The following is a 243793-nucleotide window of genomic DNA, read 5'->3' as shown; positions in this document are numbered from 1 at the left end:
AGCCTGCCTTGCCTAGTCCTTTTTTTCCTTTTGGTCAACACCTACTCAAATGCCACCAAATCAAAGAGGCCTTCCCTAATTCCCCTAAAAGAGAATTAGTACAACTCCCATCAATGTTACTAGAGAAATTTTAATAGTTTTTTAGATAGGAATTAAGGTGTTGAGAGCTGTAGCTCCTTGAAAGGCCATCTCCTGGATGGATTTGGAATTACTAAATGCTCAACCAGTTTCATTTGTACGCATAACAAGATCCATCCAAACTGGAAGAACCAAAAATAACAGAATAATTAGTGCACAGTGCTTAGAGCTAATTAGGTGATTAGTATTAATTTTAGTTAATGGTGATTAAAAGTGAAAAATTCAGCCTTCATTCAACTTGTCAAAGCTGAAGTTCTCAACTATCAGTAAAGAATACTGATTTAAAATGTTTTTTCTAGTTCATAAAGGTCTGTCTAGTCTGTATACTAAGGAAATGGGGATTGTCTGGTGTGGTGGGGCACTTTATGGACCCCCAGCAAGAGTTTTGGAGCCTTTCTGCCTTTGTTTCATGTCACAAGAACGGACGCTCCACAAAAGCTACTTTTGTGTTTCTAGAGCCTAGAACCGTGCCTGGCACATAGTAGGCTTTGGGTCGTCAGATATAGCAAATTAAAACACAAGATGCCTAATTAAATATGAGTATCAACAACAAGTAGTTTTTTAGTATAAACATGTACTGTACCAGGCAATATTTGGGGCACACCTACGTATTAATGGTTGTTTATCTAAAATTCAAATTTAACCGGGCGTCCTGTATTTTATATGGTAACCCTGAGTTCAGTAAATACCTGCTGACTTGATTGAACACCTCTCACTTGTAAAATGGGGCTAAGACAGGCCCGCCCTCGGGGTTGATGGGAGGAGTATATGAAGCGCCTGGAACTCAGCGAGCCCTCAATTTATTTGATTGCTCGGAGACCATCTAGCGAGTGGAAACCCCTCCCACTTTTAAACCTACAGAGGATAAGAAGGCCTTCTGGCGAGAGGTTCTCAGGCCTGGCCTAGGTTGCACACACCTGCGGTCCGGCCAGCCTTTTCCGGGTCAGGTGACCGCGCGTGGTCACGTGACCTGGCCCGAGTGCGGGCGGTGGAAGGCGGAAGTGGGAGAGGAGTTGGGCGCCGCTTCTGTGGCCGCAGCAGGTAGCGAGCACCGGCTCTGGGGCGCGGCGGGCGGGCGGGGGCGCGGGGAAGTCCGAGAGTGGCGGGCGGCGCGGGGTGGGCCGGGGGAGGCGCGGCCAGGGCGCTGGGGGGCGGCGGCTTCCTGTGGGAGGGGCCTGGCGCGGCGGTTCCGGCCTCCGAGGAGGGGTGTCCCGGTTCCCGCCCGAGAGGGGTGGGCTTGCCGCGGGTCGTGCGCGGGGGCTGCTCAGAGGTGGGCGCGAAGGCAGTCATGGGTGCGGCGGCCAGCAAGTCCTCCCAGAAGGGGAAAGCATCTTAGGTGCCAGGGATGAAGAGGAGTGACCTTTGTGCAGGGATCGGAACAAGGGGAAGGGGCGACTTGGGACTGAGTTGGAATGGGTCGCCTGAAATTGGGCGAGTGACATGGGGGGAAAGAAGGAGAAATCAGTATGAAGATGCAGGCTGAACTGCACCTGAGAGTCTTTTCTTTCCTTCCTCTTTGTAAATGATTGGTACCCGAGACTTTGATTTTGGTCCCATTCAGTTTTTAAACTTCAGGGAGGATCACAGAATCTTGATCATCTTGCTTTCGTCACACCCAGTTACTCCTGCTTGGATAGGGTTTCCACTTCTTGGGAACCTAGCCCTTGGGATCATCTTTCTTTGAGATTTTCTCAGATCAGATCAACTTCTAGGCTTAAGAAAAAGAGTGTGGGCACTTTGCTCTGGCTGTAAAATGACTTTTAGCCTACCATGTTGAGCACGACCTAATCCCAGCATTACCTCACCAATGCAGAGACTGCTGTAACCTTGGACACTGTCTACCTACCCTGCTTCATGAGTTTTCCTCTTTCTTCAGTTTAAATTATTCAGTTTCCTTTACCATGTGACTGCTTATCTTGACAAACTGTACCTAGGTAGCTGACTGAGAGGTCTGTGTTTTGTTCCTTAGAACTGTGACCTGGATCATAATTTTGAGATTAAATACCTGTGCTAAAACTGTTTATCCTCTTTTTCTGTATGTTTACTAACATTTGCAAAAGTGGAATGAATTTCACAGATGTGGTACAATTGGAGTGAATGTTCAAACTGGACATTTGCAGGAGCCGGAGTTGTTTTGGGTTACAAGTAGGAAAAAGAAAAGTACTTTGCTAATGTATAATGAGTTCAGGTTTTTGGAGTACTTGACAAACATTTAAAAATTGATTTTTGTGGCAGCTCTGTGAGTTAGATTGGGAAGGTGTTATTCCCATTTCACAGTGAACAAACAGACCTAAGAGAGATGACTTGATTTTTTGACAGTTGTTTGCTTTTTCTTGTCTGCTGGTCTCTTTCTCCCTGCTAGACTGCAAATTCCTCAAGGGCAGGGTTCATATCTTATTTGACTTATTTGGCTCCTAGCCTAGTGCCTGTCATGTTGTGGGCACTTGGTGTTTGGTGAATAAATGAATTTCTAAAGGTCACAGACCTGTAAGTGGAGGACAAGAGATTTGAACCTGAGTCTTAGCTCTTCTCTTGTCAGACAAGCTTGCCATTTTCTGTTATTGGTCCATGTGAACATGACAGTCATGAGGAAAAGGCTTGGGTTGGCTTCTCAGTCTCCTTTATTTAATGACTACTTTCCTAATTGTAAAGAGCTTATGACAGCATCTCATTTAATCTTCACCATGATCCTGTGAAGGTTGGAATTGTCCCTATTCTGCAGATGAAGAAACTGAGGCTTAGTGAAGTCCTCGCTTTAGAGTCTGGAAGTAGTGAGTGATTGAGTAGGGACTCACGCCCCGGCATTTTATCCTTAGACCCATTCTTTTCCATTTATAGAGGCAACATAAAGTTTTATTTTAAAATATTTTTTCAAGTGGACAAAGTATGACATTTTAAGGGAAAAATAGTACAGGTTACAGCAAAAATTGTGAATATGGAGTGTAACTGAAATTTAGAAAATCCTATGCTATATCATAGCTGCCTCTTCCTGGGAAAACATTTTTTCATTCAATGAATATTTATAAGTACCTACTCTCTACCAGGCATTGTTCTAGAGTTGCATTGTCCAGTATGGTGGTCACTTTCCAGTGTTGAACACTGGGGGTAGGCTATGAGTATAAAATACACACCAGATTTTTGAAGACTTAATATGAAAAAAAAAAAGAGGTAAACTATCTCCTTGATTGTTTAAAATATCATAATAAATGACAAATATATGCTATAAATCATAACATTTAAAGTTTATTGGGTTAAATACAATAGAATTGAAATTTCCTCTGTAGTTTTTATTTTTTTAAAAAAAAATTTTTTTAAAGCTGTACCTATTTTTTTTTTTTTTTTTAGCTGTACCTATTTTAAATTTATTTATTTATTTATTTTAGGCCACCTTGGGTCTTTGTTGCTGCGTGTGGACTTTCTCTAGTTGCAGCGAGTGGGGGCTACTTTTCATTGCGGTGCGCTGGCTTCTCATTGCGGTGGCTTCTCTTGTTGCGGAGTACGGGCTCTAGGCACGCGAGCTTCAGTAGCTGGGGCACGTGGGCTCAGTAGTTGTGGCTCACAGGCTGTAGAGTGCAGGCTCAGTAGTTGTGGCGCATGGGCTTAGTTGCTCCGCGGCATGTGGGATCTTCCCAGACCAGGGCTTGAACCAGTGTCCCCTGCATTGGCAGGCGGATTCTTAACCACTGCACCACCAGGGAAGTCCCCTATTTAGTTTTTAAAATGTTTCCTAGAAAAATTAAAAATTATATTGGACAGTGCTATTATGAACACCAGGACTATAGTATACAAGGAAGGCAAAAACCCCTGCCCTTGTGGATCTTAAATTTTAGTGGGGAAAGGCACAATAAACAAAATAACCAAGAAAAATGCACATTACATTGTAATAAAGGAGGGAGGCAGGATGTGGGTTATTGGCTGGCATTGTGGTTTTGAAGAGGGTCCTTAGAAAGTCTTCCTGAGAAGGTGACGGTTGAGCAAAAATCTGAAGGAGGTGAGAAAATGAGCCATGTGGCTAAATGGGGACACAGTGGTCCAGGCAGAGGAAAGAGCAAGTTCAAAAGCCCGAAGGAAGGGCCACCCCTGGCAGGTTAGTGGACCTGCCTGGAGGCCGGTGTGGCTGGAGGGGGTGGTGAAGGGGGGATGGAGAGGATGAGGTCAGAGAGGCGTTGGGGGTAAGGGAGAGATGGACAGTTGTGGGGGCCTTGCAGGCTCTCGTGGGGATGTTGATTTTCCCTCAGAGTGAGTTGGGCCATTGGAGGGTTTTGAGCAGTGGAGTGGACATGTTTCATCCTGCCTTCTAACAGGCTTACTCTGATTGCCTTGTGGAGAAAGCAAAGAGGAGTGAGGAGTAGAAGCAGGGAGACAAGTTGAGAGGCTCCTGCCGTGATCCAGGTGAAGGATGGCCTGGGTGGTAGTGATGGAGGTGGCCAGCAGCGGTTGGGCCCTGGGTATATTTTGAAGTACAGCCAACAGGGTGTATGGAGGTGGGATGTGAGAGGAAGAAAGGAGTCACGGCAACGCTGCAATCTTTGGCATGAACACCTGGAAGAATGGAATTGCCGTTAACTGAAACGGGAAGACTGTAGGAGGAACAGGGCTGGGGCTGAATTTCTTTCGCACTGATTGTAAAGTGCCCAGTAGAAAAACAAGTGAAGGTGTCATGGGCAGTTAGATAGGGAAGTCTGGAGCCGGGCTGGGCTGGGGATGTACATGTGGAAGCTGATATTTAGAGCTAAGAGACTGAGCGAGGTCACTTAGGGCATACTGTGGATACATAGCCAAGAGGAGTGCTAGAAGTTCAATTTTGAGACAAAAATCTCAGTTTATACTGTTATACTAGTAGGTATTTTAAGTATAGCATTGCATTATATCTTGGGGAACTTTGTTTTCTCTCCTTTTCACTTTTCATTTAAAGACCGTTTTGAAAACCACAAGCTAATGGGTCTCTTTTCTTCCTAAGGAGGCTACTCTTCCAAGCGTGCATCTTTGTAGTGCCACTGAAATCAATATAAGTCCCAGTTTCTGGAATTCGTCAGGCTTTCTGGGTTGGCAACCAATTTAGAGACCTCCAAGAAGGATGGGAAAGAGACAGCTTGGAAGGATGGGTAATGGCTTTTTAATGTTTAAAATATTGGTTCTACCTAACATTATTGAATGTATGTTGTTGCCAGGCATCCTGCTGTTTTATAGACTTAAAACAAACAACCTCACTGTGGTGAAGTGACCTGCGCATGAGGTCACGTAGCTAAGAGATGGAGGAGCTGGCATTTGAACCTTAGTCTTCTGAGCCCAGATCTGATGCTTCTGTCAGTAAGATATGCAGTAGTGGTTGCATGAACATCACCTTCCACTGGAATCAAGTCAGTGAGTGACTTTGGGTTGCTTCAGACTATTATAGACTCTGGAATTTCTGAGAGGTAGGGACAAAAGGGAAGATCTTGTTTCTCTTAAAAAGAGCCAACTGAATCTTTTTTTTTTTTTTTTTTTTGGTGGTACATGAGCCTCTCACCATTGTGGCCTCTCCCGCTGCGGAGCACAGGCTCCGGATGTGCAGGCTCAGCGGCCATGGCTCACGGGCCCAGCCGCTTCGCGGCATGTGGGATCTTCCCGGACCGGGGCACGAACCTGTGTCCCCTGCATCGGCAGGCGGACTCTCAACCACTGCGCCACCAGGGAAGCCCCCAACTGAATCTTTTTGAGAAGGTTGTAGTCCCCTGTTCCTGCCTCAGCCCCAGCAGCTTGAAAACAAACATTCAGTGCTTTCAGTCAAGTGTTAATCACCATTTCTAGGAATATACCGAATATCAAGACTTGGCAGCCCTGACCTAGGGCAGGTCCTCTTTCTCTCTGTGTCACCCATGCCTTTTGCTTCCTGTTTTGTCCTTAGAACTGCTTTCCAGTCTCTCTCTCTCTTTTCTTTTTTTTCTGGCTGTGCCGTGCGGTTTGCGGGACCTCACTTCCCCAGCCAGGGATTGAACCCGGGCCATGCCAGTGAAAGCCTAGAATCCTAACCTCTAGGCCACCAGAGAACTCCCCAGTCTCTTTTATTACTAGCTTATAATTCCACTGCGCTTCCAATGCTGTGACTTCCCATGTCCCTCCCTCCCTCTCTTCTTATGTGCTTGGTCTTTGTACAGATGGCATTTGGCCAACTTCAGTTCTGTTTGATTGTTTTTCAATATGGGCCTTCGGGGAATGGAAGGTAACTCAATGCTGAACAGAGGAAAGAGGCGGAGAAAGAAGCATTAGCGTTGGAAAAGCATGAGAGGGTGGAGGGAAGGAAGAATCTTTTGAACAGACCCTTCTCATCCGCATCTTTCAAGAAGTGGATACAGGGTGGATCTGTACTTATAAATAAGAAGCACTGCCTGTTTCCACAGTGGCCTAATTAAAAATAAACTCTTGGTGCTGGTGAGTCGTTTTTGCTCTTCCCTGCCTCATCTGCTACACAGGTTCTTTCGTCTCAAGATCAGTGTTCAGTGATTTCTTGACTCAAAGCTGGGTCAAGAATTTCAGGAATCTCAGAGCCTAGAATTTCAGCATCAAGAAGAACAAGTTTAGCTTGTAGTACTACTTGAAGAGCACTTAGTATTTGCTGGCTGCTTTACCTGAACTCATTTATTCCCTACGATAATCTTATAAGGTAGTGCTATCATTAGGTTCATGTCACAGATGAGGAAACTGAAATTTAGAGAGGATGAGAAGTAACTTGTCCAGTGCCACTCAATGGTTAGTGACTGGTGAAGCCTATTTGTTTCCAAAAGATTTACGGGTCTGAAAGGTTCTTGCCGAAGTTGGGTGATAAGAATAATCAGGTACTTCAGATTTTGCAAGAACTGTCACTTGCTAAATCTGACATGTGTTTGCTTTCTCTTGCCAGAAGCTCTTCGAGGATTTATTTAATGGGGGACTCTTAGAGTAAGATATCTGAACTCCCAGAGGGCAGGGGCCCCGTGGCATTCTGCTTTGTATTTCCAGGGCCTGGCACAGAGTGGGGTCTATGAGCATCTGTTGAAAGACTGACCGTGGCTCAGGACTGGATGAGGTGAATCAAAGGGGTCTGGAAAAGGTACAGTCAGAAGGCTGGCTGCCCTCTTGCTGAAGGTGCCCTTGACCGTTATAGTCCCCTGGCTTCAAGAATCAACCCATCCTGGAAACTCCCTAGAGGTCCAGTGGTTAGGACTCGGCACTTTCACCGTGGTGGCCTGGGTTCAGTCCCTGGTCGGGGAACTAAGATCCTGCAAGCCGCGTGGCTCAGCCAACGACAACAAAAAAGAATCAACCCCCCCCCCAAAAAAGGGGGGGGCTTCCCTGGTGGCGCAGTGGTTGAGAGTCCGCCTGCCAATGCAGAGGACATGGGTTCGTGCCCCGGTCCGGGAAGATCCCACATGCCGCGGAGCGGCTGGGCCTGTGAGCCATGGCCGCTGAGCCTGTGCGTCCAGAGCCTGTGCTCCACAATGGGAGAGGCCACAACAGTGAGAGGCCCGCGTACCGCAAAAAAAAAAAAAAAGGAAAACCCGTCCTAATAAGACAAATGTTGAGTTGTCCATTGACTGATGAATCGATGAACAAAATGTGGTCTGTCCTTACAAATGGAATATTATTATTGTTTTTTTAAAAAAATATTTATTTAGACTGCACTGGGTCTATAGTTGCGGCACACAGGATCTTTTAGTTGCAGCATGCATGTGGGATCTAGTTCCCTGACCAGGGATCGAACCCAGGCCACCTGCATTGGGAGCGTGGAGTCTTACCCCCCAGACCACCAGGGAAATCCCTGCAGGGGCTATTTCTTAAGGGAGGTTACAGCCGGACCTGGGTCCAGGTGGATATGGAAATCTAGTGCCCCAAGGATGTGTTGTTGGAAGAGGCTTTTCAGTTTCAGCTTGCTGTCATGAAATCCACATCTTTCAAAAGCCTTTGTCCTTAATCATGTTAATTTCCAATTCCTCCTGTGTGTAACAAATTATCACAAACTTGGTGGTTTAAAACAACCGAAATTTGTTCCTGTATAGTTCTGGAGGCCAGAGGTCTGAAATCAAAGTGTCAACTGTGTCAGCAGAACTGAGATCCTTCTGCGCACTGGGGGAGAAATCCTGCTTTGCCTCTTGTAGTGGCTCTAGGCATTTGTGGGTTTGAGGTTGTGAGACTCAAATCTCAGCCCCAGTCTTTTTTTTTTTTTGGCCGCACAGCTTGCGGGATCTTAGTTCCCTGACCAGTGATTGAACCCGGGCCATGGCTGTGAAAGTGCCGAGTCCTAACCTCTGGACACCCAGGGAATTTCTTCAGTCCAAGTCTTCATGGCCTTCTTCCCTGTGTCTGTGTCTTCTCTCTTCTGTCTCCTATAAGGACACTGGGCCCACCCTAAAGGATGGTCTCATCTTGAGAGCTTTAACGTAATTACATCTATTTCCAAATAAGGTCACATTTACAGGTTCCAAGAGGGTAAGCACCTAGGCATATCTTTTGGGGACTACAGTTCAACCCACTACACTAATTAAATGTAGACTGGGTGCTCTTGTAAAAATTAAATAAGGACATCATCGTATGACCTGATTTGAAGAGACCCTTTTTCCTTTCTTGAATTTAAATTTTATTTATGCCCCAAATAACACACGCACTTAGTTTAGAAAGTCCAATAGCATTACACGGCTCATAACGCAACAGCACTTCCTTGTTTCACTCCCTTTTGTTCTTGGTTCTTGTTCTGTAGAGTCAATGACTTTTAACTCATTGAGCTCTTTTCTGGTATAGGCTTCTGCATCTCTAAATGGCATCCTTATACCATCATTTCTTAGCTTGTCAGTTTTTTTTTTAATTGAAGTATAGTTGATTTACAATGTTCTATTAGTTTCTGGTGTACAGCAAAGTGATTCAGTTATATATATACACACACATATATATATTCCATTATAGTTTATTACAAGATATTGAATGTAGTTCTCTGTGCTATACAGTAGGACCTTGTTGTTTATCTATTTTGTATATAGTAGTTTATATCTGCTAATCCCAAACTCCTAATTTAATCCCTTCCCTCCGTAGCCCTTTCCCCTTTGGTAACCATGTTTGTTTTCCATCTCTGTGAGTCTGTTTCTGTTTTGTAAATACGTTCATTTATATCATTTTAAAAGATTCCATATGTAAGTGATATCATATGATATTTGTCTTTCTCTGTTTGACTTACTTCATTTAGTATGATAATCTCTAGATCCATCCATGTTGCTGCAAATGGCATTATTTCGTTTTTATTATGGCTGAGTAACGTTCCATTGTGTATATGTACCACATCTTCTTTATCCATTCATCTGTCAATGGACATTTAGGCTGCTTCCATGTCTTGGCTATTGTAAATAGTGTAGCTTGTCAGTTTTATCTATTGGTTTTTTTTTTTTTTTTTTTGTGGTACGCGGGCCTCTCACTGTTGTGGCCTCTCCCGTTGAGGAGCACAGCCTCCGGATGTGCAGGCTCAGCAGCCATGGCTCACGGGCCCAGCCGCTCTGCGGCATGTGGGATCTTCCCGGTCCGGGGCACGAACCCATGTCCCCTGCATCAGCAGGCGGACTCTCAACCACTGGGCCACCAGGGAAGCCCTTATCTATTGCTTTTTAACTCTTTGAGCTCTTTTCTGGTATAGACTTCTGCTTCTCTAAATGGCATCCGTACACCATCATTTCTTAGCTTGTCAGTTTTATCTGTTGCCTTTTAACCACTGAGGATGGATGCTGAGCTCTCTTTCTGGCCAGTCTCCACAAATGTACTCTTCTACCCCCACCTTCTGATTACAGCCATATCACAAGTTTTGATTAAATTGTTCATGCTATTTTGATTATAAATATTATTCACAGCTGAGCCACACTGTGTATTAGGATTACATTTCCTTTCTCATAATAGCTTTTGTTTTTACTAGAGTTGTTTATTTCCTGATTTTTTCATTCGCATAATTTTCTGTGTACCTATCACTACCTCAGCCCCAAACATTCTGATAGAGCTAAAATAATACTTCTTTCAGTGCAATCAGATGCCTCATCTAATCTATTTTGTCAGTTTTTTTCTTTCATCTAAAGATGACACGTCTTATGAACTCTCTCATCTGGACTGGTTGCTCTCTAGGCTAATGGACAGTAATGCCTTGGGATTTCTCTTCATCGTTAATCTGGGAATTCCTTTTGCCTCTCCCATGTGAATACACACTGTCCTCCAACTTTCTCATTTACTCCCCTAGAGCGTATCTTTCAGTAGCTTCATAAGAAAATGAGCTTTGGAAGCAATTTTTTTGACACGTTACGAAGCTGAAAATATCATTGTTTTCCTGTCATGCTTGACTGATGGTTATGGAATTCTGGATTGGAAATCATTTTAATTATAAATTGGGATTAATCATTTTATTTAATAATTGGAAATAATTTTATCTGAAATGTGAAGCATTGCATTGTCTTCTAGCATCCAGTAGTACTGTGAAGTCTGATGCCATTCTGATTCCTGTTCTTTGTAAATGTGGCTGGAAGCGTGTATACTCTTTGTTCTCGTGTTTTGAACTTTCATGACGTTTTATCTTAGTGTGTTTTTTTGTTTTTGTTTTTCATTCATTGTTCTGGGCACTCAGGTTCTTTCTGTCTAGAAATGTATATCCTTCAGCTTAAGAAAAATCTGTAACGTTTCTTTGCTGTCTTTCTTTTTGTCCTCTTTTCTATTTCTGGACTAAGTCAGACATTGGACATTTTAAATGAATCTACTATTTTAAAAAAGTCTTGGGAATTCCCTGGTGGTCCAATGGTTAGGACTCCGAGCTTCCAATGCTGTGGGCCCAGGTTTGATCCCTGGTCGGGGAACTAAGATCCTGTAAGCTGCATGGCCAAAAAAAAAAAAAAAAGAAAACAAAAAGGAAGAATTAAAAAAAAAGTCTTTTCTCTCCTATCTACCATCTTCTTTTTCTTTTGGTTCTATTTCTTAGAATATGTCCTCACTTTATCAACTTCATTTCTGCTATGAGATCTGTCCTTTCCAAGAGCATTTGCTTATTCTCTGAATCAACCAACCAACTTCCCTCTCTCCCTTCCTTTCTTCCTTTAAAATTACATTCTGTTTTTGTTTCATGGATGAAACATTTTCTCTTATCTCTCTGAATTGTTTTGAGGTTTTCTCTGACCACGGTTACATTTAACTATGAGTTAAAAAAATTGAAATATAATTCACATACCTTAAAATTCACCAGTTTGAAATGTTCAGCTCAGTGGATTTTAGTATTTTTTACAAAGTTGTGCAACCATCATCACTATCTAATCCCAGAATATTTTCATCACCCAAAAGAAAACGTGTACTCCTTAACGGTCACTCCGACCCCCAACCCTCTGCCCTGGACAACCATTAATCTACTTACTGTTTATGTGGGTTTATTTATTCTAGATAGTTCATATAAATGAAATATGATAATTGGGTCTTTTGTTCTGGCTTCTTTCACTTAGCATAATGTTTTCAAGGTTCATCCATATTGCAGCATGAAACAGTACTTCGTTCCTTTTTATGGCCAAATAATATACCACTTTATGGATATACTACATTTTGTTTATCCATTTATCAGTTGATAAACATTTGGGTTGTTTCCACTTTGTAACTACTACAAATAATCCTGCTATGAACATTTGTGTACAAATTTTTGTGTGGACACATTTCAGTTCGTTTGGGTGTATACCTAAAAATGGAATGGCTGGGTCTTAATGGTAATTCTGTGTTTAACTTTTTGAACAAACTCTTCCAAAGCTGCTCACCATTTTTCATTTCTTGCCTGCAGCGTATGAGGATTTCAATTTGTCCAAGTTCTCGCTTGTGCTTATTATTGTATGCTTTTTGGTTTTGGCCATTTTGGTTTGTGTGAAGTGGTATCTCACTGTGGTTTTAATTTCCATTTCTCTAGTGATTAATGGTGTTTGAGCATCTTTTCATATGCTTATTGTTTATTTGTATATCTTCTTTGGAGAAATGTCTGTTTAAATCTTTTGCCTTTTTTTTTTTTTTTTTTTTTGTGGTACACGGGCCTCTCACTGTTGTGGCCTCTCCTGTTGTGGAGCACAGGCTCCGAACGCGCAGGCTCAGTGGCCATGGCTCACGGGCCTAGCCGCTCCGCGGCATGTGGGAACTTCCCGGACCGGGGCATGAACCCGTGTCCCCTGCATCAGCAGGCGGACTCTCAACCACTGCGCCACCAGGGAAGCCCCATTTTAAATTTTTGATGAAGTTGAATTTATCTAGTTTTTCTTCCATTGTTTGTGTTTCTCCTATCATATCTAAGAAACTATCTCTTAATATAAAGTCATGGAATTAATTATATTTCGATAAAATTAAAAAAAGATAAAGTCATGAAGATTTACACCAATTGCTTCTTCTATAGTTGCTCCTATATTTTGGTCTTTGATCCATTTTGAGTTCATTTTTGTCTAAGGTCTGAGGGAGGGGTCCAACTTCCTTCCTTTACACATGCATATCCAGTTGCCCCAGCACCATATGTTGAAAAGACTATTGTTCTTTTCCCATTGAATTACAGTAAGTCCCCTACATACGAACCTTCAAGTTGCGAACTTTCAAAGATGCAAACGTGCGTTTGCATGTCCAGTCATGTAAGTTAGTTCACGTGTCTGTCTGTAAGATTACTGTACTGTAAGATTAAAAATGTTTTCTTTATTTTTTGTGTCTGTTTGTTTTTTATGTATTATTTGTGTGAAAAGTATTATAAACCTATTACAGTACAGTACTATGTAGCTGATTGTGTTAGTTGGGTACCTAGGCTAACTTTGTTGGACTTATGAACAAATTGGACTTATGAACAAATTGGACTTACGAACGTGCTCTCGGAACAGAATTCATTTGTATGTAGGGGACTTACTGTATCTTGCACTTGTGTCTAAAATCACTTGAACATCAGTGTGGGATTGTTAAGGGAACCGCTGACTGAAACTGCCCACCCTGGCCAGGCACAGTAGTAACCACTTGCCTGAGTTATCTTACAATAGGAGGTCCTGGTAAGAAACATGGAACTAACAAGCTACCAGCAACCGGTCAAAAGGAGAGAGGAGACTCCAGTCCATATGTCCTATCAACCTCCCTTCTGGATTCTAGTGAGAAGGATTCTTCCTTTTCACTGAAATCCATCTTGGCTGAGCGATGTGTGTGCCACTAGGAAGGACCCTGAGTCAGAGTGATTGGCCAGAGATAACCTGGACACTAACCCCATCACCATAAAACCTGAGACTATGAACCATGTGGCAGAGCAGTTCTACTGGGTTCCCTTACCCTGCTGCTGTGCACCCGGTCGCCCCTTCCCAATAAAGTCTCTTGCTTTGTCAGCACTTGTTTCTCCTTGGACAATTCATTTCCGAGTGTGAGACAAGAGTCCTCTCTCGGGCCCTGGAAGGGGTCCCCCTTCCTGCAACAGGTTTGTATCTGGACTCTTAGTTCTATACCATTGCTCTGTATGTCTTTCCTTATACCAGTACCACACGGTCTTGATTACTGTGGCTTTGTAGTAAATTTTGAGATTAGCAAGTGTGAAGCCTCCGACTTTCTTCTTCAAGATATTTTGGCTATTCTGGGTCTTTTGCATTTCCTTATGAATTTGAGGATCAGCTTATCCAATGAGTTCTTTTTTATCCTCTTTGTTTTGATATTTGGCTTTTATGTCTGAGTCTCTCCACAGTTGTGTATGCTTAAGCGTGCTAGGACCCAAATGAGGGAAGGTAAGTGGGGGTGGGGAAACCTCTCATAGTTCATGATATAGACTTTCTCTTATCTCCCTGGATCAATATGGTGCCTTATCCCTACTCTCAACCATGCCTTAAGTTCTCAGGTCTGATTTAACCTATCCAGAGATTAAAATTTAACTCTCTGTTTGGGATTAGGGAGGGATGAGTGCCTAGCTGAAGTGGGTGGGGACTGGAGTCTGGCACTCTTTTCCATGCAGGTTTTTACCAGCCCTCCTGTTTTTAACCCCACTTCCCCCATCGCAGGCAGTTAGATTTCAGTTTTGACTCACTTGCCACTTTCCAAAATGTTGCTGCCATCTCTGTTGTTTCCTTTTCCATTCTTTTTTAGTGGGTTTACATTCTTTGTGTTTCTTTCCTGACATTTTGTTGGGGTTTGAGAAGGGAGCAGAGATAAATATAGGTGTTTAATCTGTCATGTTCATTGAGAGCCCCTGGAAGACTCTCTGTGGGAAAAGTTGGCATCAAGGAAGGTGGTGCAATACTTAGTCTCCTTGGAACCACTCCTGGAACAGCTCCTCCACTGTATTCTGTTCCTAGAGTTACATATCACCCCACTTTTTCTTTTTCTTTTTTTTTGGCTACGTCGGGTCTTAGTTGTGGCAAGTGGGATCTTTTGTTGCAGCGTGCCAGCTCTTCATTTGCGGCTCGCGGGCCTCTCTCTAGTTGTGGTATGCGGGCTCCAGAGTGTGCGGGCTCAGAGTGGCATGCAGGCTCTCTAGTTGTGGCGTGTGGGCTCAGTAGTTGTGGCATGCGGGCTCTGTAGTTGTGGTGTGCGGGCTCCAGAGCATGTGGGCTCTGTAGTTGCGGCGCAAGGACTCAGTAGTTGTGGCACGTGGGCTCATTTGCCCTGCGGCATGTGGGATCTCAGTTCCCCGACCAGGGATTGAAGCCGCATCCAGTGCATTGGAAGGTGGATTCTTAACCACTGGACCACCAGGAAGTTCCCCCCACTTTTTCATTTGCAATTTTGGGACATAATTTTAGTTTAACCTTGAGCCTTCTGACAGAGGTAAAGTCCTACTTTCAGTGCAGTCAAATTAGTTGAAGCCTCAGCTGATTCAGTAACACTGATCCAGTGGTTCTCACCACAACTTCACTTTGGAATCATTTGGGTAGCTTTTAAATAACACAGCTGTCCCCGGCCCACTCCAGACCAATCCAATGAGAATCTCTGAGGTTAGGGTTTGGTTGTCAGTGGGGCTTTTTTTTGTTTCATTTTGTTTTTATTGCTCTCCAGGTATTCAAATGTGTAGAAAGAATTGAGGACCACTGCTCCAAGGCATTTCATAGTTCATTAAGGATGACTTTACCTAACAGGATAAGTTCAGTTGCATCTTTTTTTTTTCTTAATTTTTAAAATTTTTGGCTGCACCATGTGGCTTGTGGGATCCAAGCCATGGCCCCTGCAGTGAAAGCACACGGTCCTAACCTCTGGACTGCCAGGGAATTCTCCAGGTGCATCTCTTATCACTATCTTCCTCCTCCTCTTTCACTGCCCTCCAGCCGCACACGCTGGCCCCCTTTCGTTCCTTACACTTTCAAGACATGCAACCATCTCAAGAGCTTTAGCTCTTGCCCTTTTATCTGCCTGGAATGTTCTAACACAGATATCCTCAGTTCCCTCCTTCTCCTGCGTCAGATCTTTGCTCAGAAGTCACCTTCTCAGTGAGACTTGCCTTGTCCACAATGTTCAACATTTCTACTTCCAACCCCCTCCCAAATTCCTGTGTTCTTTCACTGCATGGTGTTTCCCCATACCTCTCGTCACCTCTCTAGTTCTCTTGTCTGTTCCCTATTTGGCATCCGCTTCCCACATATGCCGTTCCCCTAAGCATTAGTCTTTTACTGTATAAAGAAGCCAGTGGTTGGAGCTTCATTTATTCCTTCTGCCATGCTCTTTTCTTTGTGTAGGTAGAAGTTTCTGACCTATATCATTTTCCTTCTTTCTGAGGAACTTCTTTTCAACATTTCGTGCAGGGCAGGTTTTTGTTTGAGAAAGTCTTTTTTTCTCCTTCACTTTTAAAGGGTAACTTCATTGGATACAAAATTCTGGGTTGGTGGGTTTTTTCTTTTTTCTTTTTAAAAATATTTATTTATTTATTTGACTGCACCAGGTCTTAGTTGCGGCACTCGGGATCTTCGTTGCGGCGTGCGGGATCTTTGGTTGTGGCATGTAGGATCTTTAGCTGCAGTGTGCATGCGGGATCTAGTTTCCTGACCAGGGATCGAACCCAGGCCTCCTGCATTGGGAGCGCGGAGTCTTTACCACTGGACCACCAGGGAAGTCCCGGGTTTTTTCTTTTAACACTTTAAATATTTCACTGCACTCTCTCCTTGCTTCTTTTTTAAGTTTATTTTTTGATTTTTGTATTCATCCTGCTTGATGTTCTGTGAGCTTCCTGGATCTATTATTTGGTGTTATGTCGTTAATTTTGGGAAATTGTTGACCATATTACTTCAGATATTTCTTTTGCTCTGTTCTCTCTTCTGATATTCCAGTCATGTGTATTTTGTACCTTTTGAAATTGTCCCACAGTTCTTGGCAGTTCTGTATTTTCTTTTTTTTTTTAATTCTTTTTTTCTCTTTGCATTTTAGTTTGGGACGTTTCTGTTAATATATTTTCAAGCTTACTGATTCTTTCCTCAGCCACATCCAGTCTACTCATGGGCCCATCAAGGCGTTCTTCATTTTTGTTACCATGTTCTGCATTTTCTTTTGATTCTTTCTCAGAGTTTCCATGTCTCTGCTTACATTACCCATCTGTTTTTATATGTTGTCTACTTTTTCCATTAGAGCACTTAACATATTAATCATAGTTATTTAAAATTCCCTGTCTCATAATTCCAAAGTCTGTCATATCTGAGTCTAATTCTGATGCTTGCTTTGTCTCTTCACACTATTTTTTCTTACGTTTTAGCATAACTTATAATTTCTAACTGAAAGCCAGGCAGGATGTATTAGGTAATAGGAACTGAGGTGAATAGGCCTTTATCTAGTTGGGAGTTTTGTGTAATCTGGCTAGGAGTTGGCTTGTGTTTAATGATTGATGTAATTGTAGGTACCAGAGGCCTCAAATTATGCTAGTATCCTTGTTTTTGTCTCCCCTGTAATCTCTGGTCTTCCCTAAGAACTCTTTCTTAAATAGAGTATACACCTTTTAGCTCTTTCAGCTGTAATCCACTGTTATTTTATTGGACCCTCGATATGGTGGCAGAGTATGGGAGAGGGAAAGCATTTTATAATTTTATGATTAAATCTCAGTCTTTTAGTGGGTCTCTGTCCCTGGGCTGTGACCTTTACAAGTGTTTATGAACTGTTTTCCTTTCTCAGTGCGATAAGAAGTCTAGAGGGGGCCTCAGGGAAATTTCCTCCCCCGCACTTGGGATAAGTCCTGGTAGAGTCCTTTTCCTGGAGTGAAGGCTGCTGTTTGAGAACACTCTGGGCATACAGCACAATGGTTACTTTTCCCATCCCCCTGCCAGAGCCAGGAGCATTCTTGGCTCTTTACCAGGAGACTCTTATAGGGTAGGAATTTTTTTTAAATGTTTTATTCATTGATGTATCATTAGCACCAAAAACAGTATAAGGTACAGAATAAATGCTCAGTATGTATTGAATGATTGAATAAATACTGTTTTACATAGATGTGGGAAAATTTCTCAGACCTAAAATGATAATAATAAACCGATGGCATTTCTCTGAGTGACTAGTTAGTCCCCAATCTAGTGTTTGTCTATTTGCTTAGTGTTTGTGTCTCTCTAATCCAAAACCCTAAGTAAGATAGGATTGTTATAGAGCAGTTGTTCTCAAGAGGTTTTGACTACAATCTTTAGTAAGACATATACATATTTTATATCATGACCCAATATACATGAAGATGTAAATGTACATTTATCTGAACAAACTTTTTATGAAATAATACTTTCCTTTATGTATGGTGTACTTTAATATTTTCTACTCTGTTATTTTATATTTTATTTTAAAAAGTGCTTGTCGAGATTTACATAGAGGTTAAGTTCAGAGGATAATGTTTTTGTTTTTTTTTTCAAGAAATTTGGGTAGATCTACCACACTTAGTTCTGGCTTCCCCCTTTTTCTCCTGATAAATCCATGACTTCCTTGAATAATGAAATTCATTGAGCATCTATAACCTTTGGTGATGTTTTAAACATGTTCTCCCTCCTCCCCCTGCCTGCCCCAGGCTTATGCTAACTCAGTTTTTGTGGAAGTGATTTGAATGCAAACACTTCTCATCACTATTAGCAGGGGAAAAAATTACTTGAGTGCATGTACAGAGTCATCTATTTGTGTTGCTGAGACAGGTGTAGAGTAAAATCTGGGTCTCAGGTTTCATAAGCTTCCTAAAGTGGCTAGTAGGAGTTTGGACCTCATGCCCATTGGAAATCCTGTCCAATATGGGGCCCTGAGACAGAAATTATAGGTACTTTGGGGTACTTTCCCTTCAACAGTAATGGTTATTTGTCTTTATACATGGATTGCAAAGGTTCAATTCAAGATACCTACCTTGGGGCTTCCCTGGTGGCATAGTGGTTAAGAATCCGCCTGCCGGACTTCCCTGGTGGTGCAGTGGTTAAGAATCTGCCTGCCAATGCAGGGGACACGGGTTCGAGCCCTGGTCCCGGAAGATTCCACATGCTGTGGAACAGCTAAGCCCGTGCGCCACAACTACTGAGCCTGCAGGCCACAACTACTGAAGCCCATGCGCCTAGAGCCCGTGCTCTGCAACAAGAGAAGACACTACAATGAGAAGCCCGCGCACCGCAACGAAAGAGTAGCCCCCGCTCGCCGCAACTAGAGAAAGCTGGTGCGCAACAAGGAAGACCCAACACAGCCAAAAAAATAAATAAATAAAATAAATAAATTTATTTAGAAAAAAGAAAAGAAAAGATACCTACCTTGTAGTGTCAGGGTGGTATCTTGCTAATGGATCTGGAGACAAAGCCGTGCATAAATAACATGGGCTATTGTTAGTAAACAGTGGCCTGTAATTATGAAAGACATGGGAGGAAGAAAACATGGTAGTCTTATCTACTCTATTTCTACTACTTTCCCTGTTGGTTTTGTTCTGAGCCGCCTCTGGAATTTATCTGATTGGTTTTGTTTTGGAGCCACGAAGTATAGATCGAAAGGTTTGGTCTTTCTCCCATGTAACAGGCCATGCGAGGGCTTTGCGTTTCATTCTCCAGAATTCTCTCTAGTTCATAGCAAAGGCTAAAAACAGTTAAAGCTCAGGGAGAACAAGCTAGTTTAAAAACTACCCTTAGTCAAGTTGCTTCTACCCTTAGAATGAGTCCCAGTAGATGTAAACATTTTAAAATTGTTTTCTTTTTAAAGTCTATAAATAATGGATTTCCAGCTTTTAGTGCTTTAACCTGTTACTAAAAGCCCCGAGGCTTAATTTACAATCATTAATCTTTCCTTCATTACTCAAGATATCATGTTTTTATCCCCTTTAAAACTATTGTTAAATTATGAAAAAGATCAAACATATGAAGTGGTTCAGAGAATAAGATAACAAGCAGTCATAAAAACCACCATCTGGATTTAATGAATAGTAGCATTTTGCCATATTTGCTTCAGAACTTCTTCCTTTAAAACATGAAATGTTGCAGATACAGTCGAAGTTCCCTTGGTCTCTCTGTTCACTCCAGTTCCCCTGCTCCCTCTTCCGCTACCCCAGAGGTAACTTCTGTCCTGAACTTGGTGTGGTTCCTTCCCATCCATGCTTCTATACTTTCATACCATTTATGTGTGTCCACAACAGTAGATACAATTGTTTTGTGAAAGTTCAAGTGTATACCAATGGCACTGCCCTACACTTAAGCTATCACTTGCTTTTTTTTTTTTTTTTTTAGTTCTAGTATTATAGTTTGGGGTTTGTACATATCAGTTGAATTCATACATTTCAAGAACTATATGGCATCCCATTTTATAACTATTTCACAATTTATGCATTCCCTCATTGATGGACATTTAGGTTATTTATAAATTTTTGCTGTTATAAACATTGCCATGATGAACATTTTGAACACGGTTGCTTCTGCATTTGTTGGAAGATTTTCCCCTGGCAAATATCTAGGAGTGGAATCCTGGGAAGTACAATATATGCATCTTTATTGGCAAATACCTAGGAGTGGAATCCTGGGAACTACAATATATGCATCTTTAACTCTATCGGAGGTTGCCGGGTACCGTCTAACTTGCACTGCTTCCAGAAGCCTGTGAGACTTCTCAGCAACACTATTGTCAGACTTCTGATCTCTTGCTAATCTGATGGGTAAAAGAGTTGATATGTTTATTGCTTTACCAAAAAAACTTCAAGGGAGTCAAAACATTATCCTTTTGAATTTCAGAAAGTTGATGCACCTCTTCATTCATTCAATAAATATAGAGTTCTTACTAGGAGCCAGGCACTATTCCAGATAGTAGGCTACAGGGCTAAGAGGGGGACACACATCTCAGCCCTCATGGAGCTTACCTTCTAGAGGAGGGAGACAGTACACACAAGAAATCAGTACACTATGAACCGTGTCAGTGATAAATGCTAAGGCAGAAATGTAAACTAGGGAAGGATGGGTACAGTGTGTGTGGAGAGGTGAGGTTGACAGGGTGGCCAGGGAAGGCCCCTTAAGAAAGCAACATTTGAGTTAATGCCTGAAGGCAGTGAAGGAATAAGCTGTATATGTGGACAGTTGGGAAAAGAGAATTCTAGACAGAGAGGTAGAAGTCTGATGGGGGAACGTGGCTGGCATGTTCAAGCAACAGCGAGGAGGCCCATGGGGAAGGTAGGGAGAGGGGAAAGAAATGGGAGGCCAGGTCAGAGAGGTGTGTGGTAGTGTATCACGCCGTCCCTCTAAGGTCATTACAAGGACTTTGAGGTAGATGGGAAGCCCCTGGATAGCTTCCAGTTTTTGAATAGCACAGTGATATGATCTGATTACATATTAAAAGACAGGACTCTTGCTGAACGTAGAAATTGGATTGAAGGGGACAGAGAGCAGAAGCAGGAAAAACAATAACCCAGCTAAGAGATGATGGTGTTTGGAGCAAGGCAGTGACAGTGCAGATGGAGAGAAATGTTTGAGCTTGGAAATATTTTAAAGGTAGAATCAATAGGATTTATTGATGGGTTGAATGTGGGGTGTGAGAGGGAAAGGGGAAGCATGAATGAGCCCCAGAATTTTGGCCTGAGCCACTGGATGGAGGGAGTTGTCATTAACTGAGATGTGGAGCAGGATTGAGGGCGAGTATCAGAAGCTCCGTATTGTCAATGCGCAAAGAGGGCCTGAGGTTCTCCTGCATACTGAAGTATAATTGTTGTGCTGAGAAAAAGCACTTGTATGACTCAATTAAAAGCTGTATTACATAGTTGCTTTTTTCATGAAATACCATTTTTTACTTAAAAAAAAATCAACAGATAAACTAGCGTTAATAGATTTGGGTGTTTGGCAGACATTTTCCTGAAGATGAATGAAGTAAGCCTGTCACTTCAAGGAAAACAACTGACAGTGCTTGTTGCCAATGATAGAATATGAGTTTTTAAGTGAAAATTAGAAATTTGGAAGACTTCCATCTACCACAAAGAGCTTGACAGCTTCCCAATACTCAAAAACTTGTCTGATGAGATCAGTGGTGACATTCACAAATGTGATATTTTGGATAGGGTATAATGAAATGGGTCAACATTTGGAATATCTATAGAACTCAGTGAATCAAATATTTTCCAAATGACAAATGACGATGTTACACAATTATGTATGAGTAAAAGATCCACTCAAAATGCAAGATAGACTTCTGCTTCTAGCCAAGATGGAGTGACAGGGATGCCTTATGGCTAATGAGGTCCATCAAAAATTATTTCATGTGCTTTGTTGGCCAGGCCCATGTGCACATCCAGGTGATAGCAGAGTAGTCGACTGGATGAATGTTGGGCTTTGGAATCAGAAGATGTAGATTGAATCCTGGTCTGTCATTTCCTTGGCCATTAAACACATTTACTGGTGTATCTTCTTGGAGAAACTTTTATTAAAATCTGTCCATTTAAAAAATTGGTTTAATATTACTTTAGAATTTTTTTAATGTTTAAAAATTTTATTTATTTATTTTTTGGCCACACCATGAGGCATTTGGGATCTTAGTTCCCCGACCAGGGATTGAACCCGTGCCCCCTCCAGTGGAAGTTCAGGGTCTTAACCACTGGACTGCCGGGAAGGTCCCTACTTTTTAAAAAATTGTTGAACTGTGACTTTCTTTTTGGAGATATTATTTTAGGCTCTCCATCCTTAAGAGGTTGATATAGCAGTGCTGTGTCCTTCTTAGCCCATCCAAGTCCTACCCAGATTCAGTAGTCATTATGAGACAGACATCACTCTGCCTGAAGCAGCGTGGCTGCAGTTGCTTAGATGTTTATATTTTCTTTTTTTTTAAATAAATTTTATTTATTTATTTTTGGCTGTGTTGGGTCTTTGTTGCTGCGCGTGGGCTTTCTCTAGTTGCGGTGAAGGGGGCTACTCTTTGTTGCTGTGCATGTACTTCTCATCGCGGTGGCTCCTCTTGTTGAGGAGCACGGGCTCTAGGCGTGTGGGCTTCAGTAGTTGTGGCACACGGGCTCAGTATTTGTGGCACACGGGCTTATTAGTTGCTCCGTGGCATGTGGGATCTTCCCGGACCAGGGCTTTAACCCGTGTCCCCTGCATTGGCAGGTGGATTCCTAACCACTGCACCACTAGAGAAGTCCTGGATGTTTATATTTTCTTGCTTCTATCTCTTTAGACTTAGATATTAAAATTGGGTTCAGTTCCTCAGTCTCTTATCAGATATCCTCTAAACCTGCTGCTTTGTTTGTCTTTCAGTTTCCTGGTGATGACATGGCATCTGCCAGCTCCAGCCGGGCAGGGGTCGCCCTGCCTTTTGAGAAGTCTCAGCTTATTCTGAAAGGTGAGTGGCACTGTGTGAAGTTTGTCATTTCAGGTCCAGCCCCATCTTTGGGAAAGAGGTGGAATTATACCACACTTTGGCTTACGAGCACAACTATTCATTCTTATAGGGTTGTCATATTATAGCTGGAGTTTTTGAAGAGGAGGGGGAAAAAAAGAACTTTTGGAAAGAATTATATAAAATGGCAAATCCTTCCTTCTCCAGGGCTCTTTTCTATCTACGCTCATTCCCTTGGTGAGCTCATCCAAACCTTATCACTTTAAATGCCACCAAATAGTAGGATCACTGCCACATTTGTATCTCCAGCCTGGCCTTGTCTCTGAACTCCAGGTTTGTATATCCAATAGCCCACTTGGCATCTCCACTTGAAGGCTTAGTAAACGTCTAAAATGTGACATGCCTGGAACTGACCTGATTTTTTTTTTTTTCCTCAATATCCTGTATTCAGCAAATCTGGTTTTGTCTACATTCAAAATGTGGGCAGCGTTCAGCCACTTCTCACCACCTCTGCTGACCCACCAGCTGGCATCATCTCTGCCCTAGATTAAGGCGGTAGCCTCCTAACCTGGCTTCCTACTTCTGCCCTTTGCCCCGCTTCATTCTGTTTATCGCACAGCAGCCAGTGATCTTGTTACAGTGTAAGCCAGCTCTTGTCACTTCTCTGCTCAAACACATCAAGGACTGTCTATCTCACTCCGCATACAAGCTGAAGATCCCACGTGATATGACCCCTTCCATTTCTCATTTCCTGTTCCACATTTACTCCTCTTTGGCTAGATGCACAGGTCCACATGGACCTCCCGTGCTATTCATTGCCTCTACCAGGTACACTCCCACCCCTGGGCCTTTGCACTTGCTGTTCCCACTGAATGAAATGCTCTTTTGGCTGAGTTATCTACCTGGTCTGCTTCCTTACTTTCTGCAGGTTTTTACCCCAAAGTCACTCTCTTCAACGAGGCCTTCCCTGATTCCCCCATCTAAAGGCTCCCTACCCTGATTCCCTCATGTCTCTCCCCTTCATCACCTTATCTTTTTCTTATCAGCCCCTATCACTATTTAATGTTTGACCTATTGGAATCTATTTCATTTATTCACTGTCTCTTTCCGTAGAATGTAAGCTCCACGAGAACAGGGGTTTTTGTCTGTTTTGCTTACTGTTGATGCCCCAAAGCCTAGAACAGTGCCTGACACATAGTGAGGCCTCAGTAAATATCACACGGATGAAAGCCTGCTGCTCCAGTAGCTTTAGGAGGAGGAGTCACGGGACCACAAGATGCTCGGGGAGAGAGGAGTGGCATTCAGTATCTGGGCTCAGGCCTCTCAGCATGATCATTGGGAGACAAAATTGTATCTTTGGTCCAAATTTTTAAATTATTGTTTGAAAAATGGAAATGTTATTCATTTATTTCATGAACTCACATAGTTTACAGTTGTTTCCATTCCTGCAGCTCCCCAGTTCCCTCGCCTGGAGGGAACCTGTTGTTATCAGTGAGTGCTCCTTTCCCCACGTCATCTTTTTTTTTTTTTTTAAGCCTACAGCACCTGGTATTGCCAAGCGGTCTCCCATCCAAGTACTACCCAGGTCCAACCCTGCTTAGCTTCCGAGTTTGGGGGCATTCAGGGTGGTACGGCTGTAGTCCCCACACCTTTACCAACATGATATGTTGTCAGATTTTTTTTTTTTTATCTTTGCCAGTCTGGTTGGTTAAAAAAAATTGTGCTCTCAGCATAGTTTTACTTCTCATTAAATGATAAGTGATGTTTAGTGTCTTATCATATGTTTAAGTAAATCTGTATTTCCTTTTCTGTGGGTTGCCTGTGTCTATTTTTTGCCTGTTTCTTATTGAGTTATTGATTTTTTTTATAGTCTTCATATATTTTAATTACTTTTCTTGGTGTCTCATGGCTGCTCCAGCCCTTTTGAGAAGGGAGAAGGAATAGAGTGAACTGGTAGGGTTTTGAACTCGAGACTACAGCCTTTACTGCCTATCTAATAATTAGCAGGGCTAGGTCAGAACAGAAGCCTGCCCATGGAAACTGGTGATATCCTGAGGTCCCTGTTTTGGGACCATGTTATTCAGGAACACACTCTGACTTCTAAAGGTTTCTCTCTTGCCTTTCCCTGATGTGTATTTTCTCACTAGTGTGGAGAGAGCTAACTTGATAATACAGGTGCACCTCGTTATATATGCACTTAAGCTATAGGGAGTTGATAATACCATCCAGGAAAATGGTGGGGGAGAAAGAGGAGAGAAGCAACCATTTAAACAGTGTGGGTGGTTCTTCCTCCTGTGCATTTTGTGGATAGAGCCTCTGGTGTAATTTGGGAGCTGTTGCTATGCTGTCCCCTCTCTGCCTCAGTTCCCTGTGCCTCTTCTAGTGCAGTCCTAGAGATTTATTTTTTTATTTTTTATCTTTAAAAATTTTTATTGGAGTATAGTTGATTTACAATGTTGTGTTAGTTTCAGGTGTATGGTAAAGTGAATCAGTTATGCATATGCATATATCCACTCTTTTTAAGATTCTTTTCCCATATAGGTCATTAAGGAATATTGAGTAGAGTTCCCTGTGTTATATACAGTAGGTCCTTATTAGTTATCTATTGTATTTATTTTTTAAATTAATTAATTTTATTTATTTATCTTTTTGGCTGCGTCGGGTCTTTGTTGCTGCGCGCGGGCTTTTCTCTAGTTGCGGCGAACGGCGGCTACTCTTCGTTGTGGTGCACGGGCTTCTCATTGCAGTGGCTTCTCTTGTTGCGGAGCATGGGCTCTAGGCACGAGGGCTTCAGTAGTTGTGGCACGTGGGCTCAGTACTTGTGGTTCTCTGGCTCTAGAGCGCAGGCTCAGTAGTTGTGGCACACGGGCTTAGTTGCTCTGTGGCATATGGGATCTTCCTGGACCAGGATTCGAACCCGTGTCCCCTGCATTGGCAGGCGGATTCTTAACCACTGCGCCACCAGGGGAGCCCTGGTTATCTATTTTATATATAGTAATAGTGTGTATATGTCAATCCCAATCTCCCAATTTATCCTTCTCCCCCAGTCCTAGAGTTTTACAATACACTTTTTAAACACACTAAGGTCCTCAAACGTAAGCCAACTATTTTATCTGATATTTAACTGAAGGAACACTGAAAACACAGCACAGCAAAGCAAAAAACTGGCTGTTTGGAACCTATAGAAGGATAATATGCCACACTCTATTCTGTTGCCTTCCTAAGAGCTTTTCAGGGGTATAATTTTGGAAATATGTGATTTTTTGCCTTATTTGTTGACTTTAAAAGCTAAATCCTATGTGAAGATGTGACTCCATGTATAAGAAACTGACATTTATATTTTATCAAATAGTAAATAAACTTTCTAGATAAACTTGAGACCTGTATTTTGGCTTGTCTTTTTTTTTTTTTTTTGCGGTACGCGGGCCTCTCACTGTTGTGGCCTCTCCCGTTGCGGAGCACAGGCTCCGGACGCACAGGCTCAGCGGCCATGGCTCACGGGCCTAGCCGCTCTGCGGCATATGGGATCTTCCCGGACTGGGGCACGAACCCGTGTCCCCTGCATCGGCAGGCGGACTCTCAACCACTGCGCCACCAGGGAAGCCCTGGCTTGTCTTTTAAGAACAAGAAACATTGAAAATATCACCCCACTTATTAATTATAAATTACTGCGGGGAAAATGTATCTTTACAGTGGAGTGACCTGGCAAACCCCACATTAACCATGGGATCAAAATTAGTATCCCCAGTAGGAGGATGGCCTGGTGTGTACAGTAAGAAGTATACAACCTAACCTGTGTAGTTAGTATTCTTGACAAAAATGTTCACTGTAAATCTAACCATGAGGAAACAATCAGAAAAATGCAGGATTTAGCATTCTATAAGACAGCTGGTGGAAGGAAGTCTTTAAAAATCATTGTCATGGGGCTTCCCTGGTGGCACAGTGGTTGAGAGTCCGCCTGCCGATGCAGGGGACGCGGGTTCGTGCCCGGTCCGGGAAGATCCCACATGTACAGTTTGTTCATCTTGATTGGATCCTGGGTTGGGAGAAAAACAGCTATAAAAATATGTTTGGGGGACTTCCCTGGTGGCGCAGTGGTTATGACTCTGTGCTCCCAATGCAGAGGGCATGGATTCGATCCCTGGTCAGGGAACTAGATCCCACATGCATGCCACAGTTAAGAGTTGGCATGCCACAACTAAGAAGCCCGCGTGCCACAACTACAGAGCTGGAGAGCCGCAACTAAATCCTGGCACAATCAAATAAATAAATATTAAAAAAAAAAGTTGGGAACAACTGGGAAAATTTGAATATGGAATGGGTATCAAATGATGGAAGGAGTGACTATACATTTTTTTTTTTAGGTATAATAGTGGTGGTGTGGTAGGTGGAAGAATGCCCTTATTGTTTGGAATTGCATTCTGAAAGTAATCAGGGCCGATCTGTCATGATATCTCCAACTAACTTTTTTTTTAAATACAGATGTCATATATATATCTGGGTCCTGTGCTATCCAATAGGGTAGCAAGTATAGCCACATAGAACTATTTACATTAAAATTAAATAAAATTTAAAGCTCCAGTCCTCAGTCTCACTAGCCATATTTCAAGTGCTTTATAGCCACATGTATCTCATGGCAATGTATTGGAGAGCGCTGGTGTAGAACATTTTTATTATTGCAGAAGTTCTCTGGGTAATATCGATGATAGACGCTGAGAGAGAGGCAGAAAAGCATATGTGGCAAAATGATAGCAGTTAGTAAATAATGTGCAATTATTTATTCTATTCTTTCAATTTTTATGTAAATTGGAAACTTCACAAAAAACTACTAACTGCACCATGTGATCTTAGATTGAGTCCAGGACTAGAAAAAAATCTTTTCTCTTTTGCTATAATGGACATTGATAGGGTAATTGGCAAAATTTGAATAAGGTCTGTACCTTAGATAATAGTATTAAAGAATGTTGAATTTCCCAGTGTTGATATTTATACTATGGTAACGTTAGAAAATGTCTTAGTTCTTAGAAAAGACACACTGAAGTATTTAGGGAGAGGAAAAGAGAGAGTAATAAAGCAAGTAGCGTAGAAAGTTAATATTTGGTGACTTTGGGTGAAGGGTTTTTTTAATCAAATTATTTTATTTATTTATTTGGCTGCGTTGGGTCTTCTTTGTGGCATGTGAGATCTTTTGTTGTGGCACGTGGGCTTCTCTCTAGTCGTGTCGTGCAGGTTTTCTGTCTCTAATTGAGACGCGTGGGCTCAGTAGTTGTGGCGCACGGGCTTAGTTGCCCCATAGCTTGTGGGATCTTACTTCCCCGACCAGGGATTGAACCCGCGTCCCCTGAGTTGGAAAGGGGATTCTCTACCACTGTACCACCAGGGAAGTCCCCGGTGAAGGGTTTATAAGAAATCTTTGTATTAGTCTTGCAGCTTTTCTAAATGTCTGAAATTATATCAAAAAAAATTTTTTTTAAAAGTAGATACTAAAAAAACAAGGACCAAAAGGGAAATTTGATGGAAGGGTTCAAAGAATCAGCCCGGGAGCTGGGAGGCTTGGTTCCAGGCTTAGCACTGCCTTTGACTAGCTCTGTGATTTTGGATATGTCTCACTTCCCTGGATCTTAGTTTGCCCAACTATTAAATAAAGGGTTTGAACTTGTTGATTTCAAAGAAACTGTCTAGCTCAAAATGGTAGGACTCTATATAACTAGTCCCTATTTTTTATCTATATTTTTACATTTAAGGGTCTGCCTGCAGATCTGCGCTCACACCACCAGGTGGCCTCAGTTAACCTTGGTCTATGTGTGTAGTATTTTCATTTTCCCACTCTGGGCCACATTTCCCAGCTCTACGACCTTTTTTCCTAGTACCAACTCTTGTTGCTTCTTAATCTTCACGACAGCTTTTGTTGCTGCTGTTCCTTGACTTTCTCTCTAGTGTTCTTTTGGTCCTGGAGAAGACACGTATTGCTAAAAAACAATCAGAGGTGGCTTTGCCCTTTGCCAAGTTGTGGACCCTTATAGGACTGTCATCCCTCAGAAGGGTCTAGGAGGAGAGGTTTGCTAACTCTTGATGGGAACTCAGGTTCAGGCAGTCTTGTCATCATGGGTAAGGAACGTCAGTTACATGCTCTGATTTGGGGCATAGGATAGAAAACATCCAGATGGGTTTCGTCCTAGTGATCTGGAGTTTCCACCATGGCTGATAAGTGCTACAAAAGGAGCTTGTCTAGCACCCAGCCCTGGGCGTATGCTTGCTTAGTTGGTGCTGGGCCCCTCGCTTGCTGGTGCCGTGTAAGCATCAGAAATGCTGCCACATGAAGGAAATGAACAGAAGAGGAAATGCAGATGGTTAACAAGTACATGGAAAAACTATTCAATCTGGCTAGTAATTGAAGAAAAGCATTAGAACAAATAAGCAAAGTCTGGAAATGGCATATAGCATGGTGTGGAGTCAGGCTGCCAGGTGCACATTGTGGTTCGAAGCTCCCTGGATGTGTAGCCTGGGGCAATGACCTAGCTTCCCCAAGCTTGTTTCCTCCTGGGTGAAATGGAATGATGATGTATTTCCTGCCTCATTGTAAGGATTGGGTTAGATAATGTGTGCATACCACAGGATCTGTAATAAGTGCTCATTAACTCTTAGCTATTATCTTTATACTATTTTTTTTTTTACCTACATGATTTGCAAAGGGTGAAAAAAACATAGTACTCAGTGCTATGCAGTGTTTGGTGAAATGGATATATTCCTATAGTGCTGATAAGTGTCTACATGGGTTTAGAAAGGAACTGAGCAGTTTTAAGAACTTTAAAAAATGTTCATATCCTTTGGAAGAATACTCAGAAATGCATGCAGATACTATATACATTTGTGGTCATTTTCCCCGAGCCAAAAGTTGGAAGCAATCTATTCAACAGTGAAAGAATAGTTGCCTAAATTATGGTGTATGCTTGTAATGGGCTTATATTGCAGCTTTTTAAAATGGATTTTGGGGGGAGAGGACTTTTTAAAGAATTGGAGACATAAAAGATGAAAGTCTAGAAAGTCTGTATTTACCAACATCTTAATGATAATTATCCCAGTGTTTTCCGTTTAGGAGTGATTTTTTCTCTTATGCTTCTTTTCTTATGCTCTTTTTATATCCTCACATTAAAAAAGAAGTCTTTTTAGAATGAGGAAAAGACAAAATTTCTTTTTTTGAAAGAAACAACAAAAAAAGAGGGAGAACATCTGCCACAGGGGGGCAGCTGGGAGCCCTCTGACTCATCCTTGACTTCTTCTGTCTTTCCTGTCCAGTGGTGTCAGCAAAGCCCAAGGTGCATAGTCGTCAACCTCGAATTAACTCGTTTGTGGAAGTGGCAGTGGATGGACTCCCCAGTGAGACCAAGAAGACTGGGAAGCGAATTGGGAGCTCCGAGCTTCTCTGGAACGAGATCATCATTTTGTAAGAGAAAACCCCTTCTCTCCGAATGCGGCCCCCCGGGAGAATAGAGGAAGGGGTTGTGGGAGATCCAGGTTTCCTGTAGCAGCCTCTAGGCCTTCCGCCTTTGGTACCTGAGGCACCTTCTCTTCAGGTGTTTCTACATCATTGAGCTCACAGAGTGTTCATTGTTAGCTAGATGGTTACAGGGTCAGCTCTCGGGGGGAAAGGGTATATGTGAGTGTCTTCCTCTTTGGGGTTCCCCCCACCTTCAAGATGTCAGCAGGGTAGTTTCTCTGTTTTCTTCTAAGTTACAGGAGTGACTGATCTGCTTGGATATGATGAATCAAGTATTTGTTTTCCAGGAATGTCACGGCCCAGAGTCATTTAGATTTGAAGGTCTGGAGCTGCCACACCTTGAGAAATGAACTGCTAGGCACCGCCTCTGTCAACCTCTCCAATATCCTGAAGAACAATGGGGGCAAAAGTATGTACAAGGAAGGGGTACCTGACGTCATTCATTTGTGGGGGTGGGGAAAAGAACGTGAAGGCATGGATGTCTCTCACATGGTAGATAAACCTGGTGATGCAGTTTCCTCCAGGACCAGAGGCTGCAGTTACTGTACTCCCCGTGGATGTGGTCCGTGGAGTTCTAGGAAGGCTGAGAGCTACTCTCTGCCTCTATTGCGGAACTCAGCCCCTTGGTCCAGGGCCCCTAGTGGTGGGATGCACTGATGTCCCCCCCTTGATCCTTCCTCAGGGCTGCATACTTTCCCTCTGCCCCTCTTTTCCTGATCCTGATGTGTGACGTGTAAAATCAAACTGTCAAATGCCTCCAGCCTAAATCATTACTTTCCTAGTCTGATCCCTCAAACACAACAAAGGAGCTTCGTCTGTGGGTGGGTGTGTACATGTGTGCCTGCCTGTCTGCGTGGAATGGTGTTACAAATGGTGCCCTGTGCTTAGAAGGCGCTCGATAAACATTTCCTGGTTGTTGGAATGCAGTGGAAGCTCTATCATGATTATTCAGCATGCCTCGGCTGCACGGAAATCTAAATCCTCACGTCTGTTTATTGCTGTTTGTGGTCAGTGGAGTAACCCATGGCGGAGGTATCTGGATCCTCCCTCATAAAGCCTCTATTCAGAGCAGTACCAGATGTGGCGAGGGAATGCCACAGAAAGAAAGGCTCCTTCTTTTCTTGATGTGTGCTGTCTAGCAAATATTTTCTGAACGTGGATTTAGTTTAAGAGAGATATGTGGGTGGGGAGCCCCGAGTCCCAGGGAGAGTGCTGCTTGATTCAAGAGTCTTTCCTTTCTGAGCCTGTCCTTTCTGATGGGCCTCTTGAATGGGGTGTGAGGCTCCCCCGGTCTTTTTCTTTCTGCTGGGCACACACTGATGTGGTGAACCCACTCTGGACTCGGGAATCGTCTGAAATGAGGATCTGCCTCTATTCTAATTCTGCAGGGAACACCCCGCTCCTCTGTCTTCTGAGTCGGTCTTTATTTTCCCAAATGCTAGCCTGCCTTTTATAATTTGATTCTCAAGGAGGATTATATTTACTATGTCATTTGGAAATAGACTTGTGGGCATTCTCACATTAGGATCAGCAAGCGACATGAGTGTCCTTTTCTCTCCTTTTTCATTTGTCCAGTTGGCATACTTTTGCTTTCAATTACAAAAGTAATTGTTGAAAACTTGGGAATCACACAAAAGCACACAGACACACAAAGAAGATAAAATTCTCCTGGAAGCAAAGTACCTAGTGATAATTATTGTTAACATTTTGATACATGCCTTTCTGAGCCTTTTTTCCCTGTGTGCAGTGTATTAATATTTAAGACATCAGTGAAACAAAATTGAGATCATACATGAACTTATTATTTTGCAACATGCATTCTTCTCTTTAAAATGTATTACTATATCTTTATTTTTAATTGTGATTAAAAAAAACACATAACGTAAAACTTACCGTCTTAACCATTTTTAAATGTACAATTCAGTGGCATTAAGTACATTGACAGGATTCTGCAGCCATCACCTCCATCCGTCTCCAGGACTTTTTCATCTTGCTAAACGCAAACTCTGTACCCGTTAAACAGTAACTCCCTCCCTTCTCTCAACCCACACCATTCAACTCTCTGTCCCTATGAATCTGCTTACTCTAGGTACTGCATATGAGTGGCATCATACAGTATTTACCCTTTTGTGTCTGACTTCTTTCACTCAGCATAATGTCCTTAAGCCTCTTTCACGTGGTATGTATCAGAATCACCTTTTTTTTCTTTCTTTTTAAATTTTATTTTATTTTATTTTGGCCACACTGCACGGCTTGTGGGATCTTAGTTACCTGACCAGGGATTGAACCTGGGCCCCCGGCAGGGAAAGCACGGAGTCCTAACCGCTGGACGGCTCAGTAGTTGTGGCTCGTGGGTTCTAGAGTGCAGGCTCAGTAGTTGTGGTGCATGGGCTTAGTTGCTCTGCGGCATGTGGGATCTTCCCGGACCAGGGCTCGAACCCGTGTCCCCTGCATTGGCAGGCGGATTCTTAACCATTGCGCCACCAGGGAAGTCCCCAGAATCACCTTTTTAATGCCGAATAATATTGCATTGTATGCCGCATTTTGTTGATCCATTCATCCATCCAAGGACATTTGGGTTGCTTCTACTTTTTGCCTGTAGTGAACAGTGCTGTTGTGAACATGGGTGTCCAAATATCTCTTCAAGTCCCTGCTTTCAGTTCTTTTGGATATATATTCAGAAGTAGAATAGCTGCATCACATGGTAATTCTATTTTAATTTTTTGAGGAACCGCCATACTGTTTTCCATAGCTGTTGTACCATAAAATATTTAATTGTTCCTCAAAAGTCAGTTTTTGATGACTGTCTGGTAGTAGTCTTATCAGATGGCTGTGTGAAAATTTAAGGTTGAACATTTGGGTAGTTTTCAGTATTTCAGTCACAAATAATGCTATTTTGATAAACTTATAAGTTTACAAATCTTTATACCAATTGTTAAAAATGTGTATTAAATTATTGAACATAGTCTTGCTGGATTTAAACATTTTTCAAGGTTTTGGACACATTGCCAGATTACCCTCCAGAAAAGTTCTACCCATTTATCCTTCCATCAGCAGTAGCTGAGATGGCTGGTTTCTATTGCACTTTAACATTTATTGGATTTATTTGTAAAAATATATATATATATATTTTTAGCCTATTTTATAATTAACATTTTGCCAGATTTGCTTCATCTATTTCTTTTTGGTTGCAGTATTTAAAGTAAATTACAGGTGTTTCAACCTTTTATCCTAGATTCTTCAGCATGCATCTCATTAAAAAAGGACTTTTGTTAACATAATTACTGTACCATTATCACACCTGGCAATATTTACATGAATTCCTCATTATCACCTAATACCCAGTTCATATTCGATTTCACCATCTATCTCAAAGTGTTGTTTTACAGTTGGTTTGCCCCAACCTGGATTTGGGCAACGTCCCCTCATTGCATTTGGTGGTTATGTCTTTGAAGTCCCCCCACCTCCACTCCACCTTTTTTAAAGCTGTAATTTACTCAAGGAGACTGATTTTTTTTTTTTTTTTTCTTTTACGCGGGCCTCTCACTGTTGTGGCCTCTCCCGTTGTGGAGCACAGGCTCCAGACGCGCAGGCTCAGCGGCCATGGCTCACGGGCCCAACCGCTCCGCGGCATGTGGGATCTTCCCGGACCAGGGCACGAACCCGTGTCCCCTGCATCGGCAGGCGGACTCTCAACCACTGCGCCACCAGGGAAGCCCTGAATGTTTTTAAAGTGTGTTTATTGCCTTATTAATGTCCTTTGCTCATTTTTTTACTGAAATGTGCATTTTTCTCTTTTGGTTTTGAGAGAGCTCTTTATATGTTAAGGCTGTTATTCTTTGTCTTGTAATTTGTGTTTTCCCAGTTTTTCATTTGCATTTTAATTTTTCAGGCTTTTTCTTTTTTCCATACAGATGTTTTAAACTTTCTGTAGTCAAGTATGTTACCTTTTATATTTTCAGCCTTTTCTTTTATGTTTTGGAAGGCTTTCCTTTATTCTGAGATCAGGTAAATGATCATCTCTATTTTCCCCTAGTTCATTGTGATTTTATTTTTTTAATTTAATTCTTCATCCAAATGAATTTATCTTTGTGTACAGTGTGAGTAGGGATCTAATTTAATTTTTCCTGAATAGTTAACTGATTACTTTAGCACTACTTATTAAATAACCTATCTATATCCCCAGTGATCTGAGTTGCTACCTTAAGCATATATTAAAAACATATGTATATTTGGGCCTGTTTGGGACTTTCCATTCATTGCTGTTTTTTATCAGCCTTTTCAAATCACTCTGCCTTAGCTAGTATAACATTATGTTATGTTTTTAATATCTGACAGTTCAAGTTTCTCTTCTTTTCAAAATCTTCCTGCCTCTTTTCTTTGCATGGATGACATCATCACATGAATTTTACATTATTTTGTCAGGTTCTCCCCTCTTCCTATTCTCCTACCCCCAATCTCTTGAGATTTTTGTTGGAATCTATCATATGTAAAGTTTCTTTATGGAGAATTTTCATACCAGGAACATGGAATGTCTCTAAATTCACTCAAATCATTTTGAAGTTATCTTCAGATAGATTCTTTTAGTTTTTAAAGGAGGTTTGATATTATTTTCAGTGGGATCTTTTTCTATTATGTCTTCTAACTTAGTGTTGTTGGTATATGACTATTGTTTCTGTATTTTCTTTTATATAATCAGTCACTTGCTGAATTCTTAGTATAGGTTTTCAACAGTTTCTTTTGGATTTTCTTGGTAGACGTTTATGTGGTTTCTAAGATCAAAAATTTTGATCGTCTTAGGAGATAATTTTACTTCTTTTTCTTTGTTAGTTGCTTTGTATACAACTTCCTGTTTTAGTGGTGATGGAGTGGGCATTCTCCCCTAATAACTAAGCTTATAGTGACTTCTTCAGGTGTCAGTTTGGGTATTAGTTGGTAACCTGTCTTCTTGGTTTACTAATCATTGTTGTCTTTTTAAAAAAATCAGGATAAGGGTTGAATTTTGAGCAAATGTTTTTATTTTATCTTTTAAAAAATATTTATTTATTTGGCTGCGTCGGGTCTTAGTTGTGGCACGCGAGATCTTTTAGTTGCAGCATGCAGCAAATAGCTTTTAAGCAACCATTGGGATAATTATATGTTTCTCCTTTCAATGTATTATATTAATTTCCTTGTAGTAACAACCTTAGAATTTCTAGAATATACCTAATTGCTCATGGTAGATTATTCCTTGAAAATTTTTTTAGAATTACATGTTCATATTTTATTTGGGGGTTTTCCATCTAATTCATAAGTGACATTTGTTTGTAGTTTTGTACTATTTTTGTCATCTTTGGAATCAAGTCTAGGCTAATTTTATAAAGTAAATTGAAGTGCTTTCCAACTTCGGGAATAGACTCTATAACATGGGAATTATCTGTTCCATGAGTGCAGGAAAGAGCTCACCCATAAAACCAACTAGGTCTGGCAGCTTTCTCTGAAATAATTCTTTGATGACTTTTTCAGTTCTTTCCCCATAATGATTGGTTTGTTCAGCTTTTCTGATTCATCTTGTGTCAATTTTGTTAATTCATATATTCTAAGAAAACTGTTTCATGAGATATTCAAATTATTAATATAAAGATTTGAGATAGCATTCTCATTTTTTAAAATGTTTCTAATTTTTCTCACTTAAAAATGTTGGTATTTGTGTGTTTTTTCCCCATTTTTTTTTCTTGACTGGCATAAACATTCTTGTTTTAACTTTTGGCTTTTAATTTATTTTTCAGAGGACAACTACTTGGACTTATTTATCAATTATACCATGTTTTCTAATGTTAATTTCTATTTTTAACTTGGTTAATCTTTTTCATCTTTTTGCTTTATTTATTCAATAGTCAGTCATTTATAGCTTTTTGAGTTGAAAGCTTAGTGCATTTATTTTTGTCCCATCTTATTTAATAATAAAAACATTCTTGCTTTAAATTTGTCTTTGATTTTTACCCCACTTTGTATTCAAAATTTTTTCTGTTAAAGAAAAGTGCACAAATCTTAAGTGAGACAGCTCAATGAATACTTACATGTGTTTACATCTGTGTAATCACCACTCAAATCAAGAGATAGAACATTCCCAGAACCCCAGAAATTTCCCCATGTCCCTTGCTTGCCCTGCCCTGAGATAACAACTATTCTGAATTTTATCACTGTTGATCACTATTGATTAGTTTTGCCTATTCTTGAATTTTGTATCAGTGAAATCAATTCATCTGTGCTTTTGCATGTAATGAGAATTTGTTTTTTTTTACTGGGGTATGGTATCCTATTGTATGAGTATACCACAATTTATTTGTCTCATCTCCTGTTGGTAGACATTTGGGTTAGTTCCAGTTTTTAGCCATCATGAGCAAAGCTGCTGTGAACATTCTTCTACAAGAATTTTGGAAGACACAGACATACACTTCTGTTAAATCTATCTATGTGTCTATCTATCTATATCTATCTTGGGGACTTGTTTCATAGGGTGGATGTATGTTTAGCTTTAGTAGAGACTGTCTGGTGGAGAACCAATTTGCCATCCCCTACATTTTGCTGTGTTCTGCTCCTTTTTTGTAATTGCTCTTGTGATTTTCTCTTTGAGCCCAGCGTGATTCAGGAGGATGTTTCCTATGGCTCCCAGGGGCTGTGTTGCTTGTGGCAGTGGCTGCAGCTTCTACTGCTCTTGCTGACGCCAGCCTTAGCACTTTGAGTGTGTGGCTGGGTTTAGTAGTGAGGCACATCAGATCCGAATCTGATGGAAAATTTGGGCAGTGGGCTGCTTTTTCTTAGAAAAACATATCTAGGATGACAATATAGGTAATATTCTGGCTGTGTTTCCTAAAGCCCTCTGTATAGAGCAAGGCTGTTTCTGATGATTGCAAATCTGTCATGTAGAGAAGTGGTTAAGAACATGTGGACTCTGGAGTCAGACTCCCGGGGTTTGAATCCTGATTCCACCAGCTTTGTACATCAGACACTTAACTTCTCAGTGCTTCTGTTTCCTTGTCTGTGAAATATTGTTTTGAGATTAAGTGAGCTAACAACAGTATGTGACACATGTTCATACTATCGTAGTAGTAGTAGTAGTAATGGTAGTTATTATTTTGTCTCCTCTGATACTTTCCTTCCCAAAGATTGGGAGGTACAAATCCCAGAGATGGACAGCAGAGACCCAGTTTCCTGATATGGGACCTCCTTGCCTAACTGGGAGGCAGCCCTGAGGTTGTTCCAAGAGAGAATTCTAAGACTGGACAAATGCAAAAGCTTTGCGGGTGTGGAGTGGGGAGGCCATTATTAACATGTGACATTTTCCAGCACCACAGTCTTGGAGCCTGCGCTCCTTGGGGAGCTGCTGGACGGGAAATGTTTGCAGAGTGGTGTCTAAGTATGAATACGGTTTCGTAGGGTAGTGGGTTACAGTAGGTGAGGTGACTCCTCTCATTGTGGCCGGGTCTTCCTGAAACCACTTTTCCTGGGAAAGGGAGTGACGGGTAGCGGTTACCCCACCTGGTGTTTTTCTGCTCCATGGGACATAATTCATTCTTTCATTTGCTCCCTTGTTTTCCCCTGGGTGGACTTGGAGGTTGACTGGGAGACCCAGCTGATGTTTCCTGCCTCCCCCTGGTCGAGGGATGCTGCAGTGGAGGGTTTTACTCGAGTCCAGCAGTTACGTAATGGTCAGCCTTGGCTGACTCTGCAGGGACATTGACCTGGCAGTGGCTGCATGGAGGACTTGACCAAAAGTCCTGGTTTGGTTCTTAAGGATGGTTCTAGTCATCTCTGTGTGGAAGCCAGCTTTTGAGTTTGACTATTGCTTTTTTTTAATTTATTTTTTGGGGACTTCCCTGGTGGTCCAGTGGTAAAGAATCTGCCTTCCAATGCAGGGAACAGGGGTTTGATCTCTGACCGGGGAACTAAGATTCCACATGCTGTGGGGCAAATAAGCCCACGTGCCACAACTACTGAGCCTGCACGCCACAACTAGAGGGCCTGCATGCTGCAAACTACAGAGGCCATGCACCACAACTAGAGAGAGAAAACCCACATGCCACAACTAGAGACAAGCCCGCGAGCTGCAACAAAAAATCCTGCATGCTGCAATGAAGATCCTGTGTACCGCACCTAAGACCCAATGCAGCCAAAAAATAAAGAATAAATAAATACAATAAAATAAAAATTAAAAAATCTTAAAAAAAGTTAAGTCCCTGAAGCAAGAACCAATGCTTTAAAAAAATAAAAATAATAATAAAATGTATTTTTTAAAAAATTGAATGAATACGAATTTTAAATTTATTTATTTTTTACTTACTTATCTGTCTGTCTGCGCCGGGTCTTAGTTGCAGCACGTGGGATCTTCGTTGCTGCCTGCAAAATCTTTAGTTGCAGCGTGCGAACTCTTAGTTGCGGCAGGTGGGATCTAGTTCCCTGACCAGGGATCGAACCCTGGCCCCGTCTGGAGTTCTTGGGAGCACGGAGTCTTAGCCACTGGGCCACCGGGGAAGTACCCTGAATACCGATTTTATTTTATTTTTTTTGCGGTACGCGGGCCTCTCACCGTTGTGGCCTCTGCCGCTGCGGAGCACAGGCTCCGGACGCGCAGGTTCAGCGGCCATGGCTCACGGGCCTAGCGGCTCCGCGGCATATGGGATCTTCCCGGACTGGGGCACGAACGTGTGTCCCCTGCATCGGCAGGTGGACTCCCAACCACTGCGCCACCAGGGAAGCCCTGAACACCGATTTTTAAAAACCTTTTTATTAGGAGAATTTTCAAACATAATCCCCAACCCCCAGTAGTCACCAGCATGTTTCATCCGTACCCGCCCACTGGATGATCTTCATTTCTTTCTGGCTTGGTAGCAGATAGGAGTTGAGACCCACTTTTCTCTTGTAGCTCTCCTCTCTGGTAGTTGGGCTCATCAACACTGCAGACCTTGGCACTACCAGATCGTCCTGCTTTCAAGGAGGGAAATATGGCTTGAAGTAGATTAAAAAAATATATCCAAACTTCTTTATTTTAAAATAATTTCAAATTCAGAGACAAGTTACAAGGCGAGGACAAAGAACTCCCCTATACTCTTCATCCATGTGGTGATATTTTGATGCATTTGCCTTAACATCGTCTGTATGTCTGTATATGTATGTATGGTGATTTGCTGAATCATTTTAAATTATAAATCTTATACATCTTTGTCCCTGAATATTTAAATGTGTATTTCCTAAGAAGGATATTTTCTTGCCTAACCACTATAAATGAACCTAATCAAGAAATCTAACATTTTTACAGTATTGTTATGTAATTTGTATTTTCTAATTGTTGCAAAAATGCACTTCAGGTGATTTCCAGGATCCCATGCAAGATTGTGCATTACATTTGGTTGTCCTTAAATCTGGAGTCAGTCCCTCAGCCTATTTTTGTCTTTGATGACACTGCCATTGTTAAAGAGTTCAGGCTGTCTTTTTGTAGAATCTCCTCAGTTTAGATTCAGAGTACTACACATTTTTGGCAGGAGCATTCCAGAAGTGATGTTGCGTCCTTCTCAGTGTGTCAGATCAGGGGGCACACAACTCAGCTTGTTTCATTATTGATGATGTGAACTTTGACCATTGGGTTAGGGTTGTGTCTGCCAGGCTCTCCACTGTAAAATGACTATTTTCTCTTTATAACTAAGACGTTTTTTATGGGGAGATACCATACTTTGAGACTATGTAAATATCTGTTCCTCATCACACCTTCACCTACTAGTATTTGCATTCATTAATGATTTTTGTCTGAATCAGTTAATATTCTGATGGTCGCAAAATTTTTTTTCCAATTTAGTCATTCCTTCTACATTTATTAGTTGACATACTGCTGCAAGGAAGAGCTTTTCTTTTTCCTTTATGTAGGTATGTATTATCAGTCTCAACTCATGGATTCTTATTTTATGCATGGGTTATAATTTATTACTGCCATTATTTTATGCTCAAAATATCCCTGGTTTGGCCAGTGGGTGCCTCTTCAAGCTTGCTCCTGTATCCTTTTTTTTTTTTTTTTTTTTTTTTGCGATACATGGGCCTCTCACCGCTGCGGCCTCTTCCACCATGGAGCACAGGCTCCGGACACGCAGGCCCAGTGGCCATGGCTCACGGGCCCAGCTGCTCCGCGGCATGTGGGATCCTCCCGGACCGGGGCACGAACCCGCATCCCCTGCATCGGCAGGTGGACTCCCAACCACTGCGTCACCAGGGAACCCCTCCTGTATCCTTTGGACATGTCCCCATCATATAGTTTTTTCCAAACATCATCCAACATAGATAGAATTTACTATGTGATAAAGGTGGCATTTAAAATCAGTAAAGAAAGGTGAACAAATTGGGACCATTGGTTAACCCAGTGGTTTTCAAAGTGTGGTGTCCAGATCAGCAGCATAGGCGTCACCTGGAAACATATTAGAAACATAAATTCTCAGGCCCTCTCCCAGTCCTACAGAATCAGAAAACCTGGAGATAGGGCCCAGTAATGTGTGTTTTAACAAATGCTCCAGGGCATTCTGATGCCGGTTCAAGTCTTAGAACCACTGAGTTACCACTTGGGAAAAAAATACAGTTAGATACCTTCCTTACACTGACACTTGTGCTGGTTTTCTTTATTTAGTTTTTAAACGTTTAACCCTTTAATCAATGTGGAGGTTTTTTTGGTGTATGGTGTAGGCCAAGGATCTAGTTGTATTTTCTCCTTATGGGTTTTACGGTGTCACTGTTTTCACTGGAGGGAGTGCCAGTATCAGTTTGGACATACCTATTCTCACTGCTTTTCTTTTTAAATTTTTATTTTTTTGGCTGCGTTGGGTCTTAGTTGCAGCATGCGGGATCTTCATTGAGGCATGCGAGATCTTTCGTTGTGGCGCACTGTCTCTTCGTTGCCACACTCGGGCTTCTCTCTAGTTGTGGCGCGCGGGGGTCCAGAACGTGTGGGCTCTGTAGTTTGTGGCACGCGGGCTCTCTTGTTGAGGCGCGCGAGCTCTGGCGTGCAGGCTTAGTTGCCCCGCGGAATGTGGGATCTTAGTTCCCCGACCAGGGATTGAACCTGTGTCCCCTGCATTGGAAGGTAGATTCTTTACCACTGGACCACCAGGGAAATCCCCTCACTGCTCTTTTTCTTCAAAACTTTCTTGGCTCTTGAGCCTTCATTTTTCCTGAAAGACTTTATGTATACACACACACACACATAAATATCTATTCTGTGTCTATATATTCAAGGTGATGAGTTTATGCTAAAATCTCCAATTCTAATTCAACCTCACAGAGTTCTTCCTAACTTTCCTCCTTTCCCCACTAGAGCCCTGGCTCTCACCATCATCCACATCTTTACTCATTTCTATATGCACAGGAGGCGGCTAGAGAATTGCTGTCCCCAGACCACTGTGAAAAATGAAGTACCTTCGAAAAGCTTTTTGCTTATGCTCTTCGTTTTCTATGCATGTCTGTTTTCTTTCCCCATGTGTGTCTCCCAGATTTAAAAAAAAAAAAAAAATGAGAGAGGGAGAAAAAGCAAACAGCTCCCTATTTATTTAAAAATCTTATAAGCAGAGGGTTGTTACTGCACTTTATGTTCCAAGAACAGATAGGCCAGTCACGAGTGCTGTACCACCTCCCTCCCTCTTCCATGAGGATGAAGTGTTCTGGTGGGTGGGCCATGCATCTCAAGGAGGCAGGCCTGACAGACAGTGCATGCATTTATTTTAAAGTAAACACCACACTGTTTTTCCAGTTTTTCAACAAAAAGAGAAATAAACCACTGATCCTTGGAACCTGAGTCAGAGGGAGAAGAGAGAAACTTTTAAAAAATTGCTCCTAAGTTAAAAACAATTTTAAATTTAAGTTTGAGAAATTATTCACTGTTTCTTCAGATGAGGAGGAGGCGGGCAAGAGACAAAAGTGAAAGGAAGGATGTGACAGTCCTGTAAGCTGGTAGGGAGCTATTATTTAGGGCACAGCTACAAACTCCAGTGCCTTGATTAGGCCTGATGGGAGAATGGCCAAACCAGTTCTGCATAGCCAAGTAGTTACTTTTATGAGCCTGGTAAACCACTAAGACCTAGTTATTTCAGTCTCATGGAATACTCACAGAAGATTTCTGAGAAATTCTCTCTTGCTCCCCAAATTGAAAATAGTATAATTGTATCTCTGGGATGTGCCCCCCCACCCCCCATACCACAATCCGCAGATGCTCAAGTCCCTTATATAAAATAGCGTAGTATTTGCATATTACCTATGTACATACCCCCGTATACTTTAAATTATCTCTAGATTATCTATAATACCCAATACAATGTAAGTGCTTTGTAAATAGTTGCTGGAGCACAGCAAGTTCAAAGTTTGCTTTTGGGAATTTTCTGGAATTTTTTTTCCTGAATATTTTTGATCCACACTTGGTTGTATCTGAGAATATGGAGCATGTGGATATGTGGCAGGGGAGGCTGACTATTAATATTTTTTCTGATAATAAAAGCAACGTATGCTCCTAAAACTGAAAATGTTACTGTTATTTTTCTGATTATTATTGTTGTTTTATGCTTATTGAAAAAAAGACAAAGAACATTGTGAGTGCTAAGTATGTATCAGGCATTGTTCTGAATTCTTGATCTCTATCTATCTATCTATGTCTATGTCTATTCTTTCCATTTAATCCTCCTGCATACCTATAATGTAGGTTGTACTGCCATCCCCTTTAATGAGGAAATAGGCAGATTTTATGTAACTTGCCCAAGATCACATAGTAGGTGGTGGCAGAGTTGGGATTTAACCCAGGCCTTTTTGGTCTCAAAGACTTTGCCTGCAACCTCTGCATATACTGCCTTCCAAAGAAGGAGAAGGTTAAAAATCACTGGAAATTCTTTTTTTCCCCCCACAAAGCTAGCAAATCTTGTTCCGTTATTATGAACTCCATTGAATGTTTGCATTTTTTTTTTTTTTTCTTTGCGGTACACTGGCCTCTCACTGTTGTGGCCTCTCCAGTTGTGGAGCACAGGCTCCGGACACGCAGGCTCAGCGGCCATGGCTCACGGGCCCAGCTGCTCCGCGGCATGTGGGATCTTCCCAGACCGGGGCACGAACCCGTGTCCCCTGAATCGGCAGGCGGACTCTCAACCACTGCGCCACCAGGGAAGCCCCTGTTTGCATTTTTTAAAGACAATTTTTTAGAGCAATTTTAGAGTTCACAGCAAAATTGAGAAGGTACATGGAAATTTTTTTATTCAGAGCTAACCCGGTTAATACTTTGTTATATATCCACTCAGCTTTTTGGGGGTATGTCAACCATATATATATATATATATATATATATATATATATATATATAAAGTATATATATGTATAGGTGTGTGAGTGTCTAACCTTTTCCCCAAATTGGGAACTCACTCTACATATTGCTTTATAACTTGCTTTTTTTCCCCCAGTTTTTCTACCTCAATGAAACTAGATCCTTTTAATGGCTACAACAGCATTTTTTTGGTATGAATGCACCATAGTTTAACAGATCTTTTATTGTTGGCCGTTTCTGAGTCTTTACTACTACAAGCAAGACTTTTCAGTAAATTCTTGTAATGATATCTTTGTTCTCCTGTCCTTTTTTTCCCTTAGGGTAGTAAATTCCTAGGCATGCATTGCTGGGTCAAAAGGCAGGCACGCTGCAAGTTCTGTGATATCTGTGGCCTGGGTCTGCTGCAAAGACTGGACCCGTTTACACAACCCACCGTGTGTGTGCACGTGTACTTGTTTCCCTTCCCCCAGTGGCGCTGGGCATTACCAGTCTTTTAACCTCTGCCAGTCTGTTCAGCTGTGACAGTGATTTCTCTTTGTTATTTTAATTTGCATCTCTTTTCTTTTCTCCTCTCCCTTTCCTTCTTGAGGAACTCCTGGGTAAACTTTTGTCCTTGCTGCCTTGCTGCAAATGCTGTACCAGGTCTCCGGTCACCTCCATGTGACTCCATCCAGGGTCAGTTCTCACTTCCAACTCACTTGTCTTGCAGACTGGATACAAGGAATCCATCCCTCCAACTTGACCTACTCTTCACTTGGTTTTCAGGACACCACGCCCGGCTGGTGTTCTGTCTATCTTTCCAGTCACTCTTTTCCAGTCTCCTTTGCTGGTTTTCTCCTCGCTGGTCCAGAAGCCTTGGGATACCCCAAGTTGGCTTAGTCCTGCATCCACTTGTTAATTTATACCTCTTCCTTTCATGATCTCATCCAGCCTCACGGCTTTAAATTTGGTCCGTTCACCTATGACTTGCACCCTGGACCTTTCTCCGGGCAACCTGAGACCGTGTTTCTAGATGTCTAATCAGCATCCTCGAATTAACATGTTAAAAGCTGAGCTGTCAGCTTTCCATTTAAGGCAACGGAGATGGAGATTTGGTGTTACTCAGGCTGAAAACCTGGATGTCCTCCTTGACGCCATTCTTTCTATTACAACCCCCACCCGGTCCATCAACATGTCCTGCCCTCATTACCTTCGAGATACCTTGGAGGAACTGACTGTTTCTCACCCTGACAGTTGCCGTCACCCATGTCCACCTCACCACCACTTCTCAACTCAGGAGGCAAAGGCCTCCTAACTGGTCTCCCGGCATCATCTGCGTTTGTCTCCCTACACTTCATTTTTGAGCCCAGCAGCCAGAATGATCCAACTCATAAGTCGAATCACATCCCTCCTCCAGTGGTTGCCTTTCTCACTAAAAGTAAAAACTGAAGTCCTTCCCAAACGGCCTAAAAAGCCTTCCCTGATCTTTCTGTCACCTCTCTGTTACCCCATCTCAATCATTCCACCCTCACCAAACCACCTCCTGCCCACAGGCCTTTGTGCTCTTCCTCCAGCCCACTGCAGCTCTTGCCTCAGGGCCTTTGCACCTCCCTGACCTTCTTCCCAAAATATTTCTTCCTTGTGTGTCCTCCTGCCTTTCTCCCTCACCCACTTCCAGCCCACTCAGATGTCACCTCAGTGAGGGCTTCCCTGATCCATTCAGTGATTTTTTTTTTTAAATTTTACCAAGGTGTGCAACATCACCATGAACTTTCCCACCACCTCAGTAAGATCCCTCCTGCTCACTTAGCTCTGGTTCCCATTAGTTTCTGTTCCCAGCCCAGCCCCTGGCAACCACTACGCTGCTTCCTGTCTCTGTAGATTTGCCTTTTCTGGACACTTTATACAAATGGAATCATACATGTGGCCCTGACCAAACCACCTTAATTTCAGTTCCTCCCTACACAACATTCCCTATCCCTTTCCTTGCTTTATTTTCTTTTTAGCAGTATCCCCATATAGTATATATATATTTTGTTTATTTATCTGACTTACTGGCCTCTACAACTAGAATGTGAGCTCCATGGGGGCAGGCACTGTTTGGTTTTTGTTAACTCTTGTACATCCCCTCATTCCTGTGCCCAGAACACAAAGAAGATACTAATAATATAATATAATATAATATAATATAATATAATATAATATAATATAATATATACCATAACATAATATGATATTATACAATGTAATGTAATAATATGATATTAGTATATATATAATATACATATTTAATTAGATTAGTGAGGATGAACATCTTTTTATGTGACTGTGGTTTTTGTGGCCAGTGTCGTGGCTGACCGCTGAGGCAGAGGTAGGACCAGGGAAGTGCTGGGTGCCCTCTCTGGGGAGGTATCAGGCAGAATCCGTCCCCAGCCTCCAAATGCAAGGCTTTGTTTCATTTTACCTCCATCCAGTTGCAGTTGTATCAGTGACTCCTCTTTCCTTGATGGGCACCAGATGCCAGGCATTGGGATTTAAAACCATCTTTAATAGTCTCTGAAAAGCTCCCTGTGTGTTGCTTTCCATCATTGTGCACCTCAGGCAGATACGGCCAAGCCAGAACCTCAAGGAATTTCTGAAGAAGCCAAAAGCCACCCCCTCCCCCGACCCCAGACCCCCAGCTTCTCAAAGTTACAGCTGGGCCCAGCTCGCGGCTTTAGTGTCAGTGGAGAGCTGGTCGAAAGAAAAGGTCCTTTTAGCCAGGAGTCTCGAAAGTAAACACACAGGCCCCTGCAACGCAGGGTAAAACAGACCTGCTCTCTGTGTCACCGGCTGGGAGGCTGCCTTGTGAAACCTCACTTGAAAAAAGAAGAAAAGCTTTCTGTCAGGAAAGCCATCCCCTGTACGTGGCTGCCTCAGTGTGGCCTGGGCTTTAAGGCCGCCTCCAGAGTGTTCTGTAAACTTATTGGCTTTGGAGGGCCGTCAGCCTCGTGGGAATGCCTGTTTGAACAAAGAGTGATGCCACCCCTCAAAACACGAATGCTGGCTGAGGTCGTCCCCCCTTTTCTTTTTCTAATGGTATATTGAAAACTTTTGCATTTTAATCTATAGTATTTGGTCAGACAGTTTTCCCCTCTTTTCTTTCTTTCTCTCTCTTTTCTTTTCTTTTTTTTTTTCTTTTTAGACTTGTGAATTTGTCAGTGTTGGATCAGGATTTTGTATAACTGGAAATTTCCTTCTTTTCTGTCGGGCATTTTCTTAGGGTTGTGAGAGGGGCCTGCGGCGGAGTCGGGGGTGGGGGCAGGGTGGGTGTGAAGTTTATTTACCAGCATTTGCACAGTAAATCCCTTTGAGCACTGGGCTAGATGCCGGAGATGCAGCAGTGAACTAAGGCAGACAGTCTCGGAATTTAGGATCTAGAGAGGAAAGCGGACAGATGTTGGACAAATAACTGGTGCAGACTGTTCCAGTTGTGACAGATACGATGGAGGAAAGCGCAGGGTGCTCTGGGAGTATATCATTCAGGACTCAACCTAGAGTCCTGAGTCCTGAGTCAACCTGGGGTCAGGGAGTGTCAAGGAAGGCTTGCCCGAGGAAGTGACACCAGAACTGCAGAAGGATGACAAGCGATTGTCCAGGCCAACAAGGAGAAAAGCATTCCAGGCTGAAGGAAGCTTGGAGGCAGGAAAAAGCTTAGTTCAGTCAAGTTACACAGAGAAGGCCCCCGGGGCTGGCCGGGCCTTGGCAGACAGCTGCTCAAGATTATGACCAAAAACAGCAGGAAGGAGGCGCCCAAGCAGCGCTGTCCAGTAGAAATGTGATGTGAACCACAGACACAATTTAAAGTTTTCTAGTAGCCACATTAGAGAAAGTAAAAACAGAAATAAACAGGGGGGAAATTCGTTTTAATGATCTATTTTCTTTAGTCCAATATATACCAAATGTTATCATTTTAACACATGAGATCTGGTGTGTCATTTACACGCCCAGCATATCTCAGTCTGGAGATAGGAAAATGAGACTGTTGCCTGGATATGAGCAGTTTCCTTCCGCTTGCCAGAAAAAAAACCAACCCTGAAACATTGCATCTGATGACGGGGCCTCTTCCTTGTGCCAGTTCCCTGAGAGTGGCTCCCGCCTGCCTGCCCATCCAGTCTCCCAGGTTCTTCAGGGGAGACACCGTGGCTGCTGGGGTCATACGAAGATCAGACCTTGTTTAGCTCATCGGAGTACATGATTTCCTCTTTTCCTTCAGTCTTCTGGGATTCTAGGCGCATTTTTCTTAGAGCAGGAGACTTACTCTTGTAGGAGAGTGGTGAGTTGGGAGGGAAAGCGATCCTGGATCAGAGTGAGAGTGCCACAGTTACACGCGTGGTGCGGTCAGTGCTACGGTCAGGTACAGAGCGGAGATTTTCACCTTAGCGTCAGGCCCGGCCTGGGGGATGCTGTTTATTATGTACAGGATAGCAAGGCACACAGTTCTCAGAATATGACGTCTGTGTCTTCCCTCCCTCCCACTCCTAATTAACTGATTAATGTTTATTTACACGTGTATTACATGAATTCATTCTTTTGGGGCCGGGGACTTTGTGGTAAAGGCTGAATTCCCTTTGAACGTGCTGTTCCCTCAATCCTAAAACCCTCCTCAACAGATAGATTGCTTCTGTATATATTTTTAAAGATTCTTAGGATACTTTACAAGTCAAGGGGCACAACTTGTGGGCCTAGGGTGAATTCACTTTTGTATGTATAGTTTATACGTGTGTTTTTGTGCTGGTGTTTGCAAGTCTGGTGACTTCATACAAAGTTGATGACAGTGACCTATGTCATGGGGAAAGGGTTTGGAATGTGTGTGCTTACATCATATTTTGAATTTCTTTTTCTTTTTTTCATAGTTTGAATTTCTGCTTGAATTTTTAATAATAAGCATGTTGTTTAAAAAATTGTAAGTTAATGTTATTTATTGTGGAGCAAATATTATATAGCATAAATGGGGAAATTTTTAAACTTTTTATTATGGAAAGTTTCAAAGATAAATAAAAGTAGAGAGAATCATATAATGACTGAGTCATCCTGTATCCATTACCCACTTTGAACAATGAGGAGCACGTGTCCAGTTGTCTTTCATCTCTAGCCCCCACTTTTTGGGGATGTATTTGAAAGCAAATCTTAGGCATCATGTCATTTCATTTGTAAACACTTCTGTATACGTGTGTAACTGATATTGGAAATTGAGAAAAAATACATATGCACTGTGCAGATAATGGAAATTTAAAAAGTGAAACCGTTACTTCATAATCTGACTCTTCAAACACAACTTATTGTTTTTCTCTGCTTCATTTATTTCTTTGCCCCTTTACATACTTATTTTTACAGGGTTTTAATAATAGGGTGCTTTTTATAACTTCATGTTCTTGTTTTTTTTAAAATTAACCTTGTAGTGTAAATGATTTTCCATGTTGTTCACTCTTCATAATCATTAATCCAAATCTTTTTTTTTTTTTTAAGATGTTGGGGGTAGGAGTTTATTAATTTATTTATTTTTGCTGTGTTGGGTCTTCATTTCTGTGCGAGGGCTTTCTCTAGTTGTGGCAAGCGGGGGCCACTCTTCATCGCGGTGCGCGGGCCTCCCACTATGGCGGCTTCTTTTGTTGCGGAGCACAGGCTCCACACACGCAGGCTCAGTAGTTGTGGCTCACGGGCCTAGTTGCTCCGCGGCATGTGGGATCCTCCCAGACCAGGGCTCGAACCCGTGTCCCCTGCATTAGCAGGCAGATTCTCAACCACTGCGCCACCAGGGAAGCCCCATCCAAATCTTAATTGTGGCATAATATTTCACTCATTTGAGATTTGTAATTTTTCAAAAGCCATTTTCTAAAAGGGGGAATTTTTTTTTATTGTGAAGTGATTACCACAGTAAGTTTAGTTAACCATCATCTCAGGTAGATACAAAAAGAATAAAGGAAAAAAGTGGTTTTTTTCCTTGTGATGAGAACTTTTAGGATTTCCTGTCTTTGCATCTTTCCAATAGATCATACAGCAGTGTTAACTGTAGTCACCACGCTGTCCATCACATCCTTGGTCCTTATTTATTTTACAACTGGAAGTTTGTACTTTTTGGCTACCTTCATCCAATTCCTCCACTTTGCTGATTTGTTTAAAAGCAGAACCTTAACCATGAAAGCGCTCTTCTAGCTGGGCTCCTGCATTTCACTATTCCGAGACTGTTGAAAAGGAGGTTTGTTCATTGAAACCCTTTCTCTGCTGTGTTTACAGACACGTCCTCAATTCTGTGCAACGGGGAGAGGTGGTATAGTCACCGAGGTTCCCTGAGGGCTCAGAGAATGGATGAGCTGCTCAGATAATGGATGAGCTGCTCAGATGGGACTAGTCTAGGAATCCTCCGAATTAATGGGTGATGAGGACCACCCCCGCCTTGGGATAGAGGAGCTCCAATGACAAGGCCACAGTAATTAATGTGAACTGACAGTTTATCCTAAAAATGCAACTTTCCCAGATCTGTATTTATTTCCTCTAAATCACTTTAAAAATAGGCTATAGCTTTACAAACAGTGAGATTCACCAAGACAGATGAGGCTTTTTTTTGTTTCCTACGTGAAGGGGACCCTCAGTTGATTCAAGAGGGACTCTTTGTCTATAATGTACCTTATTAGATAGATGACTCAGATGAATAGCCAGTTCTGAAGTGTCTGTGTCAGTGCATTTTTTTTTTTTTTTGCGGTACGCGGGCCTTTCACTGTTGTGGCCTCTCCCGTTACGGAGCACAGGCTCCGGACGCGCAGGCTCAGCGGCCATGGCTCACGGGCCCAGCCGCTCCGCGGCATGTGGGATCTTCCCAGACCAGGGCACGAACCCGCGTCCCCTGCATCGGCAGGCGGACTCTCAACCACTGCGCCACCAGGGAAGCCCCATTTTTTTTGTTTTTTATTTTTTTGCAAGTAAAGAAAAGCATGTGTAGCTTCAGGGGTTTGGACTGTAGAACACTGTGACCCTGAATCAAGAGAAATAAGGACGATCATGACTGACGAATCTGTCATGTACCGAAACGAGGATGCATGTGCCTAATCTCTCCTCCATCATTCTTGTGGTTGGAGGCGAGCCGTCCCTCTTCCTCCCATGTGAAGGACAGATTCTCCATCCATGCTTTGGAGCCCACCCTTTCCTGCCTTCTCAGGGCTCCTTTCTGACTTTGCTCCTGCCTCTCTGACTGGTCTTCTTCCCCAACCTGCTTCACCCCGCAACGTGCTAGCTCTTTGCCTGAAACTTCAGATCACAGTTGAGCTGTCAGTTCCTCAGGAAACTTTTCCTGATGCCCTGACCAGGCCAAATATCCAGCACTGATGGGACCATAAGGTCTCTTGCATGAAATCTGTTTCACAATTGCAACTTTACATTTCTTTGTGACATTATTTAGTTACTTCTGTTTCTCCCACTGACTTGTGAGGTTCCTAAAAGCAGAGACTATGTCCATTTACCTTCTTCATTATAACCCAGCTTCTAGCACAGTGTCAGGATGCCCAGAAAATGCTTCTTGAATGAATGCACAAGAAAAAAAGGAGAAAAATAAAAGTTTAAAAACCGGCTTTGTAAAATGAAGCTCTTTTCATTTTTAGAGGAGTTTATGCAACCGTCAGTCAACCAAGACTTTAAACTTTTATTTATTTTTGGCTGCGTTGGGTCTTTGTTGGTGCGTGTGGGCTTTCTCTAGTTGTGGTGAGCGGGGGCTACTCTTCGTTGTGGTGTGCGGCTTCTCATTGCGGTGGCTTCTCTTGTTGTGGAGCACGGGCTCTAGGTGCGCGGGCTTCAGTAGTTGTGGCGCCTGGGCTCAGTAGTTGTGGCACGCAGGCTCTAGAGCGCAGACTCGGTAGTTGTGGCGCATGGGCTTAGTTGCTCTGCGGCATGTGGGGTCTTCCCGGACCAGAGCTTGAACCTGTGTCCCCTGCATTGGCAGGCAGATTCTTAACCACTGCACCACCAGGGAAGCCCCAGCCAAGACTTTAATTTGGAGATAATTAAGGATACGTTCCCAGCAGCAGCGAACAGAAGAAGCTTCAAGGCCAAGGTAGACGCTTCCTTACACCATGTGTTCTGGGAAGTCTCTGCCAAGGCTTGAGTGATGGGGGCCGAGGGAAGGTGGGTGAAGCAGAGTCAACCTTGGTACCCTAACAAGAATTCCAGTGTCTACAGCGTGCCACTAGCTTGGTAGAAGAGGCTTTCTCTTGTTAGGCTCTGGCTAAGGTTGGAAGCCAAAGAGACATCGTAGCAGTAAATCCTGGAAGCCTCTGGCTTTCTTTACTGCGAAGGGAATGTGAAACAGTGTTCTCTTTAAACCTGGGGTAGCCTCCAGTCTGTGTGTGTCTGAGTTAACGGGGAGCCAGGGAAGGGAAAGGAGACTGTTTACTCTCTGCCCTTCTGGAATTTCCTCCAGTTCCGTTCCTCTGTGCACCAGTGTTTCACAGCTACGTGTAGAATGAACACTGACCTGTTAATGAATGCCCTGTTTATTTTCACTTTCTTTTGATGGGCCTATGGGATTGAGGGCAGAAGGAGGCCGGAAGAAGGAGGTTTGTTTGTTCCACTGAACAGCTCTGTTAAGGCCAAATCAATCACATCTTCCTCGGGCTTCTGAGACTCTTGGCCGGAGAGTACTTGGTCTCCCTTAAAAATATCCTACTTTGTGTCCTGTTTTGTTTTTCTCAAATTTCCGGGTAAATCCTTACATTTGTATTCTGAGTTAGGAAGAAAATATTTTTTCTCTTAAACGATATAAGCATATACATGCACATACATTTTGGTGGTGTGAGAGCAGGGAAGGACAGCGATGATAGAAGATTCTAAAGCAGAAAGTTCCTTCATACACCGCAGTGAAACTGCCCAGGCAGGGCTTCTGGACTTAACTGAATTGCACTATAGGGGCACAGTTTGGCAGTTCTGGTTTATGTAGTTTTTTTCTTCTGTCGGAATGAGGAAGGCAACTTCCATGCCCTATTTATCTATACTTATTGGTACCATATGCAAACAGCATATTAAAAAGTCCATGTCAGGAAAGGGAAAAAGTAAGTCTTAGAAAAATATTACTCATCCTTGTTGCACGTAACAACTCTTCCCAATAGGAAATTATTAACCTGAAGCTATTTGCAAATCTGAGGCTTTGAAGTAAGGGAAAATAACCATCAGAGCTACTCCCTAAGCAGCTTGATTGTATATTTTCTACCTTTTCATATTTCAAAATGTGTATGTAACATTGAATTTGTGTAAGTTTTTTAGTTTACAGTCACTGTTTGTTCTTTAGGTATGCTGGCTTGAAAAAGAAAAGCTATTATGGAAAATGTCAAAATACACAAAAGTAGAAAGAATAGTCCATGAACCCCTATGTGCCCATCACTCAGATCCACAGCGGGCTACAGGTGGCCATTCCCACCCCACCCTCCACAGGGTTATTTTCACATAAATCTCAGACATGTTTCATTTACAAATATTTCAGTATGGATCTCTTAAAGATAAGGGCTCTTAAAAACCATAACCATGATACCAGCTTCATACCTGAGAAGCTTAATGGTAATTATTTAATCTCATCAAATATTCAGAGAGTTTTTAACGTTTCCCCAGCTGTCTTCAACATTATTTCCCCCCCACCATTGGTTTGTTTGAATCAGGATCCAAACAGGATTGATAAGTCTCTTAAGTCCCTCTCCCTCGCCCCGCAACCAGGGATGGAACCCGGGTGGTGAAAGCTCGGAGTCCTAACCACTGGACTGCCAGGGAATTTCTTCTTTCTCTTTTAACCAATATGTTCTCCTTCCTCTTTTTATCCCTTACAGTTCATTGTTGAAGAAACTGGACAGTTTGTCCTGTAGTTTCCCACATATTGGGTTTTGCTGTTTGTGTCCCTGAAATGTGTTTTAACATGTTCCTCTGTCCCTCTGTGTTTCTTTTAGTCTCATACCTGTTGAGATATAGATCTAGAGACTTGATCTGATCCAGGTTCTTATTTTTTTCTTTTTAATGAGTTGGTGTGTGTTTCTACCAGGAAGCACGCTATGTCTTCTTGTCTCTTCTGGTGTGCCGGCTTTTAAAGGGATCTCCTGGCACAGTCCTTGAGGATTTTCCTAATTCTTTTCCCCTAGCTTCTAATCTCCAGCCCTACCGCTGTATGTTGACCTCCATAAAGTAGCGTTACAAGGTATTGGTAACCAGTGGGTACTTAGAAGAGAAGAAGGACATTTGCTGAAGTTAGCGTGAGCTCATGGCTTTGGCTTTTTCGGAGGAACTAAAGTCTCTTACCATCGGAATATTTTCATTGTATATGTTCCACTTGGTCGTAACTGAATCTGACTTCCCCCAGCCATGCTCTACGTTTGTGCTTTTTGCAGCCCCTGCCTATGATTTGCCCAAAGCTTTGATTCCAAGGGCCTGATGGGCCTGTGGGGACTGACCAGTGTGCTCAGTGGGGAGCCATGGGGCTTTCCTAACACGTGCTGGAAAGGGGGGAAAGGGCGAGTCTCCCTTCTGCTACCCTGCTCCCAGAAGACACTGCCATCACCTGGCCCAAGCTACCAGCTACTCCCGCCTGGAGTATTGCAGTGACTTCCTCCCCGGTCTTGTCTGCTTCATCTCTTGCTCCTCCTGCAGCTGGAGTGACTGCGCTGCAACAGAAGTCACGTCCCTTCCTTGCTCACGAGCCTCCAGTGGCTCCCAATCTCCCGCTGAGTAAATGCCAGCGACCATGCCAGCGCTCCGAGGCCTTCCTTGTGAGCTTCCGGTTTCCTACCACCCTCCTCTCCTGCTCCTCTCTTTCCCCATCCACTCCAGCCATACTGACCTCCCTGCCATTCCTCAGATCTGCCAGGCGTGCCCCCATCTGGGGCTTCTGTGTCTTATTCTCTCTCTGCCTAGAATATCCTTCCTCCAGATACTTACGTGGCTCCCCTGCCTCATCCTTCTTGAAGTTTTTGCTCCATTGTCACTTTCCTGGCGAGACTTTCTCACCACCCCAGACCCTCCTCCACCTCTAGCACTCTTCATCCCTTCCCCTCCTTTCATTTTTTTTTCTACTGCATTTGCCACTAACAGATTGTGCAATTTACTTTAAAAACAAAAAACATTGCCTAGTGTCTGTTTGCCCCAACCAGAATATAAACCCCCCGGGGCACAGCTTTTTGTCTGTTCTGTGCCTGTTGAATCTCACTGACCAGAAGAGTTTGTGCTCGCTGTACACGTGTGGACTGCATGATTACAGATGGAGCAGGGCCGGATGAGGTGGACGGTGGCTGGTGAGCCTCCTACGCTCAATCTGGTTCTAGTTCTGGAACTTGACTTACTACACCCATGTTTTCATCAGTTTCTTGATTTTTGAGCAGTGCCTGAAAAGGTGGGGGAAGACCTGGTGCAAGAGAAAGGCCCTTTGTAGAGTTGATGGCGTTGCCGCAGTGAAACCCGAGGGCCCCAGAGGAGAGGTGGCTAATGCTGCTATTTATAGCTCAGATTCCAGTATATGTTTTCCAGCCACACTTACTCCTTTCAGCCTCCCCTGTATGCTCAAGTCTGTCACTCAATTAGCTAATGGTTTCTTTAGTCCCATTATGCATTGTAGTGCTCCCCTGGCTCAGGTGTGTTCTTTTTGTTTTTTAAGAGAATAACAATGTTCTATTGTCAGAGGTTTAATTCTTTAATAGCTGTGCCAATTAAAAAAAAAACACAACCCTTTCCCAATGTTTTATCATGCAATTTTCCAACATACAAAAGAGTTGAAAGAATAATACAATGAATGCCCAAATGCCCTTCACCGGGAACCAACACTTCTTAAGATTTTGCTGCATTTGTTTTACCTGTATGTGTGAGCCTGTGGGTGTGTGTGTGTTTTTTTCCCTGAACCATTTGAAGGTAAACTGCAGACATCGTGACACGTCACTCCTGAAAACTTCAGCCTATTTTCCTACAAAACAGTTTGAGAATAAGTGCAGACATCATCATAATATACTCTTGGATCTCCCGAGAATGAGACCATTCCTAAATACAGCCACAGTACCATTAGTGAACCTAAGAAAATCAACAGTAATTTCAGACACCATTCAATATCCAGTCTGGATGCAAATTTCTCCAATCGTCCCAAGAATGTATTTTTCAAACCAAGGTTTTGTCAAAATTTATGCAAGGCATTTGGTACTTACGTTCCTTTAAATCTAAAAGAGTCTTCTTCCTGCCTGCCCCCGCTCCCCTTTTAAATTTATTTAATGACATTGACTTTTCGAGGAGTCTGGGATGGTTACCGTATGGATGTCCCATATTCTGGGCTGGTCTGATTGCTTCCTCGTGGTATCACTGAATTTATTCCTCTATCCCCTCATTTCATGTAAGCTGGGAAAGAGGTTTCGAGGCTTGATTGGATTCAGGTTAAATGCTTTTGAAAGAAGACTTTAAAAGTGATGTTGTGGGTTTCCCTGGTGGCACAGTGGTTTAGAGCCCGCCTGCCGATGCAGGGGACACGGGTTCGTGCCCCGGTCCAGGAGGATCCCACATGCCGCGGAGCGGCTGGGCCCGTGAGCCATGGCCGCTGAGCCTGCGCATCTGGAGCCTGTGCTCCGCAATGGGAGAGGCCATAGCAGTGAGAGGCCCGCGTACCGCAAAAAAAAAAAAAAAAAGTGATGTTGTGTACTTCATCCTGTATCATGTCAGGAAGCATGTGGGTGTTGAGTTGTCTTGCTCTGAGTGATGCTCACTTCGATCACTTGGTTATGATCGAAGTGATGCTTAGAGGTCTCTCTGAACTGTTTCTCTTTTAAGTAAATAGAACAGTAGAGCGTTTTGTTCTCAAAAGCTTAGTTTAAAGAAAAAAAAAATCTCCCCTGTCACTGGCTCTTTTTGAAGGTCAGATGTGTCTCTAAGAGTTGCAAGGTAACTTCCAAGCCTATATGTATATAATGACTCTGCTGGACATGATGAGCAGGTAAACCAGACAGAAGAGCTGAGTTGGAGCTTTGAGTTGAGACTGTGGAGAGGAAAATGTGGGCTCTGCCCCTGGCTTTGTCAGAGGACCATGGCAGGGTGGCTGTTAGGAGGTTGAAATTAGCAGCAAGAGGCCTTGGGCTCTTCCAGCTTCCTGTTGAACATTATCATTCTTCCAGAAAGGAGGGGAAAGGTACCCACACTCCATTTGTAAAGTGATGGCCTTTGAGATATCAAGAAGGGAATTAAGGAGCCCTTCTAGAATTCTCATCCTGGCATGTTCCTGAGAGTGGTGTACCGGACATCTTTAGGAAGTGTCCTAGATACAAGATGAGAGGACCATACGTCCTTGTGATAGGTATGTGGGTGATCTTGGAAGATTTTTGCTGACCTTGGAGTTTGTTGTCGAAAGCTGAAAAAGGCTTGGAAAGGTCAGGAGAAGAGCAAGTATACAATGAAAAAATTAGATTGAGAGAAATCAGGACTTTTCAGCCTAAAAACAGGAGAGTCAACAGGGAGATAATAAAAATGACAGTTTATTGGGAATTTACCAGGTGCTGTTTAATTCATTACATGTGTTACATGAACAATGTGTTCTTACTGCTCCTGTTTTGCAAGGTAGAGAGACCAGTGCTCAAGTTAAGTAATTTGTGTAGTACCGCATAGTACTAGATAGAACTGAGATTTGAATGCAGTCTGTCTGACTGGTACCCGCCCTCGACCTCTGTGCTTTGCTGCCTGCTAGGGACTTATACCCTGGATCTCAGTATGATAGAGTGGGGAGGTGCTCCTTGACTTTAGAAAAATAAATAAACAAACATTTATTACCTCATAGTTTCGGTGAGTCAGGTTTTGGGAGCGGCTTAGCTGGGCAGTCTGGCCTGGGATCTTCCACGAGGTTGCACTCGATACATTGGCTGGGCCGCAGTCATCTGAGAGCTAGACCAGGGCTGGAGGATCCATCTCCAAGGTGGCTCATCTGCACGGCGGGCATGTGGTGCTGGTTGAAAGGCCTCAGTTCTTTCCCTCTCTTGGACTTTTGAAGGAGCTAGTTTTCAGGTTGCAAGTGTTCTTTTATAGAAATATTTGGAACTCACCAAGCCCCTTAGTAAAACTGACTGAAAACAGACTCAAAAGGATTTGGAGAGCTCCATCACAGGGAAGAAAGGTTAAGGGGAGGGAGAGGTGCTTCAAGAGCTTGAAAACATGAGGGAAAACTGGTTTCTACCTTATTATAGTAGATCCTTGAATTGATCGAGACTGTTTTTTTTTTTTTTGCTAGGTTCTTAAAGGGCTGTGTCTGTTTCTTGGAGAGATGCAGGGTAGACTTTTTTGGTGAGGGGAGGTTGTCTCTAGGAAATGCTCATGGAGGTAGTTATTTATACATGCCCTGCCTTGTTCTAGAAAACCAGCTTATAATAATACAGTAGCAACAAAGAGAGAAAATGAAGCGGCGGTTTGATGGATACTGTGGGTGGGGAAGGAGGTTGGAATATGTGGCACTTTCCTGGTCTGGCTTTGTAAGATGTGGGGTGGCATGGAAGGGCTGCATACTCTTTGGAAATCCTCATAAACGCTGCTCTTTCTTGGTAATTATTGAACGGCTCTGAACTGGAGGCTCTGGGTCCTCAGCAGTAACTGGATGGAGGCCATTCGGTGCGGCCAGGCTTGGTGGGTGGGGTCAGGGGTGTGTGTGCAGCAGTTTCCAGCCTGCCTAGGGTTTGGTGCTTCTGCCTCGTGCCAGTTAGTTCTGTTTCTTGTTCGCCCACAGGGCTGAATTTTCCTAGTGTTCCAGGGGCTGGGTGACTCTGAGCTGCCTTCTTACCTCACTGATGGAGCCAGGTGTTGACTAGTCTCTCCCTGTGGGACTTACCCAGGACCATGTAACGACGGGGCTGACTTGCTTGTACTGAACTTTTGTTGTTTTAAACTTTTTTCCGCCTTATTTCAAAGTGAAACATTTTCCGGATTGAAAATTAAAAAACACTTTTTAGCCCAAATAATAAGTCCCTGAAATCCTTTATCTAGAGATGACTCCTGATAACGTTTCTTTAGGGTCTCCTGACCTGTTTTGATTCTTTTTGCCACCCCTCTTCCTGTGGGTGGGGGGACGCTATTTGTAACTGCTTTCTTCCTCTGTATGCTGTCAGTATCTCTTACTCTTTTCTTACGGTCCTGCAGGTATAAGCAAACAAATAAATAAAGTAGAAATTACCTAGTGAACCTAACTATATAAAATGTTCAGAAAAAAATGAGCACAGCCTTCCCCACCAGCCTGATACCGTGGTGACAGTTAGGCATATTCCTTCCCGTTCCTTTTTCTGTGCCACGAGACAAGTTTGAAGATGTAGAAGAAAGTTGGCAGGAAAGCCAGAGTCAGTGAAGTGGGAGCTTATAACTTACAGAATCTGAACTCAGTGTGCATTTGCTTTTGTCCATCCATGTTGCTTTTTGTGTCCAACAGTGGAGAACACACAGCTGACCCTGAACCTGCAGACAGAGAACAAAGGCGGTGTTGTCTCGGGTGGTGAGCTGACAATTTTCCTGGACGGGCCGGCTGTTGATCTGGGAAGCGTGCCTAATGGCAGCGCCGTGACGGATGGTGAGTGCCGCCCTGCTCCCCAGGGCTGTGCCGGGATGGGGCAGGGCGGGGCAGGGCGGGGCAGAGGAGGTGCCCAGATCTTGGTTCTCTACCAGGTACCTGGGTTTGGGTACTGCACAGCCAGCCCTGACGCTTCTTTTTTTTTTTTTTAACTGAGGCTTAGGGGTCCTGGGCAAGTCCCTTAACTGCTTTGAGCCTCAGTTTTTGTTTTTGTTTTTTTTAATTTTATTTATTTATTTATGGCTGTATTGGGTCTTCCTTTATGTGCAAGGGCTTTCTCTAGTTGCGGCAAGTGGGGGCCACTCTTCATCGCGGTGCGCGAGCCTCTCACTATTGCGGCCTCTCTTGTTGCGGAGCACAGGCTCCAGACGCGCAGGCTCAGTAGTTGTGGCTCACGGGCCCAGCCGCTCTGTGGCATGTGGGATCCTCCCAGACCAGGGCTCGAACCCACGTCCCCTGCACTGGCAGGCAGACTCTCAACCACTGCGCCACCAGGGAAGCCCCCTGACACTTCTTAGCATCATGGATCACAATCAGGACATGATTTTTCAAGGACTGTTTTCTGTTAAAGGACCAAAATAAATACCAAGCCTTTGTAAGCGTGTTGTTGTTTTGGTTCTAGAGCAGAGAAAAACATGTTTTCATCCCACATGGACTTTGTAAAATAAAACATCCTTATTAAATGTTACTTGGGCCCATTTTTCTTCTTCCCAATCCAGTTAAACTTCCTGGAGAGCTTGAGAGTGTCTTTTATGAGATGGCCTTGGTTGGAAAAGGGGAACTGTGTGTCTCAGAGATTCACACTAGCTGAATACAGGCAAGAAGCAGGGAAATTGGAGTGTCTCTTGCTCTGTCCTGAATGTTGGCGGTTTGTTTCTTTTCATCTAGTTTGAAATTAGTCACTTTTGGATCTAGCAGGAAATTACTTCATGAAGTCTGAGGTCCAAAACCGGTTGGCTTTCTCCATAATTTTTCTTGTTAAGCGTGATGTAACTACGGCACCTTCCAGGCCCCAAGCAGGCTTTCTGTAGCTTCAAGGGGTGGGGTTTGAATTCTATCTGAAGGGCATTTGAGTGGAATCTCAGTGATTGGATGGGCCTTGACGTCTGAGAATCCTCCCTCAACTGACCTCCATGGTGCTTGGGGTACTTTTGGTGCATCTAGAAAAACCTGCATCATTCACTCATTCAGCACATACATCCACAGTTGAGCACCTGGTGTGTACTAGCTCTTGGACCGGGTGCTAGCCAGACGTCAGGGGCAAAATTCACACGGTCTCTACTCCCTAGAGCTTGTGATCTACTTGGCAGGGGCAGGGGATGTTAGATATCAAATGAGTAAACACAGAAATAATTATATAACTGTAACTGTGAACAAATCTATGAAGGAAGAGTACTGGGTGGTATGAGATTCCTTTACTTGAGGGGGAATCTCATCTAAATTGGGGGGCCAGGGAAGGTTTCCCTGAGGAAACTGAGTCCTGCTGGAGTATAAGGAGTTTGGACAGGCCAAGGCAGGGGGTGTGGGGTGTAGGGGCGGCTGAGTAAGAGGTGGAGGGGTCTCACATGCAGAGGCTCTGAGGTGGGAGCGAACGTGACCTGCAGCGGGTACAGAGTCAGCCAGGGCAGCTGGATCGTGGGGAGCGAGAAGGAGGTGCTGGGAGGTGAGGTCAGTCAGGTCACACAGCCTCGAAGACCTTGGTAAGGATTGTGAACCTCAACCTAAGAAGTAGAAAGCTGTTGAGGGGTTTTTAATCAGGAGAGTATCATGATTTGATTTAGATAGAATCTGATTTGGCTTTTTAAAAGCTCTCTGGTTGCTGCGATGTGGAGAGATGCCCAATTTCTTGCTTCCACTTTGCATGGCCAGCATCTATCCTCTGTCTCACGGGGTGTGGTTCATTTAACGTATAAGGCAACACGCTTGTAAGTGCCTTAGACATTCTTGAAGGTCTTGGGAAGAGCTGTTTCCCAGGTTTGAGCCCCTCTGTTCCGCAGCCCTGATCAGACCTCACCCAGCCGTCCCTGTCCTTGTCATGCTGGAGGCTGCAGCTTGCTGGACCGTTGGTGTCCCCCTGGGGTGGGTAACTTTAAAACATGCACTTACCGCTGTTCCTGTACCCACATCTCAAACAGAGGTGTGAGCTTCTCAACGTTTCTGTCTTTTTTTTGTGTGATTGTTCCCTTTTCCAGGTTCACAGCCGCCTTCGAGAGAATCCAGCGGGACGGCTGTCACTCCAGAGAACCGGCACCAGCCCCCCAGCACAAACTGCTTTGGTGGGAGATCCCGGTAAGACACCTCCCTCCTTGTGAATGAGGAGGAGCCTGGAAGTTGCTTAGAGCTCTTGAAAACATGTTGGGAAGCGGCGAGGAACAATTTTTGTTAGAAACTGTTGGAAATTTCCAGAGAGCTTATAACTGACTTATAAGTATGTTAAGATGGCCCAGAGAGGAATACAAAACTCAGGATTCTCGGAAGGGTCAGGGGTGCCTTGACAAAGCTTGGGACTGACTCAGTGGGTTATTTGGCCGAGAGGAACTGTTGAACAGAGCTTGACTGCTTTTTATGCATCAGGTACAGTAGCCACAGTTATCCTTCCAGGATGCACATAGGAACACTCAGAGCAGTGGTTCCTTGTATGTGAAATTTTCTGTCTGTACATTTCTATTTGCGGGGGGTGATCCATGATTCCCTTTGGAGTGTTGGTTAAGACCTCCTGCACACAGAGTCTGACCTGTATTATACTTGTTATATACATCCCAAATGACTTAATTTTATTTACCGACATTCCCATCTTATACCTGTGTTAATGGTGCAAACTCCTCTCCACGGTCACTGAATTCCCAGGCAGAGGAATAATTTTAAGTGTATTTGAGAGATGGGGAGGAGGTTGGGAACCTGCTTTTTTAAATAAATAAATAAATTTATTTATTTATTTATTTTTGGCTGCGTTGGGTCTTCGTTGCTGTGTGCATGGGCTTTCTCCAGTTGTGGCGAGCGGGGGCTACTCTTCGTTGAGGTGCGCAGGCTTCTCATTGCGGTGGCTTCTCTTGTTGCCGAGCATGGGCTCTAGGTGCACGGGCTTCAGTAGTTGTGGCACACGGACTCAGTAGTTGTGGCTCGCGGGCTCTAGAGCGCAGGCTCAGTAGTTGTGGCACACGGGCTTAGTTGCTCCGCGGCACGTGGGATCTTCCCGGACCAGGGCTCGAACCCATGTCCCCTGCATTGGCAGGCAGATTCTTAATCAATGCACCACCAGGGAAGTCCCGGGAACCTGTTTTATTGTTTATTACAATGTACAAAATCCCCAGACATTTTAAGGAAATTTTAAGGAAAAGAATCATATGGAATGTAGTTTGTATCTGCAGAGAGTAGGCGAATAACTGGTAAAAATCCTCCCAAACAAATCCCGGGCGGTGGGGGAATAATGCTTTAAGAAACAAAGCATATTTTAGCCAATACCCACAACATCTGGAAAGATCCCTCTGAGGACAGCCTTCAGCCTCTCTGGATTTGGTTGTTTTGAGGGTTTGTGAGGTCTTGATGCTTGGCAGGCGTCAGGAACAAGAGGGGGTTGGATGTTTGGATCTTTTGTCTATAGCATCATTAGAAGCAGAGGTGCTATTTGCCTGTCATCTTTTCTCCAAGCCTCTGCAAAGGTCTTAACTACCTCATACCATGAAGACTAGTCATCTAGCGAGTCACAGAGAAGAGTGATTTGAAGGTTGAGATAAGTAGTCGACTCTCACAGGGTAAGGACCAACGATATAACTGGCAAATCTTATATCAACAAAGGCATGATTGGCACCCAGAGTTAGAGAAAAGAAAATCTCTTCAATGGTGAGTAGCTGGTGGAGAGGAACACCTCAGACATTCACTCTGAGAATGATGCCTCCTTAGCTCTGGTGCTAGTAACTACCATCTTAGTCTTTTAGCTGACTTGGAAAATTGGTGTCAAACACAACTGATGTCACTTAATTTGGGGCTGGAGGGCAGTGTTCAGCTCTTAACGTTTGGACTTAAGTTCTTGACCTATTTGTTGCTCTCTGAAGTTCTCTAGTTGATAGGTCTTGAAATTTACGTGTCTGGATAGCGCTTCTTTGCTGATGTGTTGAGGATTCTTGAGTGTTACAACAGCAGGCAGACTTCAGCAGAAAATCGGACGCATTTTTGCCCATAACACATGGCGGACGTTCAATGCTAGTTAATTGTTAGTGGGCAAATTGCCTTCTAGGTAGCTGAAGCCGTGTGGGAGTCCTCCTCCGCCTGCCCAGCTACTGCAGCATTTTCCATGCCTGGCCTCTGAATTTTCACAGGCCTCTTCCATCTAAGTATTTATTGTGTGTTCGCATGGAACCTGCTGCCATTCAGCAGCAAACACTTTTGGATGTATGGCCCAAAGGCAGTCTCTTCTGCATCCTTAAGACCCCCCTTTCCCCACTGCTGTCGCAGTTACGAAGGTCACCGTGCACACGGGGTAGCAGAGTAGTCTGCTGGATGAGTGTGAGGCTCTGGAATCAGATGTAGATTGAATCCTGGCCTGTCATTTACTTGCTATACAATATTGGACAAGTCACTGAAATGCTCAGCCTCTCAGTTTTTTCAGGCATGAAATGGGGACATCGCCTGCCTCACAGGGTCACTGTAGGAATTAACTGAGATGAGTTCTGTCAGTCTGAGAGCCTTGCACACTGGGAGCGCTCAGTGAAGGTGGCCAGGAATTGCATCTGGAGACGGTCTTTTGCGCCCCACATCCCCACACCCAAACCTGGGAAGCACGGCATTACTGAAGCATTCCTGTCCAGGAGACTGTAGTTAGGAGGGTGGTGAATCTAACGTTCAGGATTCAGGGAGAGTCCTCCGCTGTCCTTGGTTTCCTGTGGCAGAGAGAATGACGGGCTTCTGCTTGCCGCCTCCCAGACTAAATATTTAGCTTTCGCCGTCTGAATGGTTGGTTTTTCTTGGACTTGGGTGCTGTTCTCCATGATCAAAGGTGCTCTGATGTGCCCGTGAAGGTGAAGATTACAATGTGAAAGCAGCCTTTTCCTCTCCTTCCCCTGCTTTATACAGCCATAGAACCGGAACCGTGTAAGAGTTTTATCTTAAAGGTTCATCTACCCAAGCTCATCCAGCAAAGCTACCACGTGCTTGCTAAACAAGGCCTCAAAGCTCCGTCTCTTACTGGGATCTTTCTCACTATTTAGGGATCATCAGGTGAAACATCTCTAGTTGTTTTGCCATCTGAGCTGCCACATGGAAGCCAGCACAGGATCGCCACCGATGGCATAAATTTATTAGCAGACAGACCATGTTAGTATCCAGTCGGTGGGTCTGGCTGAGTAAAGAAAGAGTTAATATTGTACATCGTTGTTTAGTCCTACAATGAAATGGCGTCCCATAACAAAAATGGAGGAAAGATAGTTGCATCACTGTGGTAGAATATCAGAAACATAATGTTGAACAAGAGCAGCAGATCACAGAAAAAATATATAGTATGATGTCATTTATGTGAAGTTCAAAAATGTAAACTGAAACCATGTATTTTTTATGGATACCTTCATAGGTGGTAAAACTATAAAAATTGGAAGGGAATGCGAATTAACCCTGAATTCAGGAAGATGGTTGTCACTGGTGGGCTTAATGAGGAAAAAGCACAGTGAAAGCTTCTGGGTATGGGGGATGCTATTTCTTGGCCCTGGGGGTTCATTTTATTATTCTTTTTTCAATTGACTATATACTTAATATATTCTTTGGTTTACACTGTATTCTTCATAATACAAAAACTGTCATCCACCAACCTAGGTAAACTGTATAGTGATGGTGTTAGGTTGGAGAAATTGTTGTGTGCCATCGAGGTAGACAGATTTCAGAACTTAGGGATTCTCCAGGCTCGATAATGACCACTCATTTCTCTTCTGCCCAGTTTATCTTTATAGCAGTGGAGCCAGGGATTCTAAGGCGATGCTTCACGTTGGCCTTGTTGGCTGTGCTCCTGTTACTTAGAAATCTCAGGTGGGAGAATTTAGTTTGGGCCTTGGGAAAGGGTTCCAGATGAAAGCTGGTCACTGCCAGATCATGTGTCAGAACAGCAGTAATGTTGGGGGCCCAGGAGGCCCTTTGGTGTTTGGAGCAGGGGCCATTACGTGGTGTACCCAGGGCTCTGTGAGTGTGCCGTCCTGCCCTGCGTCCTCAGCCAGCGTTCCTTATTCCAGTGTGTTATGGAGTCCCCTGGGAGAGTGTGTGCTAGTTGGCACAGGGAGGGCCTACCACACCCTTTAATAATCCCTCAGTGTTTATTTTATTTCGCTGGAATGAGGGCCAGCTTGGGAACCGTGCCTAAGTCAATTCAGGCTTTGCAGTTCTCATGTGTGCGCGGTGTCGTGCACACCTCGCCTTGCACGAGGCCTGCCAGAAACATGGTGTCTGCTCTCCACAGTGAGCGCACAGTCTTCATGGTGTACACGATGTATATGAAATGGCGAGTGTCACGGGAAGCTCAGAAAGAGGAGAGATGAGCACGTGGAGAGGGAGAGACCGAGGCGAGGGGGGGCGTGGGTTTGCAGAGAGACTTGTCCACTGTCCAAAGGTTCAGTACAGTGTCTTAGGGGCTAACACGTGAGGGTGCTAACTAGTGAACTAGAAGAGCTAGTGCTGTGGTGGACGTGGAGGGGGAAAGAACCCAGCAAGGGGATCCACTCTGGTACCGGCAGCTTTCTTCAGAGCTACCGCTAGGTTAGAAAAGCCAGGGCGTTGGAGTCCCTCTGTGGTTTGCTGATTCTTCATCACCTGTGATTTTTTTCCCCACTCCTCAGCTATTACATGAAACCAGGGAGTTAAGGTGATGTCACCTAATGGGTGAAACCATAGGACTGCCCGTGAGCACTGCTGCTGCTCCAAGCATAGCCTTAAGATTTCTTCTGACTTGAGTAACTAGCTCCTCCATCCAGAATCCCCGTAGATTTTCCATCGTCACACAGGGCAACGGTACCAACAAATGGAAGAATGCATTGAACTTGCTTTTAGGTTCCTAAAGTTTTTCATTAATAGGTCTGAAAACTGTGAAAGGGATCTTGGTTAAGAATCTAGACATAGGGGCTTAAATAATTAATTTTTCTTTATTATGTATTATGTACATATTTATTGTAAGAGTATATGTGAATGTGCGTGAGTGTGTGCATGTGTTTGGTGTGAAGGGCTGCAGGCCTCTGTCCTCCATCAACTGTCACTACTGGGCAGTGTTAGTTGGAATCTAGATTTTAACAACCCCCCCCACGATTCTTTTACATGTGAAAGTTCAGACCCTCCTGTAATAAGTTTTCATCCAGCCTCCTTTCCTCTCTCCCTTTTTATCCTGCTTTGATGAAAACATATCCGATTTATTGACTCCCTTGCCTTGGCATCAGTGACCTCTGGAGATGTAAAAGAGCTGTAATCTCGGCGGCATAGAAAGGCGCAAGGTCTCTGGCGAGCTCTAAATAGCTCATCAGCTGTGTCTGCAGACAGCCTAGCCCAGAAAGGAAAGAAAAATAAACTTAACGGGGCCTGAGACTGCTGGGAACACTGCTGGGAGTCCTGGGAAGCAAAACTAATAGGGTAATGAGGGGTGGATAGGAACTGAGCCTTCAGGCACTCTGTCATTGTTGGCCACTTTCACCTGTCCTTCCACTGAGATGACTAAAGGCTAATTGATTTGGAACTGTAGTCATGTGGCGATGTCACCCTGTCAGCATGACACTGAACCCAGCATCTTTACAGTTCAGGCCTCCCATCCAATAGCTTTTACTTAAAATCTAGCTCTAGCCTCACTACGATTACTGGGGATGAGAAAGGAGTAAGAAAAGGAATACGTGTACTTCATTTACTCGTTCATTGATAGCTAAGATCCGGTCCCTGCACACAAGGAGCTTTCAGGGCTCTCTTCTGAGCAGGTGGTGTATAAGGAATAGGATTGAGACTGTGGACAGGAGCCCCACTGCGTTCTCAAAGGCAGACATCGAAAAGTCATCCTGGAGATTAATTACACATTAATTAATTATTAATTTATTAATCAATTATTATTTATTAAATCTGCACTAATTAAAATTATGCATTATACATTATTGTACATTTTTTTTGTTTGCTTTTGGCCATGCTGCGAGGCTTGTGGGATCTTAGTTCCCCGACCAGGCCCCCGGCAGTGGAAGCACAGAGTCCTAACCACTGGACCGCCAGGGAATTCCCTATTATACGTTTATTTATTCAGATCCATTTATTTCATTGGTCTTTACTGGGCATCTCTTCTGAGCCCACAGAGGTGTGGTATGTGCCAGAAAGTAAGGCAAGTATCCGAAGTATCTGCAATTGGAGGCAATATTTGTTCCACAGACATGAGTGCCAGGCTGTGAGCTAGGTTGTGGTGATAAAAAGATGAAAAGCCAAAAAAAAAAAAAAGAAAAGCCACAGCCCCTGACATCGAGGACTGGCACCCAGTAGGAGACAGAGTCACAGGTGAGAATTCTAGTTTAGTGCAATGGACCCCATAGTGATGGTGAGTGAAGGCAGTGGAAAGTTTACCTAAATCCACCTGGGGGGGTTTAGGGGAAAACCTCACACATTTGAGCTGTACTTTTAAGGAGTTTGCAGACCATTGAAGTGGGGGTAAGGGAAGTCACTCAGGCTGAGGGAGCAGCGTGGGAAAATGCAATGGAGAAAAAGAGAACTTGGCATATTCGAGGACATATTAGTCATTTGGTAACGTGGACACATAGATATTCAGGATGATAGCTGAAGCAAACCATTGTTTGCAGGTCACATCCAGGCTGCCACCTGTTTGTTTGTTTGTTTAGAGCAGTGTTAGGTTCATAGCAAAACTGAGTATGAGGTACAGAGATTTCCCATATACCCCCTGCCCCACTTACACACAGCCTCCCCTGCTATCAGCATCCCACACTAGAGTGGTACATTTTGTTACAATCGCTGAACCTACATTGACACATCATTATCCCAAATGATAATGAGGGACTTTACCCCCCAGCGTCCATAGTTTATATTAGGGTTCATTCTTGCTGTTGTACACTTTGTGAGTTTTGACAAATGTATAGTGACTTGCATGCACCATTGTAGTATTATGCAGAATACTTTCGGGGCTCTAAAAATCTCCTGTGTTTTGCCTATTCATACCTTCCTCCCTATTAATTCCTGGCAACTACTGATCCTTTTACTGTCTACATAGTTTTGCCTTTTTCTAGAATGTCATATAATTGGAATCATAAAGTTTGTAGCTCAGATTGTCTCCTTTCACTTAGTAATGTGCATTTGAGGTTCCTCCATGTCTTTTCATGGCTTGATAGTTCATTTGTTTTTTAGCACTGAATAAAATTCCATTATCTGGATGTACCATGGTTTGTTCATTCACCTACAGGAAATCTTGGTTGCTTCTGAGTTTTAACAGTTATGAATAAAGCTGCTGTAAACATCCCTGTGCAGGTTTGTCTGTGGATGTGTTTTCAACTCCTTTGGATAATACCAAGGAGAGCAATTGCTAGGTTGTATGGTAAGAGTGTAAGAGTGTAAGAAATTGCCAAGCTGTCTTCCAAAATGGCTGTACCATTTTACACCCCTACCAGCAATGAATGAGAATTCCTGTTGCTCTGCATCCTCACCAGCATTTGGTGCTGTCAGTGTTCCAGATTTTGGCCATTCTAATAGGCATGTAGTGGTATCTCATTTGCGTTTACCTGATGATGTACGCGGTAGAGCAGGTTTTCAAATACTTATTTGCCATCTGTATATCTTCTTTGGTGAGGTGTCTGTTCAGGTCCTTTGCCCATTTTTTAAATCAGGTTTTTCCTTTCTTTATTGTTGCGTTTTAAGAGTTCTGATAACAGTCCTTTATCAGATATGTCTTTTGCAAATATTTTCTTCCAGTCTATGTCTTGTCTTCTTATTCTCTTGACCACCTCTTTTTGTAAATAAAATTTTATTTGAATACAGCTATACTCATTCATTTACATATTATCTATGGCTACTTTCACGCTACAATGGCAGAGTTAAATAGGTGTGACAGAGACCATATGGTCTGCAAAGCCTAAGATATTCACTGTCTGGCCCTTTACAGAATGCTGATCCCGCTGTGGGAGATGGTAAGAAGGTGAGACCAGTTCACAAAGGGTTATGCTTTGCTGAGGACTTCAGATTTTATTCTTTGGAGATAGGAAACCACTGAGTTCTGAGCAAGGGCATGTTGTGTTATTTCTGTGGTAAATTATTCAGGTAAGTATCTGCTGGATGAATTTGAAGTTGTATCAGTTAGGGTTCATTGCCGGAAACAGAAACCACTCTAGGTATTTTGAGCAGAAAGGGATTTAATATGGGGAATTAGGTATTTATAAAAGTCACTGGGTGGGCTGGAGGAGAAATGAGGCCCTCCCCATCCTTGGTTTCAAGGTCATAGTCCTGTGGTGGCAATCCAGACAGATGTCAGGAAACTTCTGCCCCTCCAACCACTGCATGTGCATGAAGTGGTGTCCAGGCAGTGAAGCAGGGAGACTGCTGGAACTACTGACAGCCATCACCACCACCAGAAGAGTGGTCTCTCCCTTTCTTCTGCTTTCCAAATCTCCTGCAAGAGCTTCTCATTGGTGCAACCTAAATCACTTCCAGAACCTAGGGGCATGGTAGTCTGAGAGTTTTCTAGCCCGTGCAGTGAGGGGACACGACAAGGGACACATGTGGAATAGAAGAAGGTAGGAATGTCTGACACAGTGGAGGTTGAGGCTAGACTCAGGGACCAATAAGAGGACTGCTGTGGGAACTGGTGAGATAGGAGTGGATGACTAGCTGTGGGTGGTGGCAGATTAGGGAGGAAATAGGAGAAAGACCTATAGGAGGTGTAATCATTGAGCAAGACTGGGTGACTCACTAGTGAGACAGGGTGGAGGATGAGGAGGCATATAGGGGACTCCCAGGCTCTTGGATTGAGACCCCATTCATGGAAATAAGAAATGCAGGAGGGGAGCAGCTTATGAAGCTGTCACTTTAAGGTGGCATCCCCCATGACGGTTGTGATTGGTGCTTAGCAGGCTCTGTGGACCTGGGATGGAGTCATTCCTCTAAAAGCGTATCCATAGGAGGAGGAATGCAGAGCAAAACAAACTTAGGAGATCTAGAGCACATCAAAGTGTATTCCTGACAGTGAACAACGGGGCCAAGATAAGTGTCTCCACGATTTAGGGGATGGGGTGAAATTTCTATTGTATTTTAACTAGATCTGTGTCTGGATTTTAGCACTTCTCAGTCCCAGAAAATTGTGATTGAAAGGGAAAGAGTTTAGAGAGAAACCAATAAAAAGAGTATGCATCTCAGAGAAAGAATTTTTTGGTCATGGGAGCTTGAGCAGTTTGGGTATGGGATGATCAAAGATTGGAATAGAACTGACTGCAAATGCTTTGGACAGATGTGGATGGTGGGGGAAAGGGTTGCTGAAGCCATGGTGTTTGTGGTTGTGGTTTGGTGAGGTGAGGTTAGACTTTTCCTTTAGGATTCTGTTGGCACTGGATGGCTCCTTTTGAAAGTGCCAAGGTCTGTGGAAGTGGAGATTTGGGGTTTGGTTTAGTGACTGTCTTTATGATGGCATGCTCCATAACCTAAATAGAACGACTCCTTTCAAACACTGGAACAATTCTATATTTAGCTTTTTCATTTTGCGTTAGGTAAAAATAGTCACAGAACTGAAGCACGGAATTTATATTGCTTTACGCTCTACATGCCACAGGGGTTCCTGAAGTTGTTATGTACCCATAACTTACTGAAAATATAGTGAAGATATTAGTCTTAATATTCTATGGGTCTCCCATCCTTATCTCTATTTGTGTATTAGTTCGCTTGATTCTAGCATCCGCCTCTATCATTCTGCCAAAATTACAGCCACAAAAGGCCAGCTGACTTGTCTTCAGGTTTCACCTTGTGGACTCGTCCCTTCTGGAAAAGTTGCCTGCCTTGGCATCTATAGTAGTGTGGAATCCCAGAGTGTTCCTCTTTTTTCTGGTTTTATTGATCTTCATTATTTAAAAAACAAATTTGATCCACGTGAAAATATATATATATAAATGTATTACACAATAGCAGGATGCACAATTATATAATGCAGTCAAGAGAGGTATCATTAGGGCTTCCCTGGTGGCGCAGTGGTTGAGAGTCCGCCTGCCGATACAGGGGACAGGGGTTCGTGCCCCGGTCCGGGAAGATCCCACATGCCGTGGAGCGGCTAGGTCTGTGAGCCATGGCCGCTGAGCTTGTGTGTCCAGAGCCTGTGCTCTGCAATGGGAGAGGCCACAGCAGTGAGAGGTCCACATACCGCAAAAAACAAACAAAAAGAGAGGTATCATTAAGAAGGTGACCTATAAGCAAAGATTTGAAGAAGGTGAGAGAGTTATCCATGAGGCTATCTCAGGGAAGAATGTTGGGCAGAGCAATGGCTCTTGCAAAGGAACCGAGCTGGGAGCGTGCCTTTGGAGTTGAAGGAGGCCAGTCTGGCTGGAGTGGAGGGAGTGAAGGGAAAATAGGAGGTGACAGCAGTAACAGGTAGGGCCAGATTATATCCATGAATTTCTTTCCTTTTTTAAAAAATAAATGTATTTATTTACGGCTGCGTTGGGTCTTCATTGCTGGGCACGGGCTTTCTCTAGTTGCAGTGAGCAGGGGCTACTCTTTGTTGCGGTGCGCAGGCTTCTCATTGCGGTGGCTTCTCTTTTGTTGGGCTCTGGGCACACGGGCTTCAGTAGTTGTGGCGCACGGGTTTAGTTGCTTCGCGGCATGTGGGGTCTTCCCAGACCAGGGCTCGAACCTGTGTCCTCTGCATTGGCAGGCTGATTCTTAACCACTGTGCCACCAGGGAATTCCCATGAATTTCTGCGTTATGTATTTCAAGGTTATTTTGTCCACAATACAAATTTGAAGTACGTCTTGTGGGCGAATTGAACCTTTTATCCTTATCTCACGATCTTCTCTTTTTCTAGAGTTTTCTCTCTTAAAATTTATTTGCTCTGAGCAATAAAAAGGAACAGCCTACAACAACATGGGTGATTCTCAGAAGCGTTATGCTAAGTGCAAGAAGCCAGACACAAAAAGCTACATTCTATGTGACTCCATTTACATAACATACTGCAAAAGGCACAGTTATTGGGACAGAAATCAGTCAGCAGTTGTTGGGAATTGAGGGGGGGATTGACTGCCAAGGGCACCAAGAAGTTTTGGGGGGCTATGGAAATGTTTTATGTCTTCACTGTGGTGGTGGTAACACGATTGTATGCATTTGTTTAAACTCACTGAACTGCACCCTTAAAAAGGGTGAATTTGACTATATGTATTAATAAATATGCCTGAATTTTAAAAATCATTTAAAAAATCTGTTTGGGGGACTTCCCTGGTGGCGCAGTGGTTGAGAGTCCGCCTGCCGATGCAGGGGACGCGGGTTCGTGCTCCGGTCCAGGAAGATCCCACATGCCACGGAGCGGCTGGGCCCGTGAGCCACGGCCGCTGAGCCTGCGCGTCCGGAGCCTGTGCTCCGCAATGGGAGAGGCTACAACAGTGAGAGGCCCGCATACCGCAAAAAAAAAAAAAAAAAAAAAATCTGTTTGGTTTGACATTAACATAGCTTCCCCAGCTGACCTTTGTTTTGTGTTTTCTCAGCATATTTTCCCCCACACATTTAGTTTCAGCCTTTTGGATGCTTATATATTAGATGGTGTTGCTTGCAACAGCATTTAATGGGATTTTTAACAAATAGTATGAGATGCGTGGGAGGTTGGGAGAAATAGGTGAAGAGGATTAAGAGATGCAGGCTTTCAGTTATAAAATAAATAAATCATGGTGACGTATGTACGATGTCGGGAATGTAGTCAATAATATTGTAATCACTTTGTATGGTAACAGATGGTAACTAGACATTGTGGTGATCAATTCGGAATGTATATAAATGTTGAACCAGTATGTCGTATACCTGAAACTAATGTAATTTATATGACAACTATATTTAAATTAAAAAAAAAAGGTTGAGGGCTTCCCTGGTGGCGCAGTGGTTGAGAGTCCGCCTGCCGATGCAGGGGACACGGGTTCGTGCCCCGGTCCGGGAAGATCCCACATGCCGCGGAGCGGTTGGGCCCGTGAGCCATGGCCGCTGAGCCTGCGCGTCCGGAGCCTGTGCTCCACACGGGAGAGACCACAACAGTGAGAGGCCCGCGTACCGCAAAAAAAAAAAAAAAAAGGTTGAAAAAAACCCCAAACCAATATGATACCTTTTATCTTTAAGCTCTCACGGTTAGTCCATTTATGTTTCTTGTGATTCTCGAGATCTTTGGAGTTTTCTCCAAAGATGCTATCTTTTTATCTTCTTGCCTTTTAATTGCTATCTGTCCTGCCTTCCTTGTTTCCCTTTGCTAAGCTAACTTTGTGTTTGGCCTGCCTTTTCTTTGTCTTGATGAGTTGAAGGTATCTTTGGCTCACTGATTATTTGATAATGTAGTGTGAAATTCTGCACCTAACAGTGTAAAGAGAACAAGAATTTCTACCCAGGCTCCCTGTCTGAAGATTTTCTGTTTGGACTTGGACTTTACTTGGACTTTTATGGCACATCTACGTGTTGGGTCTATTTTGTGTGCTTATAAATGGCCTTTGAAGGTACAACTTTAAAATGAGAAAACAACAACACTTTTTAACATGAGATTAGCGAAAGTCTAGAATAGGAGATGGTATGAATAATTGTTATTTTGTGAAGGAGAAGGGGAGATGAGGACATGGTTCTTTTTCTTTAAAATTTTACCTTAAAAAATTTACCTTAAAAAAGGTAAGCAAAAAGCTTTATTTTAAATCACATCATACAATTTTGCTTTACACTTAGAAAAGAATGGTGAACTGGGGACTCCTGAGGAGTTAGTTTTTCCTCTTCCATCTACAGCACTCCTTCTTTTGGAGGTGGGGAGCGGTACAGGGGGAGTGGTGCTGAGTTCTCAGCCAAACTCATCTGGACCTTATGCATCTTTGTGTCCCTACCAGGGCCTAGAATAGTGCTTTGCCGCACGTAGCAGCAGCTCAATAAATCCTTGTTGAGTTGAAAGAGTCTTGTGTTCCTGCTTCTCACTTGCCAGGACTTTGGGGTGGGTCTTCCTACTGGTTTACATTCCTTGGCACCCTGACTCCCTGAGAAGTGGCGGCTTCAGGGGCACAGGTTACAGGGGAGACTTTTTATCAGGACGGCCTTGTGCTTTCCAAGGCTTAGCCGGACCACCAAGAATGTGGTGGGTTCCCACTGCCTGCTCTGTCCCTCCTGTTCCTCCTGTTTTTTTCTTCATGATTGATATTTCCACTTTGAACCCTTTACATGGACTGTTCTACTCAAATCCTTGCAACTTTTAAGGTTAACGTTGGAATCAGAGATAAGTTGACACATAAATACGTCTTGCTTGGAAAAAGAATGTGTGAAGTCCATGTGCCTGAACTCTACCAGGAAAGAGAGTTACTTACTTACCCTCTGAGAACAGTAATGTCCCACATATATATAGCTGTTCAAATCCCCAAGTGATGGTTGAATGTGAGGAATGCGTGTCTCATAAAGGACATTTGGATCGTGGAAATGCGTCCCTATGAGATGAGCACTGATTCCATAGGGCATCTCCATCTCTGTATAAGGCCTTCTAACAGAGTGAGGTGGGGTGCTCAGCAAGAATTACCTAGCCGTATATTTGAAAATTAGTATCTTCTTCTGTGGAAACTGACATTTATTTGTGCTGAGAGGATCTATTAGTTTTCAACTGCTGTGTAACAAATGACCACGAATTTAGGGCTTAGAACAGCATCATTTGTGAGCTCACAGTTCTGTAGGTCAGAAGACGAGGACACCATAGCTGGCTGACTGGTCTCCTTAGGGTCTCACAAGGCCAAAATCAAGGTGTCAGCAGGGCTGCATGCTTATCTGGAAACTAAGGAAGAATTTGCTTCAAAGCTGATTCGAGCCATTGACTGAGTCATTGTAGGACTGAGTTCCCATTTCCTCGCTGGCTCTCAGTTAGGTCTTACTCAGCTCCTTATTAAGGCCATCCACACTTCTTCTCATATGTACCCCCCCCATCCCACTCATCATCAAGCTGGCAAGGGTGTGTCAGATTTCCCTCGTGCTTTGAATCCGTCTGATTTTCTCTTCTGCCCTCCACTTTTGACAACTGCTGGAGAAAGTGTTCTGCTTTTAGATTATGTCATTAGATTGGACCCATCTGCATGATATCCCTTTCTTTCTTATTTTTAAATACATTTATTATTTTTTATTTGGCCACACGGCATGGCAGTCCCGACCGGAGATTGAACCTGGGCCCCAGCAGTGAAAGTGCCGAGTCCTAACCACTGGACTACCAGGGAATTCCCTCATGTCCCTTTCTTAAGGTCAGCTGTGCCATATAATATCATAATATTATCATATATTATTATGGTAATATCATGTGCCATATAATAACATAATCAAGGGTGTGATATATCATCATATTCCCTAGTTTTAGGCATTAGGGTGGGGTGTCTTTGGGAGGAGGGGCATTTTAGAAATTCTGCCGACCACAGAAGGTATCTTTCTTAAATCCCATATTTAATCACTTGCCTAGTCTTCACCTGTTGGAGAGCACTTGAAAATTATAGCTAGAACAAAAAAAACCATGAAAAATAAAATTTGGTTGGATTTGAAGATTGTCTTGCAATTTTAGTAATGAGTCTAATGAAATGATTTTTATCTGTAGACCCTGATGCTAGAGATTGTTTTTTTTTTTTTTTGCGGTACACGGGCCTCTCACTGTTGTGGCCTCTCCCATAGCACAGACTCCGGACGCGCAGGCCCAGCGGCCATGGCTCACGGGCCCAGCCTCTCCACCGCATGCGGGATCTTCCCGAACCGGGGCACGAACCCGTGTCCCCTGCATCGGCAGGCGGACTCTCCACCACTGCGCCAGCAGGGAAGCCCTAGAGAATGTTTTTACATGATGTTCAGGGCTAACCTTTCTGGAAGACACTAGCTCTGACACTTCTCAATACCTGGTAGATTGTGGATTCCATCTCTTAGCACGGATTCCATTCTTTAAAAGGGTGGAGGGAGATGGGGAGGTGAGGACTGGTTGCCACAACCATGGGAAGTATTAGAGGTTACAGGCCCAAGAGTGCTTTTGTGCTTGAGAGCTTGCTTCTTTTATTCATTCAGCAAATGTTTTTATATGCCTACTCTGGGGCCAAGCGCATTCTAGGTGCTGGTTATACAAAGGTTATACAAAACAGACAAGGTCCTACCCTCATGGGCCTCCTTGAAGTCAGACATTAAACAGATAAACATATAATCACAAATGGAAGTGCCATAAGGGAAAAGTTTAGAATGCTGTGTGAAAAGAATTAAAGGGAGTTTAGTGCAGGCTGGGAGGTGAGGGACATTTAGACTAAGATTTGGATGAGAAGCCAACTGGGTGAAGAGTCCAGAGAAGAGGATGCCAGGCGAGTAGATCTGCAAAGGCTCTGAATTTTCCTTGGGAGGAGTTTAGAGGGAGGTTTGGAGGAATGTCCGTTGAACATATTCTTTTAGGAGCTTACCTCCCTCCTGCTGAATCCCTGCCTTTGCGATTCGTTGTCAGAACACTTAGAAATAACGCCGCGTATACTGTCATCCCTGGTACCGCAGGGTCCCCTGTGGCTCTTTCAGGTCTGGGGCTGTAGCACAGGGACACTCTGGGCTGGGCCAGGTTCAAACAAGATGTGATGCCGGGAGGAAGAAGGTGGAGATACTTTTCTGGCCCACCTGTAGCAGAAGCTGGAGCTCCGTATTCAGGGTCAGCCCTGTGCAGCTTCCTCCTGCGTGTCAGTGGAGGCAGATGGTCCACCACGCTCATCTCCTGAGCTGCTAGAGCATCCCATGCCCTTGTACCATCTCAGGACATGGGACAAATAAGTCAGGGGCTGCCCTCTGTGTTCAAGGAACCTCAGATCATCCCCTCCTGCCCCGAGCGGGGGTGGGGTGGAACGAGACAGTGACCGCTTCCCCTGGACTTCATCTCTCGGTCAAGTTTGGGAGGGCGTTTGGGCGTTCTTTTTAGTGAAGCCCAACATGCAACCTGGGATGAGATGAGGTGAGTCAAAATTTATTGTATTTTCTCTCTTAAAATGATTTTTTTTAGTCTCAGGAAGCTGCCACCATTGAGAAGCTTGCTCTATATTCCAGGTTGGGCAAAAGTAAATCACTTGTCTTTCTGTCACGTAGAATGGACTTGCAGCAGTTTTATTTTTACCTTTCCTGTCGTTTCTGAGGCTGGCAGCTAGAGGTAGGGTGTGGAGTGGAGCCATAAATTACCCATGGAATGACTCGGATGGCCCCATTTTTAACTCTAATTGCGCCTTTCCCTTTTCACCTCTCCTTTTTATCCCCCTCCCCCCGCCCCCCCTCCACATTTGAATGAGAAGGAAGAATTGAGGCGGCTGTAGGTGGGAGCAGGTTTGCTTAGTGACGCCTCTCTGAATGGTGGAAAACGTTTCTTTTCCCATCACCACTTCCCATTTTTTCCCTCCATGCTTCTATTTTAAGTGGCTGGTGTTTTTTTTTGTTTTTTTCTTTTTTCTTTTTCTGGTTCTTTTACTGGAAACCAGCCCAGCCTCACTCAGTTTTGTTTCCATGCTGCTATTAAAAGACAATGCCCAGTTAAGAGGACTTGGAGGAGGGGCCGCCCTCTTGGTTCTAGTCATCCAGGCAAAAATCGATTCCCTGGATTGGAGTGTGAGAAGAGTTTTAAGATTATTAGGCTATGGGAACATATGTATATGTATAACTGATTCACTTTGTTATAAAGCAGAAACTAACACACCATTGTAAAGCAATTATACTCTAATAAAGATGTAGAAAAAAAGATTATTAGACAATTTTTAACTTCTGTATCTGTTTTTTGTTTTTTTTTTAATTTAAATGGAGGAAAACCCCACCATCAGTAGTTCTACCCTGAAACTTCTCTTTTGCTGAGCTAATGGGCCTGAATTCTGAGGTCAAAGAACCTCCCTTTAGTATCCTGGGCCTCTTTTACCAAGATAGAAAAGTATGCTTGGCACCCGGTATCCGGTCAGCCATGAATTCTTTTTTTGCGGTACGCGGGCCTCTCACTGTTGTAGCCTCTCCCGTTGCGGAGCACAGGCTCCGGACGCGCAGGCTCAGCGGCCATGGCTCACGGGCCCAGCCACTCCGCGGCATGTGGGATCTTCCCGGACTGCGGCATGAACCCGTGTCCCCTGCATCGGCAGGCGGACTGTCAACCACTGTGCCACCAGGGAAGCCCAGCCACGAATTCTTGACATTTGGGAGAGATGTGTCCCCAGGCTTTGAAGAATCCCTATATTTATTAATACAGAGTGTTTGTAGAGTCCTGAGTATTACCTGAATCACATTCCCATCAAGGTTTTTGTTTTCTGGGTGTTTTAGTTTTGGGAGGGGGCTATCCTCATACCATAAGTTACATGCCTTTAAAAAAATTTATATATTTATTTATTTATGGCTGTGTCGGGTCTTAGCTGCGGCACGCGGGATCTTTCATTGTGGTGCACAGGCTCTTCATTGCCTCATATGGGTTTCTCTCTAGTTGTGGTGCGTGGGCTCCAGAGCGTGTGGGTTCAGTAGTTGCGGCGCATGGGCTCTCTAGTTGTGGCGCACAGGCTTAGTTGCCCCACGGCACGTGGGATCTTAGTTCCCCGACCAGGGATCGAACCCTTGTCCCCTGCATTGTCTGTCTTCTTCCACTTAGCATAATGCATTTGTGATCCATCTATGTTGTTGCATCATCAGTAGTTCAATCCCTTTATTTACTGAGTAGTATTTCACTGTGTGGATGTACCACAGTCTGTCTGTTCATTCACCAGTTTGGGTTGTTTATGTTTTTGGAAATTATGAATAAAGTCACTATAATTTGCCTACAGGTTTCACGTAAACGTTTTCATTTCTCTTGCGTAAATACCTAGGCATAGGATTGTTGGTTCGTATGCTAAGTGCATGTCTAACTTTATAAGAGACTGCCAAACTCTTTTCCAAAGCGATGGTGCCACGTTGTGTTCCCTCCAGCAGTGTTTGAGAGTCCCAGGTGCTTTGTGTTCTCACCACTACTGTTACTGGCAGGTTTTTTTGTTTTGTTTTTGTTTGTGTGTGTGTGATTTTTTAGGTTTGTTTTGTTTTGTTTTTACTTTGTCCATTCTAACAGTTGTGTGATGGTACCTCATTGTCGTTTTAATTTGTATTTCCCTAATGACTAGTGATGTTGAGCATCTTTCATGTGCTAATTTGCTGTTTGTAGATCTTCTCTTTTAAAATCTTTTGATTATTTTTATTGGTTTATTCTTTTTATTATTGAGTTTTGAGAGTTTTTTTTTTCTAGAAATAAATCCTTTATCAGATAGGTATCTGGCAAATGATTTTTCCCAGTCTAGGGACTGTCTTTTCATTTTCTTGATAGTGTCTTTGGAAGAGCAGGAGTTTTAAATTTTGATGAAGCCACCGACTACTTTTTAAATCCATTTCCTCATAAAGGATGTGGTAGATTTATCAATCCCAAATTCTGAGTGACCACCAAATTTAGAATTTCATTTTTTAATTTAGCAAAACTTTTTGTTTTCGTGTCTGTGAGCCATCACTTTTTTTGACTCTTCATTTTGTTTTCATTTGCATTACTGATGCTAGGGCTGGCTTTTTTATTTAAACAAAGTTTTGTTTTGTTTAATTACCCCACATAAACTATTACATATGTGATGAGCAACAAAGCTGCACTGGGTGACAATGCCAAGTTATCAGGCAGGCTCACTCACTAGACAAGTGGCTCTCTCACACACTGGCATTGTAGGGTGTGATGCAAATTTGTTTCTGAGCAGAAGTACAAATTACCGCATTTCCACTAAGATGTAAGCTCCTTGAGATCAGCGACTCTTTCTGTTTTGTTGCTAGCCCTAGAACAGGACCTAGTGCTCAGAAGATAATGATTGAATGCAATTCTCTGGCCTTCATGCAGAGCAATGCAGGGTGTCCCACAACATTGGAGGCTGTGGCTCTCAGGGTCAGCTGAGGACTGAGGCCAGTGCTACGAATGTCAAAGCTTGAATGGCAAGGGACAGCCAAGAGCCCTCTCCTGGGGACCTCACCTGCCTCAGTTCTCTTTCTGCAGAGTGGAGAGAGAATCCCAGGGCCCTGACCTTGACTGGCATTCCTTAGGGGGGTCTTAGTTTCTGATCTGAGGGAGGAACTTAGGTAACTTCACACCAGTATTTTGAGAGGCACGTGGGGTAGTGAGAGCTGAATCTCTGTAACTAGGTGACTTAAAACCATTCATGGAATTTTGCCGTTCTGCCTTCTTCTGACTGCCCCAGGGGCTGCATAGCTCCTCCCTCCCACCCCCAAGGTGGTGGAGGGATCAGGCCAAGGTTGAAGTCATTGGCAGAGCCGAAGCCAGGCTGCCTGTGGTGGGGCCCAGCTCATCTCCACCCCATCGCCCCGCTTGTGTCCTGGTACTATTTTGGCTTATGGTGTGTGGTTTCAGCTTTTGGGCCAGCTTTTAATCACAACACAGTCCCATCTTTTAAGGGTTGAGTGACCTCCCAGAGAGGAAACTGCTGAAGAGAAGATTGTCCTCAAACTTTGAGGCCTTCTCTTCCTTCTAAGAGTCTTATTTTAAAGGTAATTCAAGAGGGGAACAGTGGAAGCTCCAGATTTAGGGCAAGAGAAGAATCTGGGGGAAGGGTGTTTGTGTGTGTGTGTGTGTGTGTGTGTGTGTGTGTGTGTGTGTGTGTGTGTATGGGGTGGGTGGGTAGCTGGGTGGCCGTGGGCCACGGGCAGGGAGGTGGCAATTCACACAAAGTGGTCCCAGCTGCCCCTGGCTTACAGGCTAATCCCGGCTCTGCACCAGCCTGTCATTCAGAGTGTGCTGCTGTCATTAGTGGTTGAACATTTCTGAAAGTATTCTCTCTCAACTCTGACCACACGCCCCTTTGGGGAAGGGAGGGAGGGGCTAGGAGAGTAATGGGACCCACCCTGTTGTCACGCCCAGCTGCTCTGCAGAGGGACAAGGAGCCCAGGACCTAGAAGGAATCACGGGCCTGTCAGAGTCCGTGCGTGTGACACAACGAGTGTCGCATTTTCTATGCTGCCCCCCGACCCCCTGCCTTGTGGCCTGCTGCGCCCAGAGGGGTGAGCCCTCTGCTGTGGGCTGTGAGTACAAAATCACAGAGGCTTTTTTTCTTTTGTCCTTTTTTTTTTTAAATTAATTAATTTATTTTTGGCTGCACTGGGTCTTTGTTGCTGCGTGCGGGCTTTCTCTAGTTGCAGCGAGCGGGGCCTACTCTTTGCTGCGGTGCACAGGCTTCTCATTGCAGTGGCTTCTCTTGTTGCGGAGCATGGGCTCTAGGCACGCGGGCTTCAGTAGTTGTGTCGTGCGGGCTCAGTATTTGTGGCTCGTGGGCTGTAGAGCGCAGGTTCAGTAGCTGTGGCGCATGGGCTTAGTTGCTCCGCGGCATGTGGGATTTTCCTGGACCAAGGCTTGAACCTGTGTTCCCTGCCTTGGCAGGCGGATTCTTAACCACTGCGCCACCAGGGAAGCCCTTCTTTTTTCCTTTTAAGGGGATTCTTGTCTGAAATAAACCTTCTATTAACCAATTTGATCTCTCTCAAGCTCTCTGCCCTCAACACATATACGCACATTCACCAGTGGCTAACGACCATCTTTCCCTTTGGAACAGTCTGCACTCATTCTGCTTTCGAAGAGGACTTATGGTGAAATGCTCAATATTAATATTCCTTCCCATGGAGTGGGGACTCTGAGATATTTTTCTTGACTGAGGTGTGATTGACAGCTTTGATTTATGAAATTAGCTCAGGGAAAAATAAGACGGAAAAAGAGAGTCCAAATTAAATCTTTATTTCCACAGCTCAGTCGTACTCTCTCTATCCATTTTTAAGTGCCATGCAGCCTTAGGTACAAAGGGCTCCAGGGTTTGCTAGGTTTCTTTTTCTTCTTCTTTTTTTTTCTTTTTTGTAGTTTTGGCCCCAAGAAAAAACTTTATTTTTTCTTTTTAAATAATTGTGTTTCTTCCTTGCTCAAAAGTAGACATGCTTAATGAAGAAAATCAGAAAAACCCAGAAAAGCACAAAGGAAACACTAAAGGCATCCATATTCCCAACGTCCAAAGATAATCACTGTTAGCATTTTGGTTTATACTCATCGTGTTGGAGAAGGTAGTCAGTGGAGGCACTTCTTATTCCTCCAGGAATCTCTGAGTTTGTTGCGCTGTAAGTTTGTCCCAACATACGGGACCAGAATGTCTCACCAGCAGAGATGTTCTGGTGGGTATGGAGCCTCCCAGTGGGGGGAGCTTTCTTTCTTCCTTCCTTTCTTCCTTCCTTCCTTTCTTCCTTTCTTTTTTTCTTTCTTTCTTTCTTTCTTATTGTTGCTGTTTATTTTTTAAAAAATTTTATTGGGGTATAGTTGATTTACAAAGTTGTGTTGGTTTCAGGTGTACAGCAAAGTGAATCTGTTATACATATATGCACTCTTTTTTTTTTTTTTTAAAGATTTTTGATGTGGACCATTTTAAAAGTCTTTATTGAATTTCTTACAATATTGTTTCTGTTTTATGTTTTGGTTTTTTGGTCCCGAGGCGTGTGGGATCTTAGCTCCCTGACCAGGGATCGAACCTGCACCCCCTGCATTGGAAGGTGAAGTCTTAACCACTGGACCACGACGGAAGTCCCTATCCACTCTTTTTTAGATTCTTTTCCCATATAGGCCATTACAGGATATTGAGTTGAGTTCCCTGTGCTATTATACAGTAGGTCCTTATTAGTTATCTATTTTATATATAGTAGTGTGTATGTGTCAATCCCAGTCTTCCAATTTATCCCTTCCCCTGCTTATCCCCTGGTAACTATAAGTTTATTTTCTACATTTGTGACTATTTCTGGGAACTTTCTATTAGAGGTCTTCGTCTCGCCATTGACCAAATGACCAATGAATAACCTGGAAGGGATTCAGCTTAAGTCCAGGCTTCCCACCCCCAGCCTCCAACCAGAGAGCGTGGGCTCTTGACCTTAGAGCACCTGGATTCGAATCTTTGCTCCATTGCTCACTTTCTCAGTGTCTGTTTTCACCTGTAAAATGAGCATAATAATAGTAAGCCACCTCTAGGGTTGCCAGGTTAAATGAGATAATATATGCAAAGTGCACAGCACACCACAGGTACCTGGAACATAATATTCCAGCTCAATGAATATTAAATTCTTCCATAGTCATTGTTTTCACGTTTATTGTTGGTGGTATTGTCACTGCCCCGAGTCCCGTGGTTGTAAATTGTTCTCTGGATCTCTGTTTCTCTGCCTGGAGAGGGGTGGTCTTTTCTTCACTGGGTAGTACTTAAATCATCTCACTGTTGAAAAGTAGTATATAATGAGTAGGAAGTAGAATAACCTCCTTTGACAAAACTGAGAAAGGCAGGGAAGCTTAGACATTTCCATCAAGTGAACAAAATCAAGCTACCACAGGACCGTGAGAACATGTACTGTCTGTTGCCTTGTGTCCTCTGAAGATGTTAGATCGAGCCTCTGCTGCTGTATTCCACCATTTTCCTTGCGGTACAGATCCCTCTCTGCATTTGTTCCTCATTTACTTGCATGGATGTTGAATCACCTTTCCTAGATAAAACATGTCAACATACACATTGGTTGCAGTTGTCTAATGCCCCTTGACTTTTATTCCCAAGGCAAGCATGTTTCTAGCCATAGAGAATATGGATTTGGATAAGTTTTGGGCTCTTTTTTGGCCAATGGGAGAAACATGTCATCTGTAGCCTGTTCAGTGATTCTTGTTTATTTCTTACATTCAAGCCCAATAAAAATAATGTGATGGTCACGGGATATTTTGCCAGTTATTTCAGATGTGGGGGAAATTCTTTCTGGATTTGTTTACTTCAAATGGAAAAGTTTACCGAAAGTTGCCTTCTGTGCTTTTACCAAGAAGGAAGCTTACATGGGTCTCTCTATTCAGGGGCAGCTTCTGTCGAGTCAAAGACCAGAAGGACTATTACGGGGCTTATTTCCCATAAATAGCAAGAGAGGGAATACAGTGAGTTAGGTGGGGCACACCTCTGTCTTTTTCACAGTGACTTATATCTGTCTGCTTTATATTTTGAACCCCCAGGACACACAGACATTCAGGTGGTTCAGCCAGAACAGCAACTGGTGAGCAGAGCCCCGGTACTAGCAGCCAGCAGCATCAGCCCCTCAAGAACCCAAGCCACAGTGGCTTGGCCAATGGCACAGGTGAGTGACAGCGCAGAGCACCAGCCCAGACTAAAGCATGGCCTCTAACTTGTTCTCACATGGAGTCGGGACCCTGCCTGCTGTGTCAGGATGCAGGGTGGGCGAGAGAAGACTCCCACACTAAGATGGAATTTGAATCCGTCAGTCTTTCCATGACCCGTCTTCTTTTCTCTCTGGCATAGTGTGTACAGCCAAGGTTATTCTCCACATGACTGTGCTCGTCTGAAATCTTCCTTTGTACAGAAATGAAAAGTATTGATATTTAAATTCATTTCTTATCAACATTGGATTTCTTTGCGAGGGGGGGCGATATCTTACTTACACATGACACGTTTTTTCATTTCCTTAATTTAAGGGACTAATCAGACTAGGGAGAAAGAAGACTAAGTATTGTTGTGAAGAGCTGGCTTAGAGAAGATGGCAGCACTGTTGAGCAGGTTGGGATGCTGGACCAGGAGCAAAGCCCAGCTGCCACTGGGGGGCCCCCTGTGGCTGTTCCACTGAGAGTATTTGGTCCATTTGAGAGCAGATAGCGCTTCCACATCCACATGGAACGTCTCTGCACTTGATCCTGCTTCCCCACAAGTGGGAAGAGAAGGACCTATTTCAGAACAAATCCATTTTTGTCGTGTTTTCCTTCTGTCTCATCCAGACAGTGTTGAATTAAAAAGGGGAAGGGACCAAAAAAAAAGGTTTTTTTCCTAAACATCTTGAAGATTGTCATATCTTTTGTGACTGCTGGTCATTTGGTAATTTGTCTTAATTTGGGGCAGTTGGGAAGGGACACGGGCGTTTGCTTTGGTAAGCTGGAGGTGGGGGAAATGCAGGTGTTTAAATCAGTAAGAGACACTGAAATAATTTTGTAGATGCTCGTGATAACAGAGGTGTGGCAGGAAGGACGGGAAGTTCAGAGCAGCACAGCTTCTTCACATAAGCGTTACCATGGTACTGTTCCTGCCCTTTGTGTGACAAACTTATTGAGCAGGAGAAGTCGATTGGGGTTACTTTCTAATGACTTTTAGTTCTCTTGCAGCACTGCATGAGGGCTGCAGAGCCCCTTTGATAGCTCAGGGTGCTTGGCTATACTGTCGTCTGCGGCAGACTGCAGGGTGGAGTGGCCTGTGTCCCGCAAGGCTCACTGTGTGTGCAGTGGCCTGACTTTCTCCCTGGAGTTTGGGACCCGCCTGCAGGAATTGAGTTAGCGAGCTCGCCCCGAGGCTTGAGGACGAGGGTGAGCTGGAGGTGAGGGGCATAAGCGGTAGCTGTCCCAGCCTGCCTGGCGCTCCTTTGCCAACCATCGTGTGCAAGTGCTGGAACTGCCAGTTACAGAAGCCGGGGGTGGCCTGGCTTCCCGTTTGTGTGGTGGGGACAGCGAGGTGGGGGCTGTGGACTGCGTTACAGAATACCGTATGCAGCTCCGCGAGCACCAGTAAACATGTTTCTCTTAAGCAAATAAGTCACTTGTGGGAATTCCCTGGTGGTCCAGTGGTTAGGACTTGGCTCTTTCACTGCCAGGGCCCAGGTTAAACCCCTGGTCCGGGAACTAAGATCCCACAAGCCATGTGGCGTGATGAAATAAAAAAGCCACTCATAGATGAGGGCTGGTGTTCACAAACGGGCAAGGGGAACTGGCTTTGGAACCAGTTGTTTCCTGGATGCCACAGGTGTGATACCAGCCTCTTTGTTCCTCCAGGGGCCTGCATCGTTGTGATGCTGGTCTCCCCCAGCCATCTCTGCTTGTCTTACAAAAACTATGGGTAGGACTTCCCGGATTGTCCTGTGGTTGGGACTGCATGCCTCCAATGCAGGGGGCGCAGCTTCGATCCCGGGTTGGGGAACTAGGATCCCACATGCCGCGTGGCGCAGCCAAACCCCCCCCAAAAAACAACCCCCCCCCGCAAAAAAAAACCCCAAAAACACCTATGGGTAAATTGCCTTTCTGTGGTGATGGTCTTTGAGTAACTCTCATTGGACATTTAAACAGGTCTGTGTTTCCTCTACTCTTATTTTTAGGTACCTTTGTGTATTGTCCTTATCTCCAGGAACATTATGTATTTCAGCAGATGAGGCACGTGCCAGCCACGTCTTCCGAAAGCCAAATATCTGTAACCCCAAACTGCCTTGGAGATGTCTTATGGTGCTGTGTCTGAATGCCCAAACTGTTCCCAAACATGTCTGTGAAGGACAGTCATTGAATGTTAGGAATTTCTGCCTGTTAAAATACAGGGCTTGGCCCCTATCTTGTTTCCTTTCTGCTCTGATGACGGTTCACATTTGGCTCACAGCCAGCCTGGACTTTGTAGGCTTTTTAATGTCTATCCAAGGGGTACAGAAAGATCTCACCTTTCCTTGGGGAGCAGACAGAAGCGCCCCTCTTTGGTAGCGTAAAACTAGAAGGGGGTTGAGGCGCTGATTGAGGACATCTCCATCCCTGTATGGACATACAGGTATATGGACATCTCCATATACTGCTGTTCGAACTGCTAGGACCAGTTCCAAAATGGTGGTGGTAGAGAGCCGTGCTTCCAGGAAACGTTTCCAGAGACATACAAGATTTATTTAGTAAGGCTTTTTGGCTGTGCTCTGCAGCTATGCATGAAAAAGACATTTGGGGCAAAGACGGAGCTGACTTCCAGGTGTTTTTTTCACATCACAACTGTAAAGTATCCGTTTTTATAAAAAGAAGGTGAATGGCGGTCTGTCTGTATAAATATTATATCTCTGAGTTTTAGAAGTGGTGGAATCAAGGACTAGGCTAATGGTATAGCACTTTATTGGGACTTGTGTGCAATGATTTACTTTCTAATTTTTTCTTGAAAACTTTACCCGCCCCCCCCCCCCCCGCAAAAAAAAAAATTACATCTCTCACTCATTCCTCCCTTAAATGTGATTTCCATGCATGTAAGGTGGGGAGTCACACTGACTGCAGTCAGATTCTGCCCCCGGTGTATAGCACGTGTGTAAGACCCAGGGACTAGTTGGGCCTTAGTTTTCTCATTAATAAAATTAGGACAAGATTATATATCTCATAGCGTTGTTATAAGGAATAAATTATATAAAACATGTAGCATGTCTAGCACAGTGCCTGGGACATAGTAAGCTCTCAGTTAGCTTTTGTCTTTAAGAATAATTTCATATGGTTATAATTATGCAGCGTGAATAGGTATTCTTTTTTCCATTTCATTATTTTTGTTACACGTGTTCATGTATCAGTGGTCTTCTTGTTTACCTTTTTTTAGTGGCCTCATACTATTTCATAGTTAATATGCCATAACTCATATAACCATTTTGCAGTGCTTGTGTATTTCCCTTTTGTAAAACAAAATCCTGATGTAAACATTCTTTGCATACAACTTTGTTTCTTCCAGAATGGAGTTCTCGAGTCAAAGGATGCAAATTTTTAAAATCTAAAGTGTGTTACCAGAGTGCCTTCCAAAAGGTTTGAAATAATCATACATCCCAAGGCACTGTAAAATTTTCCTCATGGCATATGAGGTTTATTTTTCCCTTGACCTTGTAAATACTGGTTTGTCATTTTGCTAACAGGTACTGGGTGCCACCTCATCGTTTAACCTCATTGCATTTCTACAATTATCAGTTGCTTTTCTCTTAAGCGACTTTTTTCATGGTGTTCAGTTATTTGTCTCATGGAGTTATAGATATTTATTTTAGAGATTTATATAGTCTAAGTACAGGTTTTTAATAAAATTGTGGCAAAATGCGCATAACATAAAATTTACCATATAAACCATTTTTAAGTGTATGATTCAGTAGCATTGGGCACATTCACAGTGTTGTGCAACTTTACTACTATCCATTTCCAGAACCTTTTCATCATCCCAAACTGAAACTCTGTACCTTTTACACAAAAACATTCTCCCTTCCTCCTACCCCCCAGCCCCAGCCCCTGGTAACCTTCGTTCTGCTTTATGTCTGTATGAATTTGCTTATTCTAGGTACCTTTTGTCCCTGGCTTATTTCACTTAGCATAATGTTTTCAAGATTCATCCATGTTGTAGCATGGGTCAGGGTTTCATTCCTTTTTCAGGCTGAATAATATTCTGTTGTATGTTTTTACCATGTTTAATTTATCCATTCATCTGTTGATAGACATTTGGGTTGTGTCCACTCCTTGGCTATTGTGAATGCTGCTGTGAACATGGGTGTCCAAGTATCTGTTTGAGTGTGTTCTTTCAATTCTTTTGGCTGTATACCTTGGAGTAGAGTTGATGGGTCATAGGGTAATTCTATGTTTAGCGTTTGAGGAAACCTCGAACTGTTTTCCAGAACAGCTGTACTGTCTTTTCCCACCAGCAGTGAATGAGCATTCCAATTTTTTAATATCCTTGCCAACACTTGTTTTTTTCTGGTTTTTTTGTTTTGTTTTGTTTTGTTTTTCCCATACTAGCCGTCCTAATGGGTGTGAAGTATCTAGGTACAAGTTATATCTGTTATTTGTATGATTATAAGTTTTCCCCCTATATCATTGTTTCGCCTTTTGTCTCATTTTCTATGGTTTTTGTAGCAAAGGAGTTAAAAACTTAAAAAAAATTGTGCCTGAGCATTTTTTTAATATTTATAATTTTAACTTTTGCTTCAGTAGTGAAAAGATTCTCTTGTCTCTAGATGGAATAAATATGTTCTGTTTTACTTTTTTTTCATGTTAAAAATATCCCACTGGAAATTATACTGGTTTATCTGTATCTATACATTCATAAATATAATGAAAGTTGGGTTTCAATTAATTTTTCTCTATAGCAGGGTCCTGTTATCCTGTAAACATTAATTACTTTTTTTCTTTCTGTGGTTTTACTCAGTGTTTATCACTTACTGTATCCTTATATGCAGTGAGTATTCATTTCTGGACTCTTTACTTATCCCATTTATTTCTGGTTTTGAGCCAGTCTTGCGTGATTTTGATTATAGACATGTTATAGGATGTTTTTCTAATGTCTGGAAGGGTTAGTCCTACCTTATTGCTTTTTCTCCGTGATATTTTTTGATAGTTTATACATTTTCAAAACAAATTTCAGACTTTAAATGCTTAGAAGCATGGTGGAATGTAAGTGGAAACTGTATGAATCTACATATTGAGCAAGGAAAGATTGAACTTTCCCATCAGGTGACATGGTATGGCTTTATCCATTTTTAAGTTTTTCTTCTTTTTTCCATCTAATTTAATTGCTTTTAAAAATATAATCCTCACCCACCCTGTGTCATACTAATTATGAAATATTTTTCTAGTTTTGGTCTGCTCCCTCGAAGAGCTGAGTTGATCGATTGCATTGGAAGGCATTGCTTGGGTTTCACGGGTGAGAGATACCGACTGCTTTACCGTGTATCATAAGTTACGAGCTGATCTTCAGTTTAAAAAGCTTCCATTGTCGGCAGTCGCCTTCTCCATGCCCGAGTGAGGGGGCTGAAAAGACCTGTGTGTCCAGTGAGAGTCTGTGCTACACCACACACACACCTAAAGATCTTGGAACACACAGTGAGCTGGCAGCCTGTCTAGGATTAAGAAAAAGAATTTCCAATTCCTGATCTCTTTTTGCCAACTGTGACTAGAGTATGTCTTAGTCCTGAATGAATATCTGATTCAGAAAGTTAGAATGTTTAACCAACATCACAGAGGGAACCTTGTGAAATACCCACAGTTGCAGAAATCAGCCATTTTACCACCTTATCCCATTTACCCTCTCATCTTGGTACCCAGCTTTTCTTTCCCACACAGGAAAGCCATCTAAGCCATCTTCATTTCTCCTCCTCCCACCTCCTTCCATTGTTTTTGTTTAATAGTCTTCTGGTTTTGAGTGCTGGTTCTGCTACTTGCTTGGCACCTCTCTGAGTGGTACCTCTGGGAACCTCAGTTTTACCTTCAGTAAAATGGGAATAATACTACCTTCCTCATGGGGTTATTAGGAGGATAAGTGAGCTAATGAGAATGAACTTGTGAAAAGCAGCACGGGATCCTGGATTGGATCTTGGAATAGTAAAAGGACATTAGTGGAAAACCTGGTGAAATCCAAATAAATTCTAGAATTTAATTAATAGTAATATACTAATGTTATGTTTTTAGTTTTGACAAATGTGCCCTAGTTCAGCAAGGTAGTATCTTTGTACTATCTTTGTAACTTTTCTATAAATTTAAAACTATTCCAAAATTTAAAAAATTTAAAAAGAACCTGCTTTGCAAGTGATAGTGTTACCCAAATGTGAGGCGGTTTTATTTCATATATCTTTTGCTAGATTATTAGGCCTATTAAACAAGTATTTATTCAATCAATATTTATTGAATGCCATTTTGCTAAGTGCTATGACAGTGTGAAGAAGTATGAAATAAGGCCTCTGCCCTATAGTCTGTTTCAGGGAAAGAAGCTGAAAAACCCCAGTCAGCCAAGTACCAACACAGCAGTTGTCACAGGGGCTGCGAGGTTGAGTAGCCAAGGCCACAGGTGCTGTAGGCTCTGCAAAGGGATCCGTCTGGGCTGAAGTGGTGGGGAGAGCCTCTAGGGAAGGAGGGCTGAAGTGAGCAAAGGGGTGGAGACAAGAATGTAGTAGGTAGAGAATGGAAGTAGTAAAAAATGAAGGAAAACAAATTTGCCCTCATTCTCAAGAAGGATGCTGTGTTTTGGGGGAGATAAGTTGTGTACATCAAATAATTATGATTAATAGAGAACACTGGCTATACTGAATAGAGCTTAAATGTAAAATACAGCAATTTTCTAAGGCATGATGAAATTGTAACTCTTCGTCTTTGTCAATCCAGTTTTTCTCTCTACTTGAAGTCATGGCTCAAGTGTGGCGCTCTGTCACTTATTTTACCAGGGTGGCCATGACGCAGTAACTGAATTATCTGAACTTTGGTTTCTTCTGACTGTAAGCTGTGATGGTTTGGATTTACTTCTGAGGTTTCAAGCCCTTATGTTCTAAGAACATGTGTGTATATACAGGCATACCTTTGTTTTATCTCTTTTTGCTTTATTGTGCTTCACAGATATTACATTTTTTCTTCTTCTTCTTTTTTTTTTTTACAAATTGGAGGTTTGTGGCAACGCTGCATCAAGCAAATCTGCCGGCACCATTTTTCCAATAGCATTTGCTCACTTCGTGTCTCTGTGTCATATTTTGGTAACTCTTGCAATGTTTCTTTTTTTTTTTGGCCATGCCGTGTGGCTTGTGGGACCTTAGTTCCCTGACCAGGGATTGAACCTGGGCCCTCGGCAGTGAAAGTGCGGAGTCCTTACCACCGGACCACCAGAGAATTCCCCAGTTCTTGCAATATCTCAAACCCTCCACCAGCAAAAAGATTACAACTCACTCAGATGATGGTTAGCATTTTAGCAATAAAGTATACACTGTATTTTAAGATATCATGCTATTATTGTACACTTAATAGACTGCAATATAGCGTAAACAAAACTTACACGCACCAGAAAACCGAAAAACTTGCTTTATTGCGATATTTGCTTTATTGTGGTGGTCTGGAACCAAACCTGCAATATCTCTGAGGTATGCCCGTACGCACACACATACAGAGTCTTTGAGAGCAGAGAGTTTAAGCATGGACACATAAAGTTTCAACGCTAGGATATCTGGCTTTCACATTCAGTTTCCAAATCTAAACTCGAGAAACCACAAAGCTCTTAAACAGATGAACTGCTCTGGTGAATCAAAGGCTCTCGGGAAGCTCTGTGGACAGATGCAGTCCTGGTGGGAACCCTTCTAACTAGATTCGCAGCGGCATGACCGGTCAGGTCCAAATAGTATTGACTAGGCGGTCTTTTCCACTGGCATGCTACAGGGCTCTGGTTTTGTTCCTTTCCTGGTTGAAAATTTCATTAAAAATTTTTTAATAGGCAGTACATATATGTTGTCAACACTTTAAAGGTATAAAAGCTTAAACAGTGTAAAGAAAGTCTCCTTCCTATTCTGGTCTTCCAGCTTCCCCTTCCCTCCCCAGAGGCAGTCACTGTTGTGTTTCGTATGATTCTTTCCAAGATATTCTTTGAATATACAAGCATATTCGTTGAACATACACACACAAATGGTAGCACAATATATATGCTGTTCTGCAGTTTTACCACTTATTAATTATCTTAGAATTTTTTCCAAAGAACTTGAAGCCACCTTGAAGATCTTTGGCCCTTCCCTCTTCTGCTAACCCCAGCCAAAGATGGGGACAATTTTAGTTTCAATAAGAACAATAATCACAAAAGATTGAAATGCTTTAAATATATTTAAATCCAAGAACTCATAATGATTTTTAAACAGAGCAAAAGTTCACTGTTTGTTTTTGGAGAACATGAGAGTATTAACTCATTCTTCTGAAAACTGGTAAATGAAAGGAAAGACTCAAGCAATTCTCTTGCCTTTTTTTTACAAACTGAACCTCAAGGTAACCAGATAGTTGATAGGGGAAATTTCTCTTTAGAGGCGTGATAGAATTAGAATATTACTATTTTTCGGTTCTTTACCAGTTAGTGGATTTAGGCAATAATCATCAATGGCTGCTAACATTGCAAAAGAGAAATGACCAGACATTATGTGCCTCTCCTGATGGGAGTACACACTCCATCTGTGCCACAGACATTGAATATGTACAAAAGTAAAAAGGAATATTACAATGAACCCATCACCCAGCTTTGACTGTTATTGACTCATGGCCATTTTAATTTCACCTGTAGGCCCCCCGACCTCTCTCTGTACCCACCCATGCTTCCCCCCACCTCCCAATTATTGTATTTAAATTTTTGGTATTGCCCAGCTGCACTCCACAGAGGTTTTAGCAGTTTCTCCTCTTACCAGCAGTATGTGAAAATCCAGTTTTTCTTACATTCTTATCAGTGTGGTTGAATATTTTTCACTCTTGCTAGTGTGATAGGTTAAAAAATGGCATTTCATTATAGCCTTAAATTGCATTTTTTGGTCTCATAATTGAGGTTGAGCATCTTTTCGTATGTTTAGGGGTAATTTGTATTTCCTTAACTGTGAAGTGTCTGCATATTTTTGGTCTTTTTCTTACTGTTTTTTTTTATTAATTAATTTATTTTTGGCTGCGTTTGGTTTTAATTGCTGTGTGGGCTTTCTCTAGCTGCGGCGAGGTGGGGGCTACTCTTCGTCTCTGTGCGTGGGCTTCTCATTGCGGTGGCTTCTCTTATTGTGGAGCACGGGCTCTAGGCGCGTGGGCTTCAGTAGTTGTGACACGTGGGCTCAGTAGTTGTGGCTGTCGGGCTGTAGAGCACAGGCTCAGTAGTTGTGGCGCACAGGCTCAGTTGCTCCACGGCGTGTGGGATCTTCCTGGACCAGGGCTCGAACCCGTGTCTCCTGCATTGGTAGGTGGGTTCTTAAGCACTGCGCCACCAGGGAAGTCCCTTTCTTACTGTTTTGTAGAGGCTTTTTTTCATATCAAAGAAATTAGCACCTGGTTTGTAATATGAATTGATAATAATCTTTCCCAGTTTGTTGTTTTTCTTTTGATTTTAATTTTGCTTATGGTGGTTTTTTGCCATTTAGATTAAAAAAAAATTAATGTAGTTGAATTCATCAATACTTTATGACTTTTAGATTCTGTCTTTTCCACTTTGAGATTATAAAACTGTTCTCCATTTTCTTTGGTTCCTCTGTGATTTCATTTCTTATGTCAAAATCTCTGATCTCTTTGGAATTTATTTTGATGTAAGGAGTGAGGTAGGAATATGTCTCAGTTTTTGTCCAATACACTACCCACTTGTCACAGTACCATTTACTGAATAGTCTGTCTTTTCTTCAGGAATTTAAGATGTCACCTTTGTCATATACTAAATTCCTTAATTCCAATGTGTATTTAATTCTGTTTCTGAACTATCTTGTTATTTAATCGACATCTGCCTATTCATATATCAGTGCCACATTATTTTAATTGTTGTAGCTTTATAATATGGGTTAATTAATACCTTAGAAAACTATCTCCTCTCCTCTCCCCCACCCCATGCACACAAGACTCTTCGTCTCTAGAATGTTTATGGCTATTCTTCTGTGTTTAGTTTTACTTATAAATTTTAGGATGAATTTATTTAGTTCTCATAAATGTCATGATGGTTTTTTCATTGGAATTGAGTAAAATTTATAGATTTGCATAAAAATAATTGACATCTGTTGTGTTTTACTAACTCAGCCGAGACAGACTAGGAATATAAATAAAAATTCTTGCATTTATGTTGAGGAAACATCAGTTGCATAAAATATAGTCATTTATTAAACAACTAATTTAGTCTGTGTGCCAGACAATATTTCATATGCTGAAGAGAAAGCAGATTATTTAAACTAATCGTAGGTAGTTCCTAGGCTCCTTGCTGTTTGTTAAGATCAAGCTTGGCATCATCTCATGTGAAGAAATTTTAGTTTCAGCTGACCACCAGTCTCACGTCAGCCGACAGGCTCATGTGGTTGCTTCTGAGTTATTATAATCCCGGGCTGCATTAGAGGATGCGCAGAGAGGGAGAAGTAGAGTGTAGTGAATGAGGGTTCAGGCTCTGGAGGCAGACAGCAGGGGTGTGAATTAGGTGCCCTGTGACCTTGGCAGGTTATTTAACCTCTTCGAGCTTCAGTTTCCTCAACTGTAAAATGGGCTTGTGTATGAGGCTTAAATGAGATAATCCAAAAAGCAATGATGTGTACTTTGGCTGGCATTCTGGTGTTCTATAAATATAACTGGTGTTCTATAAATATAACTAATATCATTTATATTGGAAATCTGACTCTGCTGGTCTGATGGTATCTTGTTTATTATGTTCAGTTCATGATACCATTATTTAGAAATGGGAGGCAATAGAAGAAAATATCTACAAGAGGGCAGCCAGATCATAAGAAGAGAGTAATAACCTAGAGACATTAAAGAAATAGTAGGCCTTTTACTGGAATAGAGAGGGTGAATGAGAAACAGGATGGCCAGATACTTATTTCGTATTGCTTGGGGTGTGGGGACTAAAACCATCTAGTGGAATTCAGCTTAACATAAGAAAAATCTTTCTGGCAGCTACATGTGTTCAACAGTGGAATGGCTCTGTAGCAAGGTGTTTGTCAGAAGAAATGTTCAATCTGGATAGCCATTTGTTAGGGGAACTGCAAAAAGAGTTTCTGAATTAGGAAGATGAGGCTAAACCAAGGGGTTTTCCTACGAAATTCCAGTGTAAATGTACACATATGCAATCACATATGTAGAAAATTCTCTGTTTATGGCTTATCCGTTTTCAAAGAATTTTAATTCTTTGAAACTGCGTTTGATCCCTTTCTGAGTGAGAGGATATTGCAGTGCCTTGGGATCCTTGTGAACATGAGTGATCATCAAAGGAATGGAAAAATGAGGAGACTCAGGAATCAGCTTATTTCACTTCTGTCTCTTTGTCTATTGTTACCTTGGAGACAAGTCCCTTCTCTCACAGCCCCATCTTTTCCGTCTCGGGTGTTAATCCTTGCCCCCCACTTTGAGCACGAGCCTTTAAAAGAACAAGCACATTATTGGAAGTTTTCTACCTCTTAGTGTGTATGGAGCTTTTTGAAGGAAGGTGCTATTTGTGCCCAGCAGACAAGTGACAAAGAAAAGTATACAACCCTATGAACTTGGCTTTGGCCTTGCTCCATGTAGCACTAACATTAGTTAGTGCTGGTACATTAGTGCTGGTACATTATTTTTTCTGCTACTCTTTTATCGCTGTAAACGTAACCATGGCATGTTAGAAAAATTTAGTGAAGTTATATAAAAGACGTAATATTTAATAATCCATTTATTTCAGCTCCATCTCCCACTGTTCTTCCGGCAGGCCCTCACTGACTTGCTGTCCTTTCCAAAGTTATGTTCTGTAAAACTTTTTGCCGTCACCAGGTAACATGTACAGTCACCTTGTAGGTACTGTGTTACCATGTCAAGCGAGAAACCTGGTGAATGTGAACACAACGCTGAGTTGATCTCTAAACTACGGTTCCTGTATTTTCAGTGAATGACGAACCCACTGCAGCCACTGACCCTGAAGCACCCTCCGCTGTTGCTGTGGTGTCCCCGCCTGCTGCGGCATCGAGTGCGGTCCCCAACCCCGCCACCGCGACTCTCCCTGCCACGGCCACGCCGGAGGAAGGAGAGGAGCCCAGCACTTCGGGCACCCAGCAGCTCCCAGTGGCTGCCCAAGCCCCTGATGCTCTGCCTGCTGGGTGAGTAGCCTTCTGTCCCACAGCAGCACCTCCCTCCCCACCCCCTGAAATAAAAAACAACTGAGGCTCCTTCACCAGCATAGAAACAACGTGGTTATTTATTACCTGGTGGCTAGTAGTCTCTGGGGAGGCTGCCATGCATAGGAACAAGGGAGGTGTGGGAGAACTGCTCGTTCTACATAAATCTTGAAAAGGATCTAAACCATCTAGGGCAGAATCAATGGTACCTTATACCGTGACTTGAAATGCACAGCTTGACTCAAAGAATGTGGCTTTTATGGAACAAGGAGCTCATTTTGCCCTCCAGCATCACTGGATTTGCCTAGATCCTGCCTAGAAAACAGCTTTTCTCCCTTGCATTTTATCTCAATGGCCCATGGAGGACTTCAGGCTCTGAATATTACTGTATGTTATTCCCATGGCCGGGGCTGACGTTAGCTCGGGCTCCTGGTTTTCTTGGAGCCTCCCTTTAGTTCAGAACTAAATCTGATGCTGAAGGCCTTGAATGACAAGAAGATGGCCCCAGCAGGCCAAAAGCAAGTGGAGATTAAAAGCATGGACCTGGTAATCAAGTAGATCTAGGTTTAACTCCCCACTCAACCCTTTATGACTTTGCCTGCGTGACTTACCATCTCGGTAAGGTGGAGGTAATAATCATGCATATCTATCTCCCCAGGAAGTTAAGGGACTCAGATAAGACAGCCCTCACCCAATGGTGGGTGTTTTACCTGGTGAATGATATTTTTTAAGTGGGTGTGAAGGAAGCATAAAGGAACAGAACAGTTCTGAACTGGGAAACAGAGTCTTCTCTAAGGACTACTGATCACTTTCAGGGCCAGTCCCGTTGTGGTCCCAATGCCCATCCTGTTTATCAGTTGGTACTGAGGAAACCAATGTCCGTATCACCACAGTCACCATGGTCTGGCCAGTGGTGGTGGTGTGGGGCTGATTCACAAAGGAAAAGGGAAGGATGGATGGTCTCTTGCTTGATGTATAACATTCTGTATTGTTCTTAAACCACTTTAGAAAACCCAGTTGTTTAAGCAAAAAATCCTAAATCCGAAGGCATTTGCGATCCCCAGCATTTGGCACACAACTTAACTTATGTTTTTTAATAAAACACAATGAACGCGTGAAAAGTATTGCAAATAGCTTTTAATACCTCAAACCCGGAGAGAGTTGGGGATATTGAGAGGTGGCTCCAAAAAGTCTTCTGTGAAGTTTTTGATTTTGTGAAAAGATTCATAAGCAATTGCTTGTGTGTAACTCCTTCCTACAGAGGCGTTCTTTTTTTTTTTTTTTTCTCTTTCGTACGTGGTAAGGAATACTTGAAAGACCTTTGTTTGGTTTATAATTTGAAATCTGTATATAATTTGGGGGGAGCAGGGCAGAATCATTTTGGCAGAAAGGAGAGAAAATGGCTGCCCGGGTGCTCCAGGAGCTGTTTGTTTGCTTTGCGCTGAGCAAATGCCTGGAGGGCGGGCTTCACTCCCGGTGTCAGTCACAGGCAATTAGGGCTAATGGCTCAACGCGTCTTTATGTAGGGCGTGTGTGAGGGTTACTGTTCTCCTGGATTGGGCTCTTCCTGTTTCCAGGCAGCTGGAAAACTCCAGGCCTTGAAAACACCCTTTATTCTGCATCTGGCGATTGAGCAGGCTGTTCTCCTACCCCCCAACCCCGCCCAACCAGAGGCTGAAACGCTTTTCCTGAGTACAGTTTGAACAGCATCTTCTCCGTGGAGCGTTTAGAATGGGATGAGGCCCCGTGTGTGGGTCTGGGGAGGCCACTCCCCACCTGAACATGTATCATGGTCCAGAGAAGGGTACCGAGACCCAGTTTTCCAGCCCAGACGGACATCCAGGTGCCCACTGGAAGCTCCGGTACTTTGCGGGCTGTCTCAGGGCCTGGAGATTGCCAACGGCACTGCTGAGTGTGTGGCGGTGAGGATGGCAGGCTTTCAGTTCTCGGCTCTGTGACAGCAAGCCAGAAAGGGCGCACTTTCCACTGTGAGCCTTCCAATTCACAGACCTACCGTCCCCGCCCTAGCTTATTTACAAGTTTAGGAGATTCAGACAAGATGAGTTATTCCTCTTTTCTTGGTATCTTTTTTTTTTTTTTAACTTTTCTGAAATTATTTTATTTTATTTTTATTAAAAAAATTTTATTTAATTGGGGTATAGATGCTTTACAGTGTTGTGCTAGTTTCTGCAGTACAGCGAAATGAATCAGCTATATGCATACATATATCCCCTCTTTTTTGGCTTTCCTTCCCATTTAGGTCACCACAGAGCATGGGGTAGAGGTCTCTGTGCTATACAGCAGGTTCTCGTTAGTTACCTATTTTATACATAGTAGTGTGTATATGTCAATCCCAATCTCCCAGTTCACCCCACCCCCGCCTTTCCCCCCTTGGTATCCATATGTTTGTTCTCTACATCTGTGTCTCTATTTCTGCTTTGCAAATAAGTGCATCTGTACCATTTTCTAGATTCCACGTATATGCGTTGATATACGACATTTGTTATTTCTGGTATCTTGCATTCAGGAGTCAGGGGACCACTTTTAACCTTTTTAAATAAAACTCCGAGCATGACATTTCACCACTTAGAATGCTGCAATGGCTTCCTATTGTCTTTAGGGATAAATTCTCAAATCTTAATAAGACCTAAAAAGCCCTGCAGTGTAGGACCTCATCTACCCCTCAGGCCTTCCATGGAAGACATTCTTTGCTTTGCTCTCTAAGCTGTAGCTGTAACTTATTTTAGTTTGACAGATGTACCACCCTTTCTCTGGATTTGGGACCCTCTGCCATGCCGGTTACCCTTTCTGAAACCTTCCTCACAATTTTGTCCATTACTTTCTATCCATCTTCAAGTCTCAGATTAATCAGCACTTCCTCTGGGAATCCTTCCTCTATCCCTGGTAGACAAGGTCAGACCACCCTGTGTACTATAACTTCTCACACGTGTAATTGCATGTTTTGCGTCTCTCTGCCCTGCTGGGCTGTAAACGCCAAGATGGCAAGAAGCCTGGCGCAAAGTCGGCCCCCAAGACATACTTGTAGTGAATTAATGAATCGATTTAAATGCCATCTTTTTTTTTTTTCCTCCACCTGGATGAATGTTTTCTGCTTCTTTGATGCCTCAAATAAAGAGGAACTATGACAGGAATACTGCATTTTCTTCCCAAGAACAAGACCCTAAGGGGTTACTAACTAGGCTAGGTTGTCTGGCTTTGGGTTCAAGTATGAATCTCTCACAGGGTCAGGATGCTCTTCCCTGCTCACTAGGGGTCCTCATGCCCTGGGAGACACTGTGAACCTTGTCTCCCCTTTGCTAAGGCATTTCTGAGCCATGCTAGACTGCTTTTTCATGGCATCCAGCTGACTTTGTCTCTTTCTAACCTTACCTTCTCAATCTCCTTTACAGAGGGATCGGGCACAGTTCATTTGGGGATCCCAAGGGCTTATTTTTCCAGTTGCTGCATTGCCTTTCTAAAACTTGCAGCAGATGAGACTGGACATAAAGATGTCACGTCCGTCTGCGTGTTTTAGTGACAGAAGGCCACCGAAAACTGGGCCACATAAATCCAAATAGAACACCCTTTATCTCTTTCCTCTCTCTCCCTGTCTCCAAACCCTCCTGCTTTCCCTACCTTTTAATTTAATTAGCACAAAAGAAGCTAGTTGGAAGGGCATGGTGTTTTCAGCTGGCAAATGTCCGTTAAAGGAGGGGGTGCCTGCCAGGAAGGCTCGGGAGACATGGTGAGATAGTGGTCCGGGCAGTGGGCAGTGGGGAGGGAGGCCACTTTGATCAGCTGGCCCTGCATCTGGTTTTTATCAGCAGGGAGCCCACTTTGGGGACCAAATGCTCATTAACAGACCGTGTGTACATGGCTTAGATAAACTCCAAGTGCGTCCCAGGCTCTGCAGCTCGCCCAGGCCCTCTCACACAGAGGCACATTATTTCACCCTGGCAGCCCGCGCTGTGCTGTGGTTTCTTACATAAGGGAGGCCGTTGTGTTTGGACTCTGCCGACTTACCTCAGCACTGCCACTTCACACCATCCCTCTCCTCTTGCAGTCATTGGCTGCCCTGGCCGTTTCCTGCCTCAGAGTAGAAATAATTGAGGAGGGTGTTTTCTGGATCTGTTTGATTTGCCATCTTCCCCTACCCCCAGGCCCAGTAATGGAGACCCAGAGGTCCTTTCTCCAGGTGGTCCTTGACACACTATCAAGGATGACAACCTGGTAAGAGTTCTTTGATGTTTTCTTTGTAGAGACACTTTAAGAGACGTTGGAATTTGCAGCTTTTCTGCTAAGTTATAAAACAGCTGCCGCCACTGAATTTCATTCCAAACTCAATTTTGGCGCTAGCCAAAGATCCTTACCCAAGGAGTTTTAAAGCAGTGCTTCTGAAACTGTCTGTGAAGAACTAGTCCTTGTTTTTTTTTTTTTTTCCTTCTGGTTTTGTTTGTTCTGTTTTAATTATTTTTTTTCAATCTCTTATGAACCTTTACTTTTGTCCTCTGTTCTGTTCAGTGAGGCAGATCTACAGATCACATATTTGGATGTTGTGGCAATGTCATATTGGTACAAAAGTTTCTAAACATCTAGAAGCTTCTGTACTTTTCTGGTTGCTGAATAGTAACAGTTTGAGCCATGGACCATACTTCAGTAGCAAAGGATTAAAGGATTATACTGGAGAATCTGTGCCTTTTTGCTAAGTAGTATGGTTTAGTTCTCAACTCTGCAGGGATTATTACATGCTTAGTTAATGGCAGATAGTACATGTTCCTGGCTCCCTCCTCCTCATCTCAGGACGAAAGCCTTGTTTCCAAAGATTCTACTGTTGTTGGGACTGGCCCATGAGAAGTTCTCGCCCTGCTATATGTATGTATTCATATGTAATTAGGAATTTTCTTTCTTTCTTTTTTTTTTTGCTGTACGCGGGCCTCTCACTGCTGTGGCCTCTCCCGTTGCGGAGCACAGGCTCTGGACGCGCAGGCTCAGCGGCCATGGCTCACGGGCCCAGCCGCTCCGCGACATGTGGGATCTTCCCGTACCAGGGCACGAACCCGTGTTCCCTGCATCAGCAGGCAGACTCTCAACCACTGTGCCACCAGGGAAGCCCAGGAATTTTCATTTTTTGCTACACTTTCTTGAGAGCTCCTCAGGAGTTGGGATTATTGGGTTTTTGTATTCCCAGCACCTAGCATGGTACTTGGCTCCTAGGGAGCTGGAGTGAGAAGTGTTTGTTGAATGACTGGATAAGTGTTTTCATTCTCAATAGCTCTTACAATTTTTTACGTTTTTTTTGGGGGGGGGAAAACTTAGAAACAAAAATAGAAGAAAGAAGTAGAACAACAGCAATAACAAACACACACCCACCTAGATTTAACCACTGGTGCTTTTCACGCACCTTGTGTATTTTTTTGCCTGATCATTGGTGAGAGTTAACATATGTTAAATGTTTCCAGAGTGCTGGGGAGTGCTAGGTTTCATACGTGGGTTATTTCGGTCTTCACAGCACTCTGTGTAGTAGCTACTTTCACCCTTATTTTGCAAATGAGGAAACCTTAAGCAGTTTGCCCAAGACCACATACACAGACATGTACACGTCAACACGCATCTACCAAAATTTTTTGACAGTCTTAGGGTATGTGCTTTTAAATTTTATTTTTTAATTGTAAAATATTTTAAACATGCAGATAAGAATAGAAAGTAATATAAGAAATACCTGTGGGCTCCCCTACCGAGCCGTATCAAACTTTAGCATTATGCTGCATTTGCTATAAACCTCCCCCCTGTTTTTTTTCTTTTTTTTTTTTTGTGGTACGCGGGCCTCTCCCTGTTGTGGCCTCTCCCGTTGCGGAGCACAGGCTCCGGACGCACAGGCTCAGCGGCCATGGCTCACAGGCCCAGCCGCTCCGCGGCATGTGGGATCTTCCCAGACCGGGGCATGAACCCGTGTCCCCTGCATCGGCAGGTGGACTCTCAACCACTGTGCCACCAGGGAAGCCCCTCCCCCCTGTTTTTTAACCTCTTGATGAAGACTGTCAATAAAGTTGAAAGTCCCTGTGAACCCCTCCCCGGTCCCATTCCCTATATACAGAGATACATGGAACTTGGTACATTCATTTAAACTGCTATATGGTCTTCTGTTGTATGAATAGGTAAAATTTTATTTATGTTATAATTAAAATTTATTTATATTTACTGTGTATATTCTATATCATATAAATGTAAAATATAAAAAATAACATTCTATATTTGTGTTTATTTATACTATAATTACATCTTTGCCTTTATAAACAATGCTACAATGAAGTTTTTTCTGTGTATGCCTTTTTGTGTGCATGTTTGTTTCTTTAGTGCAAGTACTAGAACTAGGGTTTCTTCTTTGTAGGAAGATGAAGGTCTTCAGTTTTAGTAGACACTATCAGATTGCTTTTTTTTTTTTTTGCGGTCCGCGGGTTTCTCACTGTTGTGGCCTCTCCCGTTGCGGAGCACAGGCTCTGGACACACAGGCCCAGTGGCCATGGCCCATGGGCCCAGCCGCTCCGCAGCAAGTGGGATCCTCCCGGACCGGGGCACAGACCCGTGTCCCCCGCATCGGCAGGCGGACTCTCAACCACTGCGCCATCAGGGAAGCCCTCAGATTGCTTTTTGAGTCAGCTCACCAGTTCATGCTCCCATGAGCATGCATAGCATTCCTGCTAAAACTTAGAATTGTCAGATTTTTTTTCATGTTGGCCAGTCTAATGGGTGTGAAAGGGTATCTTTTGCTGGTTTTAATTTGAAAACCTCTTCTTACATGTTATTTTAATTTGGTTCTTGAGTTTCCTTTCTTGTGAATTGTCTATTCATATATTTTTATCCATTTTTCTGTTTGCTATCTGTCTTTTTAATCTGCAGGATTTCTTAATATATGGTGGATACTAATCCCCTCTCAATTATGTGCATTGCAAATATTTTCTCCCAGTCTGTGTCTTGTCTTTTCACTATTTTTTTTTTGCGGTATGCGGGCCTCTCACTGTTGTGGCCTCTCCCGTTGCAGAGCACAGGCTCCAGACGCGCAGGCTCAGTGGCCATGGCTCACCGGCCCTCACCGGCCCTCACCGGAAGCCCTCTTTTCACTTTTTAATGTTGCTTTTTATTGTACAGGAGTTCAAATTTTTAGATAGCCAAATCTGTTCATCTTTTTCACGTGCCTTTTGTGTCTGTCTGAAATACTTCCTTACTCTGATGTTGTAAAAATTTTACACGCATACGTGATCCCCCTGCCCCCATGTTTTGTAGATTCTGATACGCATGTTATTTCACATTTAACTTCTTTAAAATCAAGATGTGTAGGCTTCCCTGGTGGCGCAGTGGTTGAGAATCTGCCTGCCGATGCAGGGGACACGGGTTCGTGTCCCGGTCCGGGAAGATCCCACATGCCGCAGAGCGGCTAGGCCCGTGAGCCATGGCCGCTGAGCCTGTGCGTCTGGAGCCTGTGCTCCGCAGCGGGAGAGGCCACAACAGTGAAAGGCCCGCGTACGGCAGAAAAAAAAAAAAAAAAAAAAAAATTAAGATGTGATTTACAAACATTGGAGTGTCATAGTTTAATTGGCAGCATTTTTTTCTTTCTTGGTGGTATGTAAAAAATCTTACAATTGGTGGCATTTTAGATTTAATGAAAAATAGTATATTTTTATAATTTTTAAACAAAATTTTGATTATCTTATGCATGTTATATTTTCACTTATTTTTGTTACCCAATATATTGTAAACATCTGTACAAATCTATATTATCCACAATGATATTTTAAATGATGGAATACCCATTATAGAATGAACATAATTTATTTTACTAATCCTCCACTTTGGAGCATTTAGGTTGTTTCCAGTTTTTCTGTAACATGCTGCAACATACTGTGATGGATGCACTTAAAGCTAAATCTTTTGACACATAATTATTTCCTTAGGATATGTCCTGGAAACAGAGTTGCTGAATTAAAGGGTATTCATGTAGGAAATGTTTTTGACTGAGTTGCCAAATTACCCTTAGGAAAGAGTATACCCATTTTTGCTCCCACTAACTATATTTTAAAAATATTTATTTATTTGGCTGTGTCAGGTCTTAGTTGCAGCATGTGGGGTCTTTAGTTGTGGTGTGCAGGATCTTTACTTGTGGCATGTGGGATCTAGTTCCCTGACCAGGGATCAAACCTGGGCCCCCTGCATTGGGAGCTTGGAGTCTTAGCCACTGGACCACCAGGGAAGTCCCTCACTATTTTTTAAGAGTGGCTATTTCCCTGCATTGCCAAACTTATCTGCACGGTTTTTAAAATCTGCAATAATGTTAAAAAAAATTTTTTTAATAGACACCGTCTCTAGGAATTGTCTTGCCTGTCTGTGAGAGCATATCTTTTTTTTTTTTTTTTAATTTTTTTTGCCTGTGTTGGGTCTTAGTTGTGGCACTCAGGATCTTTCATTGCGGGGCACGGTCTCCTCGTTGCAGCGCTCGGGTGTCTCTCTAGTTGTGGCGTGTGTGTTTTCTCTCTCGAGTTGTGGCACGCAGGCTCCAGGGTGCATGGGCTCTGTAGTTTGTGGTATGCAGGCTCTCTCATTGAGGCGTGCAAGCTCAATAGTTGTGGCACACAGGCTTAGTTGCCCTACGGCATGTGGGATCTTAGTTCCCTGACCAGGGATCGTACCCGTGTCCCCTGAATTGAAAGGCAGATTCTTTACCACTGGGCCACCAGGGAAGTCCTGAAAGCAGTTGCCGTCTTCCATTGAAGAGCTATGGGGACTTTTGCAAGGCAAAGAAAATGGGATAGGTGAAGAAGAAAGAGATGAAAAACAGACCTTAATTCAGAGTCCTCAGAAGCTACTACTGTGCCCCCCTGTGATTAAGGGGCATAAAGTGCTGGTTGTTGATAGTTTTAAAAAGGGGGTTAGTGTGCTTGGATTTAAAGGAAAGCTCAGTATTTCAAGAAGGGTTCTTGGGGGAAGGTCTGAGTTTAACACACTTCCTACCCAGTTTACAGAGGACCTACTGAAGCAATGAAAACAGTGAGTAGGAGATGTGTTCCACTGCACACAGATTTTTGACTCATAAAACAGTCTGACAATGTCCCTACAGGGGAAATAAATCTTACCGTTCACCCAGGAAGTGGCCAGAGTTTGGGGAATAGGATTTGGTTCAGAGTTTAAATTTATTATAAGAGCATGAAGTAAGAAAATATGAATTCCCTGTAATATTTGCCTGAGGGGAGTTGAACTTCTACATAGGCAGCTTTAAGAATACCTGAATACTTTCAGTGTATTTTTCTGAAGTTTAGTTTTTGTCCAGGTAACCAGCAAGGCATCTTTTCTTTATTGGTGCATAAGTGTTCTGGCATGACTTTGTTTTCTGATGGAGAGAGTGTATGTTGAATGAGAGTCAGCTTTACTAATGCCCAGTGCTTTTGTTAATAAAATTTATTAACAAATTATAAATAATACAAATTAATAATGTTCTTACTAAGAATTTGTGAGTGTGATGATAGCATCTCTGATACTAACCTGAAATCCTCGGATTATCCAGCTTTAAATTCCTTCCCAATTTAATCCGACTCTTGGTGAAACTGTGATTCTGTCCAAACTTAGGGGAATCTGACCAAGAAGTGTGTTGGTCAGGATGGTTGAATATACACTGTAACGGCAAGTAACTGAGAATTGATTTCCTGAAGACCTTTTAGGAAACCTTTCACAAGAAAATGTGGTTCAGGGAATTCCCTGGCGGTCCAGTGGTTAGGACTCCGTCCTTTCACTGCTGAGGGCCCTGGTTGGGGTCCCATAAGCTGCGTGGTGCACCCCCAAAAAAAAAAAGTGTGGTCACTGTTAGTGACCAGACAATTTCCTTTCAGATAACATAAGAGAGAAATGATTGGATGCCATCCTAATAATGGAATTGAGATTTTCATCCTTTACCTTTTTAACGATGATAGTGGGGGGGATGGGGGCATGGGCATGGAAGATATACAACTTGTTAACAAACGCAAGTTCATGCGCCCAATGGACAGTGAGGCCAAACAATACCGAAACATTGGAGTTTGGAGCAGAGAAAGGTTTATTGCAGGGCCATGCAAGGAGATGGGTGGCTTGTGCCCAGCAAACCCTGAACTCCTCGAAGGGTTTCAGCAAAGCACTTTTAAAGGCAAGGTGAGGGAGGGGCATGGTTAGTTGTCTCAGACTTCTTGGTGTTGGAATCCTTTGTTCATGCAGCTAGGTCAAGTCACAGTGCTCCTGTAGGTCAAGTCTCAATGTTCCTGTAAACCTCCAACAAGACAAATGTTACTCTCTGTTCTGCAACTTTTTTTTATCTCTAAATGAATGGACTCTTAAAGGTCAGAGTCTTGAGAATGGGCTATCCTGTATATTTCAGGCTATAGGCAACATTCTTTTACAAAAGGTGTGGAGCCAGCATGACTAAGCACAGGCAACAGAGCACTAAGGTTAAAGTAAAAGAAACTGATCTAATATGGAGTCAGATTTGCTCTTCCCTATTACAAACTGAATAAAGGACAGTTAAAATCCATAGGAGCAAAGGGAATTTAGGTTGAAAAAAAAGTACAGAGATTAATTGAAATTGGAGACTATTTTTTAAGTACTTTCAAAATAGAAAGACCCTGTGTAGTCCATGTTCCAACTAAAGGCTATATACATCGAAAGCCAAGGAGCAATGTGTTGGGAAGGGACGTGAATCAAGCTTGGTGCTTTGAACACTGTTTCTGAGAACATCAAAGAAAGCTATTCAGTGGGAGAGGATATGACCCACGTGACCAGGTTGCAGTATCGAGACCCATGGGTAGTTTGATTGAAAAGCCTTTTAATCTCAGCATGAAGAAGATGCTTATAAGGTTCAGAAACCTAACCCCTGCCAGGGATGTGCCGATGAAAGGTCACTTCCAGTATCACTTTCTTGGCATGGGGAGACCAAACCAAGACAGTCGGAAGGCTCAGTCTATATGGGTCAGCAGTTACAGCGGAGAAATGAGAATCCGGGGGCTCGTTTGATTGACGATAGAATCAACCGACTCTGCTACACAAATGGAGGGGAGGGATTTGTATGAATTCTGAGGAGCCATGCAGGTAGGGAGGAGTTGAGAGTTCTCTAAGGAAAGCAGTTAGGCCAGGTCACGGATCAGGGAGGACCCACATGGACATTGAATCCGAGCAGGAGTCCAATTTTAAAAGGAAGAATGTAGATATCAAAAGAAAGGTAATGGAAGAAAGGTCTTGTTCATTTTGGTAACTATTTTTCTAGCTAAGCCAATTGAGAGGGTTCATAGAAGGACACTGAGATTCGCTGGACAATAACAGTGCCCAAAAGACAGCCTTTCATTTCTAGGATCAGCTGGGATCAAAGACAGGATAGACGGGTCTTGTGAAGGCTTGGGAGGAGCCGTCATAACTCTTGAATATAAGCAAAGAGGACTTCACACCGATTTCCTTTCTGGCAGTGCAGGAAGACCACTGTGTCAATTCAAGGCATTTAATTCATGGAATTTTAAGAATTATTCCATCTTCAAATGAAACTATTAGCCAACGTATAATAAAACCAAAGTTTTCTCCTTGCCTCAAATGAAATAGAAAAGAAGCCAGAAGTCGAGACCACTTATAAGATGAAAGTTGTAACAAAAGAATTGTTGGAATAAAGAAAAAATGTGTTTTAGCACCTTTTCTCTCCAACTGCAACAACACATATTTTGTCTTCATTCAAGGGGCAGCCCCACCCACCAATTATGGTCAGTTTTCCAATTAGTGACTGCAAAATGAGCAAAGTTGTTTTATTGGTGCTTTTGTGCCACAAAATTGCCAAGGACAGGAAGGATAGAGCTAATTTCTTAGGAAATGCTGAGGAATTCTCAGCTCCTTAAGTCTTTATTAGGAGCAAATGTTATGAAAGAGTGGCTTGCTACCCTTGCCCGAGGAGCTTCCATATTTCACTACTTACCCTTAAGCCAAGTATCTTTCTCAAGGCTTTCCTTATTTCCAAATTCAGATGAATAAAGAGGGTATCGGATTTGCTGCTTGATTACCCAGCAGACAGGAGGAATTTAGAGAGCTGGTGTGAAATCACAGTATGTTAGCCTTTTTGCTGAAGGGTCCCCACCAGATCCCTACCAGTCTTTTGAGCTGGCAATATCTGTTTACTCTTTTGTCTTTAATTCAGAAGGGCATCGAGAGGGAGAAGAGCTTTAACTTTACCCTGTGTTTATTTTCACCTGGTCAGTTTTGTCAGAAGATTCTGCCCTTTCAATAAAATACTGACTGAAGTGCAAGAATCTTCCTTTTGCAGTGGGAGGAACCCAGGGCACCTGGGCCAAGTCACCAGTATCTGCTTCAACCAGAACCTTGAGCGGGAATACCCAGGAGAGAAAATGTTCTCGAGCCCATTTTAATGGTGTTTATAGCACTCCGGTCCTCAACACAGTAGTTGATCCCTTTTGGAAGGAGGGAGTCTGGAACTACCAGACCTCACTGCTCCCAGGCTAAGCCTCCCAGTGGTGCAAAATGTGCAGCCTCTTCCCATAGATTGTATCTGAGCAGAGGGTTGTGATTAAAATGGAGCCTAGAAATTAACTAGGTGGACTTACTGTAATTTCTCCCCAGTCGTCTTGATCCTATAGGTCCCCCTACCCAGACTCCTGTGCTAGGGAAAGCTGTTCACGTTGAGGTGGGCTTTGGAAAGGCACCTGGCACCTTGTCTGCTGGGTTGTGGGTTCCTTATAAGTTCCAGTTGCCCTTCCTTTTCCTCCTTTCTTCCTTTCAGAGTGACATGGTAAAACTCATGGGCTAGAGAGTCAGAGCTGAGTTTGTTTGTTTGTTTAGATTTTTCTGATGTGGACCATTAAAGAAAAATAACTTTAAAAATATTTATTTATTTGGCTGCGCCGGGTCTTAGTTGCAGCATGTGGGCTCTTTAGTTGAGGCATGTGAACTCTTAGTTGTGGCATGTGGGACCTAGTTCCCTGACCAGGAATCGAACCTGGCCCCCTGCATTGGGAGCATGGAGTCTCAGCCACTGGACCACGAGGGAAGTCCCAATGTGGACCATTTTTAAAGTCTTTATTGAATTTTGTTACAATATTGCTTCTGTTTTATGTTTTGGTTTTTTGGCCACGAGGCACGTGGGATCTTAGTTCCCCAAGCAGGGATCGAACCTGCACCCTCTGCATTGGAAGGTGAAGTCTTAACCACTGGACCACAAGGGAAGTCCCAGAGAGCTGAGTTTAAATGCCATGTAAGAGTTACTTAGCCTCTCTGAGCCTCAGTTCCCTCGATGGTGATGGCATGTGCCACTGTAAAGGATGAAGGCAGGACTGAATCAAGTAAAGATGAGCCTGCAGCTCATTGTGGACATTCAGTGGGTGATGGTTACCCCCTTCCCATCTTTGCCTTAGAAACCTTGCGTATACCTGTATCTGAATTAACCTCAGAGGGGCTTATCAATGCAGTCCACTGATCAGACGTGAGAAATGGTATCGAATAAAGCTTATGTCTATTTGAGTAGACACACCAGGCTTAGTAACAGAAGTTAGGACATTTATTTCAGTGTACAGTCAACTCTGCTATAACATATGTGTTCCTAGAAACCACCACGCTATGCCAAATCATGCAGTTAAAAACCACAGGGCTTACGGGGAAAAATGGATTAGGGGTGTAACAGTCAAAAATTTGTCAGTGACACAAATAGGAACCTAATAACGATGGTAGCATGGTTTTACACATGTTAAATGGCTGAGATCATAACACTACAATACATATGGCACATTTCCATGAGAAGACCTGAAGTTTGCTTGTGGAAGCAGGTGTTGGAAAGGTTGGAGCTTGTGAGTGTTGTCATGAAGTGGTACAAAGAGGTTTTTCTGAAATCAGATGGGAGATGTAACACCAGATGTGGGTGAGTATGGTGTGTAACATGCAGTAAAGTGAGGTAGCCGGCAGATGAGTATGGGTTTTGTGTATTTCTACACGACTGGGTTTAGCTGGGGGAAGTCTTCTGTGTTCAACTAGTGTGTTTTGAAGGCCAATTCATGCAAAGCAAACCCAAAATTCATAGTACGTTCCCTTATGTGTCAATCACATTGGCATACATTTGTGTTTTTAAAACAAGCATTTCCGTAGGACTGTACTAGCTTCCTGGCAGAGGTCACCTTCCCCTAGGCAGTACCCAAAAGTAGAAGTAAATAAAATCAATGTAAAACATAAAGGCTAACGGGACCATTAACATCCTTCATAAAATGGTAATCATTTTATAAACATAAATCTTTGCATCCCATATATGTAGGTTACTGTATTCTAGGGAAGTGGAGTTATTGTCAGATTGCATTGAATGTGGGAATAACACGAGTGTGGGGACGGGTGGTCCTTGGCTGTATTTTGTAGTGATTTTGTCTTTGTCTTAACTCTTTGGATCATCTGCTACCTTGTTGTTCTGCCCTTAGCACAGATGAGCCACCCTCAGCACCCTGATCTCATAGTAACCCACACACAGACTGAGGGGTAGAGCAGCCAATAAATAGCAGTATGCTATGTTTCTTGATTCATCCAGATCTCTTTTAAAGATCCTCTGTAAATGAATCCTGTATTTTAAAAAGAAATGTGATCATGAATATATATGATTCTAGGAGAACAGGGATAGTCATATAATTTGTGACTTTAGAAGGTAGTAGGCTACAAGCACTGGAGGGTCCACGGATGAGCTTTAGGAGAGGTCCAGGAATCCCAGAAATTGCACACACATTTTTGTTGGTGAGTGCATTTTGGAAGCTTTCATCCATTCCTAAAGGGCTCTTTGATCCCAAAATGACCAAGAGACCGTGATTCACAAAAATCCATGGCAATGTAGATTCATATGGGTTGTTTAGGGAATTTAGCGTGATCTATGGGTTATCTAGTACTTTGAATCCATAAAGGGAAACTGTTATAGTTTTTTCAAGAAGCAGACGTGGGTGCCACCATCAGTGACAACGTGGAGCTTGTCTGACCAGCGGGTTGGTCTTGCATGTCGACTTTGATGTTACCTCTCACATTAGCCTAATAGTAGTGAATGACTCCTTTGAGCAAGGGCATATGCCTTTCACCGGTGTGTCTCATGCCTCCCTTGACTTTATTTTGCAGATGGGAGCAGCGAGAGCTCCCCAACGGGCGTGTCTATTATGTTGACCACAATACCAAGACCACCACCTGGGAGCGGCCTCTTCCTCCAGGGTAAGGCTTGAACCAGTAAGACCCGAGGCTCTAGAACTGGCACCAAGAGTCCCCATCAGCTTCTCCACCACTCACTGCCATGGCCATCTCTTTATTTTCCCCCACTCTCCTCCTTTCTCTCTTTATTTTCCCCTCCTCCGACAGTCATCCCCTTCTGCATTCTCTGCTCTCTCTTTCTACTTTCCCTTCTTCCTACATGTGTTGTATTGGCCATGGGCTTTCTTAAGTGGTATTCAGAACCCCCATGGATATTGGGTTCTGGAGGAAGGAGGGTTGGGGAGACCTCCGGGGCCCTTGGTGTCTCACTGGCCTCAGTCATTTCACCTACAGAAATATCCTGTAGGGCCCGATTTTCAGTTTCTTTCTGCAGAGGTAGCAAAGTCCAGGGACATTTATCCTGGGTTCCTTGATTGCCTTTCCTACTCACTTACTTTAATTCTGCTCTCATTTCCTAGGACAGACTAGGAACATTTAGAGCATCTCTGGGGGAAAAAAGAGCACAAGGAAGCCAAGATAGAGAGGGTGTTGATGCATTTCATAGCGCCCTGTGTCCAACCAGCCCCTGGAGACAGTGTGCTTCTCGTTCAGCGGGCTTTGCGAGAACGCAGCTAAGTTCTCCAAAACCAGAGGATGAGTGAGGCTTCCAAGTGAGGGAAGAGTGTCCAAGTTCAAGGAGAAGGGGTTTGGTTCCCTGTCTGCCAGGGACAGAAAGTTCTTTCCACATGCGTCTCCCAGTCCTGAGAGCTTTCGAAAGGGAATGCATTCTGCTCTCAGGAAAGAATCACCTCCCAGTAAAGCAGCCATGAAGGGCTCCTACATAGAACGTGAATGCTGACTTGCCCCTCCGAAGCTTGTGGAGGGAGAGGATGTCAGAGGTGGGCGTATCGGGAGAACCCCCGTGCTCTGTTTTGTTCACCTGTCAGGCGTGTGCCGGGCAAATATCACCTCACTTTCCAGTCCTACAAGTTTCCACGGATGGGCTGCTTTTGGTTTCAGTTTTCCAGTAGAATGCTTTTGTGTTTTCCTTTTCTTCCTTACCGTTCTGGAAATCACACTCATAATCCGCCTCCTTAGTTCTCACTCTGTTTCTCCTTTTACTTTAAGTCCAGGGAACTTACCAAAGATAAACATCGACTTCTTAGAAAAAAATTAAAACATTTTATTATGGAAATTGTAGAAATTTTCATATTGAATTTTTCAAATATGTGGGACAAAGAATGCCCACACACTCAACACCTAGGTTCAATAATTATCAACTCATGGCCACTCTTGTTTCATCTATACCAGCGGTTGGCAAACTGTGGGCCTGTGGACAAAATCCAGCCTGCCACCTGTTTTGTAAATAAAGCTTTATTGGAACACAGCCCCTCTCATTTGTTTACTTATTGTCTATGGCTGCTTTTGTGCTCATTGGCCGAGTTGAGTAATTGTGATACAGACTGTAAAGCCTGCAAAGACTGAAATATTTACTTTTCGGCTCTTGGTAGAAAACATTTGCCACCTCCTGCTGTGTAATCCTCACTCACCCCTCCCCCACCCCTGTTCTAGATCATTTTGAAGCAGATCCCAGACATCGTATCATTTTATCCAAATTTCAGTACATATTTCTAAAAAGTGTTCTCTTATTAAAAGTGAAAACACTATATTATTAACAGTATTTACCTACCCCTATCAAACCCAGTGAGTAGTCAGATTTCTCCAGTTGTCTCACAAATTAATCATCAACTTTTAACAGGACACATTGCACACTTGTACTTTGTGAATTTATAGCATGTATATATTTTTTTGTCTGTCTTTTTTGTTTTGAACTTTTGAATTTATTTTATATATTTTTTATACAGCAGGTTCTTATTAGTTATCCATTTTATACATATTAGTGTATATATGTCAGTCCCAATCTCCCAATTCATCACACCACCACCACCACCACCACCACCACCACCACTTTCCCCCCTTGGTGTCCATACATTTGTTCTCTACATCTGTGCCTCTATTTCTGCCCTGCAAACTGGTTCATCTGTACCATTTTTCTAGGTTCCACATATATACATTAATATGCGATATTTGTTTTTCTCTTTCTGACTTACTTCACTCTGTATGACAGTCTCTAGATCCGTCCACATCGCTACAAATGACCCAATTTCGTTCCTTTTTATGGCTGAGTAATATTCTATTGTATATATGTACCACATCTTCTTGATCCTTTCGTCTGTCGATGGGCATTTAGGTTGCTTCCATGACCTGGCTATTGTAAATAGTGCTGCAATGAACATTGGGATGCATGAGTCTTTTTGAATTATGGTTTTCTCTGGGTATATGCCCAGGAGTGGGATTGCAGGCTCATATGGTAATTCTGTTTTTCGTTTTTTAAGGAACCTCCATACTGTTCTCCATAGTGGCTGTATCAATTTACATTCCCACCAACAGTGCAAGAGGGTTCCCTTTTCTCCACAACCTCTCCAGCATTTGTTGTTTGTAGATTTTCTGATGATGCCCATTCTAACTGGTGTGAGGTGATACCTCATTGTAGTTTTAATTTGCATTTCTCTAATGATTAGTGATGTTGAGCATCTTTTCCTGTGCTCATGGGCATCTGTATGTCTTCTTTAGAGAAATGTCTGTTTAGGTCTTCTGTGCATTTTTTGATTGGGTTGTTTGTTTTTTTAATATTGAGCTGCACGAGCTGTTTATATATTTTGGAGATTAATCCTTTGTCCGTTGATTCATTTGCAAATATTTTCTCCCATTCTGAGGGTTGTCTTTTCATCTTGTTTGTAGTTTCCTTTGCTTTGAAAAAGCTTTTAAATTTCACTAGGTCCCATTTGTTAATTTTTTATTTTTATTTCCACTACTCTAGGAGGTGGATCAAAAAAAATCTTGCTGTGATTTATGTCAAAGGGTGTTTGTTCTTCCTATGTTTTCCTCTAAGAGTTTTATAGTGTCTGGTCTTACATTTAAGTCTCTAATCCATTTTTAGTTTATTTTTGTGTATGGTGTTAGGGCATGTTCTAATTTCATTCGTTTACGTGTAGCACTCCAGTTTTCCCAGCACCACTTATTGAAGAGACTGTCTTTTCTCCATTGTATATCCTTGCCTCCTTTGTCATAGATAAGTTGACCATAGGTGCGTGGGTTTATCTCTGGGTTTTCTGTCCTATTCCATTGATCTGTATTTCTGTTTTTGTGCCAGTACCATGTTGTCTTGATTACTGTAGCTTTGTAGTATAGTCTGAAGTCAGGGCATCTGGTTCCTCCAGCTCCGTTTTTTTCCCTCAAGACTGCTTTGGCAATTCGGGGTCTTTTGTGTCTCCATACAAATTTTAAGATTTTTTGTTCTAGTTCTGTAAAAATAGCCACTGGTAATTTGATAGGGATTGCATTGAATCTGTAGATTGCTTTGGGTAGTATAGTCATTTTCACAATATTGATTTTTCCAATCCAAATCCATCTGCAAACAGTGACAATTTTACCTCTTCTTTTCCAATTTGTATTCCTTTTATTTCTTTTTCTTCTCTGACTGCCATGGCTAGGACTTCCAAAACTATGTTGAATAATAGTGGCGAGAGTGGACATCCTTGTCTTGTCCCTGATCTTAGAGGAAATGCTTTCAGTTTTTCACCATTGGGAATGATGTTTGCTGTGGGTTTGTCGTATATGGCCTTTATTATGTTGAGGTAGTTTCCCTCTATGCCCACTTTCTGGAGAGTTTTTATCATAAATGGGTGTTGAATTTTGTCAGAAGCTTTTTCTGCATCTATTGAGATGATCATATGGTTTTTCTGCTTCAATTTGTTAATATGGTGTATCACATTGATTGACTTGTGTATATTGAAGAATCCTTGCATCTGTGGGATAAATCCCACTTGATCATGGTGTATGATCCTTTTAATGTGCTGTTGGAATCTGTTTGCTAGTATTTTGTTGAGGACTTTTGCATCTATATTCACCAGTGATATTGGCCTGTAATTTTCTTTTTTTGTAATACCTTTGTCTGGTTTTGGTATCAGGGTGATGATGGCCTCATATAATGAGTTTGGGATTGTTCCTTCTTCTGCAATATTTTGAGAAGGATGGGTGTTAGCTCTTCTCTAAATGTTTGGTAGAATTCACCTGTGAAGCCATCTGGTCCTGGACTTTTGTTTGTTGGAAGATTTTTAATTACGGTTTCAATTTCATTACCTGTGATTGGTCTGTTCATGTTTTCTATTTCTTCCTGGTTCAGTCTTGGAAGCTTATACTTTTCTAAGAATTTGTCCATTTCTCCAGGTTGTCCATTTTATTGGCATAGAGTTGCTTGTAGTAGTCTCTTAGGATGCTTTGTATTTCTGCGGTGTCTGTTGTAACTTCTCCTTTTTCATTTCTAATTTTATTGATTTGATTCCTCTCCCTCTTTTTCTTGATAAGTCTGGCTAAAGGTTTATCAATTTTGTTTATCTTCTCAAAGAACCAGCTTTTAGTTTTATTGATCTTTGCTATTGTTTTCTTTGTTTCTTTTTCACTTATTTCTGCTCTGATCTTTATGATTTCTTTCCTTCTACTAACTTTGGGTTTTGTTTGTTCTTCTTTCTCTAGTTCCTTTAGGTGTAAGGTTAGATTGTTTGAGATTTTTCTTGTTTCTTGAGGTAGGCTCGTATTGCTATAAACTTCCCTCTTAGAACTGCTTTTGCTGCATCCCATAGGTTTTGGATCATTGTGTTTTTGTTGTAATTTGTCTCTAGGTATTTTTGATTTCCTCTTTCATTTCTTCAGTGATCTCTTGGTTATTTAGTAATGTATTGTTTAGCCTCCATGTGTTTGTGTTTTTTACGTTGTTTTCCCTGTAATTGATTTCTAATCTCATAGCGAGCATTGTGGTCGGAAAAGATGGTTGATATGATTTCAATTTTCTTAAATTTACTGAGGCTTGATTTGTGACCCAAGATGTGATGTCTCCTGGAGAATGTTCTGTGTGCACTTGAGAAGAAAGTGTAATCTGTTTTTGGATGGAATGTCCTATAAATATCAATTAAATCTATCTGGTCTATTGTGTCATTTAAAGCTTGTGTTTCCTTATTAATTTCTGTCTGGATGATCTCTCCATTGGTGTAAGTGAGGTGTTAAAATCCCCCACTATTATTGTGTTGCTGTCAATTTCCTCTTTTATAGCTGTTAGCAGTTGCCTTATGTATTGAAGTGCTCCTATGTTGGGTGCATATATATTTATAATTGTTATATCTTCTTCTGGATTGGTTCCTTGATCATTACGTAGTGTCCTTCCTTGTCTCTTGTAACATTCTTTATTTTAAAGTCTATTTTATCTGATATGAGTATTGCTACTCCAGCTTTCTTTTGATTTCCATTCGCATGGAATATCTTTTTCCATCCCCTCACTTTCAGTCTGTATGTGTCCCTAGGTCTGAAGTGGGTCTCTTGTAGACAGCATATATATGGGTCTTGTATTTGTATCCATTCAGCGAGCCTGTGTCTTTTGTTTGGAGCACTTAATCCATTCATGTTTAAGGTAATTATTGATATGTATGTCCCTATTACCATTTTCTTAACTGTTATGGGTTTGTTTTTGTAGGTCCTTTTCTTCTCTTGTGTTTCCCAGTTAGAGAAGTTCCTTTAGCATTTGTTATAGAGCTGGGTTGGTGGTGCTGAATTCTCTTAGCTTTTGCTTGTCTGTAAAGCTTTTTATTTCTCCATTGAATCTGAATGAGATCCTTACTGGGTAGCGTAATCTTGGCTGCAGGTTCTTCCCTTTCATCACTTTAAATGTATCGTGCCACTCCCTTCTGGATTGTAGAGTTTCTGCTGAGAGATCAGCTGTTAACCTTATGGGAGTTCCCTTGAATGTTATTTGTCATTTTTCCCTTGTTGCTTTCAGTAATTTTTCTTTGTCTTTAATTTTTGTCAGTTTGATTACTATGTGTCTTGGTGTGTTTCTCCTTGGGTTTATCCTGCCTGGGACTCCCTGCACTTCCTGGACTTGGGTGGGTATTACTTTTCCCATGTTAGGGAAGTTTTTGACTATAATCTCTTCAAATATTTTCTCGGGTCCTTTCTCTCTCTCTTCTCCTTCTGGGACCCCTATAATGTGAATGTTGGTGTGTTTGATGTTGTCCCAGAGGTTATCTTGGGCTGTCTTCATTTCTTTTCATTCCTTTTTTCTTTATTCTGTGCCACGGCAGTGAATTCCACCATTCTGTCTTCCAGGTGACTTGTCTGTTCTTCTGCCTCAGTTATTCTGCTATTGATTCCTTCTAGTATAGTTTTCATTTCAGTTATTGTATTGTTCATCTCTGTTTGTTCTTTAATTCTTCTAGGTCTTTGTTAAACATTTCTTGCATCTTCTCGATCTTTGCCTCCATTCTTTTCCCGAGGTCCTGGATCATCTTCACTATCATTATTCTGAATTCTTTTTCTGGAAGGTTGCCTATCTCCACTTCATTTAATTGTTTTTCTGGGGTTTTATCTTGTTCCTTCATCTGGTATATAGTCCTCTGCCTTTTCATTTTGTCTCTATTTCTGTGAATGTGGTTTTCCTTCCACAGCCTGCAGAATTGTAGTTCTTCTTGCTTCTGCTGTCTGCCCTCTGGTGGATGAGGCTATCTAAGAGGCTTGTGCAAGCTTCTTGATGGGCAGGACTGGTGGTGGGTAGAGCTGGGTGTTGCTCTGGTGGGCAGAGCTCAGTAAAACTTTAGTCCGCTTGTCTGCTGATGGGTGGGGCTGAGTTCCCTCCCTGTTGGTTGTTTGGCCCGAGGCGACCCAGCACTGGAGTCTACAGGCTCTTTCGTGGGGCTAATGGCGGACTCTGGGAGGGCTCACTCCAAGGAGTACTTCCCAGAACTTCTGCTGCCAGTGTCCCCCCGTCCCCACGGTGAGCCACAGCCACCCCCGGCCTCTGCAGGAGACCCTCCAACACCAGCAGGTAGGTCTGGTTCAGTCTCCTATGGGGTCACTGCTCCTTCCCCTGGGTCCTGATGCGCACACTACTTTGTGTGTGCCCTCCAAAAGTGGAGTCTCTGTTTCCCCCAGTCCTGTCGAAGTCCTGCAGTCAAATCCCGCTAGCCTTCAAAGTCTGATTCTCTAGGAATTCCTCCTGTTATCAGACCCCCAGATTGGGAAGCCTGACATGGGGCTCAGAACCTTCACTCCAGTGGGTGGACTTCTGTGGTATAATTGTTCTCCAGTCTGTGAGTCACCCACTCAGCAGTTATGGGACTTGATTTTATTGTGATTGTGCCCCTCCTACTATCTCATTGCGGCTTCTCCTTTGTCTTTGGATGTGGGGTATCTTTTTTGGTGAGTTCCAGTGTCTTTCTGTCGATGATTGTTCAGCAGTTAGTTGTGATTCCAGTGCTCTCGCAAGAGGGAGTGAGCGCACGTTCTTCTGCTCCGCCATCTTGAACCAATCTCCCTATGACACATATATTTAAAAGTGGTGGTAACTCCGTAAGTGTGCTGGTTGCTTGCCTGTTAACCTCTCTGGTCTATAAGTTATTTAGACCTTGACCTGGTGAACGTTTGAATGGAATCTAAATGAAGATATTTAATGGTATCTTCTAAGAATGGCTGAGGATTTACTCTTCTTTAAATATTGAGGTGGAATACTAGACCCAGCTTTCTTATTTTCAGGATAGTTTTAATGTTTTATTGTGAGATGGCTCAGCTCTGCACCCCCTGTAGCCTATGAGTTCTTCCTGAGTTTTAGGCCCAGACCTTAAAGCCCCTGGCACTTAGTTTTGCTATGTAATAGGGAACCCAGAGAGAACAGAATGCTCAAGCTTTCATTGCTAATTAATGGGAGAAGTTCCACCCTGGGGAAGTATTACCATGGTGAGAGCAACCTTGAAACTATAGATGGAGCCATTATATCAGCAGACCTAGACATCCAGGAGCGAGATTGAACCAAAGGATTCAGTTTATCATGGCCATCCCCTTCTGTCCCACACACGGGACACTTGTATGAAGACCAGTTGTTTTATCCAGGAGAAAAAAGTATTGGACCTGGTAGTTAAGGATGAATGCAGTAATTTGCTGTTTAGTCCTTTTTAGATGGTTCTCAAACTTGAGGTGAGCAGGGAGAGTGATCACCATAGAGCATGGTATTGGGGAGGCCTCACAGGGGGCTTAGACTTGGTCTTTAGGAAAGGCTGAGGGGTGGACTTCAGTGAGAAGAGGAAGGTGATCCAGGTTGGGAGAACAGTGTGAATGTAGAAGCTGTGTTTAGGGAATGATGCATGGAGCAGTTTTGCTGGAGTGGAGGGTTTGTGTGAAACAAAGATGCTCCAAGTGTGTACAGCAAGGCCCCTGGGTTTGGTGCAGATGCCCCCTGGAACCAAACAACATGAAAGGGCTGACCTGGCCTCCAACCACTGCTCTGTTTTTGTAGATTGTGATTCTGCGTAAGATTTTACCTGCAACCAAGGGTGTGATATGCTGCTTAGAAGTTTGAAATTCACCAGTGCAGAGGACTTCTAGTTAAACATATGGATCGAACATGTGTTTATTTCCATTCCTTCCTGAAAACCCACTAAAATAGCAATAAAGGTTATAAAAAAGTATAATGATAAAGGAATGGGAGAGGAGAAAAAGCATATGGGAGATTGTAATCAGAGTTTAGTTGCTGATGGATAAATGGCAGAGTTGCGAAAGCTGAAACCCAAGCTTCCGGTGTGGGGTTTCCACCCGGAAGGCAGCCAATTTGCACCATGGAGCCCTGGAAAGCCTCAGCGATCAGAAACATATGGGGTGTGTGTGTGAATGTGTATGTGTATGTGTAACGAGACAAAAAACTTGGAAGTTTAAAATTTGTGCAGGGAGCAGCTAGGTTTCTAGTTGTCAGCCATCGCTCCCAACCCTCTGCCATGTGTATGTGTGCACACACAGACGTGCACACACACACATGTTCACATACACGCACGTGAGTACTGCTAGCCTAAGAAGTTCCTGGGAGAGTAGTACCAGTGTGGAGAACACAGCCATAGCCGAAGGCAGAGATGAACTCAGGAAAAAAGGATTAAGTGAGGATGCTGTCTCCAGGGTAAAGACAGGAAGGTTTTTTTTGCTGGGGAAAGTGACCAGTCTAAGGGAAGAAAACTATAGATTGTGATATTTGGGGATCTTCTAGTGAAACAGCTGAGTGAATCCAGAAATCAACTTTTAGACATTTTAACACTCAGGTGTGAGGGTTGATATAAAGGTATCTTCGGACATTCAGGGTTTCAAAAAATTAACTTTGATGCATCCTTTCTCAGAAACTCCTAGACGATTTCTTCTACCAGACAAGAGGAAACAGAGAAAGAAGTCCTGAGATGCAGGACACAGGAGACTCTGTTCAGGGGCCAAGAGGAGGGTGAGGGAAGATGACTCAGGGCAGGAATGTAGAGCAGGCAGGCCTGGAGGACAGCTGTCCACGCTGGACAAAGGGTGCCTGGAGAAATGAGGCCCAGAGTTAAGTGATCCTGTGAGGCCACCAGCCCTGTCAGAATCTGGGGGTGAATTTGTGATAGGTCCTTGAAAACCAAGCAGAATAAAACACGCAGTTCTTAACTCTAGAGAAACAGAAAAAAGGTGTACAAGTAAGCAAATGTATGTATAGTATTCTACAAAGTCATAATCCAAACTCTGAATATTGAGTTAATGTTGGTTTTCTAAATTGGGAGGATGGGGGAGGAGAGAGCCTTGTGTGTGTTGGGGGGTGGAGTACAAGAACTAAATCCTCAGCTTTGCTAGTGGAAAGTCCATAAGTCATATCTAATTTGGCAGAACTCAAGAAATTATGGAGTAAGCATTTGTTTAGAAGTACGACTGTCAATAGAAGAAGCAGTCAAGAGCTGAAAGTAGTTGTTGCCTCTGGGGAGCAGAAATCAGCAGTGGGGAGAAGGAGGGCGGGAGACACTGCTTTTCATTGTATCTCCTGTAGTACTGTTTGTGTTTCAAACCATAGATACATGATTCCTTTGCTAACAAATAAAAATAAATAAAAATCACTGGTTGGGAGAATTTATGAGAAAGGTGGGAAGGTTCCAGATTATTGTGAGCCTTGCATACTGATTCAAGGTTTTGACTCGAGCCTGACATAAGGAGTCGGTCTGCTGGGGTTACCCTGATGGCGGTTTATTGGCTGGATTGGATAAGGAGATTAGTTCAGAGACAGTTGGACGTAGAAATGGAAAGTCCAGGGCAGGGAGACGAAATAAACAGAAGCCCTCGGGCTGAGTGGCTTACTGACATCTGTAGGAAAGGAAGAGTCGGGAATGATGGTGTTGTTTTATCCCTGGGAGGAGGACTGATGCAGGGAGGACGGGGAAAGGCTCAGGTTTGGGGCGAGAGGGATGGCGTTTAGTGGAATCCAAAGTGGCAGCAGGTCAGGACGGCAAGGCAGTCCAGCAAGCGGAATTCAGACGCAGTCTGTGAACAGGGACTGGGAACTACTTGAGGAGAAGCCATTTTTAGGGAGGCTTTGAGTTTGAAAGAATTGTTGAAGAGGTGGCAACAAAAGTCAGCTAGGAGGCTAACCCTGAAAGCTGAGGAAAGTATCAGACCAAAGCGCCATAGTCATGTGGATAAGATCAGAATTCAGAGATGGTATGACAAGGTAGTTAGGGAACAAAGACCCTCCAACACTTTGGAATCGTACAGTGTAATCCATTTTGGGTTCCTTTTGCATTGGGTTAACCTCGTTTTCTTCAGGGGTATCTCTCTCTTATTTTTTTAAAACTCCTTTTCTCCCCCTTCCCCTTTCAAATTTATAATGGAAAATTCAGGCATACAGCAAATTTGAGAGAATAGCAATGAATCCCTTGTAACCATTGCCTGGTTCTAACAGTTAATATTTTGTTTTATCTGATCTTCCCACTTTTCAGGGGAGGGGACCAATGAATTGTAAAGCAAATCCCAGTCATCATATCCTTGGATCCATAAATACATCACATACACCTCTAACAGATGAGTGTTTTGTTTTAAACATAACCAGAATGCCATTATCCCACCCAACACAATTAACAATATTTCCTTACTTATGTCATGCGCAGTCTGTGTTGCGTTTTCCCCAGTTGTCTTAAAAATGTTTTCACGCTTGATTTGTTTGAATCAGATCCAAACTCAAAATCAACACATTGCTTTTGGCTGATCTCATAAGTCTCTCTTATTCTATAAGTTCCCCCACCCTTTCTTGTTTTCTTCTGGCTCTTTATTTGTTGAAGATCCTGGGCATCTGTCTTGTAGAATTTCTCACATTCTGGATGTGGCTGATTGTGACTCCTGGTGTTGTGTTACATGTTCCTTTATTCCTTATCTTTCCTGGTAAACTGGTCGTTAGATATGGAGGCTTAATTAGATTCAGATTCATTTTTGAAAATTGAAATATAATTTACACACAGTGAGATAAACAGATCTTAGTTATACAGTTCACTGAGCTTTGACAAATGCATACACTTATGTAACTCACACTCCATCAAAATGTAAAATATTTCTATCACCCTGCGGAGTTCCCTTTCTTACTTACTTTTGATCACTTCTTCCATGTGTATGTGGAAATCAAGTTACACCTACCAAGCACAGCTGAGGATTTTTACTCTCTGCTCTAGCCCTGCCTTGCCCATGGATATTCTAGGGCCAACTTTGGAAAGATTGCTTCCTCAACAAAAGATAATGTGGAGAGTCCTGCTGTCATTTGCACCAACTCTTCTTCTCGTGGTCATGCAACGTATTTTCACTGGCACCTTATATCAGGATAATTTCAGTTTCAAGGAACAAAAATTGGGATCCAAATTGGCTTGAATAATGAAGAGAATTCACTGCCTCATGTGACTAAAAATTCTAGATGTAGATCCTGGTTTCAAGTGAACCATGATCCAGTGGCTCAACAGTATCCCCGAGACTGGCTTTTTTCCCCCATTTTTCTGCTCTGCCATCTAGTGGGTCAACTTCATATTGTGTTTGGGTCCAAGATGGCAGCCAGTCCCAGGACTGCATACTTTCTCAGTCATACCCAGCAAAGAAGAGAGACTATAGTCTTCCCACCATAACTAGCAGAAGCCGTGAGATTCATCCTGATGGGCTCAGCATAGGTCACTTGCCCACTTCTGGTCCAGTCAACACTTCAACTCCAGGGTTGGGAGTACAGTCAGGTGCCCCAGAGCCACTTGGATCTCTGACATGGAAATCAGGAGCTGTTGGTAAAGAGGGATGGGTTGCTGGTGGGGGCAACCACAGATGTCTGCTAGGAGCATCTAAGCCCTAGAAGCCTCCGTGACTGGAGCCCACCTGGCTGTGCCTTCCCGGAGGAGCCAAACTCCTGTGCCAGACCCCACACCAGACCCTTCCTCACCCTCCTCCTTGCCAGCCATCCTGAGATTTCTCTAGCATTTGAGCGGAGGGGTGAGGCGGTCACTATATTCATTCTGAGCTTGATGTTTGCAGCTGGGAGAAACGCACAGACCCCCGAGGCAGGTTCTACTACGTGGACCACAACACTCGGACCACCACCTGGCAGCGCCCCACGGCCGAGTACGTGCGGAGCTATGAGCAGTGGCAGTCCCAGCGCAACCAGCTCCAGGGCGCCATGCAGCACTTCAGCCAAAGATTCCTCTACCAGGTGAGCGGCTGGGGGCCAGCCACGAGGGAGGGGAGCCTCCCAGCGGCCACGCACATTCTCCGTCGACCTGTTTGGCGAGCAGGGAAAATGGTGGCTAGAAATGTCAGTGCTCTGACACTGGAGGTTTTACTCATCACAGTGAAATTCCTCAAACTCCAGTGTTTCTAACTTAGTGACTCAATGTCCACCTTCTGTGTTTATGGACTCAGTATGTGTATCTGAAACTGAATTCTCCCATCTTTCTTCCAGGACTGGATTTCTCTTCTGGTCCCTCCATCCAAGTCCATTTACCCAGACTTGAGACCTGAAGATTGCTGTGACCTCTCCCATACCTTGCCTTTTCAAATCAAAGCAGTCACCCAAATTCTTCCCTTTCTATTGCTGCTACTGGTTTTCTTTAGATGTTTATTATCTGACAGGTTCTGAAGGATGGAGGGACCTTAAAGTTCATCTGGATTTGGGGTGGGCAAACTATGGCCTTTGGGCCAAACGGACCCCCAGCTAGTTTTGTAAATAAAGTTTTATCGGAACACAAGCACACCCCATAGTGTGGGTATTGACTGTGGCTGCTTTCATGCTACAATGGCAGAGTTGAGTAGCCACAACAAAGACTAGGTGGCCCATAAAGCCTAAAATGTTGTGGCCCTTTACAGAAAAAGTGTATTGACCCCCGGTCTAAATCAGCCTCCTTCTATCTGATTCCTGATTTTCCTCTGTCCTTCCCACCTGAATGATTAAGGCAGCCTTGGAATTGTCTCTTTGCTGTCATTCTCTCTCCTCCAATCTGTACTGCCTGTTTCTAGCAGAGCAGTCTTCAAATATCACTGTCATTTTGTCACTTTTTTTTTTCTTTTTAACTTTTTGGCCGTGCCACGCAGCTGTGGGATCTTAGTTTCCGAACCAGGGATCAAACCTGGGTCCCCTGCAGTGGAAGCTCGGAGTCCTAACCACTGGACCACCAGGGAATTCCCCGTTTTGTCACTTTTAAAAAAAATCACTGTGGAAGATTTAAGGAATGGGGCTTTGCTCTACATTATTAATCACTGGCTCAAAGCCTTCTGTGGTCATTACCTACAGAATAACATTTAAACCTTCTAGTCCTGAAGTCAGAGTGTTGTGGTCCCAAATTAACTGTCTAATGGTCTCCCATACTGGGTCCCTTTAGGAACCTTCCTTCCTGGGTCTCTGTCTCATTAGAGCCCCTACCAGCAGCTTGGTGCTTGGTGGGGAGCCCAGCCACACAGCTTCTTTGGCAGAGAGAAGTGGTATTCCCAAGTGGGAACTCTGATTACATTTTCTCAGAGCCCCTTGAACATGAAGCTTTGTTCCCCCTGCAGTGGAACCTGCACAGGGTGTGGTATGTCGGAAGCTGGAAACTTTTTGAGCTGGTCTAGGACATCACCACGTTTAACTCACATTGTTTCTATTTGAAATGAACTTTAACCCCACAACCCATTTCTAAATGCTCAGAAAACCTGTAATTCCAGTTAATAACATTCATCATCAGCTTTGCCATCATTTCCAGCTCTTTCTCTGCTCACCCAAAGTAGGAGCTACCCCATCAACCGGAAGGCATGGTGGCATTGGCCTTGGCTGGCTTGTTCCTTCTTCTGTCTGTGGGGACTGATTGCTCATCATATAGTGTTTCCTTAGTATGGATGAGCAGAAAGTCTGGTGTTTGTCACATTGAGTTGCCTCCAAGGTCAGCTATGATGCCTGGCTCCAACCCGTGCCCAGTGGTCTACCTGGTGCAGCACTGCTGGGCATCTGACCTCCCACTCCACAGCCCCCTTCATACATGCCGGGCATCCGGTTCTGGCATGTTTCAAAATTGGATGGAATCTGGTCCTTCTCTGCATTTCAGAAATTATTCCGTTTGAGCTGGGCCCCAAAGACTTTCCCTGCCATTTTCTTGGCTGCAAAACTGGAAAGGTCTGGGCATCTTTGTCCTTTGACTTAGAGACAAGGACGCGTCTTAGGAGTCTCACATGGTTTTGTCTCCCTGCTTACCCGACTTCTTAAATTAAAAAAGAAAACTCCATTGAAGGACTCTTTTTTTTTTCCCTACCCTCCCATGCACTGTGTAGGTTCTGTCAGTTGACCCAGATGTTTGGTGTGTGAAAGGGAAGATTCTGGAGCTCATGTCTGCTCGGTCTTTTGGAGCCTTCATTCCTCTCTCCTGCCTCTCTCATTTTAGCAACATCATTCCAGGCCTGTAGAGGTAGAACTTTGACTTGGAGTGTTCCCTAAAAGTAAAGATTCAGCGCTTAAAAGAAAATGTTCTCTCTGAGTACTCTAACCTGGTTTTCTCAGCTTGGCTGGGGATCCAGGAGGGTTCTGGATGGAGGTGCTGGTTCCCTTTTGTTCCTGAAACAAGACCCATATTGAAAAACGTGGTAGGAATCTTTTTTGGGTCAGCTTTCAATGTCTCTCTGTTGATTCCCCTCCCCTCTGGGTTTGGTTTACCCCTCTTGTTTGCTATGGTGCCATGTCCTGGTTACAAGTAAGAAGAGTCGCTTTCATAGAGTTATTTTGGGGTTTGGCCTTGGCCCAGGGTTTGACTCGGAAGACTTAAGAGCTGATACCATACCATTGGCTTCCCCTCCCCCTCCTGCTGCTGCTGCTGGGCTGAAACCAGGCCCTTGTTCTTCTTTGCTGCCTGCAGAGAACACGAAATACAGTTCAATATGGGAAATCAAGGGAATCCCAGATGGCAGTCTCCTGCATTCCTTCCTGCCTCAATGCATACCTTTTTCGGGGGGGCCTCGCTGTTATCATCCCCTTATCTCTGACAAGTTTCCCTCTCCTGACGCCCCAGTGTGCCGTTGTTACTCGTGATCATCGTGCACATACTTGCGCTTGGCCGCTGCAGTTTCGATTTGCCCTCTGTTTTGTGGTCCTGCTGCGGTCCACCGAGCATGCCCAGCCCAGTCGTGTGCATCTTGTAATTGCGACGGGACTCTGCTTGCAGCCTACTACTGTTTCTGTGGCGACTCCTCCGCCACTCCTGCCTGATCCTCCCCTGATAATCAAAGGTGTAGCCAGTGTTGGCAAGACTGAAGCAAATCATCCTGCGGCTCCTAACGTATGGACGCCCAAGTGCTTTATCCAGAAACAGACAACTTGTTTCTTGCTCTGCAACGAGCCCCTTGGATCAAATTCTCAAGCACCTGGGTTTTGTCCTGTGCCCAGTGGGTGCATCCTTAAAAACAACAACAACAAAAAAGGAGCCTGCCTTCCACACTGTAACCTCTTTGCCCTTCCCAGAGCTTGTCTTGCCCTCGGCTGTGTTTGCTAGACATTCTTTATTTCTGAGTTTGTATCTTAAAATATTACTGGAACTAAATGCTTTTAGTCCCTAGGGGACTTGAACTCACGTTAGCCCTCTGGCTCATGGCCTGCACCCCAGTTCTTCCAGCCCAGGGACGGTTACCAGGAAAATTATTCAACAGCATTCCTTTCTCTTCTTAATAATAAAGGAAACTGTCTTGTCTCTTAGAGTCACCTGCACATCCCAGGATCTCTTCTCTGACCGCAGTCCCCTCCCCCACCATACCCCTTTCTCTGTGCTTTTCCAACCATGCTCCAGGTAACACTTGGGATCTCTCATTTCAGGGGAAGGTGTGGCAGGAGAGAAGGGGCAGTTGGTTGGCTCACTGGAGATGTGGGGTTTTTGGGTTTTGGTTTTCTGGCCAGGATATATAACTTTGAATTTTTTGTGTCTTCTTGGCTTCTGTTCACTTCCTTTAAACATTTTTCAAGTTGTACTATATACATTAGGGAAGAAATATCCTCAAGTGCTTTGCTTTAACTGTAAGAGGTAAAATGATTATGAGCGTCAGCTTCCACTGACCCATTTCACGTGTCGCTCATGTTTATCAGTCTCTGGTCTCTCACCCTTCCTGTCCGCCTCCTCTTCTCTCCGCCTCTAGGGATGAGAATGAGAGGATACCAAAGACATTTTTCAAAAAACCACCTTCATGAAAGAGAGCCAACACTGTGTGAACATTTAATTTCTGACATTAAAAAAAAAAAGGCAAAGATTAAGAAAGGGGCCGTTAAACATTTTTTGTTTCTAGTTCAGTGCAGGTCACGAAGCCTGTCAGAAAAAAGACCTTTTGGTATGTTGATTTGTAGAGTCAGGCAAGAGACGACTGTAAGCCCGCTGAAGCCCTGTTGGTACCAGTTGGGAGCTAATTTCCCAGCAGAGCTGCTGAATGCTTTGCAGATCATCCACTTACTCTGGTGGGGGAGAAAAAAGGCCTGAATCAGCCAAAACAATTGCACCAAATGCTGCTGCTTTTAATTTCTTAGAATGACCTTTTCTGTAGCCCTTCCCTTTTGCGAGGACACTGGTCCAGCTCAACGTCACCCGCCGCCTCCTACTTGGCTTCATTGTCTGAAGCGCGTGCATGTTTCACAAGGTAGTTCCTTCCCTTCTGTTGCCGCATGTTTTTTGTACCCACTGTTCTTGTTATGTATTAACTACGAAAAAGGTGGAGGAGCTTGGGTTTTATGACATGCCAACTCCCCTCACCTCGCCTCTCCTCCACACACATACCATAATAACCACCGTGAATTGGGGAAGTTTTCTTTCAGCAGCCCTCAGACAAATCGGAACAGTGGTGGGGGTCGTAAGCACACCCTCGAGGCTGAGGGCAACATGCCCTAAATCCAGGACAGCCCGGCTTCCCTCACCTTCGAGCAGTTTCACTCTGCCTGGTTAGGAGGCCCTCTGCTGGAAGGGGGCTCCGTCCCATCAAGGAACCTATGGTTTCAAGACTGAAATGTCTTTGTTGGAACTTGCTTTGGAAGAGTCACTTGTAGCTGCCACCTCAGAAAGAAAGTTTCTCTGTCCTTTCAGCGGGGGGTGGAGGGAGGGCCGTGGAAGGGGGTTCGTTGGCAGTTGAGTTCTACCAATGTTTTCTCAAGCCGAGACTGAGCTCCATTCATCCTCCTGCCCGTGTGTGTGGCTCCACCGCCCCCAGACGGGGCCCGCCAGGCAGCCCGAAGTCTGCATTGAGAACTTGATCCCCCTCATGTAACAATTAAATTTTAGTAAGTGAAATAAAAATGCTTTGGCACAAAAAAAAAAAAAAAAAGAAAAAAAGGAAAAAAAAGGAGAGAGAAAAAGCAAGCCAGCGGGGAACAATACTTGTTTTATTTCAGTGTGAAGAGTCTTTGACAGCACCCCCGTTCCCCGCAGGCTATGAGAACTCTTGGGCCACTGCAGCCCTGCCCCAGGGACCCCGCAGCAGAGTGAGGCTGGGGGTGGAGGTTCTAATGTAAACAGTGACCCTGAAGGCCCGGAGTCAGCTCCCCCTTCTTTCTCCTGTCTCCCCTTCTCTCTCTCCCTCTCTGTCTCTGTCTCTCTGTCTCTGTCTCTCTCTGTCTGTCTCTCTCTGTCTCTGTCTCTGTCTCTGTCTCTGTCTGTCTCTGTCTCTCTCTGTCTCTGTCTCTGTCTCTCTCTCTGTCTTTGTCTCTCTCTCTCTCTGTCTCTCTCTCTCATCATCTCGCCCCCAGCCCCACCTCCCCAGGCAGACGCACACAGAACACTGAACAACTTCAGGTTCAGGCCGGAGGAGAAGAAAGGTGCTTTGTGAAGGGAAGCAAAACATTCCTGGGGGAGGTGAGGGGCCCGGGGCCTGAATGGCCCTCAGTCTGCCGCACACCGCTGCTCCCTCTCCCCGCGCCCAGGAGGGAGGAGGGCCCAGCCCCCAGCCAGGAAGCTCTGGGCGTGGGCAGGGTTTGTGGGAATGATTTCATTGGAAAGGCCTGCGATATTTTTTCCCCTCCCGTGTGTGGTTCTTGGAGAAAGTTGGAGGTGGTGGTGATTTCAGCCGCCTTGGCCGCCTTGAGCAGTAGCCGAGCGGCTGACGCACCGGCCGGCCGCGCTTTGCCGGGCAGCCCCGCTCCGGGCTCCCGGCCTGGCCTGGGGGCGTCCTGGCCCACCTTCCTCTGCACACCTCTCCCTCCCCCTCGCTCCATCCTCTCCACAACCCGTCTGGGCCCTCAGCGCGCAGGGTTCTTTTTTGGTTTTTCTTCTTCTTTGAAGACTTTCGAGAGGAGCAGATGCCACCTAAGTCCCCACCGTATACTCTGCTAAGTGCTAAAATGTGGAAACCAGTCCTTGGCATTTTTATTTTTATCGATTGATTTATTTTTAAGCAGTGGCCTTTTTTTTTTTTAAACTTCTGTGTTCTGCTGTGTTTCTTGTGTTTAGTCTTCGAGTGCTCCCACTGACCATGACCCACTGGGCCCCCTCCCTCCTGGCTGGGGTAAGTACTGAATTCTCCTTCCGTGCTGATGCTTTGTTGTGCTCTGTCCTCTTTCCCTGCACATCTTCTCACTTCCCTGCCTCGGTTCCCCGTTTCTATTCTCTCCAGCACACCCTCTGGGGATACCCAGCTGGAGCAGTTGCAGGTGATGGAGCTGGAAGGTTGGGAAAGAAACTGAGTTCCCCTGCACCCCTATAGCACTCACCTGCCACAGCTGCAGGGGGGTGACCCTATGAGAGAAATCCCCCAGCAGCCTTGGGACTGTTGGGTTGTGGTGCTGACTTTCAAGGTGTCTCCTCAAGAATCCATCCTATTTGATGAAGGCATTTTGACACTGGCTGATTCCCAGATGCATTTGTTGCAGGTCCGTGGCTGTCTGCTTAGACACCTTACCAGACCTTTCTTTGCAGCTGAGATGTTGGAGGACTTCAGCCTGATTTTGACCTCAGCCGCCTTTTTATTTATGATAACGGCTGTGAAAGGGGCCAGAGGGGAACAGATAAGAGGGTTGAGTGAGGGCTGGTGATGTTATGGAAGTGTACTGTTGCTAGTTAATGATGTCGTCCTGGATTCTCCTTGTCACTGGAGAACTCCAAGTCCTTGGTGTGATTTGCCAATAATGAGTTAGAGGGATGCACAGCCATGACTTGGTGAGACGGTGTGCCTTATGGCTATTCTGGGAAGGAGTGGCCATGTACACAGGGGTCATGAGAGATGGCAGGACCCAGTGCATTCTGCAGCTCCGAGCTGGGTCGGGGTTTTGTTCAGCATGTACGACAGGAGTCCCTGGGAGCTGAAGAGGGCCGTTTTTGCAGGAATTGTTGTGGGTCAGGTTTAGTTTGTTTGTTAGGCCAGCAGAAGACAGCGAATGCTGGTTTGATGGTGTTCACAAATAGTATTAAAAAAGGCCGGGGTGTGCTCCCCAACAAAGACGAAGAAACTGACAATGATAGGAAAAGCATCACCTGGAAAAATGCAGCTTTTGAACTGGATCCTCTACATCTCTCCATACAGACACAACTACTCCCTGGTAGTAATTTACAGGGTTGCATCAACCCCTATGGCCCTGCAGGGTATCAGTTAGTCAATTACCACTGCATGCCAGGGCACTTGGAAAGGCCTCCAAGCCCTCCTAGAGGAAAAACTCAGATAGCGGGGCCTCCACACAGTTCTTGACTTTTCAGCGGGGTAATGCCTTAGGCACACAGCTGATCCACCCGGCTCCCTGAACTGATGAACGGTCACTGTTCACTGTTGTCTCAGAGATTGACAGCAAGTCAAATGTGAGAGGGTCAAACATAGGATCCCTGGCTGGGCAGGGGAAGACTCATCCGATGAAATAAGAATCTGTAAGGCTATCTGGCAGACCCTGTGAACTAGAGCAGGGAACCCAGAATTGTTCCTGGATCTGCAGAGTCAAGTGGTTTATTTCTGTACCAGTTCTGCTAAACGGTGGTCACCAAGTAAGAGCAGCTTATAGGGTCTCAAAAACAGCTCCTAGAAGCCAGGTGTGAAATATTTGAGATGGGAATAGGAGCCATGGTCGGAGTCAGTGCTGTTTACAAATGATCAGGAGAACACACCAGACCGTAATGATACGAAACTGAGAGGAGAAGAACATCTGGCCGAGGGCCAGGGAACCTTCCTGATCAAATCCTTTGGGCTTTGTGTTAGCTTCCCCAGGGCTGTGGCAGGGTCATCTCCCCCGGGGGAGTTAAGATGGAACCGAAAGTATAGCAAAACCAAAGGAGAGTTGCATTTAGTGCAACCCTGCTGCCAAGTCTCCTGTGCTCAGTCCTGGGTCCCTTTCTGCTCCTGTAGGAGAGATCCCACATTTTCCCTGAGCACCGACCCAGGGGTCAGAGCACCTGAGGTTTAAGATCCACATCTTCTCAGCTGCTCTGACCCTGGGCATGTGACTGAATGCTCCCGAGTCCATTTCTTCCTAAATGGGGTCAAGCTAGATGTCACCTAAGGACTTTCCCAGCTCCCAGACTACGACCTTGCATGCAGCAAGGTGGTTCCAGTGGGCCATGGAAGGCCTCCACGCAGCAACAAGGGCACTTCCCGGCTGGACAGATCCACCCGCCTCGGCTTTGGCCCTTGGGAGAGGACACGCGGGAGGATCTAGTTCAAAGCAGAAGCTTCCGGGCTGGGAGCAGCTCCTTCTTCCCCTCAGAACCCTGTCGGGAAGCCGGTCTTCTGTGGGACGGTCCCACAGGCTGTTCTGAGGTGATGGTAGCTCTGTAGCAATCCCAGTCGCCTTCTTTTCTTTCTTTCAAGTCTCTTGTTTTTGAAATTTCCATCAAGTAGTGGATACCAGGTAAGTCAGACAGAGACCAGGACCATGGGTTGATACTGTGAACATTGCAGCCTGCTACTCAAGGGGAGGGGGCTGGGCTCCCTAGTTCTGCATCTATTTCAGCTTTTGGTTTCCCTGTAGCTTCTGGAACTGATGATTTTTATTTCTTTAATTTCTCCCTGTCATCGTAAAAGAGGGAGGGCCATGAGCATTGTTTGTTTTCAGGACAGAAACAGGTTTGAAAGCCCAGGAACTTTGAGCTGGGAAAGGTGACGCTCTTGGTTTCGGAGTCTTGCTCCAGTCTTGCCTGCCATCCACCTGGAGCTGATGGGCGCCCCTTTCAATCCCTCTTAAAGACCAGAATCACCAGCTGGAGTTGAGTTTGCCCCTGGAGCCCAGAGTTTCTCCCTCAAACAACTCAGCGCCATTGTTAGTACACCAGTAAAAGGGCAGCAGGATCAGTGCTGTCCAGAGAATAGAAAGTATGTCTGAGCTCCCCAAACACGGCCCCATCTCAAAGCACACACTTAGGTGTAAGACCAGGATGGCACTGTAAGTGCCCACAACCCCAGGGGTCTCTTGGCATGTGTGCAACATAGAGGTTTTGCTGCGATGTAGGAGTTTGAGAACAAAACTTTGCCTTTAAGCAGGGGGGTACATAGGCCCTGTGGTGCAGAGCGCTGATCAGAGAGGGATGAAGGAAAATGCAGCCACCCCACAGTGACCCTGCCTGTGGGACAGGGGCACCTGGGTCGGCGGCATCCAGTGGATGGAGGGGCTGCAGAACCAGAGAGCAGCCGTGATGGACGGGGGTGGGGGCCAGGATCCTGGGGAGGCTGGACTGTGCCTCCACTTTGCACACAGCTGGATGCAATTATGCCTCTGGTTTCAGCTGGGCTGCCCCCTCTCCATGTTCTCCCCTCCGTGTTGCCACACCGCCCCCTTGCCTCCAGCAAATCAACCAACCGAAGATGGTGTTTGATCTGGAGTTGAAAATGTGTATATCCCTCCCCTACTCCCCAATAGGGAAAGATTCTCTTTGTCCTCTTTGCCAGTGACAGATGTGAGTGAACCAGGCTCGCGCTGGTTAAACTTCTCTAACAGGTTAGGAACAGGGGTAGAAATTCAGACCCAGCACCCAGGAGGTGGGAGCCAGAGGGGAGAGGACATGGGCTCAAGACGTCTCAATCTGAGAGTCCGCTTTTCCTTCTTCTCCCCTGACAGAGAAGAGACAGGACAACGGACGGGTGTATTACGTGAACCATAACACACGCACTACCCAGTGGGAGGACCCTCGGACCCAGGGGTAAGGACTCAGGCCGGGAGGGGTCTGGGCTGGGCCCTGTGCGCCTCCAGTACTGGCCCGGTGGCCTTGGACTGCATTTGTCCTCCACGGACGATGTTCTGGGAACTTTGGCCACACACAGGTGCCCTGAGACCCTCATGATATGATGTTGGCCCAGTGAGAGCTTGAAAGTGGCTCCTTAAGTTGGCCTTCCTCATGGATACAGAGTGGCCTGGCTGGCAGGTGCTGCTGGTCTCTGTGCCAGTTGTGCAGGATGCCGATCATGTGATTTCAGAAGGGTTGAGAGCCCTGCCCCAACACTGTCAACGCCCCACCCCCCAGAAGCTAGTCTGGGATGGAGTACTGGGTGCCTTGTGATTGCTGGTGCCTGCTCAGGCCATGGCCATCCACCCAGGGCTGGTTCTTTGCCACAGTAGGACAGTAGATGACCTCTCTCTGCTGCAGAACCATCCTCAGGACTTGGGTATTGCCAAGCACATTTCCTCAAGGCCCACCCTCAAGGGCTGTGCAGGGCCTGGGTAAAAACAGAGAGAAAGCAGCACTTCAGGGACCCCAGCCTCCTTAGCATGGAGGCCCAGAAGGTGAGGCCAGCCCTTAACCACTCTCTTCCCATGTTTCCAGGATGATCCAGGAACCAGCTCTGCCCCCAGGGTGGGAGATGAAGTACACCAGCGAGGGGGTGCGTTACTTCGTGGACCACAATACCCGCACCACCACCTTTAAGGATCCTCGCCCAGGGTTTGAGTCTGGGTAAGGACTTTGCACAGGTGACATCACTCTTAGCACAGGCGACATCACTCTTAGCACAGGCCTGGTATAGCTGCTCTTACTGCCCTCTAGTGGCCAGTTTTGGTGTCACACTAGTGGGGATGTGGAGAGAAGGGGCTACTCTATTTACTCAGAATAACACTGGTGGTCTTTCTCTAAAAGCAAGAGGTCTGGCTTTCTTTTTTAAAAATAAATTTATTTATTTATTTATTTATGGCTGCGTTGGGTCTTCATTGCTGCACGCGGGCTTTCTCTAGTTGCGGCGAGCGGGGGCTACTCTGTTGTGGAGCACGGGCTCTAGGTGCACAGGCTTCAGTAGTTGTGGCACGTGGGCTCAGTAGTTGTGGCTTGCAGGCTCTGGAGCGCAGGCTCAGTAGTTGTGGCGCACGGGCTTAGTTGCTCTGTGGCATGTGGGATCTTCCTGGACCAGAGCTCGAACCCGTGTCCCCTGCCTTGGCAGGCGGATTCTTAACCACTGCGCCACGACGGAAGTCCCTCTGGCTTTATTTCTAATTTTTCTTTTTAATCTTCAAATCTTCAGAAGGTCTTAATGGCAGTCACTTTCTTTCTTTTACACCTTACTTTACTCGTCTTTAACATAGCATCAGCTTTCCTTAGGACTAACAAGATGCGTTGCTAATTTTTGAGAAATCACATGGATTCCAGAACATCTTTGCTCTTCCCAGGACGAAGCAAGGTTCCCCTGGTGCCTATGACCGAAGTTTTCGGTGGAAGTATCACCAGTTCCGTTTCCTCTGCCATGTGAGTTCTGGTACTGGGACCTCCCCTGGAGATTGGGGTTGTAGAGTTATTTCAGCACAATTTTCTAGCCCAGCAGCAGGCGTTGGAATGCCTGTGTCTTAGGTGGGAGCAGGTCACTTGTCTCACCTCGAGCAGTTTTGTGACGTTATCTCTAGGAAGCCAGCCAAGTTCTCTCCCCAAGCCCAGGGGGATGGGGAAGCCTGTTCAGACAGACAGGTGACCAGACTGAATAGTTACCACCAAGACCCCAATTTGAGGTTTGTTTTTTCCTTTTCTTATCAGTCAAATGCTCTCCCCAGCCATGTGAAGATCAGCGTTTCCAGGCAGACACTTTTTGAGGATTCTTTCCAACAGGTTAGAGAATAACCACCGTGTCTAAGACCAGGGGCAGACAGGAGGTCCCCTCCCGCTACCCTGTCTTCTATCATGTAGCCTGTTAAGCCCACATGGTAGAGTTCTCAAGGCGTGGGCCTTGGTGACCGGTATCTGCCACAGAGCAGGCCTGGGAGTCCCCTGTCCCCCACCCCCCAGCCTGCCATGGAAGGGAGAGTGGCAGGCTGGCCACGATCTTCTGTCTCCCCAGATCATGAACATGAAGCCCTACGACCTGCGCCGCCGGCTCTACATCATCATGCGCGGCGAGGAGGGCCTGGACTATGGAGGCATTGCCAGGTGAGTTGGGAGCCCCGGAAGGCTGCGCTGCACCCCGCTTCCCCAGGCTACAGGGCCCACGCCCAGAAAGCTGTCTGCTTCTTGCTCAGAGTGTTGCCAGATCTCTCCTGCATCTTCAGGAGTGGGCAGGGGTGTGGCCAGTCCGAAGGGGCGCTGGAGCTGGGTCTGGGGGTCCCCTGCTGGGCTAGGTATTAATCCTTTAGTTTTTGGGTCATGGGGAGGCTAGGGGCCTTCTGGGGGAGGGGCTCGGGACAATGGCTCTTTACCAACAAACCTGTCATTATTTCCGGCTACACCAGTGTCAGTAGCTAAATATCGGTGTTAAGTGGTTGTCCAGTAGAATCGACCCTGGGCTTCACTTCGTCTTGAGGCAGCCGGGGCGTGTTAAGTCGGCTGTCTTGGTGTATACCTGGCATGAATAAGCTGTGTCACAATCCAAAGGGCATCGATCAGTACTCAGCTGCGTGTCATGTGCACAGGGTCAATAAATTAAAATAGCTAATATAACCCTAAAAAGAGCTCAAAGCATTGTCTTGCCCTTACCCCAGCCCACCTACAAAAGTTAACAGACTGGCAACATGTTGCCTTGGACGATGGGGCACAGGGCCCCGGCAGAGAGAAGGAGCATCTTGGCCTGCGGTGACTGCTCAGCTTGCGGACCTCTCATGGTGTGGGGACGTCTTCTCACTTGGTGTTGGGTTAACTTGCTTCTGGTCCTCTGTGTGCTGGTGGCGTTGCCCTCTGTGTTGGCACCCACGGATCGATTGCTCTTTTTTCCGTGGTGACCGTGGTGACCTCCTCTCTAGGCTCTGCTTGGTGGTGTGGCTCCCGCCCCGTGTGTGTCTGTCTCTCTGTGTCCTGCCAGTGGTTTTACCCTATGGTAGGTTACGTCATGCTGTTCTACCACAGGGTAGAACCACGGACAGGATACCGGGGCACCCTCTGCATCGAAGGACTCCTCGTCTGCCTGGCCACAAACAGCCCAGCAGCCAGGGACTGGCCCCCTTGGGACGTCCCCCTGCTGGTTTAGCTCAAGCCCCAGAGGACTCTGAATTCTGGCTTGAGGCTTGTACCTAGGGAGCAAAGAGATGCGAAGGCATGGGCATTGGTTCAGATGAATGCGTGGACATATGGGGAAGGGTGCGGTTGATGGGGTCTGGGGTGAGGGGATGGCAGAGTACAAGGGCAGTGAGATACCTGCGTGGTAGCTGGGGGGAGTGAAATGTAGACACTGCATTGGTTACAGAGTTTTCATGCAGAAGGAGTTAGGAACGTATTACCTTGTATTCACATTATGCTGCCTACTCAGGTAGGGTGGAAGCAGCGTGGCTGCTGTTCAAATAGCACCTTTGCAAGATTTAGAAAAAGATGCCCTTTGTCAAGACACTTCTGTGTTGGAATATGGCCGAGATATACTGGCTTTATCAGAAAAAAGGCAGATTGACTGCTATTCGCAGGAAAATTGTTGTGATAAATGTACAAATCTATGATACTGTAACATCGTGTCGTTGTGCAGTGCACAGCCTACACAACTGTGCATAGTGGCTCAGGGTGCAAGGAGCTCCTTTGCCATTAGGCGCTCTGGATAACAGATGGAAAGTCCTGGAATGCAGCACCTGGAGCCAACATGCTGGCACGCAGGTTTTCCTGAGCATCATCGTCAAGTGCAGTTGTTCTGGTTCACACTAGGTCTGACCCTGCCCCATTCACTGACCAGCTGTTCACAGAGGTTAGCCCAGGTGCTGATCCCAGTGGGGCTGCCTCCCCAGGACGCATGTCTCCAGACTAGGTGAAACAGGACAGCACAGGAGAGTCGCACCTCCACAACAGGTGTGCAGGGAGGGATCCATTAGTTCCGTTTTTCTCTTCTCCCACAGAGAGTGGTTTTTCCTCCTGTCCCACGAGGTGCTCAACCCCATGTACTGTTTATTTGAATACGCCGGGAAGAACAATTACTGCCTGCAGATCAACCCCGCCTCCTCCATCAACCCCGACCACCTCACCTACTTCCGCTTTATTGGCAGATTCATTGCCATGGTAAGATTCGCCTTCCAGGGAGGGCGGCGACCCTATACACCACCAGCAGCCGCTGCAGCCTGACGCCCCCCTCTCTGAGCCCCACCCTCGTCCTTTTACAGAACTACTCACTAAAGATGCAAAAAGCTAGCGAGAGTTCTGGAAATAGTTCAGAGCTCTCTCAGTGGCCACCCCAGGGTGCTGAGAAGGTTTTCGTGTTGACTTGTGTAGGATTTGTCAAGCGAAAGCCCAGGGTCCCTGGATCAAAGTCTTCACTTAACATTCAGCGCTTGCCCTGTTGGGGGTGGGGCATGACGGGCACAGCCCACCTGCTGCCTGTCTCTGGGTGTTGCCACAAGCTGGGTGGCAGCGTTTGGGAATGTCCGACTGAGACTCAGGCCTTCTGGAAGGGGATTTGGAATCTACACTAGCTGAGAATAGAACCCTAGTAGACCGGTTGGTGCAAGATGTAGGAGGCATCTGTCAGGAGGAGGGCAAAGTAGGGAAGGGGGAGTTAGGTATTTGTATTTATGTAGAAATAGGAGCACAGTGTGAATATTGTTGAGTGTCCTGTTGAGTGTCTCACGAGCATCAAGAACCAGGATGGAGACGGGAGCCCGTGAGGGCCACGGTCCCGCTGCCGCATTTGGTAGTTTGAGAGGTTTCACTGCTAGCTTTCCTTCACTTCTTCCCCTGACTTCCCGAGTGAGTGTCTGCCCCGCTTCCCTCTCAGGAGGACCCAAGAGCCCATGACTAAATATGTCCCTTCCCTTTGTCTGGAAGTTCTTGGCCAAGGTGCTGGGCTCAGGAAGTGGGCACATTCTTCCCCGGTCTAGAGACCCGCCTGGCCCTGCAGCGGACAGGACAGACCAGTAAAACCCTAGACTATTACTCACCACTGGCCCGCCAGCAGCCGCGTCTGCATTATTTTTGGCTTCCTCCGCTGCCCAGCTCAGAGCAGCAGTGAGTCAGGGCCACCACCTGGAGCTGTGCTGAATGAGTCGTCTCTGTACGCCTGGGGGCAGATCTCTGCTAGAGCAGGGAGCCGGCAGGCAGGCAGTGGGCCAGAGGTGAGTTCCTGAGCGGCCAGCTCTGCTCATCGCCGAGGTTTGCAGGTGGGACCAAGAGTGCTGCAGACTTTGCCTTCAGGCCCCTGGGGCGGCCGGATGCTCAGGAGGGCAGGTTGCAGTAGCTGGGCAGTAGCTGATATGGGGCATCCTAGGAAAACCAGATCTCTCTGCCATGTCTCTTCCTTCCTCAGGCTCTGTACCATGGAAAGTTCATCGATACAGGCTTCACCCTCCCTTTCTACAAGCGGATGCTAAACAAGAGACCAACCCTGAAAGACCTGGAATCCATCGACCCCGAATTCTACAAATCTATCATCTGGATCAAGTGGGTCCCCTCCATCGCCCTGTGCTGGGAGAAGAGGGAGTCTCAGGGTGGGTCATAGTGCGGGTGGATGCACAGCTTCTAGGTCCCCCTGCAGGGCAGCTCTGGAATTCTCTCCTTGCATCAGGGAGATGTCCCGTGACGCCTTTCTGGGTTCTAGGCCACCTGTGAGTCCTCGCGTCCCACGGGCACTAAAAGTGAGTGATGCAGCAGGAGGGAGGGAAGACCCTTCTAAGACAGACATCTTCCCTCTTGGTCTCTCGTGCCCCCAGAGAGAACAATCTGGAAGAGTGCGGCTTAGAGCTGTACTTCATCCAGGACATGGAGATCCTGGGCAAGGTGACAACCCATGAGCTGAAGGAAGGTGGTGAGAGCATCCGAGTGACAGAGGAGAACAAGGAAGAGTACATCATGTGAGTTTCAAGCACTGGGGAGCCAGGGGCCTGGATAAAGGGGAGCAGAGACACAGCTGGCTGCAGAGAAAGGGTCTCCCGCTCTTATCCCGGGGCACCCTCTTCAGCCAGGCCCCCACGCGTGGCCCCTGGGTCACGAGGGATGGAAAGAACCTCTCACTTTGCCTTGACCTCAGATGGCTGCCATGGCCAGCCACGTGCTGAGCAGAGCCGGGGCAGCCAGAGCCCGAGGCCCTGTGTGCCAGCTCCCGGGTGCCCTTTGTTCCCGAGTGGTAGACTTCAAGACCGCTGAATTTCTTTGAAGAGGCATAAAGCTTCGGCGCATCCCCCTTCTTCCTCCTAACTCACAGGGTGTCTGCGTCCTGCCCGCTTAAACCCACTCTCGCACGTGAGGTTGTGCATGAATGTGCCCATTTCTTCAGGTCCCTTGGTCTCGTCTTTTAACCTCCACTCGTCTGAGGTTCAGTCAGCAGTGGTGAGAGGAGCAGAAGGATTTCGAAGATTCAAGTGTTGCCGGGTTACTCTGAGGTTTTAAAGGCCGTGCTCTTGGGGCCGGCCGCAGCCTGGGAGTCCCGCCTGCCCGAGGTCAACTCTCAGCTGCCGATAGCAGCCCCCTGGCAGGCCCTGGCGGTGGCCTCCTAGGCAGTGCATCTTGGGCTCCTCCGACGGCCGGTCTTGGTTTCAGGCTGCTGACTGACTGGCGTTTCACCCGAGGCGTGGAAGAGCAGACCAAGGCCTTCCTGGATGGCTTCAACGAGGTGGCCCCCCTGGAGTGGTTGCGCTACTTTGACGAGAAAGAGCTGGAGGTGAGGGCTGAGGTTGTTGGGACCCTGAACCCCTGCCCCTGGGGCTGCCCTGCCCTTTGATAGCCTCGCCGCGCACCCACAGCGACTCACCAGTAAAGCCCTGCGCTCTCCCAGGACGGTGGCAGCGGGCGAATAACATGGACTTGGGTCTCGCACCTGCCCTCACCTGGGCCCTTGTCTGCAGGGGGTCCACGTGTTACCCATACTATTAAAACTGCCCGCAGAAATAGTTGAAGATGTGTGGGATGCTTTCATCTGCCAGGGGGTGGATGAGGCACGGCGCACCATGGGGAACGGGCTGGCGCCGGGTGCCTGACACCCTCTCTGTCCACCGCAGCTGATGCTGTGCGGCATGCAGGAGATAGACATGAGCGACTGGCAGAAGAACACTATCTACCGGCACTATACCAAGAACAGCAAGCAGATCCAGTGGTTCTGGCAGGTGGGTACTGGGTCTGGTCCCTGCAGTCAGGGTGAGGGTCTGGGCAGGGATGTTTGAGCCGTCCCCACAGAAAGCGAGACCTGATTCGACCCCAAGCTTGAGGACGCTTGTGTTATCACCTCCCTCGTCTTTGACACTCTCCTCACCTCCCCCAACTTGCAAAAGGAGATGAAAAACCCAACCTTGGGACAAAAGGAGCTGTTGCAGCTGGGTCGTGGCCACTGCATTTGACAGGAGGTGTCAGCGGTGGGCCAGCTCCCAGTGCTGGTGTGTGTGTGTGTGGACGGGGGGTGGTTTAGGCAGGAGGGAGAGCTCTCATGGGTCGCGTGGTCTCCTTCCAGCCAGGTGGGGTGGGAAAGCCTGGGCTTGCTCCAGAGAAACTGAAAGAGCTTGATGTCCTGGATACAGTGAATCGATTCCTTTATATGAGTGGATCTTGTCGTTGTTGTCCTTTTGAAGTATAGCATACATAAAAAAGAATGAGCGTATATAGGTTTTCTATGGAGGTAAAATTCACATACCATAAAACTTCACCATGTTAATTTAAGCATTTTAAGGTATACAGTTCAGTGGCTTTTACAGTGGCTTTTGACAACGTTGTGGAACCATCACCACTATCAAATTCCAGCACATTTCATCTCCCTTAAAAAGAAACCTCATACAGGGAATTCCCTGGCAGTCCAGTGGTTAGGACTCCGAGCTCTCACTGCCGAGGGCCCAGATGAGGGCTCTGGTTCAATCCCTGGTTGGGGAACTAAGATCCCACAAGCCATGCAGTACAGCCAAAAAAAAACAAAAAAAGAAACAAACCTCATACCTATTAAGCAGTCAGTCTCATCCTTAGCATTTTTTTTAAATTAATTAATTATTTTTTTGGGTGCATTGGGTCTTTGTTGCTGCGTGCAGACTTTTCGCTAGTTGCAGTGAGTGGGGGCTACTCTTTGTTGTGGTGTGCGGGCTTCTCTTGTTGTGGAGCACGGGCTCTAGGCGCGCGGGCTTCAGAGTTACGGTGTGTGGACTCAGTAGTTGTGGCACACGGGCTTAGCTGCTCCATGGCATGTGGCATCCTCCCGGACCAGGGCTCGCACCCGTGTCCCCTGCATTGGCAGGCGGATTCTTAACCACTGAGCCACCAGGGAAGACCCTTAGTGTGTTTTTAGAAGTGGAACTTGCATGGAAAGGAGACTACCTGGCCTGGGGTGTCCCTGAGACCAAGAGATGTCACATAGATTGGTGGGAATGGTCTATGAGCACAGCCTCTTAGAGCAGCTTTGGGGTTTTCCAGGTACTGGCTGTCACCTTCCCACCCAGCCTGGGCTCCATGTTCTCAGCCCTAAAGAGGCGCCCTGGCTGACTGGAGAGTTACATGTCAGGGCAAAGTGCTGGGCCATGGGGGCCCTGACTCTGCCTTGGCTTGCGGGGTTCCAGGTGGTGAAGGAGATGGACAATGAGAAGAGAATCCGGCTGCTGCAGTTTGTCACTGGGACCTGCCGCCTGCCTGTTGGGGGATTCACCGAACTCATTGGTATGTCTTCACTTGCCCTGCTCGCACCCTTGGGTGGAGGGGAGGACAGCTCAAAGCAGGAGCAGAACCTAGTGTCTTCCCTGGAAGCAAGTCAGGGGAAGGGGGCTGAACCATCTGTGGTGGAGTCGGAGGGTCCTGCCTTAGGAAGGGACCATTCTGTTATATCCAATATGTTTTTCTTTGGGTAACAGGTAGCAATGGACCACAGAAGTTTTGCATTGACAAGGTTGGCAAGGAAACCTGGCTGCCCAGAAGCCACACCTGGTGAGTGTGCTGGTTTTGGTGGGAGGTGGCCAGAACCTGAGACCCGATGAGCCACTGAGGGCAGCCCTGTGGGCAAGGTGGCTTCGGGGCCTTGACCCGGGCAACTTGTGTGTAGTTCTGGGGTTTGGGGAGGAGGGGCTTCTGGGCCTGGGCCTCTGATCTTTTGGGAATTGTGACAGCAGTTATGTGCCCTGACGGCAGTACCGGATATGAAATACTGAAACACTGCTATTCCAGTCAGCAAAGAGCTGCTGTCCTGAGTCCCCCCTGCCTGTGGTTCCCCATTTCCCTTGCAGCCCTGCCTCCTCTGACCCCTTCATGGTCCAGGGACACAGCACAGCCTTCAGGGACCCTGTTCTGGCGTCTGGCTGGCTGGCATTGTGGTCGAGCCACAGTCTGGGAACTCTTTTGACCCCACCCTGTGGCTGTTAGAGCTCTGACCTCCCTGTGCTGACTGCCCTGCTCTCCTTTCTCAACAGTTTCAACCGGCTGGATCTGCCACCATACAAGAGCTATGAACAGCTGAAGGAGAAGCTGCTGTATGCTGTCGAGGAGACCGAGGGCTTTGGACAGGAGTAACTCAGGCTGCCCCTTCCCACACCCCCAGCACATATGTAGTCTTGAGTCCTGCCTGCCCGAGAAGCTGCTGGCCGCACAGCCCGGGAGGCCCCTGTGGATGGTGGCCCTGCTTAGGACCACACTGTCATCAGGCTGGTGGCAGCAGAGCCTGACCTCAAGAGGCCCTGCCCACCCCACCCTCCTACCCACTGGTGGCAGTCTGGAATAAAGCCCCCATGTCACTCTTGGCCCCATCAACCATTGCAAAGTCTGGAGGGCTGACCCTGTCTGTAGAGCTCACCTCCTTCTCCCCTGAGACCAATCCTAGGTGTGTGTGAGTGTGCAAGGTGGGGCGCGCCATGCCACAGCCCTAGGCCTCATGGGCTTGTTAGGTGAGAAGGAGACCGACCACTTGGGGTAGGTGTTCCGGGCTAACAAAGCCCACGGTCTTTGTCAGTAAAAGAGGTTCTGTTTTGTATAGAACTTTTCCAGTGATCTGTATAAATGAAGGTCTGAGGGAGCGGAGCTCCAGATCAAGGTCACCGCTCGTCCCTCGCTAGCCGTCTCCAGCTGCAGAGGCTGAGCAGCATGGCCCCTCCCTCCACTCATTGCTGGCCAGTTGGTTCTTTCCAGCAGATAAAGGGTCGTACCAGCTGCTTGGGTGTTGCGGATGGAAATGGCAAACCCTCTCAGACTTTCTTTTCCCATTTACATACACTTGAAACATTTTGTGTGTAGGGCTGCTTTGTGCTCTGTTGTTGGTATGCTGCTGTCACTACTTCCTGTCAAGGAGCTGGTGCGCCAGGCATGGCTGGGACCCTGAGGGACCCAGCACTGTTGGCCCAAGAATTTCCCAAACAGCTGCTCCCCTTAGGAACCTGCTTAGCAGCTCTACGAGCTCAGGCAGGCCTGACCCGGCGGCTCAGCTTCCCAGCAGCCTTGTCCCCGACCCTTGACAGAGAGGGAAGGGGGTTGTTGTCCTGAGTGGCACCCCGACCTCTCCGCCTCCAGTAGACAACTCCCTTTGCTAGATGGGGTGATGGGGCACGTGGGGCTGACCTGCCAAGCCCCCGGACCTCCAGGCGGCACATGCGTCCGGGTTGAGAATGAAGTGCACCCCAGCTACTGTAGAGTGTGTTCACTCTGCCTAGAAGTGCAGCTTTACCTGCACAGAGGAAACGATGCTCTTGGAAGCCAGCAGAAGGGCCCTGAGCTGCTGCCCACTGTCTGACTTGATTGCTGGAGCTCCTGCCAGCCTCTGCCGTGGGCATCCCGCTGTGTGTTGAGATCTTCCAGGCGAATACTCTCCTCTAGGATGCTGGAGTGGTGATTGTTGCTGGGCCCCCATGCAGGCCCTCATACTGGCTACGTGGTCTTCTGAGGACAGTCTCGTGCTCCCAGGTCCTCGTCCTTCCCCCTGGCCTATGTTGGCTCTGGTGTGTGCTGATTCGGGTGGCTCAGCTCACTGCAGCCCAACCTTTCTTCTTCCCTCGAATCGTTGGCAGTGCTTCCCTGCGGTGTCTCACCATGTTGGGGGTTGGGGTGCAAGCTGCCTTGCGGGGTTTGGGAGCCTCAGGCTCATGCGTGTGCAGAGTGTTGTCATGTGGTGTGGGTGTGTACATACGTGTATATAACTGAGGTGTCTGTACGGAATGCCCTTTGGTAGCTCTGAGTTGGTCACCAGATTGTTTTGTAATGCCCACCCCCTTGCCTTGGTATTGCCAGTTTCTTGTGCAATAAACAATCAGCAGCTGTGGGTGGTGTTGGCGTGGATGTGTCCAAAATTATTGTCCTCCAGACAAAAGGCCTCTAGGCCCCACAGACCCTCTAGGTCCAGACAGGGGCGGACATTCCATGACCTTGCTGGTTTTGAGAATTGTGTGTGTCATTAACCAAGACAGCCACACTTCTGGTGGGTGGCTGAGTCCTCGTCGGGGGATCACAGGCTTCAGCCCTCGGTCAGTTGCCTCACAGCACCCTTTTGGCCTGGGTTTCTTTGAGCAGTTGCTGTGGAGCCAACAGCTGAGCCTGCAGGTTGGACCGGCTTCAGGAACCAGCTCCTGGGGACAGTGTTCTGGGCAATCATTCATTCGAGAAACATTTCCTGGGGTTTCTTGAGTTCCATGATCATAGAGGGACCCCCTGATCTTGAGCTCATCATGGTCAGACAAGGGCTTGCCACTCACTTTTTTGAACACCTGAAGGTCCAGATAGGACCCATCAGTGCAGTCTTGATGCTTTTGACATGGAAATGACTTGGTTGTGGATCAGGCCTTGCTCTCACCGGGCTTCTTCCCGAGGGAGGCAGAGGTGGCAGAGCATCTCCTCCCTGGAGTTCATCAGCTGAACTCACTACCCCCAGCACCAAAGCTATACTTTGAGGAAATTATCGACAAAAGTCCACACGTTATACAGACGTCTCATAATAAATTCCAATAAGACATCTCTAGTCGAAATTGTTCTCCCCGCTCTTATCCCCAGAAGTAACTGCTGTTCAGTTTGCTGTCCTTCCAGACTATTTTTGTGTGTATAAATCATATGTACATATAATTTTAAAATGTACTAAAAATGAGATCTTACACATATTGAGCAACTCATCTCATTAAATGAGATATTAATAGGGACACCTTTCCATGTTCGTCAACATAGGTCCAGTGAATTCTTTAGTGTGTGATAGCCCATGTCATGGTTGTCCTGTAACACAACCATCTTTGTCCTAACGGGCATTGTATTTGTGTCCAACAGTTTGCTGGTGGAGGCTCTTGGTCAGGTCTTGTGCACCGATGCTGCTCTTCTGGGAGGGGGCAGTCCTGGAGTTGGACGGTTGACTATGCACCTTTATTTTTATTTCAAAGTTGTAAAAACGGTTTAGAAGTCCAAGACAGGAAGGGTCCACAGTGAAAGCCCCCCTCTTTTGTTCCTCAGGCATTCTGATCACCTTCTAGAGGCGACTGTTGTTGCTGGTTTCTTTCGGATCCCTCCAGATAGACTTTAAAATCCCAACAGATTCTACTCAATTGCCCTTCAAAAAGGTTCTTGTTTTACCAGCCTTAGCATTGGACAGGACCCCTTGCCTCCCCACTCTGCGAACTGGATCTATGAGCTTCCCTGTCTGTTCTTCCAGCTCTTTTTACACTTTTCCATCTCCTAACTCTGGGCATCTGCCCTTTTGCTTTTACATGATCATAGTGTTTTTTTTTTCTTTTTTTAAAAAAAAAACATTTATGTTCTATTTTGTAACCATAATGAAGTCTGTACTTTTCTAAAGGTTTATTCAAAAAACTGAAAAGCAAGAAAACTGTTTATATCACTATGATGATCTAAATGCTGTTTACTCCAGAACAAAATGGTATAATGTAGTACAACTATTTCTCCCTCATACGGCTCTTTCACCCTAGGGATTCTAATTACTGATCCTTGTTTTTACTATATCCTCATTTTTTTTTTCTTACTCTTAAGTGTTTCAAGTTAAATTAGACAAGCAGGAAGACTCCCTACCTCTACACGCTGTAGTAAGTTCCTGATAAAATTAGCCAAAGCTACAAATTATTTTGGAACTGAAGAGCAGATATGACTCCCTTTGTCACCCAAGGTCCCCAGTGGGGCTCAAGACTTTATGTAAGTTGGGACCTCACTGGATCTGGAAAGCGCAGCTGTTGCTACCCCATTGCCCTTCTATATTGGGGCTCACATCATCCTTCTGGAAAAACTTAGGCTAAAGATCTACGTGCTTCCGTTCAGAGGAATGCTTACAAATAGCAGGTACTTCTTGATCTTCAGCTGAACTTGGCAACAACAAGGCCCCAGCCTCACCTTGGGGAAAAAAATTGAGTCAGTGCCCGAAGTTATTACCTCTGCTCATTTCCCTACACTCTCCCCCATGAGTCTAGTTTTAAATACCCTTTTCTCCACGTCCCTCTGATTCTGAGGTTGGTTTAAGTTTCATAGTCACTTTCAAGGTCACTTTCCTGTGGTCCGTGCTGCACGAGTCAAGCACCAATCAGCTGACTCAGATCGGAGCACGTGACTTGTCTTTGGCACATTTTCTGTTTTTTGTACCTTCTGAATGTCATCATGGACTCAGGGCCTCACTCCAACTCAGCTGGTCCCAGTGACAATGATCATTGTTTTCTTTTTGATGCTTGTCACAGTTTTGGCCCCTTCAACTCGACTCTCTTGTCACCTCTCCAGATATACTTGATGGTCTCCATGACATCTAGTCCCAACACTAGTTCTCTTGCCCAAACACAGAATCAACTACTCCACTAGGAGCCCTTGTTCTTTTTGGTGTAAAATAGTACTAGAAACCAAAATGTGGGGTTCCATCAAGATGGTACCATGAACTCATGACTTGATCAGCTTCTCGGCTCCAAACGTATAATATAAAAAGGGAACACAAAATATAAAAAGACAGGAAAAAAGGCTGTTTCAAAAACAAGATAAATAAGCCCATGGGTTATAAATAAAACAAAAATGCAGAACGTTGGGCAAGATCGAACTGTGGGTCGGCTGCACCTAGAGCCTGGCAGTGGTGGCTGAGAGTTCAGCGGAGATGGGCACCAGTTGTGTACCTGGCTGTGGCTTTGAGAAAGATGGAGGCCCAAGGAGGCAAACTTGTTAAGCCAAACCATCCCACTTGTTCTGGCCTGGATCTGTGACATTCCTATGTCCCCCCCAGGCCAGGGCCCCAAACTGCCATTCAAAGACCAGACTCTGGAATGGATGGTCAGCAGGACAGGATGTGGCAGCTGCAAAACCATTAGACAGGAAGAAGCGAGGGCAGATGGAGAAGGAGGAAAAGAATAACTCCTTACTCAAAATTTTTGGCTCCCTATTTCAGAGAAAGACATTCATGAGTGGTCTCTTGCCTGCTAGTCTCTGCTGTGAGGGTATTGGGTGGCAAGTGGGCTTTTTCATGGGGCCCTAAATATCACTGTGCAGGGGTCTTTTCTCTGGGGTGATCAGTTTCTCCAGAGATGAGTCCTCTGCTCCCCACCTGAGTGGGAGACTGTACCTGAGCCAGGTAACCTGCCTGTAGGCTTCCTGGGAACAACGAACAGGAAGGAGCCGGGGCTCTCAGAGTCCTGGCCACTGACCTGACCTTTTCTCTCCCCCTGGCCCTCTGCTCCGATTCGGGTCCCTGAGCCTGGGGCTACACTTGCCCCCTGGTCTTCTGCAGCTGGCAGAGGGGAGGTAGCCAAGCTGTATGGGGCTTCATGGGGACCTGTATCCCACCCTTCTGTGTAGAAACTTTTACCTACCCCAGTTTCTGCTCCCCTCCTGCCTTCCTGTTGCCCTTACGTACTGAGTCTCTGTGAGGACTCGCTCATTTTCTGTCTGCATCTCCCTCTGCAAGTGTCTTAGGTTAAGACGTCTCCTTGGTTGGTTACACTCCACCTTTGAACACTTTGTTAAACAACCTTGTCCACTGCTGAATCCTCTTATGTTCTCTTTGCCTTTGTGGATTAAGACTTTCACAAAGCTTTCTTCACTGTGGTTTTGGTGAGGCTGGAGAGGGAGAGGAGATGCTTCATCTGCTATCTGTCTCAGTTAGCTTCCTTTCCTTTCTATAGGTCTGCCTGTGGGCAGCTTGCAGCTGTGCAGAGAGGTCCCAAAGCGGGCTTGGCTGTTTCATTATATAGAATTTCGACTAAGCTGTCGTGTTTACCCCCATGGCACTAACTCTGATCTTAGGCCTGAGCCTTTCCCCGCTCAGAACCCTTTTGGCTAAGCTCCTTCCACATGAATTTGAAGCTGAGGCTCCTGCTGCCCGGCCGCTGCTCCTGCTTTCCTCTTTCCAGAAATGTGTCGAATTCCCTTGTCCACCTCACAGATGCTACCTCTTAACTTGGGCCAAATGGCAAGGGTAAAATGGGAAATCTTTGACATTCATTCACTCTCATTTTAGTGGGGTCTTGGGAGGGAGAAAGGATAAATACATGTCAGAACTGGTTTTTGCTAATCAGCCACGATTTTGCACCTCACTTCTTAGGAGCACTGACTTGGTTCCTAACTCTAGGGATTTTGTTTTGTTTTGGTTTGTTATCCCTAAAGCCACTGGGAGCAATAGGTAGTCCTGCATATAAACGAGGAATGTTTTACTTCTATATTTTCTATTAACATTATCTTTATTCTAAGGCTCTCATTAGGCACTGAAATTAAAAATGAAAAACCCACTGTAGTAGATTGTGGATTACCCTGGTGAATTCTTGTTTTTATCTGTAGGAGGCAGGCTTCTTAGGTGGCCCCCATGACCCCCTCCTGGTATGCACACCCTTGTGGTACAAGCCCCTCCCCTTGAGTGGGAGTGGTCTAGAGACTTGCTTCTAACCAATAGAATATGGTAAAGGTGACGGGGGCTCTCTCTTCCTGCGATTAATTTACAAAGGATTTGGATCTACTTCTTGCTAGCTGACTCTCCACTGCCTTCTTGGCTTGTGTACTTCGATGAAGCAAGCCGCCATGGTGGGGAGGCCCACATGGCAAGGGACTGAGGGCCCCTTTGTGTCAACAGCCAGTGAGGAACTGAGGCCCTCAGCCCAACAGCCCGTGAGGAACTGAATACTGCCAGCAGCTACACGCTCTTAGAACCTTGAGACAGCAGCAGCCCAGCCAACACCTTGATGGTCTTCTGTGAGCATCACTGAGCAGAGGACCCAGCTAGGCCCTGCCTGGGCTCCTGACCCAGAGAAACTGTGAGATACTAATATGTATTGTTTTTAGCTGCTAAAGTTTATGGTAATTTGTTATGCAGCAATAGATAACTAATACACTATCCTAGGTCAGATTAAATGTCCTTGGATTAGCATTTCTTCCAAGTCCCAGGTCCTGAATGTGGCCATGATTTTTAATAATGAAAGAGCCATGGCATGGAGATTATCTGTAGTTCAAAAAATCACACTAACCAGGAATATAGGCAGAAAGGTACCAGTATCACTCTTCTTCCTTTTCTTGGGGAAAGAAAATACTGGGAAGTGGGAGTCATTTCAATCCCCCCCGCCAGCCCATGGCCTGACATCACTTCCCAGGTAGTACTGATGGCCTCAGAGGCCTTGGGTTTGGCCCAGCCTGCGACTGTGGCGCTCTGCCTTGGGTTGTTATTCATTCTTATCTGGGCTTCCAGCCAAACCCAGTTGGCAAGAGTCATGTCCAGTCTCTCAAGGACAATTTTGAGTCAATTTTCTGTACAATCACAGGGTGAGCAGTAGGATAGATGGTGCCATTGCAGCAGTGAATGCACCTGAAGGACGGCCTTTGCAACCGCGGGACCCCCATGGGGGTTGGTTCAAGGGGCACATCTCCCACCTCAGTGGTGCCTCCCTCGTGAGCATCTGGGCCCTGGTGAGTTGTGGGTATAGAAGTGTCCTTTTCTTCTGGGAGGGAATTAATTTCATCCTTGAACTTTCGTTTTTTATAGTCGTGGTTGTTTGCCAACTCTTGTGATTGGTTCACATTGCTTAAAATATGGGGTATTATGGGGTGGGGGAGAAGTAGCATATGCATTAAACTTTTATCCTGTCCCTACTCTTTTTTAAAAAATATTTTTTAATTTTATTTTTTACCTTTTGGCCGTACCGTGCAGCATGTGGGATCTTAGTTACCCGACCAGGGATCAAACCTGCACCCCCTGCATTTGAAGTGCAGAGTCTTAACCACTGGACCGCCAGGGAAGTCCCCCGTCCCTACTCTTGAACAGGGGCACAGATCCTTGAGGCATCGGCTGTCTGCCATGGGCTACAGGAAACCCCTGGATAAGTATTTTTTTTTCTAGCTTTATTGAGATACAATTGATATAACGTGTTAGTTTAAGGTGTATAATGTGGTGACTTGATTCATGTATATATTGCAAAATGATTACCACAATAAGGTTAGTTGATGCATCCATCCCCTCACATAGTTAGCACTTTGTTGTTGTTGTCGAGACCATTTAAGTCTGGGATGTGGTGAGAACATTTAAGAGCTACTCTCTTAGCAACTTTCAAGTGTGTGATACAGTACTGGCGTCTTTATCTGCTGTGGGGTAAGAGGTAGGGATAAAGCCAGCGTTGAAAATGAGGAAGGAGGGGATAATAGATGAACTGAGGATGTTAGTTGGTTATTTTGGTTAAAAGTTTAGCCACATTATGTTATCATTGATCAGATACTAGCTGTAGCATATAGAGAGAGGTAGACACTGGTGCTAAGTTGCAGAGAAGGAAGACACTTTGTGGAGTGTAATAGACATATATGTGTGAGAAGAGATCTTGAGCTGGGAAAAGACTTCTTAAATATGATCCACAAAGTGCTAATGATAAGGCAAAAAGTTGGTAGGTTTATCTACATCAAAATAAAGGTTCTCTAACTTCCATATGTGCAGAGACCACCTATTTCTTAAAAACACAGATTACCAGAGATTCTCATGCAGTAGGCAAATTGTATAAATTTACAATGAAATAAATGATATCTGAAAAGGGTAATAAATACTCACTATGCATCATAGCTTAATCATTTTACTATGGTTTACTATCATCTGTGTTCTTGAGGTTATTTTTAGCTCTTGTATCCATATTTAGGTAATAGTATGTAATGGTGTGCTAATATGCATCTTTTCCCAATTCATGTTGGTTTTGAAATCAGCCATGGTGGGAGTATTTACACCAGGGAAATTGGCAAAGGCCACAAATCAACATCCTTTCTCCTCTTTTTTAGAGACCTGGTTGTTACACATTTACCAGCACTCCACTGGATATGGCCCTTAAAGAAATCAGGAGTGAGGAAAATCAAAGCATGAACTATCAGAAGGGCAGAGAAAAACCTTGTATATTTATTGCCCAAGCAGTAGTGTATAGTAGAGTACAGTAGGGGTGAAGGTGTGGCAACTTGACCCAATTTTTTTGCACCCATATGCTCTCCAGATTCCCTCAAAGTCTAGCCGGGATGGTTGCAGCCGAAAGCAGAAGTGGTGGGAAGCAACTCTGGGGATGGTTCCCAATTCCATGTTGAACTGGCAATCAAATGATTCTCTTGCCAAGATGAGATTAGTCAATGGTGCCATCTAGTGTTGAAGAACAGATTGGCTCCAAAGAGGAACGCTCAGAGAAAGATTTCTCTTGACTTAGGACTTGGAAACACTAACGCAGTTTCCTCTTCCTTTCTTTTCCTCTATTTTCTTTCCCTACTTCCATTTCCCAGCTTCCAGAGTCATTTTTTATACCTACTCCCCCAATGGGAATAGCCATTAGTTTTGGCTTTTTTTTGTTTTTTTTTTTTAAAGGATATGAACTCAGTGCTGCTTCCAGGCAAAATAGATGAATGCAGAGAGTTGAAAGGCACAGATACGGAAATCAGCACTTGCCTATATTATGTATAATAATTTGGAATGAATTTGTTTAGGGAAGGTGTAGAGATACTCTCTTGTGGGTCACATAAATCAGATGCTTCTCTACTTTCCCAACACGTCCCATATCCTTCCTACTTCCTGTGTCAGGGGCAGATGGAGTAGTTTGGTTAGCAACCGCAAATTCATTCTCAGGTCTTATTTCTGCTTCATAGATCTTTTCGTGGGAAAATGGTAGAAGAAAAGTCCTGTTCATAACTTCCAAGTGAATAGGATCTTTCATTCTTTTATGAGGACCTGTGTTAATAAGTTCTTTTATTTGAAGTGAAGGTGATTGTGCACGGCTAAGTTCTCACAGCTGGAGGGTCCTCCAGAAATGGGAGTGAGATTCTGGGGTTGCTAATTCCTGCTGGAAAGGTTTACTTTGCATCTGGCACATTGGAGAAGTAATATGGTCGTCCTTCAATGATGATTTCTTCCATTTGTCCCTTTAGTGATTGATGATCTGAGTAAAATGAAAGAACATTTAACTAATTAGCGGGCCCAAAGCTGTTGTTCCACCTGATAGTATCCATCTTTTCACTAAGGATAACTGACCTCTAAGTTTAGGGATATTTCAGATGTTAGTTATCAGACAGAAAACTAGTAAGGAATAAATGCCCTCCTCTCTGGAACGTGTGTAGCAGGAGCAGCCTGAACTCCCTAAGCCATCGTGGGATGTTTTGAAAATGGAAGGAAGGGAATGTCATAACTCTGGATATGAGGTCCAGAATTGGGATCAGACTTTTTCTAGGATACTTTTTCAGTGTGTTCAAAAACAACAGAAGTAGTTTAGAAATCTCATCTTGAGACTGCTGAGCTATCCAAACACATGGCTTTATTTTAGGTGAGGGCCATGGGTTTTGCAGTCAAGTCAGCTGCTATTTGTATAAGCAAGACTTCATCAATATTCTTACAAAGCTCGCCCCCCTTATATAGGATGGCAGCAATTTTGCCTTAGAAAATGAGCCTACGTGACTCTAAAGGCTACAAGTGAATTTTGTTAGAAGTAGGAACTGAAGAGCCTGTTAGGAAGGTAGAAGTCAATTTTGCCACATGTGGCTCAAACTATTAAATATAACAAGGCCTGGGTATTCCCATGTTCTCATATGCTCAATAAATATTACATTTATCAAACGGTGACAAACTTAAAAGCCTGTGGCATTGTCCTGTTAGACCCTGGGAAAGCTTTTTAAGTGAAGATCATACTACTAAAGGTGGATATGATCCTGTGTGGTCTCAAGTTGCCCCCAATCCTACATAAAGGACCCACTCTTCGGGATGACATTCTCCTCCTTCCCCCTGCCTAGCCTCAGAATCATTGCATCCCAGCTCTTTCCTGGCCACCGTGGAGAAAGTTTCCCTTTCTGTCTGTTCTAAACATGGCAACCAAATCTGAAAAACTTCAACACACTCCTATCATTTTAAATGCATTTCAAGCTTTGAACTATGTATTTCGTATTTTTTATTCGGTTAGATGTAACAACCATCTGACTTTTGATTGCTGCAGTAGACAAAACTTGGTTCTCTAGTTTTTTTCCCTTTGCTGTTTCTTTTTTTCTCAGAATCTTAATGAACCTTGAAGAGACCACTGATGGGGGTGCTCCTATTTATGTAGGATAAAAGCTAGCTCTACATCAGCCCCCAAATTTCAACTAGTTCTTTGGCAGGCAGGTCTGTGGATTAAAAATGGATGCTTCCAGTAACTTTGAGGCATTATAACATTATGAAGTGGTTTATGAGATTCCACTGACTTAGTTCTAGTGCTATTATATTCTTAAATATCTGAACATTGACAGTCCATATGGTGCATTAGAGAACTCTTAGGGAGGTTCTAATTGCTCAAGAAAGGAAATTAATATCCAAGTGACAGCTGTAAGTCAAATGATTAAGTATCTTGAACACTTACTTTGGGGAGACTTTGTTCCATCCCCACTAACCTTGTGGCCTGATGTACTTAGACCTACTGCAATAGTAAGTGAATGTGTCTCTTATAAAAAACTGTTCTAGGGACTTCACAGATGAGGAATCTGAGGCATTAACTAGGACACAGGTCTTCTGGGCTCAGTTGAGAGCTCTCCTCCCTACAGCTGTATGTCTTTAAAGGAATGAGGTGCTTTCATAAAAGATTCAGTCTAAAATAATTCTTTAAGGCAGCTTCAATTAAAGACTGTCTTGGTTGCTTCTGAAAACAACGGATCACCACATCCAGAGTCAAAAACGACCAGAACACAGACTTAAAAACCAAGCCATTTAATTGTGTCTTCGAAGGTAAACAATATCTTGAGATGGATCCCAAGCCCCGAGAATGCCAGAGCTACGGGTCCAAGAAGTCCCGTGGGGTGGTATTCTCAACAGAGTCCAGAGGGGCAGACCTCAAGGTGTTCTGAGGCAGAATACTTATGGAATTCGTGCATTCCATTCTGCAATTTTGCAGACTGCCAGAAACAGACCCCAAGAGTCTCTTGAGATGGGGAAAATTCAACTCCTGGTCTTATAGATAAAAGCAGGAAGAGTACCAAAAATGTTACGTTTATGTCTCTTCACTTTTCTCACACAGTCTGAAGCCTGAGCTATCACATTCCCAACTCAGAGCAGCCTAAGCTGCAGTTCAGGTACAAGATTAGTCCCTCTATCCAGAGAGCTCTCATCAATACAGCTTTTGCACTTAAAGTGAAAAGAACCCTCTGGCGGCACAATGAGTTAGTTGGTAAGACTTTAATTTACAAATTAAAAAGCTACATGTTTTATTTTTTCTCCTTTTTCTCTTCTTTCTTTACATCACTCTTTTCCTTATCTTTCTCTTTGTCATCTTTTCTATCCTTTTTGCTGTCTTCTTTTTCCTGCCCTTCTTTCTTCTCTGCGTCCCGGTTGGCGATCTTGTTGTTGATGAGGTTGTGCAAGGCGACCACGGAACGGATCAGCGAGGCCAAATACACTACCACCATCTGGTCATTGGTCTTCAGGTAAAAGGCCTTGACAAACTCCTGCAGGCTGACATCTGGCAGCAGGTTGAAGACGTCCTGCAGCTGGTAGATGATCTGATGGTTGATGGGCAGCTTGCCTGTGGCCACTTTCTCCAGGTAGCTCCTGATATCCAGAAGCTTGGAATTGAGTCCCTTCAAACCATGAACCTGGTTTGTGATCCGCTGGGAAAGGGTGCCCACTGTAGTGTCTTTGATGTCTCTGTAGGAACCCACAAGAAAGGGCAGGAAAATACATCAGTATCCTGTACTATCACGCAGATTTTCACATTCTAAGGAAATACTAAGTTTGTGAGGAGGGGCAAGTTTTCCAAAGGAAAAATGTTACTTCCCCATTTTATAAAGATTTGAGTAAAACTGCCTTAATCTTGTTTTCATTTGGAGGAATATGTTTTATCTTTCTCATCACAGGGCATTTTTCAAAAGAAAAGAGAGAGATAAAATGAAGTCATTTTCACTAAAAAAACAAAAAAAACCACCTCTCTACTTCAAGTTCCCTGTTCCTAAAAAGGGTGGCATTTTCTCCACCTGCATCTATATGATGTTGGGAGAAGCTTTTAAATCAGTCAGCAGTAACTTTTTGAACTGGAAGGAATCTTATTGTTTGAAAAAATCTATGACCATTTCAAGTAAGTCAGGGTTATGTAAGCAGAGGATTTAAAAATAAAACCCCAGGGCTTCCCTGGTGGCAGAGTGGTTAAGAATCCGCCTGCCAATGCAGGGGATGTGGGTTCGAGCCCTGGCCCAGGAAGATCCCACATGCCACAGAGCAACTAAGCCCATGTGCCACTACTGAGCCTGCATTCTAGAGCCCGCGAGCCACAACTACCGAGTCTGTGTGCCACAACTACTGAAGCCCACGTGCCTAGAGCCTGTGCTTCGCAACAAGAGAAGCCACGGCAGTGAGAAGACCACGCACGGCAACGAAGAGTAGTCCCTGCTCACCGCAATGAGAGAAAGCCCACATGCAGCAATGAAGACCCAATTCAGCCAAAAATAAATAAATAAAATATAAATTTAAATCCATCCATCCATCCATCCATCTATCCATCCATCCCAGTCCCAGATGCAGATTCTCTGCAGAAAACTGGCTAGCTACAGTCATTGAGAAGGAGGTACACTGAAAGAGCACACGTTTGCTTTTGAATAATTCACACATCTGTTCCCGTCACAGCCAGCATTACAGCTTCCAGACAAGGTGTGCTGTCCACAAACTCATAAATCATAACTCGGGACACTTTAGAGATGACCCAGGACTAGAACCCAGGGCTCCCTATTCCTGATACAGATCTCTTCTTTACACTGAGCAGCTTCTTGGGCTGCTGCTGATTCTGATGCTGTCCTAAAGTCTCACCGTAACAAGTGTTCAACTCCGACTTCCTCAGCTTCCTCTGCTCCAATTTCACTGGTCACGTGCTCAAATGTTTTTGAGGTTGGAGTTCCATCCTGGGAGAGGAGAATTAACTAGTTATTTACTTACAAACAAATGAACAAACTGGCGCATGTTCCTTTTCATGCCTTGATTCTTCTGCTTTAAGCCAAATCACTTTCATGGGTGTCATTACTGGCTTTTTCATGGCAAGGGTGGGTAAAGTTTGCTTTGAAAGCTTTCAAAGCACTGTGACTTCTAAGCTGAAGTCACAGTGGTCCTGCTCAGGGATGAGATGTGGTGGGGAATCATCATTAGTTTATTTCTAAGGAAAATCTTGATATTCTCTCAAGCCTGCAGTAGAGATGAACATCAGGGAAGTCTTGATTCGGCTAAATTTTAAGGACTTATAAGCATTCATTCTAAAATAGGCAATATTCAGAACACCTGTACTTGAGGCAAGCTCATGTCAGAAGATACAGTTTTTAACCATCTGTTGTCCCTTGGGTCAAATAGTCAGAGCACCAAAGCAACGTGGTTAGAATAACTGATTTTCTGGTGACCTGAATTAGTCAAGGAACCCATTAGTGGATGTGGTTTGCTGTATCACTTAGTGATTTCCTGATGGGACTCAGGAGAAACTTTTATCAGATCTAGTGCCAGAAGAGGCTGTACATCTCCTGTAAAGGCTGTAAAATGTGTGCAAGGCACGACAGCACAGCAGTGAGTGCAGACTCTAGCCAGGCTGCTTAGATTCAAAGCCTGGCTCTGCCATGTGTGATAAGGGAGCAGTGAGATCTTGGGAAAGTCACTTCACTTACACTAAGTGGTATAAACATTAGCTGTTGTTATTTTACCCAGGACAGTGTGAATCCTACAAATGGCATCTTCCTCTTGGCTTTGTATGCTAGGATGGTCAGAGCCTTCAACACTTGTGCAGGACTTCGTGGCATGTTTTTTCATGTACTGATTTTCCCTGGCTTCATCCTATTACAGGACCCTTACATCCCCTCCATCCTCTTTTAAAAGATCTTGTTTCATTGGTGTGTGTGTGTGCGAGTGCGTGCGTGCATGTGCATGCGTATGTATAAGCACCTCTAATTCCTTTTTGAAAGAGGCAGGGTAAAATTTAACTTATAACAACTGTATCAAGACCAGGGATGAAAGTCTTACTGCAACTAGGCAATAAATAAGCTCTCTGGTAGCAAGGCAAAGAGAAACAGGAGCATAGAGCTCAGTGCAAGGAACATCTGCAGGGAACTAACTTAACAAAGCCTTTTCCAGATTTTAAAACTGAATATATGGATAACCATGAGGAAGAAAGACAGCCTTTAGTCTGTCCGTTCAACTTTGGAAATTCAAGAGTGAGCTCTTTGCACACCCTAAGTGCAAATATTTTACGCTCAAAACAAAACTCATATACAATTTCACATCAAATCCTACCCTAGAATTTGAGTTCAATTTTCTTGGAAATAGAGAAAAGCTATTCTGGCAGCTCTTCACGTCCATACCCAAGAAACAAGCTAACAGACAACATAGCTGGTACTGAATGCCATGGAGCTGACTATACAGGTGTCAAATCATACAGATAGGTTTTGCCATCTAGCTCCTGGCAGCTCTGACTTACTCTATTTGAAAACCTAGGATCTAGTCTACAGGGATTGGCTATAGACTAGATAATATAGTCACTACATAGGTGGGCCAACAGTGGAAACTGCATTAGATTAAGACCAAGCTCACCAGGCTCCGCATTTACTTTGCTGAGAACATCTCTGGGCAATCATTTGACTACTTTGGTCTCAATTTCATTTGTAAAAGGGGACTTTAGATTTCTATGGTCCTCTCTATTTCTGAAATTTGGTGATTCAAATTTGGGGGAAAAAAACATAATATCAAACTACTGACAGAAACCAATAACCTTTTCTTTGTTATAAAGTATTTGTTGACTTGAAAATGGAAAAAAAAAACCCAAAACCCAATGGCCCCGAAAGTAGCAAATCTAATCTCCTAGGCTCACAGCAAGATGACTTACATCATGAACTTCTTCCACCGAAATATATGCTTCTGTGGGCAGTCCCAAGTCCTTTGGTTTTACATCAATGATGACCAATACCTGGCAGAAAAACAAATCATAGCAAATCACCTCATACTGAGCACGTAAGGAATAACTGCGGCCATTCTGATGATTACCGAAGCTTTTTCATTCATTCAACCAGATATAAGCCAGAATTTTCAGAAAAAAAAATAACTTTACATTTCAAATTATCTTATTTGCCCTGCTCTTCAACCCCATCCATTAACAAGCTGAGAGGTAGTATAGTGAAGTTATCAAGCAGAAGAAGATTAGAGTCAAGACAGCTGGCATTTTAATCCCAGCTCCACACTTAGAAGACCTTACTAACCATTCTGAACCTCAGTTTTCTCACTGTAAAGAGGATAACAATCTCATACAGTTACTGAGAGGATTAAGGAAGATAACTTACATACCTAGCACTGAACAGATGTTTAATTTACTAAATACACTGGGTTACCGTATACTACACAAAACACTGCAAATTAACACAAGCTTATAGAAAAAAGTGGTGAAATGATTCATTATCCAAATCCTTCCTAGGATGCTTTCTTTTTCTTGAGTTAGCTGGCAACGAATATGAGTCAAAAGTTTTAAAGATGGAGTACACTTACTGAGTTAGGGCAGTATCTTTTCATGAGTTCATTGATGGCGATGTCATTCTTGTGTAGTTTAGGGCCTGTGTGGTACCACCCAACTATTCTTTCTCTGGCTGGGAAGGAAAAATTAGTGGCTTTGAATTGTTACATAAAGATCTATATATTTCCCTCAAAAAGGGTAAGAACTCCAGTAGTTATGTTCTCTAGCTTTTACAGAAATTCCAGACATCTAAACCTTGACATACCTATGAAATCTAAAACTCAAAAACAGGATTCTCAGAAAATAAACAGCAGGGGAAATCTAGAGATATACATATCTCAGACTAGTTTAGACCAGTCATACATGAAACAACTAGAAAACAATTCCAAGGCAATATATAAACAAATTCAAGTTCATGTCACATAGATTACATCTCTGAGTGTTGTGGGAATAAACATTTCCAAAGCAATGTGGTTGCTGAAATGAAATAAAATGAAAGTGACACATGTAACAGAGATATTTACCCTGGTGGTACTAAAGCTCTAGGGGCAGGTGGATTTTATTTGACCATTCTTTGCTTTTCTGCTGTAGAGGGCTAGCTCTCTCCCCTGAAGCCTAGGTGGTCTAGCTGGCCTTAAATTGCTACTCTAGTTTCTCATTTATTCTACCTCATTCCTCTACTACCACTAGTCTTACTTCAGTCTAGCTAAGTGAAAGGGCCTTTGACATTAAACAAAGAAAAGTGAATATTTAGAAAAGACATTATGGGCACACATATACCTACACACACACACACGCGCGCGCGCGCCACAATGCCACCTACCATTGACCTTCTTAAACATTCCATACATGTTTTCCAAATAATCGTGGTCTAAAAACCAGACAGAATCATCTTTGTCGTCTTCATCAAAAGGGACTAGAGAGAAAAAAACCAAAAAACAGTTTAGGGTGCTACACAGAACTCTAAGGGCACATATCACAACTGTAGACCCCTACGCCAGATCTGATCCATGTCTTTGGTTTGTCCAACACAGTACTAAAATTATTTTTGAGTTGCTTTTAGTAAAAACTGGAAGATTTCACATACAAATCCAGACCTCCAGGTTCTCTGGAAAAACTGGAAGACCAGCAACAACTGGCTAGAGCCAGACAGAAGCAACCCCCTTTGAAAAGGACACATTCTTCAGTTTGCTAAAAGCTCCATCACTTCCTAATATTCCCGTCTGGCAAATTACATTACTGCCTGATCCTTTTAGACACTGGAGTTAGTGACTGCTAGTCTAGCAGCCATGCCAGGAATTATTTTGTTGTTCTTTATTATTGTTGCTTCAATCATAAAATATATGGATACAGTCTTATAAAGATTTATTAAACAGTGTAAAACATAAGGTCTTTATCTCCCCCTTGCCTACCCATAACCATGGTTAATAGTTTAGTACAACGGGTTGACAAACTATACCCGCTGCCTATTTTAATAGTTTTACTGCAATATAGCTATTAGTTTGTCTACATACTGTCTATAGTTGCTTTCCTGCTACATTAGCAGAGCTGAGCAGTTGCAATGGAGACTGTATGGCCTGCAAGTTTTAAATATTTACTATCCAGCTCAGTGTGTATCCTTTAGCCTCCCTTTTCTATACTTAAACAATTCTGAAATAGAACTGCTTGGTTATAATAAAAAATGGAGACCACGAGAGTTTCTTTCTTTTTAAAAGTTAACTGACATTTTAACCATACTCAGAAAATGTAAAATTTGCCTATTTATTTTTTTAAAAACTGAGGTATATTTGACAAATTTTTCTTTTACCTGCAAAACTGTTGGATACATCGAGAACTTTCTTTTGCCACGACCCCAAAAGCACACCAACAACACGCTTCTGGTTTCCAACCTTGCCTATTCTGAATGAGAAAACAGAAGATCAGTCTGGATGGGCACAGACAGAAGTGGACCAACAATAAGATATCCAACAGGAAATATCAATGGTACAGATACAATTTAGCTTATCTGGGAACTAATCCCACTAAACAAATATAATGGGTTAGTCCTTAATAATTCTAATAAATATAATGGGTAATTCGTGAACTATGGACACTGGCAATTTCACTGCTGACTGCAAAGAAAGACATGCTTGGAAAAAAATCTCAAACTTTATAGAAATTTAAAACGGAGAAAATGAAAACTCCCCAGATCTTAAGGTTTTAAATGTTATTTGACTGGTGTTTGAAATCACATTTAATTTTATTTTTTCCTCTGCAGCTTACCTTTCTCTTTTAAATTTTCCCCATCTTCTCTGTCCTCAAATCTTTTCAGGGATAAAGATGCTAAAGTTGAACCAGTTTTATGGTCCAGCTTGCCAACTCTTCTCTGGAGCATCTATGTCAACAAGCCCCAATAGATGTTATAATTCTTTGTACCATTTAGGGGCTCAGAAAATGATTCTGACCCAGAAGCGTGTGTGTGCCATTTGTGGTCTCTGAATGGCTTAATTATGCAGAAGCTGGAAGTGAGCCAGTGACTAAATCATACTGGGAGGAGGGCTCAATGAACCAGAAAGACTACTTCAGAATATTTATTTCCATATCAAACCTCCTCAATGATTTTTGTCCTAAGGAACTGCAAGTGTTTCACTTATATCTCATTTCATTGGTCATCATGTAGAGAATTCTCCTTTAACCACTAACAATTATAATATACAGAAACAATACAATTCTATGTTCAAAGCAAAGACAAAAGTCACTGTGAAATGAACTACAATTCCTTAACAGTTGCTGGTTTCATACTGATTTAACTGTATTTATCTAAACATATGGTTTGGCAAATTTATAAATGCTTACTATATTTAGGGTTTGGACCAAACAAAGTTAAGGATTCTGTATTCTGGTGGTTCTAATTTTTTGGGAAATCTAAGTTCAAAGGAAACTTCCACACTCATGGGCTTTTCTTTTGATCTATAAAAATCCATTTGCGTTTTAAAAAACCCTGCAATTGTCTGACACAGCAGCTTGCAGTGTCTGCCTTCACTATGCCCTTAACAAGTGTTCACTGAATTTACTGAACAGAACTGAAAAGATGCTTGCCCTCTTAGTACCTATAGTATCCTACGGGAGAAAAATACTAATCATTGTACAGTGGGAAAGCTCGCATATCCTGTTAGGCTAAGGGTGCTACAAAGCAATGGAACTGAACTGGGGACCCTAAACCTCACAGGAGTCTTGAGTTTGGTTTTGGCTCTGGTTGAACCGGGAGTTGTACAAAGCAAGTTGCAAGATGATGGGCACTTAGCAACTATGACTTTACAGCAGATGCTCCCAACTGGGTCTTACAACTTTCCAAGTCAGTTAATTATCTTGTAAAATTTATGAACACGTGTAACAGGTCCAGCTGGATGAACAGCTCAAAAACAAGCAAGAGAAGGTGGAAGAAACATCTGTGGGATGTTTTCTTATTCATTAATGCCAACATCTCCAACCGGTCGCATTTTTAAAAGAAAAACTTATCAAAACTTAAAACATCTACGTTTTAAGCTATCGTCAAACCACAGTCCCACTTGGAAACTTTCGCAAGTTATATTAAAACCACAGTTCTTCCAGGGAGTCCTTCGGAGCGCTGAGTACAGAATTTCGGTGACGGCCTTCAGAGGCAAAAAGTGCAAGTCTGAAGGGCTTTCCTACCAGACACCGAGTCTTTCAGGCGAAAAGGGGCGGACGAGGTGACAGATGGGCACGAGGCCTGGGGATCAGGGCCAAGTGAAGCCTGCCCCCCCATACTCTGGCATCGTACGGACTGGGTAAAAGGAACGAGAAGCCCAGTTCATGGAGTGCCGGCTGGACGGCGGGGGAGACGATGCCAGGTGACTTGGGGCTTCGTGAACGGAACTGCTCTGGGCCCCTCGGTGACCCAGGGCCAACCCCGGTGCATCTGCGCCCCCGCGGCCGCCGCGCCATCCCCAGCGCGCCGTGACTCAGCAGCGGCGGCGCCACCGGCCCCGGTAGGACGCCCCGTGCCGCCCGCTCACCGATTGAAATGATCCACCACACTGAGCAGCACCAGGGGGTGGACCACCACCTTCTGCACCGCCAGCTCCGGCATCGCGACACACCCCGCCCGCCAGGCCCTGCTCCCCGCGACCCGCAAACACCGACGGCCAGAGCAACAACGATTCTCGGGGATCCTCCAGGCCCGGCCCCTCCTCTTCCGGTTGGGCCGCCGCCGCGCGGCTCCTTCTTCCGCTCCCAGAGCGCCGCGCGCGTCGCGCTCGGATTGTCGCTCCCGCCGCCACCTTGAGGAGGCGAAGTGCCGGGGAAGGCGGGACACGCCTCGGGTGACTGGCTTCGAGTTTCCCAGGTCATGAAAGCTAACAGGACACTGGAGACTGATAAAGGTTGACCTCCTGGTGTTTGGCCTGTACTGTCACCCGCTGCGGCTTTTCGCCTCAGTGCCTTACTAGCTCACCTCCCCCTTCCTCCCGTCTGAAGACTGGAGAAGATGCTAAGAAAAATGTAAATAGTAATAAGTAATATTTCCACCATTCAGAAAATGTTCACTTTCGCTTCTAGTCAAAATCTTCCAGAATTTCTTAGAGGAACTAACTTTAAATCTCTAGCATTAGGGCATTCCCTTAAAGTAGGTTTGGTAATTTGTCTCATCATTTTATTGTCTGGGAATTTCCCCTTAATCCTTACCATGGACACTTAGCAAATAATCAACCTGTCTATATTTTCCCACCTGTCTTTATATTACTTACCATTTAACAAGGGTTAGAAGAATGCAGTTTGTGCCTAGAGTTAGATCATTCAGATTGATTTTAAAATAAAAACTCACAAAAAGTTTGGCGAAAAGATGGAAAGCAATAAGGAAATATGTTTTCATAGTTAGCTGGGAAAGAGAAAAAAGAAGACTAAAAGGGGAAATGTAGGAAAAGAGGACTTGAGCTTATTTGTGGAAGAAGGCAAATGACTTAAAATCCATGCAAGTTTAGTTTTCTATCTGACTTTAAGTTGCCATTTCTGTAAACAAAAACAATACTTCAGCAGCGTGAATTATTTATTGTTTATCCTGTTTTTAAACACCTTCTACCTTCCCTTTATCAACAGAGGATCTGAACTCTGAAGAATGACAAGGAGACTTTTGCTCTGAACCTTAGCCTCCTTCCAGTATAATTAGGGAGCTTTTGATACCCTTTCTGGGCGCTACCCCTCACTTTCATTTCATAAACTCTTACTACTTTGGGGAACACTGTTTTGCATCTTCCTCATTTCTTTTAATATTTTTGATTTGACTATGAGATGATTGCTGCTACTTACGACGATAGAACTTTTAAATTAAGGAAATGTAAGTCAGCCCCATTGTGTGATGTGTTAAAGCATGCTTGCTGGTGTTTAGTGCCTGGTTCAAAGTAGATGTTCTTGTTTCATTTCTTAAGTGATGCTCTTCAACACAGTGTAGACATGTAACTGTTATGAAAAGACCTTGGAAGGGTTTTCCCCCCTAATTTTTAAGATCAAAGATTGATTTTGATTTTTCTTATGTGTCAGGTAAGGCATAATAATTGGAGTCTAACGGAAGCATGTTTTTGGACTAAAATATTTAGAGGATAAAGAAGACAACTTGAAATCATAAGGTATTTTTCATGTTGTCCTATTTTTTCTTTTTCTTTATTAATGGAACTGACTTGAAATCATAACTAATTTCATAGCCACTATTAGGGGCTAAATTCATTCAGAGGAATGCAGAAGGAGATATAAGAAATCTTTCTTTTGTTCATTTAATTCTGGACTTTAAGAGGATCTGATGAGAGCATAAGGATAATACATTTTATTTTCCTTTGACTGTTTTTTTTTAAAGAAAGAAATGTAATTTTTAAATTTTTATTTATTTTTTATTGAGGTATAGTTGAGGTATAGTTGATGTACAATATTATATAAGTTACAGGTGTACAATATAGTGATTCACAATTTTTAAAGGTTATACTCCATTTATAGTTAATATAAAATATTGGCTATATTCCCCGTGTTTTACAATATATCCTTGTAGCTTATTTTATCATAATAGTTTGTGCCTCTTAATCCCTTACCCCATGTCTTTTTTTAAAAAAATTAATTTATTTAATTTTGGCGTGTTGGGTCTTTGTTGCTGCGTGTGGGCTTTCTTTAGTTGTGGCAAGCGGGGGCTACTCTTTGTTGCAGTGTTCGGGCTTCTCATTGCTTTGGTTTCTCTTGTGGCGGAGCATGGGCTCTAGGCGCACGGGCTTCAGTAGTTGTGGCACGTGGGCTCAGTAGTAGTGGCTTGCAGGCTCTAGAGCGCAGGCTCAGTAGTTGTGGTGCACAGGCTTAGTTGCTCCGCGGCATGTGGGATCGTCCCGGACCAGGGCTTGAACCCGTGTTCCCTGCATTGGCAGGTGGATTCTTAACCACTGCACCACCAGGGAAGCCCCTGTCTTTCTTTTTTAATGTTAAATTCTCCTTTTCCCAAATTTATTGAGATGTAACTGACATATAACGTGTAAGTTTAAGGTGTACAATGTGATGATTTGATACATGTATGTTTTGCAAAATGATTACCACAATAAGGTTAGTTAACGCTTCTGTCACCTCACGTAATTACCTTTTTCTTTTTGTGGTGAGAACATTTAAGAGCAACTTTCAAATATATAATACAGTATTGTTAACTATAGTCACCATACTGTACCTTAGCTTTCCATCTTATTATTGGAAGTTTGTACTCTTTGACCAACAACTCACATTTCCCTGACTCCCAGCCTCTGGCAACAACTATTCTACTCTCTATTTCTGTGGATTCTGCATTTTTCATTTCCACATGTAAGTGAGATCATATAGTATTTGTCTTTCTATCTGTCATTTCACTTACCATAATACCCTCAAGATCCATCAATTTTGTCACAAAATGGAAGGATTTCCTTCCTTTTTATGGCTGAGTAATATATATATATGCCACATTTTCTTTATTGATTCATGCATCAACAGACACATAGGTTGTGTCCATGTCTTGGCCATTGTGAATAATGCTACAGTGAACACAGGAATTCAGACATCTCTTTGAGATAGTGATTTCATTTCCTTTGGTTACATACCCAGAAGTGGGGTTGCTGGATCATATGGTAGTTCTATTTTTAGTTCTTTTAGGAACTTTCGTACTCTTTTCCATAGTGGCTATATCAATTTACATTCCCACCAAGAGTGCACAAGTGTTCCCTTTTCTGCACATTCTCACCAACACTTCTTATCTCCTGTCTTTTTGATAATAGCCATTCTAACAGGTATAAGGTGATATTTCATTATGGTTTTGATTTGCATTTCCCTGATGATTAGTGGTGTTGAGCATCTTTTCATGTACCTGTTAGTCATTTGTATGTCTTAAAAAAAATCTCTATTCAGGTCCTCTGCTCATTTTAAAATTGGATTAGGTACTGTAATCCCTTACCTGAAATTCTTACCTCTAGTGAAGGTATTTTTGCATGTGGATAGTTGTTCCAACTGATGTTTTGGGAGAGGATGTGTGCTAGAAATTCCTATGCCACCATCTTGTTCATATCTCTCTAATCCACCTTTGTCTTTCAATTTAGGGAGATAGCCCCCCACAGACCCTAGTATCTTGAAAGAGTTCTTATTTTTCTTAGGTCCAGAACATGGAATCATGGTCCTGCATGCATGGCAGCAATACTTTGAACTCTGCAGCCTCTGTTGATCATCTTACTAGATTTGGAAAAAAAAAAAAAAGGGAAGATATACCACCTTTAGTCTAAGCTGTATTCATTGCTGGGGTTCAGGCATCCTTGTGGGTGCTGGAAGTTTACCATTTTCTTTGGTGATGTCTTGTTGCCCTGATTCCTCGTGTTCCCTATAGCCTTGTATAGATGTCTCTACCTTTGAAGAAGCAGTCACCGCTTCCAGACTTTCTGGACTGACTTCAGAAAGGAAAAACCTTCACCTGTGAGTGAAGGCAGTCTGGAGTGTGCTATGGTCCTGGGTCTAGTGGTGTGGGGTGCTAAGTATGAGGGTGAGTAGAGCCTCTGGGTCCAAGGGTGTGTGTCTTGTTGGTTCAGGCGGCTGGGGTCCACCACACCAACAATTGCATGATCCTTGGTGAGAGCTGTGCAGGGTCTGCAGTAGCTGCAAGGGCTGTTGAGGTCTTCAGTGGAGCCTCCAGGTCCAGCTGCTACAAGTGGAGGTTAGCAGTTGTGACCAGATCTGGCAGTGTATTCATGCTTGGCTGTAGGGACCTGCTGCAGGTGCCTGTGTGGGGGCGGGGCCTGCCGTAGACACCCATGCAGTGGTGAGGGACAGGGCCAGCAGCAGGGGCTGGGGCTAACTGCCGACATGTGAGCAGCTGAGGGGACCCTGGCTGTTGGTGTAGACCCATGTGACTGCATGGGCTAGCTGTAGGTGTGTGCACTAGCCAGACGATTCTTATTTTTTTATTTTTCCTGTACGTGGTCCTCTCCCTGCTGTGGCCTCTCCCGTTGCGGAGCACAGGCTCCGGACGCGCAGGCTCAGCGGCCATGGCTCACGGGCCCAGCCGCTCCACGGCATGTGGCATCTTCCCGCACCGGGGCACGCACCCGTGTCCCCTGCATCGGCAGGCGGACTCTCAACCACTGCGCCACCAGGGAAGCCCAAGCCAGACGATTCTTAATTGCTGGTAGTGGAACCCTACTCTAACCAGCTGAAGTGAAGGGAAATTCATTATCTCATGTAACAGCAAGTTCAAGGGCCCTGCGAGTTCCAGGGGACTTACTGATGTTTCTCTCTCCACCTTTCAGCATCCTTCAGTGTTTTGGTTCCATTTCCAGACAGATTTCCTACTAGTGGCGGGGAAATATTTTGATGGCTACAGATAGTCACAGTTTTAAATATTTAAAGGAAGGGAGGTTTTTTTTTTTTTTTTTTGCGGTACACGGGCCTCTCACTGCTGTGGTCTCGCCCATTGCGGAGCACAGGCTCCGGACGCGCAGGCTCAGGCCATGGCTCACGGGCCCAGCCGCTCCGCGGCACGTGGGATCTTCCCGGACCGGGGCACGAACCCGTGTCCCCTGCATCAGCAGGCGAACTCTCAACAACTGCGCCACCAGGGAAGCCCAGGAAGGGAGGTTTTGAACTCCAAACCTTTATTTACGAAATTTGATTGGCCTTGCTGGGACTGGGAGGCACTCTGAACTGACTGCTGTGCCCAAGGGAATAGAGTTTTCTAAATGTCCAGTTTAGGATCAGTTTGGAGATGGTGCAACTGTGATGGATCAGCTCACCATGACCACATGAGTGGGGAAGGAAAACGGGGATGTAATTGGAAGGGAGGAATGAATGCTTAGCAGGCAAAAATAAGTCTATCTTGTGATATAGAGAGCTTAGCATAGTTCTTGGAACATACTAAGAACTCAGCATATGTTAGACATGGTTATCATTAGAGAGTAGGCTCATTATCATTATTATATATTATAAAAGACTATAAGAATTTTTTCTTGAGAATTCCCTGGTGGTCCAGTGGTTAGGACTCTGCGCTTTCACTGCCAAGGGCCTGGGTTCAATCCCTGGTCGGGAAACTAGGATATCATAAGCTGCATGGCGTGGCCAAAAAAAAAAAAAAAAATTTTTTTTTCTTAACTGGTGTTTATATTTTAAGTAATCCAGCAGAACAAGAGTTGAAATTCATCTTTTGCATTTGCCGAGTGTTTCTTTATCCTTCTTTTGCCTCAGGTATATTTAGTTTATGGAAATACGTTTTTTAAAGTTCCTCTTTTAAAATGTATTGGTGATCAGTTTGATTTTTCAAAAGGCTAGTTGTTGCAGAAAGATTGGATTCGTTTAAAGAGATTTTCCTTGTTTTATGCTTTACGCAAGTGATGAGCCTTATGTGTTGGCCCTGGATACCTGCATGATTGCTATTCCTCTTGTTGTTGTCATATTTCATTTAACTGCAAATTAAAAAGAACTAAAAAAATTACAGCAATTTCTAGTTTATATCCAGGAAATAGAACTCTCCACAGGAACGCTTATGCGGTACAAATACGTTAGAAAACCATTCTCCATTGTGCTTTGAAAGCCTGTAAGGAGGCCACAATGGAGCACAGTTCACCTGTCTTGGATGAAGCCCAGAGAGACTGCGGTGTGCAGACCGTAGGAAATCTCCCATCTGAAGAGTTAATTTTCTTTCAGGAACAGTGTTAGCGGCTGCTGCGATTAAAACAGGACACTTTAAGGTTGGTATAGGAACACTTGTAACAGTTGACTATAAAAGAAAACCCAGGAGGCCAGATTCAGCCTTGGGAGCTACTTTGGTTTGAGCCTCAAAGACCTTTATTTATTTATTTAAAGACCTTTATTTTGAATTTATCTCTTCTTTCAATTACACACACTTTCAGCTTTATTAAAAAGAACTCATTAAATATAAAGAAGCAAACAACTAGTGTCATCTATTTAACATTTTTAAATGTCTTGAAGGCCATTTAAAAAAATTTATCTATTTATTTTTGGCTGCATTGGGTCTTTGTTGCTGCGTGCGGGCTTTTCTCTAGTTGTGGCGAGCGGGGGCTACTCTTCGTTGTGGTGCACGGGCTTCTCATTGCAGTGGCTTCTCTTGTTGCGGAGCATCAGCTCTAGATGCGTGGGCTTCAGTAGTTGTGGCATACGGGCTCAGTAGTTGCGGCTTGCGGGCTCTAGAGCGCAGGCTTAGTAGTTGTGGCGCACGGACTTAGTTGCTCTGTGGCATGTGGGATCTTCCCGGACCAGGGCTCGAACCCGTGGCTCCTGCATTGGTAGGTGGGTTCTTAAGCACTGCACCACCAGGGAAGCGCTTGAAGGCCATTTTTGTCTTTTGTTTCTATTCTGATTCTTTTCTTAGGCTCTTTTTAAACATTTTTATCTTGGAGCACAGTTGATTAACAATGTTGTATTAGTTTCAGGTGTACAACAAAGTGATTCAGTTATACATATACATGTATCTATTCTTTTTCAAATTCTTTACCCATTTAGGTTATAACGGAATATTGAGCAGTGTTCCCTGTGCTATACAGAGCCATTCCTGATGATGGTGTAAAATTAAACATTTTTTTAAACTGGACTTTTAGATGCAGATTTATGAATGTATCAAAACAAGTATAAGGTTTGAAGACAGATGAAGCTTTTCATCTTTTTAAGGACAGAGATATTTTTCCTTTCCTTATTTTCTTCAAGATGGTAAATCAAAGAAGGCTTTTTTTAAATTTGAAAAGCCGGGGCAATACGTTATTGTTAAATATCTACTGTTGGAAGAAAAAAAAATCAACCATTATCCTAATCTCAAATGGAGCAACTAGTTTTAGTTTTGTATTTACCTTTCAGTTTTGGGCACCCGCACACATACTTCAGTTGAAGTTTTAATGCAACTAGAAAAACTATTGAGAAATTTAAGGCAAGTTGAATCAATTTGAAGTTGCTATACTTTGTGTTTTAAGAATAGAGCAATGTTTGTCAATTTTTTGCTTTCTGCAAGAACAGGAAAGGGCAAAAGTCTTTAAAAAAAATCAGTACGTTGTTCATATAACATGGAAGTTTCTTTTTTTAGACCTGGAAGTCAGAAAAGAAGTAGGCGTTAACCTGGGTTTGTGGTAATGCTTCATTATCACTGACATTCTCTCAAGTTTTCCAAATTTCTGCAGTTTGTTGCTGCAGGTGCCTCTTCCCTCCTCCAGCCAGAACCTTCAAGCCATCTTTCAAAATGCTGGTGTTTTTTTTTCCCCCCGATGCGAAGTGCTGATGTAATTTCCTTAAAATCCTTCAGAACCTTTCCAGTGCCTACAAGATAAAATCTGAACTTTAGGAAGGTATCCAAGACTCTTCGTAGCATGGCCTCAGCCAACCACTCAGAGCCTCATCCCCTATTGCTCTCATCCTCTGTTAGACCAGCCTGAAACCATTTAATCTGTTTCCAAAGGAATTTGCTTTTCTCTGTGCCCATCCCGTTTCTGCTTTCTGAATTGCCCTTGACCGCTTAAACACCAGAATTGCTGGGTCTTTCTCAAGGATCACACTCAGTAGGTCATCTCTTCTGTTGGAGTTTTCCTTACCTTTCCCAGGCAGTGTTAGTTCCTCTGACCTCTGGGTCCCCACAGCACCTAGCGCTTATTACTATTGTACTGCTCATCGTGCTGAATAGTAATGATTCATTTGACATGTGTCTCTTTAGTACTAGGGTATATGTGGAGGCCAGGACCATAGCTTAGTCATCTTATTAGCATCTGCACCTAGCAAGAGTCATACACTTGTTAACTGTATTGTGTAACTTGGGTAATATGTTACACAGTATATCCATAATATGTTGGTCAGTGATCTTTCAGCATGCAAAAAAATAACAATATTCTCTGTAGTTTCCTGTTTAGTTAGTGATCTTTCAGCATGCAAAAAAATAACAATATTCTCTGTAGTTTCCTGTTTAGTTAGTGATCTTTCAGCATGCAAAAAATCACAGTATTCTCTGTAGTTTTCTATTTTAGTCTCCCTATATACAAAACCAAAACAACACAAAACCAAACCAAACTCATACAGACTGAGCAAAACTCTCTGATTAAAAATTTCCGATAATGCATGTAATTTTAAATATACCCATTGTTTTGAATATAAATGAAATGTGTTCAAATGTGAGTGAAAAAAATATATGGACTATTATTGATAAAACCATTCAGAACCAAATGGTATATTCTGGGTAGCTATAATTTTTCAAAAGGTACTATGTACAATTTTAGGTTAGTGTCAGATAACCTCTTCACCTTCATTTCTCTCTTAACACCTTTTATCGTAATTTCTGAAGCTCCTCTTTGTAGTTCGAGTTAAAAGTCCTGAGGCAGGCTCTTCAGAAGTCTAACACCTGCTTAGGGCTGAACTGGCAGGGGGAGAAATTGAAAAGCAGTGAAGAGTCTTTTCAGTAAAGTACTTAGCATTTTAAATAGTAGATTTTTGAAAAAAAAATAATGGTAATAATAGTATTGGAAACTCTCATACCACCCCACACAGCGAGAGGAATGTGAAGCTGTTTAGTGGATTCATACTTTGAGTTCTCAAAACCCTTCATTTGCAAAGATAGTTCAAACTTGATTTTGATCAAATTAAACTGCAAAGAATGTGGACTTTTCCTTGAGCACAGATTTATACTTTCTCTTTTAAAATTCAAACTCTTTTCCTTCTGACATCAAAGAGAAAGGATTCAAGGCTTTTAGAATCTTATTCTAAGATACCAAAAACCCTAGGATAATGGTTAGGAAATTAGGAAGGGAGTTTTGAAACAATTAAATTTTGGTTCTCGTCTGCTGTTTGATATTGACTATAAAGTACCATGTTCCAGGTTAATGACAAAGTTTTAAAAAGGTGCATGTGCTTTTTAACCCTTAATGATTTTGTATTCTCATGAGTTTCTGGAGTCTTTTAAGATTCAGAGGTATGTTGTGGACTTTTTGAGGTTACATCTTTTAATTTTTTATCTTTTTGTTCTGTACCTGGAGGAAATTGCTTAATTTGTTTTTCCAGCAGAGGGAGACATCTGACCATGAACGTGGTACTGCTACTTGCCAGGAGTATTCTGTAGCCCATTTTATCAATATACATAAAAAACTCAATGTTCAAATTAACTAGTTCAATAAGTAATTTAGCTCATTGATTTTTGGGCATATCCTAAGTGCCATTACAAGCTACGGATATTTTAAATGCCATTACCTAATAGAAGGAATGTTTTAAGCACCTTTTATTGATTTTATTACTGCTTTATTTTGCTGTCTTGGTTTAAAATCATTTTAACCACTCTGTAATCAAGAAGAAATATATCGTTGGTGAAATACAGTCAATTTCCTAAAAACCTTTGACATCGTTAAATAAGGAATTACAGTTGTTAAATCATGTCAGGCAATAACTGAGGAACAGAAGAGGTATAAAATTTGGAGCAGTGGGCCAGCATACCAGTAAGTCACATTGACCTCTAACACTCAGATTCTGCATGTGACAGTCACACTTGAGGTTTGCTTATGGTTTTTACGTCAGCAAGAGAGATTTAAAATCTCAGGTAACAAGGAAGATGGAAGAATGATAGCAAAGTATAATACAGGGGCAATTACAGTGCTTTTTAATGACCTCTTGTGACTTTTGGTGAAAATGATTCTCTAAGCAATTTTAAAATTTCATTTGCTTTGCTTGCTAGATTATAGTATATTGACATTCTGCATAAGAGGGAACCAGAGTGCTCACAGGGGTTTTTACCGCTTTCTTCTTCTGCTGATTTGATTTTATATTAGCAGTATTACTGAGCTGATCAGCTGGCAGACAGGCAGGGACTATGGTCCATACACTGCTTAATCAAAGAGGTGCAGAAGTGGGTAGTGAGCACTGAAGCTTGATACAAGTCTGCTAATGAGTTGATTGCATTGACATGTGATGTAGTTTAACTGTAGAGTGGCAAATATCAATACCTGTATATGATTTGGCAGATGGTTGTTGAACTGTGATTAGAAGTTTAGAATGATTCCCTGTAAAAGACCACCTGGCAGTAACCCAAGAACAGAGAACTGAGTTTTCCCCATTAAGTGGAATAGGTCCAGAAAGTCAAGTGTTCTGATCATTAATAGCATCTTTCCTTTTCTTTTAGCAAATATTAGCTTCAAGAGGAAATTGATAATTATGCATAGGTCTATAAATGATCTTAGGGAGAGCTCTTTGCATTCCTTCAAATGAGCTCATATCTATAGTTGTGGCAATTATTCACCAGCAAGGAAAGAAAACTAGTGAAAATGCTGATAGGTGTCATTTCAAATATATCAGGGATGTTGGGAGCATCTTTGTAGAATTAATCTCTTTGAGGCTAAAAATCAGATTCAGTTGTAACATTATTGATTATTCTATATTAACTTACGTAGCATATAAATATGTTATAATATGAAATAATTTAAGGTATATTGAGTATGTATTATATGCAAAACACTCTTGTAGGTGTTTGAAAGATGCTGCCTTCCTTTTCCTCAGTGAAGGAAGGGTGGTAGATGAACACGTGCAGTGCACGTCCCATGGAAGGGACGGAATAAAGGTTCAGGAGCTGTGGCAGCATAGAGAAGAGTAGTAGGTTCCTCTGTGGCAAGAAGAAGTATCAGGGAGGGCATTATGGAAGTGTCACTTAAAATAGATTTTGAACAGTTAGAGATGAGCATTCAGAAGTAGAGGGACTAGCAATACAAACTTTTTTTTAAAAAAAAGTTTTATTTTTTAGATCAGTGTTAGTTTCACAGCAAAATTAAGCAGGAAGTATAGAGAGTTCCCATATGCCCCCTGACCCTACAGGTACACAGCCTCCGCAACAGCCAACGTCCTGCGTCAGAGTGGTACATTTGTTACAGTTGAAGAACCTGCATTGACGTGTCGTTATCACTCAGAGTCTGTAGTTTACGTTAGTGCTCACTCTTGGTGTTGTACATTTTGTGGGTTTTGACAAATGTATAATTACATGTATCCACCATTATAGTATCATACAGAATACTTTCACTGCCCTAAAAATCCTCTGTGCTCCGCCTAATCATCCCTCTCTCCCTTCTAACCCCTGGCAACCACTGATCATTTTACTGTTTCCATAATACAAAAGCTTTTGAAAAATTTGAAATGCTTGATATACCATTATATATGTGTGATGTATGAAGAACAATGAAATAAATAAAATATGTTCACTTTTCAACTGAGGTGTTAGAATATTACCAATATTTCTGAAGGCCCGGTGTATTCCTCCCCAACTGCTCCCTTCTGCTCTACCAATACTTCAAATTATTTTTGAAGTCCTTAGTTTTGGCTCTATGGAGAACTTAACAATAATCAGGAAAAGGCATTTCTCGTTTTTTTGTGCCTTAGCTTCCTCAGCAAGAAAGTACAACGAAAACCTTAGGACCCACGACCCCCTTATTTTTATCTTTGGTTAGGTCCATGAAAGATAAAATGAAGGAATGTGTTGATATTTGTCTACTGAATTCAGATTCTATGGAAAGCAATTTTTTTTTTCTTTGTGGAAAGGAAGGGGGAGTCCTGGATAACCTAAATGACTGTCAGTATAATTTGAAAGAGGGCATAGTCTGATTTATTCAAATTATAGTGTCTGCTTCAGTTTGAGCTTTATAAACCTTTCTTTTCTTGCTCAGTATATCCAGATTGAATGACTAAACTAATCTCAGTGCAATATGGTAGAGCCACATACTTGGCTATGGAGACTCACTCAGAATTTTCATGCATGTAAACTTCCATGTCAGCATGGAATACTCATCTTTAAATTTAGCATCAAGTATTTTCAGAATAAGTTTTTAATTTGGCTGACGGCCATGCTCTCATTCCTCCGTTTTCATTTTCTAGTTTTACAGGACTTTTAGGTGAATATATTTTATATTAAAGCAATGGTATGTTGGAAAGTAGAACTCTAGGATACAAACAGCCTTATTCCCCTCCCTCTCTGACCCACTCTGTGGGCCAGTTCTTTGCCTACACCTGGATGAAATCTCAGACTCATCCCTTAGCTTTTCCAGCCACTCTTAGATTTAAGAAAATATATTCTGATTGTCTCTAGTAATAATAACAGTCTACTTTTAGTAATAAAAATGACCAGTCCAGTGTAACATTCTGAATTTTATTACAGTTCAAGCCACTGTTCTTGCCCAGCTTGGTGATGGATTAGGTTGAGAAGCCCACAGTAGGAGGTGGGGATGGGTTGACTTCTCTGTTTCTCTTTTGGAGCTTCTCCTCCCCACCTATCCCAACCCCAGGGAAGGGCTGAGAAGGGTGAAGAGGTGGGGTAAGTACAGGAAAGCTTCCTTGGCAATCCTGTCCTCATCTGCTTGTGGTGTTCTCTGGGCTTGGCAGATGCTCTGACTCTGGAGACACTCTCCTGGGTGCCCCCTATGGGAACGGCAGAGGGCAGCTCACATGCCTCTTGTCTGCATTCAAGGGTCCATCTCCAGCCTCTTTCTACTGAGGTTGACCCTTCTGGATTGGGGTCTCTTTTTAAATGACTCCCTGACTACCTCTTTTACTTACGGGCTAATAATACAGTTGTTGTGGGGATTAAGTGAAATAACGTACGTAAAGAGCTCTTCCTGGCACATATTTGTTGAATAAATTAATTAGTGTTTTACTGGGTACTTTCTCTGTGGGGCATTCTGCAAGTGCTTTATAAACCTAACCATACACCAGTCATAGCTATGACATAGATTTAAATGGACTCAGACATGTTAGGTTATTTGCAAAGTCACAAAACTAGAAAGTGGATAAGCTTAAATTTGTAGCCAGTTCTGTCTAACACTGGAGTCTCTGGTCCTTTGGACTATGGTCTGTTGCCTTCTGAAACAGCCTGGCATGGCTCTTATTGGTCTAAACCCTGGGAAATCTGGTTAATACCCGTGGATCTTAGTACCCGTTCTATCTTATCAGTTTCTTAAATGTCAGGCGTGCTATAAATCTACAGGAATGCTCTCTTGGATACTTTCACTCGACTACACCTATATGATATTTGGACAACCTGAGTTCCTTGACATGACTCTTTTATCTCCAGAGACCTGGGCCAGGTTTCTGGTCAACTTAATTGGAGATTCAAGGAGATTTATCCTGATAATCCAGATGGAACCTGGGTTTTCCTTCCAGAGAAGTGCTTCAGTGGTTCACAGGAGTTCATAGCACACATGGAGTTCTGAGTCTCATGGAATAATCTCTTTAAGGTAACCACACATCTTTCTTTTGCCTCCAGTATTCTGATGATCAAGTATGAGCTATGTAAGTTCTGCTGTGCCGACTGCCCCAGATGACTCCCAGGGTGACATGTGCAGTTTGGAAATCTCAACAGAGAGCCCTGGAAGAGTTTGGAATCTTTTTCATTCTTATTCACTTGGGACAATGGATTAAGAAAATTTACTTTGGAGAGAATTGGCCAGAGTTAGACTAGGTAGAGCAAACCATAGAAAAGAAACAAAATTTCCGGAACATTTGTTCTAATTTGTTTCAGTAAAATGTCACTTAATGAAATCCTAATGGTAAAGCCAGGTCCCGGATATACACTTGCTGTGAAATGTATACTTAATCAGCATGTTCTAAAAACCTACATCGACATTAGCTATTGTTTAGCCGCTTTAACTGTATGCCCACCAAACTGCAAGCTGCCACAAGTAGATAATTTGAAAGACATTTTTATTTGCCCTTGTGGCTTGCGGCAAAGAGAAGTTGAACCCCACGTTGTAAACTGGCCAGTTTCTGGTTCAGATAGATATTCAGCCAATTTAAATGGATTACTAACCCTTCTTTGCTGTGGAGATATTATCAGAGGAAAATGCATTCAAAATTCTTATTTTGTGTGCCGTAAAATAAGTGAGGTCTTATGAGAAGAGTACCAACTCTAGTTGGTCCTTATTTTTGGCTCTATGGAGAACTTAACAATAATCAGGAAAAGGCATTTCTCGTTTTTTTGTGCCTCAGCTTCCTCAGCAAGAAAGTACAAATAATAAAGTCTGCCCTTTAGGACTTTGTAAGGCTGTTGTGGCAAAGTATTTTAAACTCCTTGAGAAAAAGGCTACTCAGTGAAGTAGCTTCGTTATTCCTTTTAACGTCAGTTATATTCTGAAACATGATTTCAGAATTTCAGGATCCCAGGACCTATGATTGAACTGGCAGGTGATCGGTTCAATGGAATTTAGCATTCTCTTTCTTGACACTGAACCAAAATTTGCTTTGGCTAAAAGAGGTAAAACATGCAATTATGGTAAAAAATGTAATAATAAATCTACTGTAACAACCTTCTTTCCACCACATATCTTTTCTGGTATTTATCTGAATATCCAGCTTATGAAAACTAGAAGAGGTTGTAATTTCAATAGCAACGGCAACTCAGTGAGTATACAAAGCCATTTAAACTAAAATCTGCTTTTATTTTTCCAACGTGCATGTCTGAAATGTTTTCATTTTTTTTGTTTTGAAAATTAAAAAAAAAGACAAACAGTTAAAAGTATGGAAGTTCCACGCATGCTGCTTTTTCTGCACCTTGAGGACTAGCAAAGTCTTTAATATGAGACTTTATTTGTACAAAGCAAAACTTCAAAACCACTCAAAAGCTTTTCTTATTAACTGCTGTCAGTCCTGTGATTTACAGAGGCAATAAAGAACTAGAGGGGGCACATTTATCATGGAATTCAGCACACCAGGAGCCATTTTCTCCAGCGGTAAAGGCAAGTGATAAAACGAATTCTTTTGTTCTATAACCAAGACACATTCTCTGTTCCCTTTTCTCTAAAGTTGGGCACGCCAGGCTTCTCTGGTGGCAACTTGGCACCACCTCAGCCACACTTTATGACAAACTGTTAACATGAAAACATTGACGATACACCTGGAACACCTGGCTGTGAAAAGTGCTATGTGTTTGCCTTCAACACACAATAGTTAGCTTCCAACATATTTGTAGTATTAATTCCCAGTTTTCTTTGAACAATGCTTTTTTTTTTTTTTTTGCGGTTCGCAGGCCTCTCACTGCTGTGGCCTCTCCCGCTCCTGAGCACAGGCTCCGGACGCGCAGGCTCAGCGGCCATGGCTCACGGGGCCCAGCCGCTCCGCTGCATGTGGGATCTTCCCGGACCGGGGCACGAACCCGTGTCCCCTGCATCGGCAGGCGGACTCTCAACCACTGCGCCACCAGGGAAGCCCCTGAACAATGCTTTTTGTGTGTGCGTGCGTGTGCTTTCTTTGGTTTCAGAAGGGAGTTGATGGGAATGTTAAATAATGTGGGTTTTGTTTGTTTAGTAAAGAGCATAAAAATTTGGATTTTGAATTGCAAATTTCTCATTGTATTAAAGAATGCCTCATGTGAATTTTGATACTGAAAAGTGAAATCAGTTCCAGTACACATTTTTTCAGTTCCCTTTGTATTTGATTTAGATTATGTGTTTTAGGCGGGTAGGTGTGATACAGAGACACTTTTAAGCTGTCTCTGAGCATTGATTATACATTTGTGGGTTTTGAAATGAATTCTTCAGACTTTGAGCTAAGGTGCACATAAAGGCTACAACAGTTTTGCTCTTTGGGAAGCTTACAAAATGGAGCATTTTGGAATATTCTATAATTGAGTACATCCATCATCCAATAGTATTTATTAAGCGCTTGCCTGTGCATGACGATGTACTGGGCACAAAGATTACTGAGAAAAAGTTCAGTGATTTGGAACCAGAGACAGTGGTAGTGTTTATACCTTTGGGAAAATGAGCACAAATGTTAAATTGTGAATGCTATTCCTAATGGAGCAAGTTATGTAGTTAATGTAGTCCCAGAAAAAGACAAGAGCACTCAAGTAAAATCTCCTGGCATTTCCCAATTATACAATCACTAACTATGCTCTTATTGGTGTATTAATGAAAAATAGTGTGTTCAAAAGACAGTAATAAGGCAGAAGACATGAAAAATTCAGGAAAAAAATTTCAGGCCAGGTGCTTTTGTGACTTATTGGTCATTCTTAAAAACTTTTAGCTGGGAAGGAATTTGGAACAGAATTATGTGGGAATTTCATTCATCCATCCATTCTTTGCAATGTATAATTTAGTGGTTAAAGTTATTCTCTTGCTTCTGTCGCTGTCAGTTTCTTTTCATAGGAAGGGGAAATAGGTCCTTCTGTCAGTAATTTGGCAGAAGTGCTGAAAAGCCCATTATCCCTGTTGGAGAGAAAGCAAACCACCCCTGGTGTATGGGGGTCTGGCAGGCTTCATAGAGATGAGCCCAATGAGAAGCTTCCAGTGAGAGAGAGTTTTTTATTTTCTGAGAGATACTGATCATTAGACATTCCTCTTGAAACCACCTGACATTTCTCGGAGCAAAGTTATCTGCCCCTTACTCCCTACCCCCAAAACAAATTCACTGCTATAGAAGATGGGAGAGAGAAGGAGAAAAAAGCAGTCATTTGAATAAAGAAGTCATATCTTTTATGTGCTTTATGTTATACTCTGCGTACTTGGGAAGGGACCGCATCTGTCCGGAGGATGGTGGGAAATGGAACACTATGCTTCATGGTGTGCTTCTTATAGTATTTCCTTAACCAAAAAGGAGCAGCTGTTGGGTAGCAGAGACAGCATTGTTAGCAACCTGAGCATATGGAAGCTTGAAGCTTTGGCTAATTTGGATGTCTGGGCACCATTGCAGAAAGATTGTCATAATTGTTTGCTGTGATTTTAGGTCCACACTTCAATGTTGGAAGGAAAAACTTTTTACAGAGGCTTACTTTTTTAATATATGGCTTTGAAGGGAATTGTATTTTACGTCTGACACTTATTGTATTGTAAAATCTCTAGTCTCTGATATTTAAAGGTGGAAACTTTTAACTTTCTTAAAAAAAAAAACCCAACTCAAGGGACTTTTTAGTACTATAGCCTCTCAGATAATCCTAAAGCTTTGAAAAATGAAATACTTTATTTTATGAAGCAGTTTTGGGGTCAATTTTTTTTCCCTAAAATGTATGCTTTTATGTTGGGTGGTTTAAAGACCAGCTGTTAACTGAAACCAACCGTCAACGAAGTTACATAAAGTTGTGTTTCCTATTAGTCTTGTATCTTTCCTATTAGTCATTTATGAAAGGATACAGGAACATCTAAGAGAACTCTAAACAAAAATTGAAAAAACAGATGTCAAAACCATATTGACTTGATGGTTTGCTATTTTTTTTAAATAGAAAAAGAGCTTAGTAGTTATTAGTGGATTGTGAAATAAGGCTTGTGTTGCTAATTTATCACAGAATTATTTGTAGTAGCTTGCAGTTGAAAATTGGTGTTTTACTAGAATTTCAAAGAATCAAAAAATCAGTTGAAGTTTATGCCTGGGAGGACCATGAAGGAGGAGCTGTGACATTTTCAGTAGTTGGGCATGTATGGGCCTCTAAAGGTGTGTTTATTATGTTGTCATGGTGAGCAGTGAATTAAAAAAATAACAAGACTGCTCCTTGGGTAGTTGTGACTTACTGGTAGTTATCTTTACAAGAGTTCCATGCTGACTTAAGTAAAGATCTTTGGGGAAAAAAAAACAAACTTTATTTTTCAAATAAATTCAGCTAAGAGCCCACAGGCTTCCATAACACCACACTGAATTGTTATTAATATGCACTGCTGTGAGAATAATGCCTGCTGCTGTTTAACAATAACCCCGTCCTCTGGAATTTTAGGAAAGTGGTAGGAAAATGAGAGGCAGATTTAAATGCTGCTGCTGAATTAAATGTGCTGGTTGACAGGCACAACATTTTGATCGTTACTTGTGCAAGGGAGTGTAGAAAGAGATCTTTATTCGGGGTCAGGTCACACGTGGGACTGGTGAAGTTGCCTGAGAGGCAATTTTGGCAAGCAAGGGCATTGCTTCTGTTCAGGAAAAGATTTGTTCAGCCTATTGCCTTTACCTTGGATGTCCCATTTACAGCCTTCTCTTGAGGATTATGTGTGGTGTTTCTTGAAGGCAAGGACATGATCTTTTGTTTTTATTTTAATGTTTTAAAAATTTATTTTATTTAGTTTTGGCTGCGTTGGGTCTTCGTTGCTGCGCATGGGCTTTCTCTAGTTGTGGCGAGTGGGGGCTACTCTTTGTTGTGGTGCGTGGGCTTCTCATTGTGGTGGCTTCTCTTGTTGTGAAGCACGGGCTCTAGGCATGCAGGCTTCAGTAGTTGTGGCACATGGGCTCAGTAGTTGTGGCTTGCGGGCTCTAGAGCGCAGTCTCAGTAGTTGTGGTACATGGGCTTAGTTGCTCCACAGCATGTGGGATCATCCCAGGGTAGGGATCAAACCAGTGTCGCCTGCATTGGCAGGCGGATTCTTAACCACTGCGCCACCAGGGAAGTCCCAAGGATATCATCTTTTAAGGGTCTCCCTCGTTGCCTTTAGGAGTCTATTATTAAAATCAAATATTGGACACATCACTGCTCATTAGTACTTTTTTTTTTTAGTACTTTTTAACTTAGATGTTTAGTAGACTTGATTTGAAGTTCATTATTATGATTACAGATGCCTTTTCCATTGGAATTATCTTTAAGTCAAGGTTCTCCAGCCTACATTTCCATATATTCGGCTATTCCTCGTAGTCTTTCCTCCTCTGTCTCTCTTCTCCCCACACTCCCATCTTCTAGCCAGGCCAGACTACCTGCTGTTCTCCAAATATGCCCTCGAATATCTTGCCTCTTTAGTGCCTAATATCTGTATGCCTTTGCTCATGCTGTGCAGGTGGAATACTCATACACCAATCCCTATGTGTTCTATAAGGTCCAGATCATAGTATATCACTTCAGAGAATGGTTCCCAAATCCCTGCATATACTTCCATGGAATAAACTTCTCCGCTTCCTTTTCTCCTACTACACTCATTTGTTACAGTGTATTCTTTATTATTTGTGAGTGCATCTCTCCTTCTTCCATGGATGGTGGGCCCTGGAAGTTAGGGGCAGTGTGACTCTTATCTTTGTATCTTGCATGTGGTCAGGTATAGCACTCACATGGTTGTACAGGGTAGGCAGTAGATAAATCTTCAGCAATTGGAATTCAGTCATAGGTGATTGCAGATCCCTTATAACGAGACATTCAAGGAGTCTGGAAACTATTAATTAGTCATTTAATTGTAATTCTAGTGGATGGAGTTGAATTTTATTAGGGAGGACTCATGGCCATTAGGGTGATGGGTACCACTGAAGGGTGGGGTTCGTGAAGTTCCTTCTGCAGTGCAGTGCCTCCCTTTGCTTCTTGTTTGCACATGCCATCTCAGTGTAACTTCGTGACTGGGTGGAGAAACTTCAGCAGACAATCTGAACGCTGGTATTTTGAAGGATATTTAAAATGCTTATCTAAGGTGCTTTGGGTACATTTTTCAACTAATGCTTAATTTTCCACAAATTCATAGGAATCTTAGAGGTTACCTAAAGCCACCACCTCGCCTAGGCAGAAATCTCTTCCTAGACCTTCCTCGCTGTGTCTGCTTCAACACATCAGTGATATGGAAATTGCCACTCTGACCATTAAAGGAAAGCTGGGAGAGGGTGGTAAAAAGTATCTTCCTATGATAGCTTGTTCATAGTTTAAGTCACTTTTCCTCTTAAGTTTTCTCTCTTCTAGGCTGAGTATTTCTAATTCTCCCCACCACATGAATCCAGCTTCCCATCCAGCATAGCTAATTGAAATGGACACCTCATCAAAGTCACCTGTTGCACTGGCTGGCCAGTACCCAATCCAATTTTCTGTCTCTGGAATCTGACTTGAAGATAGGAACTGTAGTTAGCTGTAGGGAGCTGAGCTAAAGGGGAATATGGGGCAGAAGCCTGAGTCAGCACCATGGCAAACCAAAGTCAGATGAAAACTAAAGCTATGGTAGAGCCGAAACCACAAGTTAGAGGAAGCTGAGTGTAGAGAGGGTGGAGCAGAGATGCCCGAAGAGAATTATTGACAAGACTCATGCAATTCCAGAGGGAGATGGAGAGAGAGGGTGTGTCCGTCCCCAAAGGTGGGCCCTCATGGGAACTGGAACTGGGAGGCCTTTATCCAGTGGCATCTATAATACTGGTGTGTGGCACAGGAGAGGGAATGCCAGCAGTTACTCAAGAGGCAGTTTAGTGCTCATCTCTTGAGGCAACAGTGGTTAAGATCATGGATGCTCGTATGAGGCTGCTGGGGTTTGGGTCCTATCTCTGCTACTTACTACTGTGTGACTTTGGGTTAGTTACTTACTCTTTCTCTGGGCCTTAGTTTCTTCATATGTAGGATGGACACAGTACTACAACCTACATCATACCATTGTTGAGGAATCAGACAAATTAATGTGTGTATAGCATTTTACTTGAAAGAGTGCCTGGCCTCCAAAATGTTAGCCATTATTGTTATTAAAAATAATAATAGTTGTGCTTGTTTTAGTGTCTGAAAAATTGTTCAGACCTTATTTCTGAGAGTAAAATATAGTGGTTAAGATGGTAGAATCTAGGGCTTCCCTGGTGGCACAGTGGTTGAGAGTCTGCCTGCCGATGCAGGGGACACGGGTTCATGCCCCAGTTCAGGAGGATCCCACATGCTGCGGAGCGGCTAGGCCCATGAGCCATGGCCGCTGGGCCTCTGCATCCGGAGCCTGTGCTCCACAATGGGAGAGGCCGCAGCAGTGAGAGGCCCGTGTACCGCAAAAAACAAACAAAAAAGAAGATGGTAGAATCTAGAGTCTGACTGCTTGCTTGGTTTAAAATAACACCATTTCCAGCTATATGACACAAGTTTTATAAGCTTCTTTTGCCTTGGTTTCCTTATTTATCTAATAGGGCTAATAATCCTAGAGTTACTATGAAGAGTACATGAATTAATATGTATAAAACATTTAGAAAAGGACATGTGTAGAAAGGATCTCGATAAATATTATTATTACCTCTTGTGACTTTAGCATGCCTTTGGTTTTTTTTTTTTTTTCCTTTTAATATTTTCCCCTTTTGTTTGGATTTTTAAAAATGGAAGTATAGTTGATTTACCATGTTTTGTTAGTTCTGCTGTGTAGCAAAGTGATTCAGTTATATATTCTTTTTTCAGATTCTTTTCCATTTTAGTTTATTATAAGATATTGAATATAATTCTCTGTGCTATACATTAGGACCTTGTTGTTTATCTATTTTACATATAGTGGTTGGTATCTGCTAATCCCAAACTCCTAATTTATCTCTCCCCACCCCTTTCCCCTTTGGTAACAATAAATTTGTTTTCTATGTCTGTGAGTCTGTTTCTGTTTGTAGATAAGTTCATTTGTATCATTATTTAGATTCCACATATAAGTGATTAGATCTTACAATCTTATTGACTCTACCAAATGGTCTCCAAGGACAAGTAGAAGAAAAATCAGAATAAATAAAGACTAAGAAGCTGTCTCTGTTAGCATTTAGTTTGTTGATGTTTTCTACTTTGGTTTATTTCTTTTATTAATTGTTTCAAACCAACACACATGATGTTCTTTAGCAAAAGCAACTTCATGGTATATTTAGAAGGTAAACAGCTGTGAATTGAGAAATGAAAGTGTGTTGGTCAGCTTTTGCCGCAATAGTAATGCGTAACAAGCAACCCCAAAATGTTAGTGGTTTACATCCATAAGCGCTATTTCTTGCTCATGGATCTGTGGTTTGGCTGTGCTTCAGGCTACAGGAACGGGTTAGGTCAGTTCCATGTGTGTATTAATTTGTTACGGCTACCATAACAAAATACCACATACAGGGTGGCCTAAACAACCGAAATTAATTTTCTTAGAGTTCTGGAGGCTAGGATTCCAAGATCAAGGTGTCAGCAAATTTGGTTTCTTTCGAGGCCTTTTTCCTTGGCTTGCAGTTTTCAGCATCTCACTGTGTCCTTTGTTTCCTCTGTGTATCTTTTTGTGTGTCAAATTTCCTCTTCTTATGAGGACATCAGTCAGATTGGATTAGGGCCCACTCTAACCATCTCATTTTAATTTAATCACCTCTTTAAAAACCCTATCTCCAAATATAGTCACATTTTGAGATACTGCGGGTTAGGACTTCAATATATGAATTTGGTGGGTGGGGGACCCAATTCAGCCCACATCAGTGTGTCTCCTTATTCTGGGACCTGTGGCTAAGTGGGGCAGAAGCACAAGATACCTCTTAACGCCTTAGCTTGGAAGTGGCACACCGACCCTTCTGTCCACATTCCATTGTTTAAAACAGGTTTCATGACCAAGCCCAAAGTCAATGGGATGGGGGACTATAATCTCAAGGGAACTGTGGGATGAATGGGGAGGGAAGCAAACACTGAGGACAAAAATATATAATCCACTATAGAGCAATAGCAAGTTTTTTTCCAGAAGTTTTGTTAAAGGAAGTACAAAGAAGGGGTAGTAGGTACATGGGGACACCTGTTCTCACAAACATGTAAATTGTGTGTAACTAACAGGTTTCACTGACAATCTTTCAGAACAAGCCTACCAATGGCATGGAATGGAACAGGAATGCCTTCTCCTCCAGCCTTGGTTTCTTGGCTATCTCTAAATGCCCCCTCTCTGTTCACATTGTTGTCTGCTGAATGCCTTTCCCCATTTTTCTTTTCATGGATAACTGCTGTTCATCCTTCAAGACTCAGTTCAAAAGCCACTTTCTCTGTGATGCTTCTGTTTCCCTGAGGCAAAGCAGGTACTTCTTTTTCTATTCTCTTACAGCACCTTTGTTTTAGCTTTTATTACTTTTTAAATTATAACTGTGTAGTTCAGATATCAACTTTTCTCCTGTCCTCTGGGTCCAGCATCATCATGATCAGTGTATGCCCTGGGTCCATGAGGATGCGAGTTTCAGCGCTGCTTTGGGCTCACAAACTAAAGTGGCCATCGCCACAACAAAACGTGAGCTACTACAGAGAAACAAAAACCAATAGTAAAAATTCAAATTCACTTGTATAAAAGTCTTAAGGGAAAAGATGCTTTTGGAGGGGAGGTAGAAGAAGGGTTTACGTCTTACTCCAAGGCAAATAACTACAGAAAGCCCTTCTAGACATTTCTACTCTTGCCTCAAATTTCTTCTTGGTCATTAGGGATTCTTTAACTGCCCAGCACTGCCCAGTCCCTCTGGCTTTTGCAGGGCTGCTGGCTAGTACGATGCCATTTGGATAGAAAATGATGTATGTGGTGCTCCCTGGAGTTGTGTGTTATAGCCCTGGGCCAGTTGTGTCTTCTCCCTTGCACATCTGTCTATAGCCTTGGGACTCTCAGTTGCTGTTCTGTGTTATGCAGAACAATTTAGCTGGCTCCATTTAGTCCTCCAAGTGCAGTGGTACTCAACCCGGAAGAGGGAAAACAGGACCCGCTGACCGTAGAAGGAAGTTTAGTGACCATTTTTTATTATTTTAGGATGCCCTTTAGTGGATGCATACCGTTAGGGGCTCATCAAGACATTTTCTAAACCAAGGTGATGTCCCCTTATAAGAAATTCTTATTGTAGCTCTTGTGATAGTACAGTTTTCTCCATATCACTACATATGTTCACTTAACTGTTTCATAGCTAGACTATGATATTCTTTAAGGCAGGAATTTTGCTCTATTCATTTTTGTATTCCAACATCCACGACAGTCCCTGAAACAGTAAGGGCTTAAAATGTTGCCTGAAAACCTAAATGAGTACAATTCAATATTCTTTATTTTAAATCATAATCAGAAAGCCAATGGAATGTGAATTAGAAACTAGTAAATATATTTCCACATTCCCAGAAATGAACTAGAACTGTTATTTTATTGAACCTGAACTTGAACTAAATTGAAACAAAGCTTCTTGATATTTTCATTGTAAATCAGTTAGAATTGCTTACTGACTTGAACCAGAGATAAACTGCTTCACTTCTAAATGTAAAAGGGGGACTAATTTGAAAAACTTACTGGTTTATTCTCTAGTTCCTTAGTAAGGTACTTGGACATTCTATGAATATGAAATTGCCATTTCATTGACAGTGGATCTAAATATATTAACTTGTCGGTAAGATCTTTTTCTGTGTCTTCCAGTGAGATCACAGAATCTCTTATAAGATCCTTTAACCTACGTGGAATTGTTCTAGGGCTTGCCAAAATATTGTGGATAGTCTTCTCTCTGTCTCTCTCTCATTGATTCATTCAGTCCATGATTCCTTGCCTTATTGCCAAAAGCCCGTTTTAGAGTAAGATGAAAATCGATTAGTGAGGAAATCAGGAGATGGAAGTAGAGGAGTTTTTGAAGCGGGGGGTAGGAAGGCAAATAAAGATAGGAAAAATAAAATAACGCTAGGAAAATCTTTGTATCAAATTATGTGCCAAAAAGTCTTACTCATTTTGCTAAATAATATTATAAATGTCAGTAAAAGTAATGACAATAATATACAGTTAATTTGGATCTGATAGAGGAGAGTTAGGTGAATTGTGAGAGAAAAAAAATCTTTGTATTTAAATTTTACCAACTTTCTTTTTCCTTCCTGATTTGTGAAGAATTTATATTGCCTTACCATTCAAAAACATCATTTCCCCTCCTTCAGTTATTTAAATTCATTTGCAAGGCAAACTAAAATCCTGTGAGTAATTTCAGAATTGTGTGCTTTAATTTGGCTGTATGAATCAGTCCATAGAAAATATTTCTTTTTTTAAAAAATTTATTTATTTTATTTATTTTACTATTTTTGGCTGCCTTGGGTCTTTGTTGCTGCGCATGGGCTTTCTCTAGTTGTGGCGAGCAGGGGCTACTCTTCATTGCGGTGCGCGGGCTTCTCATTGCAGTGGCGTCTCTTGTTGCGGAGCACGGGCTCTAGGCACACGGGCTTCAGTAGTTGTAGCACGTGGGCTCAGTAGTTGTGGCTTGCGGGCTCTAGAGCACAGGCTCAGTAGTTGTGGCGCACGGGCTTAGTTGCTCCATGGCATGTCGGATCTTCCCGGACCAGGGCACGAACCTGTGTCCCCTGCATTGGCAGGCGGATTCTTAACAACTGCGCCACCAGGGAAGCCAGAAAATATTTCTTATAAGTGTTTTCCTTCTGTTAAAAATAATATGCATGGCTCCATATAGTCTTACTTTTATGATGAAATGCCACACTGTCTCATCTGTTATCACAATCTAGTGATAGCCCCTTTCATTTTCCCAAGATTTTATTAGAATTTAGAAAAGGTTAATTAGTTATCCACTGATCTTAGTTGAAGAAGATTTTAAAAAATATAATATTCCAAAACATTCTAGTAGGGTATAAAGCTACCACCACAAGGGGGTACTATAATTTTATCAAATTTGTCCTGGTAAGTTGGTTCAGAAAGTGAAATGATTACAGCTTGCTGAGTTAATTTTAATATGCTAATACATCACAGCAAGTTGGGAACTTAAATAAAATGATACAATTAAAATGCTTTTATGGGATGTAGAAAGACTTAGTAAGGTCATTTATAGATTATATTAGAATTATTGGGTTTAAGATTCAGCATTGTTAAAAGAAATCAGCAGATATCTGACGTATGCATTTTAGTGACCTTTGAATGAAGAAGTGAATGTTGAATTGTGTGGATCTTGTTCTGGGTTCTTAAAATAAATTAACTCTCTGGGCTCCCCTCTAAATACAGCTAGGATCAAGCCTTTAGATATTAATTTCTTTAGTGTTGCAACATAGAAAATGTTGCAGTATGTTAATCCTAGAAGGGATTTTTTTGAAAGGCTATCATAGAAGACTTTAGTTTCTTAATGTGCCTCTGAAAGTGATTCTCCAATTTTCCTTGGTAATAAATTTGAGTGGCTTGTACTCCTCTTGGTTGGACAATTCTTCTCTTTCATTTAGACTGAAATCTTTGAAGGTGCTTATATGGGCAAAGGAAATTTTTTTTCTTTTTTTGATGTAACATCCTGTTACTCTGTGTTTTTGCGTTAATTTTACCAGGTGTTGCTCATTTGCTAGTCAGGGTAGACTAGGGATATTTAAAATAAGCTCATGATTCGTCTATGTGGAAGAGGAATTACATGTTTATGGACTGCAAATAGAACTGCTAGATATTCTATCTTTTGTCACATACTTACTCAGTGGCATGTTGGTCCGATATTTAGCATCATCCTAGGATTAAATGAGATATTGTGTGTAAACTGCCTAGTATATTAGCTGGGGCAATGATGAGGCAACCCACAGCCTCAGGGCTGCTGGAGGCCTCCTTGGCTCTACCATATGGCCCTCGATCTCACTGCAAAATGTAAGGTTAGAAAACTGCCTCTGTGTCTCTACCTCTCAAATATGCACAAATGCTAGAATTTAGTGGCTAAAAAGCACAGTCATTTTTCTCGACGTTCTTCTATTCAATAAAGTAAGCAATCTGTATTTTAAGAATTTGTGATTTACTCCTCCACAGGACTAAATACAATAAATATTTTGTATTAAAAAAAAAGCAAACCTCAACCCTTTTGATGTCTCTTAAATTATCTTAGCCTAAAAAAGATTGCTCATGACTGTCCAAGGACATAATTTGGTAAAGGAATTTTTCTTTCTTTTTTTCCCTTCTTATTGCCAGTAGGACTCCTATTTACCTGAAGGCCCTGACTTGTCTCCACCCTTAGAATGATTCTGATCTTGAGCAGTGGCAGCTGTTTCATGTTTTCATTGGTACAAATCCTTTGTGTAAATTCAGTCTTTTGTAGTTCATACTGTCTCATATCATTTTCCTCTGTTCTCTGCTCTCTGTGCCTGATTTCCTAATGCCAATATGTGTTATTTCAGAATCTGAGCTCTACTTGTCCATCTTCCCATCTGTTCTGCCTGGTGATGGTCAAAGTTGACTGGACTGGAAGACTCAGTTTCCAGTGTTACTAAGCTTTGAACCACTGAGAATCAGTCTCTTCTTCTTTCTGAACTTTGATATGTTAAGCTTAATATAAATTTATCTTTATGGCTAATAAATAGATTATACAACAGCATGTACAGCATCAACCCATTTAAAAAACATGCATGTTACTATTAAAGTCCCTTTTTAAATGAGTGGATCTTAGGAGAAAATTAGATATTGAGAAATTCCTGCTTCTGATGGAAGATGCAGTGGAAAATAGAGGCCCCTGTGGGAAGCAGGCTTTGCTTATGATGCCAGAATTTTAAGTGTTGGTGTGGAAACTAAACATGGTGGCAGGAATTGTGTATATTTTGCTCACTATTATTTACCCAGAGCCTAGGATAGCATCTGTCATGTGATAAGCCCATAAGAAATATGTGCTGAATGAATGAAATGAAGAACTGAGACCTGAGCACACAATGGGACTATTGCATGATATATCCAGCCTGTTCGGATGACTTGACTCCTTGGCTTTCCTGGAATAAGCACCTTTGACAATGACCTGCAGCATCATGTCATGGCCCCAGAAGATCACTAACACGTCATCTTCCATTAGCCATATCTTTTGCCAGATAGGATATTTATACAGGTGTCTGGTATTGCTACTTCTAAACAAAAAGGCTTTTTTTTTCTGAAAGAGACTGATTTATTTGATCAGCACTGAAGATGGATTGGTGGGGTTGGGATAACCTACTTACTTGAAGATTAGGGAAAGTTAAGGAAGAAAACCATCTTTCCTTAACTCCTCCAGCTAACTTGGGGATCGACTGACATAGAGTAGATATCTAATACATCTTTGCTTCTTGGCATGGGAGAGGCTTGAGTATCTTACAGGTTGTGGCAAAAGAGCCATAGGAATGAAATGGGGTAATTGATGGGCAAGGCCCTGGGCAGGCATATGGTGATGGGGTCAGCATCACAAGGCCAGAGGAGGGACATTTCTTCTGGAATCTCATAAATCAGAAACTAGATTCTTTCCTGCCCTCATCTGCCACATCCAGTTGAACACCATGAACAAAGTATCTAGTTCCTAAATATCTTGAGGTCTGGTCCCTTCTCTTTTTCAACTGTTGCTGTATTGGTTCAGGTTCTCACTTTTTGCAGCCTAGAGTACTGTAACAGAGTGCTGCACTGGACTTCTGTAATACAGCAAAAATGCTGTTCTGGACTGTTGTAATATGGTCAGGTGCTGTCTGCACTATTCTAACAAGTGTCCTTTCTTTTATTCTAGTCTGCCTCAATTGAATGTTCACCCTGCTGCCAGAGGGATCTTTCTAAAGTGCAAGTCTGATCATGTGTATTTTCTGTTTAAAAAAAACTCACAGTGACTCCCCATTGCTTTCAGGGTAAAATCCCAGTGCCTTAGCCTGGAATCCAAGGTTCTTTGTGATCTAAACTATGCCTGCTTGTTTAGCTTCACCTATTATAGCTACTCCTATTGGACCCTAGACCTCAGCCATATATCCTAGAAGTTATCAGCTCTTTTATCCCTGTACCTTTACTTGTGCAATTCCTTGAACTTGAAATGTCCTTTCCCCCCATTCCATGCCTCTGTACTTGGTGATGGTTAGTGAGGTCTTGATGGTGGAGCCATCTTTCCTTGGTGCCTGACTTACATTATCTCTGTGCCCTCTATTCATCAGAGGCAGTCTGCCTGCCTCTTCCCGTTTTAAAGTGTATGCCTTGTTTTGGGATATTCACACTGTTTCTTGTTTTCTCTTCTATTTTTTAAAATTTGATGATTTTATGGTTCACTTAAGAAGTAATGTTTCTTAATCCTACTGTAATCATATAATGTCAGAAGTATTAATTATACAGTAAAAATTAAAGAGATGATTTCTACCAAGTTAGAAGCTGTTCTGTCATGTTCATTGTCAAGGGAAAGCCTATTTTATTTTAGAGTTTTCCTAAGGGTAAGACAATGAGGCTAACATGGGGTTTAATGTTTGGTGGAGAAAATGCAAAGAATGGGTGGAAATGGTGAGGTGATGATTTCGAAACACTTGCAAGGCAAATATACTCACTAGATAACTTTCTTTTCATATTAAAACTTCTTTCAAACCTCTTTCTGGGAATAGGTATACAAATAAAATAGCTCTTTTTTTTTTTTTTTTGCGATACCCGGGCCTCTCACTGTTGTGGCCTCTCCCATTGCGGAGCACAGGCTCCGGACGCGCAGGCTCAGCGGCCATGGCTCACGGGCCTAGCCGCTCCGCGGCATGTGGGATCCTCCCGGACCGGAACACGAACCCGCGTCCCTTGCATCGGCAGGCGGACTCTCAACCACTGCGCCACCAGGGAAGCCCTAAAATATCTCTTTTTGAATTTCTGTGGAGTCTTGATAAGTATCGTGGGGCTTATTCTTGATTATCTGTGTGAAGCTTTAATTAGAAGAAGAGTATAGTAATTTTTTTTTTTTTTTTTTGCGGTAAGTAATATATTTTTGAAGCAGAAAAGACAGGAATGAAAAAATACTTCAAATAATTCTCAATTTCTATTTACCGAGATCTGATACAAGCAGAAATAATTAGAGTGATAAAGTCTAACCCCACTAGTAAATTTGACTTAAAGCCAAGAGCAGCACAGCCAGGACACTTATGTTCATGTTTAAATTACTCAAGTGCTTAATTGTATAATTTCAGTTTCAATTACTAAATGCCCTTACTTTTAAAATTAGTCCTTTGGGTATTAGCTGCATGATGTTGTTATTAAAGTTGAAAATCTGCTATTATGGTTTAGAGGATTATTGTAAAGTTGTTGGCATATGTCCTGTTTAATAAATAAGTTTAATTGTGCATGTAATCTGGTAATTTAATAATGATGAATTATATTTTACAGAAATGTAGAATGACTGTTTTCTTCTTGGGGTAAAACAAAATTACTTTTTAGGATTTATTTTCCAGAGGAAATATTTTTTATAAAAATACCTAAAATACCTCTTGTACCATGTAAACTCCTGTAAAGAGTAAGACTTAATGGAGATTTTACATTAAAAATCGCCCCTCCCATATAAAAGAGGTTGGCAATACGGAAATGAAGTTCAGTTAACCAGCAAGTGATGTTTATACATTTAATGCTTTTTCAGTTTGTCTCACCTCTAGAATATTGAGAGTATGACAGAGTAGCCCATACAGTAGATTAGTGTATTGTTGCCCTGTGAGGCACATTCCTATTTGGATGTGAACTTGCAGCTGCTATTAATGTTAATGAGCTTCACTAGTCAAGAAAGTCCCTTGAGCTCATCCTGAATTACCTTGGGCAAAACCATCTGATTGGCATTATATCGTTCATGCTTCTGTCAGCTCTACTTGTCTTTATTGAATCCTAGTGGGGAAAAAAAGCCAATTGTTTTAGACATATCTCAGAATAAGAAAGTTCAGAATTTTAGAATTCAAATATATTTTCTTTTCTAAATGATATTGGCCTCTCAGTTGATTCTTACATGAAGTCTTTGCATCAAGAAGGGTTGCTTTTTTAACCTCTGCCTTTATTTGATGGATGAAGAAACAGAGGGACGAAAGGTTTCTTCATCTTTTGTGAAAGATTGTACAACTAATGGTAGAGAAAGGACTAAAATCCAGCTCCAATTAAAACAAATCCAATTGATATATTATCTGACTTGTTTCAACACATTGAGAGGAGATTAAGAGTGTTTTCAAAAAACTGGGTATAAGTTTGTGATGGGTCCATAGAATATTAAGCAACTAAAAAAAATAATTACCTGTAGGTAAAACAGTAAGTTGTATTAGAAAAGAAATCAATTATACCATGCGGCTCAGTTGTAAACAATATTTACATGATCATGTTAATTTAAACACTGATTATTGATTTGACTAAAAACTATGATACAGCTGTGTTGGGAAGAAGAGGTAGGAGGAATTTGTGTGTGTGTGTGTGTGTGTGTGTGTGTGTGTGTATGTGTGTGTGTGTGGTGGGGTAAGTGGCTGGGTGGATAGTGGTAAAAATCCTCATTTTCCATAATAGAAAGTAAATGAATGATAAGCATATTAATTAAAATACAGATGTAGATATTAGAAGAAAGAGCTACAAGAATCTAAAGTGCTGGTCTCTGAAGAATTGCCCACCAGTTCTTTGATATTCCTCTCTTCAGGAGGTGAACTAGTGTCCCTGTTCCTCTAGTATGGGCTGGACTTAGTGACTCTCATTTAATGAATAGAATAAAGCAGAGTGATAGTTTGTAACTTCTCAGACTAGACTGTAAAAGTTATCGGGGCTCTCTTAGAACACTCGTTTGGGATAAAATCAGATACCATGTGCAAGGATGCTCAAGCAGTCCTATAGAGAGGTCTGCATGGTGAGTGACATGTAGGTGCAACAGCGAGGAACTCAAGATCGAGTCTGAGGGAGTGGCTCTGCATGGGTCTATGTCATTTAGTGGTAGACTGAGTGATCATTTTCTAAGATGGAAAATGGAGACTTTCATATCCTGAAGCATATATTCCGAAAACTGCACTCTAAAATATTTTAACTTCTTGGTTGTCCCTATAAATTTTAGACAGTGAACAACCCTAAATGGACCTCATTAAGATTTCTAAAATTAAAGTAGAACATATTATTTAAATATTCTCAACAAATGTTATGTGGTCTCCTAGGGTTTAATTAATTAGTTAAGTAATTGGTTCTGTTTATTTAAAAATATTGAATAGATACTCCCAGCACCAAGATCAAGACAGTTCCATTTTTCTTCTACATGGTGCATTTATTTCTAGGCACCTTTTCTTGGAGAGTGGCTCTTTGGTGTTCTAATTTTATGGGACGGAGGTGGGTGTCTTCTATTAGTCTCTTCTTCTTGGGAAGGCCCAAGTCCTAGTCTTCTGTCCCTCACACACCACTGTATTGCAGTCAGAGCAGGTGGTCAATGTCACCAGGGTTTGGTGGGACCAAAGCTGCCTTTGGCACTTGCTTATATTTCTGGATTTCAGCTTCCACTTTTCTTTTGTTGTCAGGGGTGTCCTTATTATTAGCCCAGCTCTGCATTTGAGTTTTATTTGAAATTATTATACCCAGCATTTTTAGTCATTTGCAGTGGGAGAGTTACTCGGAGTCTCTAGTCTGTTCTGTCGGCAAAGATTCTGATTTAGGTAAGCCAGTATTTGTGAACAGTTGGGTCTGTGATGAACAGTGTAAAAACAAATTCCACACTCAAGATGAGGAAGCTCAAGAAAAACTACTCATTACCAGCTGTGTCAGGCATTGTTGATGCTCCCACGCATATTCTATCAGCCCACCTATGTTTGCCTGCAGCTGAGGTCAGTCCTGGGTATGCCAAGCTTTTCATCTTAATATCTCCTGCCTGAGGGCTTTCTCTGGCTCTTCAGTGTCTGGGCTGAGCACAGGTGCAGCCTATAAGGGTGGAGGTGGTTCTGTGCTCAACCCTCAGCCAATGAGGGCCGGGAGTTGGTAGATAAATACTCCACCTCCCAGACCTCAGGTGTGTAGGTTCTGAGGCGTGTTCCGGAGAGTCTCGGAGAGTCTCGGACGGTCCCAGCCGGTCCCAGCCGGTCCCAGCCGGTCCCAGCCGGTCCCAGCGGCACTGCGCTCCCGGTGTTGGTCAGGTAAGCTGCTAAGCGATGCACCCTTATATGGCTTTTCTTTTTTCTTTTCCCCACTTCCTTACTGGTGCTTTCTGGGACCACTTCTCAAATCGACTACCTAAAACTTTATCTTAGGATCTGATTTTGGGAGAGCCCTAGACGCCATCACATAGCTATAAACTTTTTTTTGACTCTGTATACAGTGGAATTAGCCTCCATGGATTTTTAAGCTTAAGAATTCTCCATGTCAACTTTTCTTGATAACATGGAAATGACTTCTCTGAATTTAGCCTTAAAGAAAAAAAGGTTAACTGCTTGGTAACAATTTTGGTTTGATATGTGAAGTGCGGTGTTTTCATGGTCTATTCTCATTTAAAAACATGCTGTAGGAAAAGTGTTGGTAAAGCTACCCTTTCCTTTGTCTTTTCTCTGATATTTAAATTCAACTTTTGTCTTTTAAAATGTTTTATAAGTATTACAAACTATTCTATTAATTGACCCAGAAAGAGAAGTAATAAATCTTTCTAGAAATTTCACAGATGCAGAAGTGGTAGCATAAGATGATAACAGTGATTACTGCTACCTAAAAAGGTGAGAAAATTAGTAAGAATAAATATGAATTCAAACCTCTGTAAAATAGTAGAGAGGCTATGATTAATGTTGGTAAGGATTCCATCTGTTACGTGTTTCTTTTGTTTAATTTCGTATATAAGTTTTTGGGAACACAAAATTGTTTTAATTCGCATGTTTTTGTGGCTTTTTCTTTTGGTGCTCACCATTGGCCACCCAAAGTTACCTCTCATTAAGGAGGTTTCAGAAGTCTCCAAAGCTGGAAATAATTGAAAGTGATTACGTGTGCAAATAGGTTTGAATTTTTTTGTTGTGTTGTTAGTCAGTGGTGATTTGAGATTTCCTTGGTGATGCTGGAAGGAAGTTTTGAGCAAGTTGGAGTGTCATTGAGGGGCAGGATAGCAGAGTGGAAGATCATGACCTTTGCACTCAAGTACCCATCGTAGCCTGTTGCTAACTTTGTGCACCTGGGCAACTGCTCGTTTCTCACCTGGAAAACCCACTTAGTAAGGTAATTATAAGGGTTAAACAGGGTGGTCCATGTGAAGTACTAAAGAGGGCCTAGCATATACTGCAGCTGTGTAATGCGAACTTACTGCAATGCAGAAACCTTGAAGTAATCTGAGCAGGATGACTGTCTCCCATTTCTTTTCCCCACTTCCTCACTGGTACCTAATTTCTGAAGAAATGCGGTTTATAACTTTACATGGGAGCTTTTTAGACTACCTCATTTACCTATCATTGTTGCATAGTTTAGTTCTCCTCTTGAAACATCTCATCCTAAAGCATGGATCTCCCTCAAGTTGTAATTTCAACTCTGGCATCATTTCCAAAATGGTTTGGTTTGTGGGCTTGTATTCTAAGTACTGTAACATCACATGTTTGACCTACCCCATTTCTTTTGAAAATTTGCTCTTGGCTCAGCTCCAGGAGTTTTTATTTCAGGGTTCTCCTGGATACTATACCTCAGGCCCCAAATTCTGTGACTCCCAAATTGGAACTTAGACCCCAAAAAGTCATATCGGGGTGCCAACACAGACTGTTCTAGAATAGCATCGTATTTTTGGAAACACAGTTTTAACAAGAGTGAGTAAGGTACTAAAAATTGGTCCCAATGTTATTATTTCCTCCATAAGGCATGTTGAGTAGTGCTCACTACATAGTGTTTGCAGCCAATAAGCTTATTTCTTAGGCACCTTTTTTTTTTTTACCTTTTTTTTTTTTGTGGTACGCGGGCCTCTCACTGTTGTGGCCTCTCCCGTTGCGGAGCACAGGCTCCGGACGTGCAGGCTCAGTGGCCATGGCTCACGGGCCTAGCCGCTCTGCGGCATGTGGGATCCTCCCGGACCCGGGCATGAACCCGTGTCCCCTGCATCGGCAGGCGGACTCTCAACCACTGCACCACCGGGGAAGCCCTCTTAGGCACTTTTGTGCTATTAATTTGAGTTATATACTTAGAATGAGTCAAGTCTGTTCTCAAGCCTGTTTATGCCAATTTTACTTGATATTATACCTATGCACTATGGTTAAATGTTATGTAAACTGATGAATTATGAGTATTAAGTAAAGAGTTGTTTCTGTGAAAATAACATTAAATACTTTAGATAAAACTCAAAGGCATGCTGTTAAAAATGCTGTCAGATTAGATGTTTAGTGTTGGAAAATATCACAAATCCAGAAGTGTTCTGTTCTTAGATTGCTTTACATCCTTGCTATACTTGAAATGAACTGGAAATCATAGACAGTATCTTAGTTGCAGCTCATGCAAGAAAAATAGTGTGATAGTCCAGTTGGTGGATTTATACTGAAAGAAAAGTCTTGGTTTTATATCAAAAGTTTGGTAGCAAATATTTTACAACAAATAGGTGGAAGAAAATAAAGATGCTGCATATTGGGCAATAGAAGGGAGAAATTATCCATTGAACAACCTGTTGATTATAGTCTACAGATTAGTGAATCATTTATCAAAATATTTTATTGGTGAATATTTTTATAATATAAACAGACCCAAAGTGTAAGATACTGCTTATAAAAACAATTACATGAAAAGTAGAGTGCACATCATGAAGATCCCAAGAAACATCACAGCACTGGCCTGCAGCCTTCCATCTGGAGCCTAAAAATTGCCACTTGAGGTTATTGACCAAGCCAAAAATCCTAGAGCACTTAAAAGTATGAATTGTTTGCCTTTACTAGTTTACTATAGCTCACAAAACATGGCATGGATGAACTCTACAAAGAACTTGTTTTTTATGAAATAGTACATTTTCTAAAGAAAACTGAAATACTGAAAGGGCTGTATTCTTTTAGCTATCTCTCCTTTATATCCCAATTTTAAGGACTGTGTAGAGGATGTAAATGCCATGTTTTCCCCAGCAGATATAACCTCTTTGATCTAGTCAGTGATGGGTTAAGGAATTCTGAAATGTTTATAGAATAATACAAGTGAAAGTTTTTGACTTTTATTTTGGAAACAGTTGAAGATAGATAAAAATGTAGGTAGTGCAGAATTATTGAGAGTTATCAACATGATAGATACTATTTATATTATTGGAGTAGAATAGTTTCCAGTTTAGCATATACTGCATCTTGGAGAAAACTGTCCTGAACTTGACAACCACTACAGAAAATCTAAATGTACAAGAAGAAAGTAAAAGACATGGTTTATTAGTTTGCTGATCTCAAATCAAGGGTTCTAGTGACTTTTAGGATGGTGTGTAACAGGGTTGAGGGTGACAATTTATAGGAAAATGAAACTGAAGGATGTAGAAATCACACATGCCAAAAGAAGAAAAGATGGAGCTGAATATGAAGAAAAAGATAAAAACAAATCAAGAGGCAAACATTACTCATGTTGTAACCAAAAAAATGCCCCTTTACAGTATACTGGACCACAGCTTGAATTGACAACAGTCAGCAATATGGTACATAAACATGGAGGGACTAGATATGAAAATAGTATGCCATCCTCTAACAAATTAATACTAGATTTATTGAATGAATATGTATTTACATTTTGAGGTAAAATGTTTAATATATGAATTCTTTTAAAAATTATTTTTCTTCCTTTAACCATTAAAATTTTAAAAGTTAGCATGTCAACTGTCAACTCTGAATCAAATAGGATTTCTACTGTATTCTTAAATACGCCCTCTGAGTTTCTTTTGCCACTCTTAGCTTGATTCTTCTCAGATTAGATTGAATAATGAGTTGAGGGGACTTCCCTGGTGGCACAGTGGTTAAGGATCCACCTGCCAATGCAGGGGACACGGGTTCAAGCCCTGGTCCAGGAAGATCCCACATGCTGCGGAGCAACTGAGCCCGTGCACCACAACTACTGGAGCCCGTGCACCTAGAGCCTGTGCTCCGCAACAAGAGGAGCCACCGCAATGAGAAGCCCACGCACCGCAACGAAGAGTAGCCCCCGCTCACTGCAACTAGAGAAAGCCCGTGCGCAGCAGCGAAGACCCAACGCAGCCAAAGTATAAATAAATAAATTAATTAATTTAAAAAAATGAGTTGAAGCTTTATCAGTTGAGAGTTGTGGCATCCAGAGTCAGCAGACTTAGCTTCAGCATCTTCCAAGTGACAGAGTAATGCCTTCATAAGACGAAGAGCAAAGTGACTATTTAGGTGTATAAGTGATTGAAGCTGTGATCACCCACTACCGTTAGATGGCCTTGGGATGTTTCTTATACCAGTTAATCAAATAAGTACATGCCAATAGATTCGGGAACTGAAAGCTTTCAGGATAGACTCAAAGTTAGCTACATTTGAAACTCTGACTAATGCATCAGCGTAACTGCAGTTACATCGCGTAACTGCAGTTACATCCCATAACTGCAGTTGCACATTGCACAGCTGCAGCTTTGCTCTGATGCCAACAGGTGAGGACAGGATTAGGGGAAATTTTGTGAGCTAATGAAAATTACGGGATTATAAAAATCTATATGCAAGGCTTTTATGTGCTTCTGTTTCATTTACATCTTGTCTTCCCCCCCTTTTTTTTCCACCTATCACCCTTTGGCTATTAAAGAGTTGAGGCGGGGATTCCTTGTGGATTGTGTGACCTTCAGAGAAATAAAGCAAAGACAAAAAAGACTTGGTTCTCTGTTCTTACTGCCTATGTGAGTGCCCATCCACTGTTTTCTTTTCACGGTAAACAGGGCATAATATGCATCACATTACTAGCCTTAGAGCTTCAATTAAGTGATTCAGTCACCCTGTTTCGGTCATTATGCAGAATTGACAGAAAGTTTTCCTCTTGCTCCCAGAAATTGCTGATATTCCTTTGGGAGAACTAAAGACACTGTATTAAGAGGAACATTAAGAAACTTGACAAATGAGAACAACAGACAGCAGAAGCCAGCACACGTTCAAAGGAAAGTGACTACAACCTCTGTCATTGCATTTTCAAAAAAATCCCCTTATCGGATGATTAATAAAACACTCACATACTGTCTAATGTGTTTTTCTCATGACATGATGTATTCTAGTAGGCACATTTGTGGGTGTAGTGGGCTTTTCTTTTATGAAAGATCTGAATCATAAGATGGAATGTCTAAGGGTTTTTTAAAATGTAATATTGAAATATAACAGTAGTAAAACTATACACTAATAACCCTCATCTTCCCCAGCTTTAGATCAAAATAGCAAGCTACTGCATCGTCGGTAATACAGATATGAATTTAATACAGTTGACAATATGCCCACATCTCTCTTTGAGCTTTGAGGAATGAAGAATACAAAAACAAGCCAATATCAATTATTATTTTCCTATATCCCTGTGCATCCCTTTAACATCAAAATCCGTTGCTAATGTCATGTAACTTCCTGGTCCCTTTTCAAGGTCTTCAGTTTAACCCCACTGTAGTCCCAGACCATCACAATGACACCTGGCCCTCCTTGTTCTAAGGAACTTCTCTACCGGATTAAGCAGTTTGTGGGCTCTTGGTAAATGTTGTTGAACAAAAACATGGTATCCGTTTTCTTACCATTTCTCTCACAGCCAATCTTACCTACCAATCTTGCTCTTCTCTGCCCCTTACTGGCATCTCCAACCATCCTAGTGTCTTGGTTTCATCCAGGCTATTTGGTAGAATTCTATGATTATCTATGGCAAGAGTGCCCTTTCCAGTACCTTTGGTCTATTACAGGTACTTGACCATTTGCAGTTTTTCAGGCTTTCTTCTGTCCATTCTCCACTCCCTTCTGCAAACACACAGACACCAACACTTTGTCTCCTAATTCCATAGCATGGAGTCAGCAGTAGTATACAACAAGCCCTGGCCTCTTCTCTCTGCTTTTTTTCTATACTCACTGCAAATAATTTATGGTTTCTATGAGAGGGTGACTTGACCTCTAATTTAAGAGAGATTAGACTACCCAATAGGACTACATATCCTATATTTGACATGTTATTTCATAGCCCTTATGACTTTCCTTTCATATTTTTCTAGCAGTCTCAGATGCTTCTTTTCTCTAAAGCTGATTCTTATATTTTGGAAACCCACCCTACTGTTAGTGAAATGCGCTGCTTCCTTGAAATCTTCCATTGTTTTAGTCATATTTCAACTTATTTTGCCCTTGGTTCTGCATTTAATATTTCTCTTCCAATTCTGTTTTCTCAAAGTAGATTGTTAATTAATTGGGTATACATTTGAAAGAGATACTGCCCCTCCTTTATTTTTATTTTATTTTATTTTTTTAAAATTTATTTTCATCGGCGTTGGGTCTTTGTTGCTGCCTGCGGGCTTTTCTCTAGTTGCAGCGAGCGGTGACTTCTCTTCGTTGCGGCGCACGGGCTTCTCATTGCGGTGGCTTCTCTTGTTGCAGAGCACAGGCTCTAGGTGTGCGGGCTTCAGTAGTTGTGGTATGCGGGCACAGTAATTGTGGCTCACAAGCTTTAGAGCGCAGGCTCAGTCGTTGTGGCACACGGGCTTAGTCGCTCTGCGGCATGTGGGATCCTTCTGGACCAGGGCTTGAATCTGTGTCTCCTGCATTGGCAGGTGGATTCTTAACCACTACGCCACCAGGGAAGTGGCCCCTCCTCTGTTTAAAGAGACACTACCCTTCGTTTGTTTGGTTCAAATGAGAAAAGTAGGATAAATGCTTGACTCATTTCTGTTATTTACCCATTTTTAAGATTATGAATTAGTTTCTAACTATTCTCTAAAGGTGGCCAATTAATTTCTTTAAAAAATTATTTTGTCTTGGACTCATGGATTGAAACATACTTGATAAGCTCCAACCTTATTGAAGCTTAAGTTACCCCAGGTTTCGTCAGTGGGAGGCTCTTTAAATTGGCAACTGAATCTTTTTGGCATGACCCTGGTAGACTTTGTTAGCTTTCCTGCTATGTGGGATAACAAAACATTCAGGCTCATTTTATTTGTTTCCTGCCAAAGACGTAGAGTCAGTTATTTCACCAAGAAGCCCTATTTTCTTTTGGTAGGAAATGGTATTCCATCACCATGATCTGGGCACTAGGGAGGTGCATTACTATATTTCACTGTATTATTTCTACAAAATGTCTGCTGGAATTTTGATTGGGATTGTGCTGAATCTATAGATCAATTTGGGGAGAACTAACACCTTAACAATATTGAGTATTTCATTTGTTATATCATTTCACTTATTATGCCTTCTTAAAATTTTCTCCCAATGTTCTGTTGTATACAGACTGCTGTATAGACATTTTTGTTAAAATTTATACCTATGTGTTTCTTGCTCTTTGATGTAATTGATAATGGTTCTTTAAATTTATTTTCCACTTCCCCCTTTCCTAGTATGTAGAAATACTACTGATTTTTATATATTGATCTTGTATTCTGTAACCATGTTAACACATTTATTCTAGTTGCTTTTTAGAAAAATAGAATCTGTAGGATTTCCTACTTAGATGACAATGTTGTCTCTAAATACAGTTTCATTTATATTTTACAATCTGGATGCCTTTTGTTTGTTTTATTTATTCACTGGCTAAAACCCAACAGTGTACTGTTGAATAGAAGTGGTGAGGGTGGATATCTTTGCCTTGTTCCTGATCATAAGGAGAAAGTATTCATTAGTCTTTTACTGTTAACTGTGCTGCCCATATAAGTTCATATAGATATCCTTTGTCAGGTTGGGAAAATTCTCTTCTATTCCTAGTGCGTTGAGAGATTTTATCAGGAACGGAGGTTAAATTTTGTCAGACGCTTTCTCTCCATATACTGAAATGATCACAGGTCTGTCTTTCTTAGTTTGTTAACATGGTGAATACATTGCTTGATATTTGACTATTAACCCAACCTTGCATTTTTGAGGTAAAACTCACTTGGTCATGCTGTGTTACACATTTTGTGTATTGTTGGATATTATATGTTAAAACCTTAGAATTTTTGCAACTATGTTTATGAAGGATGTTTGTTTGCAGTTTTCTTATAATGTCCTTGATCTTTTTGGTATCAGGGTAATGCTGGCTTCATAAAATGTGTTGGGAAGGAACCCTCTTCAAATTTCTAGAATTTGCGTAGCCTTCTTAGTAATTCTTTCATAAGTGTTTGGTATAATTCACCAGTGAAACTATCTGGGCCTGGAGTGTTCTTTGTGGGAAAGAGTTTAACTACAAAATCAAAAAATTTTCATTATCTTTAATAGACATCTTCCTAAGTGAGCTTTGGTAGTTTGTGTCTTTCAAAGAATCTTTCCATTCATTTACGTTGTTGAATTTATTGGCATAAAGTTTTGTTTTTTATTTTTGTATTTTTTTGTGTGAAGCTGTTGATATTTTTTATTATCCTTTTCCTATCTGTGGGATCTGTAGTGATGTCACCTCTCATTCCTGATATTGATAATGTGTGTTATCTTTCTCCTGGTCAGCATGGTAAGTAGACTTTTTTTTTTGCGTTACGCGGGCCTCTCACTGTTGTGGCCTCTCCCATTGCGGAGCACAGGCTCCGGACGCGCAGGCTCAGCAGCCATGGCGCACGGGCCCAGCCGCTCCGCGGCATGTGGGATCTTCCCGGACCGGGGCACGAACCGGTGTCCCCTGCATCGGCAGGCAGACTCTCAACCACTGCGCCACCAGGGAAGCCTGGTAAGTAGACTTTTGAGAAAAGATTACGAGGGATAAAAAGTAATTTTATAAATAGTGATAAAGGGGTCAGTGTATCAAGAGGATATAACAATCCTAGATGTTTATGGACCTAATAACAGATCTTCAAGGTACATTAAGCAAAAACTGATAGAAGTGCAGAAGAAATAGACAAATTGACAATCACAGTTTGAGATTTCATCACTTGTCTCAATCATTGATAGAACACTGAGACAAAAAAGTCAGGAAGGACATAGAAGACTTGAGTAACATTATCAACCAAATTTACCTAATTTACATTTGTAGAACATTCCACCCAACAACAGCAAAATAAACTTTATTGTCAGGTATATATGAAGTATTTGCCAAGATAGACCATATTATGATCTATAAAACAAGTCACAATAAATTTAAAAGGATTGGGGACTTCCCTGGCGGTCCAGTGGTTAAGCCTTCCAATGCAGGAGGTATGGGTTTGAACCCTGGTAGGGAGCTAAGATCCCACATGCCTCGGGGCCAAATAACCAAAACATAAAACAGAAGCAGTATTGTAACAAACTCAAAGACTTTTAAAAAAAAGTTAAAAGGATTTAAATTATACAAACTATGCTCTTTGACTTCAATGTAATGAATTTAGAAATCAATAACCAAAAAAAATATGGATAACCCCCAAATGTTTGGACATAAAACAAGATAGTTCTAAGTAAGCCATGCGTCAAAGAAAAAATCAAAGGGAATTTAGAAAGTATTTTTAACTGAATGAAAATGAAAGCACAAAATCACACAATTTGTGACTACAGCTGAAGCAGTGCTAGAGGAAATTTATGGCACTAAGTGCCTATATTAGGAAAGAGGAAAAGTCACAATCCAATGACCTTACCTTAAGAAACTTCTGCCTTCCACCTTAGAAGCTAGGAAAAGAGAGAAACCAAAAGCAAGCACAGGAAAGGAACTAGCAGAAGTCATTGAATAGAAAAGAGAAAAACAGAGAAACAGTGAAACCAAGAACTGGCTTATTGAGAACCTCCCTTCCTCCCCACAAAGAGAATGGAAAACAGTAAAGATCCCTGCTCTCATGGAGCTTATGTTACAGTGGAATGAGATTTAATATAATCAAGAAATTAAAATTATGAAGAAAATAAAATGGAGATGATAGTATACTTTCAGATTAGTGGTCAAAAAGACCTATCTGGGTGCACATAGCATCACATTTTATCTAAGCCATGAATGACAAGAAGGTGCTGTTGGACCAAGATCTGGGGGAAAACCAGGCAAGGCAGAGCTAAAGACTGGTGAAAAGGCCCTGTGGCAGGCAGAATAATGTGAGGAAGAAATACATTTCTATGTTTAAGCCACTGTTACTTGGAATATCTTTTTTTCATTCTTTTGTTCCTACCCTACCCATGAAAATTTATTTTAGGTATGTCTCATTTACATAGTATGTAGCTGGATTTTTTAACCTGGTTTGAGAGTTTCTGTCCTTTAAAACTGGCATTTAACTTACTTATATGTATCAAATTATAGACACTTTTAGTCCTATGCCTGCCATCTTATATTTTTTTCCAGTTTACTATGCTTTCTTATTTCATTTTTCCCTTTTCCTTTGTGGAATTTACTACTTTTTCCCTCTACTTTTCCTATTCCATTTTTTATGTTTTGGGAATTATGTATACTTTACATAGTGGTTTTAATTTTTATTTTATTAAATTTTTATTAGAGCACAGTTGATTTACAATGTTGTTTCTGCTGTACTACAGTGGTTTTTAAATGATCCCATTTAAATTTATATTTTTCTTTGCCTCAAATTATCCCATATTTATTACTCATAAATAAAATGAGAATCAACAGATTGCTCACTTTTTCCCAACCCATCGCTTTCTATGTTAAGATTATCTTGGATTTTAGTTCTAAATTATTATTTTAAAATCAGTTATTTAAACTGAAATACCAGTTTTATTTATTTGCTTAGCACTTTTTTGTCTGCCATACCCTCCTCCTAGTCTTGTGTTCTGGATCTTTAGTGTAATCACATTATATGTTAACTTGATATGGGTAAAGACTCACTTTTGCATCTCTGGAGTTTGGCCTGTAGTAGATACATAGGAAATGTTCATTGAATGATTGAAGGTCTGCTCTTATATATTAGCCCTGTGCTTTGATCTGCTTTCCTCTGTTTTTAGGTTACCTCATTCTTCTTGGTCTAGGTCTTTATATGGTAACAAAACAAGGCTGTCTGCTCCTTGTGTGGTGTACCACAGGTATATCAGACTTGTCAGGAACAGACAGAAGTCAGGACTCAAGGAGATCTCCTGAGAGGAGCCATGTTTGCTCTACCCCTCTGCTTTGACCTGTTTTTGCTCTGCTTTGACCCTCAGTCAATTGCTGAAATTTATTTCCCTAGAAATTTGTATGTATGGTGACACAGAGCATTTTATATGGTTGAGTTAACTGAGGGGTAGGAGCATTAATGGAGGAGCAGCTATGCATTGACTGTTTATTTCCCAGATGTGAGAATGGAGGAAACACGCATCTCAGGTATTAGATGTTGGAGGAATCTCCACATGGTATATCTATTTACCTAGTCATACAGTCTGAATATGAGACTCAAGGCAGGATCATTCCATAAAGACTATTCTAAAAAATCCTAGAAGTGTTGGGAAGTTTACCCTAGGCCTACATTTTACATTGATTAAGTTTCATTCTATTACTTAATGGCTTGATATCAGACTAAAAATTTTCCTCTTGTGTTTACACCATTAAGGCATTTATTGGCTATTACCATGGGTCCCTAGCTAGCTCAGTGGTTGTTTAGCCAGACTGTTCATTATTAATTTTTACTTTTATACTCTATCTCTTTAGTTCTGCCCTTGTTACTTCTACATCCCCCCTCCATATCCACAACTGCCTTATGTCTAAATAATTTGTCTTTGTTCCAGAAGCTCTTTTAAAAGAACTCAGAGTTCTTTGAGCAATACCTTTTGTTTACCTTTTCCTTAAGAAAACGTACCACCAGAGACCAAGAGCAATGCTGTTGCAGGGGAGGATAAGTTAGGGCAGTGACCGCGAGCCCCGTACAGTCGTGGGGGGTGAGGGGTACAGTAAAGTGAATCCAACCACACCAGAATTGTCCTGCCTACATTTCCTTTCCACCTTTCCTTCCCACCCTCTTCCCAAGTCACTCTGGAGCCCAGCAGAGGACACGGACAGAGTCAGGCATCTTCAGCCTCAGGGAGGAACTGATATATATATATATATATTTGTTCCTAGTGATCATTAACACTTTCATCACCATTAAGAGGCAACCAAGGAGAAAGAGAGCCAGGTTTAGACTTTTGGAAGGAGGCTGTAGCACTATGGTATGTGTGTGTGTGTGTGTGTGTGTGTGTGTGTGTGTGTGTGTGTGTGTGTGAAATGCACTTTGCCATAGTTGTGTGTTCAGGCCTGCAATTAATAGCCTGATAGTTGACAGAATTCTTTCTTTCCTCTATGAGGTGCTCAGTCTCTGAACTGAACTATGTAAAATATTCAAGCATTTAAAATATATACTCACATGAGATTTCATTTAGACTAGGACTTTATGAATATTCATTTTGAACTGTTTAGCCTCAGGGTGTGAAATAGTAATGTCTTACCTGAGTTTTACATCTAATTTTTCAGTGACACAGAAGAAAATTAAATGTTACTTGCCACCAGGGGCATCATTAGGATGGGCTCTTTAGGTTAAAGCTCTAAAAGAACTCAATTTCGAATAATATTTTGCTGATTCCCGTCATGCGACAGGCAAAATTTATAAAACTATTACCCTTGTTTTTGTTCAACAGTGACCTGTCTCTCCAGATTTGACAAGCAAATAATATTAAAGATCAATTTCTATTGTAGTAAATGTGAGCAATACAAGTTATTTTGTTGTATTAGGGTTTGTCATGAAGAGTGCATGCCTAGAGATTACAGCACTTATCAATAGACACTATAAAGAGACTCACTATGATGAATAAGTAATGAAAATAAGTACTCTAAATTGAGTAGGAAAAATTAAGAAATAGTATTGGATTATATTTCTGTTGTGGTATATGTTTGTATTTGTATTTTGTTTTTGGTGGTTAGTTGGATAGTTTCAGGTGGGTTTTTCTGAAGGGATGGGATGGAGGATGAGGAGTGGAGGGAAAAAGGCAGCTGAGGGGTAGTTTGTTGTATTTTTTCCATTTTTTCTTGGAAAAAGTACTCATTGAGGAAAATTTAGAAATAATGGATAAATAAAAATAAAACTAAAAATACTTCTGACCCTACCAATAGGAAAACCCACCACTGTAATTTCAGTTTCTTTTAGTTTATTCAGTCTTTTATTCTGTATTAAAAATTCAAATAAGTATATTTTACAAAAGCAGAGTCATACCATACTGTTTCATAATCTGTATTTCAATAATTATGACAGTTTTCTTGACATCATTTTAAATAGCTGCATAGTATTCTATTATATGGATGTATTAATTCATTTAAATCGATATTTTTTATATTTAGGTAGTTTGTAATTTTATGTTGTTATAAATGGCATTTCAGTGAACATCCTGAGACCTTACCTTATAAATAGTATACACTTTTAGTGCCTTAGGTATATATTGTCAAATGGCCCTCCAGAAAGAATATATCAGTTCATGCTCCTGCACCTTCCCTAAAGCCAGGCAATTTCATTACAATATATATATTTGCTAATTTTATAGGGAAAATTTAGTAGCTGATTGTTTCTAATTTTAACTGAGTTAAAATTCCACCTTTATCACATGAAGTATATTTTTAAAGGATAAGTTGAAGAATAAAAGAGCAAAAGAAAATTTTCCTTCCTTTTGTACTGGAAGGAGATAGAATATCTTCAAAAGAAATGATTTTCATTTCAAGGATTAGTAATAATTCCCTAGTTGTAGAAATCATTGCCATGGTAGGGCATCTCTCTTGAGACACATCTTTTTCCATACTCTTTATTACAATTAAGTTCATTGTAATGAGATTTTACCTGTATATAATTCAGCAAATTTACATTTAAAAAGCTGTGGGTTTGTAGATTGATACAATCCCATGAATCTAATGACTGCAAGAGTCTGATTCGGGGTTATAATTAAGAAGCACATAGGTGGCCTTGGACATAGGCTAACCAGGATTAAGTAGACTACTTTCATATTTTGGGTTTAGTCCTAGGTGGGGAGAAGAATGCCAGATAGCATGAAAGGATAGTATTCCAACCAATAGACAGTATTTGTATTCTTCTAGAAGAATTGTTATTATAATAATAAAAATGTATGGGTTGAGATACTCACTAATAAAAGTTCACTAACATGTACATGGATTGACCTCACTAGCTCAGTTTTGAACTCAAAGGGTATATCCATTTATTTTGGCACATTTTTTGGAAGATTAGCTTGAATATTGGGAATTCCAATGAAAAACTGTAGCCTAGAGGCATCCTGTTTGTGTCTGTTTATTTAAATGCTACTGCAAGTCTGCATTTTATCACTCATATTTACTAGATTATGGGAGGTATTTGGCAAAAACAGATTATTCAGTTTATTTATCATTGTTGTTCTAAGACTGCTTAAGATGATCATTGTTTCTCTTACCCCTTACTCACTTGTTGCAATGCTCTTTTGTGGTTCCCCCATCCCAAGCACATTATTGCCAGATTAAATGTACTAAAGGACATGAATTTGCTGAATTATAGACAGGTCATATCCCATCATGCCAAAATCCTATTTGAAATCTTGAGTGGCTGTCCTTCCTGTAGAAATTAGTGGGAATCCTTTATCTGCCAATCAAAGCCCATTGTAGTAAAGGTCATTGCCTACCAGTTTCATGTTTAATGATTCATCTACAGTGTTTGTACCCTGAATAGAAAACTCTTGCTCTCTTACCTTCTTGCCTCTTAAAAAAGCATCTCTCTCAAACTGGAATGTGCTTTTTCATTTGCACAGAGAATCTTGGAATATAAGGTTTGGGAGAGACCTGCAACATTCATACTCCGATTTTCAAGACTCAGAACATGTATTCCTGGCCCTGATTTCTAGTTGAAATGATTGATTTCCTCTGATTTTCTATGTACTTTATTCATACTCCCTTTAAGACAGCATTGATCACATTCAGCCTTATTTTATAGTTGTTTCTGTACTTGTCTTATTCCTCTAATAGATTAAAAATTGCTTGGGATCAGGGACTGCATTTTATTTCCTTATTTTTGAATGCCTTGTAGTACCTAGTACAGTGCTGGGCATACATTATTGATATACTTATCAATAAATGTCTAAATACAGATACATTGAGAAATTGTTGGCATTATTATTCATGTGATTTCAAGGGTATTTAATTATGATAGTAAATTTTGGTGGCATCCAAAACTTGCAAGTTTTGTGCATAGAAACAGACTAACTGTACTGAATCTTTTTAAGAGCAGATTGAAAATTTTAATTTTTTTTAAAACTATGATGTAACTTGAAGTTTAATTAAAAAATAATATGGAGGCAGAATTACCACTCTTATAAAACAGTAATTAAGGCTGACCTGAGAGATGGGAGTGAATGTAAAATGTGTGAATTTTCTATTCACTTAATTTCTTGATTCTGTCAGTGCCTCGTCCTATCATCCTGAAAGGATTTAAACCTAAGGCATTTTTTGGGTTCTCTTTCTTATAGTCAACCAGTCACTCTACTTAATTAATCTTCTTAGAGAACAGCTTATAGATTCATTGCCTCTCCTCTAGCTTAGCCTGTATCACTGCCTGACCACCTTTCTTTCTCACACATCTCCACACTCAGAGCACTGGAAACACTGTCTCCTTAGAATCATCTGCGAAAATGTCATCAATAAACCCCTACTCCTACATCACTCCTGGCTTCCTGTTGATGAAATTCAAACTGGAGCTTTGCAGTCCATGCTCTGGCTAATCTGGTTCCATTCTACCTGTGCAACCTATCTTGCCTTTTGCAAATGGCATTATTTTTTTTAACTTAGGTGATTTGAAAGATTTTTTTTAACTTAGGTGATTTGAAAGACCTTTCAAATCCACCATTTTTAATCTTTTTATAAGCCATGACTGGTTGGTGCTATATGGAGCAAGTTTCTCTCTTCCTCCTTTTTCTTCAGACTTTGTCTCTCTGGCCAGGTCTTCTTTCCTCCAGAGGAATTGCCTGATGCTACAGCCTCCCCTCTCTGGCCCATTGATTGTCTGGTTTGCCCAGTTGGGCCTTGTTGCCCAGCTGCTGCATAAACCTGGTTTCTCCTACTACACTGAGCACTGGCACACAGTTGGTGCTGGGGTAAATACCTAGTGATATAAAGTGGAAATCATGATTTGTGTTTCTTTTGTGTTGCTGTGGTGCTTAGTACTGTGCTAGGGAACGTTCAGTGAACATCTGAGAGTCTATCACTTGGGAAAAAGTTATATCTACAATAGGGTATGCTGCCTTTCAGAAATCTTATGATATTTTTATGATAATGTTATCTACTATAATTTTTTCTTTCCCCCCAACTTATAAAAGCCTTAAAAAGAACTTTGGATTTTACTGAAACACTTCGATTTTAGAACACATGATAAATACAATGAAATTTAACATCTTCTTGTGCATGACCAGAGCAGATTTATGCCTAAATCACAGCATAAGTTGGTCGTTGGCTGGAGTTAGGCATTGAATGTGGTGGTCAGGACCACCAGCCCCTGTCTCTTGTATAAATTTAAGCCAACTTGTACAAAATTGCCTTAAAAGCAACCTAAACAACTTGGAAACTGTCTGATTTTACAGGAGTTGCCAATGGGATTTGTGCGTTCTCTGTCCCAGGCTGGTCCTGCCCAGATGACAATGTGCAGTGGCAGTACCTGTGCTCCCACAGAGAGCAATGATAGCCCATTCTCTTAGTAGAAAGATGAAAGGACTAGAGCTTTCTGATGGCTACTTTGAAAACTCTGCTCTCTTGTCCTTCTTGTTTAAAACATTTATTTGTCTAAGTATTATTAAAAACTAATCATTGCAGTTTTCTCGTTTCACATTAAAATGGTTCCTTGCTGTCTAACATCTGATCTAGCTCTGCTTTGTTATTCACGTCTTAGGTTTTGTTTCAGTACAACAGTTAACAGCTAGTAAAGCTCTGTGAACGTCAGGGGATCTGACCATGAGAGTAAATGACACATACCATGGAAGAAGGCATCTGCAAGTTTTGAAAAGCCACTGTCATATAAAGAGCTCTGTATTTTCTCCACAAGAGGGCAGGAAAGTCTGGGCTGTAAATATGATTTTTCAAAAAAAAGTCTTTATGGGAAGAAGTGTTTTACTTTACCTTCCATACATACTTGTTAAAATATAAAAATGTTTTCACTTTAAAAATCATCTACTCATGGACCTTTTTTTTATGTTTCCCTTATCTTCTGGTCAGTTACTCTTGAGCTTTCCCTCCTCTAGATTCTCATCTTAGGTTCTAATTGCTGGACTAAGTGTTCTCAGGCTACTGTTATCAGTAACCAAAGCAGCTCCTTTTCATTGACTTGTGATTTTAGACCTTTAATAACACATGTTGGAAAGGAAAAGACCAACGTTTCACTAGCTGTTTCTGCCAATGAGAAAATAACACCCATGTCAAAGGAAAACAGAAACCACATAACAGGTTTGAGGCCAGTCCTGAACATCCATACGCATTCATACATTCTCCTGCTCACGTTAAGTTTTATTCTTCATTGATTCCCACTGGCTGCCACCCCACAACCACTTTCGTCCTTCTTGTTCTGAAAGATTTAAATTACAGGCCGTGCTACAAAAACCATCTAAATCTGATATCAACAACTAAATGCTTCTCTTCTGGCGATCACAACAGGGTTGGCCTAACATGTTAGGTCCCACTGCGCTGGGATAACAACAGGATATGCCATGAAGGAGGAGACGTTTGACAAATTCAGTTTATTTTCATAAACATATACTTCGGGAAATATTTGTAGGATTCACATTTGGGGGTTGAATGCTCCTTGAATATCCACTGCCAATTGAACATTTTTTCCTTCTTTCTGTTTTTCTTTATTATTTTTTTTAAAAGCTCATTGACTATTTGAGAGATAAATTGTGTAAACAAATAAGGCATTAAAGACTCATTTTTTGTTTACGGCCGATAGTGGTACCCCCCCGTAGGGCATGAAATTAAAATGTGCGCACAGAACCAAATGATTGCTGCAGTACCATGTTTTTAGCGGCAGTTGTCCTCTTGAAGCAGTTAGTGCTGCTAAAAAGAAGTGAAGTGAAACAATCCAGGTGACAAAAGATTGATTCAAAGAGGATGTTTATATAGAAAAATTATTGACAGCTACAGACATAATCAATTGGCATAGCTTGGTGATAGGCATGGCAAGAAGATGTGAGAAAGATACCAGAAGTAACGTGGGGACTTTTTTTGCTTGTGAGATGCAAGTGTAACTAATATCACTCACTTGCATACCACAAGTATCAGCAACGTGGCCACCCACATGCTCTGTTTTTTTTGCAGTATGGCTGCCCAGAAATCCCAAGTCATTTGGCACCCCTTCCTTTAAGTACCATGGCAGTTTGCAGCCCTACGAAAGGTTTACTTGAAAAATCCCTTATTGTTTCACTCCTCATTATAGATACAGATGGCCACATGGGTTTGGGAAAAAAAAAAAAATTAAACTGTAGAACATGTAGCAGTCCTAAAAGTTCATTTCAATCCTGTGAATGCCTTATGTCTTTTTTCATAGCTTGTCTTCTTTTCAGAACACAGACAGTGGGAGTTAACTATTTTTCTTTAGAAGTAGTATAATGGGCGGTGTGTATGTGTATCTATATTTTATATATATATATAAATAAATTTAATCATTTTTCTTTTACATTATAACTCATTTTTGCCTGACTCTAATGTAGTTAGTCTTGGATGAGTGAGTGATATCACAGTAATTCTGGCTTCCTTCCAGCAGGCAGCCCTTTGCAGAGGGAAAAATGACAAAGTTGACTGAGAATTCTGTAGCACAATGTGAAGAGGAATGTACTAAACAGACTTTACCCAAAGGAAACATGAGGAAAACATCTTATTATAAGATACATATTTAATATGTTTTTCATATTTGGAAAGAGAAGTTAATGTCTGGGAATGTCCTTTGATTCCCTGGCCAGAAGGATTTTTGTTACTCTATGTACCTCTCCCCCACCCCCAAGTCTTTCGATTAGAAATGATTTATTTACAGAGAAAAGAACAGTACTTTGATATGTTATACCAATGTTAAACATTTATGGGGTTTAAAAATATTTATGAATGTGTAAGTTATTAAAGCAAGTGTGCTTTAGGTTACCTTGTGATCAGGTAGTATGAATACAGAAACAGGAATTTTTATGAGAGAAAAAGACAGAAAATATGTATGAGTAGATTTGTAAAGTTTAATAATCTTAAGGTATATGAATGTGTCTATTTTGTATATAATTTAAAATATATACAATAATCTTGTGTAATATAGGTTTAATATATATGTACATTTGTAGAGTCATATGATAAATTATAATGTTAAAGCTCCAGAAAAATTTCCGTATAACTCTTTATTTCTACTCATTCAAAAATATAATGAAAAAATTTTTTCAATAAACCTCCACAGTTTGCTCTTCATTTAAAAAAAATAATTTGGAGGAATACTGTACTGCATTTTTGGGTGTTAATTTTAGAGGAAGAGAATTTTTATTTGCTCTGTTAGATTATTCAGGCCTTATGTTAGTTCATAAGAAAAATGTTAAATAGATTTACATAAAATTGCATATACAAGTAGGATACAAAGAGAGAGGCCATGGAATATTTCAAGTGAACCTAAAAGTAAAAGTCGATATCTTAACTCCGTTTTTCTAAAAGCATCTATTTATCCTTAAAAGGATGTACTAGACAGACTTTACCCAAAGGAAACATGAGGAAAACATCTTATTATAAGATACATATTTACTATGTTTTAAGGGCATATTAAGTATGCCTTTAAAAGGATAAATGCCCTTCTAGCAAAGTTAATGGCACACCTATCACAAATAAAACAAGGTCCTCTTGTTTTTTCTTTTCAGTTTTTCAAGGAAATCAAAGACCCCCAAATTTATTACTCCGAAATAATAAGGTTTTAAATCTTTCTTAGTTTCCTCTTTGCATCTGAGATTTGTAAGCATTAAATGACACACACAAAAAACCACACACAAAACCCTGGTCTTTATATGCTGATCAAAACGGGCTAGGGAGGTAATGAGATCAACCTAAGCATGTTGAAGAGATGCCATCGTCCTGCTTCCCCTTCTCTCAATGTCCAGTCCCCTTTTGTGGCTTTGTAGCCAACCAGGGCCCCCCAAAATTAAAGCCTCACAGATCTCCTTTCACCATGGGAGAGTTGGAGCCGTTCCCAGTGCAGCTAAGCTTTGTTAGGTACTTCATTATAATTTTGCCACTTTAAATTCTTTCTACCTATTGGTAATTGTTGAACCCTATATTGAATTTCCATACATGCCTACAACTGTTGTGATTACTTAGTTTAAGTAGAAAATGAATATTTTTATCCTAATCCATTACTAGGGGTGGGAGATGTGGGAGATGAGGCAGGGAGGACCCATTATAAAACCTATAGTTTTCTGCCTTGCTTGGATGTAGTAGCTGTGGCTTATAAATTTTAATTATAGTGAAAATAAGTAGGACATGCAAGGTAGATTTTTTTAATTAAAATTTTAACTATGTAAAGAATCACTTGATCATTTAGTATGTCAAAGAGTTGTGGAAATCTGTTTGTATAAAATTTACCCATTTCTTTTTACTAAACCTTGCATTTTATATCTGTATAGCCATTTTTTTTTTTTTTTTTTTTTTATTTAGAGGTACGCGGGCCTCTCACTGTTGTGGCCTCTCCCGCCGCGGAGCCAAAAGGCTCCGGACGCGCAGGCTCAGTGGCCATGGCCCACGCGCAGCCGCTCCGCGGCATGTGGGATCCTCCCGGACCGGGGCACGAACCCGCGTCCCCCGCATCGGCAGGCGGACTCTCAACCACTGCACCACCAGGGAAGCCCTGTATAGCCATTTTTGATTGTAGTTGATGACTATCAAGACCTTGAGGATTTTTATACTCAGTGTTAACTGTGGTTCTGCCACCTGAGGAAGTAGAAAATAAAGATTGAGACTAGTTAAATTGTTGAAATGGAAACTACATGTAAGAACTATCTTTATGAAAATGTTATGCAGATGTGTTTTTTTTTCCTGTAAACAAAGATGCCATGGGTTGTACCCTTCATTGAAGCACAGGTTTCACAGTGTTGGGGGAAAAGGCAAAAGGTTAGAACTACCAACAAAGTGCTCAACTTTGAGCATCAAATTTAAGTTTTGGGGGGAAGTTGCAGTAAGACAGTAGTCTTGAGAGTCTGGCTTGTCAAGAGAGAAAGAGGGACTTCTGTTTTCCAAAGCTCCTTTTGCATTATCCAGAGACAATAAGCAAGGGCTTAAATAAGGCCAAGTCTGCAAAGATGGGGAAACCTACTGGGCCCCAACAGTGCCAGAAGAGATCACAAGTTCTATCAGCTGAGGACTTCAGCAGGGGACACTGCAGGGTGACCAAGAGGGAAAGAGGCATCTCTCTGGAGGCTACAGGGCAGTGAGGACCTAGAGGACAGCTCAGGGTCCAGCTCTTGAACCCCAAATGTTGTTAAAAAAAAAAAAAACAAAGAGCTCCTGTATATCCTTTACTCAGAACCACCAATTTACAACTTAAGCTTTAGCAGTCTCTCTCATATAATTATATATAATATGAGAATTTATTATATCATAAAATACTGTTTATATTAAAAATTAGTTTTTGAACCATTTGAGAGTAGCTTGCATAAATCATGCCTTTTTACCCCTCAGTCTTTCTGTGTGTATTTTTTAAGAACAAGGATATTCTGTTACATAACCATATCAAATTCAGAAAGTTTAACATTGATAGAGCACTTCTATATAGTCTACAGTACATACTGCAATTTCATCCTTTCTCCTAATGATGTCCTTTTAAAGCAGTTTTTCTACTCCAGCATTCAGTCCAGGTTTACCTTTTGAATTTAGTTGTCCTGCGAGATGGAATTATCTTTAACTGACAATTTCTAGTCCAGTTTCTCACTCTACACACCCAACCTCCATCTACCAGAATAGGAGCTACAGGGCAAGTTTTATATTTCTTAGTTTAGCATATTTATCTGTAACGCATGTTTATTGTGCTACATATATCGCCTGTGTACCTATTACTGTTTCCAAATGCTTCCAAATGAGGCCTCTGTGTGGAGCTGAGAGATTTCAACTTTATCCTGCATAAAGTCTCCATCAAGTAGGCTTTCAGCCCAGTGACGAAGGGATTGCTCTCACTTCTGTAGCCTTGGAGGGTGTTCTAATGAAGTAAGAAGAAAGTCAGGGTCATATGTTTTAAAATAACCATAGCTATATTATGTGCACTAGGCACTTAATATTCACACTCCTATTTGATCTTCAAGTCCATGGTGTAGGTTAAAATCCTTCATGAATCATAAGGCCAGTGTTCTCTATCCCTTGTCTCACTTCCCACCACTCTATTGATTCTCCACCCACACAGACCTTCAAGTTTCTCATGAGAGTCATGATCATTTCCATCCCAGGGTGTATACAAATACTCTTCTTTTTGCCTGGAACATTTTTCTCAGTATTTTTTTTTGAAGAAGCTTAGCTGTGATGGGAAGATGAGAGATAAAAGGGTCTAGGGAGAGTTATGTGTGTGGTTCTTCTTTCTGATGCTGTGTATATTTTAATGACAGTCACATATTTATCTTAGAAGCTGAAGGGAGAGAGTCAAAGGAGAGAGGATGAAGATACAGAGGAAGGCAATTGATGGAGGGAGATTCCTGAAGAGGGTGGAATGAGAAATGGGATGCAAGTGAAGAGATGAACTTTGTACAGCTAGGAAAATTCAATGGTAAATGGGCCAGAAGTTGAGGGAGTTTGGCTTTGTTAGTCTCCTATTTTTCACTGTGAAATGGGAGGCCAAGTCATTTGCTTGGATGCTCAGAGTGAGGAGGCTAGAGGAGAAAGGGAGGATGGAGGGTGAGAGTAGACAGTAGGACCAACTCATAAACTGAGGAACCTGGGGACAGAGTTACCTGTGCCCTTGTTCTTATGCTGGAGCTCTGGAAAGCAATATGATTTTAGATGCCTTTTGGATGTAGCATAGTGTGGGAGCAAAAGAAATGTAGGTATCAGAGAGAGCCTCACAGAGTCCTGACCTATAGGGGGAAATATAGTTTTCCTATGTGGTTAGAGTGGCACAGATAAAAACACAAGGGGCTTATGGGAATGAGGAGGAAGCCGAAGTGACTTGTGAGAGACAACCAGATGGCATCAAGAGCATTTTAGAGGACACCAGCCTGATGGATAAAACCGATGACCCAATTGTTCTTCCCCATGCCTCAGTTCTAAGACCCCTAATGGAAGATGATAAAAATCTGAGCGACATGGAAAGGTTGTCTTCTGAACCTGCATACCCTAAGAAAATATAATTGGCTTGTAAATACAGTAACATAAAAAAAAGTCTTATAAGACAAACCCTAGTTCAGCTATCTTGTAAATGGGAGACACTTCTAAATGTTAGTGTTACAAGGACTGAAATTGTTGAGTTATTTCCACTGAGAATTGGAACTGAAAGAGATGTGCAATGATAGAAATGGAAATCTTTCTCTTATGAGCCTTTGGAATATAGACCTTTTTACTATCCAATAATTTTCTGCCTGAAGCAATGACATGTCTAATTAATAATAATATTCTATAAAAAGTATGATTAATCTGAGAGGTCATTATGAACAAGTAAATTAAAAAACCAACCTAAATCCCCTTGGTCTGATTTAAGATAAAATAAACCTGAATTTCTTATCCAGAGAGGTTTTTTTTTCCTTGTGATATAACTTGAGGGTATATTCTATTTCTTTGATTCTTTGGTGTGTGTTCTCTATCTGATTAACTTAAAGGAGACTTTTTTATAAGTAACACCTATTCAGTTGCCCCTTAGTTACAGTTTTGTGTAAGCTATTTGCATGTGCATATTTTTGCAGAATATATCAGTTACATAATATCTTTCTGTTGTTAGTTTCGTATGGGGCAAAGCTGTTAATATTTTACTAATAGAAACAAAGTTTTGAGAGAAATAGGCAGAGAAGGACCCCATGGAATATTTCAGCATAAATCCTAATGCTTCAAACTTTGCCTGATTCCTGAGCTGGAGAAGTGGCAGTAGCACTGTTTAATAAGTTCAGTGATGGAAAACAACATAAATGGTCTTGATTACTTAAAGGGCATGATTTTAAGCAAGTCCAGAAATTTTAAGAGTTGTTGTTCCTTGAATTTTTAGTTGATCAGTGGGGAGATTTTTAATAAACTTCCCCTTGCCAGCCAGTGGAATGTAGCCATTAAAATCGAGGTTGGGGAACTACTTCGTTTCAGGTTTCAGTTTTGCCACTAACTAGCTGTGAGATCTTGGACAAGTTGGTTAATGCCTCAGGCCTCAGTGTCTTCATCTATAAAATGGGGAAGTCACTAGTTTGCTAGGCAGAACCTCCTCATTTGTGTGCCTCTCCCACAAAAGGTCTGAGTGTTGATCTTCTTGGCTCTGTCACCTCAGGCCTCCAGCAGGGGGACAAGCTTCATGGGTTTCTATACATGCTGAGTAGTGGGAAAGTTAAGGAGGCAAAGCCAGTTGTGAGAATTAAAAGTGTATGATGAAAGTAAAGCCTTTAGCTCTGTCTGGGACCTCATGGTTGTTCAATAAAAGCCAACATGTATTATTACTTATTGCAGTTGAACATTCATTAGATTTTCAGATTATATGTTATTTTTAGAGGTTATCTTTTAGTCAGTTGCCTTTCACCTGGAATTTTAGTGTTACAAAGATTTATCTATCAGCTGAAATTTGGAGCCATATGGTGGCTACCTGAATTTCCTAATAGTACTTGGACATATATATATATAACATTTTACATTTTGCAAAACATTTCTCACATCATTATTTTAGTATGTGATCAGTACTAATTATGACCAATTTTAATATTTGATTTTGCCTAACTGATTATCTCTGGATATCAGTCATAGACCAAATTTTGAAAGTTCAAGAAAATGCTACTCATGTATGCCCACACACCTTATCTATAGATTATTTCAGTAAAACACACACACTGCTTAGATAGTAGTACTCATAAATGTTGATGGAGTTGTAATAATTTATACTGTTGTGTAATAAAACCATTGAGTGGCATTGGGAATACTTCCTGTAACTAAAATAGGGGTGAAAATGTAAACAAAAATGACAGAAACATCTCGTAATGTAGATAATATGAGGGAAGTTTTAAAGTGTCATTGGAAAATGAAGAAAAAATTTCTGGGATGCCAAGAATTTAAAGATACAAATTTGAAATGAAAATATATTTTAAACTAAACTAAATATGTTGTCAAGTGGAAATTGTTTAGAGGACAGTAGGACAAAGTAAAAACTCAATGAAGTGTATGCTCTTAAAGTACATTGTAATTGATAGTCAACCATCATCTCCATGATGGTTTTCATGCACTTCAAATATTTATCTGTTCTTAAAGAGCGCATGCATTCAATTGAAGTGCTCTTAATATAAACATTGTGGGCACATATAGGCGTCTTGATCTTAAGGGTAATCAGCTGTAATTAAGACTCTTCCCAGATGAATACAGGGAGCCCAGAGAAAAGTGGCTTCTCCAAGGTCACACAGCTCATTCATGATAGACGAGTCAGGACTAGAGCCCGTGGAACTGTAACATATTTCCACTACTGAGTTCTCCTCTGTGGGTGATTTCAGGAGCCCTTGAGAAAGTCAGATACCTCCTAATCCGGCTAATTGATTCTCTAATTTCTGTAATCAGAAATTCATACCTCTTCAGTTTTTCAATGCTTGGTGTAGTGCGAGTAGCTCAGGCTTTAAGTCAGGTAGCTTTGGGTTCAAAATATACTGCTGCCACACTCTGCAACTCCAGTGGATACAATTACAAGGTAGTTTATATGCACAGGTAAACACGGGGCACAGAAAGGGTCAGTCTTGCACACACCTTAATTCTTCAGGAGTAGTATCAGATGCAGTTTTTGATTTTGACAGCTGATAGTATAAAATTTTTCCATAGGGAGGACCATGTGTGAAAAACTATTCTGTTCAGGGACACATATGTGCCTGTCCCACATATGCTTTAATTAAGTCTCATAAGTACACATAACAAAAATCACGTTAATTCAGACACCACTATTTTGGAGTTTCTGGTAATGGTGATGAGAGCTAGAGTGCTGTCTCCCATCTTCTCTGTCACTCTGCTTTGGGAGGTGCCAGCCTTACACTCCTATTCAGGATCCTGGTTGGAGGCCTGGTTACCTCTGTTAACATGGTGATCAGCTAATGAAGCTTAAAAAGGTTACTGAAGAAGAGGTTATAGGTATGGCCTCTGTCATCACCCCTAGGGCAAGAATGAGGAAAGGCTACTCCTCTACACAAGAAGAGCATCCCATTCCAGTTCTGCTCCCCATTTGTGAGGTTGGTGAGAACTTGCTGAGACTCTTCTAGAACCTCTTTTATTGTCCCTTAGTTTGCAGAACTGCTGTGATCTGAATCTGGGTCCTGGAGACTGGGGATAAGTGGGATAGATTGGATTTGGATTTTACTTTTGGAATGTTTATGGCCTACTGAGCAAATTATTAGCACCATAAAATTGCAAGTCTCTTCCAAATTAAGAAAATGAATTGTTTTCAGACAGTTTTAGAAGAATCATTTACATATGGACAGGATACTCAGGGTGTGACACAAGCTTGTATTATTTAAGTGAGGACTTGTATTACTTAAGTTAGTAGTCTAATTTAGTGGGTGTCTGTAGTTGATGTAACAGTCCCCCAGTGAATCACACCTTTCTGCTCCACACCTGCTTTGTTAGTGTGATGTTGTTGTTCTTGCCATCAAGAAATGGAGTCTCTTTCTCTACTCCCTTGAATCTGGGCTGGCTTTGTGACCTGCTTTGACAGATAGGATGTGATGGAACTGATATTTTACACTTCTAAGCCCAAGTCCCATAACTTCTGTTTCCATAGAGGGGGAACATAGCTGTTAGGTAAAGGATTCCAGACTATCCTGCTGGAGATAGAGTCCCCGTGGAGCAGCTCCAGCTGAGCACCAAGGCCACAGTCAGTGAGTCAGACAGTCTTTTTTTTTTTTTTTTAGTAGATTGTTATTGGACTATAATGGCTTCACAATATTGTGTTAGTTTTTGTTGTACAACAAAGCGAATTAGCCATATGCATACACATGTCCCCATATCCCCTCCCTCTTAAGCCTCCCCCCCATCCTCCCTATCCCACCCCTCTAGGTGGTTGCAAGGCACTAAGCCAATCTCCCTGTGCTATGCTGCTGCTTCCCACCAGCCAACTATTTTACATTCGGTAGTGTATATATGTCGATGCTACTCTCACTTCGCCCCAGCTTCGCCCTCCCACCCCATGTCCTCAAGTCCATTCTCTATGTCTACCTCTTTTTTTCTGCCCTGCAACCTGGTTCATCAGTACCATTTTTTTTTTTTTTAGATTCAGTCCCAGCCAAGTCACTGCTCTGCCGAGTCCTACCCAAATTCTTGACCCACAAATTTGTGAGCAAATAAAATCGTTGTTCTTTTAAGCCAGTAAACTTTGGAGTGGTTAGTATGCAGCAATAATGATTAATTACAATTGAGCTGCGAATCAAAATCATCATGGGAGCCTTTATAAAAAGCAGATTCCTAGGTCCCATCTCCAGAGATTCTGATTTAGAAGGTCCAGTGGGGAGAGGGTTATCCCAAACCTCTGTAATTCCTCCATGCAACTTTAATTTGGAAAAATTTCAAATCAATAGAGAAGTTGAAAAAATAGCACAGAAAGCACCCAACTACTCCTAGATCTACCGATTATTAATATTTTGCCGCATTTGTTTTATCTATCAGTCCTTTTCGTGTATCTTTTTTTCTAAAATCGTTTGAAAGTAGTTGCAAATGTCATATATTTCATCCCTAAATACTTCAGCATTTACTGCCTAGGAAAAGAACACTTCATTGCATGACTGCATTATCATTCTCACATCTAAGAAAATTAACATTGATTCAATAAAATCATTTAATATAGTGTATATTCAGATTTCTTAAATTTGGAAATATGCTTTATAGATGAAACAAATCAAAATCAAAGAAACGCCACTTCTTATATTCTGGATCAAATCTCCTTTTGCCTTCTTAAAGCTTCACTTCTTTGCATCATCAATTTCTGCCTCTCTACAGAATTGTTACTATCAGCAAATGAACACATGCTCTGCCATCTCCTTTCCCATAACTTCTTATCTCCTCACTCCCCAACTTGGCTAAGGCCTCATCTCTATGTTGCCTTTTACAACAAAATTTAAATCATAAAAGTTGCTGACACTAGCTGATTGTGCTTCCTTACATCTCATTATCTTCTCAAAACAGTCATAGGTGTTCTGTTCACTCAACTGCACAGAAACTCTCTTTTTAAGGTCACCAAAAATCTTAATGATTTTCAATCCAATGGTTACTTCTATGTCCTCATATTTCTTGACCTTTCAAAATTTTTTTTCCCATAGTGAACCACTCCCTTCTTCTTGAAACACTGTCCTTTTGGCTTTTGTGACATCACACTGTCCTGGTTTCCTTCCTATCTTGGTGGCTGCAGCTTCATGGTCTCTTTTGCTGACCTTGTTAACCTTTTCTGCCTGACCTCTAGTGTGGGAGATCCTCAGGGATCTCTCATCTATTGACAGTCCCTCCCACTACCACCCCTGCCCCAAGCCCTGTCATCTCACTCAGCCCCAGGACTTTGCATCTATATACTGAGAGATTCCCAAATTCATATCCAGCCCTGACCTCTTTTCTCAGTTGATCTCATATAACCAGCTGCCTACTTGTTAACTCTACTTTGATGTCTAAGAGGTGTCTCAAACCTAACATTCTCCAAACTATTTTGATTCCCCTCCCCTGCCTTGCTTCTGCCCCAAGTCTTGCCCATCCCAGTTTCTTTATTTACCCAGTCCCTCAAGCAAAGCCCAAGAATAAACTTGATCTATTTTCCTTACCCTGCACAGCTAACCCATTCACAAAACCTTCCAACTCCACCCCTAAAAGGGACCCTGGGAATGCTCAACTTTTCTCACCTGCTCCAAGTCACCATTATTTCCAGTCTAGATCACTGCAAGAGCCTTCGAGCTAGCCTCTCTGATTCCTTTTTTGCTCGCTGATCTACTTCCCCAATGATCTGTTGTCACTTCTGCTTAAAACCTGCAAAATTTCTTCTGTTACACTAAAACAAAATTCTTACCCAGCCTATAAGTCTTACGTAATCTGACCCTGCTTGCCTGCATCTGCAATTTCATCTTGCTCACCATGACAAAGCTGTCTTGGCCTTCTCTATGTTCCTTGAAACTGCCCTATTTTCTTCACAGTGCTTATGTATTCTTATAGTACTTATTTGTTGTAGTTCTCCATTTGTCATCTCTAAGTTTAGGAGTTTGGATTCTTAAATGGTCACTGTTATGTCTCCAGTGTTTAGAACAATGTCTGGCACCTCTTAGGTAGTAAATAACTGTTGAAATGATGAACGAATTGGTGAATGATACCAGTATTAGAAATCAGGCATTCATCCTACGCTTCTTTCATGCTCTGGCTTTCTACTTCTAATCAATAGCCAAGTCCTGCAGGTTTTGTATTCATGATTTTTCCAAAATCTGTCCCCTTTTCCCCAACTCTACTACTACTGCCTTGGTTTATTTCATCAGTGCCGAGGTGGTTTCTAAGCCTCTGGTCAAGGACTGACGCCTGCATACAACTTTTTCTCTTCCTACAGGAGAAACCAATCAACTACTCTTTGTGCTACCATGATATCCCTACTTCTGCCATAGGACCTCAGAGGGTTTGTCATGCTTACCTTTTACTGTGTTCATCTCCTTTTACTATATTGTAATCCCTCTGGAGACAGGGACCACATCTTTCTGGTTTTTCACTCCTAACACCTAGCACAGTGCCTGGCATATAGTAGGTATCCACTAAATGTTTGAAAGAAAATGAGTAAATGCAAATGAATGAGGCTGGCCAAGTGGGGCCATTTAAAAACAGCTACAATAAAACACCTAAAATTTAGATGTAAAGATAATGATGTTTAACTTGTGAACTTAAAATTTTAAAATCAAGTTCACCTATTATAATTAAGCCTTATTAATGAGTAATGATTGATAAACTTGCTTTTGACAGTACCAAGCTCTACATACCAATATCTTCAGTTCTAGCTCTTAATGTTTTCTTGAGATAATTTTATATGTGAAAATAAAAAAGCAGTAATCACCATGTTTTTCTTAGAGATATAAAAATAACTTAGGGTAAAGAACCCCATGATATATACAAGTTTGAGAAAATCTGTTTTTTTCCCCTTTGTATCTTTTGGTGTCTTTTAAATATGCTTCATATATCTAAAATAATTTAGGAAAACTATGAATAAAATTATTCACACTTCCTAGGACCCTAATCTAACCTTGGGTGATTTGACTTTTCATTCTTACTTTTGCTTCAGTACTCCATGTGCATCTTTTGTGTTTCTAAATATTGAAATCAGAATATGTAAGTCCATATTGGTTACTGGGAAACTGTAACTTTGTAGTATTTCCAGAAAATGAATATACAGTATATTTTGCATGTAATTTTTATCTCCTTCCATCAAGTGTAACAATATGTTGAATTTGCCGTGGGCCTTTAAAGCTTCGATGTTGTGAAAGAGCTCTGCATGAAATTTTAAAGAGACTGGACCTTTCATCTGCACAGCAGCAGGGCACCTCGCTATAGGGACAAAAAAGGGAGAGAGAGAGAGAGAGAGAACATTTCTGAAGCAATAGCAAAAAATAACAGCAGAAGCAATTATTTCATCAAAGATTGACTTTTTTATTCCATATATATATATATATATATAATTTTTTTTTCTTCAGATTTCTTAGCTGGAGATTGTCTGCCTTATTGCCTTCATCTCCTGGTTTATGTTTAATTTGCAGGTTTCACATGGTCAAAATGGGCATAAATTCATAAATGAAAAATGTTTATTTTAGGAGGTGGTGTTATTGATAATAGTATTTAAATATATTTTCAGGAGATATGCAAGTTGGGAATGATGCAAAGAACTAAATTTGGCATTCCCTAAGGTTCTTAGTCTGTTTATCTGCTTGGGGATGTGAGTGATAAAGATATGTTTTCTTCCTGACTTTGTTTTTTCTCTTTTTCTCCCATAAACATTAGCACAGACTTTGACTACCCTGGGAGGGTAAGAGAATTTTCTCCATCTCTGTGGCTAATATTGACATACTTTTATTTGGGTTGGGGCTGGGCACCCCTGGCTGTGGGGTGCATTAGTACTAGTTCTTGCAGCATGGACATTATTTTACTGGCAGTGAGGATAACCAAATATGGGCCGCCATTTTCTTTTACTGTGACCCTGAGATTGCATCAAAATGAAATGCCTGGGCTTCCCTATGGGCAGGATCTGAACTTCTCACTCAAATGAAGCTTGGTAGTCTTCCAGAGAGCTTTCCGCATTTTTGGAGTTGGAAGAATCATGTTTCATTCTGGGTATTAAACTTGGTAGTATTTTCCTTCCCTGTTCTGCTATTTAGTCTTGAATGACTTGCTCTAACTTCTCTGTTTCCATTTTCTTTATCTTCTCTAGGCTGTTGAGGGGATTAATAAAATACTTGAGCTTTGAGGTCTTTGGAGGAGGCCCTCTCTCCCCATATTACACACACACACACACACACACACATATATATACATATATATATATATTTGTCCAGAGGCTCCGGATGTGCAGGCTCATCGGCCATGGCTCATGGGCCCCGCCGCTCTGCGGCATGTGGGATCTTCCCGGACCGGGGCACGAACCCGTATCCCCTGCATCGGAAGGTGGACTCTCAACCACTGCACCACCAGGGAGGCCCTATATATATAGATATAGATATAGATATATATTTTTTTAACAAACTGACTACAAACTTAGTGGCTTAAAATACATTTATTCTTTTTTGATTCTTGAAGTCAAAAGTCTGAAATGAGTCTCATGGAGCTAAAGGTGTTCATGGAGCTGTGTTCCCTCTGGAGGCTCAAGGGGGAGAATTTGTTTCCTTGTCTTTTCCAGCTTATGGAAAAAGACTACATTCTTTGGCTCATGGCCCCTTCTTCCATCCTCAAAGTGCATCACTCCAACCTCAGCTTCTATCATCCTATTTCCTTCTCTAGACCCTTAACTTAATCACATATGCAAAGTTCCCATTAGCACGTAAGGTGACAGACATATTCACAGGTTTTAGGAATTAAGGCATGGACATCTTTGTTGGGGAGGTGTTATCCAGCCTACCACCCCTTCGTTGAACTACTTAAAATTTTTGTAATCCTTATCCTGTTTCTTTCAATTCGTGGGTGCACACTTTATCCCATTTTCAACTGGCGATGATTGTGAACTTCTTAAATGGACAAGAGAGAAGTTTTGTTGATGTCCTCTCCAAAGTAGCTCCTAAGAGTCAAGCAGTGATAAGCTTCAGAGGAGTAAACTTCTTTCTGGGATGACTCCCTAAGTATTGGAAGCTGTTTTATCTGTATCTTCAAGAGGCTTGTGGACTCTGCCCTTTGCTGTGCACCTGAAACTATCACAACATACTTAATTGGCTATACTCGAACATAAAATGAAAAGTTAAAAAAACAAAAGAACAAGAGGCTTGTGGAACCTGAGGAAGCTGATTTTTAGGGTCCACTGCTTTAGGTTTAGCATGATGCCTGGAGGTACAAATGTTGGAATCCCAACTATTCTAAGCTTCCTCAGTGGGAGGCTATACTTCTGTTCTTCCTCTCATATTATAAACCTCTCTTCATTTTTCGGTCAAACCCCATTCTGACCTGCTGCTTATACTTTTAGGAAGATCTCTCCCTTCTCTGCCAGTCTTATTCATCTAAACTTCACCCTCTCTGTTCACATAGCACTTGGTGTATACTTTTATTGTAACTCCCATCTCAGGATTAATAAGTCTGTGTCTCCTAAATAATGGACTTGCCTTATTTACCTTCTTGTTTCCTCCACTAAAATGGTGCTTGGCACAGAGTAAGCATTTAGAATGTATTTTTCTGAACAAGTGAATTACTAAACAACTTTCAGTGGATCCCCATACCCTATAGAGTGAAGCCCAAACCTTAGCAGATCATGAAATCTCTAGTTTCACATCTCCCCTCTTCATGTTCCCTATTCTCTATTGATTTCATGCCCTCTCTGTGTTGTACTGCTTTCTATTCTCCAAACCACTTTACATTTTATCTTCAAATCTTTGTTCCCAATGTGATGATACGTAAACTAACATTTGAGGAGGTTTGATCTGTGCGAGTCTCAGTACAAACCACTTTACAGGTAATTAATCTTTAGAGTATTCCTATGTAGTTTACATTTTACATGTAAAAATCCTGAGGCTTGTAGAGGTTACAGAACCTCCCCTAGACCATATAGCTAGTAAGGAGTAGCTCTGGGGTTTAAACTCAACATGTTAGGTCTAGATGTTGATCATAAGATCAACATCTTATATTGATCACTGCAGCTACCTCCTGATATGGGCTTCCATCCTGAAGGGATTGCTTAGCATTTTCCAGAAAACTGTGCATTCCCTTTATGCCCACCATAGTGCTTGAAAAACCTACATCTATTTAGGATTGAAGTTTGGGGTGAAGGTTTTAATTATGAGGGCTCTTTTATGGCTGTAAATCAGATTTTTAAGAGAGTACTGGGTAGAGCCATTCTGGAGAATGCCTTGGAATTCATTCCCAACCACGTCTCAGTCAGCCATAGCCATGAATGCCTGCCAATTAATATCCAAAGAAACAGTAGTCATGACTGAACTGAGCATCAGCCATCCCTTCCTTCTACCTCATTGGTGTCCAAGCTTTTTTTGTTTAAAGCAGTGGAACCCATTCTTGAAAAAATCTCATGTAGACCTCCAGTATATAAAACAGATAAAAGTGGACATGAATTTTCTATCAGCGTGTCCTTCCAGATTTTTTTACATAAATCCCTTTCTTAAGCTTAAGGACACTGCACCCTTCCCTGAAACTCTTCTCTTGCACCCCACTTGCCCCAATTCTATATGTGTTAACTCTGGGTCTGTGGGGAGAAGCCAGTTGGCCTAGGTTTATGACAGATTTGTGATACATATATTCTTTAGCCATGCACTGTGTCAATCAATTAGATTGTTTGAATTTAAAACAGGCTTAAAATAGCCAAAAATAGTGGAAATATACCTAAAGGACCATAGAGTTCCAAATAGGAAAAAAGCTCACTTAGGGCCCATGGAGGAGCTATGTATTTTTTATTTTATTTTATTTTTACATCTTTATTGGAGTATAATTGCTTTACAATGGTTTGTTCGTTTCTGCTTTATAACAAAGTGAATCAGTTATACATATACATATGTTCCCATATCTCTTCCCTCTTGCGTTTCCCTCCCTCCCACCTTCCCTATCCCACCCCTCTAGGTGGTCGCAAAGCATCGAGCTGATCTCCCTGTGCTATGCGGCTGCTTCCCACTAGCTATCTATTTTACGTTTGGTAGTGTATATATGTCCATGCCACTCTCTCACTTTGTCACAGTTTACCCTTCCCCCTCCCCATATCAAGTTCATTCTCTAGTAGGTCTGTGTCTTTATTCCTGTCTTACCCCTAGGTTCTTCATGTCATTTTTTTTCTTAAATTCCATATATATGTGTTAGCATATGGTATTTGTCTTTCTCTTTCTGACTTCACCCTATGACAGACTCTAGGTCCATCCACCTCATTACAAATAGCTCAATTTCGTTTCTTTTTATGGCTGAGTAATATTCCATTGTATATATGTGCCACATCTTCTTTATCCATTCATCCGATGATGGACACTTAGGTTGTTTCCATCCCCAGGCTATTGTAAATAGAGCTGCAATGAACATTTTGGTTTTCTCAGGGTATATGCCCAGTAGTGGGATTGCTGGGTCATATGGTAGTTCTATTTGTAGTTTTTTAAGGACTCCATACTGTTCTCCATAGTGGCTGTACCAATTCACATTCCCACCAGCAGTGCAAGAGTGTTCCCTTTTCTCCACACCCTCTCCAGCCTATATTGTTTCTTGATTTTTTGATGATGGCCATTCTGACTGGTGTGAGATGATATCTCATTGTAGTTTTGATTTGCATTTCTCTAATGATTAATGATGTTGAGCATTCTTTCATGTGTTTGTTGGCAGTCTGTATATCTTCTTTGGAGAAATGTGTATTTAGGTCTTCTGCCCATCTTTGGATTGGGTTGTTTTTTTGTTATTGAGCTGCATGAGCTGCTTATAAATTTTGGAGATTAATCCTTTGTCAGTTGCTTCATTTGCAAATATTTTCTCGCATTCTGAGGGTTGTCTTTTGGTTTTGTTTATGGTTTCCTTTGCTGTGCAAAAGCTTTGAAGTTTCATTAGGTCCCATTTGTTTATTTTTATTTCCATTTCTCTAGGAGGAGAGTCAAAAAGGATCTTGCTGTGATTTATGTCATAGAGTGTTCTGCCTATGTTTTCCTCTAAGAGTTTGATAGTTTCTGGCCTTACATTTAGGTCTTTAATCCATTTTGAGCTTATTTTTGTGTATGGTGTTAGGGAGTGATCTTATCTCATACTTTTACATGTACCTGTCCAGTTTTCCCAGCACCACTTATTGAAGAGGCTGTCCTTTCTCCACTGTACATTCCTGCCTCCTTTATCAAAGATAAGGTGACCATATGTGCGTGGGTTTATCTCTGGGTTTTCTATCCTGTTCCATTGATCTATCTTTCTGTTTTTGTGCCAGTACCATACTGTCTTGATTACTGTAGCTTTGTAGTATAGTCTGAAGTCAGGTAGCCTGATTCCTCCAGCTCCGTTTTTCGTTCTCAAGATTGCTTTGGCTATTCGGGGTCTTTTGTGTTTCCATACAAATTGTGAAATTTTTTGTTCTAGTTCTGTGAAAAATGCCAGTGGTAGTTTGATAGGGATTGCATTGAATGTGTAGATTGCTTTGGGTAGTAGAGTCATTTTCACAATGTTGATTCTTCCAATCCAAGAACATGGTATATCTCTCCATCTATTTGTATCATCTTTAATTTCTTTCATCAGTGTCTTATAATTTTCTGCGTACAGGTCTTTTGTCTCCTTAGGTTGGTTTATGCCTAGATATTTTATTCTTTTTGTTGCAATGGTAAATGGGAGTGTTTTCTTGATTTCACTTTCAGATTTTTCATCATTAGTGTATAGGAGTGCAAGAGATTTCTGTGCATTAATTTTGTATCCTGCAACTTTACCAAATTCATTGATTAGCTCTAGTAGTTTTCTGGTAGCATCTTTAGGATTCTCTATGTATAGTATCATGTCATCTGCAAACAGTGACAGCTTTACTTCTTCTTTTCCGATTTGGATTCCCTTTATTTCCTTTTCTTCTCTGATTACTGTGGCTAAAACTTCCAAAACTATGTTGAATAATAGTGGTGAGAGTGGGCAACCTTGTCTTGTTCCTGATCTTAGTGGAAATGCTTTCAGTTTTTCACCATTGAGGACAATGTTGTCTGTGGGTTTGTCATATATGGCCTTTATTATGTTGAGGAAAGTTCCCTCTATGCCTACTTTCTGCAGGGTTTTTATCATAAATGGGTGTTGAATTTTGTCGAAAGCTTTCTCTGCATCTATTGAGATGATCATATGGTTTTTCTCCTTCAATTTGTTAATATGATGTATCAGAGGTATGTATTTTTTAAGAGGTATCCTGGAGTGACACTGCCTTGGTGAATCCACAGTCCAGGCACTGACCTTTATCTTGGAAGGTTGAGAAATTTCATTTTGTCCATATACTGTGTGGCCCTGTTGGCCTGTTCCTTGAAACAAATGGGTCCTTGGACCGAGGTCCTTGTTGACTCTTTGAACAGGCATTGTTACCATGTGCTTGTCTGAAACCCTTTCTGTGCTTCCATGGCTAAGCTATACTTGTTTTATTTGACCCATTATATCCTTAGCTATATTAACACATACAGCAAGGATATCGTCCAGCATTGCCGACTCAGACTTTATGCTTCTGTGATGGAAGAGAGCACCATCCATGGTAGTTAAGAACTTAGGTGTTGAATTAAACAGGACTGGGTTCAATTCTCTGGCAGTGCCTTGTATAAGCTATGTGATCCTTGCTGATTTCCTTAACCTCTCTAAGCTCATTTTCCCTTCAATAAAATAAAAACAACTGAGGATTTTTGTCGAAATTGAGATAGGATGTGTGAAAGTCCCTGGTGCTTGGCACAGGAGATTGCTTGGAGATTGGTAACTGCTAGCTTTGTTATTATTTTAGGTGGTCTCTCATCTCCTCTAATTCCTTCTGTGCTGATTTTGAAGTTTAACGTTCAGAGGCTCATCTTGTTTTTCTTAATTCCAGATTCCAGGAGGATGCCCCACTGTAGTCCTGAGAGGCCAAACACAGGATCACCAGCACACTTAACTGCTCAGTATCTCCTCTTCTCTGCCATGGGGGAAATCATGCTACAAGGGCACCCAGTGCTCGTTCCTGTTCTCTGTGTGCAATGCCGACCACTCCACTGCTTTGAACTAGGATAAAAGTGGAGATTTCCTCCATGAAGGTGCAGCTCTTTCTCTGGCTCCCTGGTTGAATGCGTTTATGCTCTGCCCCTTTCTGCTGACCAGGTATGTGTAATATAAACAAATTATATGCATATCACATAAACCTATGCTTGTGGGACATTCAAATGATACATAAATATGTAAAAACTTACTGTTTTCCTTCACTCTCCCAACTATACTCCCCCTGTTAACTGAGCATGGCTATTATTTTAGTGTATATCATTCTAGCCTTTTTTCTATGCAATTATATACTTAATAAAAAATGGTATTATACTATTGTTTGGCGACCTGCCTTTTTAACTTAACATTCCTTGATCTTTTCATGTCAGCATATACAAATCCATCACATTCTTCTAAAATTTTGCATAGTTTTCCACAGACAGGTGAATCAGTATTTACCATGAGAGTATTGATGAATATTTACCTTTCCAGTTTACTATTAAAAACAAGTAAACTGGAATTGTACTACACAATTGTTCTCCTAAAAGCTATGCCACTCTATACTCCTACGAACAGTGTGAAAGAAGGCCCATTTCCATACACAGTCACCAATACTGGATCTTATTTAATCTTTAAAATTTTTAGTAATCTGGGTAAAATTCTCATTTAAACATACTTTTTCCTGATTATCTGTGAAGCTAAGCATCTTTGCACAGGTGGTTTTCATTTTTTCATTTGTACTTATGAATACTGTCAATTTAAATATTTTTCTCAGTTTTATTTTGGGTTGTCTTTTTTTATTGCTTCATAGGAGCTCTTTGTATGCTATTGATTTTTAGGTCTTTGTTGAATATACTATAACTATTTTCTCCTAGTTTCCTTTTTAAAATTGTGTTCTTTGTATCTTTTGCTATATATAGAAATTTTACATTTTATCTAGTTCTGGTTTTCTTATGAAATTTATCATATGTCGTACTTGTTAAAGGGTTATGAAGGCATGAAATCAATCTCCTTTGTGGTGAAACAGGCTAATATTAATTACATGTTATAAATTAGAAAAGCATAGCAGATACAGTTTAAAGATCTTGTAAACTCTAGCTACTTTCAAAACAAGTATTTATTGAACACCTCTGTGTTTAGTGTGTTAGATAATAAAAATATATAAAACATGGTCTCTACCTTTAGAGACCATTTCTATGTGAATCATAAATACTTAGCTATACCTTGAGAAATTATATAGGGCATTATTTATCTAAGTGCTAAATTTTTTTACAGAAAAAAAGTGGTATCAGAATTCAAAAGGAACTAGGTCAACAGAGTATGTATACTAGTACCTGTTAAAAGCTATGGGCATAGTGGAAAACTTGAATTGGGGCTGGAAGCCTAGAAAAGATACAGTTATGAGGTTGTAGGACCTGTATCTGTTATCTGTTTCTTCATAACATACCACCCCAAATCTTAGTGGCTGTGAAAGTACCAATTTAATTTAGCTCATAATATTGCAGGTTGACATTGTTTGTTGGGCTCAGCTGGGCAGTTCTTCTGATGTGGGCTAAGCTTAGCTAATCTTGGCTGGGCTCGCTTATGCATCTGCAGTCAGCTGGCAGATTGCCTGGGCAGATGGGTTTATGACCCACATGATCACATCTGGGACAGCTGGGATGACTGGGGTTATTTCCCACATTGGCTCCCAACCTCTAACAGGCTAGCCTGGATTTGTTCCCATGGTGGGCACAGAGTTCCAAGAGTTTGAGGATGGAAGCTGCAAGGTCTCTTGAGTCGTAGGCTCAGGATTGGTGTAGTGCCATTTTTGTGTATTCTATTGGTCAAAGCTACAAGACCAACCAAGATTCAAGGGGTGGGAAAATATTCTCTACCTCTTGATGGGAGGTGCTGAAATTGTGTGGCTGTTATTGTGGTCTACTCCAGAGCTCCAATTCAGACTCATGTTGGCTGAGCGATTTAATCCTTACAGTTAAGTGTGATGACCATGCTTAAAAACTATCTTTGACAAGGCCCAGTAGAAATATAAATAGCAGTAGAGTGGAAGTCTGAATACAAATGACTTTTTTTCCTTGGCCAAATGTGTATTGACATTTTAGGGAACCTTTCTTTCATCTTGTTTTAAACAGGACAATTAGGAACATGATGTCTGGATTTCTAGACTGGCCAGAATGACGTATGATAATCTTGACTTCCCACTCCTTGAAAAAAACAAAACAAAACAAACAAACAAGAAAACTGAAAGGGTAAAGGAGATGTGGTGTTTAGTTCTGGTAATAAATGCCACGATCATGAATGCAAAGCATTAGAAAAGCTACACATGACAGTTCTCCAACTTAAAGGAGCCAGCTTCAGGTCTCGATTTCTTCATTTAAAAAAAATAATTAATTAATTAATTTTCGGCTATGTTGGGTCTTTGTTGCTGTGTGTGGGCTTTCTCTAGTTGCGGCAAGCGGGGGCTGTGGTGCGGGGGCTGCGGTGCGCAGGCTTCTTATTGCCGTGGCTTTTCTTATTGTGGAGCATGGGCTCTAGGTGTGCAGGCTTCGGTAGTTGCAGCACGCAGGCTCAGCAGTTGTGGCTCGTGGGCTCTAGAGTGCAAGCTCAGTAGCTGTGGCGCACGGGCTTACTTGCTCCGTGGCATGTGGGGTCTTCCCGGACCAGGGCTCGAACTTGTGTTTCCTGCATTGGCAGGCAGATTCTTAACCGCTGTGCCACCAGGGAAGCCCCATATTTCTTCATCTTTATTTTCAACTTAGTTGACTTTGGTTTGCAATTTATGATTTCAGTGATTGGTATAGTTCCTTTTACCTTATTTTGGTCTTGTAGAAACAGTTCTAGAAATTCTGTCAATTCTTGTTTTTACTATTTGGAGGTAAGGGGAGTTGGCCAATAAGTCCTTTTTGTAAGCTTCTCTCCCCTCAAGTGATCATGATAGCTTCTCAGTCCAGAGAGTATATGTGAGGTTCAGACGTAGCCAGATAGACCTACTGGTTCATGTCTTTGTTTATAAAGTTATGGTTTCTTGGTCAAACCTTTAACTCAGAATGAAACATGAGTAATATCAGGGTGTAATGTGAAATACTATATGTAAAGATGGTGATTTATAAAAACTCAAGGTTATTTTTTGTTCTCAGTTCTTCCTTATGTAAGGAGCAGAGACACCTTAAGATTTCTACATATTTGTACATAAAAAACCCGATTTCCCTCTGATTCTTGTATATGTACCAAATGATGCTAATTAAAGTATGCTGTTCAACAGAGAAACAGTGTATCACCGTAGAGCTGTCTGTGAATGCTGGAGCCAGAGTCTTGTTTGAATTAGGAGGATGTCTGCTAAGTTAAGGCGTCCTACAGAGATGTATAAGGTCAGAGCTTCCAGCAGTCCATACTGTCTTTATTGAGAGACATATTTATATCTTCCAGACTAGTAATTAATCACTCAGTGGGGTTTTTTTGGGCGAAGTCGTGCACTCACAGAGAATCTTTTTGTGCTGCCAGGAACCACAAAGCATGGGCACAATTAAAATGCTGATTTAATTTATTATATTGAGGCATGGAACAGGAATGTTTAAATGATGTTGACAGGGCCAGAATTTCAGAACCACCTCTTTAAAAATAGAAAACAAATGCCTACCCCCTTAAATTAAATTATATTAATAACATGTTTCTGTAAGTTGCTTGGAAGCAAAATAAAGCTCTTGACATTAATTAAAATTTGAAGATGTTGTATCATTTGTTGTTAATGTGCAGCCTTTGTTAGGGAAAATAAATTTCAAAGGGATCTATTTATGAAAATTAAATGGAGGAAAATTGCCTAGTGAGCAAACATCGTTTAATAAGGCTGCTTTTCTTAGAAATGTATATTCTTAGGTAACTAAAATGTTTTTATACTCCAATAATGGTTTCTATTTTTGATCCTCTGAAAAATTCTTTGTTACTTGAATTTTGATATTTCCACACAGAATTCCATTGTCGGGGGCTTATAAACTCTAAAAATCAGGAAGGCTTTCATATACTTTGGGGTATTGGGTAACATGCAGTTGCAAAGAGAAGTTCATTTGAAATTGATGTGGTTAGGCACTTGGACCTCATCCAAATACCTGGGCAGGACCAGAAGCCAAAGGGTCCCATTGGCAGCGTCTAACTAGCTTTCCTCTAATGAATACTGTGTTGTGTGTCTTGAAGCTACATTTTGCTGGTATCACACAAGCTAGAAAGTGCCATGAGATAATGGATAGCTGTTTGCGCTGCTGTTCCACAGCAAGGGGGAGCTAATAGTCACCTCTGTGTGGACCTCACATGCAGATAGTATTCTGAAAAAATACACATCGCCACTGTCATGGGGGAAAGGTGGTTCTCACTCTGATTTAGGTTTATTTTCTCGTGGCATTGGTATAGATGCATTTGACTTGGGCTTAAAGTTGATTATAGAATAAAACTCTTAGGAAATGTTAAAATGATGTGTTCTTCAGTGAATGAAATAAACCATAAACTGTGCACGTTGTTCCTCATCGCGTTACTGCCATTTTTGTGGACTTGATAGTCCAGTTACAGTATGGGAATTAGACAACCCCTGTTGGTCTTGATAATTCTGGTGATACGAGTGCAAATTGGTCGGAAGAAAGGGAGTAGTTGGTCTATGTGAGTTCCCCGACTGGTTAAAATTAAAGCAGTCACAGAGGAGTCAATATTTATTTTGCAACCATTTACATGGTGTGACTTTTCTTCCGGGAAATGTTCCTGTTTTTGTGGAAGAACTCTTTGACTTATGTACTAAATAATAATTAGCCATTTTTAACATGTTGTTTTTCTCTCTTCCCTTTACTCATCCCCCACATCCATTTAGCCACGAATTCCTGTGGCTTCTACTCTTTAACATCTAAATGTTTTGTTCCCTGCCCGCTCCACAGGCTCCCAAACTGCCATCATTGCAAATGTTGATTTGTTTATCTGTCTCTTGTACTAGAATGTAAATTATTTGAGGGCATGAATCACATCTTATTTGACTTGGGCACAGTGTCTGGCACATAATAAGTGATCTATATGTATCAATATTTGATGTGTCAGTGAAGGCTTTTATATAAATCATTTATTTCAGTCATTCTTAGCTGGGGGTGGGGGGTGATTTTGCCCCCCCACCCCAAAGTGGACTTTTGGCAATGACTGGAGACACTTTTGGTTGTTCCTACCAGTGTGTGTGTGTATACTACTGGTATCTGGTAGGTAGAGACCAGACATGTGGCTGAACATCCTACAGTGCACAGAACTGCAACAAGAAACATAAGGCCCAAAATGTCAGTAGTGCCAAGGTTGAGAAACCCTGCTCTAACATAATTTTCAAAGTATCTCTCTCAAGTAGATGGACAGTTTCTTCACTCAAGATATGAGAAGACACACTTGGAGAGATTAAATGACCGTTCCAAGTCCTCTCAGCTTAAGGTAGTGACAGAACCAGGAATTTAACCCTAGGCCCTTGATTACACATGTTAATAATAACTAATTTTTTTCAATTACTTAGATGATTACTGTGATTTTTGACTTTAATTATCTGGACATTTGCCTTAGATTTTAGCCTTGGAAATCTCTCTATGTTCTACTTGAAAGTAATAATCAGAAATTAAGGCAGAAGATATTCGTGTGCTCCTTTGAAAGGTATCTCTCATGGAGATTCCTTGGGATCTTATATTAAAGAATTTTGTATTTCCTGGGGTTACTGACAGTGGGGTTCTCTAGTGAAGTGACTCAATCCACACATGGATCTTATTAACATAGTTCTGAAAGATTAGTAGTACAGAAATATTTAATATTGTTAAACTTGAGACCTGAAACATCTGAGATGGCCATTAGATCTTTTGAGCTAATACCTGATTTAATTTTTCACGTAGTACCTATATACATTCTGGGATTACATAGAACACAGATGCTTTAAGCACATGAGTCTTTATCACCTTAGCTGTAGGTTTTAAATAAAATTAGGTGTGTTTGTACTTAGACTACTATATATTGTTCAGTTGTTGCCTCCCTAGAAATAGGAGCAGAGATGGAATAGGAAGGATACAAATAAGGGTAACTAAATTGGTCTAAGGGGAAAAAACAGTTGATTTAAATGAGATAGGAGCTCTAGTGTGCAAGGATGTTTCCAATATACAAGACTTTGAGAGAGAAACAGATATTTAAGACATATTCTCACTCGTCAAGGAGTGTTCAAATAGTAGATGAGATGTATGTACGTATGTATCAAAACTAATAGAACAAGATAGCATGAGGGTCAGATGATGGTAATAGCAGGGAACACAGAAGACAAAGTATTTTGTATTGGTGAGATCTGGGAAGGAATTAGCCTTCTCAGATGCAAAATACACATATTTAATCCAAGTTGGAAAATATAAGTTAAGAGCATTGGTTACAAAATATATTTCATAGTAAGTTATCACAGATAATAATCATTTTTATATTGTCAAAAGAAAACTCTTTCCTATAATTGCTGTAAAATCTTTTTGATATCCAGATGTTCAAAATGTAAATATCTCTATGAAAGATTTATTTGCTATTTAAAATTCTTTTTATACTATCAATTCCTCATCTTTGCAGGTTCTGAGTATTTCTGGGTTCTTTAGGGCACAATGCCACATAGTAAGAGAATTATAAGCACCTTCTGTATAATCTTAAAGCCACTTGAAGTGGAATTTAAAGACTATTTAGAAGAACATAAAATATCTTTATTTCCATTCTACCTTTGAAAGTCTACGTTGACATTGCATTTAAACTTGTGGTTCCCTGAAAGTTAGGATGGGTGGCTATTCAAGAACAGCTGAGTCAAAATGGGGAAAAGATTGTCTTAGAGGCAGATTCAGGTATATGTTTTCAAAATTATAAAAAATATCCATGATAAAAAATTATACTTTAGTTCACAGTAGAGAGGAAAGAGAATCATTCCAGTGAGAGGCAGAAGTAAAATTGTTAATTGATAGTACTTCTGCTTTACCTTTTACCTTAATTCCAAATTTAGTATAAGATTGAACCATTTTGGCCACCAAAAATGGCAGTTTCAAAGTTAAACCTAACAGTGGCTAAATATGCTGGGAACTGTGGCTAAATATGCTGGAAATGGAGAGTTCCAGTGTTGAAATCAGCAGTTGAAGAACCATAGGAATATGTTAACGAAACACATTATGAATACATGAAGAACGTCAATTCATAAAAAAAAAAAGTGTCCCATCCAAGAATGCCAACACTTTGAAGGTTAGATTGACGGCACCAAAAAGTTAATCCGTCCATCTGATTCATGACAGAGTACAATGATAATTCATGTAAAAATTATAAAATTGAGAAATCTTAAGTAGACTATAGAAAAAACAGGTAACTGGGTGATTTCATCCCCCAAATCTTATTAAAAAAATCTTTCAATCCAGCTTGTTTAAAGTTCTGCCATTTACAGGAATGTTTGAACATATTACTCAAAAAAGCAAAATTAAAGACCTCGAGGTAAAGTTATTTTACACTGAGATATCATACAAATGTTTTTTAGGTCATGGAACATGGCAGCTGAAAGGATTCATTTTAAATTTCAGTCAAACATGTCTAAATTGTAAACAGTAGAAACTGTGGTTTCCAGATCGCTTGAACTCTTTTATTTGGCTGAATAGAGGAACACACTATCTCCTTTTAAGTAGGACTGGTGTCAGGTAGAACAGTAGCCAAATATTCTCTATTTGGTTCTAGGCTCTCCTTTTTATGTTGCTTAGTGTCCACTTCTGTCAATACCTACTTTCAGAAAAAGATTTGAAACTCATTCACAGCAGAGTAGAATGTCTGAGATTCACTTTGTGACCACTTTCTGAAAAAGATGGAGAGGTGACTAGAAGCCATGTCATAATTTCCTGAAAGTCGAAGCTCCTCTAAGTGCTTGGTATAAGGAAAGGAAGGAAGATGGGAGGGCGTGGGGATGAAATTTAAAAGGCTGCCGCGAGATAATGCATATTGAGTGTAGCACAGAACATACTACCTAACATAATGTAATAAGCATTAATAATGAAAGCTATAATTATTATAATGGAGAGGGTTTCAGTTTATGGCTCCGAAAATAAGATGAGTGGTAGATCCCAGTGAGGTAGATTCTAGTTCAATGGAAGGAAAAAAATAATTCAATAGAGCTTTCCAAAAATGAAATGAGCCAATCCCAAAGAAGACTTTCTAATGATTGGAGCAGATCTGTCATTCCCAAATCTGGTCACACATCAGAAAACCTGGGGGAGAGGCTTGTTAAAGGTACCCCATCCCAGGCAATCTCCAATCTGCATTCTTCTCCTGACCCCAACCAGGGCACCACTATTGTGATTATTTTCCACTATAGATTAGTTTTGCCTATTCTGGATCCTCTTTTAAATGGAATCATTCAGAATGTGCCTTTTGTGTGAGGATTCTTTCACTTAACATTTTTTGAGGTATGTCCACATGTTTTATATATCATTTATTTTATTGCTGAGAAATAACTAAATATTTTTTACTGTCTACAGTGTGCTAGGCAAAGTATTGATGTTTTGGGCTCACAGTGGTGAACAAAGCCAACCTTGAGCCTGACTCTGATGGTGCCCACAGTTTAAAGGTGAAGACCTTTAAGTTCCTTCCAAACCTTAGACTTGTGATATTATACCTTATGAAGCTTTCGGTGCACCTCTGTTCACGCAGCTCAAGGTGTCTAAACTTCAGTGCTTTAGTTTTTCCAGTCTCCTCTTCCCTGTCTCAGTTACAGAGGGAACTAAAACAAAGAGTCGATAAAATAAATTAGCTCACCAATGAATAATCATGTCTATATATCTGTCTGTTTTTATCGACAGCTTCAATATGCCCAAAGGAAAGCAGAGGCCCACAGACTTAATACTTCTCTATGGAGAAGAAAAATAGGCAGTATTTGACCAAGTTTCTCTTAGCAAGAGAAAGTAGAGTTGGGATAATTATTGCGGGTTTCCCAGACCTAAAAAAATTATAAATGATCTAAAAGTAGTTTAGAACTAAATGGTCCAGATAATCATCCTTGTTTTCAGCGACTCATCCTTTAAGCTTTTCCAATGAGAGGTTTTAGATTCTGAAAATACTAGTAGATTGAAGAAGAAAGTGATAATGGGCTGTGAATTTAGGTTTTGCATGGATGTTGTTGAAATAGTGGAAATCAAGAGCTGTGTGGAGATGGTGTCCAGGGCAGTGCCTATG

The 243793-nt window shown here is 42.4% G+C and overlaps 3 protein-coding genes across 11 annotated transcripts in view; 2 read left to right on the top strand and 1 right to left on the bottom strand.

Moving 5' to 3' along the window:
- The first annotated feature begins 731 nt into the window (after window positions 1-731).
- On the top strand, window positions 732-145796 carry WWP2 (WW domain containing E3 ubiquitin protein ligase 2). 2 transcript variants are annotated; one of them, XM_079906852.1, is made up of 24 exons: window positions 732-1179; window positions 22767-22851; window positions 30145-30292; window positions 30634-30755; window positions 59071-59208; window positions 61401-61497; window positions 84408-84529; window positions 96502-96712; window positions 111866-111955; window positions 124364-124538; window positions 130762-130816; window positions 134343-134424; window positions 135046-135174; window positions 135879-135954; window positions 136237-136308; window positions 136538-136626; window positions 138504-138663; window positions 139904-140037; window positions 140307-140447; window positions 141133-141253; window positions 141591-141695; window positions 143124-143220; window positions 143412-143484; window positions 143964-145796. In XM_079906852.1, the coding sequence occupies exons 2-24, from the start codon at window positions 22782-22784 to the stop codon at window positions 144061-144063; spliced, it is 2607 nt and encodes an 868-aa protein (XP_079762978.1). In that variant the 5' UTR covers window positions 732-1179; window positions 22767-22781; the 3' UTR covers window positions 144064-145796. The 2 variants fall into 2 exon arrangements, with proteins under 2 accessions (XP_079762978.1, XP_079762979.1); XM_079906853.1 differs by lacking the exon at window positions 732-1179 and adding an exon at window positions 5162-5243.
- Window positions 145797-155634: 9838 nt separating this feature from the next.
- PSMD7 (proteasome 26S subunit, non-ATPase 7) lies at window positions 155635-164575 on the bottom strand. Its single transcript, XM_079907072.1, has 7 exons — window positions 164417-164575; window positions 162208-162299; window positions 161224-161316; window positions 160436-160533; window positions 159783-159863; window positions 157736-157827; window positions 155635-156583 (listed from the first exon to the last, which is right to left on the bottom strand). The coding sequence occupies exons 1-7, from the start codon at window positions 164488-164490 to the stop codon at window positions 156145-156147; spliced, it is 969 nt and encodes a 322-aa protein (XP_079763198.1). The 5' UTR covers window positions 164491-164575; the 3' UTR covers window positions 155635-156144.
- A 1-nt stretch (window position 164576) lies between these two features.
- Window positions 164577-243793, top strand: part of ZFHX3 (zinc finger homeobox 3) — a gene marked incomplete at its 3' end in the record, with an annotated part of 1354624 nt that continues 1275407 nt past the window's right edge. For 6 of the 8 annotated variants that reach the window (XR_013825252.1, XM_079907056.1, XM_079907058.1 and 3 more), the window contains exons 1-2: window positions 165936-166021; window positions 234438-234703. Of the gene's footprint in view, window positions 164901-165935; window positions 166022-197177; window positions 197287-234437; window positions 234704-243793 lie in introns of those variants that run through there. The other 2 variants (XM_079907054.1, XM_079907055.1) reach the window with 2 other exon arrangements.

This window comes from Stenella coeruleoalba (genome assembly GCF_951394435.1).
Source record: "Stenella coeruleoalba genome assembly, chromosome: 20".
Taxonomy (NCBI): Eukaryota; Metazoa; Chordata; class Mammalia; order Artiodactyla; family Delphinidae; genus Stenella; species Stenella coeruleoalba.
Note: the sequence above shows the minus strand (reverse complement) of the source record. Positions and strands in the feature narration are given on the sequence as shown.

Excerpts from the sequence above, each read along its gene's own strand:
- PSMD7 (XM_079907072.1), bottom strand. The coding sequence starts at position 164,490 with ATGCCGGAGCTGGCGGTGCAGAAGGTGGTGGTCCACCCCCTGGTGCTG. Across the intron at positions 160,534-161,223 it reads AATGTTTAAGAAGGTCAATG|CCAGAGAAAGAATAGTTGGG; the intron begins GTAGGTGGCATT and ends TTTCCTTCCCAG. Across the intron at positions 156,584-157,735 it reads GGAGTTGAACACTTGTTACG|AGACATCAAAGACACTACAG; the intron begins GTGAGACTTTAG and ends GGGTTCCTACAG.
- WWP2 (XM_079906852.1), top strand. The coding sequence starts at position 22,782 with ATGGCATCTGCCAGCTCCAGCCGGGCAGGGGTCGCCCTGCCTTTTGAG. Across the intron at positions 30,293-30,633 it reads TGGAACGAGATCATCATTTT|GAATGTCACGGCCCAGAGTC; the intron begins GTAAGAGAAAAC and ends TTTGTTTTCCAG. Across the intron at positions 61,498-84,407 it reads TGCTTTGGTGGGAGATCCCG|GACACACAGACATTCAGGTG; the intron begins GTAAGACACCTC and ends TTGAACCCCCAG.